The sequence below is a fragment of the Stegostoma tigrinum genome, chromosome 4 (genome assembly GCF_030684315.1).
Source record: "Stegostoma tigrinum isolate sSteTig4 chromosome 4, sSteTig4.hap1, whole genome shotgun sequence".
NCBI classification, from domain to species: Eukaryota; Metazoa; Chordata; class Chondrichthyes; order Orectolobiformes; family Stegostomatidae; genus Stegostoma; species Stegostoma tigrinum.
Window position 1 is genome coordinate 105,770,365 of NC_081357.1, and position 247,479 is coordinate 106,017,843.

Below are 247,479 nucleotides of genomic sequence, written 5' to 3' on the forward strand. Positions count from 1 at the left end.
TGGCCAAGCAATTGATAACCAACCCACTTTGCACAATAAGTATGTAGATGTAGATATTGCCCATTGCAGATGGAAAGCAAATCCTTTAAGTTTGGCTGAATGTTAGTGAAGCAATCTATAAACCAGCAAAAAGCCCCATGATCAAAGCTCATGACTTACTGCTGTAAAACTCAATAAAATATCTAAGGCATTTTGAGCGCTGAGAACCATGAAATAATGAATTGCAACAAAACATATATAAAAGCATTGTTTGTTTGTAAGGCATTCTATAATCCAGGGCATAGATTTGACAAAATGTAAAGACAAAGTAACAAGTGCTTAAACAAGGGGAGATTGCTCATACAATTACTTGGGAAGATGTTTAGCATGAAATACCCTATGGAAGAGATGTTGACAGAGTTTTAGAACTTTTCAAAATAATTCTTTATTTCCATTGTTCATTGACTATGCATTCTAACTAAGGACAAGGTCTTGGCTAAGACAACAAGGTGTAGAGCTGTATGAGCACAGCAGGCCAAGCAGCATCTTAGGAGCAGGAAAGCTGACGTTTCAGGCCTAGATCCTTCATCAGAAATGAAGGATCTAGGCCCAAAACGTCAGCTTTCCTGCTCCTAAGATGCTGCTTGGCCTGCTGTGTTCATACAGCTCTACACCTTGTTGTCTCAGATTCTCCAGCATCTGCAGTTCCTATTATCTCTGATACCAGGTCTTGGCTGTTGCTTCTCTCTTTGGAGACTCTGGCATTCATGTGATCATTATATCATTAATGGTTTAGCTTCCTGTGAGTTAATCTTATCCTCGGCAGGAGGGTGTCTGTGGGAAGGTGTGAGACAAAGGGCAGGAAGCAGACAAACTGGCTGCCTGGCTCATGTCAGTTTTAAGAGGCAGAGAAATCACTGAGCTTTTGTCTTTTGGCATTGGAAGTGAGGGTGACTACGACAGGAGAGAGAGTTTTAAGGGGTATCTAATAATAATGATTCGGAATCAAGATCACCATTTCCTTCTAACACAGGGGTGGTGGGTTCGTCACTTAATGACCTCTAAGCTAGAAAACGCAGGTTCAAGTTCCCCTTTGGTGGCCGTGTCATTATTTGCCTAAAAGGGTTAATTAAAATAAAATATTCCTCGATAGGATATTTTTGTTCCTTGTCAGTGGGAATTATGAATGCATCTCCAATTTAACTATAAACAGTTCTCTTTACTCCACTGCAACTGGAGAATCAAAAGAATGAGTGCACAATTAAGACAGATGTCAATAAATATTACTTTTCCCCACTGAGCCAAGTTATGTGACATGCAATCTGAGCAAAAGTGTCTAGTGTTCTATCAAATAATCTTGTTTAAAGAAGGTTGGCCAGTGTCCTACGAAGAATACAGTAGAAGGTTACATAGAGAGACATTGATATAGATGATCAAAGAAAGACCTTATGTCATGTTGTAATCGGAAGCTTCTGTCAAATGATGCCAGTGACAGATAGGCTGGGAATTTCACTCAACTGCTTTCTTAATAGTGAGATCTTTTGCCTGGAATGAAAATGTTTAAGCAAATTTAAGAGGTAGCTTTTCATCGCCCTGAAATAGTTTGAGAAAAGTGATGACAGTAGAGGACTCAGACCCGAGAACATATGAAAAACAGATCACTCGAACCCTTTTGACTTCTCTGCCACTCAATCAGATGATGTACTAATCTGTGAGCTAAATTCATCCACCCACCTTGGTTACTTAACTCTTACTGCCCCCATCGCAACAAAAATCTATCAGTTCCAGTTGTATAACTTTCAATTGATTTAGCCTCAATATCATATTTGAAGATAGAGTTATAGATGACCACTAACCTTTGTGAAAGAATGGTTTCTGGCGGCATGTTGAATGTATTAACATTCATTTTAAGATTGTGTTTCCTTAACCTAGACACCAAAAGGAAATAGATTCTCTCTGTCAATCCTACCAAAACCTTGTATGATCTTGTACAACTCAAGTAGATCACCCCTGAATTTTCTACATTCAAAGGAACACCAGCTAAAACTGTGCAATCTTTTCCCTTAATTTACTTTTTTTATTCTTGTGAACCTAACCAGCACCTCCTCCCAAAGTCTATATTCTTCTTAGGGTGGTGCCCATGCCAGGGAAATCTGTGGACAAGGATCAGCAGGACTCCTACCTTTTCAAGTTTTCTCCAGTTCATAATGGACTTTGGAGTGAGGACACTATACCTAACCAAAGAAGCCATATCTGAATTGTATGGCCTCTTGGTGCTAGACCTATAAACAAGGAACAACACTAGCACCAGACCACACAGTCAGCCCCGGTCAAATGAAAGCAATGTGAAAAGTAGGTTTTTTTCTGCGAGCCCTCTACAAATATTGACAGGATGAATTCACTGCTATTCCAGGTAGCATTACTCCAGTCAGAATTGGAGGAGTGCAGATACATCAGATGTGTAGACTTGGAAGAGTTCAAAGATAGCAGTTGTTGAAATCCTGGAGGGACTTGAAAACAAGGATGATAATTTTAAAATAAATCTGTTGTCATATTGGATACTAGGGTATGTGAATAAGCACAAATGTGTCACGAGAATGAGACTGGGTGTGAGTTAGGTCACAGGCAGCAAAAATTTAGATGAGCTCAGGCTTATGGAGGATGCAAGGTGAAAGGCCAACAGGAGCCTGTTGGAGTAGTTGAATCTAAAGGTAATGAAGATATGGCTTGGGCCATTAGTAGCTCTTGAGCTGAGGCAAGGACAGAGACATGAATTATTGACAATATTGAAAAACATCCTTATATTATTCAATACCAAAGCATCAACGGAAACTTAGCAGAACAGAAAGTGATTGGTAGTGACTGTATAATTAAAGAATCGGCAAGAGGTCATTTACCTTGAAATATTAACTCAAACTTAATCAAGTTTTAGGAATTTTCCTAAAATAATTGATTAATCCACACCATAAATCCAACGAATACAGGTCAATACCTAAATGAAGAATACCTGCACAAACATTATACATGCACTCCATGCAATACTGTGGAGAAATCCATGAAATATTCTGAAGGATAGCAGGAAGAATGATAAGGATTTATTTTTTCCCAATTAGATTACCAATTCCCCTCAGTGTTCAAGGGGATTTCTCTGATAGGATGTAAACTAGTTCTGAATAGAACTATTCCCTTTCTAGCAGATTTTTGGCTGCATGTCAGGACTCCACTTTATCAGCAGATTATCTCCAGGGAAATGAATATCATTTTTTGCCCTTGTGTTCTTGATTCGTTCTCAATATTGATATGAACTTCATAATGTGAGGAACGCATCACCTTGCATGATCTGATCCCAACCCCTTTTCTTGCCAGGCCTCATGTTACACTGTCACCTTACTCAGAGCCACCACCTGAAGAAGGGTAATACCTGAAACCTTGACTGCTCCTTTCCTCTAGATGCTGCCTGGCCTGCTGCGTTCTTCCAGCCTCCTGTTTGTCTACCTTGGATTCCAGTATCTGCAGTTTTTTTTGTCTCTAACTGAGTTATAGCTACTGTTGCTGACAGAATTTCAACCTTCAAATGTTTTAGAGAATCAAAGTGTTCTTGAGCTATTTATCACGCAGCTTGATTCCATACCTCCATCTTAACTCCATCTGACCTACTGTCGAAGCTCAGATCTATTCCTCCATAACTACATCTAATTGCCCAAGAGATCCTTTGGTCCTTAGCTCCTTTTAATTACCGGATACCACCTTGGTTATTTTTAGCACTTCTTTTTCTCTTCCTCTCATGATCGGTACAGTTCTAATGCCATTGTTCACCCTCTATTTTCTGTTAATCTGTAATTTGCCTCAACAGGGACACTGTGGTTTGCTTTAGTACAATGCTTATCACACTCCCTACTGTCATGCCTCAGCATTAATGCCTTGTGATTGTTTCCACCCATGTAGCAGAGGCCTATTCTAATCAATCACAACAAACAATTGATTATACCCCATGCAATAGTGCACACCGATCTGACACCATGATCAGAAGAGAGAGAAACTTCACCAATTTTATTTTCCCAAACTCAGAAGCAACCAATCAGAGCATCATAACTTGGTTGTAGCTACAGTCAGATAACAGAATGCGGATTGAGTTTAGACTCTTTCTGACTGGCAGGTCTCTGTTGGACAAATTCACAGAGCCACCAAGGAAATTGTAACTACTTTTACTGCCCTTACAATTAATTTTCTTGGAGATTTTGCTGTTCCCATCAGTGTAGGTGACAATCGATGGTAAGGTCTAAGGTTGTTATAAATTATGGTACCATAACTGTAAAATAGTTTGAGGTGATAATGGGTAAATAGATGATTACTTACAAGCATTAAAATCTCATTATTGGTCTGGCCTAATATCATCTGATGCGACTGTCCATTGCATCATCACAATGCACCTTGGGTCATTTTGTGACAATGAATGCACTATACAAGTGCAAACAGTAGCAGTTGTTTGATTGCAAAAGTGTTGTGATTAGTTGTTGTCAGTTCAGATGAAAGATCATTGGTCTGAAACATTGGATGGAATGTTTTCCTTTCTGTTGTGACAATGATAATTGTGACATTGAGATGGAAGTGAATGCAAGAGCAGTTAGTGGTCATGCATGACAGGTAAGGTGGTGAGGTGTCCACATTTAGTGAGCATGAGGTGCAGAGAGCAGGAATGGTTATAAGTTTAATAGGGAATCCCTTGATGCATGCTATACTAAGAGTTGAAGTTCATGAGTCTTGGTGAGATGCATGTGCAGTGGCAGAATTAGAATAAGAGTCGGCTCAGTGAGCATAAAATTGCAGAGACAGAGTGATGACACCTACTCTTGTGGAGCACAGAAGATCATTGACCTCTTGTGGCATTCTGGGTGTCCCCTTTGACACATGACACAGCACTGACCAGGGCTACAATTTCTGTCCACGCTAACTGGGTCTGTTGGTGTGGCCTTTTTTTCTCACCTGGGCACAGGACTGTTTTCCTATACATCCACCAGCATCTCCAGATCCCTAGCGGGGAGCTAGCTTTGCCTTTCCTCTGAGACATTTTCAAGTTGAACATCGCAGTTTGAGAGTTCGTTCCTGGCTTACACCATCTGAAGTGGCGAGAAGCCAGGCTTTAAATATGGCCCCAGAGACATGTAACCCTGAAGATCTCACCAGTCTCACCAGCATTTCCATTTTCTCTGGCTGTATGATTTCCCGAGGAACAGTTCAGTTGCACAATTAATGAGGCAAAAATCTTGGATAAAAACACATCCAGGGCAACAACTGACCAAACACCATGAAAATCATTCATCACCACCCTTAAATGCAAATGGGAAAAATCAGCCCACTAACTCTGCTTCTCTCTCCACAGTTGCTGCTAACTGACTGAGTATGTCCAGTATTTTCTGTTATTACTTTAGTTTCCCAGCAACTGCAGCATTTTGCCATTGTGTTTGTCTATTCTTTGCTTGGTGGTTCTTAACCCCTCCTCCGCCCCTGCCATCACCTGTGATAGTTTTGCTATTATGTAAGATCGGATTGTTTTGCACTGAGTATTGAGAGGCCACTGGAGTCTGAGGGTCAGAAGAATGATGACACCAGCCTCAATGGGAACGACGAGGAAAGAAACATTGAAATGTGTAGCTAAATATTACACTGTATTTTGAATTTATTATGTTCCAGTTATTTCAAAACAAGGAGCTGTTTTAATATTTAATTAACTGGTGGTGATTTGATGTTACCTGACTGGAAGTCTTTCCCTCTTGTGGCATTTTGGCCACCGTATAATTTCAGATGTTATTAATTTAGGTTGTGTAGCAAGTCTTCAATCTTCTACTTTGAGAGGCCTTCAGAGAGCATGCAAGTCCCAAAATAACTTGAGGTATCATTTCCCCTCTGTTGTTTATTATGCTGTGAAAGACTCACCATGTGGATTCACAGCAAGCAACCATTTTTAAACAACTTTATTTGCAACTCCCCGATTGAGAGTGCAACAGTGAAGACAGTTTTACAAAATGTTTAGTTTTTACAATACACTGTCTACTCACTTCAAGAAACAACTTGTACATTAAAATGTAAAATGGTACAGCAATGAAATTTCCCAAAATACAATGTGACTGAGCCAATATCAACAATAAATTTAACGGGCTGGATCACATATTTGTTTTTACTGAAATAGACAACCAAAACACATATATGACTAAAATTACCACAAGAAATGGGTGTTCTTTTTCTCTAACACCAGTAAAGTGCTTAATAAAAATATCATTGTTTGTCAAGAAATACAGGTAAAATTGCAGTAGTCCCAGGGCACTGTAGGGCTGATTTATTGTTAGATAGAGATCATTGGTGGTGAGTTTAACAGCAATTGAGTTGCAAGGGAAGAAGTTGAGAAGGCAGGATATTCATTGTGACCTCAACCAGTGCAGGAAGTTCATCCAGGTCATTTGTGTCACTCTGCATTACAAAGCAGCCATCCAGCCAACTGAGCTGATTGAAGTCCTTAAAGACAAATGGTAATAAAAAGAACAATATCCTTCCTTGTTTCTATGTACTTGCAAATAATCTGTCTTCTTTCTTTAACAGGTTGGGCATTTCCTTCTGTTCCAATTAGCTCTCCTCACATCTCTGACTGAATGTTGACTTTGAATACAACATTGACTGACTTGTTGATGCTTGCGCCTGTGAAGTTGTCAGAATATGAGCAGATTAGTTTTGCACTCTTGGTGGGTTTTGGAATACCGACGAACTTCTAGTTTCTTTGTAGCTTTACTTTCATTCAGACTTTCCCTTGAGTTGACTGGAAGAATTTGGATCACAGGACATTTTCATGCTTGGACAATTCTTCTGTTCCTCTTATGGTCTCCTTTTTAGTTGTGGTGGAATAATGAGTCTTAAAGCCCATAGCAGAAAGCCAGGATCTACTCTCAGCTCATTTCTATATGTGATATACTCCTGCAACTCCTTGCCATCATGCTCTCTAGACCAACCATTCAGGACATAATTAAGTACTTTACTGAGCATCTTGTCTTTGGTAGTAACTATTTTTTCTGGCAGTAACCAACATTTTATTTGTTAATGTAAAATAATTCACAGGTAACTCAGTAGCTAGATATGTATCAGTCTTGAGCAAAAGCCTGTGTCTGTATGGTCTGCTGTCTGACATCTTAATAAATTGGTCTCCATGCTCAAAGACCATTTTGTGCTCTATTTGCGCTTCTGATGTACAGTTACTGATTCCTATTATAAATAACTTTGCTCAGTATAACTGTATCTTCTGAAGTCCGTTCCTTCCAATGAGAGACCCTTTGATCACTCTTCCTACTACCATTGGCAAGTAGTAGAATATATCATCATATTCCAGCTTAACTTTAACCTGACTTAAGTCTGGAATGTAGTTATTGAATAACAAGTCAGATGCATTCCAGTTTTGTGTAAGGAAATTGATGTCTTGCACAACCCTTCTGAAATAACAATCATGGTTTCAGTTGTATCTTTGATAAAGCCAAGTAATGAATCTCCAAATTTCTTTTCTACTGTGGGAACTGGAATTATATATTCAGCCCTTTTACACTCCTTTTCCATGTGCTGTTTTTCTTGCTTTCCAACTAAGTATGACTCTTGATCTTCCTGCTCATTAAACACAACTTCTGTGTCAATGTCTACCATGCGTGCTTACAAGGATTCCCAGACTCTACAACTGGCTTGAGATCTACCACAATGTTGACCTGGGGCTTGGCTGTGATCCAGAGTTTTACTAGTATTACTGTTTCGTTTACTTCTGCATGACATCTGGATAAAACTGACTTTCCCAGGCACACAACTATGGGCGAAAACTGGATATCTTAAATAGTTGGTGACTACCATGGTAATGGTAGCATTTAAAGATTGGACTCTTTGAGACTGTGAAATTGACTGATGTGACCTGGCTCCCACTGAAATATGATGGACCTCTCCTGCCAGCTCAAGGAAAAAACTCACTTGTAAATTTCTACAATATCGTGGTCTACTCACAGGCTTCCTTCCAAATCAACGCATTGACTTGCCTTAAATTTTTGCCTGGATTTTATCGTTCTTTAGCTCTCTTATGAACATGTCTCTAGAGTGGCTTCTTGAATTTCTCTGTTAGCAATATTTGGCACCTTACCAATTGGAAAACTACTCCAAATGCCATTTCCAATGTTCTTCCAGGTGTCACTGTTATAATACCGAAGTTGGCAGTTTGAAGTAATTGCAAAAATAAACTGGCGAAGGTTGAAATATTGCTCTTTCAGTATTCACAGTGCAAAAAAGTCAAATGTAAAGAGGCCCTGAGTTGCAGTATATGTCCAGGCAAGTTTTCAATTAGATTCCTACTGTTACCACAAACCTTAATGATTTAACAGGCTTTTTTGATTTACTGGCATCATCAAGTCCAGTTGTGTCAGATTACACAAACCTGATGGCATTTTGCCAACGATTTTTTGAAATAACAGTGGGGATACTTGTGTTTAAATACATAGTGCACATAAGTTTACATCAGGAGTAAGAGGATTGATAGCTATTCAATCTAGGCTAATGTCAGAAGAGGTTTTCCATCTCTGCTAATTTTCAGAGGATTTTGCTGGTCATTGTTATCCAACAATACCTACTGAAAGACTGAAATGCTAGAATTCTGAAACAAAGAAATGCCTAAAATGCTGAAATTAAACCAAGCCTGGAATCATTACAAATGGGACGTGTCTGCCTGGAAGCACTCAGTGAGCAAATGGATGACTTGACAGTGAATAACACTGACTGTCATGGTTCAGATATGAATAATGATCATTTAGAGAGAGAATCTAAAGCAACAGGTGCTGAAATATCTGGAACCTTTGGGAGTATCTATTTTCTCTGGCAGTAACCAACATTTTATTTGCTGCTGACCTTGTCAACATTTATATGGGCTGATCCTCCATTTAAATAACAATGACCTCAAAACCATGATAAGTCCCTTTGAGAACAGTAAGTACCAATGTACAAAGTTGCACCTGTCCTGGAATTGAAATTTCTATTTTTTATTTGGCCACAGGATATGCACATTACTAGCATTTGTTGTCCTTTGAGAAGTTGGTGGTGAGTGGCCTTCTAGAACCATTGTAGTCCTATGTGTAAGCACACCCACAATGCTGTCAGGGAGGGGGTTCCAGAATTTTGATCCACTGACATGGAAGAAATGGCACTGTAGTTGCATGTCAGGATGGTGTACCTTCCAAGGAGCTACATTGACAGACCTCACAATCACAGGGAGAACACCTAGTCTAATTCTGACAATGTTCGGTGATCTCACAAAGACTCACAGCCTGCAAGCCTCAGCATCACATGTATAGTGTACACTCAAGGGCTGACACCCATCTCATCCTCTCAAGTCACTAGCCGTCTCTGCCCTCTGCATTTCCCGTTCACTCACTGGGAATCCCTCACTGTCTCGGAAAAGCTCACATGCTTTGCATCCATTCCCACCACAGACAATCCTCATTGCAGAAATAGTTAGCCCACAATTTGACCAAGAGGGCTAAGTGAAGTAATGGAAGTGCCAGATATTAAAATCTTCCTTGAGGAAAGGACTATTGAGCTGGCTGGGTAAGACCTGGACTATTCCTGTGGTGGTAGCGATACTGGGCAGTATTACAGTAGAGACACATGAACCACAGCAGGTCATCCACCTACTGGTGATTGCAACCAAGTTGAATCGGATCCTGAAACTCCCCAGCATGCAACTTACACCCTTATTGCTATGGAATGTAATGCTTGCAATGCCTGAACATTACCACCAATATGACCACCACAACGGGTTGCCAATTGTGCATCAGTTCTCAACATTCAGCCCACAGTACTCCAATAAGCACCATTGCACTCTGCTAGCCTGGGAAGGGCACGAAGGAAAACATCTAGTTAGTAGAACAGTTTATACAGAACAAATCCTTTCTCTTTACTTCTGCAGGACCTAGTATCACACAAGACCCCACATAGTGACATAGGCCACAACCTGAGCCCCTCTACACCATCACCATCTCTGAGGAGGAAGGCTGTGAGCTCTCAGGGGATTCACTGACAAAGTTTCCATCAGCAGAGAGACTGATACCTTGGTCGGTAAATTTAGGATTGTTGTCAGAGCACTACATATAAATTTCAGGGGGTAATAGTAAGGTCTAAGGGAGGAGCCAGAGACTGGATGGACCCAATGCATGCACTCATGGGAGCAATGGTGAAATCTATCACATGGTTTCAGGCCATTTCTGAGATTCTCAAAGGAATGCTATAGCATTTAAGGCTGTGTGTATGTAACAGACAACTCACATGACAAGTGTCCATAACTGTGGGCTGAATGTTGAGAACTGATGCACAATTGGCAACCCGTTGTGGTGGTCATATTGGTGGTAATGTTCAGGCATTGCAAGCATTACATTCCATAGCAATAAGGGTGTAAGTTGCATGCTGGGGAGTTTCAGGATCCGATTCAACTTGGTTGCAATCACCAGTAGGTGGATGACCTGCTGTGGTTCATGTGTCTCTACTGTAGTACCATTTTAGTGTAAAAATCCATGAATGGAAGGTAGTTGAAGTGCTCACGGTATCACAGCTAACTTCATGCTAACATTGGCCCAGGACAAGATTTGCACATGCACTTCAGCTTTCACAGAAATGAAGGTATGACAGCGATAGTCAGAACAAGAAGTTAACATTTCGTTGCAAAAGGTTAATCAAACGGAAACAAAGAGCCAATGATTGAGGAAAGTGGCAGTCAATTGTGTAAGTGAAATAATAGCAGGAACAAAAACTCTAAATCCAGCTCAGTCATCCTGGAAGCAGACAGGTAAAAGGCTGAGATAACAAAGTGTCGAGCTGGATGAACACGGCAGGCCAAGCAGCATCTTAGGACCACAAGATGCTGCTTGGCCTGCTGTGTTCATCCAGATCTACACCTTGTTATCTCGGATTTTCCAGCGTCTGCAGTTCCCATTATCTCTTGGTAAAAGGTTGTCTCTGGTCTCTTGGACTTGTGATCCAGTACCAGTCTTCCTCTCTTTGACTGCCCATTTGGCTCGTCTCAGGATTGCCATTTTCATCTTCCTTCTTAGATATTTTCTCTTGTGCTTATTCCTACATCTCCTCCTCAGCTACCACTTACCCCACTCAGTAGACTGAAGTTGTCAAGGGAAATTATGTTTAACCAATTCATTATAGTTTTTTAAGGGAGTAGCATTTACAATGGATGCAGGGACCCTGAGGATGTATGGTCTTGTACATGGCTTTCCACAAGGCATTTGGCAAGGGTTCATATAAAAGGCTACTGCACGACTTTGGAGCTTATGGGGTAAGGGATAATATGTGACCATGGATAGAAGATTGGCTGGCAGAAAACAGTGAGTGTGCATAATTTTGTTTTAATAATTATGAAGAATTGTGGTTTAAAGATTTTCTAACTTCTATCTTATTTTCTTTTTCAAATATTTTCAATGTAATTTCTACTACTTTAAGTTTAAAAGTTTTCAAATATTTCAGAATTGCATTTTTATTTCTGTTACTATTTGTTTAAAGTTTATTAACGTGTTCAAATGAAAAAAACTTCATTTAAGATGGCGAAGAGTGTAAAGTTGCATAACGTCTCCCTTCTGCTTTCTGATGTGTTCACCCTTTTTGACAATTAAGATGATTCATCCCCTTTCTGCAGCTTCTTCATGGTACTTGCATTATTTTTGATTTTGGAAAAAAAAGACATTGCATTCCAACTGCATCTTTAAGAAAATTTTCATTTGCAAAGTAAAATTTAGTTTTTCCCCCAAAGCACTGATTTTTAATGAGCTCTTCTTCTGCCTTCAATATTTTGACCTGACTTATGAAAATTACACTGTTGTATTAACCATTTCCTTCATGAGCTCTCTTTTTTTAAGACTTTTTGTTTGGCTTTTCCTGATAATTTTAAATGACTTTAACAATGTTGCTTTATGATTTAACAATTTAAGCCTTCCTTTTGCTCTTCAGCCTGGAATTTAGGAAGTGGTATTAATTCCGATAAGTTGGGTAATTAATGAGATGCAAGCACATGCCTGTTTTCTCCTTTCCACCTGATGTGGATGGTGTCACCTTGCCATCTGAAGAGGGAAGACTTAATTGTCAAAGTTTATCTTTATGGTGCAAACTGATCTTTCGATTCTCACCTGAGTAAAATGTTTTATCGAGTGGGTGTTGGAAGACTGGAGCTCTCTACCTGAAATGGTAGCAGAGTCAGAAACTCTCATCACATTGAAAGAATTCTTGGATTTGCATTTGCACTTTCATTATCTGCAATGCAATGGGGCAGCATCTAAAAAGTGAGAGGATGCTGTATGGATCATTTTCCAGCTGGCACAGACAGAGTGGGACAAAACTACCCTTCTGTCCTGTAAATGTCGACAACTTGGTAATTCTAACCTGCAGAAAATATATCACCGGTAATTCAGCAATTTGCATGCTTTACAGGTAGAGTAAACAAATCAAAAAAATGTGCAGAGACAATTGAGGTTAAGTTGTATCTTTCTTTCAAAACACAAGGATAGGATATAGATGCAATGAATCTTGCTACGTTTTCTACAGATCATTAATTTTAGCTGTCTCTTGAGTGATTAGATTTCCTTTTTCTAAAAAAAAAGCCCGGCACCATCTGTTGAAGCGTCATTGCAATCCATCGATGTGTGTTGATCATTGAAACCTGAAAACCTTACAGATTGACATTCACTGGGAATTAAACTGAAGGTGCTGAGCCTTAGTTAACTAAAAAAAATTAAAGGCTATCAGTTTAGCTTAGATAAACTCTATTTTGAGCTCTTTACAAGCCTGTTGTCTGATAATATCCAGTATGGCAAGAAATCTGTTTCTACTCTATACCATAGAATTATGAAAAAGAACTACTGCGTTGTCCATTCATCCAGCATTCTATAAGCCCAACTTAATTTTTGGAAATCCATCTGAAAATCCAGTCACTCACCATTTGTAACCCCAATCCTGTGCTATTTACAAGGGTAAAGAAAACTTACTATTTTCTTTTATGATTGTCTGACCTCTGACATCAATTTTACATTCATTGATACATTGAAAATGAACTCCTACTAGTTTCTGGTACAATGAAGCTGCAAAAACAATAAAGCAAAGGATAAAATCATTCCAATGCTCAATTAACCTGAAAAAACTACCAGGTGTTTGATGGAAGCGTACAGTCTTTATGACCAGGTGAGGTGGAGTGAATTGTTTCATCTCTTTTAAAATTCTTGGTCAGCCACAAAAAATACTTTAGATTCTTTTGAGCATGTAGCTTTGTCACACTTCAGTTTAAAGTGCAGTACAAGTCAAAATTAAGGAGGCAATTGCAACGTTTTTCTGGATTAAAGGTTTAACTTCATTATTTGCTAACCTTGAGGAGAATAATCAAATACATACACAAACATCAGGTACACTATTTAACTACGGAAGAGTGGCTGGTACAAAAGGAAAGTCAAGACAGAGCAGTTTATAGAAAAGTTTTGAGTCCTTGAGAGCACAGTTGTTTGATTAATTTCTTGTACCCTCAGTGGTGTTAAAATATGTTCATATCCTTGAGTTCTCAATGAATGGATGTTTCTCTAATTAGCTTTATCACTGGCCGTTGTTTTTCGAGAGGCTGGCAAACATGCACAGAAAGAGAGAGAGAGAATCCTCCAGTTCTGTATCATAAGTGCAATTTCCTTCTTTGCTCTGCCCAAAAGCTGTTTTCCAAAAATGCAGTTCACTTGTATATTTCCTGGTGTTGTTGTTTGTTCTTCGACCTGGATAATCTGCAGACACTTATACCAATATGTGATGCTTCCAGAAAGTCAAAAATGGGGCACGTAAAGGACCTTCATGCCTTATTGAGTTTTAGTGCCTTTTGATAACATGTTAATTTCAGGTCTGACTAACTTTGTTTATTTCACTCTGGTTTCATGAGCTTGGCTCAACCTGGCCACTGCAGCCCTCTGAAATCAGCATTTTTTCCTTTTAAAAACTATTCATTCCATGAAGGTCCCAGAAATTAAAATTGGATGCTGAATATTGAAAATTAATAGTCCATGTTTTATCACAATTGGGAGACCAGTATACTATTCCATTATTCAGAAGTCCAGCTTAAGTTATGAAATGACTTTGTGGCTAAAGTTTTTACATTGCTCAATTATTTTGAAATCTAAAGAGGGATAAATGGGATTACTCCTGCTTTCAGGCACAATGATAGTGCTTAGTAATTGGCCCACTCCAGGTCTCATTGAGTCAGGTAGCACACAAACATTGTGTTGTCTCCTCATTGAGTGATTGTAGTGTTAACTGAGCATGATGTGCCTTCAAACTCAACAATAGGCCCAACAGTGAGATGAGCATATGTTTAGCCAGTCGGTTCCTCTTCCTGGAGTATCTGATTGGGGCTGATTTGTTACATACCAGTAGATAATTGTTAGGCTGAGTCCTGTTTGCTAGAGATTGCTAGGGTTACATAATGAAGTTGTGGTGCATTGAGCTGCATGAGAGCCTGGTGGTGCAGTGGGTTGGAGATGCATTCACTGAGCTTGACAACATCTGGGAGCTCACTGAACTGGCACTGCCATCAAGTTCTCAGTGCCTAACATCAAGTATCACTACCTTGGCTGCCTATTCCCATTCCTTGAGGAACCTGCCACCTTTCTGTGACCCCAGCAGAAACATGACAGATGATTTCCCATTGATCTCTATGACTAAGACTTCTATCATAGTCCAATGAGTTCTCACTATGCCCCAGAGCTCCATTATCCATCATTATAGATTGACTTTGAGAGAGGATCAGGCTACCTTTCAGAACAGAAGGCCAACTCAGCATGCACCTGAGATGCATTATGGGTCCAGTTGCCAACAAGAATAAATAATGGGCAGATCACAAATTGTGATTTACCCCCAATGTCCACCTGCCCCCAAACTATGTCCAAAAATGGATATGAGTTAATATTTAGATAATTATGAATAACAATCAACAGATGAACATACCATTCAGCAAAATGCATTAAAAAATTTAGTGGTTTGTCTTGGAGATTATCAATAATTTCAAATTACGTGACATCCCCGAGGATACTACGTTTACATCTAGTCGAGTCCCTATAGAGGCATGCATGCTTTTAAGGCTGATTAACTCACCAGCTCCCAGTTGGTAGGAAGCCATTTTCTATGAGTGTGGGCATCACTGGCTGGCCAGTATTAACCCTAGTTGTCGTTGAGAAGGTGGAGACAAGCTGCCTTTTTGAATCATTGCAGTCCCCGTGCGGTAGGTTGCTTAACAATGCCCTTAGCAAGAGAATGCTAGGATTTTGACCCATCAACGGTAACGGAATAGTGATATATTTCCAAGTCAAGAAGGTGAATGGCTTGGAGGTGAACTTTCAGCTGGTGGAGTTCCCATGTATCTACTGCCCTTGTCCTTCTAAATGGAAGTGGTCATGGACTTGGAAGGCTCTGTCTAAGGACTTTTGGAAAATTTCTGCATTGCATCTTGTACATACACACTGCTACTGCTGAGCAGTGTTGGTGGACGGAGTTGTTGCTTGTGAATGTAATGTTAATCAAGTGGACTGCTTCATTCTGGATGGTCAAGCCTCTTATATAGTACTGTTATTAGGTACCCAATTATAATAACTGCCCAAAGACATGACATTTACCCCTGAAATAATAAAAACCGGCATCTATATAACACTTTTAATGCAACAGACATTCAAAGGCACTTCATAAGAGTTTATAAAACAAAATTTTGACCGCAAGATGCTGAAAGAGGCATCAGTCTGTTTTGATCTTAGCTGGTGTTACTACTGCACAAGTCAGATCATTTAAAAAAACTGCTATTCTTTCATTGCACTGTACACAAGGCTGCAGATTTGCTTTTAACAATAAAACTGAAGTTTACTACAAAAGATATCAAATATGAAATAAAATAAAGCAAGCTTACTAAATATAACAGTTTGGAAGATTTCAAAACACACATAAAAAGGTCCACAAAATACCCAATGTAATCACTTTACAGTTAGTCAAAAGCCAGAAAAAAATCTTTTCCCGATTAAATCTGTAGATTTGACGTAATTGCTTCTTCTCAACTCCACTCATGTGAGCTGTGAAGTGTTTTTCTTGAAATCACACGCCACTGAGATCCTAGACTATCGCAGTTTTTAATTACTAATACAGATTTCTAACCAAATAATCGTAGTCTGAAAGTTTCTTAAACTGTTTTCTTTCACTGAGGTAAGTTCTTCCCTTGTCTGCTCTAAACAATCTCTTTCTTCCTAGGAGAGACTGTACTTGCATTTTATTTCAAGCTGAATCCAAAAACTTTTGAACTAAATTTAAAAATAGCTTGCTCATCCTAGACCTAAACTTACATTAACACTATAGGTGGCTGGCAGACCTGATCTCTGATACATATTGATTAAAATCATGGAAAAACTGGAAAGACTGATCTAGTTCATTCACAAAATAAAGCAACACCCATACCTCTATAATTTAAAATCCAAACTCCAAAAAGAAGTGGTATTAAGATATATGTACCACCTATCTTTCATCACCGGGCAAACTACTAAGAGGTTTTTCAAAGAAGTAATTTTTAAGAACTCTAAAGGACTAAATGAGAGGTAAAATGCCTGAAACAGCAAGTTTAGTAGCAGTTGTGGAAGGAACAGGTGAATGAATGTTGCTGCTGTGGATCCTTTGTCAGAACATTGCCTGCACTCTTGACTAGTTAACTAGATCCTGCATTGTGTTTTGCTTTCAGATTCACACTGTCTAGAGTTTTACTTTTTGCAAATACGTAGTTTGGTTCTTATGATGCCAACAGCAAGATGCTGTGACGGGAACGTGGTGGGATTAAGGTTTTGTAAGGATAAAAACAACTGAAAGGATGTCATCACCTGAATTCTCTTGTAATCTTACACAATTTTGGGTGTCTATCATGTAGCAGATCCAGGTTCCAGATATTTTATGGAAATTAAGATATGGGATATGTATATTAAATATCTTTGCTTCATTATCAGATCACTCGTTTGGCATCAATATATTGCTTACAACAGGCTTAACCTATAACTTCTAATTCTCCCTTTATCCCGTTATTTCTTTTCTAAATCCTGAAATTAGAACATTGCCGTTATATTGTATAGTGTTGTTACTGCATGTGATTTCCAATGCTAACTGAAAAGGATAATTGTTATCTAATGTAGAGTATTCTTTCTACAATCACTGTTAATTGAAAGCAATATTTTATCTTGGCTGCTAATTAATAAATTCCTTTTTTTTAACATGAAAATGCTGCCATTTGATGATCAGGTCAAATTGTCATCTGTGAATTGTTGAATCATCATGTATTGATGAAACTTGAGCAGACTGTACCCAGTCCTTCGAACTTTCATCTCTGCATATACATTTCTGCACCTTTGGGTGTTCTGGATATGTAAGAGTAGACTAATAACCTTACTAAAAGGGACATGAGGTATACCCGAAACTATTGCAACACTGTCACAAGTCAATCTCCGCACTGGATTTTGGTACTTTCAGGATTTCATGAAATTAACCTTGAACCTTAAAGAAATCTAAACCCAATCACCAATGTACAGAGATAATGGGAACTGCAGATGCTGGAGAATCCAAGATAACAAAGTGTGAAGCTGGATGAACGCAGCAAGCCAAGCAGCATCTTAGGAGCACAAAAGCTGACGTTTTGGGCCTAGACCATTCATCAGAGAGGGGGATGGGGAGACAGTTCTGAAATAAATAGGGAGAGAGGGGGAGGCGGACCAAAGATGGATAGAGGAGAAGATAGGTGGAGAGGAGAGTATAGATGGGGAGGTTGGGTGAAGGCAGCGTAAAAACTGCTCTATGTCCAAACGTGACTGCTATTCGTTGATGTGTGGGTGGAGGGGGACAAAGGTGAGTCCATTGGGGATGATCCGGTTCCGTAGGCAGGTGCTGAGGAAGGTGATGTGGCTGTGGCCCCTGGTTTGCTTCACAAATACCTGCCACATTTGGACATAGAGCAGTTTTTACGCTGCCTATGTCCAAACGTGACTGGTATTCGTGAAGCAAACCAGGTACCACAGCCATATCACCTTCCTCAGCACCTGCCTACGGAACCGGATCATCCCCAATGGACTCACCTTTGTCCCCCTCCACCCACACATCAACGAATAGCAGTCAGGTTTGGACAGAGAGCAGTTTTTACGCCGCCTTCGCCCTATCTCGCCACCTATACTCTCCTCTTCACCTATCTTCTCCCCGTCCATCTTTGGTCCGCCTCCCCCTCTCTCCCTATTAATTTCAGAACCGTCTCCCCATTCCCCTCTCTGATGAACGGTCTAGGCCCGAAACGTCAGCTTTTGTGCTCCTGAGATGCTGCTTGGCCTGCTGTGTTCATCCAGCTTCACACTTTGTTATCACCAACATACAGTGTTAGATAAGTCAGGTTCATTTTCATTTTCTTTCTTTGAAAAATATATAATTTAAAACTTTAACAAAACATTGAATGCTTTTCTACTATCGATGGCAATGTAATGATTGTCTAATGTTGCAAAAAGCTGGGCAAAAGTTAACTAAAGCATAATGGGAATTGTGAAACAATTATGAGGCAAAGTCAGTGGACACTTATCAATAACATGTAAGGTAATCATTTGAAACAGAAAATTTATTTTTTTCTGCCATCTATTCGGTGTTAGTGTTGCTCTTGGAAAAATTCTCCTTGAATCTCTGTTGAATGAGAAACTATGTCCACTTTTACTTCATTCCACTTGTAGTGTTATAGAGAATGCAAATGATGTTACTCTGATATCAGCAGAGCAGATCAGAAGAAGACTGGACTGGAGCAATGAGAAGAGATATGTAAGGAAAGATGTTGGACACCGGAAAGCTATACTCGATAACCCACAAATGTAAATAAAGAGTGCTATTGTATTGAAGAGATCAGGAAAGTCTTACTTGTGTATAAAGGATGAACTAGGCTACTAGATACCCAAAGAGGGGTAACCTAGAAAAGGCAACAGTCTACAACAGTTCATGTGTTTACAACCATACTCTAGAGAAAATAAGAAGTATCTAACTTTGCGAGTAATAAGGTTAGAATAAAGCACCATTTCAAGATTGAATTGTTTTTTTCAGTCTATTGGAATTCTATAACATGCTGCATGCATCTTTTTTGATCCTGTCAGTTTGATTAATTAAGGTTGAACCTTTTTGAAATTGTCAAATGATTTGTATTATGCAGGGAATATTCTGCAACAATTTATGCACTAATAATTGAGTCCATGCATCATATGATATTGATTCATGGTGCAGTTCTACGCAAAGTATACAGCAATGAGACATGTTAGATAACGAAGTGTGGAGCTGGATGAACACAGCAGACCAAGCAACATCTGAGGAGCACAATGACGTTAACTTCTCTTACATGCGTCGTTGATATCTGAATGTCCAGTTTTCAACCTTTCGTACAAAGACATGTGCAAATGGCTCCTGAGGACATGACTGTTTGAAAGATTAACCTTCAAAAATCATGCATATGTTTGGAATAAAACCATAGGACAGGTGAAAATATTAGTTTAATTTAACAGCATACTGCTAAGGTGAATGGGAAAGGTAGCAGTGGTTTGAATTTAGTAATTGTCGTGGAATTAACTATCCCAATAAAGTTAAAGCAGACTAAAAGAAGTGGAAACATAAAGGCAGCAAAATTGAGCACCCATTGCTTTAGCTTGTGTCATTAAAACGGCATCCATTGCTGTGTGTGTTCTTTTCCAAACACCATCTGGTGAGGGTATCAGAAACATGCAGTCAGCAAATCATGGCTTCAGTCAGAATGTAACGTTGTAACACTGATTTGACACTGGCAGTACCATTCTTAACTTCACCGTTGTAGCTAACACCTTCTTTTAGCACAGCATACACAAAATATGCATTCAACAATAGTCAGGTCCACCTTCTAATGTTAATTAACATGATCATTATTACTTCCAGGTTAGTTACTGGTTACTTTCTATTGGCTCTGACTGTGTTTTTGGAACTGCTGGGTGAGGAGTTAGTTAAAGTTGTTAAAGTCTGCAGGGAATAGCACTGCACATGGAGTAGTCCTTAGTTGCAAGGATTCCGAGCAAACCATTTACTCCCAGTCACACGTGCAACAGCTGCAACTTACCTTGGGTTGCAGCATGGTAAGGAGTTAGAACAAGGCAGCAAATTTGTAGATAAGATGTTCACAGAGGGGAGAGGATGCAGGAGAGAAGGGCTTACAGCCGTTGAGTCTTCTGGGATCACTTCTTGTTGTATTATTGTACGGATCTCAAAGGTATTACATATTTTAAGACAGTTATGTGACATAACAACATGTGGCATCCTGGTATATGAAGTCTCCATCTTACTCGCTGTTCAGTTAAAACAGCAGTCAGGCAATCAGCCAGTTTGCTCACCAGTCAGTTAGTTAGCCAGTCAAATTTGTATATCATACAATAGTAATCTGAGTAAGCATATAACGCAAACTGTATATGTTAGTCTAAAATATATTAGTGTGCATTGTAAGTTGTTAATTAACTTCCAGATATCTGTCTCAGTACAAAACTGAATCTCTGTTGAGCATGTTATGTGGGCTAACTACAAGAATGCAAAGTGTAGTAAAATATAAGAAGTACATCGCTTCTCTCACTACCACCTGAGCCAGCAGCAATTGTGTGCATCATCTGCATTTTACAAAGGAAGTCACACAGAATTCTGTCACCTCTTACAACCATATCTACAACCTCAGCAGGATGATTATGGCCTTGACCAGTGGTTGTAAGTATATAAATATCACCACTATGTTCTGCATCCTTTTGACAGGGGAAGTTAGAAATAACACCTGTGCAAACTAAGGAACATTTCTTAACTACTTCTACAGTTTACAGAGACATCATTCAGCCATTAGAACCTCCTTCACTCGGATCCCAGTAATCTGACATAATTTCATATCACTGAAGATGTACTCAAGCTATTAGCAAACAACTAATAATCCGTTATACTGCAAAGAGGACCCAAATTTCTTTGTGTTAGCATCAGTCCAGGTTGAACTAAGCAATGAATGATGATGAATGAGAGGCGATGCAGTGACATATTGGTAATGTCATTGAACTGTTCATCTAGAATCCCAGCTAATAGCCTAGTGACAATGGGTTAGAATCCCATAACGGCAGTGGTGAAATTTGAATTCTATAACATTTGGAATTAAAAGCTAACTTAATAGCGACCATGTACCACTATCAATTATCACAACAACTCATCTGGTTTACTAATGTCCTTTTAAGGAAGGAAATCTGCTGTCCTAACCTGGTGTGGTCCACATGTGACTCCAGACTCACGACAATGTAGGTTACTCATAACTGTCCCAGAGCAAAAATTGCTAGCCTGGCCAGTGATAGCCGCTGGGGAATGAATGAAAAAATGCCCAGTATCCTGGCAGCAGTCATGGTACTGTTATTTGGCATCATTTTCTCAATCTGTCAGGCAGCATGGTGGCTCAGTGGTTAGCACTGCTGCTTCACACTACCAGGGACCTGGGTTAAATTCCAGCTGTGGGTGACTGTCTGTGTGGAGCTTGCACATTCTCCTCATGTCTGTGTGGGTTTCCTCTGGTTGCTCTGGTTTCCTCCCACAGTCCAAATATCTGCCGGTTAGATGGATTTGTCAGGCTAAATTGCCTGTAGTGTCCAGCGATGTACAGTCTAGATGGGTTAGCCATGGGAAATGCGGGGTTATACGGATAGTTGAGGGGATTGGGTCTTGGTGGGAAGCTCCATGGGGGATTGGTGTGGACACAGTGGGCTGAATGGCCTGGGTCCACACTTTTGGGGCTGTATGATTCTGTCCTGAACCATGTCAAACTAAAATATTGGGCAATAAGTGCTCACAGCTTTCCTTAAGACTCTATCCACAACCTATCACACATGCATCTAATTATAGTCATGTTGTCATGGGAATGAAGCATCACCAAGCATTTGGGGCAGCACGGTGGTGCAGTGGTTAGTACTGCTGCCTCACAGTGCCAGGGACCTAGGTTCGATTCCAGCCTCAGGTGACTGTCTGTGTGGAGCTGGCATGTTGTCCTCATGTCTGTGTGGATTTCGTCTGGGTGCTCTGGTTTCCTCCCACAGTCCAAAGATGTGCAGGTTAGGTAGTTTGGCCATGCTAAATTGCACATAGTGTTCAGGGAGGTGTAGATTTGGTGGGTTATAGGGGAATGGGTCTGGGTGGGATGCTTTGAGGTTCAATGTGGACTTGTTGGGCTGAAGGGCCTGTTTCCACACTGTAGGGATTCTATGATTCCATTATGATGAAGCCATGGCTCTATTGCTGTGTCACTTTGCAAGAAGCCTTCCAGTACTGAAGAGATGATTGTCGATGGGTTTTTTTTCTGGCCATCATAAAAGCTTAAAGTTCACCACTAGAGAAGGAGGAGAAAGCAAGGAGGCAGCTTATATATTCAGCCAAGCTGCCTGTGAGTTTCTCATGAACACAACCAAAAGTTGCATTGTACAACTATTCCATACCTTACTATCAATCCATAATGGACCATCACAGCCTCCTCTTGGCTGTAAATCTGCAACAATAAGTGTCACAAACGTTTCAAACCCATTTTTTTCCAGCAAAGCATTCTGCACAAATCTATTCACTACTCAATATTCTTCGAGCAGCTGTGATTTAGTTGCAATGCAGTCCTGTCCAGTGGCTGTAGTATGACTGGTGCAACGTTCTTGCTTTTCAGTGGATTAGGGAAGACTGCAGAATTCATGGAAACAGCTGTGAGCATGAATGTCCCAGCTTCAACTCAGCATGGAAACCTGTGTTGTTTTCTGGCAGACAACTGCAAGGGCATTGCAGAGTGGCAGTCCTGGGAGCGCACATGCTGTCTTCCTGAGCGAGGGACAGCAGGTTGGTGCTCTGCAATGTCACAGCCACACCCTCACCCTCAGGGAGGTGCCTCAGCAATGCCATTAATGTATTTAAACACAGGTTGTTGGACTGCTGAGAGACACTCAAAGACCACCTGGAGCTATACGAACCCGCATGGCACCAAGCTGCGGGGTTGTGATCTCAACCTGAGCTCTCCTGCAGCACCCAAACACTGGGTGACTTCTGATTGTGCTGCAATGTATGCTGACCCATCAGCCATTTGCTACTGTATCACTATGGGATCTGAAAATATGGAGTTGGCTACCACTTCCATGCTGGAAAAGACGGGCCCCAGGCCCAATGCAAGTGCTGGTGCCAGCCTGGAGCTCAGATCACCCAGGATCTTTAACAGTGTTAGCTGAGAATTTAATTGTTTACATCCATCAGCCTTTGCTGCCCTCATCAAAGCACCCACCTGAATCCTCTATGGCATAACGCCCAGATGACTTTGCCCCTTGGGGCTGATGACAGCTTTATCCTTTCCCTGCTCTGATTGTAGCCCACAAGTGCCGATCTCACCTCATCTAAAGTCAGAAGATTGCCAGTATCTGATTTAGTGGCTGTGACTGAATTAATGGTGATTCTTCACCATCAGTCTCTTCTTCCTTTTGGCCTTCATGATCCCGTGTCACTGTCAGGACACATAGCAGTTCTTGGATATCTGAAAGGAGAAAGATAAAATGACAGGGTTGTGCTGAGGAATGGTGTGTGGAACGCGAAAGGTGCATCATTACACCATTTTCAGCTTGCAATTCAGGAGATGTTGTTGGATGAGTGCAAATGTGATTTGAGGAGATGGCTTAGGTAGGAACACACTGTCATCCTGTATAGTTCCAGCCCCACTGTTGTCCATGAAGTTGGCAATGGTTGTCATACTTTAGGTGCCAACGTCTCCTCCATGAGGGACAGGACGTGTATCTGTGCATTCTAATGCAGGTGCTACTGTTGCCTCTGGATAGGCATCATCTTGTTCTGCAATGAGAAGGAAATGTTTCAGTGACTGTGGAAATGTGTTGGTGTGATTTAACTGTCACGTGTACATACAGTGAGACTTCGATATGTGGCTGGGTGAGGTAAAGTTCTGAATGAGATGTATGAGTTGGGTTTGCTGAAGACTGTTGGTAGGTGAATGAAGGAGAATGTTGTGATTTGAATATCATCTGAGGTTGGTTGTTCTGTTGTAAGATTATGGAAGTTGAGGCTGAATTCACTGGCCTTGCTCATTTGTATGAGGTCAATAAACATCTAGGTCATTAGGGTGATAATATTTGAATTGTTCTTCATGACTCTGTGCTCCCATTCCTTTTTAATCCTTTTTCTGGAGTCCCTCATGCACCCGAACTTTAAGTGCTGCAGTAGAAAATCGGGGGTCCTGTTCACTATCTGATTCTTTCTGTAAGTAAGACACTTTTCCAAAATGACTTCCAGTATCTTGTGCAGCTTGAATGTAGACCTTTTAAGAGATATTGGAAGTAATGAAAGCCAGTTTCAGTAATGCTGCCAGTCACAAACATGGGTCCCCTACTGAGGCATGCAGTCACTCAGGAGTGTGCATAGAACTGAGCTACATGCCACTATCATTTCCATTAGGAGGCAGCACAAAGATTTCAGGCTACCTTCATTATTTACATGGGTATGGGTGAACATCAAAATGTTCATCAAAATCCCCACGCTCATTCTCAGGCTATTAATCTTTGCTATTGAATGATTGCTAATCAACCATAAATATGGGATAAGGAATTATTTCAGCTAATCTTAAAGTCCCTGGTTGTTTTCCATCATTTTGAAACTTGAATGGAAACTGGGGCTGTATTGACCTCAAACTTGTTCACAGGTACACAAACTTGTTAAAGAAGTGGAATCCAATTCAAACTCTTCTTACCATGATATTAACCTTGTACTGTTAGAAATAAGAGCAATTCTGCAGAGTTTCAAAACTGCCTGTTGAATAAACAGAAACTGAATTAATTATTAGAGTAAAAAAGGTTTTTAGTGTAGTGTATAGAGTTTTATTGGGATGTTTACTCTGAACAATAAAATAAACTATTCATAAATAATTTAAATTCCAGGTTCCAAAAGGATTGGCAGATAATTAAATTGCAGTGAATCATACAGACAGAGCAATTCAACACCCATTTATTCTGCCCCAGACTGAATTAGTTGATCCCATCTGAGATGCTGGTAGGGATAATATAATTGACCTGGACGCTATGAATTTTACAAGGAAAAAATTTAACTAGCTATCCCATTTTCAGAAAAACAAAAAGCTAAAAGGTTGTTTGGAGCAGCAAACTCCTCCATGCTGTTCAGATAGTTAATCTATTTTTAAAACATTTCTATTCACATTCTTCCATGAGTAATTTGCAACTGCATGTGTCAGTGAAATTTAATGGATGCAAGTTTTGCAATACATCAAAAACAAAATTTCTACAAGTAATCAGCCAACAAGCAAACAGCTGTCTCTGTGTTATTTGACAGCAGCTATTAATCAAAATCAACCCCCAAAATGAACATTAATTTTGGTTATGTTTGGTCTGGAATTTTAAATTATACCTTTGCCTTTATAATCTTGAATTAATTTGATGAGAAAAAAAAGATATAAAATAGCCAGAGTGCAGCTATTTATTGAACTGAATATTTTATGCTTTAAGTATAACTGATATACATCAAGTACCAGTTTATAGCGCTGGCTGCTGATTTTCTGAAATAAGATTTTAAAAATTATCTTTTCTCACTGATTGTTGAATTTTGCAGAGGCGAACATTTTGACAGCTGATGCATGCCGTATTTGCCAAAGTTACTGCTCCAAATCAGCCCATTAGTAGCAGTTTTAACTTTATATTTGTTTGACAATGTCAATCATATTACTATGTCCTCTCCCCATAGGAACATAGTGTCATGATCCTAGCTGGAATAGTGTCTGGAAACTGAGCCCCACTATTCCAAATGTCATCACAGAGAAAATATGGCCAATTTCAATTCGAGGATTGTTACTGCCTGACCTGACACTAACACCATCTAAAACAAATAAAATGTATGCTATATTTCCTCAATGAACAATAAAACTAAGTGCAATTATGACTTTTCCTCTATATTTTCCACCTATGATATTTCTCAACAGAATCTGCTGTCTCTTCATCTGTCCTATTTATAAATTAATGTGTGTGCATTTGGATTTAAAAGGGTAAGTAAGTCTTACATAATAACTTATCCTGTAATGTGGCAAGAACAGATTATTCATTAGTAATTCAAATTTAAACTACCCTTTTATCCTGTAATGTGGCAAGAACAGATTATTCATTAGTAATTCAAATTTAAACTACCCTTTTAAATCCAAATGCACACATTAATTTATAAATAGGACAGATGAAGAGACAGCAGATTCTATTGAGGAATATCATAGGTGGAAAATATGGAGGAAAAATCATAATTGCACAAAGTTTGTGGAACAAAGTCTAACCCAAAAGGGGTGAATGAAGTGAGTTTTCTCACAGTTCTTTATTCTACTTTTCAGAGATGGTACCACATTGTTGTCGTCAACTGTGAAGATTCACAGTTCTGTAGCTGGACTTAAGTCTTGGCTTTCTTATGCAATTTCTTTCTTTTCTCCAAAGTCTTTAAGTGTCATTCCTTTTCCGGAGCAGGTGAGAGGGAGAGGGAGAAAGACAGCTTTTTGGAGGTATGTGTTTCAGCTGCTTTCTGGCTTCTCAGTTTGGAGCCAAACTGTTACTTAACCCAAACCCTGTTGCTTAGCAGTTATGTTTTTCAAAGATACCGGTCTAAAATATGACATCTAGCTTCTTACAAATAAAGAGTAACTAAGAGGCGAGCACACAGTTTCACTTTGTTTTGAGTAATAAAAACAGCTGGTTCATTCTCTGCAGCTAAACTATCCAAACTTCCAAATTTTTCCAAATGAAATATTGATCATCTTTACAGGAGGCAAAAATAACCTTTGAGCCTCTCAAGTCTTTCAGCTCTTAAACTTCTAATATCTATATCCTCCATTGGCAGCCCTGCTTTCAGTTTATGTAACTCTAATCTCTGGATGCCACCCCCACCCCCAATTGTAAATCTTCCCACTTCTTTCCCATCCTTTCTCTTTTACAGACTTCCTGAAACATATCTTAGACTGGGAGTTTGCTTATTAGTCCTGATGTTCATTCTCTGGTTTGGTACCAAAATATTTTACGGATTACGCTCTTGTTAAGACCTTAGGACATTTTGCAACATGGAACAGACTATATAAATACGAGTGGTTGTAGTAGGTTTGAGGGAAAACAAGCCTTGGCTGATACGACTATTGGCATACTTAAATCCTTTCAACCCTCTATCGTTCTGGTGAGTCTATTCTGTCTATCCAAAGCCAATTCGTTCTTCCTGAGATGCGATGCCCAAAATGGAATATGCAATTCCAAATACAAACTCAACAGAATTCTTTATGACTTTCATATTACTTCTACCACTTTGCATTCCAACCCTCTTAGATAAATGTCAACATTCTATTCACCATTTTTATTCATTTGTGTTCGTCCACTGGTGATTTTTGATTTCATTGTATGGAGCTCTAAATCTCTCTGCTCATCCATTGTTCCTAGCTTTTAGCCATCTAGAAAATATTCTGATCTGGCTCTTTGTTTCTCAGAAAAACTCACACTTTCCCATGGTGAACTGCATTTGCCACAGTCTTTCCCACCCACTTAACCTATCAACATCATTTTGTAACATTCAGATCCCAGCCACGTTATTTACTGATCCACCTCCTTCATTGCCATTTGTAAGTTTTAAATATTTGGCTATTCCTTCATGCAAGTCAAAATGTAAATTTCATGTGGAGTTCTGTATTTTGGTCATCTAATCGTTGCCTGTGAAAGGGTAGGAAACGTAGTAAAAGAGAGCAATGAAAGTTATTCTGAGATAACAAGGTGTAGAGCTGGATAAACACAGCAGACCAAGCAGCATCAGAGGAGCTGGAAAGCTGATATTTCCGGTCTGGACCCTTCTGATGTTGCCCCAGACCTGAAACATCAGATTTCCTGCTCCTCTGATGCTGCTTGGCCTGCTGTGTTCATCTAACTCTACACTTTGTTATCTCAGATTCTCTAGCATTGGCAGTTCCCACTATCTTTGCAAGTTATTCTAAGTAGTGTTAAGTAAGGTTAAGGAATTTGTGTTTTCCTGAGAAAAGGCAAGACCTAGAGCTGACATAGAACATAGAACATTTCAGCACAGTACAGGCCCCTTGTTGAAAGTTTCAAGATGATGACAGGAACTGACAAAATAGAGTTCCCTTTTTACCATTTTGGAGCCCTAAGTGTCAAAGCTAAATACAGGCTACAATTTGTAAGTGAAGAGTAACTCAGGTTTATGGCAGACAGTTGGAAGGAACTTCAGAAGGCCTGGTAGCAGGAAGCAGCTGTTTGTAAATACTGGATAGAGGTGACCAGATGTGGCTGTTGATGTAAGCTGCAGGAGATATTTCAGCTTAGCTTAGCAGGAGGCTGGTGTCTGAGCAATTGGACCAGTACCTGCACCATTGTGGAGATGGGACTTGGGACTCTGGGACCTGGACTTTTTTTTTCTCTTGCTTACCTTTTGACTCTAAGTTTTTAAGTTCTGTTTTTTGTAACCATTTGGGGCCCAGAGAATAGCGACTTTGTGCACTTTTCACTGTGCTTATGTATTCCTATACGTATGACAAATAAATAAATCTAAATCTAAGAATCACAGAACAGCAACAAAGAGGAAGCCTTTCAGCCCATCGTTTTGAGTCCAGCTCTGTGCAGAAGTTATCTGCGATCAATCTCTTGCCTTTTTCCTCTGTTCCTGCAATACTTTTTCTCTTCAGATGATTATTCAATTCTCTTGGAGAACTGCAATTGAATCTGCCTCTCAGGCAGTGCAATCCACATCCAGATCCAGATCCCTATTGTGTAGAAAATATTTTCCTCCCTATTGCTTCTAGACCTTTCGTCACAATCCTTAAATCAATACCTTCTAAGTCTCAGAATTCCCACAAGAGAAGCAATTCTCTCGACTCTGTCCACCCCCTTCATGGTTTTGAACGTCTCTGCCATATTTACTTTCAACCTTCTGCTCTCTCAAGAAAGCATGCACCTGCTTTGCTCATCTGCCTTCATTAATGAAGTATCTCATCACTTTAAACAATGACATTAATCTTTTCTGCACCCTCTCTAAAGCTTTCCCCTTCCTAATGTGTGTTGCTCAGAATTGGATACAATGCGCCAGTTGAAGTCAAACCAGATTTACAAAAACTTGCTTCTTTTGTTCTCTAGTTGACTATTTATAAGGCCCAGAATTCCAGATGCCTTTGAATACCTTCAGTGATTTATGCAGATATACCTGCAGCACCTAACGCTATTTTCAAATGGTATCAGTGATAATGGGAACTGCAGATGCTGGAGAATCCAAGATAATAAAATGTGAGGCTGGATGAACACAGCAGGCCCAGCAGCATCTCAGGAGCACAAAAGCTGACGTTTCGGGCCTAGACCCTTCATCAGAGAGGGGGATGCTGTTTATTTTATCTTGTCTGTGCTCATTTAGGTGGCTAAAAGAAACATTTTTCTTCTGATGTGATATGAACTATAACATTACCCATTATGATGACAGTCTTAATCAATTAGCAGTCTGGTTAATGTACCAACAGGCATTTAAGAGAAGCCATGATTTCCTTAAACATTTTCTACGTAATCAGATATAGAATATGCCATGCATATCCAATGAAGAGTTTTTGACGCAGTCATGTATTATTTGTTTTGAGGCATACATTCATTCATTTACTAAAACAGCCTCTTGCTCAGTCTATTGAAATTTAACAAATATTATGGTAACCAGGAAAACATCCAACTTATTGGGGTACAATGACAACTTAAGAAACAGTCTTGAAAAATAATACAAGGACATATTAAAATAATTTTGCTTATTAAAGCAAAATGGTACAGACCATTTGATTGCTAAGAAATTTTGAGTCATCAATCAAAATATAAGGGAACAGCTCCAAAAATAAATCTGTGTATATGGTAACAGAATAAATGTTTTTTAAAATCATGTAATTGGACTATTTTCCAAATTCTAATATAATGTACAGTTAGATTGGCTCTTTCAAAGGTATTTCTGCTATAACCAGTTGACATAATTCATCCTAACACCCTGACAGTATTCCTTTGGAGACATGAAATATCCTGCTTATGAAATTAAATGACTAAAGTAAGCAATTTGTTTTTCTGTTTGAATTCCTATCCATCTACCTTTCCAATTCATGAACATGTATCCATATGATTAATATCACACATTGGTATAGGGTTCAAATATCTATCAAAATCACTTCAGATGTTTACTTTTCTCCACTTGGTACCTGCATTGTCTGATCTGTCAAAAGTTTGAGGGATCGCAGAATTTGACAACATTTTCACTGATTTAAATATATAATCCAGATTGTAATACTTGGCACTACAAATCCAAATTAAACAATCCTACGTGTGTGTTGGAAATTTTCCATCACATGGAAATTAAGTCAGGAAGATGGGTGGTCCAATTCCAAAACAAGTTTTGTGGCATAATTGTGATTTTGCAGATATAGCAGAGTGTGTTTCAGCAAGGTGTAACATTCATGTAAGTGAGCAGAAGTCTCCAATAGACCTGTAGTTGGAACAGTTAACAAATAAGGATATTCTAGATGGAGTAGTATCAGAGATAATGGGAACTGCAGATGCTGGAGAATTCCAAGATAATAAAATGTGAGGCTGGATGAACACAGCAGGCCAAGCAGCATCTCAGGAGCACAAAAGCTGACGTTTCGGGCCTAGACCACCACCCAAGACATTTTTCCATCCCCACCCCTGTCTGCTTTCCGGAGAGACCACTCTCTCCGTGACTCCCTTGTTCGGTCCACACTGCCCTCCAACCCCACCACACCCGGCACCTTCCCCTGCAACCGCAGGAAATGCTACACTTGCCCCCACACCTCCTCCCTCACCCCTATCCCAGGCCCCAAGATGACATTCCACATTAAGCAGAGGTTCACCTGCACATCTGCTAATGTGGTATACTGCATCCACTGTACCCGGTGCGGCTTTCTCTACATTGGGGAAACCAAGCGGAGGCTTGGGGACCGCTTTGCAGAACACCTCCGCTCAGTTCGCAACAAACAACTGCACCTCCCAATCGCAAACCATTTCCACTCCCCCTCCCATTCTCTAGATGATATGTCCATCATGGGCCTCCTGCACTGCCACAATGATGCCACCCGAAGGTTGCAGGAACAGCAACTCATATTCCGCCTGGGAACCCTGCAGCCATATGGTATCAATGTGGACTTCACCAGTTTCAAAATCTCCCCTTCCCCTACTGCATCCCTAAACCAGCCCAGTTCGTCCCCTCCCCCCACTGCACCACACAACCAGCCCAGCTCTTCCCCCCCACCCACTGCATCCCAAAACCAGTCCAACCTGTCTCTGCCTCCCTAACCTGTTCTTCCTCTCACCCATCCCTTCCTCCCACCCCAAGCCGCACCCCCATCTACCTACTAACCTCATCCCACCTCCTTGACCTGTCCGTCTTCCCTGGACTGACCTATCCCCTCCCTACCTCCCCACCTATACTCTCTCCACCTATCTTCTTTTCTCTCCATCTTCGGTCTGCCTCCCCCTCTCTCCCTATTTATTCCAGAACCCTCACCCATCCCCCTCTCTGATGAAGGCTGTAGGCCCGAAACGTCAGCTTTTGTGCTCCTGAGATGCTGCTTGGCCTGCTGTGTTCATCCAGCCTCACATTTTATTATCTTGATATTCTAGATGGAGATTGCATAACTATGAAGGTTCACACCAGTGTCTATCGAATATTACTCACTAAAAGTCTGGGTATTTCCATAACTCTTGGAACTTGTTTTCAGTTATTCCAAAAGTAACAATGGATTGTTACATCTTCTGAGTACTGCGCGCCTACATTGTGTGCTAGCCCTACTATTAGCTCATTATTTCTAGGATTGCTGTAGTCCAAAATCCCAGCACTCATACTTCTGCCGCGTGATGCATTAATTTACAGCCTTATCAAGCTGTAGGCTTTTAAAGGGAAATTCTCTGGTACACAATTAAAGAGTTACTACAACACTTACTAAGGGAAGACTGCTGTTCCACCTCCCAAGGTCTTACATACAATGGTGAGTGTAGTGACTTAATTGGGCTCATGTCCAAACATTAGATTCTTGTCATAGAGTGAACTACTGCAACTCAGTCCTTCCATCTTAAATGGTGAGAACACTTTCTCACCATCAGGTGTCAAGAAGCCAATGTGTATTTATTTGCATCTAATTAATGACTTTACCCACAGGAATTAACTTCACCTTCCTAATTAATCTTTGCCCAATGGAGCACCTCGGCAATTCAGAAATTCGACTGTATAAATTACATACATATCTGTCTAGTTGGGTCGTCTGCCTCCAGTCCAGATGAATATACAGATGTTGCAGCATTGCTTCTCCTCACTTCTCTTGAGCTGCTATAATTGGGCAACAGGTACCTCTATGTTGGCTAAAGCAGGACACATCCCTGGTCCATTGCTGCACCCAACTGTACCAGCTTCTCAGTTGGTAGTTTGGGGCACAGACTCTAGCAGCAGTTTCTTGCACATTGGGGGCACCTTAGTGCAGAAGGAAAGGCAGACATGTTGTACCAAATGGAAATAGCAATATGGAAATATGAAAGGTAGAGGACACGTGGCACATAGCTTTGCGCTGCACCAAAGTCAGAAGTGGTGCATGTGTCAGCATGTACTTGAAGAACATGATAATATTTGGATGGCAAAGGGGAGCCATGCTTAGCAGTGTAAGGATTGACACCAGTCATTCAGAGGGTACTGCTACACGCAGCCCAGGGGCTGGCCCATTTCTACAGATAGTCAGGTGGTTGGCCCAATGCAGTTCTGGGGATCTGTGGCAAACCTATCTAGGTATGGACCCTTGCTTACTTTTGGCAGTCAAGTGGAAGGTGTTTAACTCTCAACCTCTGCAGTCATTAAGGCTGCAGGCAGCGTGGGTCTGGGGATTAGCCTGGCTTTATTACATAGCTGAGGTCATTGTCACAGTCACAGGGGTACATGAAGATAATTCGGTGAGATCTGATCGGTTAGTGGGAGAGACTGTGGTGTCTTGAATTGGGGGTGCTCAAGGCAGGTCATGCTCACAGCCATGTCAATATAGGGAGGGTATAGGACTAGGAAGAGCATCTGCATCTTGATAGTCAGGGGCTCCAGGGGTAATACTGGAACAGTAAATGGTCATGTATAGCAAAATGTGAAGAATAATCAGGGCACAGATATTGCAACACAACTGACATCATGAAGTACTGGAGATAATTTGTGAGTGACAGGCAAAGTCTAAATTTGACGATATTAATCGACATATCAACTTAACAAAAAGATTTCAATATCAACAAAACAGCACCTAAAGTTGAAGAAATAAGTAACAGCGTTTTTCAGTGCTACAAACTGAGGTCTCCTAAACAGTTATCCAGTGTCCAGAGATTACACAATGCTATCAGTCTGCCTTCAATTCCCGTTTATGCAGAATAACAAAGTATTTATCTACAGTTCATAGTTGTAAGTAGGCCCTACCCTGAAGCGTATCTTAACGTGCCCAGATGTGTTAATTAAAAATAATTCTTTGTACCATCAAGTTCTGACCTGATCTCATGAAGTGCTATCTGAGATTACATTTGGTCCTGATTGTCATCTTGAGCAAGGGACATTCACTCAAGTAATTTATCTTTCCCACTGGCCAACACACAGTCTCTTGATCAAAAGCCACCACATTGCAGCTGCCAAATTCTCACACACATGATGAGGCTGCCCGGACAGGGCTTCTGTGGTAAGAAGTTACATGACAATCAGAACACCCTACGGTAAATCAACGGCCATTGTCAACAGAAAAGGATTTTACTTCTTATAAAGAATATAAGATCATAATTGTAGCATTATGGTTCAAATCATTTGTGACCACAATAGCCAGATAACACAAGTAAGTGCTCAAGATCCCGGGAAGACAAGACAATGGTTCACTGAGCTGGAGAGGCCAGAGAGAATCTTACCCAGTTCTTCCCCTCCCCCCAATGCATCACAAAATAGTCCAGCTCGTCCCGTCCCCCCACTGCATCCCAAAACCAGCCCAGCCTGTCTCCGCTTCCCTAACCTGTTCTTCCTCTAACCCATCCCTTCCTCCCACCTCAGGCCGCACCTCCATTTCCTACCTACTACCTCATCCTGTCTTCTTGACCTGTCCGTCCTCCGTGGACTGACCTATGCCCTCTCTACCTCCCCACCTATACTCTCCTCTCCACCTATCTTCTTTTCTCTCCATCTTTGGTCTGCCTTCCCCTCTCTCTCTATTTATTCCAGAACCCTCTCCCCAACCTCTTCTCTGATGAAGGGTCTGTGCCCGAAACGTCAGCTTTTGTGCTGCTGAGATGCTGCTTGGCCTGCTGTGTTCATCCAGCTTCTCACTTTGTTATCTTGGAATCTTACAGCCATCTGTTCTCAGGATGACTAAAATGGATTGAGACTTTTTCTGGTCCTGTTAATATTTCATTTGTGTATTTGACTCAGCCATCTGCTCCAAGTACCTTAAGGCTCGACTTGCTTTTCAATGTGATTGATCTATGTAATAAAATGTTGAATTTTACTTTCAACAATGGTTGTGATTTCCTCATATTTGTACAATTTTCACTGCATGCTGTCTTGAATATAATTGGTGTTGATACTGGACAAGGCAGATCTCAAAATTCAGATCCCAGAATGCTACCTGGCTTGATACATCATATGTTTAACTTTTGCAGTTTGTTACCATGGTGACTGTAAATTTTTCACATTATGCTGCTGATGTTCTTTAAGAATCGAACGTAGGTTTACTGAACAAAAGAAGACAATCAAACAAACCAAGCTATCACAGTTAGAAAGATCTCAGCGCAATCACCAAAACCAAGTTTCAACCTGTTTTAATGCTATCCTTTACAGAGTTTCAAGGCCAGATAAATTACTCAATAAAAACTGAAAGAACTTTGGATGCTGAAAATCAGAAACAAAAACAGAAATTGCTGGAAAGTTTCAGCAGGTCTGGCAGCATCTGTGGAGAGAAATCAGAGTTAACGTTTTGGGTTCAGCGACCCTTCTACAGAACTCAGCTACACTACCACTCGAGCTCAACTCTAAATTTTTTCTTAATTGACTTCTTTCAGGATCTTTAGCATAAACTGTGGAGACAATATGATGATTCTATGCATTGGTATTTGGTACCATCTCCTCTATCAATTCACAGACCATAGTGGGTTAGAGGGAGACTATCTGGCAAACGGAAACCTTACTATGAAAGATATATCTTGTGATTGTGAGTTTCCAAGTCGAGAAAAATAAAATAGACAACTAAATTCTTGGGAGCAAATAGCATCGATTGATTTTAGAACAATGGAAAGTCTACTTAAAGCAAAGTATAATGTATAAAGTTGTGCTGAAAGAAGGTTCTTGTGGCAGGCACTGTGGTAATGTCCCCACCTCTGAGCTAGGAGATCTAGGTTCAAGTCCCACCTGTTTCAGAGGTTTGTCATGACATTTCTGACAATTTCTTAAGAAAATATCTAATGTATAACTATAAAATGTGTTTTCCTGATTATTCTAAACATTAAAAAGGGGGGCAGTGGTTTAAAGTTTATAGTTGTCTAGAGTGATAGTGTTCAGTTAATCGTGTTTCAGTCTTTAATGACTGTAAACAGCATAAAACCTAAAATCTTGAGATATTGTTCTTGGAATTATTAACTGGAAGTTCAAATTTCTTTTTGAAGGTTATCAGTCTCTGCAGGGGTCAGAAAACAGAACTGCTTGTCAGTCAGGGAGCATGAGAGTTTCATTCAGATCCCAATGATTTTGCTTTTAAACACCAGGACCGCACAGTCTGCCTGCTGTCCCAAATCTCACCCGACATTTGTTGCCAACTGACCACCATCTACTCGGTTCCATCCCCAATCACAAACCTACCCCCAGCAATCACCCTTCCTCCAATATTGCCTGCCATGATCTCTCTCACACACCAAATGAAAACTTTGATGATGCACTGTCTCTACCTGGTTCTGTACGTCATCCATCTGAAGTAGATTTTCCTGTCTAATAGGTAGTTAGACGAATAAGTATTTGAGACGCATGTGAGAAGCCTACAGAAACAAAGTTAAAATCATTTCAACATGCATGAAAATAGTCCTTCCATGTCCATAACTTGACTCTCTACACCTCAGAGCTTGGAGCAAGCCATTATTTATAAATCTAAGATCCCAATTTTTAAAAAAACTTTCCTTATCAACTTGTCCTACTACCCTCAGATGTTTGTGTACTTATATCCAGTGGCACAATGCCCTTACCCCATTTTTAAATCTTATCATTAGATTTGTACATGATGTGCAGTTCTTTTAGTCCTGTGGTTCCAGTGGCCTGAAACTTGGTAAACATAGAGACATGGAGTCATAGAGTTGTGTAGCATGGTACCCATCCAAATGCCTGTTAAATGCTATAATTATACTGCCTCCACCACATCCTCTGGCATCTTTGTTTGACTCTAATTAAGCTTGAATCTAACTAATTGGTTAATCTATTTACCTGCTTTGAATAAACATGGATAGAACTGACTTTAGAAAACTTTAATGTTTGGATAAAATTAGCCTGATAAAGGCAGACAAAGATGTACCTTGCCACACTTTACATACTGATATGGATCAGACCACACCCCCTCAAAATATGTTGAGGAGATGGACTAAACCCTAGCTTTTATCTTTTTAGGGGCAAGTGTAAGGCACTGATTGGATTGATCAAGCTACTAGTCTTTAAGCAAAACACACTTTATTCTTACACCACAGTTAAAATACAAACAAAAAATAACTGGCATAATTTTAACCCTATTCAAATATTTAATGAAATAATATATTTTTGACTACTATCCATCAACTGTTCAAACATAACAACATCCCGTAAACAAACCTCTGGCAAAGGCAAATTCAGCAAAACAGATTTCCCTCACTTGCGATCTCCTCTAGTCCAGGTGACAGAACACTGACAGAATGAACCTAGCAGCATTCAAACTTTTGTGGTAGCAGAGAGAGGGTAGTATCTAGCAGCTTCAACTCCAAAACCCCAACATCTACAACTGAAAGCAAAACTAAAACTCTGGGTCTGTGTGAGCCTGACTCCACCCACTCATGCTTTTATGGCTACTTAAAAACAAAACTCCCACAGCTATTTACACTGCTTTCCACGGAAAGAACACCTTGGTACTGGGTCTGCAACAACCTGCATCAAGAGAAATGGGACAAATAAAATCCCTCTTAGAGGCATATATCATCACAATACCTGATACACATTCAACATTGGCTGAAAAATGCACCTTAGCCAACCAGCAAGCTTCAAGCCCTAATAGCCTTGGATCAATTGAGTCATGACCAGTGAGAAACAAATTTCAAACTTCAGGAGCAGAATACCTGACCAGTTATGAAACAGTTGGGGATAAGATGGTCAACCATGGACAACCATGTCGACGATTCCAATTTAATTTGGTTGTGTTCTGGGATGTCCTTGAGATCTGAAAGTTACTATATAAATTTATTTTCTGCCCATCCATTCTATTCCATAAAATAATCAGTTCTATCTTGCTAACTGCTGATTAAAAATTTAAAACTTGAAAAGAAACTGATCTAGAAATTTAATTGCTCAGCATTTTTATTTGAAAAAGAAACCAATGTGGAATTTGTTTTTCACCATTGTATGAGGTGTGTCCACAGACCATTGTGCTTAGGACAGTTCAAGTCTTCTAGAACTTCCATGTGCAGCAGATATTAAGCTGATGCAAATTGCTAACCCTTGATATGTGTCCCTTTCCCAAATTGGACTGTGACTGAGAGAAGAATGCATAGTACATACATTCCCTGGTCAGTTTTTTTTTGCTTCAAAGTCAACATCTCTTAAAGGGATCATGGAAGCTGCCAGCAACAAGTTAAGTACAGTATCTTTGATTCACCTAAATGCAGAGTAAGGATAAACAAACAATACAGCCGACGTGCATCCCTCTGCTTCTTCCCATCCCTTTTCCAATCCCCTCCCAGCACCTCTGCTGGACTTCTTTGTTATCCTTGACTGATATCCTAATCAGTAATCTTGCATTCCTTACACTTCGTCACTACCCAGTTGCCTTTGGGAGCATGACTGGCAGCTGCAACTCAATGTAAATGTTTGAACCACCCATTAGGACAATTGTCTTTGGATCTGTGTCTGGTCTCACTCAATAAAGATGCAATGCTATTTCCAGGCCATTATCTTTGTTGTTGTGAATCAAACATTATTCAACGTTTACAAACATAAACATTAATAACTATTTAGGAATTAATGTCATAATCTCCAACCTGCTCATATAGATGTGCAAAGAGCTATATGGGCTTATTTACAGGGGATCAATGAGGGAGGCAGTCGGCTTGCAAAGGAGCATATTTTCTTCAGCTATTTTATCTAACATTTTATTCCTCAAAGTGAATTCAGAGCTGCTTTTTCACTGAGTCTGAAGTGCTGCAATTCATGGACTACTCATCCATATTAATTTGTATCCCCGCTAATTAACATGGAGAACAAGCAGCTTTTATTGATTTGGCAATAAAGACTTGTGCTTGAGAGAAATGTGCAGAAATATTGTTAATGTTCTCTTTTTATCTTAAAATATTTTTCAAATAACATACATCCTCTGGACTTGCTATTATTTCTATAATGCATTTTCCTATTTGTGAGAACACTCCTAAACAAACAGGCTAAAGCTGTACTTGCCTTAAGTCAGTAGCAGAGAGATCTCAATGGAGCTAATTTAGAGACCTCTAGGTTAATTCAGATTCACTCTTTTCAAATTAGTATGCGGCCAGAGAAAATAAAGTAACAATGCTGCATTTAAGTCAAACATACTGAAAGTGGCATTAATGCTGAGAATGGCAGCTATTTGTATATGCTAATTTCCTTTTTGTGTTTTAATTTGGGCCAGAGACCTCATTGTATTTCCCTGTGCACTTGGATTAAACCATCAACTGCAGCCTTCATGTGTACGCTGGCGTCCACTATGTTGTGTGGAGACCTGATTGAAGGATAGGGCAGATGCTTCATCGTTTTAGTTTGACTGGGAAGTATTCCTGGAGATCTTATTGCCTTACCTCCAGCTGCCTTGACCCGGTTGCCGACCATTGGTCTTTCAGAAAATAGGAGTTAAGGAAGACTCGCATCTATATTGAGCCTTTTATGACCTTACATCCCAAAGTGTTTTCCAGGCAATGGCCTGATTATGAAGTGCAGGCTTTGATGAACTGTAGAAAACAAACAGTCAATTTGAATACAACAAATTCCTGAAAACAAGCCGTTTGATAATGTCTAGATAATCCGTTACAGTGATATTCAAGGAGGTGGGAATATTGGCCAGGATACCAGAGATATTATCTTTGTGTCATAGCACCTTCTACATCTATCAGAGAAGGCAAATAGTACCCTGATTTACTCACTCATCGGCAAGATACTATCTCATTACTGCTTTAATTTTGGCACTCAAGGGTCAGAACTTTACAGGCCGTGTGAGTGAGTTAGAGAGTCTGTAAGATTCACTGGATGCCTTATAACTGTCCACCCATGGCCAGGACTTAACATGCAAATAGAAAAGCTTCAGATGGACTTCCTCACTCTTGTGTCAATGAAGATCCCTGAGTTAGAGATTCTAATGTCCTCAACCTGCAAGTCACAATTTTCCAACAGATGGGAGAAAGTCAATAACAGACAGGAAACTGGGAAAGTAAATCTGCTAGACCTTGGGTGACAAATTGGAGGTTTGGTCCCTCCTCATGGAGCCCCTTTTTTTGATTGGAGCCCCTTTTGCATTCAGTGCTAAAGGTGGCCACCACCCCTTGAGGTGTTCCTGAGACTTTCTCCCCAGACGTCGTCTTCCAGGGCAAACTAGCTGAAGGGCCATCCATTCATTTCGTCCCATTCAAGAATCAGAAGATTATTTTCACATTTTAATGACCTCTTACTAGATAATCTCTTTGTTTTGAAATGTTTTTGAATGGTTATTTGCTCGTTTTACCAGTTTTATAGGGTTCTAATAGTATTCTGTTTTTCCAAAATGCTGTTTATTTTGACATTTTTACGAGCACTCCAAAGATTTCCCATGAGATTAAAGGGCTTGTGAATTCAGTACGTAGTAGATAAGAATAGTATGAAGATGGTGTCGAGTGAAAGAATGGAGGGACTGATGGGGAAAGGTAAGTGAACATTAGGGGGTCTCACAACATGTTCTGAACTGGGCTGATGTTCCTGGTTAGCCTTTCAATGTTCACCTCCACAGCTGTCCACCTCCATTTCTGCCTTGGGCCTGCTTTTGGAGGCAGGAGCCTTGACACCAATTATTTCTGCCAGTGCACCAAAAATGATGTTTGGCACTGCCAGATGTTGGTGGTTTTGTGACATCTGGAAATGTTCTGGCTCTCCATTCCTCACTTCCGACATGAAAATTTGGCCCTTTTTCCATCTTTTGCTAGCATTAATGACATTTGCTACTGCAATAGGACTTGCCTTGCTATCTTCTTTGTGAGTCACTAATACATCAAATGCAATCTTGTCAAAACAAATCGCATGATCCCTTTGTATTAAATTGAAGCTTTACAGGAAGAAAACAATGCCTGATCGCACTTTAAATTCCATCCATTGCTTAACTGGTCATGGTTAATTAGATCTCTCGTGAACAGAGAAATATCTATCTGTGTTGGTAAAACCCCTGGCATTGAAGAATTAATTCAGCATATCAGTCAAAAAGTTCAACTAATCTCTTCTGTAAAAGCTAAATCAGTATAATGATTGGAAGCAGGATTTAATGTGTAAAATGACCGAAGTTAAGATTAACACAGCACAGAATACAAATTACTTCCTACAAGCCCCTCCTAACAAATTAAACAAAAATAGCAGAAATAAAGGAATTATTTTGTTTTCAATCCTCCTAATTTACCCATAGTCCAAAAGGCTACCAATGTTAAAGATTGGAAACAAGGCAGTGAACATAATAATTAACTGACTGATCATAAATCAAGTTGCGAAACCAAAAATACCCATGAGAGAAGATGGGTCAGCCATGAATAAGAAGAATCAGAGAACAGCTTGGAGCAGGAGGTTAGCTTGAGGATTGGAAAAATGAATCATTCCAAGATCAAGAGAAGCAAAAAGTTATTGTATCCATTAGGTGAACCATAGATGTTTATTTTAACATAAAGGAAAATTCAGATGATGAAATGGTACTGAGGAACTAAACATAGAATTGATAGAAAATTGGGTAAAATAAAAATTCACCTAGAATGTTTAGGCAGTTCTTAAAATAATCAAGGTTATTGATTGTTTTAAATCATCAGCAAGGAAGGTCTCTGCAAGGTCTCTTATGAGGCCTGGCTGTACAGCCACGTCAGGGCTTGGCTGGTGGTGGGATGGAGGGTGTTGACTGTCCAGGAAGGTCGGAGCAAGGCTGTTTATGAAAAGGAAGGTGGGTCAAAGTGTGACTAAGAAAGGTCATGGGGGACATAGGGAAGGATCTAGGTGACTCAGGGAAAGGCAACCCCTACTGAAGGCAGATAAAGCTTGATAGAGAGGAGCTCAGGAGCAATTGAAGCAGGCCAACGGTGTGTTTGAGCGAGTTGAGGGAAATGGAGGAAAAAGCAAGGATATAGCGAGAGGATCGAAGATGGCATTGGGCAGGTTGAGGGTGACATAGTTTCTAATGGTAGGAGTGGGCGATTAAGGAGCTCGATAATGATGGAGGGGTGGGGACCAGGTGCTAAGGGCCGGGGGTGGATCAAGGGTCACTGAAAGCAGGTTAAGGGTAATGAAGGGAAGGTGATATGTCACTGAGGGCGGGCGCAGGGTAAATCATTTGCAGTGTTAAGATTAGAATACAAGTGTTCAGGGACATAACTGTGCCATAGGTGGCCAGACTGCACTGGATTCCCAATTAGTCCTCAGTACTCAGGAGAACCAAAAAGATTGTGCTGATCAGATCTTCACCTGGCTTCTGTCCACTTAGCTCACCACATGTACACAATGAGTCTTGTGCAGCCAGTACTTTTAGATGCAGTGAGAAGAGATGACAGGTACTGGGAGGGGATAACCAGACTGCAGAGGATTCTGCACAGGCCTCATTTTGCCTGAACTCAACATTGAAAGTGAGTGTTAGGGGTCTGTCTTCTGTACCGCTCCATCACCCATAGCAACTGTAGCTGGAGCTGCAACGGGGTTTTCTGATATCTCCCTTTTATCCTCATCTGAGGAGAAATCCGAATCCTGCATCTCCCCTCTTTGTTGTGTGAGTTTGTATGGGACACAGCAGACCAATAATCCATGAGAGTCTCTGTGGGATGTAGCGCAGTGCTCCATGTGATTGGTCCAAGCAGTGGACCCTCATCTTCAGGAATTCGATGGTTTGTTCTATTGGTGACCTAGTTGAGGTAATGGGTGACACTACATTGTTCCTTTGCTGGACTCTGTGGATTGCACACAGATGGCGTAGGTTAGGCTCTCAGAAGATATAGCCTGTCACCTCAGAATCACCCCTGCAGCTGCTGGGGGTGGCGAAACAAACATCTGTGGTGCCCAAGATGGGCTGAGGATGCAAGAGGCATTAAAGCTCCATAGGGATGGGGGTGGGAGGTTTAGCACAAGCCATCAGGACTCACCTTCAGTGCTCACAAACCACCCACACACTGCTGGCTTATAGCTGCTGCTGGCCGTTTCTAAGGAGCTCGGAGCACTTGATTGTCCTCTGTGCTTTTGGTAATTATGCTACTGAACTGAATATGATTGTTCTGGCTGTCTGTTTGGGAATTGCACATCATCGTTGGCTCTTTTGAAGGGTAACCTTGGGTAACTCCCTTCTTCACCTGTGTATGACTGATGGTGAGATGCTGCACAGGTCCCTGTTGGAGCCCTAGAACAATGAAATTCAAGGTCACAGTGACCTGTGAGACAAGGCTTAGGATTGTCTCCTATTCTACAGGGCTGTTGGTTTCCTTGCTGGGACAGACATGGGTCCCTAGCTGATTGCCATGACAACCCCAGCCCTCTCTGATATTGCCTGTCTGATACATATTTTATTGCATGCTTTTGGTTGGTCCCTGGCTACCAACAATGCTGAGCACGCAGAGCACCCATCTAACTTTGAGCAATGAGTTCCTGGCGTCATGTGATCTTGCAATCAGACAGTAGAATCGTGTGCTTTCTCAATCTCACCCCTTACTCCTTTAAGTGGATCATTGACTTTGGCACCAAATATTAATCTCATTGAAAAGCATTGTTATCATGGCATGAGATATACGTTGCTTAGGACTGGAGAAGAGGCGAGCAGATCTTGAATCATAACTAACTTTATGGCTATTTCTCAAAGATTGTAAAATCAACAAGTTATAAATCTAATAGTCACAACTCAGTCCACAGTAGGCACTCTCCATTCCAGCAAAAGTGGCTGAGTGAATTTTCAATGTAGTAAAAAAAGTCAAAAGGCATATCTGAAGTGTTCTAATATGGAAATAAAGTAGAGCTTTGATTGGTCACATGATAGCCAAAGATACCTCATTGTAAGAGCTGCACATACCTACTGACTGCAACTGGTACAACCTTCTCAATGGACTTGGCTCCACCATGATTGGTCATCATGTCCCATTTGGTGCTGAGTCCTTCATTTCAAACCCCTGCCTGGCATTCCTCTCCACTCACATGTTTACACCGCATGATGCCCTCATGATTGGCATTTTGAAGAAACTGTAACATACCCTTTCCTTTCCGTGGAGAATTGAAAGTCATAGACCAAGTGTTGGCTTTGTACCTAGTTTCACATGTGGAGCCCACATCCTCTTTGATCTCTGTGCAGCTTGCCTCAGTGTGCTGGGAGGGTCCATGCTGCTGCCATCACTAGGAAACAGGCCCTCCCTCCATTGCCACATGGCCTGGAGAAGGACTCATCAGTAAACCTGGCAAGCTACAAATGGAATTGTTATGCTGTTACTGGATTCAGTATTAAGACTAGGGTGTTAAAACAAAAGTCTGTTCAATGAGGCATTAACAAAGGCTCTCAACGTTAGCAAAGAGACTGACAAAGGAATTATAAATAAAATCATGGTTGTTGGAAGGTCAGTCATCTCAATTCCAGGATATTTTTGCAGATGTTCCTCAGGGTAATGTCCTAGGCCCAACCATCTTCAGCTGCTTCATCAATGACCTTCCCACCACCATAAGCTCAGAAATGAAAATGGTAATTAATGATTGCATAATGTTCAGCACCATTTGTGACTCTCAGATACTGATGCAGATCACATACAAGAGCATCAAGATCTGGACAATATGCAGGTTTGGAATGACAAGTGGCAAGTAACATTCATGTCACAAAAATGCTAAGTAATGATCCTGTCACCAGTCAAAGACAATCTAATTACCACTCCTTGATGTTCAATAAAGTTCCTGTCACTGAATTCCCCCCCATCAACATCTTTGGGGCTACCACTAACCAGTAACTCATTTGGACTCACCATAGAAACAAAATGGCTACAAGAGCAGTCACAGACTCAGAATCCTACAACAACTAACTCAACTCTTGATTCTTCAAAGCCTGTCCACCATCTAAAAGGCACAAGTCAAGAGTCTGATGGAATAGCGCCCACAAGCCTAGATGGGCGCTGTTCCAGCATCACTCAAGAAGCTTGATGCCATCCAGGACAAAGCAGCCCACTTGATTGGCATGACATGCACAAGCATTACCTCCCTTCACCACGGTTGCTCAGTCATGGCAGTGTGTACCATCCACAAAATGCATGGCAAAATTTTACCAAGGATCCTTAGATAACACCTTCCAAATCTATGACTACTATCTAGAAGAAAAGGATAGCAGAAACATGGGCACACCATGAGCTGAAAGTTCCCCTTCAAGTCACTCACTATCCTGAATTTGAAACATATGCCATTCCTTTACAGTCACTGGGTCATAATCCTGGAATTCCCCACCTAATGGCACTCTAGGTCTACATACAGGATATGGACTGCAATGCTTCAAGAAAGCAGCTCATCACCTCATCAAGGACAGTTAGAGACAGGCAATAATTGTTGGCCAGGTCAGTAATATCCATGTACCTCAAATGAATTTTAAAATAAAATTACTGTCAAAAAGTAACTGTCTACTGAACATTGACATTTACACATGTGGAGCTTCTGTCATTCAAATTTTAACTGTTGGAAGTTTAAAAATATGAAAATACAACAATATTTAATTCTGGATTGGGTCTCTTAAGCTCATCTTGCTTTCTCTTGCATGCCTGGTTTGACTTAATTTTCAATGTTTCGTTGTTTGTGGATGCTGCTGGCAGAGCCAGTTATTGTTGCCTCTGCACTGTGTGGCTGTCTGGGCCATTTCAGTGGGGAACAAAGAGTGAACCACATTGTTATAAGCCTGGAGTCACATGTAGGTCAAATCAGGCAAGTAGGACAGATTTCTTTCCCTAAATGGATTACCATTACTGACACCAGTTTTTTAATTTACCGATTTATGAATTGAAATTAAGTTTCACCAGTTGCTCAAAATGTTAGACTGGACTCCTGGGTTACAAGTATTGTGACATTAATCACTACACTACAGTTTCATTTTAATCTTAATGGTTTGGATTATGTAACTGTTGCACAATTCTTTAACTTGACTGGTTAAAGAAGTACACATTTGCTTGCCTTGTTCACACAGATCTCAGATACCTTGTATAGGTACTGTTATGCTTGATTGCCCCTCTGACAGAAAATTACTGTTCATGGCTTCAAAGTTTCTGGTTAAGTGCAGGTTTAATGAGCCAAAAATGCTATGCACAGAAAAATTGACCCTATTTCTTTTTGGACTTGGTAAGGATGTTGAAAATACTTTGTTCACATGACTGCTATAGTAGCAGATGACAAACTAATCTCTAATTGAAATGTAATTACCAGCGGGCACAAGGCAATCACATGGGAGAAAGGAATATTTTGATCTCTGGATACTGATTTCCAACGTAAGGACAAAAGCATCAAAGCACACATCAAACCTGATCATAAAAATTACATTTGCCTTCATCACCAAATGTCTGCATAAAAGTGACCTCATTTTCATGCAGCATTAAGGGACTGTTACATTGATGTTCAAATTACTGTTTGAAATGAGTCTGTCCTCTCAGGTAGGTATAAAATACCACCAGGAATAAGAGGGGGAAGCTGAGGGAGTGTTTTGAATGAACTGGTTAGCTTTCATTCTTCAAACAGCACCAGCATCATCTGATTATTAATTCATCATTCTATGTTCAGATTTGCTGCCAAATTATCCTTTATAACAACACTCATACTCTTGCACGCATTTTCCCTTTCATACTCTCTCGCACTCTCTCAATCTCTCTCTTAACGCTCACTCTCACTCTCCTTCTCTAACGCACATTTAGTCTCGCTCTCTTCCTCACATACGCTCTCAAATTCTCTCTCGCATTCTCACTTTCACTCTCACACACTCTTACACTCACACTCTCACTTACACTTTCACTCTCACTCACTCTCACTCTCACACTTACACACTCATACTCACACCCTGACTTTCACACTCACTCACTCTCTCACACTCACAATCTCATAGTTTCACTTTCTCAATCTCTCACACATTCACACTCTCTTTCACTCAGACTCAATCTCTCATTTTCAATCTCACGCTCACTCTCATACTCACACTCACATTCTCACTCTTACTCTCTCACTGTCACACTCACACTCCCTCACTCATCGTCACTCATGCTCACAATCTCACTCACTCTCACATTTTCACACTCACTCTCATTCTCATACTTGCAGGCTCTCTCACTCACATTCACGCTATTTCACACAACTCACTCTCAGTTACAGTCACATTTTCTTACTCTCGCTGTTAGGCTCTCTCTCTCTCACACACACACACTTATGCTCTCACACTCACACTCACACACCGTCACTCCCCCTGTAAAAGCAGAGACTCCAGTTTACAGACTCTCCTCACACCCATGCAGATTCATGGCAGTGGCTTCAGAATTCAGGCCTCAGGCTGAATGAATCCATTGACTTCATAAAAACTATTACCAGTCAATGGGGCTATATTGTCATTTGAGGCAGTTCTTTGTATTTCTTGAACCTTTTTACATGCATGTAGTAAATTATGAATGTGGTATTTACTTTCAAGGGTAACGGGCCTCACATCTAAAGTACGCTGAACTATGCTGGTGATGGGCAACTTGTTTGTAATTCTAACAGCATTGATGAGTAGTAGTGTGTAACTTGTTGAAAATTATTTTGGCTGCCATTTGATTATTCTTAATCTTTTGTTGTCCAAAGACAGGATATCAGGAGATACAACAGTGAGGATGAGAACCAGTATCTTGATTGTTTTGATTGACAATATTCCGGTAGGTGTTTGAGCACTCAAACATTCTGTGTGGAAAGAAAGTTGTAAATTATCAAGTGATATCTCTGACATTTTGCACAATTTGAAACAATATAGGGAAACGCTATTGATAGAGGCTGAATAGGCTGGGGCTATTTTCCCTGGTGTGTCAGAGGCTGAGGGGTGACCATCCAGAGGTTTATAAAATCATGAGGGACACGAATTGGGTGATAACCAAAACGTTATTCCCAGGGCAGGGAAGTCCAAAACTAGAGGGCATAGGTTTAAGAAGAATGGGGAAAGATGTACAAAGGACCTAAGGCGCAACTTTTTCATGTAGACGGTGTTGCATGTATAGAATGAGCTGCCAGAGGAGGTGGTGGAGGTTGGTACAATTACAACACTTAAGAGGCATCTGGATGGGTACGTGATTAGGAAGTGTTTAGAAGAATATGGGCCAAATGTTGGCAAATGGGACTTGATTAATTTAGGATACCTGGTCGACACAGGCAAGTTGGACTGAAGGGTCCATTTCCGTGTTGTGCAACTCTGTGACTCTATGACTCTACTCATTGGCAACATCATCTAGTATTTACAAATTTTGAATTACATTTGGAGATATCAAACAAGAGCCAATGCCTAGGAAGAGTTTCAGTGGGAGAGAAATGCTAAATGGCTCACACATCTTCAAATTAACAAAGGTTGTGAGCTGGAGCCCTAGAACAAACACAGAGGCCCAGACCTTCACACCCAGCTCCTCCTGCCTGTTGCAAATTGATTGCTTTATTTGCACTCGTCAAACCTGAAATAAATCTATTTTACCTGAAGTGTTTTGAAACATTCTGAGATTTGTATATAAATGCAAGGCAATTTTTTTCCATTCACTATTGATGGGGTCCGAAGGGCCTAGATACTGAGCTTTAGACTGCACTAATGTAGAGATGCTGCAGAAGGACCATCTCTAGATAAGTGATGGAAGTTCATTTGACTACTGGAAGCAAGTGAAGGAATCAGCCCACTTGCAAGTCATGGGAAGTAGGTGGTTGTGGGCAGGGATATCACAAATCGAGTGCCAGAACCAGAGGAAAGAGAAATAGGAAATTAGGATCACTTTGTCAGTAGAAGGAGACTGGAGGGTGGAGATTGGGGATCAAGTGCGAAAGATCCCTGAGGGGGTGGAAGAAGTAGTAACTGAGGTACAGCTTTCTAGCTAGGTAACCTAGTTTTTGTGTTCAAGTGATTTACTTCCCTGAGTGTAGCTACCTCAGGGAAAACCAATGTTGCAGCTTGGATCTGACCAGGAATTGAGGTCTTTATTTGCATATATGCAAATCTAATACATGCATCTGGCACGCATAGAGGCTGTGATGTCAGGTTTATTATATGAGGAGAGACAGGTTCAAATGGGCCTGTATTCATTGGAGTTTGAAGAATGAGAGGAAATCTCCTTGAAATCTATTAAATTCTAACTGGTGTCAACACACTGGATGCAGAGAATGATGTTCCCCTTGTCCAGAGGTTCCCAATTGGGGTGAGGGTTGCGAATGGTCATGGTCTCAGGACATGCAGTAGACAATTTCGGACTGAGTGAGGAGACGGTGGTGAACCTGTGGAGATGGCAATGGATGTGAAAACACTAAATGTTTTGCAAAATAAATAAATTTCTGGAAGTGAAAGGATTCAGGGATATGGGGAAGAAATTGGAGTCAGGCATTGACATAGAGGAGCAGTCATATTGGTGTGGACTAGTTGAGCAGCCTTGATTAGCTGAATGGCCTATTCCTGCCCCTATTATCTACATTTCCTGTGGCCCATTTCTCCATTCCCAATGTATGAGGTGGATGTCTGACAGAATGATGTTCTCCTCTCTACCATTTACGTAACTTAGAAAGAAGGAAAGCAGCTGAAAAATGGGTCCAATGCAGCCTTTTTTTTGGGCTTTGTGAAAAACAAAAATAATAATCAAAAATCACATTTCAACAAATTGAAACATCGCCATCAATTGCGCTTAAATATTTTACACAGTTCCTCCTCTGAGAATCCTCAAAGCACAGAGCGAATTGTTAAAGGGCATATTCAAGGTTTCTTATACACAATAACTGTGATCTATAAAAAGTTGTCATTTAAGCTTGGCTGGTTTTAGTCTGAAGTTGTCTTGCTTGTGAATTAAAAATTAATGATCGTTGAAGAACAAATACCACAGGATTCAGAGTGATTATGAGATAATTGCTGCATAGAATGTGTAAATATGCAACACATCAAATTTATATTTTTGCTTTACACTGTAAAATTTTGTAATGATAAAGCAGCAAATCTTCATCCATCATGACAGTTCTCTCAGTGTCATTGCAACTGAAACCCAGATATGGTGTTACTTACATATTAGGGGTAGGAGCCCATGGGAATTGTTTCAAAATGGGACTGTTTAATCATTGTGACCATCAAAACCTTGTAATGGCACTGAGCTGCAACAAAGTATGGTTCTGCTGAAGACAAATAAGCTGCCAGCTTCTTTTGTTCTCTATCTCCATGCCGACAGGTTGTTTGTATTTAGCTTTTTGCAGTTTGCAGGTAGGCAGAAGTACCACCAATGTCCAATCTTTGTGTAACTGCTAACTAGAGGGTCTAATTTCTTATCAGAAATCCTAGGATAGCTTGGAAATGCCCCTGATAATCCCCAAAACTGCGTTCAGAACATAGGGGAGACACAGGCAAAAGTATCACCTAACCCCCTCCTCAGAAGTTGTTGCTACAGCCATCAATTGAGTGGAACCAAACTGAGGCCAACACCTTGGAATGTTCAGACTCATTGTCAATTTGCCAAGCAAATATAGTGTCAAAAAGAAAAATACTGAGGATGCTGCAAATCTGAAACAAACACAGAAAATACCTAAGAAAATCGGCAGGTGTGGCTATATCTGTAAAGAGAGAAACACAGAGTTAACTTTTTGAATCTAATATGACTCTTCTCCTTGGAGATGAGCTCTGGATTTCCCTCCAAAAATCTTTCCACTTTCTTACCTTGCTTTCATCCTTTAGGAAACTCCTTAAAATCTCATTTATCAAGCTTTTAGAAACATGACCCAATATGTCCCGATATGGCTTGAAGTTGACTTTTATTTCATCACTTTTCCTTGAAGCACTTTGAAATATTTTATTCCATAATGCTGCAATGTAGATTGAAATCATTGTTGCTGCTGGCATGTGCACAATGTAAATATTTTCAATCTGATTTTGAGAAGCACTCCTCATGAAATCCCAGTTACCCCCACTGTAGCTGCAACTGTCGATCAGCTGGACCTCTGGTTAAAGTTTGAAAAATGGCAGTTTTCCACCATTAAGACTGTTGCTGTGGTATTTCCTCGGTCCATCACTGGAGTTACAGCAGAGACCAATTAACCACCGCATTTGCCTCACCATGGCACTTGTGTTAAACTATTCAGGTACTGAGCAGAGGTGTAGCTAGCTTTCTCCAGCTAAGTCATTTCGTGAATTCACTCTGTCAGGAACAGAAGGGGAGTATCAAGGGAAAAAAAAATGTAATTCTGGCTGAAGAAAACCAGGGATTTCAAGGTCAAGACTTATGTCTGTTGTGTTATTAACTGTTAACACAAATGTACCTAATATTATGATAATTTCTAAACTAAACAAAGGTCTCTTTATTGAAGGAAACAGGATTCTACAGACCTTCATCCACATGTTACTTACTGATCAATATGGCTTAAACTACTAAAACACATCTTCTGGGTCACTTCTTGTGATGAGTACACCAAACCATTCACGTACTCGTAATAAGCAAGTGAATAGTTACATATAGTCCGAAATGATTTCACAACATTGTTTCTCTTCACTGACCCTGGCTACATCAGTCCATGTTATCCCTCTATGTGTGTGTGTGTGTTTGTGTGTGTGTTCGTGTGTGTGTGTGTGTGTGTGTGTGTGTGTGTGTGTGTGTGTGTGTGTGTGTGTGGTGGGGAGGGGGTCTTGAGTTACAGATAGGTCAAAATATGCCGTGCAATTCAATGGTGGGCAGGAGGGGATACAGTTTTGAGGAGAAAGTTGACAAAGCCAGAGTGGGTCCCTTTCTGTGTGTCCCAATGGTTGGTTCCCTGATTAGGTATCAAACCTTAGCTAGGCTCAATTTTAACTCCTGAACAGATATGAGACATGATTGGAGCTTGATGGCACATTTGAAAGGAGCCTATCCAGCCTAAGATGACTGTCCTTGTTGAAAGCAAGTTAAAACTAAGATGATAAAATGAGAGGCTGGATGAACACAGCAGGCCAAGCAGCATCTCAGGAGCACAAAAGCTGATGTTTCGGGCCTAGACCCTTCATCAGAGAGGGGGATGGGTGAGGGTTCTGGAATAAATAGGGAGAGAGGGGGAGGCAGACCGAAGATGGAGAGAAAAGAAGATAGGTGGAGAGAGTATAGGTGGGGAGGTAGGGAGGGGATAGGTCAGTCCAAGGAAGACGGACAGGTCAAGGAGGTGGGATGAGGTTAGTAGGTAGGAGATGGGGGTGCGGCTTGGGGTGGGAGGAAGGGATGGGTGGGAGGAAGAACAGGTTAGGGAGGCAGAGACAGGTTGGACTGGTTTTGGGATGCAGTGGATGGAGGGGAAGAGCTGGGCTTGTTGTGTGGTGCAGTGGGGGGAGGGGGCGAACTGGGCTGGTTTAGGGATGCGGTGGGGGAAGGGGAGATTTTGAAGCTCGAGAAGTCCACATTGATACCATTGGGCTGCAGGGTTCTCAAGCGGAATATGAGTTGCTGTTCCTGCAACCTTCGGGTGGCATCATTGTGGCAGTGCAGGAGGCCCATGATGGACATGTCATCTAAAGAATGGGAGGGGGAGTGGAAATGGTTTGCGACTGGGAGGTGCAGTTGTTTTGTCGCGAACCGAGCGGAGGTGTTCTGCAAAGCGGTCCCCAAGCCTCCTCTTGGTTTCCCCAATGTAGAGGAAGCCACACCGGGTACAGTGGATGCAGTATACCACATTAGCAGATGTGCAGGTGAACCTCTGCTTAATGTGGAATGTCATCTTGGGGCCTGGGATAGGGGTGAGGGAGGAGGTGTGGGGGCAAGTGTAGCATTTCCTGCGGTTGCAGGGGAAGGTGCCGGGTGTTGTGGGGTTGGAGGGCAGTGTGGAGTGAACAAGGGAGTCACGGAGAGAGTGGTCTCTCCGGAAAGCAGACAGGGGTGGGGATGGAAAAATGTCTTGGGTGGTGGGGTCGGATTGTAGATGGCGGAAGTGTCGGAGGATGATGCGTTGTATCCGGAGGTTGGTGGGGTGGTGTGTGAGAACGAGGGGATCCTCTTGGGGCGGTTGTGGCGGGGGCGGGGTGTGAGGGAAGTGTTGCGGGAAATGCGGGAGACGCGGTCAAGGGCGTTCTCGACCACTGTGGGGGAAAGTTGCGGTCCTTGGAGAACTTGGACATCTGGGGTGTGCGGGAGTGGAATGTCTTATCGTGGGAGCAGATGTGGCGGAGGCGGAGGAATTGGGAATAGGGGATGGAATTTTTGCAGGAGGGTGGGTGGGAGGAGGTGTATTCTAGGTAGCTGTGGGAGTCGGTGGGCTTGAAATGGACATCAGTTACAAGCTGGTTGCCTGAGATGGAGACTGAGAGATCCAGGAAGGTGAGGCATGTGCTGGAGATGGCCCAGGTGAACTGAAAGTTGGGGTGGAAGGTGTTGGTGAAGTGGATGAACTGTTCGAGCTCCTCTGGGGAGCAAGAGGCGGCGCGGATACAGTCATCAATGTAACGGAGGAAGAGGTGGGGTTTGGGGCCTGTGTAGGTGCGGAAGAGGGACTGTTCCATGTAACCTACAAAGAGGCAGGCATAGCTGGGGCCCATGCGGGTGCCCATGGCCACCCCCTTAGTCTGTAGGAAGTGGGAGGAGTCGAAAGAGAAGTTGTTGAGGGTGAGGACGAGTTTGGCTAGGCGGATGAGGGTGTCGGTGGAGGGGGACTGGTCGGGCCTTCGGGACAGGAAGAAGCGGAGGGCCTTGAGGCCATCTGCATGCGGAATGCAGGTGTATAGGGACTGGACGTCCATGGTGAAAATGAGGTGTTGGGGGCCAGGGAATTGGAAGTCCTGGAGGAGGTGGAGGGCGTGGGTGGTGCCACGGACGTAGGGAGGGAGTTCCTGGGCCAAAGGGGAGAAAATGGAGTCCAGATAGGTGGAGATGAGTTCGGTGGGGCAGGAGCAGGCTGAGACAATGGGTCGACCAGGGCAGGCAGGTTTGTGGATATTGGGAAGGAGATAGAAACGGGCCGTGCGGGTTTGGGGAACAATGAGGTTTGAGGCTGTGGGTGGGAGGTCGCCTGAGGTGATGAGGTCATGAATGGTGTTGGAGATGACCATTTGGTGCTCGGGTGTGGGGTCATGATCGAGGGGGCGGTAGGAGGTGGTGTCGGAGAGTTGGCGTCTGGCCTCGGCGATGTAGAGGTCAGTGCACCATACCACCACTGCGCCACCCTTGTCTGCGGGTTTGATGGTGAGGTTGGGGTTGGAGCGGAGGGAGCGGAGGGCTGCCCGTTCTGCGGGGGAGAGGTTGGAGTGGGTGAGAGGGGTGGAGAGGTCATCTCCAACACCATTCATGACCTCATCACCTCAGGGGACCTCCCACCCACAGCCTCCAACCTCATTGTTCCCCAAACCCGCACGGCCCATTTCTATCTCCTTCCCAAAATCCACAAACCTGCCTGCCCTGGTCGACCCATCGTCTCAGCCTGCTCCTGCCCCACCGAACTCATCTCCACCTATCTGGACTCCATTTTCTCCCCTTTGGCCCAGGAACTCCCTACCTACGTCCGTGACACCACCCACGCCCTCCACCTCCTCCAGGACTTCCAATTCCCTGGCCCCCAACACCTCATTTTCACCATGGACGTCCAGTCCCTATACACCTGCATTCCTCATGCAGATGGCCTCAAGGCCCTCCGCTTCTTCCTGTCCCGCAGGCCCGACCAGTCCCCCTCCACCAACACCCTCATCCGCCTAGCCAAACTCGTCCTCACCCTCAACAACTTCTCTTTCGACTCCTCCCACTTCCTACAGACTAAGGGGGTGGCCATAGGCACCCGCATGGGCCCCAGCTATGCCTGCCTCTTTGTAGGTTACGTGGAACAGTCCCTCTTCCGCACCTACACAGGCCCCAAACCCCACCTCTTCCTCCGTTACATTGATGACACTATCCGCGCCGCCTCTTGCTCCCCAGAGGAGCTCGAACAGTTCATCCACTTCACCAACACCTTCCACCCCAACTTTCAGTTCACCTGGGCCATCTCCAGCACATGCCTCACCTTCCTGGATCTCTCAGTCTCCATCTCAGGCAACCAGCTTGTAACTGATGTCCATTTCAAGCCCACCGACTCCCACAGCTACCGAGAATACCCCTCCTCCCACCCACCCTCCTGCAAAAATTCCAACCCCTATTCCCAATTCCTCCGCCTCCACCGCATCTGCTCCCACGATGAGGCATTCCACTCCCGCACACCCCAGATGTCCAAGTTCTCCAAGGACCGCAACTTTCCCCCCACAGTGGTCGAGAACGCCCTTGACCGCGTCTCCCGCATTTCCCGCAACACTTCCCTCACACCCCGCCCCCGCCACAACCGCCCCAAGAGGATCCCCTCGCTCTCACACACCACCCCACCAACCTCCGGATACAACGCATCATCCTCCGACACTTCCGCCATCTACAATCCGACCCCACCACCCAAGACATTTTTCCATCCCCACCCCTGTCTGCTTTCCGGAGAGACCACTCTCTCCGTGACTCCCTTGTTCACTCCACACTGCCCTCCAACCCCACCACACCCGGCACCTTCCCCTGCAACCGCAGGAAATGCTACACTTGCCCCCACACCTCCTCCCTCACCCCTATCCCAGGCCCCAAGATGACATTCCACATTAAGCAGAGGTTCACCTGCACATCTGCTAATGTGGTATACTGCATCCACTGTACCCGGTGTGGCTTCCTCTACATTGGGGAAACCAAGAGGAGGCTTGGGGACCGCTTTGCAGAACACCTCCGCTCGGTTCGCAACAAACAACTGCACCTCCCAGTTGCAAACCATTTCCACTACCCCTCCCATTCTTTAGATGACATGTCCATCATGGGCGTCCTGCACTGCCACAATGATGCCACCCGAAGGTTGCAGGAACAGCAACTCATATTCCGCTTGGGAACCCTGCAGCCCAATGGTATCAATGTGGACTTCTCGAGCTTCAAAATCTCCCCTTCCCCCACCGCATCCCTAAACCAGCCCAGTTCGCCCCCTCCCCCCACTGCACCACACAACCAGCCCAGCTCTTCCCCTCCATCCACTGCATCCCAAAACCAGTCCAACCTGTCTCTGCCTCCCTAACCTGTTCTTCCTCCCACCCATCCCTTCCTCCCACCCCAAGCCGCACCTCCATCTCCTACCTACTAACCTCATCCCACCTCCTTGACCTGTCCGTCTTCCTTGGACTGACCTATCCCCTCCCTACCTCCCCACCTATACTCTCTCCACCTATCTTCTTTTCTCTCCATGTTTGGTCTTCCTCCCCCTCTCTCCCTATTTATTCCAGAACCCTCGCCCATCCCCCTCTCTGATGAAGGCTCTAGGCCCGAAACGTCAGCTTTTGTGCTCCTAAGATGCTGCTTGGCCTGCTGTGTTCATCCAGCCTCACATTTTATTATCTTGGATTCTCCAGCATCTGCAGTTCCCATTATCATTAAAACTAAGATGCCCTAGATTGGCATGCAAACCATCCCAACACTTTCACTGAGTTATACGGTCACAGAGCAATACAGTACAGAAACAGACCCTTTGGTCCACCAGTCCATACTGTCCATAATTCCAGGCTAAACTAGTTCCATCTGCCTGTGCTTGCCCCATATCCCTCCAAACATTTCTTATTCATGTATTTATCCAAATGTCTTTTAAACATTATCACTGTAACTGTATCTGCCACTTCCTCTTGAAGTTTATTCCACACATAAAGCATTCTCTGTGTAAAAAAATTGTTTTTCATGTCTTTTTAAAATGTTTCTCTTCTAACCTTAAAAATATGCCCCAGTCTTGAAATCCCATACCCTAGGGAAAAGACACCTATCATTCACTTCATCTATACCCTCTCACTATTTTGTAAACCTGTACAAACTCCTGTGCTCCAGTGAAAAATGTCCCAGCCTGTCCAGCCTCTCCTTATAACTCAAACCCTCCATTCCTAGCAACATCCTGGTAAACATCTTCTGAACCCTCTCCAGTTTAATAATATTCTTCCGATAACAGGGAGACCAGAACTGGACACAGACTCCAGAAGAGGCCTCACCAACATCCTATACAATCTCAACAAGACTTCCCAACTCCTATGCTCTGAGCAATGAAGGCAAGCATGCGAAACGCCTTTTTCACTGGTTGATGGCAGACAGCAAAAATTTAAACAAAGTTGTATCGAGCAATCTTCATCCACAGCCAAGTGAACCTCATCATGGGTACTTTATTTAAGTTTTTGCGAGCAATTGGAACACTAGTGCTGATGGAAATTCTATAACCTGAGAAGCTCTATTCATTCTCCTATGACCTCATTGCTTTCATGGGTGAATAGTGGTAGATGTGACCTACAAGAACAAAATCAGTTTTCTCAGCCTATGAATATTGTAATGTGCCCTGCAGAAACGATTGTTGCGAATAAAAGGCATTGCTTTTTTTGAAGCTATTCATTTTGAATGTGGTCTGTTCAGCTCCTTTACAAACAGATCAGCAACCAGGCGGAAATTTTTCTTTTGTAAATGACAGTATGCAGCCAAAGGTAATTTGCATGAGAAAGCCAACAAAACATTGTTGTCGATACCCAGCGGACATTTAGAAATCTAAAACATGTTGTAACTACCAGAAAATCAGATGTCAGTGTTTGTTGCGTGAGATAATTCCCTATCTTATCAGTAAATGTGCAGCTTTTCTTTCATTAACATCTCAATGGTCAACAAATTAAGAATACAGGCATGATTACAAGAAAAATACTGAATGCTTCACTTCATCACCAGTGTCATCATTCTCCTCATGTTCAAGTGGAACATTGATCTTCTCTGAGAGTCTCATATCTTGCTCCAAACAGTTCCCCATGTGCATACTCAATGAATTCATTATTGGTCTATTAAGGAACAGTTGTCATTGCAACCAACCAAGGGTGGAACTGGTCTTGGCCAGAAGTACAAAATAGCTGCCAACAAAACTGCAGCAAATTGACTTCAATGAAGTAGAGACTTGGGTTTCTGAGTCATTATCTTTTCCAATATAAATCCTGAAATATGTTTGTTGCCTATTTATCTTTGTTTTGTGGAATATTTTACACTTGTTATTATCATGTTTCAGCTTCTATCTTTTTCAAGACCATGTTAACCTTGACTTTTACTGCAGGGCAGTTACAGCTATACTAGCTGATCTCTATCCCAGGCAGAACAAGTATCGTCTTCTCACTTGGTAGAATACAGTGAATTCGGGTTCAGCCTATTAGCTGGCAACTTGTTTCACAGGTTTATTATTCATTAAGTAAGATGAATTGCATATTGCTGAACCTAGTTCTGCTTTAACATAACTTATTACATGATGTCCATTTTTCCTAAACTATCCAATTGAAATGATTTGTTTTTGAACACTATCTACACTCCTCATCATTTTATAAAACACAATCAATTCACCCAAGACTGCACTTTTCTAAACCTACGTTTTCTCAGCAAAAAAGACCCCAAGTGCCCAATTGCCTGCCACTTCAACACATAACCCTGTTCCCTGTCCAACATCTCTGTCTTTGGCTTGCTGCAATATTCCAGTAAAGCTCAGCACAAGCTGGAAGAACAGCATTTGATTTTCCATTTCATTTCATTTGCTCGGTTCGCAATAAACCACTTTGCAGAACCCTTCCGCTCGGTTCGCAATAAAAAACCAAGCGGAGGCTTGGGGACCGCTTTGCAGAATACCTCCACTCGGTTCGCAATAAACAACTGCACCTCCCAGTCGCGAACCATTTTAACTCACCCTCCCATTACTTAGAAGACATGCCCATCCTGGGTCTCCTGCAATGCCACAAAGATGCCACCCGAAGGTTGCAGGAACAGCACCTCATATTCCGCTTGGGAACCCTGCAGCCCAATGGCATCAATGTGGACTTCACAAGCTTCAAAATCTCCCCTTCCCCCACTGCATCCCAAAACCAGCCCAGCTCGTCCCCTCCCCCCACTGCATCCCAAAACTAGCACAGCCCGTCCCCGCCTCCCTAACCTGTTCTTCCTCTCACCTATCCCCTCCTCCCACCTCAAGCCGCACCTCCATTTCCCACCTACCAACCTCATCCCGCCTCCTTGACCTGTTCGTCCTCCCCGGACTGACCTATCCCCTCCCCACCTCCCCACCTGTACTCTCCTCTCCACCTATCTTCCCCTCTATCCATCTTTGGTCCACCTCCCCCTCTCTCCCTATTTATTCCAGAACCCTCACCCCATCCCCCTCTCTGATGAAGGGTCTAGGCCCGAAACGTCAGCTTTTGTGCTCCTGAGATGCTGCTGGGCCTGCTGTGTTCATCCAGCTTCACACTTTATTATGTGAGTGATAATGGGAACTGCAGATCTAGAGAATCCAAGATAATAAAATGTGAGGCTGGATGAACACAGCAGGCCCAGCAGCATCTCAGGGGCACAAAAGCTGACGTTTTGGGCCTAGACCCTTCATCAGAGAGGGGGATGGGGTGAGGGTTCTGGAATAAATAGGGAGAGAGGGGGAGGCTGCACATCTGCCAGTGTGGTATACTGCATCCACTGTACCCGGTGTGGCTTCCTCTACATTGGGGAAACCAAGCGGAGGCTTGGGGACCGCTTTGCAGAACACCTCCGCTCGGTTCGCAACAAACAACTGCACCTCCCAGTTGCAAACCATTTCCACTCCCCCTCCCATTCTTTAGATGACATGTCCATCATGGGCTTCCTGCAGTGCCACAATGATGCCACCCGAAGGTTGCAGGAACAGCAACTCATATTCCGCTTGGGAACCCTGCAGCCCAATGGTATCAATGTGGACTTCTCGAGCTTCAAAATCTCCCCTTCCCCCACCGCATCCCTAAACCAGCCCAGTTCGTCCCCTCCCCCCACTGCACCACACAACCAGCCCAGCTCTTCCCCTCCACCCACTGCATCCCAAAACCAGTCCAACCTGTCTCTGCCTCCCTAACCTGTTCTTCCTCTCACCCATCCCTTCCTCCCACCCCAAGCCGCACCTCCATCTCCTACCTACTAACCTCATCCCACCTCCTTGACCTGTCCGTCTTCCCTGGACTGACCTATCCCCTCCCTACCTCCCCACATATACTCACCTCTCCACCTATCTTCTTTTCTCTCCATCTTCGGTCCGCCTCCCCCTCTCTCCCTATTTATTCCAGAACCCTCACCCCATCCCCCTCTCTGATGAAGGGTCTAGGCCCGAAATGTCAGCTTTTGTGCCCCTGAGATGCTGCTGGGCCTACTGTGTTCATCCAGCCTCACATTTTATTATCACACTTTATTATGTTGGATTCTCCAGCATCTGCAGTTCCCATTATCTCTGAGCATTTCATTTTCCATTTGGAGACCCTGCAGACCTCTGGGCTCAATATCAAGTTCAATAATTTTAGGGCCTGAGATCCCCATGTCATAGCCCAAAACCAGACCTTGTCATCACATCGTATGCCATTGCACACCACCCATTGTCAGCCACTACCACTCACTATTAACAGTTATTCACTCTTCTAGCCAGATTATTATCCACTCCTTTGTCTGTCTAATTCTTCTTCTCTCTCTCTTTGGGGTCCTATCTCCACCTATTGCTTACTCCAAATCCCTCTCCCCACCTTATCGTCTGCATATAAACTGACATTTTCATCATCAGTTCTGAAAATGTTAACTCTGATTTCTCTTCACAGATGCTGCAGGACCTACGCAGCTTTTCCAGGAACTTCTGTTTTTGTTGTGCACTTTTCTAAAGTTTATAGATGCAGCTTTTGAGTTTACCCATTACCTGAGAATTAAATTTGAGGACTATTTCTGCACCCTTTTCAAAGACTCAATATTCTCCATCAAAGGAGGACACTAAAATGGGCATGTATTCGAATGAAAGCCTATCCACAGACGTTATTTGTTTACATGTGAAACTCAGAATTACAGATAATGCTCAAAAGCTATAAGCAATTCAAAATGTCCTGGAGGATTGAACTACTGGCTGAAAAAAATTTTGTTTGACTTAAAAAAATGCACTGTGGTCAGGGTGAATGTTGAACATGTGTTCAAACATAAGAACACAAACATTGGGGAGGGTGACCCTGAGGGCTTGTAACTATCAGAAAAGACTAAATAGGCTGTTTTTTTCTAATTATAGAACGCTGAAAGGCCTGCATCTGTACTGTGCAATCTTTGTAATTCTTGGCAACCCTTCAGATCGGCGTACTAAATTTAATAGGCAAGAAAGAGATTTGGCCATTCTCATGTACAAATCTCATGGGATGGAATCTTCCAAGACCCTGAACAAAATGTGTTATGGTAAGAAGTTTGGTATTATCATGTTAGTAGTCGGGTGAAACCTTTCTCAACGTTGAAGCCAAGAAGCTGCATTTTTCAACTGAGTTCCGGACATCAAGACAAGATTCTCACTATTGAGCAGCAAAAAGAGGATTATTGTTCAGTAATCAACCTCATTAGTTAATCTTACCTTAATTAATATACACTCTTCCGATTCTACCACGTGCTGATTTGAAATGAGATGCCAAGAGTTCCTGATTCCAGAATTCCTGCTGTGAAAAAAAGGATGGGCACTCAATGACTTGTTCCCCATTGGATCTACATTATGGACACTCAGCACTGATGTCTCAGGACAAGTTGCATGGACAATGATTGCCACACCTCATGCCCATGGATGCTGGCATCCAACATATGCCAGCTTCTCCAGACAACCTAGCATGTCTCCGATCCACATCCAGTGCACCTCTGCTCTATGATACAATGCTTTAGAGTGCACTGCAATGGCACCTTTCATTGGAGTGTGCTGCAAAGGCAGGTTGAGTGTAGGGATAGATACCAATCCCAGTTTGGAACTGGCTACATTCTCAAGGCTGCTCAGTTACTTCCTTTGCACTCACCCACTTAGCATCTACCTGCATGCACGCGGTATTCCTGCCTTTTGTTTAGCACTTTGTCGCCTCAACTGTGTTCTGAAAGGGATGTTCATGCCTGGGTGCTCACCAAGACAGACAGCCTGAGCCTGAGACTCACTGTTCCAGGAGTGACCGTTGTTGTCTTCCACTTTACTGTAAATAACAAGTGCATATTGGAGATAAAAATGGCTATGACTACACTTGTGGTGGGTGGGATAAGTGCTTTGTTCTATAAAGGAGGGGGCTTTAATTTCAAATGTTGTGAGGATCTTCAAAGATAACAGCTTTACACAGACACCCATATAGTGCAGCTGAAACATACGTGCATACGCTACATTCTTTGTGAACCTTGGGTGTTTGCCTGAATGTGTACAATTCAAATCCTTGTCCCTTGTAGTGACTTTTGAGAAGCTTGTTGAATTGAAGTTTAAGAGATGATGAAGGGAGAAAATTGTGTAAACAGCTGTCTCAACAAAATAGTTTAGTGTGAACTGGGTCAAAGCCTCACGTAAGAAAGCCAGAATACCAGGAGGTAGTGCTTTCCCAGAAAATTGTAGACTAGTGGAACAGGCTGCTGGCTCTTGCAGTGAACACTGATCTGTTAAATTCCTTGAGGGCAAGTGCTCGATTTGGGCAGAGCTGACTTTGAGTATAAACTGACATTGATCATGGCCAGGGTGATGTCCTAATTGCCTAATTTGGATTGGAGATGAATGTTCCAGGTTTCTTTCTTAATTGGCTTGGAGTTTTAGCTACTAACTTACCCCTTACAGGTCATTTCCTGGTTTTCAGGTGGGGGAGTATATTGCAAAAGGCTTCACAGTTGTGTGGATCACATGTGATGGACCAGAGGGTTCTTCAGCGTCAATTATTGTTCTCATGTTTACAATGTGCCCGCCTTTCATTGTCTATTTTATATGGATAAACAGAATACAAACGTTTAGGGATTTAGTGGACCAGTTAGCATCTGAACAATGGACTCTGTGTGAGACTCATTTAGGAATTTTTTCTTGAAGATGAAAGCTTTTGTAACCCAAATGTCCTGTGGGTTAAGTGGATGACAGCGTAAAAGATTATAAACCACCTTCTCCTTAGCTAAAGAGACTGGGTAGAGAATACAAATCTTAGCGCTTATAGCTTATTTTATTTCAGCGTGAAACATTTGCTTCCTGTATTTATAATGACATAAGAATTCAATGCAAATTGACTTGAATAGAGGAGTGAATGTCAGGATATTACAGACAATAATGTACTGCTGACTGTTTCAAGCCAAATCAACAATATAATGAATCAGTTCCTATTGATAATTATAGCCACCAGAAATCTAGCCAACTCAGAACAAATGGAAAGTACCTTGTGGCAATACTATGACTTTAAGAAATGTATTTTATCCTTTTTTTTAAACAATGAATGTTCAGACTGAGGTAGTGAGTGGTCAGCTCAAAGCCTACAAAGTAAACATCTGATGAGGTCTGAGAGAACAAAGTGTGAAGCTGGATGAGCACAGCAAGCCAAGCAACATCTCAGGAGCACAAAAGCTGATGTTTCGGGCCTAGACCTTACATCAGAGAGGGGGATGGGGAGAGGGTTCTGAAATAAATAGGGAGAGAGGGGAGGGCGGACCAAAGATGGATAGAGGAGAAGATAGATGGAGAGGAGTGTATAGGTGGGGAGGTGGGGAGGGGATAGGCCAGTCCGGGGAGGACGGACAGGTCAAGGAGGCGGGATGAGGTTGGTAGGTGGGAAGTGGAGGTGCGGCTTGAGGTGGGAGGAGGAACAGGTTAGGGAAGCAGGGACGAGCTGGGCTGGTTTTGGGATGCAGTCGGGGAAGGGGATGAGCTGGGCTGGTTTTGTGATGCAGTGGGGGGAGGGGATGAGCTGGGCTGGTTTTGGGATGCAGTGGGGGAGGGGGATTTTGAAGGTTGTGAAGTCCACATTGATACCATCGGGCTGCAGAGTTCCCAAGCGGAATGAGTTGCTGTTCCTGCAACCTTCAGGTGGCATCATTGTGGCACTGCAGGAGGCCCATGATGGACATGTCGTCTAGGGAATGGGAGGGTGAGTTAAAATGGTTCGCGACTGGGAGGTGCAGTTGTTTATTGTGAACCGAGCGGAGGTGTTCTGCAAAACGGTCCCCAAGCCTTCTCTTGGTTTCCCCAATGTAGAGGAAGCCTCACTGGGTACAGTGGATGCAGTATGCTACATTTGCAGAGATACAGGTGAACATCTGCTGAATATGGAAAGTCATCTTGGGGCCTGGGATGGGGGTGAGGGAAGAGGTGTGGGGGAAAGTGTAACACTTCCTGTGGTTGCAGGGGAAGGTGCCGGGTGTAGTGGGGTTGGAGGGGAGTGTGGACTGGACAAGGGAGTCATGGTCTCTCCAGAAAGCAGGGAAGTGTGGGGATGGAAAAATGTCTTGGGTGGTGGGGTCGGATTGTAGATGGCGGAAGTGTCGGAGGATGATGCGTTGTATCCGGAGGTTGGTGGGGTGGTATGTGAAGACAAGGGGGGATTCTCTTAGGACAGTTATGGCGGGGGTGGGGTGTGAGGGATGTATTGTGGGAAATGCGGGAGACGCGGTCAAGGGCGTTCTCGACCACTGTGGGGAGGAAGTTGCAGTCCTTGAAGAACGCGGCCATCTGGGATGTGCGGGAGTGGAATGCCTCATCGTGGGAGCAGATGCGGCGGAGGCGGAGGAATTGGGAATAGGGGATGGAATTTTTGCAGGGGGGTGGGTGGGAGGAGGTGCATTCTGGGTACCTGTGGGGGTCGGTGGGCTTGAAGTGGACATCTGATGAGGTCTGATTTATTTTTAATTTGAAACCATAGAAGCAACCCTGAATGGATGGGGTCAAGCTCCCATAGAACCAAAATTTCTAGTTTTAGCTTGCCGCTGTTGCTGGGGTCTTGGAGCTGGATGTGAAACCTCTTATTTTTCTCTCTGTTACAGCTAAAGGGTGAGGTTCTTTTCTTGCTGCTAGAATTGCATGTGAGACAATGCATTTTACTGAATTTTCCTTTTCCAAGAGTGTGTTTATGGGATGTTACTACATTGGAACAATTTATTAGTAGTAGTTAGTATATATATAAAAAAATTTGTGAAGCATTCTGATACAGTCACAATTAAGCCAATTCTATTGTTTTTCTTTTGTCTGTATTTTAACTATAGAATAAAAATAATGTGCGTTTGTTTAAAATTGAGTAGATAAACCAATCAAATTGCATTTCGAAAGCCCTACACTTACCTTTAAAATAAGAAAAAGTTAGGGTCCAGGCTATCTTCTTAATATATTTTAAGGGGGTTTGGTCTGGTCCATAACAACCTTTTATGGCACCTTCCATCTGCATTCCCACATTACATAAAAGGTCTATCCTCACCCAATAAAAAGACTTACTTCACATCAGGATTTCAAAATACTAAAATATCATTCAAGCAATGGCTCCAAAAAGTGTTTCTACCTAGTATACAATGGAGCTGTGTCCTGTTTGCAAATGTATTTAAAATTTACAGCCATTGTTTTAACTTGACAAGGCAAGAATTTTGATTCAAGATGAACATCAAATCAAATGAAAGTGGGAATCAGCGTATGGTAAAAAGTTGGAAGACAGACAAAAGCACACCTCACTTCTAGAGTGCTTGCTGCCTTAGTTTTTAACAGAAAACCATGTTAGAACTTCTAAGTAGAAGAGTTATCATGGACAAGAGCCATAAATGCTTAAAACTTCATTTGAGCTCCAAGATCTGAACGTATCTAGTGAATGCTTGAGGGTCATGTTAGCACAGTTTTTCTTCCATTATCCTAACTGTATGTGCCACATTAAAGCAAACAAAGTCTGGGCTGCCACTCCAGTGCATATTGACAGTAATGCTCAATGGTTCAATTGCTCAATGTTTGATTACATAGCTGCGGTAACTGATCTATGGTTACTGTGCATGATTGGTTAAATCTGGATGTGGATTTGGAGCTGCAGTACAAATTGAAGCTTCGAGTCATTGAGCAATGAGTACAGATGTTTTGTGACTGTGGGAAATTTTAAAACTGTTGTGAATAATACCTGTTGCACACTGAGAAACTAGTATTACCTCAGTATTGCTCTCAGATCATTACACTGAAGGAGTATTACGCGGTCAATGGTACCATCTTTCAATGACACTGTAAACTAAAACTTTACCTGCTCTATCAGGGAAGGAGAAAGATTCCCTATGATTTGAAGAAAAGCAAATAAGTTCTCCTGTTTCCTATAGAGGGACCAGACAATCGATCCTTGGGAACCACCTCCTTTCTCACATTTTTGCTGCCTGTCAGCAACATTCTAATTCTCAACAAGTCCCATGCACTCATTGACCTGCATTGGTTCTCTTCTGACAGTGCCTCAATTTTAAAATTCACATCTTTGTTTTTGAGCTTCTTTATAGCCTCCTTGCTTCCCATCCCTGTAACTGCTTCCAGCCCTAAAAGCTACACAGATATCTCTGCTGATTCAAATCTGTCCTCTTCTACGGCCCTGATTTGCGCCATTCCAACATTGGTCACTGTACTTTTGGCTCTAAGCTCCAGAATTCCATTATTAAACCTATTTCCCCATCTCTCCTCCTTTGAGATGCCCAGAAAACTGACAACATTGACCAAGTTTTCCATCATCTGTCCTACTATCTACTTCTGTTGCTTCAGGGCTAAGATTTGATAATATTCGCTATGAAGTGTTTTGGAATTTTTACGAAATTAAAGATACTATATGCATGCAGTTTGTTGCTGGTTATTCTTAAGGTGTCTTGACTGATATGGATTCTCACAGCCAATACTACTAAAACAGGTTACCTGGAAATAGTTCAATAGCATTGTGCACAATAGGCTGTCTAATAACAGTGTCTCCATTAAAAAGTGCAATATTGACTCTAATATGGATGGGATGTCTTGATGTCTTGAGGTCACGAATGATGCTAATCTCACTGCAATGCTTTCATTCCTTCTTTATATGTATCCTAAAGCAGGACTGAGAACTGCTGCCAAAGATCTTCTAATTTTTGTTTGATTTACACTGTGATGCTATTTTTCCAATGTTAACTGAGGAAACCTTTGCTCTCTCAAGAGATCTGACTAAAAGGCTTCTGCAGATGCTAAGAGAATATTATTTTTACTAGGAAGACAAACTAGAAACCTCTGGGATATCGTTCATTCTGGAAATTCACTGTAAAGTAATCCTGCATCTGTGTAAGAGCCATTCATGGAGCACTCAGGGTGAATTGACGGGGTAGCTTTGCATCTTTAAGTAATAACACCAACTTGCATTTGCATTTATATATCATAGTGAGACATCCAAAGCTGAGAATGTAAACTCTGCTTTCTCCCACAGATGCTGCCAGACTTGCTGAGTTTCTCCAAAAAATTCTGTTTTTGTTTCAGATTTCTAGCATCCGCAGTTTTTTGTTTGATTTTAATTGGATTTTAGGCATTGTTTTAAAGGCAGAGACAGAGAGAGAGAGGCAGAGGGAATGAAGAGGTGAAAAGATTTGGTGGTTACATGGCTGAAAACACAACCAGCAATGCTGGGGGGAAGAAAATACAGGATATATGAGGATCATGGTGCTCTGATTCTCTGCAGATAAAATGAATAACTTGTCAGGTTCTGCTCTTTGTGCTCCACTCAGTCAGAGCTTTACGCCCCGACTCAGTTAAAGATAAAAATTTGGCACACAACGTTTCAAAATCATTGCCAAATAAAAACCAGTTATGTTTTGACATGAACTTGTAGCTTTTTTTTCTTACAAAGGTTTTCTTCTCCTTCATTCTGGTTTTCTCATGTCATATGCATTCTGTGGCCAGGAAATTGGCTGAATGAATGAGGAATGAGTGAATGTAAACAGTACCTTCCATTCACTGTTTCACCACAATGACTGCCTGTGAAAGGAACTTGGCCATGTGACAGGTCATAGGCACAAAACAAAGTTCCTTCACTCTTGTGCAAACCTTTCATAATTTTGGTACAAATCTATAAGAACACACCCTTCCTCCTTTATTTGAGAAGTTGTAACCATGCTTCTTTGAGTTGAAAGATTTAACAATGATGACGGTGTGTTCATTCAGGTAATCCAAGTTGCTGTGGCAATATGTGCTTACACGTTGTGGTCTGTGACTTTGGATAGGAATGGTAGAGGTTCCAATATTCTTTCCATTATCCAGCTGACCAGGAATCTCTCCTGCTGTTAATGCTAGCCATTCGAATGTGTTGGAAGGATTTGCAGTTTTTACTCTACAGGTTTGGCCATATTATGAATGCACCTTTCTTGGCCATCAAAGGATGCAGGCATTTGTTGCTCAAAGAGCATGGCCTGAGATGTTGGGGGCTGCTGATCAAGATGGAGACCCAGCAGAGTAAACAGGGAGCTGGAGCTGCCAGGTACCTGCTCTGACCTTCATGTTGGCTACTGTCAGCATCTGGTTTCTCTTCGCCATGTGAGAGAATAAGAGACTCCATATAAATAAAATGTAAATAGGTAATGATGAGATGGGGTAGCAAGAACTGCAGATGTTGGAGTCAGAGACAACACAGTGTGGAGCTGGAGGAACACAGCAAGCCAGGCAACATCAGAGGAGCAGGCAAGTTGACATTTTGAGACAGGAACTTTCTTCAGAAGAAGGGTCCTGACCTGAAACGTCAACTTCCCCCTCCTCTGATGCTGCCTGGCTTAATAATGAGATAGTACTGCTTGTAAACATGCCACTTGCTGCTCATTAGTGAGATTCTAGTCCCACCATTAAAGCCTTGGGTGTAAAATTGAACTCCTTTTCTTGATGTCGAGAATCTCATTTTTCTAATCTTGCCATATTTTCTTTACTGATATGTCAGGGCCCTCATCATTCAGGGACTGGGAGAATTTCCCCCACACAAGTGAGTATCCTTCCAGTGACTGTTGCCATCAGGTTCTGCTTATGCAAGTCTCTCCCCAGAGTTTGTGTCAGCTCATTTTCCACTACTGCCTCCTCCTGCTGGGTTAATGCAATGGCATGTACTACTGGTGCTCTCATAACATGTTGCTCGTGAAATTACTTTACCCCTGTATGATAACAAAATGTGTGGTAATGTCAGGAACTGGCAATTTATTTGCTGACAATTAAGGAACTCCTATGATTTCTGTTATGAAATTCCTGTGGTCAAAGCTACTTTCAGTGAGCATTGTATGATTCAACAGCTCTGTAATATAATTAATTATTCTGCTTTGTGTGTGCATTTCATGGTTTGTGAAATTATGTTTGTTACCACACTTTTGGGATTATTTTTGACCGCAGTTTCAAATGCAATTGAATGGCTGCTTGCATTTGCTGACCTTGAGATGAATATGCCTCTTGTTCTGGAGAGTGTTCCAGGGGGAATCGGGGAACTGCAACTATGCTGGTCCCTTCTATGGTGTTCCTGCTGCCCACACCTACAATGTATATCACAGCCTGAGATGTTTCCAGCTGTTTGTTTTCATGAGAGGTCTCTCATTGGCAAAGGCATAAAAGGAGGATGGTAGATGAGGCTTATGTGATTAATTTTCCTCTACATCACATGGCAAGTGGAAACTGGATATTTAAATGCCCAAATTAATTAGTGCCCCTGAAACCATTACTATCCAGCCACCCACCTAAAACCCAGCCCCAAACAGGTGACAAGATGCTTGCTATAGACTAGCTAATGTTTTACATTTAGACGTCAGGGCCCATGATGTCATTTGAACCAAACTGCAATTTTAACTCTTCCCACAAACAAGCATTGAAAAGACCATTATACCTGTTCCCTGCTACAAACTCTGGACTATTGTCACTGATTCCATATTTTCTTGCTGGTTTTGATCCCAGCCTGAGCCAGTGTGTTCACTAGCTGTGCTGCTGAAATCATCTACTGTCTTTTCATTAACTCCAGATGTTCTGATGCTCTCTCTGTCATCTACCACCTCCCCATAACCTTGAACCTATCTAAAACTCTTCTACATTCTCACTTGCACAAAATACCTTTCACGCAGTGTCTCAGAGCTTGCTGATCAGTGTGGAGTTCTGAGTCTGCCAACCCATTAATTCTAATTTCTTATCATTTAGTTCAAATAGCCTTACTCTTCCCCATCTTGATTACTTCCTTCAGCTGTACAACTCTAAGGACTCTATGTTCCTATTTGTGTCCCCCACTGCCTTCATCCTGATATTTGTGCCTGTGCTTTCTTCATTGAATGTCCTCCCCAATCCTCTCTAACATATTGCAGCTCTCCTTTCCTTTAGGAGCCACTTAGAGCCCATTTCATTTGCCAAGCTTTCAGTCTTTTTGAAGTGTCTATGTTTGTTTGATAAAGCTCGGATACGGTTCTCCATTTACGGTGCTAAATAAATACAAGTTGTTGTAATTCTGACTGCAGCAGGCCAGTCAATGCCAACCTGTGGCAGATGTGGGCCAGTCCCTGGAGAGGCTGAAAAAGTTAATGTATTTTTATTGGGCCAGACAGATCAACAAGAAAATAAGACTGCAAAGGCACTTCTATAGGGAAGATTCAGTTTGGTTTGATTATTTATTTTTTTGTGAACTATTAAACTCTGAGCGTTATTTATGTGAATAGAAATAGCGCTATCGAACAAGTTACAATGGTGGTGATAACAGAAGATATCTCCTGCCTGTTTAATAAATGGAAGGGTGCAGAGTTCCATTCTGTCATTCCAAGTTGAACCTTTTCACAAAGACAAAGTGGAATTCACCACGCAGTATTGTTCAGTTTACAGGTGGTGGCTTTGATTGTTTTGTCTCTCACAAGCGGGATACCAGCTGAGCAGCTTTTGATGCTTTGTATCAAGTGTTTAGACGTTTAAGAGCGACAGCCCCTGGATGTATGAAACCTTTTTGCTAATGTAGATAACATTCAGATACATCGCAGATTTTGGAGATCTGAAATTAGGGTGTCTAACCAGGGTGTGACCTAAGAAATCAAAACAGGAAACTGAAAAAAGTAGTCACACTAAAATAGCAAAAATATTGGAAACCCAAGGCTAGCCTATCAGTATCTGAAACAGGAGGTGAAGGTATGAAATGCAATGACACATAATGGAACAGGATTATATCCAAATTGTAACTTATCTTCTCTCTTCACAAACACAGACTGATTTGGTGTGCATTTCCAGATTCTTCTATTTTTGTTTTAGATTAATGAGAATGTATTATGGTTTCTTCTTATTTAGTCCAATTTAAAGGTTATTCAAATGCTGTTTTTTTTTCCACTTACCACCAAGTTATATTTCTTTGCTTTTGTATTGCATTTTGTGAACTGGGAACTGCCTTAAATGACGAATCAGTAACAAAACTGTGAACATAATCGTCAGGGTGGCAATTGTTTGTTCCTCTTGGTCATTTATAATATTTAAAATAATTTCTGATTCATTCAGTACAGGTGATCAAACAGTTGCAAATACATCACTCAATTAGGCTGCTTTTATTTCATTTGGAAACCTGTCAAAGCTTTCCACCTAAATAAAAACCAAAAGAACTGTGGATGCTATAAATTAGGAACAAAAACAAATTTGTTGCAGGCCTTGTTACCACATAGCCTGCCTTACACATCCCCCTGTTGCTAGTCACTAACAGTCCCCACTAACAACTATTCACCCTCCCAGCCTGATCGTTAGCAACTCCTTTGTCTGTCCAACTGTCTTTCTCTCTCTTTGGGCTCTTTCCTATCGTTTACTTCCTACCCCACCCATCTCCCTATTTTCTGCATATAAACTGTTGTTTTCCCAGCCACCATCAGTTCTGAGGAAGGGTCACTGGACCCGAAAGGTTAACTCTGTTTTCTCCTTCACAGATGCTGCCAGACCTGCTGAGCTTTTCCAGCAAATTTGTTTTTGTTCAAAGCTTTCAACATATTTGATTTGCTGCACTGCCTGTCGTTAGAGAAAAAAAAATTGAAATAATAAAGACAGATCCGCTGATCCTTTACATAACATAGCTGCCCTTTCATCTCTCTGTCTTCACAGAGCAATGTCTATTGTATGTTGCTGGTAATGAGAGGGACCTGTGCCATAAAATGTAAAGCAAGCGTGGAGTGTGAAAACCATGTTTGACACACTGATCCTGGCTGCAATGCTCTCCAGAGCTCTTCTGAATTCTACTATTAGTAGTATTAAGGAAACAAGAATAGTAAAAAATACCTCTGCATTGCTCAATAAAGTTACCCCACAGCAGTATATATGTTTTTTTAAAAAGTGCTCTTTTTAATATTTTCAATACCAATGTTAAGGTAGAACGATTATGCTAAGTCACATCCTTTTGCACAGGCTCCATTCTGAATGATTCATGCTTTAATTTTATTGATTTATGATGAGCATTTTTCTATAAATAGCTAATTACAGAAAAAAAATTCCATTCCAAGGCAATGCATGGCTAAAAATTTATACAGGAACATTTCCCAAAATTGCTTAGTTAAAAAAATGATTGAGGACTGTTATATGTTAGTGCCTGCAAAGAATTTGCATTCTGTGAGCTTTTGAAAATGAGACTGCCTTTTGATATTTTGCTGTTGTTTCGGGGTGTTGTGATGGGGGAAGGGCAGAATCGGCAAGTTTGCAAGGATACAGTATTCTCTGAGGAAACCCCTGCATAAATACAATTATTGTACTGTAGGATTCATCGTCTAAAACATTTTTAGACATTTCCAGGTAGTAGATAAATGTAAATTATTATGTGACATAATTAAAAAGAGCATCTTGTATTTAGGGGCAGTTGTATGGTTTAAGAACAAAGAACAAAGAAAATTACAGCACAGGCACAGGCCCTTTCGTCCCTCCAAGCCTGAGCCAATCGAGATCGTCTGTCTAAGCTGTCATCTACTTTCTAAGGGTCTGTATCCCTTTGCTCCCTGCCCATCCATGTACCTGTCCAGATACATCTTAAAAAGCTCTATCGTGTTGCGTCTACAACTTCTGCTGGCAACGTGTTCCAGGCACCCACCACCCTCTGCATAAAGAGCTTTCCACGCATATCTCCCATAAACATTCCTCCTCTCGCTTTGAACTCATGACCCCTAATAATTGAGACCCCACTCTGGGAAAAAGCTTCTTGCTATCCACTTCATCTATAACCCTCATGATTTTGTAGACGTCATCAGGTGCCCCCTCAATCTCTGTCTTTCTAATGAAAATAATCCTAATCCACTCAACCTTTCTTCACAGCTAGCGCCCTCCATACCAGGCAACATCCTGGTGAACCTCTTCTGCACCCTCTTCAAAGCATTCACATCTTTTTGGCAATGTGTTGACCAGAACTGTATGCAGTACTCTAAATGTGGCCCAACCAAAGTCTTATACACCTGCAACATGACCTGTCAAGTCTTGTACTCAATACCCTGTCCAATGAAGGAAAGCATGCCGTATGCCTTCTTGACCACTCTATTGACTTGCGTTGCCACCTTAAGGGAACAATGGACCTCAACACCCAGATCTCTCTGTACATCAATTTTCCCTAGGACGTTTCCATTTACTGTATAGCTCGCTCTTGAATTAGATCTTCCAAAATGTATCACCTCGCATTTGCCTGGATTGAATTCCACCTGCCATTTATCTGCCCAACTCTCCAATCTATCTATATTGTATAGGTTTTATTCCATCAGATGAAGGATCTAGGCCCGAAACGTCAGCTTTTGTGCTCCTCTGATGCTGCTTGGCCTGCTGTGTTTATCCAGCTCCACACTTTGTTATCTCGGATTCTCCAGCATCAGCAGTTCCCATTTTCTCTAGAGAAGTGTATGTCCTGGATAAGCAATGGTAAGGCAATAGTGGTGTGAATGTAATGATAGCTGGAGAGATTCTAAAACATAGGGTTGGAATTTGACGGTAAACTAAATTGTCTAGTTTAGAAATTATTCAGAAGATGTATCATAATTTAATTGAGTCACTAAGCAAACTAATACCATTTTTTTTCTAGATTGAAGCAAAAGTTGTTAAAATAGCTAAGACCAGTATCTAGAAGTGAAAGCTAACTCATGTCAAATGATTTAACCTTTCTTGTTACATTTCAAAGAAAGACTCTCTTCTGTAAATTGTGGCAGGCCAATGCTATGGTGCGCTATAAAAGGCTGGATAATTCAGTGTCACATTTGACACTGAAAACCCCCCTTTCTCCATCTATAGCATTACTGGCACTACATTAAAAAAAAGGGTCTTGTTCATGAGAACAGAGTTACGTTGGTATTAATACTTTGTACATGGCAGGGTTACTTTACTCAAATGCATTCATTAGCAACAGTTATAAAAATAGACATTGTAAAGTTGACCTCCAGATGATAAGACAACTGGTTAGATTTTATTCAATAACAATGGGAAAGTCTAGCGCATTTCTTTGGCTTAAGCCCAGACTTTTGTCTTCTTTAATCACTGAGTTGTATGTCATGTGGGCTCATGGTCCCCATATAAAGCATAATCCTATGTTCCAATAAATTTGGATCCAATTCTCAGAGCATAATTTGTTATATTACAGTATTTTGTGCACAGACTGTTCTTATGAAGTAAACCTGACGTCCGTGATTGGAAAGCTGCTGGAGAAGATACTGAGGGATAGGATCTACTCCAATTTGGAAGAAAATGGCCATTTCGGTGATAGAAAACATGGTTTTGTGCAGGGAAGGTCATGTCTTACCAACTTGATAGAATTCTTTGAGGACGTGACAAAGTTGATTGATGAGGGAAAGGCTGTAGATGTCATATACATGGACTTCAGTAAGGTGTTTGATAAGGTTCCCCACGGCAGGCTAATGGAGAACGTGGAGTTGCTTGGGGCCCAGGGTATGCTAGCTGGATGGATAAAAAACTGGCCAGGCAACAGGAGACTGAGATTAGTAGTGGAAGGGGGTTTCTCAAATTGGAGACCTGTGACCAGAGGTGTTCCACAGGCATCTGTGCTGGGACCACTGCTGTTTGTGATATACTAAATGATTTGGAGGAGCGTATAGGTGGTCTGATTAGCAAGTTTGCTGATGACACGAAGATTTGTGGAAGAGCAGATAGTGAAGGAGGCCAAGGATGCACATGTCGTCTAAGGAATGGGAGGGGGAGTTGAAATGGTTCCCGACTGGGGGGGTTCAGTTGTTTGTTTATTGCGAACCGAGCGTAGGTGTTCCACAAAGTGGTCTCCAAGACTCCGCTTGGTTTCTCCGATGTAGAGGAGGCCACATCGGGAACAGTGGATACAGTATACGATACATGTCCATCCTGGGCCTCCTGCAGTGCCACAATGATGCCACCCGAAGGTTGCGGGAACAACATCTCATATTTCACTAGGGACCCCCCTGCAGCCCAATAGTATCAATGTGAACTTCACAAGCTTCAAAATCTCCCCTCCCCCAACCGCATCCCAAAACCAGCCCAGCTTGTCCCCGCGTCCCTAACCTTCCCTCCTTCCCAGCTTTCCCCTCCTCCCACCTCAAGCTCCACCCCCATCTCCTACCTAGTAGTCTCATCCCACCCTCTTGACCTGTCCGTCCTCCCTGGACTGACCTATTTCCTCCCTAACTACTCACCTACATTCACCTTCACTGGCTCCACCCCCGCCTCTTTGACCTGTCTGTCACCTCTCCACATATTTTCTCCTTTATCCATCTTCTATCCGCCTCCCCCTCTCTCCCTATTTATTTCAGAATCTCCTTCCCCTCCCCCATTTTTGAAGAAGGGTCTAGACCTGAAACATCAGCTTTCCTGCTCCTCTGATGCTGCTTGGCTGTATTCATCCAGCTCTACACCTTGTTATCTCTTGTTGCTGTAATCTTCTACTGAATCACACATAGTCACTGCAGACTTAAAAATAGCATTTAGATTTTCCTAAAGATTTGCCTGCATTCACTACTAAGAGGCAGTTAAGTTTAGAAATAGCTAAAGAAGTAGGAGGATAGGAGGAGTATTTAAGGTCATTCTGCTCAATTCCCATTCAATCAACACCTCAAAACGAAAATTAGCTTCAAAGTCAACAGCCAAAAAAAAGTTCTTTTCTGGAGTTTGTGAAGTGAAACAAGTAACTCGTTTTATCAGTAAATCTTCAAGTTGGAGATGAGTAATGTTAAATCGTGTGTACACTTTTGTCTTTAAATATCAAATTTAAGTGTTTCTGCTCTGTTCTGGTTACATGCTAGTTCTTTGCGGCGTGGTTTCTTGTTTCATTATGGTATTCTATGATATAACAAATCCTTGTGGGGATTGGGTTTTGCTACGTATAGAATTACACACACTTTGTCCCAGCATTCATTTTATTTTGTGACTCTATGATGACACGGGCTATATTCCAATTGTGGTAATTGTTTTCGGAATTTGCTTGTGTTTCTACCATCTGTATAATTTTCCTGTCTGTTATTTATTATAAGGATTCATTTTTATTTTCCGTTTGGTAGGGCCTGTTAATAAAACTTTAATTAGATGCTAGTCTTAGAGAGTTTTATTTCAGAAATTTATTTGTGTTTGTGTGGAAGGCATGATATAATTTAACAAGATTAAAATTGAATTATCAAGCATTTTTCTATTTGAAGGATCAGGACAGAATGCATAACCTTGAAATGGTAACTGAATTAAGTTTGCAAACAGTGGTAGACTTACCTCCTGCAAATTAACCTGGCTTTACCTGAAGGATGCACTTAGTTGGGTCTCTGAGATCTATTATAAGTCTGGTGTAAACTGGCTAGTAGCAGTACGGAAATGGCATTTTTAAAAAATTCGTTTGTAGGATGTGTGCGTTGCTGGCTGGCCAGCATTTCTTGCCCAAACCTAGTTGTCCTTGAGAAGGTGGTGGTGAGCTGCCTTCTTGAACTGCTGCAGCCCACCTGTTGTATGTTGACCCACAATGCCATTAGAGAGGAAATTCCAGGACTTTGACCCAGCGATAGTAAAGGAACAGTCACATATTTCTAAATCAGGATGGCGAGTGGCTTGGATGGGAACTTGGAGGTGGTGGTGTTCCCATGTGTTTACTGCCTGTGCCTTTTTTGATGGAAGTGGTCATGGATTTGGAAGCTGCTGACTAAGGATCATTGGTGAATTTCTGCAGTGTATTTGTAGATAATACACATTGCTGCTCCTGAGCATTGGTGGTGGAGGGAGTGGATGCTTGTGGATATAGTGCCAATCAAGCTGGCTGTTTTGCCCTGGATGGCGTTAATCTTCTTGAGTGTTGTTGGGGCTGCACTCATCCAGGCAAGTGGGGGGTATTCCATCACACTCCTGACTTGTGCCTTGTCGATGGTGGTCAGGCTTTGGGGAGTCAGGAGGTGAGTTACTCGCTGCAGTATTCCCAGATTCTGGCCTGCTGTTGTAGCCACTGTGTTTATGTGGTGAATCCAGTTAAATTTCTGGTCAATGATAACCCCCAGGATGTTGATATTGGGGGATTCAGTGATGGTAACACCATTGAATGTCAAGGCATGGTGGTTAGCTTGTCTCTTATTGGTGATGATCATAGTCTGGCATTTGTGTCGCGCGAAGTTCACTTGCCACTTGTCAGCCCAAGCCTGGATATTGTCCAGATCTGGTTGCTGTTGAACACAGACTGCTTCAGTATCTGAGGAGTCACAAATGGTGCTGAACATCGTGCAATCATTGGCGAACATCCCTACTTCTGACCTTATGATAGAGGGAAGGTCATTGATGAAGCAGCTCGGGTTATGTATTATTTATTTTGGAGCTCCAGTTGATGCCATTTTAGGCAGACTCCCAAAAGAAGCAGACAGAAGGCCTGTGCTTTCCAATCAAAGTGCTTTGAAAATGTACACTATACCATCTGCCAAATAATATCTCAATTGAAATTGGGAGGTACAAATGGGCAAAATGTTTGGCATGTACGAGCACTGCAGTTGAGCAGCCTAAGGGGAAACCTTAAAATAACCATTAGAAGCCACTCAGAAACCAAGGAGGAGAAGCTCATTTGGGATCCATTTAAAAAAACCAACTTCCCAACTTAATGGTTGGCGCAACATCGAGGGCCGAAGGACCTGTTCTGCGCTGTATTGTTCTATTTTCTATGTTAATGTAGTTTCATGTTCTCGTTTACATCTTCCTTTCTGTGCTCAAGTCCCAAGGCAGTCAGTCAACTCAGTTTCGAAGTTAGCCAATCTATCTCCCTCCCCAAGTGATGAGTTGCCTTGGAGTGAAATATGACTACCTGCAGGATCCATCCCAATGATACGCGGGGCCTCACAGCTGTAGAAAAGGACTGAGCCTTGAGGTGACATAAGGCCTTTCTGTACAGCATTGCAGTGGGGTGGGCTAATAGTACTGAGGCACTTTGTTTCAATTGTAATATGTTTGCTGATCATAGAGAAATAGGCTTTGTTTTCTTTATAGCAATATAGTTAGGTATGAATATTTAATGTGGTCTTGTCCCTTCACTGAGATTGGAATTGCACAGGAAACACAAAATACGAGCTCTTGAACAGAGAATGCATTTCCTTCTCAAGTGTATCCCAAAACATTGCAGTACAGTACTGAGGGAGTGCTGCATTGTCAGAGGCAGTATCTTTCAGATGAATCATCCAGATACTCAGGTGACCATTAAAGACAGAATAGCACTATTGAGAGCCTACTGCCAATAGTCCATCATCGACTAACACCATTGAGGGAAAAGATAGCCTGATACATCTAGCTTGCTGTTTGTATAGGCTTAATGAGACTAGACTACTTAGCACATTTGCTTGGATAAGCACATTTTGGAAATTATCAGGATTCACTGTGAGAAAGTATTAGATTGCCGAAATTGAGCACTTCTTGGCCCTTTTGCTTGCTTGCACAGTGTGAAGATTTCTTGATTCCTCAGGTTGTTGTGGAGTTCTGCTCACTTATTATTTGTTCATTGATTCTGTCTCTTGTCTATCTACCCTTCTGAGTCTGAAAGCTTACTAATCTTGTTGGGTGCTTGTGCGCTCACTAACTTGCCACATGGTTCACAACCCACCTGCTTAGGTAATATATGACAATTGCCACAGCAGGTGGCCATTCCTGAGTGTATTCCTCCTTACTCACCCACCTAGTCACACATCCATATTGTACCCCACCTGCCTGTTAACCAACTTTACCATTGTATGGTTTCCAAAGCCTGCCTGTTAATGTATTTGTTCAGCCTGTATGTTTCCCAACCAACAAATGAGACAGGTGTCAATAGAATGAAGCAAGTGATTGTGATCCTTATAGTGACTGATAATGTTTGAAAAGACATTCGAATTTCGAGTGATTAGCAGTAAGGACCACATGACAAGAATTCAAGCTTTACGACTTTTACGATAACAGAACCATCTTAAAAGAAACATGAGTTAAAATGGTGTTTCTGTATTCTAAACTGCAACATCTACAGCGAATTTCTAGAATAATGAAGAATCCCTTCCATGGTTAAAATTTACTCTGTTCCTTACGTAAACACGTCATTCTCCTGAAACTCATCTAAAAGCTATTCTTCGCTCTCGGTTTGCTTTTCTTTCCTTTTACAACGAGATCATTTATAATGTGCCTTTCAAGGTGAGCTATCCCAGAGATTCCTCACTCTAATCAAAGCTCAGTGAACCTCATGATAGAATTTAAATCTTCATGAGCTTGGTTTGCTCTTTTGAGTGCAAGGTCCCGCTAGCATTCTGCATGGCAAACAGTAGATTTGATCCCCTTTCCTCACCTCCCCCTCTCTCTGTCTCCGTCTCTCTCTCTCTCTCTCACACAATCTCACACACACACACACACACACACACACACACACACACACACACACACACACACACACACACTGTCCGTGATGTTCAAGTATGACCAAAAAAATGTTGCAGTCCAATACTTCAATAGTTTGTTGTGTAGTCTTTACCTTTCCAAGTCCACCTCCACAGCAGGGTGGAATAATTGAGTCTTTTATCCTGGTAGAAATGCTGGTTAACTATCTTTCAAACTTCCAAATTTATTTTCACTTGGAATTAAATAGATGACTTAGAATTTAAATGTTTGTAAAGTATGGCATTCCTACCTTGTAAGACTGGAAACTAAAAGTCTGTCCATCATCCACACAGTGTCACTGGTCATTGGTAAATGTGTAAGTATCTATATATAAATAAATCAATCTTACAGTCACTTATCAACCATGCCACATAGGTTTTTTGTCAACCAGAACTTGGAGCAAGTTACATGACCTTCTTCACTACTCTATTTTATCTTAAATTATGAAGACTGCCCTAAAACACAGCAATCTTAAACTTCGGAGCTGTGACAATAACTTCCAGCAAATCAAGATATGAAAGACTAGAGTGACAAGTAGAATTGATAGAATGCCGAGTTGTGAAAGTAAAAATAACGTAGTTTCAACTTTAAAAGAATGATGGTGAAAATATAAATTAGATTTTAATGACTTTAAGCAAAGGATGCGAAAGTAAGGCACATTGCCAAAAAGCAGCAGTGGGACTTATATGTCACCAAATACATCGCAAGAGTATGATTGGTAACATTTGTTAAAGGAAATGAGAAGTATTGCACTATATGAGAGTTCAAAAGGAATGGACAGACTAAATGGACTGAAATTTCCAGTGCTGTACATTCTTTATTTTCTACGAGAGAGAATATGAGGAAACCAGGAAGCATAATGTAAAAGAGCAGTTATCAACACCCATTAAAATCTCATAATTTAGTAAGTTCTCCCTTCCGCATCCTATTCTTCAGCGCATTATGATTCTGTTGGCAACATTAACATTAAAAGAGAAATTGGTCATCCAACAATAATCACCAGGGTATACTGCAAGATTTCACATTTTTCAACAGAACACACATTTTACTGTACTTAGAAGGCTTAAACAAAATGAAAACTCTGAATGCTACAGGTTAGAAATTTCTGTGGTATGCATACAGTTTTGCTCCTTATTTAAATCCCTCTCCACCAAACCATCTCAAATTTAAGCGTTGAAAATGCTAACAAACTGTTTTGTACCACGTAAAATCCAGATTGTAACTAACAAATTCTTACAGCAAAAATTTAGGTTAATATAATTTAAAGAATCTCCTTGATCTTCACTAGTCTCTCGGATAATGTGGAATGTCAAGAAACAGTTCTGTATGTTAAGAATCCCTCATATAAAATTCCTTCTTTGATCTGAAGAAAGGAATGAATTTTCTCACCCTTCAGTGAAAAAATTAATTTAGTTCCAAATCCCAAAACAATTACCTCTTTTCTGGACTGCTTTTACTGTGAATATTGAATGTCATGTTTCGTGTTCTTCAGCTAAATAAGGCTACATGCTGTTTATGATCTTAATAAAAACCAAAAGAACTGCAGATGCTGTAAATCAGGAACAAAAACAAAGTTGCTGGAAAAGCTCAGCAGGTCTGGCAGCATCCGCGGAGAAGAAAATAGAGTTAACATGCACCACTCCACAGTTCCACTTCATCCTCTGGCTCATTCGTCATGCTAAAAAGAAACTTTGTCTTTTCTTTTCAGGCATCAAGGCCCACAAGATGCACCAACTCAAAAATACCCATGGCCCTCTGGAACCTACCTCTCCTTCCCTTCCCTCTGACTCTATCCCCTCCCCCAAACACTCCCACCTCTGTCGGGTATTCACCATCCCTCCTAACCTTCCGCTCTCCGATGTTGAATGCTCTGTACTCAGCAAAGGTCTCAACTTTATCCCTTTGCGTCCCTATTTTAATGAATTTCGGGCACGACATGACGCCGAACTATTCTTCGGCCATCTTTGCCTCCGTGCTCATTTCTTTGGACAAGAGTCCTCTTCCTGCCCCACAGACCCCTTTGCCCAATTCCAACATTCTGTCTCTACCTGGACCCCTCCCTCTGGCCTTTTACCTGCGCTTCTTCTTTTCATTGAGAACTGTCGACGTGACATCAGTCGCCTCAATTTCACTGCTCCTCTCAACAAATCCAACCTATCTCCCTCCAAACTGACTGCACTCTGTGCACTCAGATCTAACTCTGACTTTGTCATCAAGCCTGCCGATAAGGGTGGTGCTGTTGTTGTCTAGTGTACCGACCACCACCTTGCAGAGACTGAGCACCAGCTCTCAGATACCTCCTCCTACCTTCCCCTGGACCATGACCCCACCATGGCACATCAGGCCATTGTATCCGCTATGGTTATGGATCTCATTTCATCCAGTGATCTCCCTCCATCTACTTCCAAGCTAATAGTCCCCCAACCCCGCACAGCTCATTTCTACCTCCTGCCAAAAATCCACCAACAGGACTGTCCAGGTAGACCCATTGTTTCAGCCTGCTCATGCCCCACAGAACTCATCTCTTCCTACCTTGACTCAGTCTTCTCCCCCCGGTTCAGTCCCTACCCACATACATCCATGATTCATCTGACGCCTTACGCTGGTTTCAAAACTTCCAGTTTACCAGCTCCCACCTCCTCTTTACCATGGATGTGCAATCCCTTTACATACCAGGAGGGTCTTAGGGCTCTCCACTTCTTCCTGAAGCAAAGACCTGAACCATCCCCACCCACCACCACCCTCCTCTGCTTGGCCGAGCTTGTCCCTACCCTCAACAACTTCTCTTTCAACTCCTCTCATTTTCTTCAGGTAAGAGGGATTGCCATGGGTACCCAGATGTGTCTGAGTTATGCCTGTCTCTTCGTGGGGTATGTGGAACATTCCTTGTTCCAGTCATATTCTGGCTCCCATCCACAACTCTTTCTCTGATACATCGATGATATCATCAGTGGTACTTCCTTCTCTCATCAAGAATTGGAAAACTTCATCAATTTGGCCCCAATTTCCACCCTTCCTTCGGTTTCACCTGGTCTATGTCTGACTCCTCCCTTCCATTCCTTGAAATTTCTGTTTCCATTTCTGGGGATAGACTGGCCACTAACATCCAGTACAAGCCCACCGACTCCCTCAGCTACCTGGGCTATACATCCTTACACCCCACTTCCTGTAAAGACTCCATCCCATTCTCTCAGTTACTCTGTCTCTGTTGCATATTTTCAGATGAGGCCAACTTCGACAAGTGAGCCTCCGAAATGTCCACATTCTTCCTCAACCGGGGATTCCCCAGCTCCGTTGTTGACAGGGCCCTCAATGGGGTCTGACCTATCTCCTGCACTTCTGCCCTCACCCCTTCTCTTCCCTTCCACAACAGTGATAGGGTCCCCCTTATAGTCACCTACCATCCCACTAGCGTCCGCATCCAGAAGATCGTCGGACACCATTTCCACCACCTCCAGCAAGATGCCACCACCAGACATATATTCCACACCCCCACCTCCCTTGTCTGCCTTCCGCAGGGACCATTCCCTCTGGGACACCCTGGTCCATACCTCCTTCACCCCCAACACCTCCCCACTGCCCTATGGCACCTTCCCCTGTAACCGAGGAAGATGCAACACCTGCACATTTACCTCCTCCCTCCCCAGTATTCAAGGGCCCAAACGTACCTTCCAGGTAAAGCAATACTTCACCTGCACGTCCAAGAATCTAGTCTATTGCAGTCGCTGCTCACAATGTGGTCTCCTCTACATTGGGCAATCGAAGCATAGACTTGGTGACCGTTTCAGAGAACATCTACGTTCTGCTTGCAAAAAAGACCCTGAACTACCTGTTGTCTGCCACTTCAATGCACCACCTTGCTCCCTGGCCAATACCCCTGTCTTTGGCTTGCTGCAGTGTTCCAGTGAAGCCAACACAAGCTGGAGGAACAACACTTCATTTTCCCACTTGGGGACCCTACAGCCCTCTGGACTCAATATTGAGTTCAATAATTTTAGAGCCTAAACTTCCCCATGTCCCAGCCCTCCACCCCACACACCAGGCCTTGTTACCACATAGCCTGCTACTACGCAACCCCCGCTCCACCACCGCCCCCCCCCCCCCACCAGTTGCTAGTCACTAACAGCCCCCACTAACAACTATTCACCCTCCCAGCCTGATTGTTAGCAACTCCTTTGTCTGTCCAACTGTCTTTCTCTCTCTTTGGGCTCTGTCCTATTGTTTACTCCCCAGCCCACCCACCTCCCTATTTTCTCTATATAAACTGTTGTTTTCCCAGCCACCATCAGTTCTGACGAAACATCATAGGACCTGAAACATTAACTCTGTTTTCTCCTCCACAGCTGCTGCCAGACGTGCTGAGGTTTTCCAGCAACTTTGTTTTTGTTCCTGTTTATGATCTTGCCACTCCATTATTAACCTGTTCTGTCAATGTGGCCCCAAACTGTAAGTGTTATAATCTCCAAGCTTGTTTGAGCTGTATTCACCTCAGAGGTTTATCAGTTTTAATTTGGATTTTCTATGGCTATCAATGGTTAAACTTTAATTCCCAAAACTAGAAGTTATATTGTATTCTAAGACCCATGAACTAGAACTTGTAACAAGTGTAAAATGACAAGTGACTGCTATGATATCTTATTGGGAACATTTCTTCTTGGGAATATGACAAAATGTTGGACTCACCTGGACATAAGTTATGAAAACCTCTTCTCATTGTTCACTTTAAGAGTAACCATTTCCTTTCATCTGAAATGTGAGGCTCATTTTGTGTCATTATTTTTATGGTCTATGCCAATTAATTCCAAATTTTGGTCACTTTTGCTAGTTATCTAGATTGAGATTTATGTAGTGGTTGCAATCTCCACTTCCTTTGTCAGTCCTTCTCAGTTCCTCGCAGTGTGCTCCCGGAATCTACATTTTGCCTAATGTTTTCGATTCCTCCCTTAGTAATTCCAATCACCACCTTCCCTCATTGTTCTCCCTGACTTGCTCACTCACCCTCAATGCTTCCAAACCAAATGTCTTCCCAGAGTACTGCCTCCAGTACTTCTACACCCCATATGCTCCATATGACTCAACAACTGGCTTCAAAACTCCTCCTTACCATGGAAAGGACTAAATCTTTGATAGTTCCCTATTGGTAAGGAAAAGTACTATCTCATACTTTTATATCCTGAGGTGCAAAGCAAACTTGAAGAAAAATAAGAAAAAGCCATCAAAGAGCTGAAGCCAGAAAACAATTTATCGACTTCCAGAATTTTGAGACATGGGTTTGGAAGTGCATAGAGCTCGTGAAGTGAATAATAAAGGCCATTAGTGTGAAGGTGTTAGCTATGCAATAAGGAAAACATCCTGAGACTATTGTTATCACAAACAGGAAAATGAATTGGATCTGTAAAGTGCTGAGAGAAAGTGGGATGTGGAAATAAGCGTTGGAAGAATTGATGGAAAGATTAAGACTAAGTGAGAGAAAAGGAAGAGCCATTGAAGAACAGAAGATTACATAGTGAGTTTAAAAGGAAAGCATAACACCCATTGATTTAAAGGGGGTAGAATTGAGTCTGAATACTGGTTAGGGAGATCACCGAAGATGTTGATTAATTCATCTCAAAAAACATCTACAGTATCTCATGAACTATCTGAGCAGTAGCTTTAAAGGAATAAGGTAGAGTAGCAGCTAAACTTCATAATGGCTTACTATCTAGTAGAATATCCTTAGAAATTTGCAAATGCAATCAGTATCAAAATGGTGTTGCCAGCCCCAACACCTTCAAATACCAAAGTAGCCTATCACATAAATTGACACGGGTAAGCAGTTTGAGCCAGTGATGAGCTTCTACATATGAATTATTCCACAATGCCATGATGGCCATTCTATTCTGTTTATCTGGCGACAATTTTCATCCAATTCCTGGGAATGGTGTGACAATATTGATGATTTGTTGTGCAGATATGGAATCTATTGCAGTTTTGTTTGCTTGTCATGGGGAGTGCATCAGTCTGTGGCTTGCTTGTGATAATATATGCTGCTGTTCTGTGCAGTGCTGTTAGCAGGTTGGAAGTGCGAATTCTGAGCAAAGTGTTCTCCCTGGTGGTACAATGTTGAGGTCAATGAAGTACGCAGTGGAAGGTTGTATCTCTGCTTTTCCAATTATAGAATCTTATTGCATTGAAGGAGGTTATTCAGTGCATCATGTCTTTGCCAAACCATTAGAAACTTTATACATCAAATGCTACTTTCCCAGTGTTTCTCCAGAGCTATGCATATGTTTCCTGTTCACTTATGCATGATCATAATTCCCTTTTCAAAATTGCTATTAAACCTGCTTCAAAATTTCCAACTGTGAGAGAATTCTTTCGGACATCTGCTAGGTTTTTTCACTGAAAGGTTTTGGCATATCACCCCAGGATGATTCATTTAAGTTGCTAATTTTTCACATTCCTGTTTACTTCAGTGCTTGTGTTTTCATACTATCCAGCATAAAGAGAGTTTTACTTCAGTGAATGGCGTACAAACATGACATTCAATTTCCAGTTTCATGTCATCGGTGATGGTGCAGCATTGTTGAAACTGCAGAAGAAATTTTAAGGTGGAGGTGATGCTCAATCATCCTTTTCAATGTTGAATGCTTGTGGTTTAATAGAGTCGCAAACCATAAGTTCATCAGAAATTGGAGCAGGAGTCAGTCATTCAGACCATCGAGGCTGCTCCAGTGTTCGCTAAGACCGTGGCTGAATTGATTGTGGCATTTGCATCACTTTCTTGCATATCTCCTATAATCCCTGACTCCCTAGCAGATCAAAAATCTACCTAACTCAGGTCTGAACATTTTCAATGATCCAGCCTCCAATGCTGCCTGTGGAAGAACATTCCAAACATTAGTGGCCATTTGAGAGAAAAAAATGTCCCTCTCTTTTCTCAAAGGGTTACTAGTGTTTGGAATTCTCTTTCATGGGCAGCAGTGGAGATTGGGCCATCGAATATATTCAAGGCTAAATTACATAAATTGAAAAAAGCCCTCTGTCTTAAAACGGGGACCGCGTATAAGACCATAAGACATAGGAGTGCAAGTAAGGCCATTCGGCCCATCGCGTCCACTCCGCCATTTATTCATGGCTGATGGGCATTTCAACTCCACTTCCCTCACTCTCCCCGTAGCCATTGATTCCTTGTGAGATCAAGAATTTATCAATGTCTGCCTTGAAGACATTTAATGTCCCCGCCTCCACTGCAAAACCTGCGCCTCCTTCTCCTCTCCTTCCCCACATGTTCAGCTTTAGATCTAAATCTTTGTGGCATGATGAGAAAAGGAAATATTCTGGACTGTTTGAAGCACCAGGATATTAAGCAATCCTAGGTTTGAGGCTTTGCATCTTTCTCACTATAGGAATTAATTTGTAGCATTTAACAATGACATAGAATTTTCATCGTTTGTTTCATTTTGGAGTAGACTTGTTCAAGCACAAAAGGCAAACAGTTTTCATTTATGAAACTTGAGGTCAAATGTGAAAAATGGACACTTTTATTCAACAAATTCCTCCGCTGTTTATTTGCTCCTTTATTGTGTAAGGGGCAAGCTTCGAATAAATTGCACTACCTGCGTATTGGAAATGTAATTTAAACAGAGAGCAAGATATTGATTTAACAAAATGGAATTTTAACCACCACAAGTATAACCTGGCTCAGTAACCCTGTATGATGACGAATCTAAATGTATTTTCTCCTTCATAACAAAAGTGTTTCAAAAACCATGTCTTTATACCAATTGTATCAGAGATAAAAGAAACTGAAGATGCTGGAGATTCTGAGATAACAAGGTGTAGAGCTGGATGAACACAGCAGGTCAAGCAGCATCTTAGGTGCAGGAAAGCTGACGTTTTGGGCCTAGACTCCTCATCAGAAATGGGGGAGGGGAAGGGGGTTGTGAAATAAATAGGGAGAGAGGGGGAGGCAGATAGAAAATGTATAGAGGAGAAGATAAGTGGACGGAAGACAGACAGGTCAAAGAGGAGGGGATGGAACCAGTAAAAGTGAATGTAGGTGGGGAGGTAGGGAGGAGATAGGTCAGTCCAGGGAGGATGGACAGGTCAAGGGGGTGGGATGAGGCTGGTAGGTAGGAAGTGGGGGTGGCACATGAGGTGGGAGGAGGGGATAGGTGAGAGGAATGGCCGGTTAGGGAGGCGGGGACAAGCTGGGCTGATATTTGGATGCCGTCGGGGGAAGGGAGATTTTGAAGCTTGGGAAATCCACATTGATTCCATTGGGCTGCAGGGTTCCCAAGCGGAATATAAGTTGCTGTTCCTGCAACCTTCGGGTGGTATCGTCGTGGCACGGCAGGAGGCCTAGGATGGGCATGTTGTCTGAGGAATGGGAAGGGAAGTTGAGAGAGGTGTTAGAGATGGTCCAGGTGAACTTATGGTTGGGGTGGAAGTTGTTGGTGAAGTGGATGAACTGTTCGAGTGCTTCGTGGGAGCACGAGGCGGCGCCGATACAGTCATCAATGTAACTGAGAAGAGGTGGGCTTTAGGACCAGAGTAGGTATGGAGGAGGGATTGTTCCACGTAACCTACAAAGAGGCAGGCATAGCTTGGGCCCATGAGGGGAACCCATGGCCACCACCTTTGTCTGTAGGAAGTGGGAGACCCCTACCCAAAGCATCCCAAAACCAGCCCAGCTCGTCCTCGCCTCCCTAACCTGTTATTCCTCTCACCTATCCCCTCCTCCCACCTCAAGCCGCACCCATCCTTCCTAACTACTAACATCATCCCGCCCCCTTGACCTGCCCATCCTCTCTGGACTGACCTATCTCCTCCCTACCTCCCCACCTACACTCACCTTTACTGGCTCCACCCCCACCGCTTCAACATGTCTGTCTCCTGTCCACCCATCTCCTCTTAACATCTTCGATCTGCCTTCCCCGTCTCTACCTATTTATTTCAGAACCCCCTTCCCCTCTCCCATTTCTGATGAAGGGTCTAGGTCCAAAACATCAGCTTTCCTGCTCCTAAGGTGCTGCTTGGCCTGCTGTGTTCATCCAGCTCCACACTTTGTTATCCCTTTATTCCAATTGCCTGCCATTCTCAGTGCTCACACAATACACTCATGGCATGTCAGAAAACTCCTACATGGTACATGGACAAAATATTGCAGCCCATAATTTTGTCTTCCGTTCTCTGGGTCAGTGTAGAATATACAATCTGGAGCCATGGCAATGAATTGAGGCTGACTATTAAGCTGGTTAACAAAGTTCCACAAACTATACATATTGGGAAAACAATACTTTTTAACACATTGAGTAGTTAGCGTATAATATGCGCTGACTTGGGCATGTTGTGGAGGCATTCAAGGGGCCACTAAATGATTATTTAGACAGAAAATGTGTGCAAGGATATGGGGATAAAGAAGGAGGTTGGTACTAAGTAATAGAAACAGAGCAAATGTGCTGGGCTGAATAGCTTCCTTCTGCACTGTTTCAATTCTAAGAGTCACTGCGATTCTATATTTTAATGTTTCAATCAGTTTGAAACACAATGCTCTGCATCTATTTAATTTGCAAAACCTTCAATCTCGTGAAGGTGGGTTGCTGCAATCAATTAACATATCATTGTTTGCAGTGAGGAATTGTGATCACAGCGGCACTATGCAGAGGAGGAATGCAATCTCTTTTGAACCTGGTCAGGTTCGATGCAGTTTCACTATAGCTTAGTTCCTTTGTACAATGCTATCTGTTATTTGGTACCATTTTAAACAGTAAATTCACCAGCTCACTGAGAAAATCCACACAGATTGATGGTGTCAACAAAATTGTGGTTGGGTTGTTCAAAAACTGATACTACGTTGACACAAAAGAGCTAACGCCGTTTGATTTTTCAGCTCAGCATACATGCATCATGGATGGGATATATCAAAACTAAACGTTATACCTCCTTGAAAGGCAAGTTCTCATTTGGGATTTCTGTGCTCATCAAATTGGCAAATACCATGTTGGCCAAAGGAACGCTTTTTTTTCAGTTTTGTCAATGTTAGCCTATCAAAGACCAGATAAAAACACTCAAAATGCATATTAGGCCAACCTCCAAAAGTTATACTAACTAGCTTCTCAAGCTGCCTTCACGAAATGAAATGTGGCTTTTTGTGATCTTTCATGCTTCTGGGTGGTGCTGCTTGTTTAAACCCAATTATTTCTGAGTCATGGACAGTGTTCTAATATTTATCTGCAAAGTCCCTTCTTAGCAATGGAGGCTGAATCTGAACTTCTGCTGCAAATGTGGAAGAATTCAATGCACCATGCAATTTCCCTCATCTTCACCCAAAGAGAACTGCCCGAAACGTCAGCTTTTGTGCTCCTGAGATGCTGCTTGGCCTGCTGTGTCCATCCAGCTCCACACTTTGTTATCCTGCCTTTAATTCCCAGTGAACTTTGTACTTTCACATTCTTAATCACTGCTCCTAATTAGCACACCATATTTAGAAAATGCATGTACCAAACTAGGATTATGGCAACATTACCATTTCATGATAGTGTGGCCATATGCACTATCAATTTTTGACTTCCATCCTCTCATTTTAATACCAAGGACCTTCATGGATTGAATTTTTTTTAAAAAGTAGAAAATGCTTACCTGAATCAGCTGCAGGTGCCAGCTGACCAGGGCATGAGCCAATTCTTGGAACAACCGATAAACGAAAATCAGTCTGAGCCAAAATTAGCATCTTTATAAAAAAACATTGAAATTGAAATCTGTGCCTTCTGTTTGATTTCACAATTTTATTAAATTTCAGATTGAAAGATGAAAGACCGTATACTACAATTACCCAGCTTTGAATTACAATTAAGCTAGACACAGGAATATATAATTGAGCTGTATTTCAATCAAACACTTTGACAGAGTGAATAATGGATTTGTTACAGTATTACTCGAAGATTCCTTCTCTCCATGCTTTATTTTCACCTCTTAAAAGATAATGTCTGGTGATAAAGTAATTGGTTGAAAGAACCATTAACCAAGAACTCAAAGATATTTATGCAATGTACTATTGCCATGGATACAAGAAATCAATTAAACAGCTGTGATCTCAGTTCAAATGTAACATTTTAAGGGCTCTAAAGATTTTAAAACTGTACACATTATTTTCGTTTTTGTACTAGACCCTCTCCCCTTTTTAAACTTTATTCTTGTATGTTTTATTATTTATTGCAGTTAATAAATAATAAAATTCCTTTTCCTACACTCAAGAAAACCTTGCAATTGTCTCCTTAATGTTGTACTAGTCAATTGCATTTTAATAGAAGTATGCTATAACTTTGTGTTAAAAAGCAATAATACATTTGGACCAACCATGGTCAGGGTGGGGTTAAGAAAAGGGAAGTTAATTGACCTTTCCTCACTTGGTCATATTGATATGGTTTGCCAAAATTATCAAAATAACCTAGCAGGTTATCTCTTTTTGTTTGCTTCTTAGATTGGAACTGGTAACTAGATTTTTTTTTAAAGTAACAGTGTTTGAAGATTACATTTATTTATTTTTGCAGTCCTGATGTCTGTTTTCCATTGTGAATGACTCTTCTGAGATGTAACTATATATTCCTCATGATGAACTTCAGCTGTTGGAAGCACTTGTCAGGAATTTGAATTCAGGCCCCTTGGAATTTCCTTTTTTTAAAACTGGTGAAAAGAAATCTAGGGGTGGTAGAAATTTGTAAAATAACTTTTTTTAGTGTCACAGATCCAGAAAGCTCTATCATCCTTTTGTTATTCCAACCCATGTATAGTAGCACAGCAACCAGAAAATCTGGAAAAAATCCATCAGCATCTGAAACAAGAGTGTTCATGTTAAACAAATCAAACGGATACTTGAAACCTATACCCCTTTCTGTACATTGATCAATCCTGCCGTGTAATTCCGTCATTTTCAGGTTTTACTTCACATTTCAAATTTCTGCACTTTTTCTTTTATTTGCACCTTCAGAGGCAGACAAATGGATAAGGACATTGTCCTCATTGATAGTAAGAACTGCAGATGCTGGAGTCAGAGACAACACAGCTTGGAGCTTGAGGAACACAGCAGGCCAGGCAGCATCAGAGGAGCAGAAAAGTTAACGTTTCGGGTCAGGACCTTTCTTCAGAAATGGGGAGGGGTAAGAGACCTGGGAAACAAATAGAAAGGGCGGGGTGGGGCTAGGGAAAGGTAGATGGGATGGTGATATGTAAATGCTAAGTTCAGAATCGCAGAATGTTTCCTGCAATTTCTTTTGAAATATATGAATTGTTTTTAATGTGAATTTGCTACTTAGTGAATACTATTTCATTCTTTGAGTCAATGCAATGACAGAAATTATTTCTTTAACTAAAATCCATTAAGCCAGTAAAACAAATGTCATTATCATCATCATCAATATACTTAATACTGATCTCCACATGTAGTCATCACCAAAGGAGTACAAATTATTAAGCTCTCTCCATGTCTGTTTGCTTCATTCATTTCCTTGGCATGTTTTGTCAGCATGTTAAATATTGAGGAAGCACTGTAGAAGAAAATATAATTATTATCATTCTGACAGCCGGATACCACTTTCCTGGACGTTATGGTAAACATCATAGACTTAAACAGGTCTGATAATGACACTTAGATTATGTCTGAAGTTAAGGATCTGTTATGGTGAAACAAAACAAAAGAGATCATGATGGAGGTGAGTGAGGAAGAAAAAATGGTATTTACAACCTCAGGAGGTGTGCTCTCCAGCCAATGAGGTGCATTTTGAAATATAGTCATTGCTGCAATGTAATATGTTGAATGATCTTGATGTGTTATTATTTGAATATTTGGTTTTAAAAGTGAATAGGATTGGATTTTTAAGTATAATTTGAATTTTAAATTAAGCTGTCACACCCAGATTGTCACTCTACTCCTTTTACTTATATTAACAAAGATCTCTGTATTTCTGACAGGTAATTCTAACCAGCAGTCCTTCAGAAAATTGAAGCCATATTTAAACCTCCCAGGTTTCTCCTGTGAGTCTAATCGTGGGAAAGCAAGCCATGTGCCTTGTCATGCTCATGTTCAGTATTCTGTGATCTAAATGAACAGCACCCCTGACAGCTACTTTGAGAGCTCCTGTGAAAGGGTAAGTAACTGTGAAGCTAGGGTGGTATGAGCCAGGGTGCCAAATGGTTAGAGTGTAGAGTGCGATGTGCCAAGTAAGCAAGGTGCCATATGGATGGAGCACAGTGCCAGGTAGATAAGATTCAGGATGCCAGTTGGGTAGAGTATGAGTATATAGTCTAGCAGGTGGGTAGTATGCCAGTGTAGTTATGATGTAGCACGTCATGCAAGTAGAGTGCTATGAAGGAGGGAGTAGGGTGAAATATAGCAAGGGTGCCAAGTAAATAAGATACTATGGTGCAAATTGGCAATGAGGCTTGGTAAGTGATGGTGTGTTCAGGGTGTGTCGGGGATTGGCAGAAGGTAGCAGGTCCAGGTGGGGTTGTTGGGTACTGGGGAGGGCAGAGTGTCCCAAGTCCAGGGTGACGGTCCAGATGGGGGAGAGGAGAGAGGGCAATAGGCCCTGGCAGCAAAGAAACAGGTATCTGGTCAGTCCACAAGAGGGGCTAGTGGAGTTTTATATCTAGGAGAAGGAGTGGAATCAAAAACAGAAGTTGCTGGAAAAGCTCAGCAGTTCTGGCAGCATCTGTGAAGAGAAAATCAAAGTTAACGTTTCAGGTCTGGTGACCCTTCCTAGAACTGTGTGTGGCAGGAATAGTTGATGTGTGTTTGAGGTAAATTGGGCACTGAAAAGTTAGACTAGATATTTAACAGTCTCACTGAGTAAACTATTTATTTAACTGCATGTATAACCTTCTGAATTCTCCAATTTAAATGGATTCTTCGGAGGGTAGCAGGCATACAGGAATTGCTCAGCAGAATATTCAATTTCCTAAACAACTCTTTTAGCATGTGCTATGCCAGGGATTCATCGAAATGAGACTATTAAACCTATTGAACTGATTAATTCAGTGCATTAGCAACAAGACCAGTAGTAAAAACAATTGGGCTGTTGATCCAGGGAATTAGAGACAGAAATCTTGAGAAAGAGAGAACCCTCTAGAAGGTCGAGGAGTGCAGATTTCCTTCAGGGATTTCCAGCTTTCCAATTTTTCCTCAGAGGAAAAGACCTTTATGAGCAGCAGCACAGTTTAGCAGTCTCCAAAAATAGTCAGAACAGAAGAAAAGAAGTTCTGTGTAATTCAATTACAGTAGGCAAAAGATCCAGAACTGTGCAGCAGGCTGTGAAAGGGGAGTTCAAAAGCACACGTACTAACGAATAAATGAGCTGATGTGGAAGTTTAAGGTTTTCAGTAAAAGGCATTAATTAAAGCTGTAACAGTAGATGAATGCAGAAGTTTGCCAAAAAGAAACCGGTTGCAGCCACGCCTAGTGAACGAGAAACATTAAATTGGAAACAGAGTGACCCTCAGTGAGATTTGAAAATCTGAAAGTTACTGAGGGTAAATGTATTGAGTTTCTTCCTAATATTTGTTAATAAGACATTTCAAACAGGTTTTTGGAGCATAAAAATAATTGTTTTTTCCCCTTTTGTCTGTAATAAAGTTTGATGTTCTTTTGTTGAAGTAAATGTGAATATGTCCATGGTACCCAAATTGCAAACATAGAACATATGTTCCGTCAGGTTATCACTCTGGGATCAGACAGAGAATGTGCACAGCTATCACTGTCATTTCATAAGAAAAGTGATATAGTAGTAAGACTAATATTGTTATCTTCCAGGGATTGCTTTTTTTTATCTTGTAAATCTTCAATTTTTGTTTTATTTAAAGGCAACTGAAGAAAACATTAAAACAAACTCAAGTTTTCAAAGGATCCTTCCATTTTTAGCAAAGTTAAGTGTGTTTTCATAATTTTAAGCTGAAAATTCAAACTATAAAATAATTTAACAAATTATAACACTCTATATTGTGGTTACACTATTGGTCAATACTGAATTTTATGCAGGAATTAGTTTCATACACTGTGGTCATCAGTCATTGAATTTTGAAGAGCTAACTCAGACTAAACCTCACCATGAGTTTGTACTGGTGATACATCCCATGCAAATTGCAATTTAGTATAAAGCTACATGTTGGACCTATCTTGCCATTGTTCAACTACTTCAATACTTCCACTTGAAGATTGGTAAAGAAATGAGTCATTGCAGTTCTCTTTCACATCAAAAAAAATGACGCAAGGCCATTTGATTTTGGAAAAGAATGAAAATAAATATTATTTTGTAATGGCTGAATGGAGCCTTCCTCTTCCTCTACGATACAAATCCGTAAGTAGTGTTCTGAGCGTGGTGTATCTCATATGTTTTTATTTTGCATAGCATAGTTCAACAGCAAAGCTCATATTAAACTATTTTAGCGCAAATAAAATTAAAATTGCCCTTTACTACTACTTGAATGGGAGCTTAAACATAAAGTAAAACAGGAAATACTGAAGCTGCAGAGCTCAGCTTAGACAGTAACTGAAAGAGAAAGATGGATTAGTGTAATCTTCCTTCCCTTCTGCTGGCTCACTGTGGATTTCTGACATTTTTCGTCAAGGACAGTATAACGGTGGCTGAAAGAACTTTTGATGAGGACTCGTCTACTGAGGTGGTGTGGGCTGAGGCTGCTGAGGAAGATTTATCGACTGAGTCAGTATGGGTGGAAGTTAGGAACAGCAAGGGAGCAGTCACCTCACTGGGGGTTTTCTACAGACCCCAGTAGGGAGATCGAAGAACTCATAGGCCAGCAGATTGTTGAAAAGTGCAAACGTAGCAGGGTTGTTGTTATGGGTGACTTCAACTTTCTCAATATAGATTGGAACCTCCTTAATGCAGATGATTTGGATGGACCCGTTTTTGTAAGGTGTGTTCAGGAGGGTTTGCTTGCCCAGTATGTGGACAGGCCGACGAGGAGAGAGGCCATTTTGGATTTGGTGCTCGGCAATGAGCCAGGACAGGTGTCAGATCTCGTGGTGGGAGAACACTTTGGCGACAGTGACCACAACAGCCTCACATTTACCATAGCCATGGAAAGGGAAAGGAGCAGTTACCCGGGGAAGATATTTAACTGGGGTAAAGGAAACTATGACGCTATCAGACAGGAGTTGGGAAGTACAGATTGGGACCAATTGTTCCACAGAAAGGGCACAGCAGTCATGTGGAGGCTGTTTAAGGAGCAGTTGTTGCGAGTGATGTATAAATTTGTTCCTCTGAGACAGGTAAGCAGGGGTAAGATTAAGGAGCCTTGGATGACGGGTACAGAGGTGCTTCTTGTCAAAAAGAAAAAGGCAGCGTACGTAAGGTGGAGGAAGCAAGGGTCTAGCACAGCTTTAGAGGATGACAGGCTTGCTCGGAAGGAGCTCAAAAGTGGACTGAGGAGGGCCAGGAGGGGGCACGAAAAAGGCTTGGCAGGAAGGATTAGGGAGAACCCAAAGGCATTTTACTCATACGTGAGGATTAAGAGAATGATCAGGGAGAAGGTAGGGCCAATCAGGGGTAGCGTAGGGAACTTGTGCATGGAGTCTGAGCAGATAGGCGAAGCCCTAAATGAGTTTTTTGCTTTGGTTTTCACTAAGGAAAGGGACCTTGTTGTGAATGAGAACTTTGAGGAGCAGGAAAACAGGCTTGAACAGATCAAGATGGAGGAAGTTGATGTGCTGGAAATTTTGGCAAACATTAAGATTGATAAGTCCCCAGGGCCAGACCAGATTTATCCTAGGTTGCTCCGGGAAGCAAGAAAGGAGGTTGCTAAGCTGCTGGCGAAGATCTTTGCTTCCTCACTCTCCACGGGAGTCGTACCGGAAAATTGGAGGGAGGCAAATGTTGTTCCTCTTTTCAAGAAAGGGAATAGGGAAATCCCTGGAAATTACAGACCAGTCAGTCTTATGTCTGTGGTCAGCAAGGTTTTGGAAAGAATTCTGAGGGATAAGATTTATGACTATTTGGAAAAGCATAGCGTGATTAAAGGGAGTCAGCATGGCTTTGTGAGGGGCAGATCATGCCTTACAAATCTTATTGAGTTCTTTGAGGAAGTCATGAGACAGGTTGACGAGGGTCGAGCAGTGGATGTGGTGTACGTGGACTTCAGCAAGGCATTTGATAAGGTTCCCCACGGCAGGCTCATTCATAAAATCAGGAGGTATGGGATACAGGGTGATTTGGCTGTCTGGATTCAGAATTGAAGACAACAAAATGTGAGGCTGGATGAACACAGCAGGCCAAGCAGCATCTCAGGAGCACAAAAGCTGATGTTTTGGGCCTAGACCCTTCATCAGAGAGGGGGATGGGGTGAGGGTTCTGGAATAAATAGGGAGAGAGGGGGAGGTGGACCAAAGATGGAGAGAAAAGAAGATAGGTGGAGAGAGTATAGGTGGGGAGGTAGGGAGGGGATAGGTCAGTCCAGGGAAGACGGACAGGTCAAGGAGGCGGGATGAGGTTAGTAGGTAGATGGGGGTGCAGCTTGGGGTGGGAGGAAGGGATGGGTGAGAGGAAGAACAGGTTAGGGAGGCGGAGACAGGTTGGACTGGTTTTGGGATGCAGTGGGTGGAGGGGAAGAGCTGGGCTGGTTTAGGGATGCAGTTGGGGAAGGGGAGATTTTGAAACTGGTGAAGTCCACATTGATACCATTAGGCTGCAGGGTTCCCAGGCGGAATATGAGTTGCTGTTCCTGCAACCTTCCCCTCCACCCACTGCATCCCAAAACCAGTCCAACCTGTCTCCGCCTCCCTAACCTGTTCTTCCTCTCACCCATCCCTTCCTCCCACCCCAAGCCGCACCCCCATCTACCTACTAACCTCATCCCACCTCCTTGACCTGTCCGTCTTCCCTGGACTGACCTAACCCCTCCCTACCTCCCCACCTATACTCTCTCCACCTATCTTCTTTTCTCTCCATCTTCGGTCCGCCTCCCCCTCTTTCCCTATTTATTCCAGAACCCTCACCCCATCCCCCTCTCTGATGAAGGGTCTAGGCCCGAAACATCAGCTTTTGTGCTCCTGAGATGCTGCTTGGCCTGCTGTGTTCATCCAGCCTCACATTTTGTTGTCTTGGATTCTCCAGCATCTGCAGTTCCCATTATCTCTGGATTCAGAATTGGTTGGCTGACAGGAGGCAGAGAGTGGTTGTAAATGGTAAGTATTCTGCCTGGAGGTCAGTGCTGAGTGGTGTCCCACAGGGTTCTGTTCTTGGGCCTCTGCTCTTTGTAGTTTTTATAAATGACTTGGATGAGGAGGTTGAGGGGGGTCTTAGTATGTTTGCTGATGACACAAAGATTGGAGGTGCCGTTGATAGTAACGAGGGCTATTGCAGGCTTCAGCGAGACATTGACAGAATGCAGAGCTGGACTGAAAAATGGCAGATGGAGTTCAACCTGGATAAATGTGAAGTGATGCATTTTGGAAGGTCGAACTTAAAGAGAATATAGGATTAAAGGCAGGATTCTCGGCAGTGTGGAGGAACAGCGGGATCTTCATGTTCAAGTGCATAGCTCCCTCAAAGTTGCCACCCAGGTGGATAAGGTTGTTAAGAAAGCATATGGTGTTTTGGCTTTCATTAACAGGGGGATCGAGTTTAAGATCCGTGAGGTTATGCTGCAGCTGTACAAAACCCTGGTGAGACCACACTTGGAATATTGTGTCCAGTTCTGGTCACCCTATTATAGGAAGGATGTGGAGGCTTTGGAGAGGGTGCAAAGAAGGTTTATCAGGATGGTGCCTGGACTGGAGGGCTTTTCTTACAAGGAGAGGTTGACTGAGCTCGGACTTTTCTCTCTGGAGAGAAGGAGGAAGAGAGGTGACCTGATCGAGGTGTACAAGGTAATGAGGGGCATGGATAGAGTCGATAGCGAGAGACTTTTCCCCAGGGCAGGATTGACTGCCATGAGGGGTCATAGTTTTAAGATGTTAGGAGGAAGGTATAGAGGAGACATCAGAGGGAGGTTCTTCACCCAGAGCGTTGTGAGCACATGGAATAGTTTACCAGTGGTAGTCATGGAAGCGGAGTCATTATTGACATTTAAGCGACTGCTGGACATGCACATGGGCATCAGTGAATTGTGGGGAATGTAGGTTAGGTGACTTTATTTTTGGATTAGGATTATTCCATGGCACAACATCGTGGGCCGAAGGGCCTGTACTGTGCTGTACTTTTCTATGCTCTGTGTTCTATTTCTGATTTCCTTTCAGATTTTTCTTCTTAAATCCAGAATCAAAACATTTAGAAAATGGAACAACCCCACTATTCACTGCTGCCAACTGATGTTTCATCGTAGCCATTATCCACCTGAAGCAGAGAGAATCTCTGCCCTGGTCCTTGCTTCATGATGATTTCCATGGCCTTACTGCCCCAATTACTATCATTCAGCCTTCAAAGCAAGATATTCTATTTCTTCACCATCACCGAACACTCCACCTCTGCTTTGAGGGAAACTTTAAGATGCGGTAGGCCAACACTTTTTCCTAAAACGTGCTCTAAAATGGAGGCTACCTTTCAAGCAGTGTGATCTGCCCATCCCCAGTCACCCTACCCAAAAAGGAAAACTGCCTCTTCCCCATTTCAATTTATCCTTCACCTGTTAAAGGCCGTTTTGTTATTTTGATTTATGCAACACACTTGTGATTCCTGAGTCGTCCTTTCTTCCCTTGGCGTTGCATTACTGTTGCCTAAACCCTTGGAAGCAACATCCAATGAGTAATCATTGTTTAGTAATTCAAGTGGACACATGCCATAAATATTGTTGCAAGTCAGAAGATAGAAATTCTGCATCAACTGACTACTCCTGACTCCCCAAAGCTGCTCCACTATCTCTAATACATGAGCCTGGAGTGTGTTGGAGCACTTTACACCTTCTGGATGAATGCAGCTCCAACATCATTTCAGGAGTTTGAGATTGTCATGTTAATAGCAGCACTTGATTGTCACACTTACGATTACCAGTAGTGTTCACTGCCTCTACTCCAACACACGTTGACAGCAGTGTTCACCATCTACAAGATGCAACGCAATGATGTGCCAAGGTTCCTTTGACAGTTCCTAGCATATCCACGAACTTACTCACAAGGAAGAAAGATGGCAGCAGCTACATCAGCTGAATTTCAGACACACAACTGCAATTTAGAAATCTATCACCTTTCCTTCATTGCACCTCAGTCAAAGTGATGAAACGTTCGCTCTAACAGCACTGTATCTTCACCTCATGGATTGTGGCAGTTCGAGCAGGAGAACAATTACCAGCTTCTCAAGGGCATCTAATGCCAAGCAAAATGCTTGCCTTGGTGGTGATGCCCATATTTGGAGAAGGAATATAAATCGCAAAATGTATTGACAACATACAATAAAGATAAGAGAAAGTGCATTAAATCTACATTTTCTTAGGAGTTAAGAATGGACAATTTTAATGTTGTGTGAGATGGACAAGATTATATTTGTAACACATTCTGGAAATGAAATCGCCCCATGCAATATATCATCAATACTTTGACATTATTTAAATGATAGAATTATAGGGGAATTCTATAATAATATGTCAAAATATGTTAATACCACACAGATTAATTCCAACATGTGCACATTCCCGCAGATTGTGTACTTGTAAACAAGTTTTGGTTTTAAAAAAAAGCTACTAAAATCAAATATTAGGATGTTCTTTTTTTAATGCATTGAATTTCATTTACAACGTATTTGAATTTCTAAGAATATGCAGAATAACATTTAGGTTTAGTCGCTGAACTGCAGTACACTTGGAAGAAAACAAAACATTCATAGAGTCACAGAGTTATGCGGCATGGAAACAGACACCTCAACACAACTCGTGCAGGCCAACCAGACATCCCAATTACACCTGGTCCCATTTACCAGCATTTGGACCATATGCCTCTAAACCCTTCCTATTCACATACCAGATACCTTTTGAATGTTGTAATTGCACCCTCCTCCTCCTCTCCTTCTGGCAGCTTGTTCCATTTATGCATCACCCTTTGTATGAAAAAGATATCCCTCAGGTCCTTTTTAAATCTTTCCCCGCTCACCTCAAACCTGTTCTCTCCACTTTTGGATTCTTCAAAACAAGGAAAAAGACCTTGGCTATTCACCCTATCCACGCCCCTCATGATTTTATAAATGTCTACAAGGTCACCCTTAGCCTTTGATGCTCCAGGGAAAAATGCCCCAGACTATTCAGTGTCTCCCTGTAACTCCAATGCTTCAATCCTCGCAACGTCTTTGTAAACCTTTTCTGCACCTTCTCAAGTTTATTTCTGTTTCAGACAAGTTTGAGAAGCACTGCTGGTGGCTGCAGTGTGAAATGTTAAAGCAAAAATATTAAGGCCTCAACTGTTCAACAGTGATTTATAACCATCGTGTTACTATGTTGTGTGAGAGCGTGATTTCATGACACTCAAACACCAGGATCTTTCAAATAAATTCAGATAAGCATCATTAGCATCAAACGTTGTTTACTTTCCCTGCACTATGTCGCTTGAGGGTAGTTGGAAGTTATATTGCAGAAAGGGGAATTGCAAATATGGGAGAAAATGTACAGACAACTTGAAACCCACACAAATGATTGAATGTAGGAATTCGTAGCTTTGAGTTTTAGACTCCTTTTCCGGTTTGGGTGTGCCATTCCTTCATTTCTGGCCAATTTAGAAGAAGAAGTGTGTAGTGCATAGGTAAGATTAATTAATGGCAATGTGGTAAATGATTTGATTAGTTGGGTATGTTTTTGATAAGGCTGATCAAGAGATAAATTATTTTGGATACAAGGGGCACTCCCTAATACTCTTCAAATAGAACTGAGGATCTATCACATCCAGCTGAACAGGCAACCAAAGCTGTGACTTGCTGTCTCATCAACATGACAGTATTTCTGACAACTTAGTAAGGATGGAACTGTCTACCTAGATGATGTGTTCCAGCCTGGAATATAGTTTGAACTCAGCAAGTGGGAGAAACAAAGCAACTCAACTGGAAAAAAATAAAAGTCATCATTGCACAGCATGGATATTGACATTCTAGACAAGTGCTTCAACTAAGACCAAGGCTGAAAACAGTAGTATTGTCTGTCACAAGGAAACTTTCTTCAGGGATTTGGAACGCTGTACACGCAACTGTAATGAACTAGCGATAACGCAGTGTGGAGTTGGAGGGACACAGCAGGCCAGGCAGCATCAAGAGGAGCAGGACAGCCGGTGTTTCGTCTCGGGACCCTTCTTCAGAAATGGGCTTTTCTGAAGAAGGGTCCTGACCCAAAATGTCAACTTTCCTGCTCCTTTTGACGCTGCCTGGCCTGCTGTGGTCCTCTAGCTCCACACTGTGTTATCTCTGACTCCAGCATCGGCAGTTTTTACTATCTCTGTAATGAACTGGCGCTGTGCTTTCATGAGGGGGAGCACTGACTAGAAATGCATTACAGGAAATTGTAGATGCAGCTCATGGATTTTACTCATTAAAATGAAAAAAGCAGAAAGTCACAAATTGTACACCAACATTTTTCCTGCAATGGATTCTTTGATGAGCATTGCCCTGGCTTGAAGCAAGGGATCCACACAAACAAATAAACATTTCACTCTGAATTGTTCAATTTATTTTTCATAGGATCCTAGGTTGATAAAGTTAATTAGGTGCTTATTCAGCCCATTGTGTCTTTGCCAGTTCTTTGAGAAAGCAATTGAATTAGTCCCATTTCTTGCTCTTTCTACGTTTCACTGTACATTTCCCCATTTAAAGTGTAAATTGATGAATTTATTAGGGATTTTTCATTGGTCTTCACTACAGAGGCAGTAAATCAGAAAATAGAAGGTAGGGAGGAACTCAAGAAAATTGCAATCACTGGGGAAGCGGTACCGAGCAAATTGTAGGAGATGCTGGCTGACAAGTACTCGGGTTCTGATGGATTTCAACCTATAGCTTTAAAAGAAGTGCAATAGTGAGGCGAAATGTAGGTTCCAATTTTCCAAAATTGCCTATATTGAGAGAGAATTCCATTTGGCCGGAAAGTAGCAAGCGGAATTTCTTATTCAAAAAGGAGGCAGAAAGTAGGGAATTGCAGGCTGATTAGATCATGTGTGAGCATCACGTTGACTCAGTGGTTAGCATTGCTCCTTGCAGTGCCAGAAACCTGGACTTAATTCTACCCCCAGGTACAAACTCTGCATGGAGTTTGCACATTCACCCTGGGTCTGTGTGAGTTTCCTCCGGATGCTCTGGTTTCCTCCCACAGTCCAGAGATATGCAGGTTGGCAAGCTAAATAGTCCCATGGTATCCTGGACATGCAGGGCAAGCATTAGCCATGGGAAATGCAGGGTTACAGGGATGTGGTAAGAATTGCATCTTGGGTGGGATGCTCTTCAGAGGGTTGGTGTAGGCTGAGTGGCCTGCTTCCACACTGTATGGGTTCTATACTTAAAGACCATAAGATTTGGAAACAGAAGTAGGCCACTAGCCAATTGAGTCCGCTCCACTATTCACTGAGATCATGGCTGATCTGATAATCAACTCCACTTTCCTGCCTCTTTCCTATAACCCTCGATTTGCTTACTGATTAAAAAAAATGCCTATCCCAACCTTGAATATATTTAATGACTCAGCCTCAACAGCCATTTGCAGTAAAGAATTCCACAACTTCACTATCCCCTGAGAGAAGCAATTCCTTCTCATCTATGAATTGAATAGGCAACACCTTATTCTGAGATTGTGCTCTCTGGTCCTAGATTCTCCCACAGGAAGAAACAACCACCTCTCCTGGCCACCCACCCTCCATATCTACCCTGTCTACTTCCCTCAGAATTTTGTATATTTCAATAAGGTTGCCTCTCATTATTCTAAACTCCAATAATTACAGGCCCAATTTATCACCCTCTCCTCATAAGACAGTTCCTCCATACCTGGTCTGAGCCTAGAAAACCTTCTCTAGATTACCTTTAATGTTGATATATCTTTCCGTTCGATAAAAGCTGCAAAATTATTCACCACATTCCAGCTGTGGTCTGGCTGGTGCCTTCTATAGTTTCAGCAAGATTTTGCTAATTTCATTCTTCATTCTCTTCTAAATAAAGGCCAACATTCCATTTGCCTTCCCTATAGCCCGCTGAACTTGGATACTCGCTTTTTGTGATTTATGCATAGGATTCCTAAATCCCTCTGTGATGTAGCTTTCTGTGGTCTTTCTCCATTTAAACTACATTCGGCTCCTCTATTTTTCCTGCCAAAGTGCAAAAACTTCCATTTTCCTGCATTATATTCCATGTGCACTAGATTTTGCTGACTCATTAATCTGTATATGTATCCCCCTGCATTCGCCTTTTGTCATCCTCATCACTTACCTTTCCACATATTTTTGTATCTTCATTAAATTTGACCACAGTATATTCACTTCCTTCAGCCAAGTTGTTTATATATTCTAAATAATAGTGGCCCCATTCTGATCCCTATGGCATTCCACTAGTTACATCCTGAAAATGATCCCTTGTCCCACCTCACTTTCTTCTATTAGTTAGCTAATCCTCTATCCATGCTAATAATCTTACTTCAATACCATGGGCTCTTATTAAATAGCCTAACAGTGATACCTTATCAAATGTCTTCTGAAAATCCAAATATGTTACTTATTTTCCAAATATTGACTGCTTCTCATTCATCTATCCTGAAGTTACCTCCTCATAGCATTCCAGTAAATCTGTCAGGCATAAGTTCCCCTTTGTGATACCATAGTGATTCTGCTTGAAAGGTTAACTGGTTTCTCTTTTGAGATGCTGGCTGACTCAGCCGAGTGTTTCCCAGCATTGCCAGATTCCGATTTAAAGTGATGGAGCATGGCTGATGTGAGATAAGAACTTTTTCACACAGTGAGTCATTAGAGTATGGAATGCAATGCCTGGAAATGTGGTCAAGACAAGTTCATTGGAGGCATTCAACAGGGCATTAGATTTTTTTTGGATAGTAATGGTGTGTAGGGACACAGGGAAAAGGCAGGATATTGGCGCTAGATAGTACGGTCAGTCGAGACACTGATAAGCTGAATAGTTTCCTTCTGTACCACAATAATTCTGTGATTCTGATTTTAGAGATGTTAGGCTAACTGGCCTTCAATTTCCAGCTTTCTGTTTCAATCTTTTAATAAAGGAGCTACGTTCACTTTCTTCCAATCTATTTGGACTGTCTCCAGATTGAGAGCAGTTTGGAAAATCAAAACTAATGCATCAACTATCTCACTACATTTATTATGCAAAGACTCTAGGATGAGGTCCATCGGGACTTGAATACTTGTCAGACTGCAGCTCCAACAACTTACTCAGCAGCACTTCTCTGATAGTGATTTTCCTGAATTCCTCTTTTCCTGATTTATTGCTGCTTCGGGAATGCAACTATTGCTCATTGTCAACAGGAATATTGTCAGACGACTGGAGAATAGCAAATGTGGTTCCCCTGTTCAAGAAGGGGAGTAGAGACAACTCTGGTAATTATAGACCAGTGAGCCTTACCTCAGTTGTTGGTAAAGTGTTGGAAAAGGTTATAAGGGATAGGATTTATAATCATCTAGAAAAGAATAAATTGATTAGGGATAGTCAGCACGGTTTTGTGAAGGGAAGGTTGTGCCTCACAAACCTTACTGAGTTCTTTGAGAAGGTGGCCAAACAGGTAGATGAGAGTATACCGGTTGATGTGGTGTATATGGATTTCAGCAAGGCGTTCGATAAGGTTCCCCACAATAGGCTATTGTACAAAGTGTGGAGGAATGGAATTGTGGGAGATATAGCAGTTTGGATCAGAAATTGGCTTGCTGAAAGAAGACAGAGGGTGGTAGTTGATGGGAAATGTTCATCCTGGAGACCAGTTACTAGTGGTGTACCACAAGTGTCGTTGTGGGTCCACTGCTGTTTGTCATTTTTATAAATGACCTGGATGAGGGCGTAGAAGGATGGGTTAGTAAATTTGCAGACGACACTAAGGTCAGTGGAATTGTGGATAGTGACGAAGGATGCTGCAGGTTGCAGAGAGACATAGATAAGCTGCAGAGCTGGGCTGAGAGGTGGCAAATGGAGTTTAATGCAGACAAGTGTGAGGTGATGCACTTTGGTAGGAGTAACCAGAAGGCAAAGTACAGAGCTAATGGTAAGATTCTTAGTAGTGTAGATGAGCAGAGAGATCTCGGTTTCCATGTACACAGATCCTTGAAAGTTGCCACCCAGGTTGACAGGGCTGTTAAGAAGGCATATAGTGTTTTAGCTTTTATTAATGGAAGGATCGAGTTCCGGAACCAAGAGGTTATGGTGAAGCTGTACAAAACTCTGGTGCGGCAGCACTTGGAGTGTTGTGTCCAGTTCTGGTCACCGCATTATAAGAAGGATGTGGAAGCTTTGGAAAGGGTGCAGAGGAGATTTACGAGGATGTTGCCAGGTACGGAGGGAAGGTCTTACGAGAAAAGGCTGAGGGGCTTGAGGCTGTTTTCATTAGAGAGAAGAAGGTTGAGAGGTGACTTAATTGAAACATATAAAATAATCAGAGGGTTAGAAAGGGTGGATAGGGAGAGCCTTTTTCCTAGGATGGTGATGGCGAGCACGAAGGGGCATAGCTTTAAATTGAGGGGTGAAAGATATAAGTCAGATGTCAGAGGTAGTTTCTTTACTCAGAGAGTAGTAAGGGAATGGAACGCTTTGCCTGCAATGGTAGTAGATTCGCCAACTTTAGGTACATTTAAGTCGTCATTGGATAAGCATATGGACGTACATGGAATAATGTAGGTTAGATGGGCTTGAGATCGGTATGACAGGTCGGCACAACATCGAGGGCCGAAGGGCCTGTACTGTGCTGTAATGTTCTATGATCTAACTAGTATCCTCTATAGTGAAGCTTAGTGCTAAATAACTCTCCAATTCACCTGCCATTTCCTTAATTTCAATTATTAATTCTGCAGCTCACTTAATGAAGATGTCAAGGTATTAGCGAGAATGCAGGAAAAATTCATATGAGGATCAATGGTCGGCACAACATTGTGGGCTGAAGGGCCTGTTCTGTGCTGTACTGTTCTATGTTCTATGTTCTATGTTCTATGTTCTATGGTTTCAGGAATGAGATACTTCACTTATGTTGATAGATTGGCAAAGCTGTGGCTGTTCCACTTACAGAAGTTTGGTTGAGATGAGATTTGATGGAGCTGCTCAAGATCATGGACATATGGACATGGACATAGAGAGAAGTACTGCCATTCCCATTCATGAAGGATAACAATTTAAGATAACTAGCAAAAAAAAAAGTGCCGTCATGAGGAAAAACCTTATCCTGTAGCGGATGGTTAGGATCTGGAATGCATTGCTTGAAAATCTGGTGTAGGTAGGTCAATTGAGGTCTTTAGACAGAATTAGGTCTTTATCTGAAAAGGAAAAACTATAGAGGTATAGGCTCGTAGCACTAAGTGAATTGTCCTTCAGAGGGTCAGCAAAGACATAATGGGTTGAATAGCCTCCTTCTTTGCTCCTCCCATCAGAGAACTTCACAATATGATGACTCGGTGTAACAGTCCCAGCAGAAGTCACATTGCAGGGACACTATAGCAACCAATTCAAAAGACCGCATTATTAAATCTAGCTGAGTGGGCAAGATGATTCCAATCTGGTAGTTTTCCACAAGACGAAATGAAAAACATGTTAATCTTTAAAAAGGCTGAGACTTAACAGACAAGAGTGAGCTTTATTTAAAAGAAACTGATCTCACTTGTGATTTACATAACAACAGCAGGCTGATAAATCTGGGGTGTCTCCTCCATTGAGGAAGCCAGAAAGTTCAGTGTGAAGTCTCAGAAGTACAAGGGTTCTCCCCTCAAGTTTGGACAAGTGCTGAACTTTATAACTTCTTTAAAGAAGCTGTCATAAAACACTAGTTTAAATTTCAATCAAGGTAGATCATTATGCTCATGGACTATCACTATCAGCCATATAATGTTATTACTTTTTTCACCAGTTCTTCCCAAACTGCAGATGTATATTTCCTGTGAAAAGTAACAGCTCTCTGATGGGTCTAGCAAAACCTTGCTACACATCCCTGCACTCTGTATTTAAAGTGTCCACCACCCATTCAGAATTGAGAGTGTGCATCCATCCAGGATTTAATGTGTTGGTTTTTCAGCCCCACTTTCATCAGTTTCCAGCAGATACTTGTCAATGTTAGCGCAGACATGTAGCAGAAAAACATAGATTTTCAACCCAATTGCCTTGACCTGTAGCTTAACCAAAAGGGAGTTGATTAGCTCAATTGGCTGGATAGCTAGTTTGTGACACAGAATGATGGAAACAGTGGGGATTCAATTTCTGCATGATGGACTCTCCATTTCAATATCTCCCCTCAACTGAGGAATGGCGACCCTCAGGTTGAATTGCCAACAGTTGGCTCTGTCTAATGAAATAGCAGCCCAATGGTCTGTAGTCCTGATACTTCACACTGAACTTCCTGGCTTCCTCAATGGAAGAGACTCCCAAGATTTGTCAGACTGCTGTTGTTGTATAAATCACAACCTCCCATCTTTTCCAAAGAGGTGTGAAATCAGTATTTTTTTCAAGATTACTGTACCTCGTTAAGGCTCAGTCTTCTTAAAGACTAACATGATTTTCATTTCATCTTGTGGAAAACTATTAGTTTAGACTCATTCAAGGAATGCCTATCACTTATTGGAAAGTGGGATTGGCTCTAATACATTAGGATCACTTGGTTTCCCAGGAATTACCAATATCATCAAAGTTCAATCATTACTCTCAAAATGATGTATAAGGGGAAACATTAGTTTCCAATAATGAGTTATTGAGCCACAGAATCTGCAATGTAAATGGAAGGGGATAGTTATGAAGCCTTTACCAACAATCAGAAAACTGCTTGCTTTATAGTCAATGGCTTTCTTTCTTTTTATGAACCTATTTTTCTAAGCAATCTGTTCAAAATGTACTTACACATGCCAGGAGCAGGTGGAACCGAACATGCCTCCCAGTCCAGGGGTAAGGACACTACCATTATACCACAAGAGGGCCCAGTCCACAGTTTTCCCTTTTTATAATTAACCTATTTTTCCGAATCAACCTGTTCTAGAGACGTGCTTACACATCTCACGGAGCAGGTAGGAATTGAAGCCAGGTCTCTTGGTCTAGGGATAGGGACATTACCACTGTGCCTCAAGATAGCCCAGTCCACATTTTTTTTAATCCAACTGCTTAATCAAAATTTACTGCCTATAGGTTTATGATTTCCTGATTTTTTTCATTCCTGCCAGGTGAGGTGGCATATTAGGAACATATAATTGGTCAAATTTTACGGGTTCTTTCCCCTTCTTGAATGTCAGCATGTGCTGTGCTAGTGGATTTATTGTTCTCCCAGACTTTGAGGGTTTACATTAGGGAATTTAGGTGAAGCGAAGTGAATGTTCCATCGCAGATTATGACCTTTGTTGTGACCTCTGAATGTTAAAAAATAATAACTCATCTACTTTTGAGTGAACAATAAAAACTTGCTGACAGTAAAGAATCTAGATTAAGTGAGTCATTGTTTAAAGTGATCATCTTGTGCAGAGTCCTGGAAGCTGTCAAATCAGGAAAATGCTAAATATTCAGAGGGTGAATATTACTATGCATTGTTATTCATTATCAATATTAGGCGTTTGAAGACTTAAAGGAAAAGTGGCAAGCAGATGCCAGAAATAGTGGTGTGTTAGGTAGCAAGGTGTCACTGCATTTACCCAAATGGAATATAAATGTAAGTATGTTTTGCTACAGTTGTAGAGCTCATTGTTGAGATTACAGTGTACGAATATGATTTGATCAGTTTTCCTGTATTTAAGAAAAAATAAAACAAAGTGAAAGCAGTTCAGAGAACGTTCCTGGAGTGGAAGGGTTATCTTATGCAGAAACATTTATTAGGCTAGGCCTGTAATCGTTGCAGTTAGAAGAATGAAGGGCGTTATTATTGAAACCTACAAGACCCTGAGCGAATTTGATAAGGTGGATGCTCAAACAATGTTTCCTCTTGTGGGGAGCATTGGATTTAAGAATACAATTTAAGAACAAAGGGACTCGCATTTATGATGAAGACTAGAACTTTTTCTTTCTAAAGGTGTCACAAGTCTTTGGAACTCTCTTCCCGAGAGAGAGAGACAGAATATTTTTAATGACAACGCATTATACATTCTTGACTAACAAGAACACCAATGGCTATCAGCAGTTAGAAAGAATAGAGATGACAATATAAGTCAGATCAGTTGTGATATTACCGAATTGCAGAATAGGTTCAACATGCTGAATGGGCTACTCCTTCTGATTTGTACGTTTGTGTTTTCATATGTTGGAGATCCTGGTCTTTGCCAGCAAAGAGACAGATGATGGCACAGTAGTGGAAGAGGTGTCTATACCATGTCTTTTATGTAGAGTATCTTGCAAAGAGAGGAACAGATATGCAAAAGAGACATAAACATCTATGAACTAAAATCATGACTACTAATGCATTCATATGAAATCCTTTTGTTTCTGGGCGTTGACCAAGGCTTTTATTTTATTGAGTGAATGTCTTTGTCAAAACAACAGTCAGAAACATTTAATTCCAAATCCTTAAGACTTTCATCATTAAGGCTCAGCAGATCTGGCAGCATTTGTGAAGAAAAGAACAGAATTAATGTTTCCAGTCCGGTGACCCTTCCTTAGTCCCTTCTGGGGAAGGGTCACCAGACCTGATACGTTAATGCCGATCTTTTCTTCACAGTTGCTGCCAGACCTGCTGAGCTTTTCCAGCAACTTCTGTTTTTGTCCCTAATTTACAGCATTCGCAATTCTTTTGGTTTTCGTTGTTAATACTTCACTGAGTGATTTCAATTCCACAATGGATCTGCATTTTGGATGTAAAGGTGACATTTGCTCAGCAGCTGTCTGTGGTACTGTCCTTAGATTTTAACGACTTACCTCCTAACATAAATCTTTTGCTTGCACTATGTTTCCGTGGTGGCGTTTAGCATTTCTAAATCAGCAGATACATCAATCTTGTGCACAGTGACACAAAATTTGGCAAGTTTTCTTGTAACAATGACCTGCAAAGGAACAAAATAAATAAAAGCATTGTCTTTAGTACATTACTGTATGGTGGTGACAATATTGAGAAGCTATTTCAAACAGTTCAGTCTGATGAACCTAAAAGGGCGGTATGGTGGTGATGATGGTGGGGTTTCTGAGTTTGGCCTGTGCTAATCAAGAAATTAGCCTTGACCTTGAGTGTGTGGAATGAATAGTGTTACTGGTTCCCATGGTTGTCCCAAAAGCCTCTTCAGTAGAGTGAAAAATTCAAAGTGAACCTCATCAGAACTTCTCTATGGCAACCTGTGAACCACCCCTTTTGTATGCTTCATTCCACACAGCAGGGTATTTAGGATTTCAAAATTTGCATGTTGTATATAAGCCCCTCAGAGCTTTGAGGTATTCTGAATGATTGATCAAGGTGGATTGATCACAATGTCATGTAAATACAATGGAGCTAACAAAACCTTGAACCGTGTTAGGGACTCAAGTATAATAATCAATTCCTTTTGCTAGTTTCAATCTAGCACAATTTCCACAGTCAGTGCTCCATTCTTCCAGTCACACATTGAAAAGTGCTGAATAAAATACTGAGCTTGTTGACAAAAATCTGTCTAGTAAATCAACAAAAGCTCACCTCAGAATTTTTGGACACTTTCAGATGAGCACTTACACTTTGTAGCAGCCAATTCACAATTACTCTTTATGCATTCTTTTTCATAATTTATTTTAAATTTGTGTAAATTTGAAAGCTAATCCTTGAAACAAACACCCCTGAACACACAATCCTTGATAAGCGCTTTGGAAGGCAAAAACGCTGCATAATCACGAGTTATGAATAATGTTAGGGGGCTGTAACCTGACAGAGTTTCATGATTTAATTTCTCATGCATGAGAAAATTGGAAGGCCCTATTTACACCACAGTTTCAGATTTGCATTTATTTGCAGCTTATCTGCAGGAACATGCCGTGTGGAAGTATTGCCAATTTGAGGTGAGGTAAGTGAGGGCAGACAGCAGAAGTGAAACTTTGCCCAACAAATATCAATAGCTTCCAAATGAAAAATAGTTGAGGAGAAGATTTCTTTTCATATAACAATATGAATGCTATTAATATTTAATGTATATTAAAATAAGTTTCTATTTTTGTTAAAATATGCTGCAGTATATGTCCAAAACATGTTTGGAAACTTCTCTTCACCTTAATTTTACAAGAAAAGATATGGTCTATTTAATACAATGGTGCTAAATGAGCTGCTCATTACATGCTGTTTATATTGTTTTTATCCTCATTTAACATAAATTTTCTTTTTAATTGAAAAAAAATTTAGTTATTTGCTGTATTCTTAATATAAAAAAAGCTTCACATCGATATGGCAATTATTAAGAAAGCTGTTTTTAAATTTAAAGAACTCCATAGTTCTCGGGTCACAGTCCTTGGTATCAGAGGCATGAAAAGGAGATGAATGTAAAAGTTAACATGCATGCTAGTCACCTATAGGTGATGGAAATTACAACATGTTGGAATAACATTTGTTTATGTGTCAGGATGATACAAACAATATGAATAGTGACTAATGGCGACTGTAAAGTAAGAATAAATAAATTAGGGTGAAATATTGTCTGCGCAGTTTCATTTTTTCTTTGCTTTTACTCAGACCACCTACTGCTTGGAAATGGGGTTAGATGTGCATGTGCGCACTTCTGCTACACTGTAACTTATTAGGTTAATACCAGCCCAGACGCTGTTGACCACGCTAAAACAAAACTGTGCCATAGTGTCCAGGGATGGTTAGTAAGGTTAGCCATGGTAAAATCTCCAAGCAGGGTTATGGGATGGGGAGTTGGGTGTGGGTCTGGTTGGAATCCTCTTCAGAGGCTCAGTGCAGACTTGATGGGCTGAATAACCTCTTTGTGCACTGCAGGGATTCAATGATTCTATTAACATGGTTGTGATATCTGTAAAGTGGTACAAATGATGTAATGATACCCCTAATACAGTGGACTAAACTATCAAGGTCTAATTATTTTTAGAAATACAACAGGCAATTTCTCCAACTATTTAAAGTTCAGCAGCTTTAAGGACTTTAACAGCTTCTTTTGACTATTCCAATGAGTTTAACTACTTTTTACTTATATTAATTCATCCTATTTTTAACAATCCCAAAAGTCATTTTATTTCTCTCAAAGGGTGCCTGGCCTCTCGAAATGATGCCTTGGGACCATATTCCGCTGGGTGCCCTCACTGTCCAAAAAAGTTTGCTACCACTCCAAAGAACTCTCGTAAGATCAGATCTTCCCCTACCAGGGTTAATGTATGCAAATCATACTTTGGGCCTCTCCTTAGTAAAAACCAGACTTGAATGAAGATACTTGCATTTTATCATGTGCGATTGTCATTGTGAGCCACCCACCCCTTCCTCCACCATCGACACTCTTTCTCATTTTCACTTCCGCACTCACTGCCTCTCAGATACTCAATCTTACTGTCACACTCTCTCTCATGCTCACTCGATGGTATGACTTCTGGATTCATGCTTCTAGTACAATTTTCACTGAAATCATGCAGTGAATTATTTGTCATCTGACAGTTGTGATGTCCTAATGTGGTCAGAAGTGGCTGCATCTTCAGTTAAAAAAAACACTTTTGGTATAACAACAGAACAATCATTATGATGGCACCATCTTTAATTGGACAGAACAGAAAAGCAAACAAGGGGACCCCAAAATGGACAGCATCTCTGACTGCAGAAAGATTCAAACCTTATAGTTCATGACATTCTAAGTTGAATTTATTTGATTACTCATTAACACTTATTTTCTGGTTCTCCTTGTTTTCTTCTCTGCTTTGTTTAGTAAAGATGGTGAGATAATAAGGATTACCCTGTTGTGATACCAGAAATGTCTATTTTAACTGAAGATGCAGCCACTTTTGACCACACTAGGATATTTGAACGGTCAGATGTTTCTTTGTAAAGAACATTTTATTTTGCTAGGAGATTGTGCATTTGACATATAATTCACCAAATCCCGACACCCAAAGCTAACTCATGGCAATGGAATGTTATGTTTTGTCAATGCGATTGTGATAATTTCTTGCGTTGTATAATACTAATGTAAAATCCGGAACAATAAAACAAATACTAGTTTTTCTGCATGTAACAAGCTCAGGGCGACATCCAGTAGGTGGCACATAAAAATTTTGCTACAGTAACATATGACCATCAATGACTCACTATCAATATCCAGGGAGTCACCATTGACCAAAAACTGAACTGGACCAACCGTGCAACCATTGTGCCTACAAGAGCAGGTCAAAAGCTAGGAATTCTGAGACAAGTAACACATGATCTGCCTCCCCATAGCCTGTCCATCATCTACAAAGCAGTGCTCAGGGGTGTAATAGAATATTCTCCACTTGCCTGGCAACACTAACCACATCTACATAACTGTAAACTTGATCTGGCCATGTAGATAGCAATAAGTTGCTGAAGCTCAAGAGATCATTTGAATTTCTGTTCAGTAATAAAGTCGTCTACATTTCACACATATTGGGAAATACCCAGTGATCTTTGCCAAGATGGCTGCAAGACAGAAAGGATCTAACTAGTCAGTCTACTGCAAGTTAAACTGTAACTGATTATTTCCTCATTCAGTGCTTTTGCTCACTGTAAAATGAGCTTGACTTATGCCACTGAGAACGACAATACAGTTTAAGTGTTGCACTGAGATTGCAAGAAATTGGGGATCACTATTGCACTCTTATTTCTCTATTTTTCTAATTTATTGCTGGACGTTTTATTTCTTTATTTTTCTAAGTTTTGTGCCTAAGAATTTGTATTTAAGACTCTGTACCTAGATACCTTGGTACCTAAGATAGCACCATAAGTGGCTTCTTGTAAATGTTTCACTGTACTCATATGAGTACATGTCACAATAAAACTAATTCTCTTTCTAATTCTATACATCAGAAAACACAGTTATATTAATGTCACTGTTCCTATATTACAAAAGTGCACACCCTTCAAAGATGCTTTATTGACTGTAAACTATTATGGGACATGTGATAGTCATGAAGGGTCTCTGTATAAATCAAGATTTCCTTCTATTAAACTGGGAAACTTTTGGGGGTTGCAGTGAGGATTGAGTGCACTGGGACTGCAGTATACTGAGAATCTTGGTAAACTGGCATTCACTATGTAGTGAGGCTGCTTTTATATTCAACAGATGTGCTGCAAACAGGGATTGCTGTACACAGGAGATTGCTCTATACTGGGATTGATATGCACCATGGGTTACTGTGTACTGTGGGTTTGTGTATACTGAGCTGGTTTTTGTGGATAACAGCCAGATTGTGCAAAGCAAGCTGATTTAAATATTTTGAGTACTTATTTTAGCATGTGACATGGAGGCATGCCATGATCAGGGTCAGTATTTCCTGTACCAGCATGTCTTTTAAATAACTTTTGGCTGTTTTTAAAGATTCACTTCAGCTTTCAGGGAGAATTTGGGGTGGAGGTGTTCTCATGCTTTTTCTTCCAGGTGATTGTTCTGAAGGTACTCTGGAAAGAACTTGATTATTGGTGAGCTGAGAATACCAATCATCGTAGAAGTTCAAAATTTAACGGTAGCTCAGCATTAAAGCTACACTTTTAAATGCTCACCAACTCTGTCAACATACCCATAAATGTTCATTTTGACTGTATAATTTTTAAATTAGGGCTTCTCTTTCCCCTTTGCCAGTTTTTTGTGGTCAACTTGTTGACTGTTATAATTTCTTTGATGGAAAATATTTCAATATTTGTATGTCAGCCCTGTAAATACTTGGACTGTTCCCCAGGCACAGCCTGCAGTTTGCTGATATATCAGAGGGCAGTATGCTATCAGGAACCCCACAATGACCCAAAGTTTGACTACCCACCTCAGCTGCTGAGATACCGCTTTCACCCTCAATCCTTACTCTCCAACTCCTGTGGAATGGAGCCCAATTAAAAATTATCCTCTTGATTCCCTGAAAGGTCTCATTTGACTTTTCTTGAGGCTGATACAGCTTAATGCATTCACCACAGAAAGGCATCTTGCTTCCTCTGACATGCCAGCCTATTAAGAGTTAGGGGAAGTTACCATTCCTTACGAATTTCCAACAGTGGATAGACATAGAACATTCAGGATCTTGATACTTTTCTCAAGCTGTTCCTTTCTTCTATTCAGTCACGTAGGTATCTTAGAATCCCTACAATGTGGAAAGAGGCCATTCAGCCATTGTGTCTACACTGATTTTCAAAAGATCATCCCAGCTAGATTTAGCTCCTGATCATCTCCCAGAAATCCCACACTTACCCTAGCTAATTCACCTAACTCGCACATTCCTGCACACTACAGGGCAATTTACCACAGCAAATCCACATTTTTGGATGGTGGAAGGAAACTGGCGCAGCTGGCAGAAACCCATGCAGATACAGGGAGAACATTCAAACTCCACACAGACAAGGCTGGAATCAAACCAGAGTCCCTCGCACTGTGAGGCAGCAGTGTTAGCCACTGAGCTAATGTGCCACCCCTCGATCTTCCCCTGTTTAGCTCCAGAAGGGAAATATGTTCTATACATATCCATTTTCTGTGTCACTTTACACACACACAGAGCTGTCGTTTCCGTTATGGAATAAATAGCAGCAGCTATTTTTCGAACAGAGACGGGAAAGAAAACAGGAGCCCCAATGACCATTAGGCTGGCAGAGAGAGAAAGCTGTGAGAACTTAGGGAGCCAGATCTCCTGTTGATGAATCAAAACATTGACACTTTGTTTGTAAGCAGCACAATGGTGGTAGCCAGGAGATATGTGACTTTTTGATGTATTTTCCAGTCCTTAAATAGAAATAATTTTCATATTCACTTTCTGGTATTTGAGAGGCCTTACAGATTTTCATTCAACTTTCTTTTAATTTTGCAGACTAATAAAAAAATTATGAAGTGATTTTTATTGTGTCTCTGGTCTTGTGAGGTCTGCAGACACCTTAATGCAGTGGAATATAGTATAAAAATGATCGTGTTACACCCCAGTACTGGATCCAACTTTAGAATGTAGTCTTTCACACTCTATAGATGTTATTTTTGAATCCATCACTTGTTTCATGAAATAGATTTAAACATTGCTGCATTTTGGAGTAATACAGTAATTAGCAAGGTTCTTAAGATAATGATCCTACAGTGCCATCTACTGGTTTTGATGTTATAAAACAGCAAAGCTCTTTTGGTAACCTCAAGCCTGAAAATGGGTGAAATGTAAAACGACTGAATCTCAAGAATTGTTAGAACGCAGAAGGAGGCCATTTGGCCCATCGTGCCCATGCTGGCTCTCTGAATGTGTAATCCTCCTGACTGCTTCCTGTAATTCTGTGTGAGACCATGAGACATAAGTGCAGAAGTAGGCCCATCAAGTCTGCTCTACCACTCACATTGATCAATGCTGATCTGATAAGCCTCAACTCCACTTTACTCTCTTTCACTCATAACTTTTGATTCCCTTACTGATTAAAAAAAAACTGCCTTGAATATACTTACATAAAGTGGTAATTTTGTTTCTCACTCCATGGATGGCACCTTCCTGCTGAATACTTAATAGTTGGGTCCGGGGGAATGTTGCCAAACGAAAAAACCTTGGATTGGAGGTTATTGGCTCCTTGAATGTGGAATCACATGTTGATAGGGTAGTGAAGGAGGTGTTTGGTACGCTTGCCTTTATTGGTCAGTGCATTGAGTATAGGAGTATAATATATGTGATGCTACTGCATGAGGCATCGGTTAGGTTTGTAATGCTGCATTCAATTCTCCCTGCTACAGGAAAGATGTTGTTAAACTTGAAAGAGTGCAGAAAAAATTTACAAGGATGTTGTTGGGGTTGGAGGGTTTGAGCTATAGGGAGAGACTGACTAGGTTGGGCTATTTTTCCAGAGCATTGGAGGATGAGGGGTGACCTTATAGTGGTTTATACAATCATGAGGGGCAGGGATGGGTGAATAGCTGAAGTCATTTTCCTTGAGCAGGGGAGTTTGAAACTAGAGGGTATTGGTTAAAGGTGAGAGGAGAAAGACTTGAAAGAGACCTGAGGGGCAACTTCTTCACACAGAGGGTTATGTGCATATGGAATGAACTGCCAGAGTGGTGGAAGCTGGTAACATTACCACATTTGAAAGGCATCCGGATGGGTGCATGAATAGGAAGGTTTAAGAGGGATATGGGCCAAATGCTGGCAAATGAGACTGGATTAATTGGACTGGATTGTCTGTTTCTGCGCTATACAATTCTATGACTCTATTTCCAGCATTTTCCTTTTCTGGTTGGCGTACATCAATAATCTAATTGTTCAGAGCCCTTTTATAATTTATTTTTTGTTCTTATTGTGATATTCACCGAAAATATAACATTTTCAATACCATATCGAGTGTAACAGCAACAGTGGAGTTGAACTGTCGACAGCTATGTTGTACTGTACCAGTGTGATTTGTTCTCTGGGTACAGATAATACTGGCAAGGTTCTACATGTTATTCATCCCTGAGTGACCCGAGAAGTTGGTGACTGATGTTTTTATTTGCAGTATTCATGTGAGTTGACAAGTCCCAGAACTCTCTCCTCTAATGTGAGTAAAGAAATGGTAAAATGGCCGAAATATCTAAAGGGGTTTTCCAGTTATCTTCTGGTTTTGAAGGGAGATTGGAGGAAGCCACTGAGGAATGTCAGCTATTTCTACCAATTCTCTTTTGGCACTGGGGGATCCCAGTGCTTTTCCTCCAAAGTATAAGCATCTAATCACTGGGTTACTATGTTCCAGTCTGAGGTGCATTACTTGGATACGATGTTTCCTACAGTCTGGTTTCCCTTGTTCTTCACCAGTGGTAGACCTTCCTTGGGGGAGTGAAGTACATTTGCAAATTGCAAAATTGCATCCTACAGGTTGTATGTCATGTAGCCACATTGTGCTAGTGGTGTATGGTCTAGTCATGGATGATATCAAGACTTTTGGGGCAGAGTTGTGTCTGCATCTGCACATGTAACCAGTAGTCTATCACATTCCCCACAAAGTTTGTGGAAAACTGAGGACTTTGTGCCATCAGAAGGGAAATCACTCACTGCCAATTATCCAAAGAAAGCCCTGCTCTTGTAGACACCATTGATCGAGCTACTTGCGGCTAATCTAGCTGTCAATGGTGATTCCAAAGTGGTGCGTGGTTGAGGATGCCTATAATGATGGTGGTTGAAGGTCAGAGCACAGGAGCATGAATGGCTAAGCCTTTCAGCCCCTTGAACCCGTTCTTGCATTGTATTTGACTCTAACTAACCACTCCTTTAATTCCTTTTTATCATCTGTCAGATAAGGATATCAAAAAAGATCTATCATTTTTCAGCCTTTAACTTGTATTGATGCAGCATCCACATTTTGAGTCATACATTTACATTAGCCTTTTTGGAATAATGTGTTTTCCAAATTCATCCTTAAATAAACATAGCTCTAATTTTCAGCTTGTTCCCACCATATCCACCATCGGAATTAGCTCTCAAGCATGTGAAATCCTTTTAATGCCTTCATTATATCATCTACAACTTGTCATCATAATATAAGCCTTTATCCACCACCCAGAACCTTGACTTAGAGATTTGCTTGTTATGATCACTATAAGTGCTAATGAAAAGAAAGTGGTTTTCTCTCACATACCGTCCCACGCCTGAATGTCAAGTTCTGCTGTAGGTTCGCCTAAGCTCCTTCATTGTAAGTTTTGCAAATGGGTCCAGTCACTACTCATGAGAACATGAATGAGGCTTTTTGATTCTGTAAACGTAAATTGTTAATGGTTGGGCTGAGCACCAGACATTCTATGTTAGTTTGCGTTCATAAAGAGCCTTCAATGGTGAATAGCTGGGAGATGTGTGCATCTTTACATTGTTCTCAATTCAGTCTGAGTCCCATGTTAAATCGAATGAGTGCTAAATCACTTCATCACGCAGTCACTTTGAATTGAGAAACATTTTCAGAAATTTGCTTCCAATGTGGGAATGTGTTGTTATTCCACTGCTGCTGAAAATCACACGTCAAATTCAGGAAAAAAAAATTATAAACAAATATGTCAGATAGTGAATTAAGGGTGGAATTGTTAATACTGTGTCTAATTTAGAGAGGTTTTAGAAACTATGACTTTAGGTGCAAGAGTTACGTGATGACATCAGTGAGAGACAGGAATACAATAGGAAGAAATTGCCATAAGAGACCACTTTATTGGTGCAGAGTATGATAAACAAAGCACAGCAACTTGGTAGGTATTAGTCATGTGATATGGTTGCAGGACGAGAGAACTCTAGCCAACGATGATATTAATTTGCTACATTAAAGCCCCTGAAAATAACAATTAATTCGGACAGGTTCTGTGCATTCCTCATCCTGAAACAGCACCTTCAAATCGGAAGAACCTCTAACTAGTTGCAAGAGTAAAATGAAGTTCATTTAAAGTGTTACATTCTGCACTTACACTTGCACTTATAACAATGAACTTCATTCCTCTGTCAGCATCCAGCATCTTGTGTCCATTAGCTGAAAAATAAGCTGAAGAGGAGACTCTGTACCTCCATAGATCTGCACAATGCCAGTTGAGGAACTCAGCAATATTAATGTACAGAAGGTCATGGGCTGGAGGTATGGATTTTCTTGACGTGTATTATCAGTGTTTGCTTAGAGCAACAAAACAAATTAATTTCCCCTTCTAGCACTTAAAACTTATCATCTAATGAATAAATATTTAATGATGCAATGAGGAACAGGTTATTGATTTCCCCCCCCCCCAACCCTCAACTCAATATCCTATTTACTACATAAAGCTTCACTTGTAACTTAATTGTTCACTGCAGTTCAAGCTAAGTTTACAGGAAATAACCACTTTGAACTATTGTTTGTGTTACTTTCTTCTACCAGTCTTTGAACTCTTAGGTGCTTCTGGTTTAGAAGGTTCTGCATGGGCAGCCTTTGTGTGCTCTGGGGGTTGAACTCCTCTTTTCACCACTGGTATCTCCTCGCCGTGTTTATACACACTTACAGTGATGTCAATTGTCTCGCCGCCATATTTGTTCCTGACATTAATGCCATATTTTCCTGAATCCTCTGTGGTGACGCCTTTAATGGTCAGGGAAGCATATTTTCCCTGCTCCAGAGTTGCATAGTGATGATCGTTCAGTTCGAGATCTTTGTCATTCTTGAGCCAGGTCACCTCAGGAGTTGGATCTCCAAAGACAGTGGAAGTGAGGCTCAGTGTCTGGAACACAAAGTGTGTTAATGCATACAAAAACCTCAATAGACTCTTTCTGATTGCAGCCTGACAGGAAAAGCTGGGGGCCTGAATTTTGAGAATCTACCAACTCAAGACAGGGGAGGGAGTCAAAAAATAAACTTACTGTCCAGGTCCCACACAGGGTTCACCTGCTGCAGTTTAAACATCTAACAACCCCATTGGAAACAAACAACAGTGTCACTACTGCATGCATAGCTGGGTCCTTTTGTGCTAGTTAGTATTATGTTGGTCGTCAGTAGTGTGTTACCCAGGAAATATGGCTGACAATACTACTAAATGGCCAGGGTTTGCCTCAGTTAAAGGGATTGCTGGAAGATGGTCCATCAATTTCACTCATGATTTTAGAAGGTCAAACCTTTCAGAATCACCTGAACTGCTCTTCTTGGACAATCTTGGTGTTCATTTTCTTTATTACTGCTCTCTATCATTTTCAGGTGCTGTTGTAGTGATATATCTGGATTTATCAACTCTCCCGGCTAACTACTCTGCTAAGGCCTAGTCAGTTTACCATTTCATTATAAAACAAGCTAAGCCTTTAGTTCCCTCTCCAAATCATCAACCATAGATTAAGAATGCCTCAATCAGCTCCGGTTTGAAATACGCTAAAGGTCAAAACTTGGGCCATTGTACTTTCTCCCCTTTGATGTAACTTGCACTGCACTTGAATGATGAAGGGTCTCAGCCTGAAACATCAGCCTTCCTGCTCCTATGATGCTGCTTGGCCTGCTGTGTTCATCCAGCTCTACACCTTGTTATCACTGCATTTGAATGCCCTTGTTAACTTTAAAAATGAATAAAGTAGCTTTACTGGGCAAAGAGCGACACATAAAAGGCTCTGAATCTGTTTATATAATGACAAATACTGTGACACAAGATTACGTGGGAGATGTTTCTCCCCTGATATTACTCTCAGTAATTCAGATGTTACAATTTGTCATTCTGCTAAGGTGGACCTGCGTTTAAAATCTCCCAGCCATGTAAAGGCCCAAAATCTGATGTTTGATATGACAAAGCTGCAGCATACAATATGCTGATCGTTGATGGGTGCGTGCAGAACGCAAGAACTAGGAGCAGGAGCAGGAGCAGGAGCAGACCATTTGGTCCTTTGAGCCTGCTCCACCATTCAATAAGATCACAGCTGATCTTTTCGTGGCCTCAGCTCCACTTACGCACTCTCTCACCACAATCCTTAATTCCTTTATCATTCAAAAAATAATCTGTCTTAGCTTTAAAAACTTGCAACGAGGAATCCTCAACTACTTCACTGGGAAGGGAATTCCACAGATTCGCAAACCTTTAAGCGAATAAGTTCCTCTTCAATTCAGCCCTAAATCTGCTGCCCCTAATTTTGAGTCTATGCCCTCTTGTTCTACTTTCACCTGCCAGTGGAAACAACCTCCCTGCTTCCATCTTACCTATTCCCTTCATTTTTTTATATGTTTCTATGAGATACCACGTCATTCTTCTAAATTCCAATGAATATAATTCCAGCCTAATCACTCTCTCCTGACAGGGCAAACCTCTCAACTCTGGCATCAACCTAGTGAATCTCCTCTGCGCCCGCTCCAGTGCCAATACATCCTTTCTCAAGTAAGGAGACCAAAACTGCATGCAGTGCTCCAGGTGTGGCCTCATCAGCACCCTATACTGCTGCAGCATATCCTCCCTGCTTTTAAACTCAATCCCCCCAGCAATGAAGGACAAAGTTACATTTGCCTTCTTAATTGTTTGTAGTACCTGCAAACCAACTTCTGTAATTCATGCACAAGCAGCATGTTGCAATTTTTTACTGTTCAAGTAATAATCCCTTTTACTGTTATTCCCACGAAAATGGATGACTTCACATTTATCAACAATGATTTCCATCTGCCAGACTTGTGCCTACACACTTAAACTATCCATATCCCTCTGCAAACTTTCAGAACCCTCTGCACACTTTGCACTACAACTCATCTTAGTGCCATCGGCAAACTTTAACACACCACACCCGGTCCCGAACTCCAGATCATCTATCTAAATTATAAATAATTGTGTTCCCGGCACTGATCCCTGAGGCACGTCGCTAGTCACTGTTTGCCAATCAGATGATCACTCATTTATCCCCACTCTTTATTTTCTGTTAGATACCCAATCCTTGATCCATGCTAATACATTGCCTGTAACACCATACATCTTTATCTTTTGCAGCAGCCTTTTGTGTGGACTTTTCTCAAATGCCTTTTGGAAATCCAGACACATCACATCTGGGTTCCCATTGCCTACCACGCTTGTAATGCCATTCAGCCCAACATGCCTATGTGAGCTCTTTGAAAGAACTATCCATTGTCACATGGGCCTGCTGATTATTCCCCTTTGAAAGATATTATTGAGCCTGCATCTACTATAATGCATTCCATATTATTAGAAGTGACTGCATAAAAAGAAAATACATTGATGTCACACTTGGATCTTTTTGCCAATTACTTAAGGCCATGTGATAGAGCCAGCATGCAACTATGAAGGGGAAATCATGCTTGTCACATCTGTAGGAATTCTATGAAGATGTAACTAGTCAAGTTGTCAAGTGGGAGCCAGTTGATTTAGTTTATTTAGACTTTCATTGACAAAGTCCCACAATAGAGATTATTACGCAAGATTAAAGCACATGGGATTGGGGGAAAGGTATTGAGATGGATAGAAAACTGGCTGGCAGAGAGGAAACAAAGATAGGCTCTTTTCAAATTGGCAGGCAGTAAGTTATGGGGTGCCACGGGGATTGGTGCTGGGACCCCAGTTATTCACAATATATATTAATGATTTAGATAATGGAACAAAATGTAACATCTCCAAGTTTGCAGGTGATACTAGGTTGGGTGGGGGTGGTGGGAGTGATGAACTATGATGAGGATGCAGAGATTCTTCAGCGTGATCTGGATAGGTTGGTTGAGTGGGCAAATCAATGGCAGACGGAGTATAATTTGGATGAATGTGAGGTTATTCACTTCAGAAGCAAAAACAAGAAGGCAGATTACTACCTGAATGGCTGTAAATTTGGAGAGGGGAGTGTGCAGCGGGTGTCCTTGTACCCCAGTTGCTGCAGGTAAGCATGTAGGTGCAGCTGGTGGTAAAGAAGGCAAATGGTATATTGGCCTTCATTGTGAGAAGTTTTGAGTACAGGAGCGGGGATGTGTTCTTGCAGTTAGAGGGACTTGGCGTGGCTGTACCTGAAATATTGTGTGCAGTTTTGGTCTCCTTTTCTGAGGAAGGACGCTGTTTCTCGAGGGAGTTCAGCAAAGGTTTACCAGGCTGATTCTGGGGATGGCAGGACTGACGTATGAGGAGAGATTGGCTAGGTTAGGATTTTTTTCGCTGGAGCTCAGACGATTAAGGGGGAATCTCAAAGAGACTTATAAGACCTAACAGGACAGGGAAGATGTTCTCGATGGTGGGTATGTCCAGAACCAGTCATCACAGTCTGAGGGTTCAGTGCAGACCATTTAAGATGGAGATGAGGAAAGATTTCTGCACTCAAAGAGTGGTGAGCCTGTGGAATTCATTACCACAGGAAGTAATTGATGCCAAAACATTGCCTGTATTCAAGAGGTGGCTAAATAAAGCATTTGGGGTGAATGGGATCAAAGACTATGGAGAGAAAGCAGGATTAGGCTATTGAGTTGGACGATCAGCCATGATCATGATGAATAGCAAAGCAGGCTTTAAGGGCTGAATGGCCTCCTACCTTCCTACTCAGAAAACTCTGTCAAGATCCTGAAAGATTTTTAAACACCTCCATAATTCTGTCTGTCACCCTGTATACTCTAAAAACAATCCAAGCCCCTTGAGCCTTTTCACATAAATTCTGTCATCTCTGTTAATCATTCCAGTAAATACTCTCTGGCACCCTCTCTAATGCCTTCAAATCTTTCTTAAACGTGGTGCCTGGAGCTGGATGCAACACTCTATTTGTAGCTTAACAAGTATTTTAAAATGATTTAGCACAAACACCCTTATTTTTAGACTCTATCTATTTATTTACAAGACCAAGGATCCTGTTCACGTCATTTTACACAACCTTGTCAACTTATCCTACTATTTGTTTTTTCACCAACAGGGGAATGTGGGCATCTCAGGCCAGGCCAGCATTTATTGCCCATCCCTAATTGCCAAAAGGGCAGTTCAGAGTCAACCACATTGCTGTGGGTCTGGAATCACATGTAGGCCAGATAGGGATGACACATTTCCTTCTGCAAAGGATGTTATTTAACCAGATGAGTTTTTCCAAAAAAATCAACAATGGCTTCATGGTCACCAACTGACCTTTAATCCCAGATTTTTTTTATTGAATCCAAATTCCACCATTTAGCATGGTGGGATTTGAATCCATGTTCCCTGAAGTTTGTGGATTAATAATCCAGTGATAATACCACTAGGCCATTGTCTCCCCAAAGATTGGAATACACACTCTCAGGTCTTTCTGTTCTTATATCCTTTTTAAACAGCCTTTAAGCTTATATAACCACTCCTCTTTTCACCTATCAAAGCACGTCATTTGACACTTTGCATTACAGTGCATCTGACTTGGGCTTTCCCATTTCACCAGTCTCTGACCTGCTGAACTCTTACTTTCTTCCCCACTGTAATTGATTTCCAAGTTTCATATCATCAGTAAACTTTGAAATTATTCCTTCTTTAGCCATGACCAGGTAATTAGTATATATCAAAAAGACCAGTGGTCTTCATACTGATCTAAGGGGAACACCAAAGTACACCTGCCTACTGTCTGGAAAACAACCGGTAACCATTACACTGTGGTCCTGATCTCAGCTAATATCCTGTCCAAACTGTTATTATCTCTTTAGTTCCACTGTTTTGGAGTGAAAAGTCACAATTTGGAATCTGCTGGGTGGCTTAGGATTTAACTCAGAAGCATCAGAGTTTAAATGTTCGCAATTTGAATCAAGTCTAATGTCTGCAATGCAAAATAGCATTTTTAAGAACAATTTTCATTTACATTGCGTATCTTTGACTAAAATGTAAGGAATCAGGGTGTACAAGAGCCCCGAATAGAAGGAATGTAAATTTTTTGGAGGGTTTTGAAGAAGGGCCGAGGCTATGGAAGCATGAAGTATAAAGGAGCATCTTCAATAATATTGCTGCTGTGAAATTAATACATAATGCTGAAGATATGGAATCTGATTCAGATCATGCATTTGGTCTTACCTTGCCTTCCATTATAGTTACTACATCTGGCAATCCTCCTATTACTTTGCCACGATCTATAATGGGAAAATCAATGCTAACTTGAGCAAGTCAATTAAATCACAACTATCTTTCATTTATTATTTTAAAAAAGAGTTTGGCACCAATTTTAATTTTTAAAAAATGATTCGAATATCAGCTTCTGTACTTACTCTTCTCTGCAAAAGCTGCAGCTCTGAAAATAAGAATTGAAACATTTCATTTAATAAGGGTGCAACTTTAAAACCAAAAGAATTTTGTAAAATTTATGCCATTGTACTTTCAGCTGACAGAGACAAAAGTTAATGCTTTTAAAATTGCTTGGAAAAAAATGTGTTGCATGCACTAATTCTAAAATTGCACATTCTGAAACTGAAATTTATATTCACTAGGTGAAGACTTACTTCAGCCTCTGGAATTCTGTGTATGCCTCAGCATAAACTGCAAATTAAATCAGAGTTTTCAAATTAATGTACAATAGTGCCTCTCCAAACTTGAATTAAAGCTTACATAGGTATGTGTTTAAATACAATTCTTAACTTGACAAACAATTAAATTGCTTAAGAAAGTTATGCTGGATTGTTTGAGATGACACAAGTTATTGTGAAATTTAACCAAATTGATCCTGTTTCTGAAAGAGGTTTGTTTCATGTCATTTCTCACAACTACAAATTCTCTTATGTTTTTTTCTCTCCTCAAGTACTGCCTCCTTCTCTTTGATCAATCTATCCTTGCAAATTATCACACAATCTCCCCTTACTCTTTCTTCTCAAGTTCCAAAGTTTGTGGTCATCACTAAGATTTTGGAGTAGACTTGTAGCTTGGGTTGTGGGTATTGAGGCTGTTGAGGTTGGTTGGCTTGCCGAGCTAGTGATGACACACTCATCACACTACCCTACATCAGGAACATGTCAGAACTCACCACAAGACTCCTACGATCGCTGGGCGTCAGAGTGGCACACAAGCCCACGTCAACCCTACAACTGTTCACCTGACCTAAAGACCCACTTCCTGCCATGGACAGGACCAATGGCATCTTCAAAGTCCCCTGCAGAGACTGTGAGAAGCACTACATCGGACAAACAGGAAGGAAACTAACAGCAAGCGTACATGAACACCAACAGGCTACAAAAAGACACAACCAAAACTCACTCATCTCAATCCACATGGACAAGGAGAACCACAACTTTGACTGGGACAACACCAAGATCCTGGGACAGGCTAGGCAGAGACATGCACGAGAATTCCCGGAAGCATGGGACTCCACGAAGCAGGCTGTTAATAAACACATTGAACTGGACCCCGTATACATTCCACCACAAAGGAAAACCGGAAGTGAGGCAATCCATCTCAACAGACCCCAGAGTTTAAAAACCAGGCGGGAAAACACACTGACGCTTCATCAGAGGCTGCACTGAGGGCGTTACCAAGCACAGTAACAAAACATCTGCGAAACAAGAAACCAGCTCAGCGGGCCAACCAATCTCAACAACCTCAGCATGTAGTCATCACTTAAGTCTGTCCTCATCTTTCCAGGAACTCCATGTCTGACTCCACCCTTCAATCTACCCTGGCAACAGCACCCAAAGGGCCGTCCTGTCAAAATCGCAGCTGACAGCGTGTGTGACTAGGCATTGATAAACTACTACTTTCATTCTTCTCTACCATTGAGTAGCTTCCAATACATATCCACTATCACCCAACCAGGAAGGACTGTTTTTGTTGGTTTCATTTTATTTGTCCAGGCATGGAATATTTCCTATCTTCATCCTACAGTTGCCTTTGGCTTTGTCCAAAGATTTATGTTGGACCAATCCTGTTTCTCATCTTCATGGCACCCCTTAGCAAATCGTTTGAAAATACAGCAATAACTTCAGCATGTTTGCTGAGGACATGCTGTTCAATCTCACCAAGTGATAAGAAGCAAATTCAATTCCCAACTGCTCTGAACCGGGAAAAATTCAGAACAAAGTTCAAATCAAGCATTTCAGGCCCATGCATTTCCCTAATGACAGTGTTTTATTTTTTCTTTGTTCTTTCATGGCCCATGGGCTTTGCCAGCATTTTGTTGCTGATTTCTAGTTGCCCTCAATCTGAATGGCTTACTCAAACCATATCAGAAAACAGCTAAGAGACAATAATATCACTATGCGTCTAGAGTCATGTAGGCCAGACTATTTAAAGATGACAGATTTCCTTCCCCAAAGGGCATTACCAATCATTGGTAGGATGCAAGCAGCCTCGATTAAACTATGGCTTTGCAAGTGGAATGGAAACAAATTTTAATGATAATTACTTAAAATTTTTACCAAGGCAGTAACAATATATAACAGTGAAATGTAATTAATTGATATTTCAATCACATTACAAATACAGAAATGACTTCTCACTGTGTTATCTATGAACTTGAAATTAATGTTTAACAGCTGTCTTACTTTAGCATTACATTTTGAATGAGCAGCTTACCCTCTCCAGAAAGGTCAAGATGCCGTTTATATGAAGTTTTGCCATCAAATATCTCCATCGTGTATTTGCCTTTGTCTCGATCATTTGGCTCACAGATCTGCAACCAAACCTGGTCACTGCTTCCTCCAATTCTCATCTTTTCAGATGATGCAATCTTTGAATCTCTAAATCCAAACAGAAAACAATATTTCTAAGATATTCACACAATTTGCAAGCAGAAAATTGACATCACTCACTCAACTGAGGATTCAGGTAGTATTTTGTGACAGAATTAGACATTAAAGATGAGGCAATTGTTGCAGCACAAACTAGAAATGGTCAATAACATAGGACTTACTACCCTGCTTGAACAATGCTCTAGCTTTTTAAAAGTGGAGTTTACAGCTATTGATTGTCTTCATTAATTTATGAATTACTGTGGAGCTCCACAAATTTGATAATCCATAGAAAACTCTGCCATAACTGAAACAAGTGAATGCTGAGGAGTTGCAGGATCTTCTCTAGAAATCTCTATCCCAGATAGCCATCCATTCCGCAGAAATAATATCAGGGGTTGGGAAATTTGCTCTGAATTCTTGTATTCCTGCTAAGCACCCCGTGTGAGAGCTGGAGAGTGAATGGCAACAAAAAACAGGTTGGCTTCATGGGTAATTAATGCCAGCCCTAATCTCAAAAAGATTGTGGCTAGAAGATTCTGAAAAGCTGTTTGTAAATGCACATTTTTACTACAATACCAGCAGAGTTAAGACTTTTCATGTCTGTCCATGAGAGCGAGGTCCCCTTCCCTGGTTGTTTTCTGGTACATTTCCTTTACATTCTTTTCAAGGTTAGACACAATATACAGCATGTCCTAATCATTGATTTGTAAAATGATTTTTATTTTGCCTCCGACATAAAACCAAATCTTCATGATACTTTTGTTTTGTGAAACAGCCTTGTTAACTTGACCTTTCACCTTTAGGAGTCTGTGACTGTCCTCCTTGCATCCCATTTGAAATGGCACCAGTAATTTATATTGTCTGCCTTGTGCTTTCCACAAAAATGCATCACGTCATGCTTCTGTGTTAAGTTGCATCAGCTATGTGTCTCCATATTTCACCAACCTGTTCATGTTCCCTTGAAGTCAATTATTGTGTTCCTTGCTGTTTATTACTTTTCAGAATTTTGTGTCATCTGCCGGTCACTAGCAAGTGTTAAAATGTGCGGTGGTTCTAATGTCAACCAATGGGGCTACCACTCTATATGTCCTTCCTATCTGAAAAGTGACCACTCACTTCTACTCCATTCCACTACCACACCCCCACTGTCTCTTTATTAAGTGAAATTTAATCCAAGTAATTCTGAATCTTGTATGAACAGAAGATGTTTTATTTCTTAAAAAAAATCAGAGCCCTCGTTTCATGCTAAAAGTTTATTTTGGAAAATGGGACTGATTGGTTAGGTATGAAAATAAATTGTGCAAAGATTTGAAAGTTAGATTTGATAGCAAAACTAAAACCTGTCTCTCATGTCAAGAAGACAAATACAGTTCCTTTTTCTTTTGTTTTTTTTCACCCACTTTGTAGAGTGTGGGTAAATACTCAACAAATGTATTTGGGGATATAATCCGATGTGTGTAGAAGAATCAGTAAAGTGAGCAGACAAGAAACATTTGCACTTGGAGGTTTGGTTCCTTGGTAGGCTGAGAAGTGGGATGCGTGTCAAAGACAGTCCCTTCTGCAGAAGTCATCCTCATCCCACTTTGTAGATAGCTGACTGCCTGTACCTGGTCCTCGACACTCACCCAGCTCTCATACATGGCTACACATGGCTGCTGTACATGGGCAACAGCCACACCTTGGTAACTTCGCTAGCTCAGAGAGGAAACAAGGTGAAGGAGCAAGTAGGCTTATGCCCATGCGAGGGTGAATGCCCATCTCTAACCAATCTCTTCCATGTGCAGAAAAAAACAAACTGCCTTGACAGATGTAGCAGAAAAAATACTTGAACTTTGCTAGTACTGAAGGCTTTACAGTACAGGCAACTGTAAAGTTCATTGGTCAAGAGTCAGAAGGTGCTGCAGATCTTTGATTCTAGTCGACCATATCTTTGGTCATCTCGACTCATTGAGCCACAGGGAATGTGTATGCCAGATTTGGCAAGTGTGGGATTGACCGAGTACAATCCACCTCCAAGTGCAAGTGTTTCTTGTGTGCTCACCTTACGGACTCTGCTACACACATCGGATTATATACCTAAATACATTTGTTGAGTAGTTACCCACACTCTACAAAGTGGGTGAAACAAAACAAAAGAAAAAAGAACTCTACTTGTCTTCTTGACATGAGAGAGAGGTTTCAGTTTTGCTATCAAATCTAACTTCAGAAAAAGCTTTGAAGGTCTTCATAGAGAGGGTAACGATTGTCTGATGACTCTATACTTACCTCTGTCACATTCCTGTTGCCTACCGTTGTTCACATACACTCCAATAATGAAATTTCCTGTGGGCCAATTTTATGAGACCCTGGCCAGCAAATAGAGGACAAGTTCATTGTAAAAGGGGAGGAGATGACCATCAGGTTTGGGATGATATCCTAGGGAAGGTGGTGTGGAGAAATACAATGGCAATGCCATGATTATCATGGGTCTTTGCATTTTCTGGAAAATGGTAACTCATCATTTATCTCAAGAGGGTTGGAATATAAAAGCAGCGATGTGCTTCTGAGGCTTTATAAGGCTCTAATTAGGCCCCATTTAGAATACTATGTCTAATTTTGGGCCCCACACCTCAGGAAGGACATACTAGCCCTGGAGCGTGTCCAGTGGAGATTCACACAGATGATCCCTGGAATGGTAGGTTTAACGTATGATGAACGGCTAAGGATCATGGGATTGTACTCATTAGAGTTTAGAAGGTTGATGGGAGATCTAATAGAAACTTACAAGATAATGTATGGTTTAGAAGGGGTGGATGCTAGGAAGTTGTTTCCGTTAGGCGGGGAGACTAGGACCCATGGGCACAGCCTTAAAATTAGAGGGGGTAAATTTAAAACTGAAATGAGATGACATTTCTTCAGCCAGAGAATGGTGGGCTTGTGGAATTCATTGCCGCAGAGTGCAGTGGAGGCCGGGACGTTGGATGCCTTCAAGGCAGGGATCGACAAATTCTTGATCTCAAAAGGAATCGAGGGCTGCGGGGAGAGTGCAGGGAAGTGGTGTTGAAATGCCCATCAGCCATGATTTAAATGGCGGAGTGGACTTGATGGGCCAAATGGCCTGACTTCCACTCCTATGTCTTATGGCCTTATCAACCATGCCCTTAGAGAGAAGACAATGGACAAAAACAAACGGATGTAGCCAAGATTTAAAGACTAGCATCAGATTGACTTTTTCATCAGCGACACAACAACATAAAAGGTGATATAATCATACGGGCTATGAGGGGATTGGAGTGCCCTACAGATCACAGGCTGCTACACTCCAGAGTTAAATTTACTATCGCACCAAAATGAGCTAGACCCAAAGTGCCGTTAGAGTACTGTGAATAATTCAGGCTCAGATGTGAGGAACTGTTGGCCTTTGAAGAAAACTGAGTGATGCTGGAATGATACAGTCAAACTTCCCATGGTGTCCTGGGAGCTGAGAGAAGAAACTACTAAGATTGATTTGATAAAAACTATGCTCAAATTAAGGAACTGCTGCAGAAAAACAAAAAAATGACATTTCCAGTGTGGCTGGAAACAAAGAAACATCCAAGAAATTACTCCAGGAGAGTAATAGATGCCACAGAGGATATGAAACACATGTTTGGCTAATGGGCTAAAACAGCCATACAGCTTTAACTCTATGTTGATCAACATGACAAGAGGAATTTCTATAAAGCCTTTAAAAGTATGACATGGTTAGTTAAAACTCAAATTACTGTTAACTATTTGAATACTGAATTTTAGAATCATCCAAAACCTTATTGACAAGATAGTATCTTACAGTGAATGAAATTTAATAAAATCCTAAGAATAGAAATGGTGACCATTATTCCTTTATCGGAAAATTTGTTTTGGATTTTCAAATGACTCCCCTTACTCCTCTGACCAGGTAACTCAGTAGATTGAAGCATAAACGTAAACATGCACATTCAGAATACTCAGTTCATAACATTTCATTTAGCTATTTATTTCAACTTAAGTTCAGTTTCACATACTTGTGATACCAGAAAACTTTCACATCCTCCATGTAGTACTTCAAGAAGGATTGAAGTCTGATGCCTTCTGGGGTGCATTTTATCTTCAGTTCGGAAGCAGAAAGCCCTGAAAGTTAACACAGCTTAAAAATAGTGCAAGCACAAGCATACACATATGCTGGGTGAAAGGAGAAGTATTTCTTTTAACTAATGTGAATTACAATGCAGGGCAAAAATGCATAAACTATGATTTGCCAGTTGTACAGCTCATTTTCAAATATTCAGGAACCTGGGATAAATTTCTTCTGCTTGTTATTACCATTTGCTTTTGTAAATACTTTGACATAAATGATATACAAAACCCAATGGCTACCTCTGGTGGCAATAAAAAGCAAGCCATGTAAGTGCTTTCACTGGCACATAACTGCTGTACAACAGGGCAAGAACTGTAAATCATGACGGAGCGTAACAGGTCAAAGTTAGAAATCTGACACTTACCACTGATTTTGCTAATTTCCTGGACAATTTCTTCGTACACTAAAATAGAAAAGACATGCCTTTTTGTTTATTATACATCATGTGACTATTCAATGTGATTATATGAACTTAATTTCTTGTTTACTGAAGCAATAACCTGTTAAATTAATGTGTTAACTGTTTATTCACAAATATTTACTTAACCATAAACTTCAAAGTTAATATCCTGGCATAATTTGAAAGGAGCATACAGCATTTGAAGTTATACATCACAACGGCACAAAAAGAGACCACTGGGATTGCACTGTCTGTGCTGGCTCTCCTCAAGGTTAATTTAACTAGTGTTACTCTTTCATCTATCTCTTATATCTCTAAAAATATTTCCACTTCAGAGAATAATCCAATTCACTTTTGAACTCCACAACACAATCTGTTCCCAACACACTTTCAAGCAGTGCATTCTAGATCTTAGCCATCATTGCATTGAGCAATAAAGGTTTTGTATTACTGCTTCTCTGACAATCGCTTAAATTGATGCCCTTTGGTTCTTGATCCTTCTGCCTTATAATCTCTCCATGTAGCCTGTCCACTGTATGTGCTTTTGTGTCTCTCTATCAAACCTCCACTCAATCATCTCATCCTGTCTCCTAGCAGAACAGCCCAACCTGTCCTATCTATATAATTGAAGCTGAGGGGTTCTTGTGACACAGTGGTAGTGTCCTTATCTCTGAGATAGGAGATCTGGGCAAGGCTCATCTGCTCCAGAAGAATATAACATTTCTGAACAGGTTGATCAGAAAATATCGATAATTGAAGATGCTCAGCCTGGAACCATTCTTGTGATTTTTTTTGGATCCTAATCCTTTCACACCATTGTTAAAGTGTAGTGCCCAAAAGTGGACATTATACTTCAGTTGAAGCTGAACCACTGTTTCTGTTAGGTTTACTGCAACTTATGCCCTGATTAATAAAGCTAGGATACAGTATGTTTTGTGTACCATCTCTCACCTTGTCCTACCTCCTTGAATGGAGTTGTCTAGATATACGTTCAGATTTCTCTGCTGCTGAATACTGTCTAGAAATACACTCCACCTCATCTTTCCATATTCGACTGACAAAAATGAATGATGTCATATTTCTCTGTATTAAATTTCATTTACTGCTTGTCGGTGTTCTGTTGAAGTTTAAAACTAGCCTCCTCACAGCTGTCAATACTTTGACATTTTGCATCATCACAGCACAAAGACTGAAAAGCAACGGGTTAATTTTCTAGGGCTGTACCACTGCCAATGAATCTGGCCTGCTGTCATGGCATATTGCAGAATCATAAGCAAACTGCCACTGACTAATATGATTGAAATTTGGTTTGTGCTACTATGTGGCTGGTTGCTCAGTGTTGTATTCTGTGCCTTAGAAAGAAAGTTTTCATTGTTTCTTCTAGTAGAGTGTGCAACAGCTTCCTAGAACACAAGAGTGATTGCTGTCTGAGTCTGGGAGCCTTTAGCAAACCCTTTGATATCCATGACTGTACATAATACGGTTCTCTGTAAATCCATCAATCACTAGTGCAGACTATTGCGCCTTTACACATGACTTTTGACATTACTGTTCCATTATTCCAAACATCACCAGCTTATTGCCGTGTCTATTTCATACTATAAATTCTTAAGTAAAGTGAATAAAATGACAGTTTTGGTTTACTTGCTGTCTGAAAATATGTGAACAAATGGAGCAGATTTTCTGGTGACTTATGTATAATTAAAGTGGACATTAACTGACTGAGAAATTGGGAGGAGATCCAATTACTCTGTGCTTCTTTCTACCTCCTGCTCCTTCACACTTTCCCACGCATAGGGAGAGAACTGACTCACACAATGTAGATGAAATTTACCACACAAAATTAAAATACACTGATAATTTAGACAACGGTGGACAATCCACTGGACCAGGAGTCCATAATCTAAGAATCTACTTAAAGAAGTCAAACAAACCTTTGCCAGCCACCTCCAGTACTGTGACATCCTGCCCTTTGTCATCTTTCAGTGTCATCTTGTACTCGCCCATTTCCTTTTTAGAGAACTGAAGATAAAAATATTAGTTTATTAGAAACTCTAGACAACTTCACACAACTCCACTGGAAATTGTAGCACTAACTACTGCACTACCTAATAGACAAAGAGGAGCCCAATCTCTACTCTGCCACACTCCATAGGAGAGGCTGGACATCTCTCTCTACAGAGGATACGCGATGCTCTCTAGAGACAGTTTCAAAATTGAGAAATTATTCCCGAAACATTATCCTGGGAACACTCTTGGTCCAGGAGTGGCAACACTTGGAAGCTGTTTCTTTTTGAACAATTGATGCTTGGCTTGAGAGACATTGCTACAATTGAGAGACCATCTCCTGGAAAACCTCTAACGAGTCAGGCAGCAGCTGTTGTGTGGTCAGGACTCCTGTTTGAATTGGATGTTAGTGTCCTGAAGCCTGCAGTGAAATTGTGCTGAATGTAGAGGGAAGAACACATCTGAAAAGCCTCTCTTTGGTGAGCAAACGCTCTATTTTAAGGTTTTTTTGGCTGTGGGAAATTTTTAGCAATTATCGGTGTGTTTTTTTAAGATATGAAAAGATTTACTTCAAAACGTCTAATCTCTACATTTGCTATTAACTTTTTCCCTCAACATACATTGATGTGAACAAAATAAATTATTAGTAAACCATACATAAACCATACAGGTAATAAAACATTTCAAGTGAAGTTACTTATACACTCTCTATTCTTTGTGCTCCAATTGCGTCTTGTGCCAGATTGTTTGTCAATGAACTTTACCTCAGGAATAGACAGCTTGCTTTCTCCTGTCTGGGGGTTAGGTGGTTCATCAGCAGTAACAGCTGCATAATCTTTATACCAAGCGAACACAGTGTCCTTCTTTGTGTTTGCTACCTGTAGCATACAGTTGAAATGAAACACTTTAATACGCAAAGATTAGAATTTTTAACAATGAGCAAATTCTTCCAAGTAGCAACAATCATTGCAGGATTGTGTTCATAACTTCTGTTAGCTGGATGATGCTAAGCATTTGGTGTTGTGTTTTCCAGACCTGGCTTTGACAGAATTCTACCAGAATGCAAGAGAGTCAGGGGAAAACAGGACATGACATGAAGGAAAGTGATGGCCCCTGGAATTATTCCTGGACTGTTAATCCAGTGACTCAGGTATTGCTCTAGATACTCAAGTTTGAAACCCACCACGACGGATGGTGGAATTTGGATTCAATAAAATTCTGGAACTGAGATTCCGATGATGACCATGAATCCATTGTTGATTGCTGGAAAAACCCATCTTGTTCACTCATGTCCTTTAGGGAAGGAAACCGCCATCCTTACCTGGTCTAGACTTCATGTGATTGCAGACCCATAATAATGTGGTTGACAGGAAAAATATTGTAAAGTTGGACAGGGTTCAGAAGAGACTTACCAAGACATTGCTGGGTGTGGAAGGTTTGAGTTTTAAAACAAGCCTGGATAGGCTAGGAGTTTTTTGCTGGAGCATAAGAGGTTGAGGCATGACCTTATAGAAGTTAATAAAATCATGAGGGGTATAGATAGAGTTAAGGGCAGGTGCCTTTTCCCTAGGAGGGGGGATTTCAAGACTAGGGGGCACATTTTTAAGGTGGGAGGAGAGAGCTTTAAAAAAGACATGGGGAGCAAATTTTTTAAACAGAGAGTGGCTTGCATCTGGAACGAATTTCCTCTGGAAGTGGTGGATGTGGGTACAATTACAATGTTTAAAAGACATTTGGATAAATACATGAATAAGAAAGGTTTGGAGGGATATGGGCCAGGAGTAGGTAGGTGGAACTAAATTAGTTTGGAGTTATGTTTGGCATGGGTCAGACTGAAAACTCTGTTTCCGTGCTGTATGACTCAATGACCCTTAACTATCCTTTAGGATGGGCAATAAATGCTAGCATAGCCAGTGGATGTCATCATCCCTTGAATGAAAAATTAACCCATAGGGATAGGGGTAGATGGCTAAATGCGTGAAATTGATAAGTAGGTGGGAGTAAATGATCACATGTGTAAGTGGGTAGTGTCTGGGAAAATGGTGCAGGAAGGTGGGGTTTAGATTTTTGCACCAATGGGACTCGTTCTGAAGCAGGTAGAACCTGTGCATGGAAGACAGTTTACACCTGAGCATGACTGGAATCTAATACCTTGATTATGAGATTTGTGAGTACTGTTGAACTGAAATGACCTTGTCAGCTAAATAACTTACGAGGCAATTCAAATAGAATTAAAACAAAGCTAGTTATCATAGAATCACTACAGTGTGGAATCAGGCCATTTGGCCCATCAATTCCACACAGACCCATCCCTATCCCTGTAACACTGAATTTCCCATGGCTAATCCACCTAGCCTGCACATTCCTGGACACTACGGGCAACTTAGCATGATTAATCCACCTAATCTGTGTATCTTTGGACTGTGAGAGTAAACTAGAGCACATAGAGGAAACCCAAGCAGACACAGGGAGAATGCACAAATTCCACACAGACAGTGAATCGAACCCAGGTTCCTGGTGCTGTGAGGCATCAGTGATAATCACTCTGCCTCTGAGCGGCACCTAATACCAGCACCCAACATGGGGCACATACCCTGTACCCTGGGGTGAAGAGTCCCAAGCTTCACCAACTGATCTAGCTGCGCTTATGAGAAATGGAGAAGCTGTAAATGAAAATGGAAAGCTTCAGAAACAAATCCTGGAATCAACCAGCAACAAATCACAGAATAGTGTTTGAAATGTTAAATAAAAATACAATCTGAACGCATGCAGCATTTGTAACAAAATAGGTGAATTGACAATTCTTGAAGAAGTGAAAGGATATGATTTAATTGCCTTATGGAGATATGGTTGCAAGGTGTCCAAGACTGGGAATTGAATATTAAAGGATATTTGACATTTGAGAAAAATAGTCATAAGGTTGGTTAGTGCTGGTAATAAGTGATGGAATCAGTGGTTTAAGGAAGGCAGGATCTCTGATTGAAAGAACAGGGATTGAGAATGCGCTTAAGTGGAGCTGAGAAACATCATATTGCAGCAAACCCTAGGAGGAGTAGTTTAGAGATCGCCAACAATAATGGTAAAGTAAGACCTGGTGTATATCAGGGCTGTGTTTGCTGATATTGATGTATGCATGCTTTGTGCCACTTTAAATTGCGCCAATGCAGATTTTGGTGGTTGGGGGCAATGTGGCGGGGGGGGGGGGGGGCAGTGTAAGAGATCAAAACCAGTGGGCGGGAGAGATTGTGAGGACCCACGAAGTGGGGGTCTGAAATCAGAATTTGGGAGGGAGCCACATAAGCAAAAGGATGACAGAGGGAGAAGAGGGCCTCTTGGCTCTTAACTTCTCCTTGTCACCCTATTTCTGTAATCTATATCTCTGACTGTAGGACCAAAAAATCCCAAACACTCTCTTTAATCAGCTTTTACAACTTGTTCTGCCACCTTCAAAGATGCCCATGTCATTTCAAACCTATCATACATATACTGTTTCTCATTACCCTATCGCAGCTTGTGGGAGTGGCTGAATGCAAATTGGCTGCCATACTTCCTACATTACAACTGTGAAAATATCTCAAATAGTACTTCATTGGCTGCACAGCTCTTTAGAATGGTCCTGTTGCTGTGAAATTTCAATGTAGACGCAAGTTTTTAATTTTTTCCTACAATACAAATAAAGTGTTGGAGAAACTCAGCAGGTCTGGCAGCATCTGTGGAGACAGAAACAGAATTAACAATACAATTCCATTTGTTTTTAATTCAACCTGTGCATAAGTGCTATCAGAGCTGCTGAATTTCTCCAGCATAGTGTTTTTATTTCAGATTTCTTGCATCCACAGTATTTGTTTTGTTTTTTTTCCACATTTATTCAATTTTCTTTTAAAAATAATTCACTTCAGAATTCCCTGCATTTAATTTAATGTCAAGTGTCGACCTGTTTTATCAACCTGCCTATGTCTTCCCAAAGTCAAATCCTACCTTTCTTAGTTTACATTACTTGCAAGTTTTGTGCCACCTGCAATCTTCAGACTTTGCTGCTTCTATCCAAGCCTGGGGCACCACTATATACTTTCCTTCAGTCTGACAAGCAACTGAAAACAATTAGTCTCTATCTTCTTTTCCCAGCAAACTGTACAGCTGTGCTGCCATTATCCCTTTCATTCCATATAGTTTTCAATTTTGCTAACAAGTCCTATGTAACACTTAATCAACTGCATTTTTAAAGTCTAACTATTCAATTTCATTTACTTTAGCTTTATCAAGCTTCTACACGTTTTCAGCGAAGAACACAATCAAACTGTTTGGACACTTTACGCTTTTAACAAATCTATGCTGACCACCATTTTATTAATGCCTGTACTTCCAAGTGACAACTTACATTGTCTTGGATCAGTCTCTGGAAATTTCTCCACTACTTGTATTAGGCTGATATGCTTTTAGTTATAACGTTTGTCTCCCATCCCTTTTTGTGAAGATGGCTCAGCACCTCAGTGCAAAAGATAAGGCTGAAGCATTCGCAGCAATCTTCAGACAGATGTGCCGAGTGGAAGATCCATCTCGGTCTCCTCCAACATTCGAACACCATTCTCACATTGAATGATAATTATATGACTGCAGCCAGAGACCCTGCTATTTCTGCCCTTTCTTCTCTCACTAAACTAGGATGCCAAGACAGTAGGGATGTCAGTGCAAGTGAAATGTTGGTCTTTAATGCAAGGGAGATGCAGTATAAAAGTCAGGATAAATTAATACAATTGTTCAGGATACTGGCAGGATCACATCTGGAATGCAATGTACAGTTTGGATCTTGTTACTTAAAGGATATACTTGCTTTTGAAGCAGTTCTGAAAAGGTTTGCAAGATTAATTCCTGGCATGAATGGGGTTGACTTATGAGGATTGCTTGAGCAGATTGGGTCTATTCTTACTGGAGTTTAGAAGAATGAGACGTGATTGAAACAGTTCAGGTTCTAGGCCAGTTTGGCAGGGTTGAGAGGACTTTCCTCTTGGAGAGAAATCTCAAACTAGGGGCACAGGTTAAAGGTAAGGGTTTTCCAAAGTAATAGGGAGTGAGGAAGAATGTCTCCATTCAGAGGAACATCAGTTTTTGCAATTATTTTCAACAGAGAGGAATGAAGAGTGGGACATTGGATATATTCAAGGCTCAGTTAGACAGAATTTTGATCTACAATGGAGTCAAAGTTTACAGGAGTATGGAATAAAGTTGAACTAAACTCACAGTCAGATCAGCTATGATCCCCTTGAATGATTTGCCATTCAATAAGATTGGGTGATGAACTATTCCTGTTCCTATTCCTTGTAATATTTGCATTTTACTGTGAATAATATTAACAGTTTTGTGTGGAGAGTATTTTATGCATGTATTCATTGCTCATCTTTCTAAACCATTGGAAAGCAAGATGGCAAAATGCCAGAGTCTGTGAAATGTGGAGATGCCGAATAGTTCTCTAATGATAGCAGTCTGAGGATTTATTCATGACAACTACTTAACATTAAATTTTGAGTCCACCCCACACTGTTTATATTGGTTTATAATATCCAAGCTTGATGACATTCCTACCTTGCATATCAACTCAACAATGCAATCCTCTGTCACATGCCAGTGCAAGTACTCTGCAAAATGAGGCCCTAGACAGGAAACAAAATTAATTCAATTGAAGTAATGGAACACTGTATAATAACTTATCACCCCGGGATGGAAGGGGGAACAGAGAGCATGCGATAAGGCAAGCAAGAAAGGAAACATTCATTAGAGATTGAGGAAATTATAAAATTCAGGAAGCCTAAGAAACACAGTGACGTTGTATTCTGCGACAAGTTCCATTAAGATTATTGTATTTGCATGAAAGTATTTTTTTGCCTGTTATAATGAGATAGTAACCAGAATTTTCTTTAAAAAAGCAGATGGAGGACTTTATTGTTAAATCACAGTATTGAGTTATATTAAGGAGATCGCGAGAACTGCATAACCTGGAGTCAGAGTCAATACAGCGTGCAGCTGGAGGTACACAGCAGGTCAATGTTAATATAGTTCAATACAGTGTGGAGCCAGAGGAACACAGCAGGTCAGGCAGTATTAGAGGAGCAGGAAAGTAGATGTTTTGGGTTTACACCATTGTAAATCCGAAATGACGACTTTCCTGCTCCTCTGGTGCTGCCTGACCTGCTGTGTTCCTCTGGCTCCACACTGTATTGAACTTTATTAACGTGCAACAGGTGCTGTTCTGTATGATTTTAAATCAATTTTTAAAAAGACAGAACTGAGAAAATCTTACAGAAGCTGTATCTAATGCAAAGGCCATTTAAATCCTACCTTGTTTTCTCAAGAATTCTTTCCTCTGGAATTCCGCTTCCTCTAGGACAGCCTTAAATGCTAAAAGCACAATCAATCAGGAAAATAATCACAACCAATGAAACCCATCCAGTTCAACCTATAGTGAGGTGTAAAGGAATCTGACTGTAATACTGAGGTGAAAGCACACTTACCATCCCCAATCAAAACCAGAGACGACTGGTTTTTGGCCTTGCCATCCTGTATTTGGACAGTGTAAGTCCCTTCATTCTTACTTGTGAACTGCTCCATCACCATCTCAATCATACCAGTGGACTTATCAAAAGTAATCTTGTGATCCTGTGAGGAAAATTAAATGAAATTTTTCCTTGTAAGACTGCACATGTAATACAGCTCCTTTGATTAGCATAACACAATTAAATACATGCTTAAGTAACAACTGCAGCATTGAATGAAGAATTATATTGTGCTGAGTTCCTTTCTGATATATCTGGTGTATAGTAGAAATCAGTAGTTCCCTCCACCAAAAGGCTAAGCGGGTTTGAACTTTGAAGACTTTGCTCTTAGGCAAAGTTATCCAAGGATATTTATAAATGAAGCTGGGAAATGGACCATTAGTGGAGCAAGCCTTAAAGACTGGATGGACTGCTGTTCTACGTGCAACTGCTCTGTTCAACTGTGTAAAAGTTCATATCATGTATGCACCATGAGGTGCACTCTTAAACTCCGCAGTTCATTCCTACAAGAAGGGTCAATCACATGACAATGTGTAGTGGAATACTACAATTCCCAATGATTTTCCAGTAGCAAGGCCTCAGCATTCATGTAAAAAGGAGGAGAGGAGTTTCCCCAAAGTCGATGTCAGTTGAAGATGGTGGTCATCTCTTATGCATCTCCTACCAGTTGGTTTCACAGTAGAATTGTGAAAGCTAGAACATGGTACGGGAAATAAAAGGCAGGAAAGAGTTTCTACTCAAATACATTTGCATATCATTGGCCATTTCAAACTGCCATGAACCAGTGGAAACTCCAAATCAGCAAGTTTGTGTATTTCTGAAAGATAGTTTGGTATTAGTGTGGCCCTCGGTCAAAACTCAAAGCTTTCTTCTTACATCTGTCAAATCTCCTGCATGTTTGGAACAGTCTCTGCTCTTATTTTTTCAATGAACTTGTGTCAGGACTATGTTAAAATATGAATAGGGGATGTTTGATGTCACTCAAAAGTTAGCTGCATCAACCACTTTTCTCTCTATTTCTTTACAGGCCTTTTGTGTTGAGGAGAGCCCTTACCTTACTGTCAGCCAGCTCCAAGTCATTGACAATGAATTTACACGCAGCATTTGGTGACACCTGCTCTGTCTGAAGCCAAAAACGAACTTGTCCTTTGTCGAAAACCTCGTAGGATAATTCACTTTTCAATGGGATTGCTAAGAAAAAAGAGAAGCAACAGTTGCTTTCAACTGCACACAGTTACTGTTTACAATGTGAAAAAAAGAAAAAAATTAGGTTGGATTCTTAAACATTTTCACAAAGATTCTTATAGTCTCCTGAAATTTCAGCAGCAAATCTATGCTAATCCTAAAGGAATGGCGCAAATAGTGATAGATTCAGTGTCCAACCCTTGTAGACCTTTGACATAATCGTTTCTAACAAAGTGCTATTATTCCATACAACACACAAAGCATTGTTCTTCAAATGAAATTGCATAGTTTACAACCTGCTCCTTTGAGGTATTTGTTGTGAATATGCACAGTCAATTAATTTCTAGTAGTTATTCAAATCCTGGCATCAATCAGGATTGATTTTATTGCTAATAGTTTTCACTGGAGGTTACTATTGTTACTAATTTGCTGCCATTTCATTCATTTAGTACATGCTCTGAGAGGAAATGGGGAAATTCTCTGAGGGAATAGCAGCAGACCAAGAGCTGGGCTGATCAATATCGATCCAATGTAAGTGCATCTCATTTTCCTGGGCTGGAGATAGTTTGTCAAACAGAGTGGGATCCTTGCATGATCTCTGGAACAAAGCATGAGCCCATGGCTGCCGACACTTAAAACACTGTAATGCATTCACACTTGAAGAGTTTGTTGAGGATTTGAAATCAGCAGAAGTACACTGAAGAAGGAACAGCGGAACCTTCTTCAGGCATTGGCAGCATTCAAAGCTAAAAGTCATGGCACTTGGGACCCACTGACTGAGCTCTTTGATTACAACATAAGAAATAGAAACAAGAGAAAGCCACTTTGGTATTAATTAGCTAAGGAGAACACTTCTAATGCAGTAAGAGGCTGGCTACCACAGTCTCAGGGATCCACACCACTCCTAACACTGCCAGACGTTGGCATAGTCAGACATTGGTGAAGTTTGATCCGCCAGTGAAAAATCTTGCCGAAGGGATTTTTTTTCATTCATGGGATGTGGGCATCACTGTCTATGCGAGCAATTAACACCCATCCCTGATTCTGAGAGTCTGGAGTCACATGGAAGCCAGCCCAGGCAAGGATGGCAGATTTCCTTCCTGTAGGGACACTAGTGAACCAGATAGATTTTTCCAGCAGTTGACAATGGATTTATGGTGATCATTAACTCTTTGTTTCAGACTTCTTTTTTATTGAATTTAAATCTCACCATCTGCTGCGGTGGGATTTGAACTAGGGTCCTCAGAACATTACCTAGAACATTCTGGATTAAACGTCTAGTGATGATACCACTAGGTAATTGCCTCCCCCTTGTCATCTAAAATTTTCCCTATTAATTGCTGTTGTCCTGCACAGTGTCCTATTGGAAAATTTGTTTGACAGAAGATATTAGGCTTATGTGTCATATGTATATATAAAAAGTAGGTACATATTAAAGTTGCTAAGTGGATTGTTCTTGCCCCCCACCCCCCCCAACTGACTTTCTGTATGTTTCACCAGAGCCACTTTCAGTTTGCGTTAATTTGCACACCTCCTCATTTCAATCACAGGGCTTGTCACCATTTGACTGAGGCAAGCACACATTTACAGTGCACTAAACCCATACCCCTGAAGAATGGAAACGGAGCTCAAGTAGTACAAGACCATGTCTCAAGAAAGTCCAATGTACAATTGAGAAGTAATGAAAAAACAATATATCATGTTTGGCAACAGATATACCAGTGAGGTGTCAGCTGTACTTACTCGGATGTCTGATTTCATGGCTCAAAGCCATCAGGTGCTGCAATTCTGAAAAATATAAGGCAGATGGTTTTCATCTGGTGACAGATCTTGTGAGATTTCACTTTTTATGAGATTTATTGAAACCCAATACACTGATTACATTCAATGGAATTGATTACTCCATTCATACCATCTGGTGCCAATTCTTATATGGGCAATAATGAAACTCTGGTTTGGGATCCTCTTGGAAGGAATGATCACAGTATGGTTGAATTTAGAATACAGATGAAGAGTGTGAAGATAAAATCCAATACCAGTGTCCTATGCTTGAACAAGGGGGACTGGAATAGAATGAGGGAGGACTTGGCTAAAGTAGACTGGAAACAAAAATTTTATGGTGGGACAGTTGACGAATAGTGGAGGACTTTCAAAGCAATTTTTCAAAGTGCTCAGCAAAAGTATATTCCAGTGAAAAGGAAGGACTGTAAGAAAAGAGGTAATCTGCCATGGGTATCTAAGGAAATAAGGGAGTCTATCAAATTGAAAGAGAAGGCATACAAAGTGTCCAAAAACAGTATGAAACTCAAAGATTGGGAAAACTTTAAAGGCCTGAAAGCCACAAATAGAAATATAAAGAAAATCAAGATAGAACATGAGAAAAAACTAGCACAGAATATAAAGACAGATAGCAAAAGTTTCTATAAATATATAAAACGAAAAAGAGCGGCTAAAGTAAACATTGGCCCTTTAGAGGATGAGAAGGGGAATTTAGTTATGGAATATGATGAAATGGCTGAGGCATTGAACAGGTATTTTGTATCGGTCTTCACTGTGGAGGACACTAATAACATGCCAGTAATTGACAAGGAGAAGAAGGTAGGTGAGGACCTCGAAACAATCATTATTACGGAAGAGGTAGTGTTGGGCAAGCTAATGGAGCTAAGGATTGATAAGTCTCCTGACCTTAATGGAATGCATCCCAGGGATCTAAAAGAGATGGCGGGAGAAATAGCAGGTGCACTGGCTGTAATTTTCCAAAATTCACTGGACTCTGGGGCAGTCCCAGCGGATTGGAAATCAGCAAATGTGACGCAACTGTTTAAAAAGGGAGGTAGACAGAAGATGGGGAATTATAGACCGGTTAGCTTAATCTCTGTAGTGGGGAAGATGCGAGAGCCTATTATCAAGGTAGAAATAGCAAGGCATCTCGACAGAAATTGTCCCATTGGGCAGATGCAGCATGGGTTCATGAAGGGCAGGTCATGCTTGACAAATCTTTTAGAATTCTATGAAGACATTATGAGCAAGGTGGACCATGGTGGATATGGTGTACCTAGCTTTCCAAAAGGCCTTTGGTAACGTGCCACACAAGAGGCTGCTGCATAAGATAAGGATGCATGGCGTTAGGGGTAAAGTTTTGGCATGGATAGAGGATTGTTTGATGAACAGAAAGCAAAGAGTGGGGATAAATGAGTGCTATTCTGGCTGACAATTAGTGACTAGTGGTGTGCCTCAGGGGTCGGTGTTGGGACCGCAATTATTTACAATTTATATAGATGATTTGGAGTGGGGCCACATGTAGGGTGTCAAAGTTTGCAGATGACACTAAGATGAATGGCAGAGCAAAGTGTGCAGAGGACTGTGAAACTTTGCAGAGGAACATAGATATATTGAGCGGGCAAAGGTCTGGCAGATGGAATACAATGTAAATAAATGTGAAGTCATACATTTTGGTAGCAGTAATAGTAAAAGTGATTATTACTTGAATGGTAAAAAGTTGCAGCATGCTGCTATGCAGAGGGACCTGGGTGTCCTCATCCATGAATCACAGAAGATTGGTCTGCAGGTACAACAAGTAATTAGGAAGGCAAATGGAATTTCGTCCTTCATTGCTAAAGGGATTGAGTTTAAAAGCAGAGAGGTTATGTTGCAGCTGTACAAGGTGCTGCTGAGGCCATACCTGAAGTACTGTGTGCAGTTTTGGTCTCTTACTTGAGGAAGGAATGAACTGGCACTGGTGGGGGTGCAGAGGAGGTTCACTAGATTGATTCTGGAGTAGAGCGGGTTGGCTTCTGAGAAGAGACTGAGTAGATTGGGATTATATTCATTGCAGTTCAGAAGATTGAGGGGGGGGATCTTATAGAAACATATAAAATTATGAAGGGAATAGATAAGAAAGAAGTAGACAGGATGTTCCCACTGGCAGGTGAAGCTAGGACAAGAGGGCATAGCCTCAAGATTGGAGGGAGCAGATTTAGGACTGAATTGAGAAGGAACTTCTTCACTCAGAGGGTTGTTAATCTATGGAATTCCTTGCTCAGTGAAGTAGTTGACGTTACTTCAGTAAACATTTTTAAAGTTAAGGTAGCTTTTTTTTGAACAATAAAGGAATTAAAGGATATAGTGAGAACGCGGGTATGCGGATCTGAATCCACAAAAAGATCAGCTATGATATTATTGAATAAAGGAGCAGGCTCGAAGGGTTGAACGGCCTACTCCTGCTCCTTGTTCTTATGTAAAAGGAATCTGTTCATTGCCTTATCAGTTTCCCAACTCGAATTTCCCTTCTGAAGCCTGCTGTCTGTGCAACAAGTACAGTTAGGAAAAAGGTGAAATCTAATTATTTAAACCAGATGAAGTGGGGCTGAAATTTCAATTGACCTGCTTCAGGACAGCAAAACCATGCGCCAGTGTGTTACGTGTGTCACACTCAATGCATCTATGTTTGGGATTCCAGATCTCTTCCCATCTTTTGACAAGGTGAATCAGCAGAAGGTGAATTCTGGGTGCTGGCCCCCTCCCACCCTCTCCAACGACAACAATGGAAACCTCCTGAACGGGGTGAAAATAACTTTAAAACTCTTGGGCTCTAAAGGAACCCTTAAACAAGATAATTAGAGGTAATCAACTCTGGTTTCAGGTCCTTTGGAAGATGATTGTAGGAAATATGTCCACTCTCAGCTACTAAAACTGCCACCGAGGCCTCACAAGAACATAGTCAATTGAATTCTCAAGGATTCTCAGGAAATCTTCCATCATACACTATCATGAGATAAGGAAGTTGGGTATGGTTGGCATGCCAACATTTCCAATTGGCTATCTGGTAAACCTGGGATGAGATACTGGTGGAACAGAGTTTCTCTCAGTCTATTTATCGAGAGATCCATCTAGATACAGCCTTTGCCCTGATTACTTGTGTGAAGGAATACGTACCTTCCTTTTCTAGATCATAGCTGGAAGAGATGCCATCTGTGTCTGATACGGCCACAGTGTATGTCCCTAAATCTGAGATGTCAGGATGTTTGAAGATCAACTTGGATCTGGAATAGCAAAAAAGGTTGTAATTATTTTTTAAATGGAATGGTGTATTTTACTTTAGCCTGAACACATTCTTCCACGTCCTTTATCTACCCCTGGCCCTGTCAACACATGGGCTTCCTTCATCACAGCCAACCCATTTTCACCTAATAATAGTCCTTATTCTCAGCTTTTCATTCACCCTGGTTCACCATTATCCATCCCTTTGTCTGCCCTACTTCAGTTCTGAGGAAGGGTCACTCGAACCAAAACATTAACTCTGATTTCCCTCTACAGATGCTGCTAGACCTGCTGAGCTTTCAAGAAATTTCTGTGTTTGTTACTGTTCTGTCTCTCTAGGCTTCATCTTCACCTATCATTTACTCCTTTATATTTCATTCCTAATCATCTCCCTAATATTGATTAGGTTATATTCAAGCAAAGGCAGAGGGAAATTACCCATGACTCATCACCATAGGACACACTCAACTGACCGAACTCTATATTAGATAGAGTGGTATTGAGATCTTCGATGCTGGATAGTGAAGTGTTGTAATGACTGCTATTGGGCAGAGCCCAAAATTGCCAAAGTTGCATCCCTTCAGGTCCCCATTGCCAATCACAACACTTTCAGAGGAGGATCCACAATATTCTGAGCTGGAAATGAATGGATAGATTGCCATGTATTCCTGAGGAGTGTACATAATGTATCAATCTTAAGCTGTTAGCAACACTGAATGTCAGGGTCATATGTGGGCCTTTGATTGCCAGTGTTGCTAGTATGGAAGGGTGTAATGGTTCTTAAGCCTTTTCCAGGTGGGATTCAATCCCACAGAATTGCTGGAATCAGAAGCAAGGAATCGATTTTTCAGATCTCAAGACTTCAGGCACCATGGCAATAGCTCCTCTCCTCCGCTCATCCAGTGCTGTCAAGAGTAATGGTGTTTACAATGAAATTTAAATTTCTCTGATCATGCACTTTCAACACTGGATGGGAAAAGGGGTGGATATTTGACCCCACCCCACCCTACCTCCATCTTTCCTTCCCAAGCTACTCTAGGAATTAGGAGGCCAGATTTTCCATGGTCAATCCACTTGTAACAAAGATTGTTTGCATTCTAGCCAACAACATGCATCTACCATAGGACAAAATACATTAATAGCCAGAAATCAGGGATTCATAGCTAACTCACAAAGTTTCTAATATTGATTACGTATTTGTTACTCTAAGTTCTTCAAAGTAAGGGGGCCTAATTTTCTAGAATTGTACCTAGGGACGCCTATCACCAGGTATGAAGGCTGTGAAATGTGGAGCAGAGATAGATTATGCCAGATCTCTCTATCTTCCATTAATCCAAGGCTGTTGAGCATTTCTAGGAGGTAGAACTATGTCTGGGGCTGCAATAGGAAAGGACCCAGTGGTAGAATGGATCAAATGGGCTGCTTTTCTGCTCTTTGTAGTTCAATATTGTTGCTGCAGGAAGTGCTGCATGAGCTATAAGGGAAATTGGATCTACACCAGGCTTAATCTGGAATAAAATTAAATCGAAATGCAATGCAAGAACCTGGAGTTCTAGGAGTCTACAAATGATAACTCCCAGCACTTAACATAACCTAAAATAGACAAAACTAGTCGACCTACTTTTTACCATCCGTTTCAATGTGGACCTTTGATAAATCAGGTATATCATCGTAGGCTTTGCCCCAGGTAAATTGGGAGGCATCCGTCATATCATGGCACTCAAAACTCAAGAAGATATTTCCTTCTGTATCAACACCACTTGTGATTTCCTTGGTTCCTTAAAGTGAAAAGTAAAATGTAAGTACAAAAATAACAGTGTGCTTACGTGATTGGAAGTATTGCTGAGGGGGAGTATTTTAGGTTCAAAATACAACTCCATCTTCTAAAACATAATAATGTTCTACCTTCCATGAGACAACAAATAGGTTCTTCCACCAACATTGGAACACTTTGGTGATAATAATTGGAAAGGTCTCAAAGCAATTTCAGCACAATTTGAGAAACACAGCTTCAACCTATCCGACCTTACAAAACTGAGATCTTGGTTGGGAATGCAAATTTTGCATTGCATGACAGGGTCACTCAGACTCAGGTAGCTCCAGTGCAGCCCTCGAAAGGTGTGAAAGATTTTGCTCCGTTTCCCAACAATACAACATCATTTGCAAAAGAACCACCTTTTGCAAGAATGTGAGGGTGAAATTTAGATAGGGAGGGGAGATGTTTTAGATTAGATTAGATTCCCTACAGTGTGGAAACAGGCCCTTTGGCCCAACAAGTCCACACCGCCCCTTGGAGCATCCCACCCACACCAATTCCCCTATAACCCACACACCCCTGAACACTATGGGCAATTTATCATAGCCAATCCACCTAGTCTGCACATCTTTTGGACTGTGGGAGGAAACCGGAGCACCTGGAGGAAACCCACGCAGACATGGGGAATATGTTCAAACTCTGCACAGACAGTTACCTGAGGCTGGAATTGAACCTGGGTCCCTAGTGCTGTGAGGCTGCAGTGCTAACCACTGAGCCACTATGCTGCCCCAACCCCTTAGTTGCCCCATGCCTCTCCCACTCTGTTTCTGCATCAAAAAGTCTACTCACTTTAGAAAAGGACTCCCCTCAACTTTTCGTTAAGAGGTGGGTTATGGTTTTAATTGGTTTAAGGATTAGTGTGGCTTATGCCTTACCCACTATGATAATATACAGTATGAAGGGGCATGGGCAGGTATGCGGTGGCCCAGCTATTCTATTATTTTTGTTATTACTATTATCATTATCCTGTTTTCCATGCTCGGCTGTTGAAAATACACTGGCAATGGGGCCATAAAACATTCCCATTGAACACATTTACAACAAATCTCTAAACGCAGGGAACACTTGGTGCTAAAAATGTTAAAAGCAACTCAGCAAGCCTCCTTTGACAGCACTTCCAAACCCGTGACCCCTACCGTCTATAAGGTCAAGGGCAGCAGATGCATTGGAGCACAAACACTTGTAACTCCTCCTTCAAAGCTCGCACCATCTTGACTCGGAATTATGCTGCTGTCCCTTCACTGCCCCTGGATCAGAATCCTGGAACTTTCTTGCCAGCAACATTATAGACATCTCTATACCTCAACGAGTGCAGAGTTTCAAGAGGGTAGCTCACCACCAACTTTGCAAAGACAATTAGGTACAGGCAATAAATGGTGGTCTAACTCGTGACACCCACATTCCATGAGCAACTATTCAAACAAGACCCTCTAGCTTCTTTCCCCCGATTAAAAGGCAACACAGTGGCTCAGTGGTTAGCACTGCTGCCTCAGAGGCCCAGGACCTGGGTTCAATTCCAGCCTTGGGCAACTGTAGGGAGTTTGCACATTCTCTCTGTGTCTGCTTGGGTTTCCTCCCTCAATCCAAAGATGTGCAGGTTGGTGAATTGGCCGTCGTAAATTGTCTGTAATGTCTGGGTTAGCTGTGGTAAATGCAGGGATCGGGTGGAAGGCTGGGTCTGGGCAAGATGCTCTTCAGAGGGTTGGCACAGATCTGATGGGTCAAATGGCCTCTTTTTGCACTGTGTGGATTTGATAACTATTTAATTTCATACTTCCTGCAATGTCATGCTGCGGTACCAAGTTACAAATGTTCATTTACCCAGCCCTGTCATTTATAAGTAAGAGCTCACAGTGTACCTGGTCTGGCTTGAATGAGGACAGGTTCAGAAGGCTCAGAGGGTCTGCCCTGACCAGCTGCATTCACTGCATGGACTCGGAAAATGTAGCTCTTTCCTTCCTCTAAATTAGTAACCTGTGAAATTAAAGAAGTCAAACCGGTTACTCAAGACAGAATTAAGAACATGTTGTTAATTTCATTAAATGCAGTCATGCTTTTGGAGTTCCTTCACAAAGTGGACATATTTCTGATGAAAATGGAACTGAAGCATGTGAAAATAAACATAAGCTATACAGCAGCTCCGGTGAACTCTTGTCCACTAATTGGAAATTAAAGACTTTCATTTGCTGGGCACTGCAATTCGGTATATTTCTGGGTCAACACAATTTCACACAGTGATCCAGTTGCTAAACTGGTTTCAGAAATCTGACATATATCCAAATCAGGAGCTCACTGTTCCAAATAAAATGTGTTTTTATCTCCCCTGAAGAAACAATTGGTTATGTTATAAAGTATTTCAGTCTTACAGACAAGAAAGATCCAAAGTTTGATCTCTGCTGTTAACTGATCTCAGATGCAATGTGAGATTTTTGGCAAAGAGAAAACCTTCCAGGGCTCTCAGACTTGCTGGATAGAAACGTGCATGTGACTGTGTGACGGCAGAATACAAATAAATGTAAAAATTGACCTTACATGAAGTGAATGTCTCTAATTATGAAGGGACCTTGTTTGTTTAATGATGATTTTATCCCCACAGTTTTCTCCTTTCCACTCCTGAAATTGATTGGTGTTAACACGCAGTTCTTGGGTTATAGGCAACTCCTGTGATACCTTATCCGAGTAGCCATTCTTTAGGGTATGAACTCCGTAATAAAGTTTGACAAAGTATTTACTTTGCTCACCATCACAGTCAAGTGTGACCCAGTTGTTATCTAGCAGCCACACATGGATACTGCTAAACTTAACACGGGCGCTTTAAGGTCTATTTCAGTATTTCCACTGAGGTATAAAAACATTAACTTCAAAGTAAATCAATGTATTTAGTGTAAAGCATAAATTACTGATTCCTAACCTTCAAGTAGCGAGTGGACACCGCTTTGTCCGTTATAGTCCTCCATTCATCAGAACCTGTCTCGCAGATGTCCACAGTATAGCCAGTAACAGGGCTGTGGCCAGTGAAAATTGGCGCTTTCCACAGGATCACCAGAGAATTGTTTCTTATTTCACAGAATGTCAAGTCGTAAACTGGACCTGAACAGTGCGTAGAAAATAAGGTAAAACATGTTAGTGCTACCCAATATCATGACTTTGGAAGTGTCCTGCACTCGTGAAGAAATGTTCAGAATTAAAGGTAATTACAGGTGAGGAGAGGCTTGGCAGTGGTATCTGTATATTTTTGCTACAGTCATTTCTCAGCCACTGAAGATCTGTAAATAAAATCTTGTGCCTTGGGGCCATTGACTGGCCTAAGCATAGTATTTACAGGAAAATTAGGTGAGGAGATGTGCTCACACACAGTGGTTGGTGGAGGTGGAGAGTCTGGGGTTCCAATTTGGTGCCTCTTCTGATCATAGGGTGTTTCAAACTGCTTCACAGCAAATGAAGTGCTTTTGTGGTAGCGTCATTATGGTCATGTCAACATGTACTGACTGAACACGTAGTGTCATCCCAAGTTTCAACCCATGTTTGTCACATTCCCATTTTTCAGTAGCCGAGCGGCTGGAATATCCAGTTGCAATATTTGTTTTAATAACTCAAGACACTGCATTTCACTCCTGTGCACAGATCCGAGAGATTATAGGTTACATTAAGGTGCTAATGGTAGGTTATCTGCACTTCAGTATATACAATCTCTTAAAGGGTCATTCCCAGGATTTATATGCATTGAAGGGTCATAGTGCACAAAGTTAATTAGCATGAGGCAAGAAATGCAACTGTTTCTAGAATTCATAGCTGCTGGAAAATGGAGGCTGGGCAATTCTGCATACTAAAAGCACCACCAAGGATGATGACTCCTATTCATATTGCATGTAGGTGACGGAGGTGATGGGGTCAGTGAATGACCTGTCACTCAGGTATGGCTGGATCTCACTGGGCGCAGGCTGATGGCACTCCGGTGAGAGAATGTTGAACAAGGCGGGGGAGTTGGGTGGATATGATCTGGTAAAATTGTGCACAGAGAGCTTCCATCTGGCACTAGGGGCCCAGGTGAGTATTAACTACCTATCTAAGGGCCTGAGTTAGGCCAAGTGGGGAATTTCACCAGATCTTATTTTCCATATTTTAAGTTCACACAAGCTCACAGCGAAACCAATGCTAAAGATGCCATACATCATCAATTCTGAGACTACAGTTCACACACATTAACTGCTATTTTACTGCAATATTAACACTACAGTAAGAAAAAGGTCCTTCTTCTCAAGATTATGCTGGGGTCCCTATAGTTTGACCATCAAAATCTCTGGAGAAATGAAGGAACTGGTTAAAGGTGCTTATTTACTTCACTTCTCTAGGAGCTGCAATTACTGAAGTTACATTAGGAATCTGGGTGAAGTCCAATTACTTTAGGTCATTGGAGTGAATTTTCAAAGAAAAAATGAAAAATACACCTTACCTACAATTGATATCTTCCCATTTTCCCAATTGATTCCATGCATTCTCTCCTTCCTACCCTCTCTGTCTATTAACAACCCATAGATTTGTCAATGTTAGCACATTGGGCCCATCTATGCCATGCTATCCATTAAACAGCATTAACTCCTCTTTCCCAGCCTTTTCTTTGCATCCTTATAAGTCTTCCTTCTTGAATACTTACCTAATGCCCTTTTGAGACATACTTCTTTCTCTGTCTCAGTATCAACTTATAATGAAGCAGGTTTAATTATCTCATTCATTGGAAATCTATTTCAGCTTGCTTTGATGCTAGATCATTGTAAATGAAGCCAAATTGTTACTTGACATGTCAAAGCTTATCTGTGAGCCTTTTGAAAGCACAGTGCCCTGACCAGCAAGAATGCCCACAATACTACAATGATTAACGAAAATGGATTCCAGCCCCAGCAGGGTATTCTGGTGCAACTTACTTTTCAACATCAGAGTCTTCTGTCTATCAATTCCTGAAGGATCACTTAACAATAAAAGTGCTGATGATTGGTACCCTACATCAATACTTGATCCAAAGCTCCCAAATCATTTGCATGGATGAGGCAAACCACCAGCAGCTGCAAGGATTGTCAATATCTGCCCCAATCCACTTTCACAGCTGAGCAACCCACAACCAGTCAGTCAACTATAGAACCCCCAAAGATCTAAGAAGGGCGGAAGAAAGGTATTTAACTTTTCAATCTACACTATTACAAATGGAACCATTTTGTGTCCAGGCAAGATTGATCTGAGGAGATTGGCAATCACCTCAACCTAGTTAAGGTTTTGGATCTTTCACTAAGCTTCATAGAGATCATATCTCAAAGATCAAGGAACAATACAATCTCAGCTGGTACATTCGCCATTAAGGCCTTTCAAAAAGACAGACAGAAATTCCCATTAGCTCAAGCTCCCTTAAATATCTGCCTTTTGCCCTCTGCTAGAATATAAAGACCCATGTGAATTGGATGATCCCGCCTCCTTGACCTGTCCATCTTCCCTGGGCTGACCTATCCCCTCCCTACCTCCCCACCTATACTCTCCTCTCCACCTATCTTCTTTTCTCTCCATCTTCGGTCTGCCTCCACCTCTCTCCCTATTTATTCCAGAACCCTCTCCCCATCCCTCTCTCTGATGAAGGGTCTAGGCCCGAAACGTCAGCTTTTGTCCTCCTGAGATGCTGCTTGGCCTGCTGTGTTCATCCAGCTTCACACTTTGTTATCTTTGATCCCCAGCTTAAATAGTTTTCACCCTCATGCCTTTGCAACTGTTGTCTCAGGATTAATTTAGGTTTTCCACCTGCCAAGTCCAGGCATCAAGGCCTCTGCCATTACTGCTGCCATAAAGCTCTTGCCAATGCAATTTTAAATGAGCATATATTCCTCAACTGAGCGGTCACTCTGTATTTTGAGCGACTTGCGTTTATAGAGATGTTCCGCTGATAATTCTCCTACCTGGTTCTGACATGGTCCATGCCTCACATTTGAAAGGCCGACTGGAATCTGAAGGGATGCCAACGCCACCCAGGTTCACAGCACTGATTTTAAATTCATAGAAAGAGCCTTCTTTCAGGTTTTCAACCTTTCACAGTGCAACAAAAGAAAAAAAAAATCAACATTGCAACTACCATGAAAGCTTCAAACTACTTAAAATCAATCCATGCTGTAGTGAGTGGTGCATTCGCCGAACAAATTAATTAATTTGGTTTGACAAGCGTTTTCCAAACAGTCTGCCATAAATTGGTTGGTTAGCTCAGTTGGCTGAATGACGACCCAGGGTGACAAAAACACCACAAGTTCAATCCCAGACTGCTTGAGGTCACCATGGCAAACCTGCCTTATTAACTTCTCCCTGTTTCTTGAGCCCAGGAGATGTCCAGGCTAATCTTACCACAGGTCATCTCTATCTAATGAAAGCAGCCTTAGGCCCTCTTGAACTATGACAACTTTCACTTTCAAGGCCTATGTAATTTACAGAGAAAAAGAAAAGGGAAATCACAGTTGGCAACCTCAAGAACTCTAGCATAACTTCAACTCCATGAAGGTTTAATCCAGCCCAGTTCCTGATAGAGCTGAGTGACCTGAAACTGCAGTCACAAAGACATTATGTTGACAGGAGTGGTCAGTTAGGGTCCAAAGATAATACAGAGGAAAAGGCTGACCCTAGATGAAACAGTGAACACCAATAAGCAACAAAATGGTAATCTGGGATGCTCAACCTTGGAAAGAAATAACCGAGAGAGAATCTTATTAAAAACCCAAGATTTACTAAAAGGGAAGGTCAACTTAGAAAATATTATAAAGGCGACACACAGGTCAGGCAAGACAAATTCAGGGTAGATATTAGACATTTTTTTTACATAGAGTGAGTCCAATAGTTTGCAATGCGTGATTATCAGGAAGAATAGTTAATTCTGAAAGGCTGGATTCATTCAGGTGCTGTAATGGGAAATGTTACAACTGTAATTTGCAAGGACGAGCTGAATTTGACAGAATCATCTTGACCTGAATCTTTATGATCTATAAAAGGAAGATCACGCTTTTGACAAAATTAAATATACTTATGAATGCTGCAAATAATCGCTATGGGGACTCACAATGCAAATTCAAATACTCTTGGTTTTCAGAACACCAATCTGATTAAATACCCTGAAAGAGTGGGGCTAATCTTTCTGGGGCAAGTAATAGGAGGGAGGAGTAAATCTTTTCCCTTTCACATTACCTCGGGCTTATGTGGCTGCTTTCTAGAACAAGCAGGAGTTTATTTATTTGACCTCAATGGCTGATGCTCAATTTTCATCTCTCAGCAGTTGGAAACCTATTTTTAGGGACCACAAGAAAGTGGTATTGTACATCTTGTTAGTGAAATTCCTTTTGATCAGAGATTCTGATTGAGTGAGTGCTTGTTAGGCAGCACTTTGTTCAGGCAGCTTTTAAGTTCAGACCATAGACTATTGTTCTGTAATAACAGCTTGAAGCCTGCAGCAGTGTGCTGGTTTCTGCTTCTCAAAACATAGCAAAAACATAGCTAAGTCCTCAATAATGATCTGACTCATTAACTCAGGTGAACCTTGACTAATTGACAGGCACGTCATGTGTTTGCCCTGCATCCAGGCAGAGAAACAACACGATGTTCAGTTCCGCAATGTTTCTTCAAAATGCACTATACAATGTATTTACCTGTACAGAGCTTTAAATGATTTGAAAGGTGACTCACTTTTACTTTTCCCAATGTTTACATAAATGCATTTACATGTGGGAATGTTGATGAATCAATTCCCTTACCATCGGTGAAATGGAATAAAATAAAATTGCAAAACAGTGTTAATGTATTGGCACAGTGTTATCAAACATGTCCAATATCCTTCCAAATTACTTCAAAGCAAAGAAAAAATTAGATTCAATAGGTGCATAATATCCATACAATACACAACTCCATTAGATCTTTTCAAAATTTGAATTTTTAGCTATCAATATTAATAGACAGTAATTATGTTAATCCGATCAGGCTAGAGGAAGTGTACTATGGTATACATAACATGGGTAAGATTTGTTCTTCATTCCCGAAGTATCACTTCAGCAAAATGCAGAAAGGAAATTAGGCAGGGAGGCTTGCATATCTGTAATAGAGCTGCTGAATGTTCATAACAGTCATTTCAAATGTTAGGAAACTTTAATATTCTCCATCACATGTACATAGTGCTTACTTCACAATTTTTCTCCTTGCCCTGCCACACAGTTAGTGTGTAATGTTTGGTCAGGATTTTGCTAATGAGAAAGCTTTAGCACATTTTAAACATCAGTGTTATGCTTAAATCAAGCAAATAATCGATCCTTGATCTCAACCATGTATATTTCAAAAGTTTGATTCTTTGTGGTTTAGCAACAAATTCTGCAACAATTCGCATTTGGTGACTGGCTAGTAGAAACAAAAGGGAGCTCTTCACATTTGCGGGAATTGTTTTCGCTTACTAAAAATATTAAAAATAACACTAACTTTGTAAACTCTTCCAGTGATTGGTTTGATGTTGCTTTCATGCCAATGTAAGTCAGTGACTTCACGATGATCCATGTAGTATCCAGTGATATCCGAGCCGCCAGTAAACCGTGGTGCCTTCCAGCCCAGTGTCATGGAGTCTTTTGAGCAGTCAAGGAGAGTTATACCATAAGGTGAAGATGGGGCAGCTATGGGGAGATAAAGATTGAGGAAACTAAATTCTAACTCTAAATCTCAAGGTATCATCTACTAATTTCAAATTACTTTAAGTAAGAACAATTCTTTCTTGAGTGAAGTTGCTACATAATTGGCCAATTAAAGTACAAGAAGTAGTACTTTTTTAAGATTCCACACATACTTGAGACATCGTATGCAATCTTATATAGTTTATGTTAGAGTTTCAGAATATTTTTAGAATACTGTGACTATTTAAATAGAGATTTAATTAAATAGAAATTTAAATTCCAATTGTTTTATTTAGTGTCCCGCTGAGAAAGCTGAGTACGGGTCCACTCGTGGGTCTCCAAAGAGTTTTTAAATGTCAGGAGGATGGGACATTTGGTCTCGGTAGCATTCATAAAGTTAACAATTGATTACATAAGGTTGCTCTTAAGTTTCACTTTGCAGCCAGAAGCTTCCACCTTCTGGGGCAATTTTAAAAATGCCTGCTAAAATAGAAAATATCATGAGCTTAACAGCTTCACATCCAAGATTTGTGTTGGTGCAAAGTAAATCAACAAAGATTAGAAGGATAAGTGGCATCAATGTGGCATTAAAGAATTGTAATTAAAAACTATTCTAAAAGAAACAATGGATTTGTGCTCAAACACCACATTTCCTGTGAGTGTTAAAATGATTTGTTCCACACTTAGAGCACTAGTGACTTATACTTATTAGGGAGTGAGTATTAACTGTGTTTACATAGTGGTACCATATTGGGATTGTTAATATGTTGATCCATTAAAGAACAACATGGTGCTTTAAGGTATTGTTAGCCAAAAAGAAATATGCTTGATATTGCTTCACATTTGTTCCAATGCCTACCATGAGGGATACCACCTCCTAAAATGATCACATAAAGAAAGTCACTTAGTTACAGAAAAGTAGTAGCATCCAAACGCTTATTAAAAAATAAAACAATCAACAGCACTGGAGAGTAGAAACAATTTTTAGCAAAAATTTCAACAATTTACTTAATGTAGTAATCTCTATGGCTCTATCATCATTTAACGTTCCAATTTAATATTTCAGTAAATAGCATTGGTCTTCACTATGCAAGGTAAAAGTATCATCCCAGGAATTGCTGAAAATTAATAAATGGAAGGGAAAGAAAATGCAGGTCGGTTAGCTTAACAGCTTTCAAAGGGAAACCACTAGGATCTATGATTAAAGATGTTGTAGCAACACACTTGGAGAAGTTCAAGGAAAGCAGGCAGAGTATATGTGGAACAAATACAGAAAATGCTGGAGAAACCCAATGGGTTGGGCAGAAATTACATTTAGGCAGAACTAAATCTATTTGGTTCTGAGGAAGTCCTATCGGGCTTGAAACATTGACTCTGTTTCATTCCCCCCTGAACCTGCCAGGCATGTTGAGATTTTCCAGCATTTTTCATATTTATTCCAGATTTCCAATACCCATAGTATTTTTCTTTTATTAGAGTCCTCGTGGTTTTTTGAAAAAGAAATTAAGTACAGCCAACTTATTTGAGTTCTTTGTTGTGAATATTGGGGACTTGGTGGATTTATTGTCCTTAGATTCCCAGAAAACACTTGATATGTTGCTACATTACAGGTTATTGTGTAAAATCAAAGCTTAGGGTGTTGGGGGTGTCATCGGCATGAACAGAAGATTGATTATCTAACAGACAAGATGGAGTAGGCATAAGCAGGTCATTTTCTGTTTGGCAAGATGCAATAACTGATGTGCTTCAGTAATTAGTGCTGAAGCCTCAAATATTTACAATTTATATAAATGATGTGAAGGGGCAAAAGAAATGGTTAATAAATTTGCAGACAACACAAAGATAGGTAGGAAAGTAACAGAGATAATGGGAACTGCAGATGCTGGAGAATCCAAGATAATAAAATGTGAGGCTGGATGAACACAGCAGGCCAAGCAGCATCTCAGGAGCACAAAAGCTGACGTTTCGGGCCTAGACCCTTCATCAGAGAGGGGGATGGGGTGAGGGTTCTGGAATAAATAGGGAGAGAGGGGGAGGCGGACCGAAGATGGAGAGAAAAGAAGATAGGTGGAGAGAGTATAGGTGGGGAGGTAGGGAGGGGATAGGTCAGTCCAGGGAAGACGGACAGGTCAAGGAGGTGGGATGACGTTAGTAGGCAGGAGATGGGGGTGCGGCTTGGGGTGGGAGGAAGGGATGGGTGGGAGGAAGAACAGGTTAGGGAGGCAGAGACAGGTTGGACTGGTTTTGGGATGCAGTGGATCTCCAACTGCCGTCGTGACATTCACCGCCTCAACCTCTCCACCCCTCTCACCCACTCCAACCTCTCCCCTGCAGAACGGGCAGCCCTCCGCTCCAACCCCAACCTCACCATCAAACCCGCAGACAAGGGTGGCGCAGTGGTAGTATGGCGCACTGACCTCTACATCGCCGAGGCCAGACGCCAACTCTCCGACACCACCTGCTACCGCTCCCTCTTTCATGACCCCACACCCGAGAACCAAACCATCATCTCCAACACCATTCATGACCTCATCACCTCAGGGGACCTCCCACCCACAGCCTCCAACCTCATTGTTCCCCAACCCCACACGGCCCGTTTCTATCTCCTTCCCAAAATCCACAAACCTGCCTGCCCTGGTCGACCCATCGTCTCAGCCTGCTCCTGCCCCACCGAACTCATCTCCACCTATCTGGACTCCATTTTCTCCCCTTTGGTCCAGGAACTCCCTACCTACGTCCGTGACACCACCCACGCCCACCACCTCCTCCAGGACTTCCAATTTCCTGGCCCCCAACACCTCATTTTCACCATGGACGTCCAGTCCCTATACACCTGCATTCCTCATGCAGATAGCCTCAAGGCCCTCCGCTTCTTCCTGTCCCGCAGGCCCGACCAGTCCCCCTCCACTGACACCCTCATCCGCCTAGCCGAACTCGTCCTCACCCTCAACTTCTCTTTCGACTCCTCCCACTTCCTACAGACTAAGGGGGTGGCCATGGGCACCCGCATGGGCCCCAGCTATGCCTGCCTCTTTGTCGGTTACGTGGAACAGTCCCTCTTCTGCACCTGCACAGGCCCCAAACCCCACCTCTTCCTCCGTTACATTGATGACTGTATCGGCGCCGCCTCTTGCTCCCCTGAGGAGCTCGAACAGTTCATCCACTTCACCAACACCTTCCACCCCAACCTTCAGTTCACCTGGGCCATCTCCAGCACATCCCTCACCTTCCTGGATCTCTCAGTCTCCATCTCAGGCAACCAGCTTGTAACTGATGTCCATTTCAAGCCCACCAACTCCCACAGCTACCTAGAATACACCTCCTCCCACCCACCCTCCTGCAACAATTCCATCCCCTATTCCCAATTCCTCTGCCTCCGCCACATCTGCTCCCACGATAAGACATTCCACTCCCGCACATCCCAGATGTCCAAGTTCTTCAAGGACCGCAACTTTCCCCCCACAGTGATCGAGAACGCCCTTGACCGCGTCTCCCGCATTTCCCGCAACACATCCCTCACACCCCACCCCCGCCACAACCGCCCCAAGAGGATCCCCCTCGTTCTCACACACCACCCCACCAACCTCTGGATACAACGCTTCATCCTCCGACACTTCCGCCATCTACAATCTGACCCCACCACCCAAGACATTTTTCCATCTCCACCCCTGTCTGCTTTCCGGAGAGACCACTCTCTCCGTGACTCCCTTGTTCGCTCCACACTGCCCTCCAACCCCACCACACCCGGCACCTTCCCCTGCAACCGCAGGAAATGCTACACTTGCCCCCACACCTCCTCCCTCACCCCTATCCCAGGCCCCAAGATGACATTCCACATTAAGCAGAGGTTCACCTGCACATCTGCCAATGTGGTATACTGCATCCAATGTACCGGTGTGGCTTCCTCTACATTGGGGAAACCAAGCGGAGGCTTGGGGACCGCTTTGCAGAACATCTCCGCTCGGTTCGCAACAAACAACTGCACCTCCCAGTCGCAAACCATTTCAACTCCCCCTCCCATTCTCTTGATGACATGTCCATCATGGGCCTCCTGCAGTGCCACAATGATGCCACCCGAAGGTTGCAGGAACAGCAACTCATATTCCGCTTGGGAACCCTGCAGCCTAATGGTATCAATGTGGACTTCACCAGCTTCAAAATCTCCCCTTCCCCCACCGCATCCCAAAATCAGCCCAGTTCGTCCCCTCCCCCAACTGCACCACACAACCAGCCCAGCTCTTCCCCTCCACCCACTGCATCCCAAAACCAGTCCAACCTGTCTCTGCCTCCCTAACCGGTTCTTCCTCCCACCCATCCCTTCCTCCCACCCCAAGCCGCACCCCCATCTCCTACCTACTAACGTCATCCCACCTCCTTGACCTGTCCGTCTTCCCTGGACTGACCTATCCCCTCCCTACCTCCCCACCTATACTCTCTCCACCTATCTTCTTTTCTCTCCATCTTCGGTCCGCCTCCCCCTCGCTCCCTATTTATTCCAGAACCCTCACCCCATCCCCCTCTCTGATGAAGGGTCTAGGCCCGAAACGTCAGCTTTTGTGCTCCTGAGATGCTGCTTGGCCTGCTGTGTTCATCCAGCCTCACATTTTATTATCTAGGTAGGAAAGTAAGCTGTGAAGAGATCATCAGGCTGCAGAGTGATATAGTTGGGCTACCTGAGGAGCAAAGAGCTCGTAAATAGAGTATGATATGGGGAAATGTGAAAGTGTCCAGTTTGGCGGAAAGAATTCTTAAAAATTTTATCCGAATCGTGAAAAGTTGCAAAGGTCTGAGATGCAGAGAAATCTTGGTGTCCACGGACATAAATCACAAAAGGTTAGTTTACAGGTACAGCAAATAGGAAAACTGATGGAATTTCGTCATTTATTGTGAGAATTATTGAATACAAAAGTTTGCTTCAGTTGCATACAGCACATTAGTAAGACTGCATTGAGACTATTCTGTACAGTATTGATCTCTTAACAAAGGATGTAAATGCTTTTGAAACAGTTCACTTGTCCCAACAGCCTCAAGTGCACCTGTACCCATAGTCACTGCTGCAGATGTCAGATTGACCTTCTTAAGGGTGAATGCACAGAAAGTGACTGGCCCTGGATGACTCAGATCCTGTGTGAACCAGCTGGTGGGTGTGCTCACTGACATCTTTAACCTCTCCTTACTATGATCTGAAGTCCCCCCCCGCTTCAAGAAGACCACCGTCATCCCAGTGCCAATGTAAAATCATGCAGTGTACCTCAATGATTACCGCTCAGTGGCTCTGGCATCCATAATTATGAAGTGCTTTGAGAGGTTCGTCATGGCCCACATCAACTCCATCCTATAAGATCGTCTTGATCCTTTGTAATTCACCTAGTGGTGCAACAAATCTATGGCAGATGCTATCTCCCTGGTCCTACACTCAATCCCTGGAACATCTGGATAACAAGGATACCTATGTCAGGCTCCTACTTATTGACTTCAATACTGTCTCCAACACCAAAATTCTAAATAAACTCATCTCCAACTCCGAAACCTAGACCTTGGCTCCCCCGTCTGTAACTGGATCATCGACTTCCTGACCAATGGGCTTCAATCATGAAGAATCGGTAACAACACCTCCTGCGCCATAATCCTCAACACTGGTGCTCTGCCAGGTTCTGTACACGTTCCCTTGCTATATTCCATATACATTCATGACTGTATGGCCAAATCCCACCCCATCTCGATTTACAGGTTTGCTGATGACACCATGAAAGCTTTGAGGCGAGACAAAGTACAGAAACAATCTCTCCATCAATGTCTGCAAAATGACGGAGCTGGTCATTCACTTCAGCAAGTGGGGTGAATGGCATGCCCCTATCTGCTGAGTTGGAGATGGTAGAGGGTGTCAAGTTCCTGGGAGTAATGATCACTAACAATTTGTCCTGGTTCACACACATCAACACGATAGCCAAGACAGCAAAACCATACCTCTACTTCCTTAGGAGGCTAAGAAAATTCGGCATGCCCACAAAGATTCTTGCCAATTTTTACAGATGCACCATAGAAAACATTCTATCTGGTTGCATTGCAGCTTGGTATGTCAACTGCTCTTCCCAACATTGCGAGAAACTACAGAAAGTTGTGAACACAGCCAGTCTATTATGCAAACCAGCCATCCATCCATTGACTCCATCTATACTTCCCACAGTCTCAGGAAAGCAACCAACATAATCAAAGACCCCTCCCACTCTGGTTATACTATACTGACCAGTCCTCTCAAATGTTAATGTTGATGTTGCTCTCTGTATCTTCTCTACAGCTGCACCACTGTATTCTGCACTCTGTTCTGTTGTCCGACACACTTTGTAAGATAAGGTCTGCCTGCATAACATGCAAAACAACACTTTTCACTGTATCTTAGTACATGTCACAACAATAAATCAAATCAAGTCAAAAGGAGATGAAAGGTTGTGGGAGGAAGTAGGAATGTGAAGTAATCAGATGGCCATGATATTATTGATATCGGTTCAAGGGCCATCCAAATGGCTTACTCCTGCTCCCAATTTGTATGTACATATATACTTTACTGAAAATGTTAACCCTTTACATTTCACCCCTCAATGAATGTAGTTGACAGTTGAATGACATGCTCAAGATTTCAACCATTAATAGCTAAGGTGAATTCTGCACTATTCCATCCATATTTTAGATACTCTTTAGCTATAATTCACAAAGGTTAACAAGACTATTGCACTGAATTATGAGTGAAGATCATTCAAATGTGATAAAAGGTAAGTTAACACTTCTGTAAAATTAAAATAAGGATTTATTTTCTAATTTGAAATATATCATGACTCAATAAATTTTGACAGAATATTATTCAAAAAAATCTTTGGAATTACTTGAGCAAAAGAATGACAATGATATCGCTGCTTCAATCTCCTGCATCCACATTTTTGAGCAGTATTGTCACCTCTCTTCCTTACTTTTAAAGACTTCTTGTAGAAACGTATAACTTCCCTTCTCAACGTGGAAACTATCCCTTAAAAAGCTAGCTGGAATTTCCTTTGCAGTTCCATGCCTTAACAAACAGGGGGCAAAGGACATAATTTTTTTCCCCATTTTCATTTGAAGTGTCTTCTCAAGTGAGATTCAATGTGTCCTGTCAGGCTTGGCTCAGAGTTATTTTTCACACGCAATTTTCTGCACTTAATTAATTACTCGACCAGGTTCATGTGCATCTTTCTCTATGAATCATGCCTGGCCACAAGTGGGATCCTCATATTTTTAACATCCCATTGCACATCATTTCAGACTCTGCAACCCAGGAAGCATCCTCCACATGGGCTCAAGACTCTACATTTGGGACATTGCACAGTGGAAAGGAAAACTTATTCCTGCTTGATGGAAAGGGACTTGAAGCTATTGGTAGTTACATTGTTTATTTTGTTATTTTTGTATTTCCCAGTCAGGGATGAATTAAATCTTAAGTCTTGAACTACATATGTAGCTGTTAATATCTGAGGAACAGTCAGGTACCAAACGTATAAACTAACATTGCTTTGCTGCTGTTTCCATTTCAGTCTTGTCCTGTAGTATATGTGTCATTGCAAAAAGAAAACTGTACCTTTATGTTATTAGTAATTTTTTAAAATCCTTCAAGTTAGATTTATCAGACATGTGTACTACCGAAAGTTATGATTGCTAATGTTGCCCTCATATGTTTTTAAAATCTGAAAATCCATTAGTAATACTTTATTTTGATCACTGAATCATGGAATATTGCAGCAAGGAACAGGGTCATTCAGCCTGTGTTGACACTTTCAAGTTAGCCCCCCTCTTTTCCCACACCCTTACAAAATTTTCTTTTAATATCTATCAATTACTTTTTGTAAGGTGCCATTGAAATCTCCAGGCAGTGCATTTAAATATATTAAATTCAAACTTTTAGTTGTATTTCATAACAACTTTAACCTCAATGCTTTGTATTTCCTTTATTAGTATGTATATACTGTTTGAAAATCAGGAATGTGTACTCACTCAGAGCTGCTTGGACAGTAATGGCTTCTGATTCTTGTGACACCTCACTCAGTCCCAAAGCATTAACCGTCTTCACACGGAAGATGTACTTATGTCCATTCTTTAGTCCATGAACAACAAATCTAATGGAGGAAAATGCAGGGAGACTTACTGAAGTAATTCTTCATTTAAGGGTTATGTATTCACAAGTTTCCACAAGTCTGCCAGTATGAACTTACTTTTGGAAGTGGCATATTTTGTCATCACCTGGGAAAACCTAAATGAATAAAACACTTGAATGCTATTGAATGTCATCTTTTCCGCAATTTGTTACTAATTGCTTTTTCCTACTTGTTTACATTTACTGAACTTCTAACTATTAGTAATAGAGTTCGTGCACAAAACCCATTACCAGCAAAATTAATGCTTAAGGTCCAGAAATCCATTGGACACAGGCCTGGTGTTTGCACCAAGGTTGGTTCTGCTGGCACCAAAAACAGAAATTGCTGGAAATGCTCAGCAGGTCTGGCAGCATCTGTGGAGAGAAATCAGAGTTAACGTTTCAGGTCGAGTGGCCTTTCCTCAGATCTGTTGGTACCATTCTGCCAGAGGTTACAGAACTCGCAGGAAGGCAAAATCCATAGAGTGGCCCCTTCAGAAATAAACTGGTACATCATCTCATGGCTCCAGGCTGCTTTCTTGAAATGAATCCCCAAACGGGGTTCACATGCAATGTCTTGGAAGTCTACTGGTTCCACCGATATCATTGTAGGGCCTCTAATGTTATGGAAAACAGCAAAGGTCTGTAAAGATAATAAAATGTGAGGCTGGATGAACACAGCAGGCCAAGCAGCATCTCAGGAGCACAAAAGCTGACGTTTCGGGCCTAGACCCTTCATCAGAGAGGGGGATGGGGGGAGGGAACTGGAATAAATAGGGAGAGAGGGGGAGGCGGACCGAAGATGGAGAGTAAAGAAGATAGGTGGAGAGAGTGTAGGTGGGGAGGTAGGGAGGGGATAGGTCAGTCCAGGGAAGACGGACAGGTCAAGGAGGTGGGATGAGGTTAGTAGGTAGCGGGGCGTGCGGCTTGGGGTGGGAGGAAGGGATGGGTGAGAGGAAGAACCGGTTAGGGAGGCAGAGACAGGTTGGACTGGTTTTGGGATGCAGTGGGTGGGGGGGAAGAGCTGGGCTGGTTGTGTGGTGCAGTGGGGGGAGGGGACGAACTGGGCTGGTTGAGGGATGCATTAGGGGAAGGGGAGATTTTGAAACTGGTGAAGTCCACATTGATACCATATGGCTGCAGGGTTCCCAGGCGGAATATGAGTTGCTGTTCCTGCAACCTTCGGGTGGCATCATTGTGGCAGTGCAGGAGGCCCATGATGGACATGTCATCAAGAGAATGGGAGGGGGAGTGGAAATGGTTTGCGACTGGGAGGTGCAGTTGTTTTTTGCGAACTGAGCGGAGGTGTTCTGCAAAGCGGTCCCCAAGCCTCCGCTTGGTTTCCCCAATGTAGAGGAAGCCGCACCGGGTTCTGCAAAGCGGTCCCCAAGCCTCCGCTTGGTTTCCCCAATGTAGAGGAAGCCGCACCGGGTCTGTAAAGGTCTGTAAAGAGGTCTCCAACCCCAGCTCCTCCTGTGACAATTGGTTATATATAGGACAGCCAGAGGTTCCAGGATTAGCAGGGATCCAGCTTAAACCTAATGATCCATTCAACAAATCTATAATATCTATGAGATACATTTACACTGCAACACAAAATAAGGGGTGTTGATTTCATGGACTTCTCCTTAAAGCAACATGTTATTTTTAATGCAGGCAAATTGAAGACAGGATTTGCAAAAATGACCTTGTGTATTTTACAGGCTTGTGATTGCAGGGCTGCCAGTCATTGGTTCCCACCAGGCAGGAATCAATGTAATAGCCAATCAGGTCTTTTGCAGTTTTTGAAGGCGTCCAATGCACAACAACCGAATGCTTTGTGTTTCTTGCACATCGAACACCAGAGGGCGATGATGGAATTTCTGAAAAAGGGAATAAAATTTTAAAAACAAGTGGCGACTATTGTAATATTAATTATTTAGACATGTCAAGGATGGGCTGCAAGAATATTCACCAGCAGTGCTCAAAGCAATTTCATCCCTTACTGTTAAAAATATAGCCCATACAGAAATCGGGCAACATTCCAGTCTGGTCTGCATTGTGACATCTGACATGGCTTAAAGGCAGATGCTGACCATCTCAAAAATGAAAAAGCCTTGCTATTTTCAAGTTATCCATTATTGACATCATTGGATCATCATTGACCAAAAGCTTAACCAGACCAGCCAAATTAATACAATGGGTCCTAAACAGTGTAAGGAGGCTGGATACTCGAATGAATGGTTTAACTGTTGGGCCCCCTAAATTTTTTTCTTGTATCTACAAGATCCAAGTCAGTGTGCTGGAATGCTCTCCACTCGTCTGGATGACTGCAGTAACATTCAGGACAGAGCAGCTTGCTCAGTGGATGTCTTGGAACTGCAGTGAGAATAATCTACAGAATACAATGCAGCAATTTTGATACAGACTGTCTTTCCTTCACATTCTTGTCACCTAAGGTTAGGGGAACATTGTAGGGAAAGCACAGGTCATCCTGAGGTGGAGATATGCTGCTACCCTTTCATCACAATTAGATCAATGTCCCAGAATTTAGAAGTGTTGCAATAGCTCAAGAAATACATTATCTTTGACTGTGGACAACATGGGATGCAAAACAGATAACTAAATCAAAACAGAATTATTTATTGCTCTTAAAACTATAATAAAGAAAGAATTCCATTTGATGCCACCAATGGTCTAACTGGTCTAGTCAACAGCTGTACTGTTGCACAGGAAAGGCCAGCTTGGTATTGGATTCAGTTCGTAGACCTGTGTCAAGTTAGCTGATCACACTTGGTGTAAGAGATGAACATTCCAATGCATGGCAATAGCCCCGACTGTGGAAAAGGAAACACAACAGCCAGCCTTATTTCAATGCAAATGACTGTGTCGTGATTCATCTTGGAATGTACATGGATATGGACAAAGTAGAAAGGCAAGAGAGAGCAATGCTGTCTGTATACAAAAATGAAATTCTTGAAGACTATCCATATGAGGAAGATGTATTTGAGGAAGATGGGTACCTCTAAATGCTTTAATAGAACTGGATTGGAAAATGTTTCATGCGATTTTCCCTGGACTGAACATTGCTGTCTGATATAGCTTCGCCATTAATAACTATTGCCTGTTTGCAATCAATCTTTGTGGTGGTCTAGCAAAATGCAGTCATCACACAACACACATACTTCGAGATGTATATGAAGAGAAAAGTGAGCATGCTAGTAATTCTACATTGAAATTTTCACAACATTGTGACTAAAAATATTACCAATGCGATCCTGAACCACAACTGGTCCAGTCGATGCTGATGGCTGGCTCATACCAGACTTGTTAACAGCAAAAACACGGAATTCATAGGATTTTCCTTCAGCCAAGTCAAATATAGCAAGACGTGGGGATCTTGCTGCAATCTCTTGGTTGACCCTTTGCCAAGCTGAACTGCCAGCCATGGTCTGAAAGAGAAAGGATATCATTATTATTGAAACTGTCCAGTTAATAATTTGCAGCCTTGAAAGTGAGACATTATTGATTAAAAAAAACTTAAAGTTGACTTTCTGACAGTTTATCAGAGCAGGTTGACTATTAGATTCCTGGGGTGAAGTGACTGACTTATGAGGAAAGATCGAGCAGATTTGTCCTATATTGTTTGGTGTACAGAAGAATGAGAGGTGATCTTGTTGAAAAATAACTTTCTGAGGGGATTTTACAGAATCAGTGCTGAGAGGATGTTTTCCATCATGGTAGATTTGAGAACTAGGGATGCAGTTTTAAAAATAAGGTGGTTCTGCAATTAAGACAGACAGGAATTTCCATCTCTCATAAGGTCATTAATCTTTGGAATTGTCTATCACAGGCAGTAGTAGAGGCCGGACCATTGAATATATTCAATACAAACTTAGACAGATTTTTGCTCTACAAGGGGTTCGAAGCTTAGGAGATTGAAAGGAAAGTGGAACACGAGGCCACAATCAGATCAACCACAATTTTGTTGGTTGATGGAAGTCCCTCAAATGGCCTCTTCCTATTTCTTCTTGCTCCAGCTATTCATTAGGGTAAATTTAAAAAAAATGTCATGGCATCTCTTTCTGGATGTACAGACCAGAGAGGGACATGCACAGTACATTCCTTTCTCAGGCCCTAATGAATTGCAGGGAGAGACCTTGAAACCAGTGTTATAACACGTAAAAGGTACCAAACAGCAACAGAGATAGTAGGAACTGCAGATGCTGGAGAATCTGAGATAACAAGGTGTAGAGCTGGATGAACGCAGCAGGCCAAGCAGCATCAGAGGAGCCGGAAGGCTGAGGTTTCGGGCCTAGGCACTTCTTCAAAAGAAGGGTCTAGGCCCGAAACGTCAGGCTTCCTGCTCCTCTGATGCTGCTTGGCCTGCTGTGTTCATCCAGCTCGACACCTTGTTATACCAAACAACAACATCTTGAATTTATATAGCACCTTTAATGCCGTCATACATCTGACGATACTGCATAGGAGCACCACATCTAACAAAATTTGATACCAAGCTGCACAAGATAGCAGATGACCACAAGTTTTGTTGAAGGAGTATGTTTTGATGAGTGTCTAAAGGAGGTTTTGAAGAAATAAAGAGGCAGGCAGGCTGAGTGAGTATGTTCCAGATCACAAGCTCTTGGCAGCTGAGGATAAGGCCACCAATGGTGCAGCAATTAAGATTATGGATGCTTCAGTGTCTAGAATTATGAGGGTTTAGAAATCTCGGAGGGATGCAGTGTTGGAGGAGATTAACATAGAAACATAGAACATAGAACATAGAACAGTACAGCACAGAACAGGCCCTTCAGCCCACGATGTTGTGCCGACCATTGATCCTCATGTATGCACCCTCAAATTTCTGTGACCATGTGCATGTCCAGCAGTCTCTTAAATGACCCCAATGACCTTGCTTCCACAACTGCTGCTGGCAACGCATTCCATGCTCTCACAACTCTCTGTGTAAAGAACCCGCCTCTGACATCCCCTCTATATTTTCCTCCAACCAGCTTAAAACTATGACCCCTCGTGCTAGCCATTTCTGCCCTGGGAAATAGTCTCTGGCTATCAACTCTATCTATGCCTCTCATTATCTTGTATACCTCAATTAGGTCCCCTCTCCTCCTCCTTTTCTCCAATGACAGCGTGACAGCGTTAAGGCAATGGAGAGATTGAAATTAAGAGACACAAATTTTCAAGTTGAGGCTAACTGGAAACCAAGGTAAGCCTGCAAATAGAAAGGGCAATGGGTGAACGGACTTGGTGGGCTTAGGGCACAGGCAGCAGAGTTTTGGATATGATCTAGTTTACAGAGACCATTAACATAAGAGACCAATGATATGAGACAAATGAACAAGAATATGTTGGATTACTCATGTCCAGAGACAAGAAAGGCGTGAATGAGTGTTTCAGCAATGGGTGAGCTGCGGCAAGGTTGGATTCTGGCAATGCTGTGAAGGTGGAAATAAATAGTTTTACACTGACATGGTTAAGTGGTTGAAAACTTATCTTATCGTTACATACAGGATTGCAAAGAATCTGGTTCAGTCTCAGGCAATTGTTTGCTTTACTTTGCTAAAGTTGTCTGAATATCACCCAAACATTATGTTATCAATCACAGATAGCAGGAACTGCTGATGCTGGAGTGTAGAGCTGGATGAACACAGAAGGCCAGGCAGCATCAGAGGAGCAGGAAAGCTGACATTTTGGGTCTGGACCTTTCTTCAGAAAATGTTATCAATCATATTTCTGGCATCCTTTAACAATGGAAAACAAAACTGGACATTTGTTCTTGAAGCATAAAGGGAGAATGAACAAAGTTAGCATTTAAGGTCAATCACCTTTCATCAGATTGGTAATTCTATTCCTTTCTCCAGCACATCTACTGATTATTTCCCACATTTCTGCTTTTATGTCAGATTTCCGGTATCTGTTGTATTTTGCTTTTGTACTGGATTATTGGTATTTTTGATCGTGTCCTGCATTCAAAGAATCAACATTAATTAAATATTTCCCTCAGTTTAACTCTTTTGCACTATAGCCCCTTTGTCTCACTCCCTCTTTACTGTGACTTTATTTCCTTTCCTCAAGCTTGATCAAAATTCTGTGGGGTGTGCAATCAGGTCATCTGACCCTATTTGCCCATGTTAGCGTTAATGCTCTTCACAAGCCTTCTTCATCCTTCCTCGTCTAACTGGCAGCATTACCTGCAAAGTTCAGTTACAGGAAACATATCTTTTATTAGGGTGGCACGGTGGCTCAGTGGTTAGCACTGCTGCCTCACGTTATCAGGGACCCAAGTTCAATTACAACCTCACCCCACTGTGTGTGGAATTTGTATGTTTTCCTTGTGCCTGCATAGGTTTCTACTAGGTGCTTCAGTTTCCTCCCACAGTCCGAGGATATGTAAGTTAGGTGAATCAACCATGGGAAATGCAGGATTAGAGGGTTGAGTCTGGGTGGGATGCTCTTCAGAGAGTCAGTGTGGACATGTTGGGCCAAATGGCCTGTTTTCATACTGTAAGGATTCTATAATTATTTTACATTCAAGTTAGAGATGAACAATTCAGAACTTATTTTGAGCAAATGAAATGATTTAATTTAGTATAGCAAGAGAAACATTCTAAACATTTGTTTGAAAAATGAATCATTACAAAAAAAATCAGTTGACTGAGACACACAGGACTTATTATACCTTTTCAACATAATACACCAGGGGTTCTCGGCCACGTGGCTCAGGTGGATCCCAACTGAGTACGATGTAATTCCTGCTGGTTTCAGCAACATGGACATTTGTGGGTATACCTGGGGGTTTTATATCCCCTATGGAATAGAGATAAAAGTCAGATGAGTTCTTCCATTAGGTAAATACAGATCACAGTATTGGCTGAAAAGTAGCACTCAGGCTTACATATCATGCAGGTCCCTGACTTAATCTGTAGTTGTCACTCAGCTGAGCTCTGTTGGCCTGGCAGCAGACTTGAGCAGTTCAATTACAAAGGAAAATATCTACCAGACCCCATTGCCTGATGTCTATTTCATGCCAAGTGCTGGTTATAATTCCCTGGGAAGTTCTTTTGAGGCAGGATCAGGTTGAAGCTAGGACAAAAACACACCACGGGACAACTAGCACCTTCCACAGAGAGGGTTTTGAGAAGGCTACAACTTAATAACTAAATACCCGATCCTCACTGGATCATTTATGTAAATTGTATGAGGTCATCAATTAATGCGCTTAACATGATAATAAAATGTGAGGCTGGATGAACACAGCAGGCCCAGCAGCATCTCAGGAGCACAAAAGCTGATGTTTCGGGTCTAGACCCTTCATCAGAGAGGGGGATGGGGGGAGGGTTCTGGAATAAATAGGGAGAGAGGGGGAGGCGGACCGAAGATGGAAAGACAAGAGAGTTGCAATGGGAGAGAGATTCCCTGAGGTTGGTCCGGAGGGAGGAGGGTAACTTCTTCAGGTTAGGGATCCCTGGAAGAGGCTTCGCAGTAAGGTTAAAATTGTATCAGTTCCCATTATCACATGCTCTTAACATGTCTGATTTTTAATAGGCAAATGGGATGCAAAACATTAGCTGGGTGTCAGCATATAAATGATTTGGGATTATAAATATAATGACCCAGATCTAAATGACAGTGACAAAATAATTAATTTGCCACAAATAAGGAAGAAAATTCTCCCCAGTGACTCCTGTGATTATGCATTCCACTTTTCCTTGCATTCATTTGAATTTGGCTTCAAGCTATGGGAATCTCCAAGTCCAACAACAGTGATGCCATTGATCTGAATAAACAGCCATTCACACTGAAGAATGATCACAAATAACAAGCTAGGAAATAAAGTTTGCTGACTATCCTTCATAAATTTTATGGCGAGCTAAACAAAGTCTCCAACGTATACACGAGAAGCTGAAATATTTATAAGAATTTGGTTTAAAAATATGGACTTCATTATAAGGAAAAGTTTGTGATCACACAGCATAAAATTAATTTTGCAGATCCAGGGAGATTATTCAGTAGAAATTATGACTTTGTGCAACATTAAAAGTCTAGTGACACCTCATTAATAAGATGCAATTTTTCTCAAGCATTTTTAAACAATGATATTACAGCACAAAAGGGGCAGTCCTCATCAGGCTAGTGATCGCTGGATAATAAGATGTGAGGCTGGATGAACACAGCAGGCCAAGCAACATTTCAGGAGCACAAAAGCTGACGTTTCGGGCCTAGACCCTTCATCAGAGAGCTTTTGTGCTTTTGTGCTCCTGAGATGCTGCTTGGCCTGCTGTGTTCATCCAGCCTCACATCTTATTATCTTGGAATCTCCAGCATCTGCAGTTCCCATTATCTCTGAGGCTAGTGATCGCTAACTGATTTACTTCTGTGTTGACTTCAATAACACACTGTGTGAGAAAGGGCAGATTTGCTGACAGCAAGATGTGAATATTCACATTTAACTGTGCAAGTGAATCCTCCAGAGATTGAACTGGAATCTAGAGGAGTAATAACTGGGGACACTGACAGTGTTGCAATCATTATGCCTACAAATATATGCCATAATATAAAGAGGAAAATAGGGATTAAAATTTGCACATTTTCCTATTGCACACACATACAGCTTTAGTACGAGTACACAAGAAAAACATTTGTGAAATATTGCTGAAGGAATGAATGCTGTTTGTATTCTTAGACTTTACAACAGAAAGCAGTGCTTGTAGGTTTGGGTTGGCAATCCAGGACACCTCTACAAAGGAGAAGTTTATATCAAGATCCAACATCCTACAGTCATTGCACATATTAAGAGATAAGTGGGAAAAACAAGAAAGGCAGAAATTAGTACACTGTTACTTCTGCTAACACTTCACATCAAGCTTCCAGAAGCTTCCAGATATCATGGCTTAATCACAAAATTCTGCTTCTGGATAAATGCTTCACAAACACTGATTGTATAAGCTTAGTAAACCTCCTCACGCATTGCTTCATGTAGTCAAATATTGTTTTCCTAACTGGTGTATTACTAGCTTTACTTAACACTGTTCATTTTACTTTCAACTTTATCAATCTTGCCTTTTTCCACTTGTTGCAGTTTACATTTCACTAGCAGAAATGTTTTTGAAGTTTTTTTTAACCAAGATCAAGGATAAATGCTTCATGCAAAAATTATGATAGAAATCAGTATAGTGATGTGAGATGGCCTAAGAAAGCCATTCGTGCTTCAACAAATAACTCTGAGGGAGCTCTTTTCTCAGGATCAAAGACGTCTTGAGCTAACCAAACAAGAAGTGGATGTTTAGGATTTTAAACAGTTGACTCCACCAGCTGCACAGGAAGATGGTGCGGTAATGACATGAAAGATAGTTAACTGTCTAAAATGGATAACAGCCTTAGAAAGTAGCACAGGATCCAATCAGGCAATGCCTATATGACAATGGAGAAAATGTGGAAATCTATTATTGAGGATGTGCGAGTTTAGAAAATCTCGATGCAATCAAGCAGAGTCAGAGTCAATAAAGTTTAGTGAAAGGAAAATCATGTTTCACTAGTTTATTGAAAATCTTTGAGGAACAGGGTAGGGGAGTCCAAAACTAGAGGACATAGGTTTAAGGTGAGAGGGGAAAGGCTTAAAAGGGATCTAAGGGGGAACTTTTACACGCAGAGGGTGGTGCATCTATGGAATGAGCTGCCAGAGCGGACGGTGGAGACTGGTACAATTGTAACATTTAAATAGCATCTGGATGGTTATGCGAATAGGAAGAGTTTAAGAGGGATTTGGGACTAGACTAATGTAGATTATCTGATCGGCATGGATGAGTTGAACTGAAGGGTATGTTTTCATTCTGTAGATCTCAATGACTCTATGGCTTGAACTAAAGAACAATGTGACAAAAGAAGAATCTGAGGATATGCTATACTTAGATCTTCAGAATGTATTTGATGAGCTGTCTCATCAAATTTCACTACACAGAGCAATGGATCAAGACTGTGGCGTAATACCTCAGCATGGATACAGGATTTGTTAGCTAACAGGAAACAGAGAAGGCAGAATGGGGCATTTTCTGTTGGGTGAGAGATAATGAGCAATGTGTTACAGGTACCATTGCCTTATGGCCTCAACTATTTACAATTTATTTTGTTGACTTGGGTGAATGGACCAAGATTGCTAAATTCGTTGATGATACCAGTATAGGCAGGAAGGTAAGTTGTGGAGAGTACATAAGAAGTCTGCAGTGGGATACAGATGGGTGAAGTGAATGGGCATATGTCTAGTAATAAGACTATATGTGGGAAAATGTGAACTTATCCCACTAGCAGGAAGAACCAAAAAACAGCCTATTATTTAAATAGAAATATTGCAGGACTGAGATAAAGAGATATCTGTGTGTCCTGGTATATGAATCACAGAAGGTTGGTATGCAGGTACGAGTGATTGTAAAGGTAAATTGTTATGTTTTTTATAACAAGTAGGAATGGAATACAAAACTATGGATGCTTTTTTACAGTTGTATCAGGTACTGGTGGGATCTCGTAGAGTCATAGAGCACAGAAAAAGACTCTTTAGTCCAATCAGTCCATGCCAAACATAATCCCTGTGAAAAAAGTCTCAGCCTATCCAGTCTTTTTTCACAACTCAAACCTTCCATACCCAGCCACATCCTGGTATATCTCTTCTGAACCTCTGCAACTTAGTGATATGCTACCCATAACTGGGCAACCAGAAAATATTGTCTACAAATTTTGTATCTTTATTTAAGAAAGGATGCAAATGCATCAGAGAGAGTTCACTCGACTGCTACATGGGCTGGTGGAGGGATCTGAAACGTGTTATCTTATCAAGAAAGGTTGAATTGTATGGACATATCCATTCAAGTTTAAAAGAACGATAAGTAATCTTGTTGAAACAAATATGATCCTGAGGGGATTTGACAGGTGAATGCTGAAGAATGTTACCCCTTATGTGAAAACCAGAACTCGGGGGCGCAGTTTAAAAGTAATGAGTCACCCATTTAAGACAGAGATGAGGAGGAATTTCTCTCAGGGAGTTAAATTTCTTTAGAACTGTCTTTCTCAGAGACTGATGGAGGCAGGGTCATTGATGTTTTTTAAAAAAACATGATAGGTTCTTAACCAAGAAGAAAGATTCAAAGGTATCGAGGGTAGGTAAGAAAGTGGAGTTGAGACAGCAATCAGTTCAGGTGGGATCATATTAAATGGTAGAGCAGGCACAAAGGGGCTTAATGGCCTATTGCTGCTCTCAAATCATACGATGGAAATATATAGGTAAGGAAGTGTCTATAAGACAGAGAGAAAGTTTGTGCTATCTGTCACTTTGGTGAAACAGGAAACAATAGCCAAATTAAGTAGAGTATATCAAGCATGTAAATATGGTGAATTATACAATTGGTTATTTTGTAAACAATGGTTTTGATTAATTGCCTACTTAGCAAGACACAATATTAATAAAATAATGTATCAATCTGACAGCTTTCAAGTTAACGAGAGCCTGGATCCCAACATTATTTAGCTTCAGACTTGTCTTAATCTGTACTGTGATACATTGGTGACACCAGATGTTATTAGTTGAAAAATATCTTAAATTATATAAATGTGCAAACAGTTGTTAAGGAAGATTTTGATCTGGTATTCATGATAGTAAGTTCATTTTACATCTCACCAAACTTATATTCTGTTCATTTCAGTGGAAGTAAACATGGATTGATTCAAAATCTATTCTGATAAACTTTTGGTCAGTTCACCTCCAAGCAACTTTCACTGAAACATTGGGCCATTTGAAATGGAACAATTAACCTCCTTACTCTGCTGAATTTGAGATATACACAGTCATCAATAATGAATTTTTTTTATTACTTCTAGTTAAATATTGCTAAATGCAAATTATTTCCAGTTAAAAATAGCCAAATAAATAATGAATAGAAGTGAATGTACCTTCCAGTTCATCTTGGCTTATAACGATTTGTCGGCTTGCATCAAAATAAATAGCTGAGGAAAGAAATAACAATATATCACAGAGTTTATTAAAACAAAAGAAAATACTGAAAAATCATGGTAAAAACTGAAAAATAAATCAAAATATTTAAACAATGCTAAATATTTGTTGGTTTTCTCTTCTTAGAAAACTATCAAAATGTTTTTGATGTTTAGGCCAAATGAATTTGCTGATACGATGCATTTTCCACCCTGAAGAGTGAAACAGGGCCTTTCAATATATATTGAGCAATATTCATTGCACGGCAGCAATAAAGCCACACAGAGCCCCATTAATCAAGTAACTCCAATAGTGAGGCATAGGGATGTCCTTCCCTTTGCTAAACTGCCCTATAAAAGGTAGTGTAGCAGGGAAGAGCACGTCATGTCCAGACCCCTACCCATCAGACCATCCAAAAAGATTTTCTTTCCTCCCTCTTCCACCCTTCACCTTTCTGGTGATGCACTTGATGTGGGGTGCTCAGCACTTGACTGGCTAAGAACATTTGAGTGACACATAAAGCTGGTCCACAAGGAAAGGGGTCAATTCTCCTCTGAACCCTGCCAGAAGCAGCAATGAGATCGAAGTCAGAAACCTGCTGCTAGTCCTGTTCAAAGGAGAGAACCTAACAGGAGCTACCAACCCTGCTACTCCTCTCTCAGCCCTACACAACATTCTGGTGCCATACATTGCAAGGAAGAAACATGGAAAATCTTCAGTTCAGTTGAAAGAAATACACTTCAACCCATTTTAATGCAGCTGCCTCCTCTTTTGAGTGTTGTAGCAAGAGTTCCATTGCAACTTTATGAAGTTTCATTTTTGAGGAAAAGTCAGTGACTTGAAACTTTATCTCTGCTGAGATCTCCAATGATGCTGCCAGGCCTGTTCAGCATTTCCAGCATTTTGTGTCTTTATTTTGGGTTTCCAGTATCTGCATTATTCTGCCTTTGTATTCAGTTTTGCTCCCTGGAAATGGTGGGTTCCCACTATGTGATAGGGAAGGCACTGGGAGCCCTCCCTGCATCTTGAATGAGCACCAACCCAGGAAAAATAACTGAGGTCACACTGGGGCCAGTGACCAATCTAAACCTAGCCTTTAACTTTAAAATGAACTGGTTCACAAGATCAAATACAAGAGGGGACAGCACCTTCAAAGAGCTTATAATTCAACAACCAGCCCTGAACATTGGCCTCTGATGCATTGACATTGGACTAAGCAAATGGGATTTATCATAACTTCAGTGAGGCTACATCCAAATTCTTCATCTCTTGTTTTGTGCAAGATTCCAGCATAGGTTCGTGGGCATTGTCTGTCATTTCTCACACTTATTTTTAACTGTTTTTCAGTGCTTCGAGTATGAAGTTCTGGCTCCTCATTATTAATATAAGCTTAAACTACTCTTGGCCAAGAACAGATTCAATGTAGTTATTTGATGCAGTCTGTGAATGAAGATACTCACTTTGCAGCCTAGCCAAATCAGCGGGGTCAAGAGCTGTCACCGCACCAGTAACTCTGGAAGGTCTACTGATACCACTCTTGTTTACTGCTCTCACACGGAAAATATAGGAGCGTCCTTCAAATAGGCCAGTCACTGGATATTTGCAAATTTTAACTGGGGCATCATTGCACTGGATCCAGTTGTCACTTCCAGCTTCACATCTAGATAAAGAATGGTAAAAATCAGAAAATTCCAAGAGAAGCATGGACATCTATACAAAACCTTCAGGAAAGTCCAGAGATTGAAGACACATTTTATTCTCAAACTGACATTGCATGGTTACAACACAGAAAGAGGCAAGCCAGCCCATTGAGTCCAGTGTGGCCCTCTGAAAGAGTAATTCACTAACTGTCACTCCACTTTTTTCCCTTGTAGCTTTATCTTTTGCAGATAGCAATCCAATTTCCACTTAATTGCCTCAATGGAATCTGTCTCTATATCAGACTCTCTGGATCTCAATTTCATATTCTTACCAATGGCTCCATGAAAATATTTTTCCTCGACACCTGAAGATAGTAAGAACTGCAGATACTGGAGTCAGAGGTAATACAGTGTGGAGCTGGAGGAGCACAGCATGTTAGGCAGCATCAGGGGTGCAGGAAAGTTGACATTTCGGGTCAGGACAATTCTTCAGAAAATTTTTCTGTGTTCCTCCAGCTCCACACTGTATTTTGTCTCAGCACAGTTGCTTCTTTTGCCAAGTAACTTAGGTCCATGCCCCCCAGTCCTCAATCCTTCCCTAGAATGTGTTCACATCTTTCTTAAAATGTGGTACATGGAACTGTACACAATACTCCAGCTGAATTTTGACAAGCATGATATATTGGTTCATCATAACATCCTTGCTCTCACACTCTATGCGCCTGCTCATCAAGACTAGGACATAATATTTTGTTTGATCTTTCTGAATTGTTCCAGTCAAAATAAATCACTTCACACTTCTCTGGTTAAATTAAACTTCATCTGCCACTTGGCCACCCATTCCACCAACCTATGTATGTTCTCATGAGGTTCTACACTCTTCACAGTTAATAATCCAAGTTATATATTATTCGTATTATGATCTGGACCATAAATATATATCAGGATATCCAGGATCCTGTCTCCATCACTTGGGGAACTCTGCATAAACCATTCTACAGACTGAAACACTTCCCTTAACCACTACTCTCAGTTTCTTGAACGCAACCAATTTTGTATCTATGTTGTCACTGTCCCTTTTATTCCATGTGTTCTAACTTTGCTCTAAATTAGTTGTATAGTTTTTTGTCAAATGTCCTATAGAAGTTCCTTCACTTTCCATCAACAGCAATAAGCTCATTAACTCTCTCTGTTACCTCATCACAGCACTTAAGCAAGTTAGTTGAACACAATCTGACCTTTACAAGTTTCCTAGCTTTCTTTGATTTGATGTGAATTGATTAAGGAAAGCCAGCATATATTTGAAGGGCAACTTATATTTTACTAACCTGCTGGAGTTTTTGATGTTTTTTTTAAGAAAAGACCCTTTCCATAGGACAGCTAAATAAAAAACAATCAAGGTACAGGCATGCCCTTTATAGAATAGAGAATCGTTATTATCACAGACATATAAAAATGTTGTTTACTGTTCACTTTCTAAAAGATATGTGTGGAGTGCCACCAAATGCTAAAATGCCGCACAGGGAAATTAAGATACTGCTCAAACAGGGTGATATTTAACAGCTAGACTTGTATACAGAAGTGCCATTGGTTGTACATTCAGTAGGTGGAAGAAAACAAAAGGTTGTGAGCTAATCAGAACCCAAATCTCAGCCAAGATCACTTTCTCCCTGTCCACTAACATATTGAGATGTATCTATTCATTGTTATCTTCATAAAAGCCCTTATTGATACCTTTTGCCTGACTAAAGGCTGCAGACACGTGACTCGGGACGTTGGATGCCTTCAAGGCAGAGATCGACAAATTCTCGATCGCACAAGGAACCAAGAGCCACGGAGAGAAGTGGAGTTGAAATGCCCATCAGCCATGATTTAAATGGCAGAGTGGACTTGATGGGCCAAATGACCTTACTTCCACTCCTAAGTCTTACGGTCTCATGGTCTTATGGACTTATGGACTTATGGACTCTGATTCTTTTGTACACATAAAGATGAATCCCAATTTGGGAAGATGGTAGTGAGCCTATGATAAGGATCAATGGAATCTAATTGACTTGTTTTCCCAGTCAACTTGCTTAGAGACGTTATTACAACCGCGAGAGCAGGTGGTACTTGAACCAAGGCCTCCTAGTCTATGGGTAGGAACATTATCTCTGCACCACATGATATTTGACAACTTTGACATGACTGCATTAGCCAGACCTTCTCCTACTGCTAACATCATTGGTATTTACAATGGCAATCATACCGGTCAACAAAATAACCAATCACAGGACTCTCTTTGGTTATATTTGGAGGTTTCCAGGTTAGGATAACATAATCCTTGTTAGCATCATAGAATGAGACATCCATCGGGGCTCCTGGAGCTCCTACTACTGGGGCATCTGCATCTGTAAGCAGAAAAAGCATGTTGAGTAAGGAAGGAAAATAATCCCATTGACTTCCTCAGTGTCCACTTGTGTTACATGTGAAGCCAGTGTTAATTCTATCAAAAATCTTTTCTGAGCTTGTGAACAGGTTTGTAGACTATTTCCATCATGGGAGCAGATAATTCACATGCAGTGTGATCTGGAGAAGATGGGTTCTTCTCTGCGACTGTGTTGGAATCAATTTCCAGAGTAGAGCGGAGGCAGCACAGGCTAATGTCTGCCCTCTCCTGGATTCCCTTCAAACTGCTGAAAGTGTGCTCCTTTCCACAGGACTGATGACTTCCATGAGCCTAATACACAGAATGATTTTGCAAAACAATGATTTCAAACAGAAAAATATCCTTCCATATTAAGTTCTAAAAGTTAATTTGTTAATTTGGGAATGGAATTTCTGCACAGATTCTTCTGGTCAGCTGTCACAACTTTTGCAAATCTGCAGAAACATTGGAAAAATGCATAATCACGGAGCTTCTGCTAGGTTTCCAGGGGACTGTGCAGACAAAGGAGCGAGAATGGGCTTTTTGGCACCTTGAGCCTGCTCTGCTAGTCATGGCTAATCTGATTTGCAACCTTTCTGATTTTATAGTCACATGTACTCGAGTACAAAAGCACAGAAGAACAGTGAAAAGTGTATAATATTGCCACAGAAAACACTAGGTACAAGTACCTAGGTACAGAATCTTATCAACAAGATAGAAAGAAAGAACAAAGTTAAAAGTTAAACATTTTAGTAATAGTATAATGTAAAATTAGAATTAGGGTTAAAAGTTACACAGTGCAGACCTTCTTAGTTTTAAGTAGAAAATAAAGAAATAAAGCTGAAATTCAAGCATTACACTCTTTCTTAAGTGCCAAGCCACAGTGGGACTGCACTTAACTCCACTTTCTTGACAATGCCAACAAAGTTATGGCAACTGATCTGGAGAACCCACATGGAACTAAAAGATGTCAATCTAAAGGAATAGGTTTTGACATGGAGTCCAACTACAGCAGAAAATGTCTTGCCTATTCACTCAATCTATAAATTTTGTTAAAATTTGATCACCCCTGAAATTCATCATGAATTAAATCAATCTGCTGCCATTCCCAGGAATTTAATTGTTGTCTTTTAAAAGACAAAAAGTTCATTTGCTATTGAAGTAATATTGCCGGGGAATGAAGCTATTGGCAAGGACAATGCAAAATGGGAGATTAAGCTGAACTGGGAATTTGTATTATGACATAAAGACTGAAAAATATTTTGGAGAAGTCCATTTTATACAGAACAATAGTACATTTTAATTTTAACAGTTAAACTTTAGAAGTAAATGTGGTGAACAACATCTGCACAGCTCTATGTGCCAGAGGAGATTACCTTGGATAACTTTAATCCTTTCATGGATGCTCTAGATATTTATTCATTTTACACATTAAAACAGACAACAGTTTAGCTTATGCATCTGAGGCTTTTAATGTGTGCTAACAGTACCTAATATAAAAACAAGAATGAAAGTCACAGAGAAAATTGTTAGGAATCTTTGCTTAAGTTAAAAAAGATCCATGGACTGTGAGGTGAAGATAAAATTGAAGAAAGGACCCAATGTGAGGAATGGCCTGATTATAACATATGCACGTACCTGTGCAAAATATATTTTGTAACCTCAGCAGTTGCTTATGCGTATGTGTGACATTCAGTCTTCGAATAAAAGTCGATGATTTGAATGTGTTGAATTAATTCTTGGTGTATGGTCATCGGACTGCAAGTTTTGTCCATAAAATGGTAAAGTGTACATACCAAGTGCCAGAAAATCAGAAGATGGCAGTACAACATGCAAGTGGAATGATAATGGTTTCCACAAGGTGCAGATGTGGGTCACAACAGAAGGTCTCAGGGTAGGAAGGCATCTGGATTCCAGAAGTCATGCAAAATGTTTAGTTTTGAAATGTTTTGACTAGGCTGGGGCTATTTGCCTTGGAGTGTTGGAAGATGAGATTTGAACTTGTAGAGGTTTATAAAAGCATGAGGAGCATGGATAGGGTGAATAGCCAACGTCTTTTTCCCAGGGTTGGGGAATCCAAACTTGAGGTTTAAAGTAAGAGGAGAAAAATATAAAAGGGACCTTAGGGGCAAACATTTTCATGCAGAAGGTGGTGCATGTATGGAATGAGCTGCCAGAGGAAGTGGTGGAGGCTGGTACAGTTACAGCATTTAAAAGGCATCTGGATAGGTAGATGAATTGGATAGATATAGGAAGATATGGATCAAATGCTGGCAAGTGAGACTAGTTTAATTTAGAATAGCTAGTTGGCATGGACGAGATGACCTGCAAGGTCTGTTTCTGAGCTATACATCTCTATGACTCTAAGTGGGCATCTTGTCCTTCTTGCCTGGAACATGCCTGGTTTTGGGCTGGGGAGAAAGCCTTGTGTAAACCCTTTGTCGCTATGGATGAGCCAAAGCTAAATATTCCATGGCTGAAAGACTGGCAGATGCCCCCTCCAAAGGTTCTTGTGCCCAGCTCCCTTATACTAACTAGGTGCTCTCTCACCATCACAGCCTGCAGTGCCCAATGATTCAATGAAGCCATTGAGAAGTACGTGTAGAATTTAAAGTCTGAAGGTGAGCACTGAATAACATCTGCTAGCTGTAATGATAGTTCATCGCTAAAACATTTCAGAGCAGTTTGTACAAATTCTGCAAATCCAGTGAGTTGTGTTAGTGGGTTGCACGTGAAGATCCATTGCATATCATTGTGTCGGTCACCTGACAAGCCTTCTGATACATGCTAATACATAATTGATGTCAATAAAGTGAGGAAGAAAGAAGTAACAAAGTTCTCAAGGAGCCGATTAAACTCTGCACAAGGTGGAGCAAAAGACTGAATTCCATACCTCGGACAAATAGGTAAGCACTGTGCTGGGAAATGCCACCTCTTGTAATCAAACGTAATGTATATAGGCCTTCATCATCTTTATTCAGATGAGGTAGAGTCAGTGTGGCAGTGCAATCCCCAAACTGCATCACAGCCCACTTGGACTTCTTTATCTCAACATCTGGAAAAACAAAAAGTTTCACAGGCAGAACGGATGCAAGATGGCCCAAATAATTAAGCTGCAGCACTCAAGACATCATTGATGTAATTCAAAACAGAAACACTGTCTTTTTAACTAGAATTGGTTCATTTCATCCAATGGCATGATGCTCCTCAATAGTTACAAAGTATGTTTTCCACACTGTGTTCAGGGTCATGAAATGCTGTCCTAAGCCTCACTTCTTCTGAAGGTACTCCACATTTTTTCAACACAGATCATTTTTGGAACACATGCTTTGTGTTCCATTCAGGCAGAAACCTGGTATTGCACATCAGTTTCATTAAAAAAAACAGAAAACACCTGATTTCCATTCCCAATGAGCTGAAAATGAAACTGGAATGTCAAATATCAATTTCCCAGCTGGGCACCGGGTTGAAAACCACCACCCTAGTGTTTCTGATATCATTGAGTTGAATGCACAGTGCTGGGCACATACATTCCTGCAAACTGCTTTCTTAGTGGATTGTGCTGGAAGAAACTATTTCAATGAATTATTATCTTCGTTGCAGCTTGAAAAATGTTTGACAATTTTTTAAAGAAGTTCAAACATGGGCTTTTCTTTTTCTCAGCTGTGGTGTCAAGTGATGCAGAAAATCATCTTAGAAAACAGAAGGAAGGAAAAACAGGAACAAGGTCATAATTTAAAGTACCTCCACAAACTAGTAACAAGTAACACTGAAACTGAAATGAGATTACACTGCAAGTGGTCAAGGTAAAATATTGCAATCACTCCTCAGAGAGGGTGAGCCCAACAACTATGGAAAAGTTTTATTTGGAAATGAGTCTTTTCATTTGCTAACCATATTTCGGTGCCAAAGAAGATTTCCATTGTTTGCTATTTGCAGCTAAAGCAATTCTTTAAATGAGATTTGTTATATTCCTGCAAGAATAACTTAGGGAAAGCAAAAGCAAACAAAAACAGGATATCTGATTAATCACTGCAATTTCTCAAACACATCCAGAAGGAACAATACTTCAAACAATGCAGGTCACTTGAACTGAAAGCTATACACAGTGTCAGGAGCTCCAGGTGGCATCTGGAATCAAGGGCAATGTCCATATACAGACAGACCCCAAAATAGAGGTGGGGGTGTGGCGTGCAGCACGGTGGCTCAGTGGTTAGCACTGCTGCCTCACAGCACCAGAGACCTAGGTTCAATTCCACCCTCGGGCAACTGTCTGCGTGGACTTTCCCCATGTCTGCATGGGTTTGCTCCAGGTGCTCTGGTTTCTCCCCACAGTCCAAAGATGCGCAGGTTAGGTGGATTTGTCATGCTAAGTTGTTCATAGTGTTCAAGGATGTGTAGATTATGTGGGCTATAGGGGAATGGGTCTGGGTGGGATGCTCTGAGGGTCAGTTTGCACTTGTTGGGCTGAAGGGCCTGTTTCCACACTGTAGAGATTCTATGACTTGTGTCCTGCTGAAGCAATGTACATGATAATCCCTGCATGCAATTTTGTCTCTGACAGGCTGCTTTATCCAAGTATCCTGTGCTTCCAATTTCAAACAAATCAACATGTAAAGAATAACCATGCACAAAGTAAAAGTCAACATAGCCTACAGGACAATAGAGCTGCTCTCTCACTCTACTTTTAGGAATGTTTGAGGAACAAATATTGGCCTGAGGGAGAATCCCAGCTCAAAAATAGATGGAAAAGTCCTCATAGTTTCAAAAATCTGTCACTTGTAGTAAACATCTTGAATTTCTAATGTTAAATAATTTCAGGAAACATTTGCTGTCACAATACAAGATTGGCCCACCAGCTTGAATTGTAGGAAATTCTGACAATCAAACTGTAGCTGGAGTTTCAGTCTGGAATTCTATACACCAGCAAAGAAACTACACTCACATAGAGTGAAGGTGCAAGGAGCCACAACACTGTAACTCTACTGAATGCTCTCTGTGATCATAGCTCCTCACGGGTATTACAACTACTAAATCATCCCGTAAGTAAAAATACTCCAGTGATTTTGCATCATGCAACATTTTTTTTCCCCTTTTAAAGAGTTGGATAAACTCACTTCGACAGCGTTGGACATTTACGATGGAGTTAACTCCAACCTTAGACATACTTAAATGTCCATAAGACCTGGCATTAAATTTCTGCAGGCTGGCTTTGACATGGCTGGGTACCTGAAGCAGGAAGCATGGAATGTAAACCTTTGCAGGAACAAGAATCTGCAACCACAGACGTTTGAGACCAATCTCCTCTTTGGTACTGTTACCTTATTTTCACAGATGCATATTTCCACAAATATCACAAGTGAAAACAAATAAAAGACTTGGATGCAATTACTGACCATCTCTGTACCACACAGCTTCTGGCTGTAAATGGCGAAGGTTTGGTGTAAGGATCATCCGGCAGGACAATACCATTGTCTCTCCCTCAGTGCCAAAGCTCACACCAAATTTCTCAGTATATTGAACATCTATATGTGTGAAAACAGGAGGTGACAACAGAGGTACTGAGGAAAGAACATACAAAACTGGTTAGTATGTAGAAAACAGATTCTGTAACACATAACAAATAGAAAATAATTTTTCTACTCAGTAGGTTGGCCAACTGTATTTCTGCGGCAACCTATGTGAATCATATTTCCATGTTAGAACCAAGTTACATATTTACAATTATCCATTATTTTCAACAATTGACAATGCTTTTCTTGAAGGCCAAAGGATTATAATCAAGTTCAAGAAATTGCTGAAGAGAAGACACGACTTATCAAGAACAAAGATGCAAAAGATGTTAAACTCAAAGTGGGAAGAGTATAGATTACAGAGGGAAGGAAAGACAGAAACAGATTCTGAAGTCTGATGAAGTAATGAGTTAGAGTAGGAGTTTGCGTATTGATTCTTGAAGGAAAATTTCCGAGCATGGAACCCCATACAATTCAGCAAAAAAAAACACGCTTTTTTGCCCAAGAGCAGTGAGTCCCAGGAATACAATGTCAAATGGTGTGGGGAATGCTGCCTCTCTGTAAACTTTCAAACTGGACTGAGATTACATTATATTGAAGATAAAAAGCAATGTGCAGTCCACATTTTTGTGGTCCTTGTAATCTGTGTTAAATTAACACTCAGTCTATATGATCTCTCGGACTGGTTTTGATTGTTGCAGAGGGACAAAGAAGAATATTCTAGCACAGATAGTAGGAACTGCAGATGCTGCAGAATCTGAGATAACAAGGTGTAGAGCTGGATGAACACAGCAGGCCAAGAAGCATCAGAGGAGCAGGAAGGCTGACGTTTTGGGCCAAGACGCTTCTACAGAAATGGGGGAGGGGAAGGGGGTTTTGAAATAAATAGGGAAGATAGGTGGAGAGGAGACAGACTGGTCAAGAGGCAGGGATAGAGCCAGTAAAGGTGAGCGTAGGTGGGGAGATAGGTCAGCCCAGGGAGGACAGACAGGTCAAGGCGGCAGGATGAGGTTAGTAGGTAGGAGATGGGGGTGGGGCTTGAGATGGGAGGTGGGGATGGGTGGGAGGAAGGACAGGTTAGGGAGGTGGGGACAAGCTGGGCTGGTTTTGGGATGCTGTGGGGAGGGGATATTTTGAAGCTTGTGAAGTCCACATTGATGCCATTGGGCTGCAGGTTTCCCAAGCGGAATATGAGTTGCTGTTCCTGCAACCTTCAGGTAGCATCGTTGTGGCACTGCAGGAGGCCCAGATGGACATGTCGTCTGAGGATCGGGAGGGGGAGTTGAAATGGTTTGCGGCTGGGACGTGCAGTTGTTTAGTGCAAACCGAGTGCAGGTGTTTCCCAGTCGTGAACCATTTCAACTCCCCCTCCTACTCCTCAAACGACATGTCCATCCTGGGCCTCCTGCAGTGCCACAACGATGCTACCTGAAGGTTGCAGGAACAGCACCTCATATTCCGCTTGGGAAACCTGCAGCCCAATGGTATCAATGTGGACTTCACAAGCTTCAAAATCTCCCCTCCCCACAGCATCCCAAAACTAGCCCAGCTCGTCCCCGCCTCCCTAATCTGTCCTTGCTCCCACCTATCCCCTCCTCCCATCTCAGGCCCCACTCCTATCTCCTACCTACTAACCTCATCCTGCCCCCTTGACCTGTCCATCCTGGACTGACCTATCTCCTCCCTATCTCCCCATCTACACTCACCTTTACTGGCTCCATCCCCGCCTCTTTGACCTGTCTGTCTCCCCTCCACCTATCTTCTCCTTTATCCATCTTCTATTCGCCTCCCCTCTCTCCCTATTTGTTTCAGAACCCCCTTCTCCTCCCCCCCCCATTTCTGTAGAAGGATCTAGGCCCGAGATGTCAGCCTTCCTGCCCCTCTGAAGCTGCTTGGCCTGCTGTGTTCATCTAGCTCTACACCTTGCTATCTCAGAATATTCTAGCATATTGTTTTCCTTCACCAGCCCTTTCTTGGTATTTCTGAAGAGATTATCCAGATGAGGAAGTGGGAGGAGAGTCATCCTGGTGAGTGGGACAGACTTCATGCAACAATTAGTCTTTTCCTGTAGGTTAATTTTATGTATTTACACAACAATGGCTGAAACATCTGATATGACTCGAACCTTATTCAAGCACAGCTTGCTGCAGGGAGCAATGGATGAATGAATATATTCATTGATTATAACACAAAGACAAAGTAGAACAGATGGAGAAACCAGTCAAAGATTATTCAGACAAGTAATGACCATTGCTGACTAAATGAGATAAGAAAATCAGGCAATAGAGGTTTGTACTTAGAGGTGAAAGGAGGTTATCTATCAGGAAATTACATTCAACAGGCTGTCACCTCAATTTGTGATGATACTATGATTTTAAGAGGTATATTTTGACCTGTTGTTTTTTTTAATGAAGAGAGGTTGCAACAGAGGTGATGTGCAGTCTGCTCCAAGCCAATAAACTAAACAGCTTGTGAAGCCTTGGACTTCTTTTAAAGTTGTAACAAGGGTAGGGTCAAGCTCCTACAGAACAGGGTTTTAGTTTAATTTTCAGTAGCTATTGGGATTTGGAAGCTGCTACATACCTCTCCCTGCTATAATAAAATGATTGAGCGCTCTCTCTCTTTCTCCCTCTCTCTTTCTCTCTCACACACACACATACACAATTTTCTCCTGACGTTCCTTTATCCTAGACTGGAGAATTGCATGTGAGACAATTTATTTTACTGAATTTGCCTTTGCCAAGGATGTGTTTCAGGGATATTACTATAATCAGTGACAGTTAACATATATATAATCTTGTTAAGTATTTCTACAGAGTTACAGTTAAGCTTTCTTTTTATATCTTATTTTGTCTGTAGTTTAACTGTAGTTTAAGAATAAAATGTAGTTTGCTTCAAGTCTGGTAGTTTGACCAATTGAAGTACATTCAGAACACAATGCCGTACATTTGCCCACTAAAATAAGAAAAAGTTGGAGTCCTGGCTATCTTTTTAATATCTTCTTTAGAGGCGGTTTGGTCTGGTCCATAACACATTAAATTAATAGAAGAAGAAACTTGGTACAAATGTATTTGACTTTTCATTATAAAATCACTTATAGCAATTCTTGCTCATAGCTTTAATAGAATTGCATTCCCTGTTTCTTTTTGTTTAGCATTTTCCGAAATAAAGTTCATTACAGAAACTGCCTCAAATATTTCACTTTTCAGGCACCTTAAACTTTGCCAAAAGCCTGGAACTTCAGCCATGCCATTTTAGGAACTGCTAATGCAGGATGTAAGTCCACTGCTTTGTAGGTCTTTAAATATCTGTAAATCAGGCTATGGACATGTGTCATCAATGCATTCAGACCAGTAGCATGTGTGTGTTGTGTGTGTGCGTGTGCATGTGCGTGAGTGTATGCAAAGCCAGTCCTCATTTCCCAATTTCCCACCCAATGTGTCTGAAGGCAATCATCAGGATGCTTAACCATTAGATGAAGCTTTTTTTATTCATTTGCAAATTGAGGGCGTTGCTGGCTAGAAAGCATATATTGCCCATCCCTAATTGCTCAGAGGGCAGTTAAGAGTCTCTCACATTGTTGTGGGTGCGGAGTCACATGTAGTCCTGACCACGTAAGGATGACTGTTTTCTTCCCTAATGGACATTAGCAAGGCTGATGGGTTTTTCTGGTGATCAACAAGGGATTTATGGGAAAAAAATTTAAGAGACCTGCTGTTGAAGCTTTTCATCTTGCACTCATCAGGACAGACATACAAGTACACCAAATGTCTAAGGGAACGATTTATACTACATGAGAAGAGGATGCTGACTGGTTGGAGTGTGTATTTTGATTGAATGAAATGTTGCCATGGAGAATGCACCAGCCAATGTTTAACTTGCTTGTATTTGCTTGAATTCAATCCAGGCAAATTGAGTCTGATTGTCCAAAGCATTGCAATGGAGCAAGCACCAGAGAATGGCTGACACCCTAGCTTTGGTTTTGTTGAAGCTGGCACCAAGTATGGGCATGTTATTTCAGTTACAGCACAGGAACCCACTCTTTGATCCAGCAAGCCTAATTCCTAATCCCTATTTAGACCCATTACTTATTGCTCATGCATGGTTTCTATCCCTCTGTTCACCTTCCATTCATGCATCTATCAAGCTATGCCTTAAATGTTGCTAACGTGTTTGCTTCCACCACTTCCACTGGCATGCTTCCCTGGTACCCACTACCGTGTGTGTGAAAAATTTTCTCTTAGGTTGCCCCAAGCCTCCATCTTTCCAGTGAAAAGAATTACTTTATCAAGCCTCTCCTCATAACTAAAACACTCCAGATCAGGCAACATCCTAGTAAAGCTTCTCTGCACGCTCTCCAAAGCATCCATGTTCTTCTGGCAGTGTGGCAATCAGAACTGCACTCAATATTCCAAATATGGTCTACCCGAAGTTTTGTACAGCTATAACATAACTTGCCAACTTTCATATTCAGTGCCCCAGTCAATGAAGGCAACTCTATCCACCTGTGTTGCCACTTTCATGGATCTATGGACCTGTAAGTCCAGATCCTTTTTATATAGCTGCACTCCTAAGGGTTTTGTCTTTTATTGTGTAATTTGTGCCGGAATTTGATCTTCTGAAATGCAACACCTCGCCTTTGCCTGGATTAAATTCCATCTGCCAATTCTCTGCCCAAATCTGCAATCTATGTATATCCTGCTGTGTCCTTCGACAGTCCCCCTCACTGTCTGCAACTCTCCCGATATTAGCATCATCCACAAACTTACGAATCACACCATCCGTATTTTCGTCCAGATCATTTATATATATTACAAACAACAAATGTCCCAGGGCTGATCTCTGAGGAACACCACTAGTTACTAATTTTCATTCCGAAAAGTATCCTTCCACCGCTTATGACCAAGCCAGTTCTATATCCATCTAGCCAGCTCACCCTGGATCCCATGAGACTGTACTTTCTGTACCAGCCTGCTATGAGTTACCTTATCAAATTCCTTAATAAAACCCATGTAGACAACCTTCACTGTCCTTCCCACATCAATCATTCTTGTCACCTCATCAAAAATCTCAATCAAGTTGGTGAGACATGACCTTCCCTACATGAACCCTTGCTGTCTATCACTAACAAGCCCAATTGCTTCCAAATGTGAATAAATCCTGTCTCTCAGTATCTTCTCCAACAGCTCCCCATCACTGGTGACAGGCTCACCAGCCTGCAATTATTTGGATTATCCCGACTTAAACAAAGGAACAACACTGGCCAATCTCCAGTCCTCTAGAAACTTGCTTGAGGCCAAAGGTATCTGTTATATGGCCCCAGCTATTTCTTCCTTTGCCTCCCACAGTATCCTGTGGTGGCATGATGGCTCAGTGGTTAGCACTGCTGCCTCACAGCACCAGGGACTTGGGTTCAATTCCGCCCTCAGGCGACTGTCTGTGTGGAGTTTGCATATTCTCCCAGGGTCAGCATGGGATTCCTCTGGGTGCTCCAGTTCCCTTCCATAACCCAAAGATGTGCAGTCTAGATGGATTGGCCATATTAAATTGTCCAGGTATTTGCAGGCTAGGTGGGTTAACCATGGGAAATGAAGGATGGGTGAGTTGCTGTTCAGAAGGTCAGTGTAAGCTGAATGGCCTGTTTCCACACTATGGAGATTCTATGAGATCCTGTTAAGGTAGATCTTGTCTACCTTAACAGATTTCAAGACAGCCAATAATTCTTTCTTCATTATTTTGACCTACCCAAGAATATTCATACAACTTTCCCTAACCTCCACCATCCCCACATCCTTTCTTTGGTGAACCCTAATATAAAGAAAGCATCGAGGATGTCATCCTTTTCCATACAAAACCTCCCTCCTTTATCCTTGAATGGCCTACTCTTTCCCTAGATACCGTCTTGCTCCTAATGTATGTATAAAATATCTTGGGATTCTCTTTAACCCTGCTGCCTAAGGACATTTCACAGCCCCTTTTAGCCTCCTAATTCCCTGTTTGAGGTCCTTCCTACTTTCTCTATTCTTCAAGGACATCGTCTGTTTTCAGCTTCCTGAACTTTAGGTATGCTTTCTTTGTAACTAAGCTGATAATTTCCCTTGTTACCCAATGTTCCCAAATCCTGCCATTTTTGTCCTTCATTTACACAGGAACATGCCCCTGCTGCACTCTAATCAACTTGTCCTTAAAAGGCTTCCATGTCAGATGTGGATTTACCCTCAAACAGCCACTCCCAATCCACATTCTCCAATTCTTCCCCCAATTTAACACCTTCATCTGAGGTCCACTCTTGTCCTTATCGTATAAATGTCTGAAAAAGTATGGAAGTATAAAATTTTGATCACCTGGCTGGGGTCATTTCCCAATACCAAGTCCAATATGGCCCCCTCCCTCATTGGACTATTCATATACTATTTCAAAAAACCTTCCCAGACGCACCTAACAAATTGCTCTCCATCAAAACTCCTGGCACTAAGAGTCCCTGTCAATGTAGAGAAAGCTAAAGTCACTCACCACAACAACCCTGTTATTCTCATATCTTTCCAGAATTGACCACATTTCACTTCCTCTATCTCCCGCTGGCATCTGTGAAGTCTGTGGTACAATCCCAGCACTGTGATTGCACCCTTCCTATTCCTGACGTCTATCCATAATGCCTCACTGTGAGGTATTCGTGGTCCTGAGCACACACACTGAGATCTGAACTGATAACCTTAAGTTGGTCATTAGTTCAGTTCTTTGCACAATCTCAAGTGTTTAGCTGTCCAATCATGGAATCACATCCAATGCTGTACGCTATTTGATGAAGATGACAACACAAGAATGCTGTTGCATTATCTCATTCTATTCCCTGGACTTAAACTGCAAAAATAAAGACCATCCAGTCTCTAAATGTGATAGTATTTAATGAACTTGCACATTTAAAGCTTGACTTTGATCGTCAATGCCAAATGGAATGGCTTTTTTGCTGATATTTCCTGAGGCCCCACAAAATTACTTTAAAAAACAGCAGAACAAAAATAAAATCATGTACCGACTTGGCATTTGAATTTTTGTAAAAGTAAAATCTGTTCCTGCCTGAAGTGGTCATGTAGAATGCCTTAATGTTATTGAACTTGTAGAACAGATTAAAACAGAGAGAGGAGCCTCTTATTGTTAACCCTTCCACTCTTTGCTTTGCTCTATCCCTTAAATTTATCTTCCGTTTCCCGGTTCTGGTGCGGGGTCTTTCACTAACATGCTGACCTCTTTTCTCCTGTTTTCATATGGTGACATATTTCCTGTGCATCGTTTTTTTGTCATTATTCCATTATTTGTTTCCTCCCTTCAGACTGACATTGGAAGTCTTTTCTCTCACCTTTGTGATTGCAGGGAGACAGCCATGGCTCTAGTCCAATGACAGTTAGAGTACTGAGTGCAAACAGGCCTTGCAAACAAGTAACTCCAGCCAAAGGAAATCATAGTAAATTTAATGTGCTTGGAATTGGAGATAAAGTCTGTGCTTTGATGGATTAGTGAATAACACAGTGGCCATATGAATCTGAGCCAGTGAGCCAGCAGGACCTCAAGCTCCATCTCTTTTGTACCAGGTTAGTTTATCCCAGTTCAGGCTGTGATAGGATCTGTACCATCGGCTTCAGTGATTCACAGATAGAATACTCACTGTTGAATTCTGTCTATTAATACCAAGGTGCTGGATGAGAAAAGGATCAATGTCACACATTATTTTATCAGTTTGGGTCATTACAAAATCCCAGTTGAGAGCATGGACTGTATTTTGTAATACAATGGCTTTCTAATGTTTAAAGGAGGGGCATTTGGACAAATATTGGAGTTAGAATTAGTTCCCTGAGCGTTGAATCTTTGAAAAGATCGGTGTTTTCAGGGGAAGAAAGAAGAAAAGTGGGAAGAGAAAACAAAATTCAAACTGCACAAGTGATATAGTAAAGACTCCAAACTGCAATTGTCAAAGTGAGAGATTATTCTAAAAGCATACAGTACTTATTATCTCTGGTACTTAATCACACAGATTTAATTGTTTGTTTTTCCCATCATTTACTTACAGTTCAGAGGGAGCAAAACAGAGTGGTAAGGCTCTTCCTCTCCTCGGAAACCTAAAAAGAGAGAGTAATTTTGAGTGACTGGTTCAACCATGCTTCCCCTTCTGCATGACATGTACACTCAATCTGAGAAATGACCCAGCTACATTTACTCTGAAACTCACGTTTGACAATGACAGTGGCACTCGATGATGCCTCGCCATGAATATTAAAAGCCAAGGCAGTATATTGAGCAGTGTCATTTGTGGTACATCTGAAAAAAAACAAGATTGCCTTAATAGTGTCACACAACAACAAAATCTTGCATTTGTATAACGCCTTTAATGTAGTGAAAACAAGTCACAAGAGGCTTGTTTAGAGCATTTTAAATAACATTGAACCATCTAACAGGATATGAGATGAGATGACTAATAACCAGATCACACGTAGATTTTCAGGAGGAATTTAAGATAGGAGGAAACCTACAGAGATTTAGAGATAAAATTTCAGACCTGCTGGATAACTGAGTGCAGAGCTACTAATAATGGAGTAATTAAAAAGTGGGGTATAAGCGCAGACCCTTTTAGAGAGATAAGGAAAGAATTTGAAAGCAAGGACAAGAATTTTAAATACAAATTGTTATTTCAGTGAAACATAAGTCAGTGAACGCAGGGTCAAGGGGGAACAGGACTTGGGCCTGAGTCTTACTTTTTTTTTGGTTAAGTCCCAGTCTCATCAAGTTTGATGGAGAATTCTTCTCCACAGGTCCTGGTGAGTTTTTTCATTTCATCTTATCAAACCCATTTTATTAACTACCTTCCTCATCCAATTCCAGCCACATTCTATCTCTCCCTCTAGCCACAACCAACAACTGTTACATTAACTGCAGCCAATGCGTCATGTGATGATATCACCCACCCCATGACCAGACTGGAGTAGTTCAATTACACGTGTACGAAAGGCAAATGACACAATCAGGGAATGTCTAGGTCCAAGATGTCAAATACTCTCCCTAACATCATGCTCACAATAGATTCCAGCCCTAGAGGAACTGAATTCCAAGTTCTTTCCCAAGCTACATGATAAACACTGATATTGTATGGTTACTTAGCCAAGAAATCTCAGAAAGTAACTGTTGATATTGCTTGCCCTTAGTTTATATGTGGATCAAGATCTGTTCCAGCAGCACATGGGGAGAATTACATAAAATGTGCTTCGAAGTGGGTCTATTACTGATGACATTGCACCACTGGGCAAAACCAAAGAAGAGCATGCTCATAACTTTCCCTTGATGATAGCAGCAGCTCATCACAAAGGGTTTATTTTCAATAGCAAGAAGAGCCAGTCAAATGTAAGTTAGATCGATTGTTTTGGCTTGATTTAGTCGGGTCGCAGAATTCGTCTTCACACATGCCTGCCCTATAAGACCCTCAGCAATGCCTCAAATTCTTCAGCTTCCAGGCACTATACATTCTGAAAGTTTGTGACAAAGTAGCATCCTTGAGCAAGCTCCTACAGAAAGTCATATCGTATGTATGGCAGAAAGACTATCAGCATATGTTGAAGTCCATCAAGCAAACATTGTCAGCGGAAAACTGCACCAGGAAATACTATGATCCAAGGAAGATGACATTCCTGGAAGCTGACACTTTGCAGAAAGTGCTGGGAATGTTCATCATACAAATGGGCAAACCAACTGCATTTGGATCCCAAAATCTATTGCAAGTGCAATCCAACACTGACCATGATAGAGATAATGGGGACTGCAGATGCTGGAGATTCCAAGATAATAAAATGTGAGGCTGGATGAACACAGCAGGCCAAGCAGCATCTCAGGAGCACAAAAGCTGACGTTTCGGGCCTAGACCCTTCATCAGAGAGGGGGATGGGGGGAGGGAGCTGGAATAAATAGGGAGAGAGGGGGAGGCGGACCGAAGATGGAGAGTAAAGAAGATAGGTGGAGAGAGTGTAGGTGGGGAGGTAGGGAGGGGATAGGTCAGTCCAGGGAAGACGGACAGGTCAAGGAGGTGGGATGAGGTTAGTAGGTAGCGGGGGGTGCGGCTTGGGGTGGGAGGAAGGGATGGGTGAGAGGAAGAACCGGTTAGGGAGGCAGAGACCGGTTGGACTGGTTTTGGGATGCAGTGGGTGGGGGGGAAGAGCTGGGCTGGTTGTGTGGTGCAGTGGGGGGAGGGGACGAACTGGGCAGGTTGAGGGATGCAGTAGGGGAAGGGGAGATTTTGAAACTGGTGAAGTCCACATTGATACCATATGGCTGCAGGCTTCCCAGGCGGAATATGAGTTGCTGTTCCTGCAACCTTCGGGTGGCATCATTGTGGCAGTGCAGGAGGCCCATGATGGACATGTCATCAAGAGAATGGGAGGGGGAGTGGAAATGGTTTGCGACTGGGAGGTGCAGTTGTGTTTTGCGAACTGAGCGGAGGTGTTCTGCAAAGCGGTCCCCAAGCCTCCGCTTGGTTTCCCCAATGTAGAGGAAGCCGCACCGGGTACAGTGGATGCAGTATACCACATTGGTAGATGTGCAGGTGAACCTCTGCTTGATGTGGAATGTCATCTTGGGGCCTGGGATGGGGGTGAGGGAGGAGGTGTGGGGACAAGTGTAGCATTTCCTGCGGTTGCAGGGGAAGGTGCCGGGTGTGGTGGGGTTGGAGGGCAGTGTGGAGCGAACAAGGGAGTCGCGGAGAGAGTGGTCTCTCCGGAAAGCAGACAGGGGAGGGGATGGAAAAATGTCTTGGGTGGTGGGGTCGGATTGTAAATGGCGGAAGTGTCGGAGGATAATGCGTTGTATCCGGAGGTTGGTAGGGTGGTGTGTGAGAACGAGGGGGATCCTCTTGGGGCGGTTGTGGCGGGGGCGGGGTGTGAGGGATGTGTCGCGGGAAATGCGGGAGACGCGGTCAAGGGCGTTCTCTATCACCGTGGGGGGAAAGTTGCGGTCCTTAAAGAACTTGGACATCTGGGATGTGCGGGAGTGGAATGTCTTGTCGTGGGAGCAGATGCGGCGGAGGCGGAGGAATTGGGAATAGGGGATGGAATTTTTGCAGGAGGGTGGGTGGGAGGAGGTGTATTCTAGGTAGCTGTGGGAGTCGGTGGGCTTGAAGTGGACATCAGTTACAAGCTGGTTGCCTGAGATGGAGACTGAGAGGTCCAGGAAGGTGAGGGATGTGCTGGAGATGGCCCAGGTGAACTGAAGGTTGGGGTGGAAGGTGTTGGTGAAGTGGATGAACTGTTCGAGCTCCTCTGGGGAGCAAGAGGCGGCGCCGATACAGTCATCAATGTACCGGAGGAAGAGGTGGGGTTTGGGGCCTGTGTAGGTGCGGAAGAGGGACTGTTCCACGTAACCTACAAAGAGGCAGGCATAGCTGGGGCCCATGCGGGTGCCCATGGCCACCCCCTTAGTCTGTAGGAAGTGGGAGGAGTCAAAAGAGAAGTTGTTGAGTGTGAGGACGAGTTCAGCTAGGCGGATGAGAGTGTCGGTGGAGGGGGACTGGTCGGGCCTGCGGGACAGGAAGAAGCGGAGGGCCTTGAGGCCATCTCCATGCGGAATGCAGGTGTACAGGGACTGGACGTCCATGGTGAATATGAGGTGTTGGGGGCCAGGGAATTGGAAGTCCTGGAGGAGGTGGAGGGCGTGGGTGGTGTCACGGACGTAGGTGGGGAGTTCCTGGACCAAAGGGGAGAAAATGGAGTCCAGATAGGTGGAGATGAGTTCGGTGGGGCAGGAGCAGGCTGAGACGATGGGTCGACCAGGGCAGGCAGGTTTGTGGATTTTGGGAAGGAGATAGAAACGGGCCGTGCGGGGTTGGGGAACAATGAGGTTGGAGGCTGTGGGTGGGAGGTCCCCTGAGGTGATGAGGTCGTGAATGGTGTTGGAGATGATGGTTTGGTGCTCGGGTGTGGGGTCATGATCGAGGAGGCGGTAGGAGGTGGTGTCGGAGAGTTGGCGTCTGGCCTCGGCGATGTAGAGGTCAGTGCGCCATACTACCACTGCGCCACCCTTGTCTGCGGGTTTGATGGTGAGGTTGGGGTTGGAGCGGAGGGAGCGGAGGGCTGCCCGTTCTGCGGGGGAGAGGTTGGAGTGGATGAGAGGGGTGGAGAGGTTGAGGCGGTTGATGTCTCGACGGCAGTTGGAGATGAAGAGGTCGAGGGAGGGTAGGAGGCCTGGGGGTGGTGTCCAGGAGGAGGACTTGTGTTGGAAGCGGGTGAAGGGGTCAGTGGAAGGAGGGTTGGGTTCCCGGTTGAAGAAGTAGGCATGCAGGCGAAGACGGCGGAAAAACTGCTCTATGTCCGTCCGTGACTGGTATTCGTTGATGTGTGGTTGTAGGGGAACAAAGGTGAGCCCCTTGCTCAGGACTGACCGTTCGTCCTCAGTCAGTGGGAGGATACACTGCTTTATTATTCTGCACTACAAGATTTCACACCTACCGGCTCTGTAACAATTCACTGTGGAAACCAATCATAAACCATTGTAAACAATTTGTTGTATTCCACGGAAAGGTGCACTGTCTAGATTTCTGATAAAAGTACAGGGACAGGATTTCTGCTACAAATCTGATACTAAAATAATCACCTCACTTACCGAGCAGATTACCAAAACTAAATAAGACTGTAGATATTCCATTGGATCTACAAGTCCACAGCATGGATTTCAAGGTGAAAGATACATTCAAAAATTGATCAATTTCGTTTTTGTACTGCACTAATTCTATGAGCTACATTTGAAATGGATAATGGAAGAAAATTATCCTTGAAGGGTGATCTGACATGATAACAGAGCCATCAGATGCTCTTGGCCTTACAGAGATGAACTCTTCAAAAGGAAAATAAGTACCTGTGCTTGAAGCTTTCTACCAGGACATATGGTGTAACTATATACTAGGACCTGATATGTTCAATTGGCTAGGGATTAATGGTGACATTAACGAGTTAAATATGATGCGCGAGGTATGCCAGAGCCACCAGCCACTGCAGCATGGATATACTCTGCACTCATGTGGTATTCCATCAGTCCTCTAATCCAAAATCACCATTGATCTACTTATAGTTAGTGGAGATGACTCCAACTTAGTCACTGATCATTTCTAATTGTCAGACAATTAGAGTGAACCAACTGCATCCTTGGCAGAAACCATAAATGCCATATGCAGTCTGTTTGGTGCACCTGGAGAAATAATTTATGACAATGGGCCAGAGTATACCGGAAGACCTTTCAGACATGTGTGCGCCAAATGGGAAGTGAATAATGCTATGCTTTCACCACATGAGCACTGATTAAATTGCCTCACTGAGCAAACAGTTTGCACTGTGTTAAGTCACTCATCCTGAAGTGTAAGACAATGAAAGACAGCTTTCCTGTAATTGTGTTACACCTGAGAATCTGGATACAGGGCTCACATATGCCAAAAGAGATCATGTTCAGAAGGCACGAGAGAACAAACTTGACAAGCCAAAGTCTCTAAAATGCAGGACACACTTCTCAACAAACAAAGATGAACATGGTGCACGGGTAGCCTGTAAATGTGAAACTACTTCAATGCTGGACAAGAGGTCAGAGGCCTGTTTCTCTGGATCTTTCACAAAGACCAGTCACTCAGTCAAAAATTGCTTAAAATTACAGGTTGCCAACAACAAGGATCTTCAGAAGCAGAAAGGAAAAATATTTATATAATTTGTCATATTGTGCTGGTTAGAGTTTTATAGAATTCCTTTCAGAAAAGAACGAAAATTGTCTTTCTAAATTAGTGTTAAACATTAAAGGGGTAAAATGTTTGAACACGTGTTCAATGAATAACTCATAATTTATTTACTAATACATCAGATTAGTTAAATTACACCAGTTGAATGTGGCTCCAAAACAATTAAAAATGACATTTGCTACACATTATTTGTTCTGATGAAGGCATTACCTATTTAAAACCAGGATCAAAACATCAGAAAATCCTGAAGTGATCATTATCTGAATGGCATTTAGAGAAGATGGTTTCAACCTGGAATTCTGCCATGTGATTCTATCACCAAAAAACACTCAAGACTGATCCCAGAGTAAAAAGAAACAGGATGTAACAAATGACAGAAGTGTATATGAGCTGGAGCACAGTGGAAAGACTTCGACAACACCATTTAATGAGGCAAAAGTCACTACCGCAGTAATCAGTACTTAACTATGCAACAGACGAATACCAACAAAAAGCTTTAAAAAGCAACATGTATATTTAGAAGGCACTCCCAGTTTAGACTGAAATGGATACTGCTTCAGAAAATGTGGGGTGAGGAACTCTGCGAGTTCCATCACGTGAGCATCATGTCACTTTGCCTGCACCAATATGCCCCTGTTCAGGGCAGAACCTCAGGAAATGTGTCTGTTGGTTTGCAGAGATTCCTATGGGACTTGCGTGTTAAAGGCCCTGTAAACAGTGACAGAATGTGGCCAAGGAATAGTTTTGGGCTAAACCTAGTGAGACCAGACTTTTATATACCTATTTTATAGGGTCCAGATAATGGCCAAGGAAATGGAAAACAAATAAGCTATGAAAGCCTGCCTGGCTTTGTCCTTCACACTTTAAAATAATGATTTTGTTACAGAGGGCTAGACACTCAACCTCCACAAGGTTATCCAAGGAACATACCTTAAAGATCGGGCCTTGTCAAGTTTTCCATTAACCCTATAGCACGAGCCCACAAGAAGAGATGGGCAAATTTGGTATCTTTAATTCAACAAATAGTGACAATTTGTGTTACACTATCAGCCAAGTTCAAGGCAAATCCAATGAGGGCAAAATCATCCATGTCATTCAACATGTCAAGTTTCAAGATTCATTGCTTTCTTGGCCAGTTGTCAGAGTTAATTCCAGTGCTCACCAGCAGGTGGTGTAACAGCAGACTGAACCTTTGCTGACAAACTGAAAGAACTGCCGATGCTGTTAATCAGAAGCAAAAACAGAAGTTGCTGGAAAAGCTCAGCAGGTTTGGTGGCATCTGTGAAGAGAAATCAGAGTTAATGTTTCGAGTCATGTGACCCTTCCCCCCAATAACTGAGGAAGATTCATCAGACCTGAAACATTAAGTCTGATTTCTCTTTGCAGATGCTGCCAGACCTGCTGAGCTTTTCCAGCAACTTCTGTTTATGCTGCTGACAAATCTGTTTCGATAGCAATAATCACATTACATTGCAGAATTTGTTAGTTGGAACATCTCACAAAATGCACTGTGAAATTTGTTATGTTTTCCTCACATTTCAAGTCCAACTATTTTGCTGGAAATATGAACTGATGAAATCAAGGTGAGGGCAACTGACATCTGGGGCCTCAGTGAACAATAGACCCAATCTCCTTAATCAATAATATTTAAGAATAAAAAACAAAATCAAACAAAGGAGCATTGAGTCAAATTAAATACAAATACAAAAATAAATAGAAAGGAAGGATGGATTGAAAGAGGCAGATGAAAAGAAACAAAGAAATAGTTTTGTCTTAATGTACTATTTTCCATAAAACTTTCATTCATAAAAAACCAAATAAAGCTGACCACAATTGTATCATCCTTCAAATAGTAAACAACAGCTGAATTTCTTCACAGCACAAGGTTTTGAATACTTCAGAGCATTTTTCTTCTTTTAAAAAGTATTTCAAAAGTAGTACTCATTTTATTGTTGTGATGTCTGTTCAGTTAGTAATTTGTTGGCCTGGAATCAGATGGATTAATTTTAACTCATTAGCCAGTGTGATAGCCATTCGAATGACTTACCCTATCGAGGGATGCAGATAAATGGGCAGGAGAGGTAACCAGATTAAGGTGGGTGCATGTAGTATAACAGTAAAGGCAGACCACCTGAGAGGAACTATGGAGAGTTTTTGTTTACGCCTTAAGCTAAGGAATACCTTTTCTTACTGAAGGTGAAACAAATATTTCTTTTTTTAAATAAGTGAGATTGCCTTATGCTTATAGTGGTGGCTAGTGTTTGATCTTTTGTTCAGGAATAATGGTTGATATGTAAATATTGGAAGTTTTAGAAAAAAAAATTGGAAATCCAATATAAATTGTAATGTTCACCTTGTATTTCAAATTACTGCCATTATTCACTCACTGACTTCCAGATGATAAAGGCATGATTTATTCAGGGATAAAATTGATAGGAAAGGTAAGGATGTTATTATGCCTGACCAAATATACTTCCTCTAGATCTTCCTTCCTTTTTGACATTACAAGTTAAACATTTGCTTTTCTTAAGAGTAAAATTAACACTTTAAAATAAATCACAACACGTTAAAATATTGGCCCAGGTTATTGCTGAAACAGGGCTGAGTTGAATATTTTCCCCTTATCCTTCATCTCAAACTTTTTAAATCTCATTGTTAACAAGGTTCGGACATCATCACTAATTTCTTCAGGGAATTAGACATGTATTAACACCACCAATGTTTCTTGACATTACAGGGAAGTTGAGGACAAGCATTCAATTTCAGCCAAGTAAGTCACCAAGCAACGTCAGTAAAGCACAACTGATAGACTAGTTCTTTCCTGACACAAACTGCTAACTTATTGATATATGAATAATAGTGCACTCAATAAATGTAACCTTATTTTACCAGGTAATTCTGGCCCATAACAGTAATGCAAGAATTAAATGCTTTATTTTCTTTCAGAGCTGCATGAGGCAGATTATGGAATCATGTTTTCACAGGAGGCCTTACATATCAGATATTTTTGAACTCTGAAAAGCGGGCGCTGATAGAATTAGAAAGGTTTCAAATCACCAACTTAGCACGGCGTTAGCAACAAGGTGCTAGCCAAAAGAATCTGCTGTGAGGGAGCAGGGATCCAATCACAGACAGCTCAGCATTTTGGTGAGGGCAGCTGTGATTGACCAGGGCTGTATGCAAAGGAGAGAAGCAGATTACCTCATTGATCTATAAGAGGTGGAAGAGAACAGTGGGTTGAAACCTCAGAGAAGCACAGTTGTTAATCAAAAACAAAGTTCAGAAGATGACGTCATTGTCCTCCTGTCAACCTCAACACTTCATGGTTTATAGTTAAGGATTGAAGGTAATGCTTCAGTCATTAACACAGATAGTCAATATCAATATTCCTTTTCTATGTTCATTTGGCTAGATTACTGAACTGAACAGCCTGTGGCCGTAACAAAGCAGTTCGACTTCAAATCCACACATTACAAAGTGAGGGAGCACTCCATGCCTTTGACTATCATTGTACCAAAAGGAATAAACAACATCTATTTCAGTTACAGAATAGAATCAGGAAGAAAACAGATGGATTAAAAGCTGTAAAGAAAGAATAGATGCATCCAATTTGATCAAGTAAGATTAGCACAGCAAGCACAAAAGCACATGCGGACTAAAGAGTAATTCACATGGGTTCCAAACATGAGTTTTTAACTGTAGAACACTCACTTACAAAGCATCCATTAATCAGGAGCTGATACACAGCACAGTATTACAAAGGACTTTCTCAACTGAATTTTAAGCCGAGGTGATGGCCTTATCCATGAGCTGTAAATTCAGGTTCTGGCTGGGAACTGATAGCCAAATTTTACAGTCATTCAACAATTAGTGCCTGAGGCTGCAGCTTTCAACCCAGCCAATAGGAAAGTATCTCCCACCTCCAATGGCTTCTGGCTAATCCAGGGGCCAGCAGCTCCCTGTCCCGACAGTGCCCATTTGGAACATTGTCAATGCAGTCAGCACTTGACAAGGAGCCATGGGCTGGAAGGTAAGTGTGAGAGTTTTGCTCGGGGCAGCCAGTCAAGAATTGGAAGGTGTTCTGCTGTGGGAAGGGGATTAGCACTCTGTTTGGCACAAGTGCCCAAAAGGGAAGGACCCTCCCACCAAACCATAACATAGCCACGAGGGTTTACACATGGTATGAGTGTCAATCTCTGCCAGTAACAAAACACTACCGAGACCCCATACCTCATGCATGGTTGGTTTAGTACCAAAGGTGGCTTATGGCTTACCAAAGGTGGCTTAAACAATTATCCAATTGTTTTCCATGTGCCTCCCAGTGCCCTCAGGATGCGGGGTTTGTAAAATTCCAGCCTCTGTGTTCTTCTCCTTCTAACCCCCAAACCAGCTTTTCCCACATTCTCTTCTGAGGGCTGAGAGATTTATCAGTTGCCATTTTTTAAGCTCTAGGGTGTCTCTCAAGCTCATTCATCTCACGTGCCGTTTGGCAGTGGTATACACCTGGATGTGTCTCACACTACAGGCAGACTCCACCATTTGCAGGAATGGAGATTTGGATGTAATGCAGTTGAGTGCTCATTCCAGAATATGAAGGCACCGCACTTTTAAAGCAGATCGAGTTGATCAACACTAACCAATCGTGTTTGAAAATGTTCGTTGACAGATAAGTAGCCATCTTTCACCTTGCTGCTAGACCTCCAGCCTCTCACTTTGCTTCCTCCAAATGCCCACTGGTAGGAATGTAGGTAGGGGTCGTGGAGGTGGTTGGGGTACGGGGAGGGGGGCGTCATCTTTAGCCCTAAGCCTCAATTAACCACCGTCTGTCAGGCATGGTGGGCTAAGAGAGAAAAGAATATACTGCTGGCCAGTCAAAAACATGACCATTTGGCAAGAGGCTTCCACCCACTTTCATATGAGGCACAAATTAAGAGTGAGGTGGAATATTCCCCATTTGTCTGAATGAGTGCAACTGTATCAACCTTCAAGAAGTTTGACACCATATAGAGCAAAGCACTTGATTGGCACCACATCCATAAACATCCAATGCTATGGATGTTCAGTAGCAGCAGTGTGAGCTATCTACATGATACGCTACAGAAATTCACCAAAGATCCTTACACAGTATCTTCCAATCCACGGTCATTTCCATCTAGAAGGACAATGGCAGCAGATACACAGGAACACCTTCACCAACAAGTTCTGCTCTAAGCAACTCACCATCTTGACTTGGAAATACAACATCATCCTTTCACTGTCACTGGGTTAAAATCCTGACATTCTCTCCAGTGCAGTTCTGTGAGTCTACCTACAGCACATGCACTGCAGCGGCTCAAGAAGGCAGCTCACCACCACCTGTGGAAGCAATGGCTTAGTGGTTTTATCACTAGTCTATTAATGTAGAAACTCAGCTAATGTTCTGGGGACCCAGGTTCCAGTTGCATGCCAAACACCATAAGCAGCGAGTAATAGTCAGAGTTAAATGTTCCTACAACCAATAAATCAAATCTAGGCTCCGCAGTCCTGCCAGAGCCAGTCATGAATGGCGTGTACAATTAAGCAACACGCCCAAAGAAGGAGGATCTACAAATATCCACATCCCCAATGATGGAAGAGCCCAGCACACCAGCGCAAAAGATAATGTTGAAGCATTCGCAGCAATCTTCAGCCAGAAATGCCAACTGGATGATCCATTTCAGCCTCCCCCAGTTGTCCCCAGCTTTACAAATTCCAGTCTTCAGCCATTTCGATTCACTTCATGTGATATCAAGAACCAGTTGAGGCACAGGATACTGCAAAGGCAATGGGGCCTGACGACATTCTGGCAATAGAACTGAAAGCTTGCACTCCAGACATTGCCACTGCCCTGACCAAACTCTCCCAGTACAGTTACAGCACTGACATGTGGAAAATTTCCCAGGTACGTGAAGAAAAAGCAAAACAAATCCAACCTGGCCAATTACCATTCCATCAGTATACTCTCAATCACCAATAAAGTAATGGAAGGTCATCAATACTGCTATCAAGGAGAACCTACACAGGGGTCTACTACTGTTATACAGCTGCAGATGTCATTCCAGCTCTGGTTCAAATATGGATAAAAGCTGAATTCCAGAGGTGAGATGAAAGTTGCAGCTCTTGGCATCAAGGCTGCTTTTGACAGAGCATGGTATCAAGGAGCCCTGGCAAAACTAGAATCAATGGGAGCAAACTCTCCACTGGTGGGAGTCATACCTGGCACATGGAGGGATGGTTGTGTTTGTTGGAAGTCAGTCTTCTCATCCTCAGGACATCACTGTAGGAGTTTTTTTAAGGTCGAGTCCTAAGGTCGAACCAATCATCTTCAGCTGCTTCATCAATGACTTTCCCTCCTCTATCATAAGCTTGGAAGTGGGGATGTTCACCAATGATTACACAATGTTCAGCACCATTTGCAACTCCTCAGTTACTGAAATAGTTGATGTTCAAATGCAATAAGATCTGGACAATATCCAGTCTTGGGATGACAAGTGGCAAGTAACATTCACATCGCACAATGACTCTCTCCTATAAGAGACAAGCAAACCACTACCCTGTGACATTCAATGGTATTACCATCACTAAATCCCCACTATCAATATCCTTGAGGTTACTATTGACCAGAAAGTCAATTAGACTCACCATGTAAGCACAGTGCCATAAGAGAAGGTCAGAGAATAGGAATACTGCAGTGAATAGCTCACTTGCTGACTTCCCAAAGCCTATCCAGCATCCATAAGGCACAAGTCAGGAGTGTGATGGAATATTCTTCACTTAGCTGGATGGGTGCAGCTCCAATAGCATTCAAGAGGTTTGATACAATCCAGGACAAAGCAGCCAGCTTGAAAAGCAACTTTTCCAAAAGCATCCACACACCCCCGCCCCCCCACAACCAACGCACGGTAGCAGCAGTGTGGACAATCTACGAGATGCACTGCAGAAATTGTCCAAAGATCCTCCAAAAGCACCTTCCAAACCAACAACCATTTCCATCTAGAAGGTGAAGGGGAGCAGATACATGGGAACACCACCACCTGCAAATTTACCTCAAAGCCACTCACCATCCTGACTTGGTAATATATCATTGTTCCCTCATTGTTGCTGGGTCAGAATCCTGGAATTCCTTCTCTAAGGGCATTGTGGGTTGACCTACATCATGTGTACTGCAGCAGTTCTAGAAGGCAGTTTGCTACCACCTTCTTAAAGGCAACTAGGAACAGGCAACTAGGAACAGCTCTGATGAAGGGTCTAGGCCCGAAACGTCAGCTTTTGTGCTCCTGAGATGCTGCTTGGCCTGCTGTGTTCATCCAGCCTCACATTTTATTATCTTGGAATCTCCAGCATCTGCAGTTCCCATTATCTCTCACAGGCTGTAAATGCTAGCCAGCCAGCAGCACCCACCCATCCCTCAAGTGAATATAAAAAGAATATTGATTACTTGAAAATTCCCTCCCCTGACTTCCAGTCTGCAAAAGCATCACTTGTCTGCAAATCCACCAACTAGTAAAAACCCACAGCTGGTTGAAACCATCCATTTGTGCTTCATTTACCATTCCATGATGAATTCTTCAATCCACTGACTACCTGCCTTCCATCTAGTGCTCCATATGGAGCAGCCTTCCTGAGCAAGATCTACATTTATCCTTTGAATCAAGGAATGGGAAAAAGGGGAACGCGTTAGCAAATTCCTTTGACAAGGCCGATCTGCTGAATGACAGACTTTGAACCACCACAATGAGAGTGGTCCTTTCTAAGCAGGTTCAGGACGAGCTAGGGCAATCTGCGCAGACAACCTCCACCTCTAGGACCTCAGTAGAAATGCCTTGTGGACTGTGGAGAAACTCTAACAATGCTGCACATTACTGAGGAGTGTCTGCCCTACAAACTAAATAGACTATTCACCTTAAACTCAGCGAACAAGGAGGCTATTGTTTATTTTTGAGACAAAAATCAAAAATTGTTGGAGAAACTCAGCAGATCGGGCTGCATCTGAGCAGTGAAAACAGTTAATGTTTCAAATACAGCAGCCTTGCCTCAGATTTGAAGAACGGTCACTGGACCCGAAATGCTAATTCTGTTTGATCTCCACAGATGCTACTAGACCTGTAGCTTTTATCCAGAAATTTTTTTTTTCATATTTCCAGGATCTGCAGCTCTTTGTTTTACTTTAATAATTGATGTTGGGAATTTGTTTTCACTAAATAACAGTAAGGAGCTGGGCTTATATACGCAGGGCATCACTTCAAATATTACTTGCGACACAAAATTGAGAAATGTGCATACAATGAGAAAAAAAATCAAAATTAAAAGAAAAAAATAAATGCCACTGTGAGCCTGCTGAAGTGCCTCTTTCCCAGAATCACGGGATTATTACAGAGCAGAAGAAGGCCGCTCAGCCCATTGTATCTCCATTGATTGTCCTACAATGAAGTGGTCCTGGTCAACATGTTTCTTGATACAAAGGGCTGCATTAACTTCAGCCTATTACATCAGATAAATGAGGAAAAGGCAAATTAAACAACAATAAGTACCATTTAAATATGTACAGGTACACAAATCCTAGAAAATGACAGGCCAAGCTGAGAAGGCTGATAAACAAAAGGGAGTTTAGACTTCACAAAAAAAAAGGAATAGTGTATAATGCAAGGAAGTTATCCCTGGCATATTTAAAAGAGTGCTTAGGTGTCAGCCGAAGTATTGTGTTCAGTTTTTGGAGGCAGATTTTAAGCGAGGATGTCAAGGTCATGTAGAAGGTGCAGGAGAGACTTACTGAATTGGTTGTAGTGATGAGGGAATTCAGTAAATGTGAAGAGACTGAATAACCTGGCACATTCTTGCCATACAGCAGCAAGGGTTAAGAAGAGATTTGATCAATTCAAGATCAGACTCAGTTTTGTAAGAATAAATAAGCAGATGCCATTTCCCAGGGACAGAAGGGTCAGTAACCAAAGTACACAAGTTTAAGCGAACTGGCAAAAGAACTTAGAAATGACATGAGGAACCTATTTCCTAACAAGGTGCTGTGGCTGGAATAGGTTAATGGAAAGACAATGAAAGCAGATTCAATGGTAACTTTTAAAGCTCTGCCAAATAATTGGTACAAGCAGATGAACTGAATGGTCTCATTTTATGCTGTATCTTTCTATGATTCTATGGAAATACAAGAACAAGCAGTTATGATTTCCAGGATCCCCTGAATGTCCTTTGTATTTCTGTGTGTGAACTCACCTGTTAATCTCCAAAGAGTGAACTCCATAGTAGCTTTCCATTCTGTACTTGGCTGGTTCACTTGTTTGATCAATGTAGACATCATCTTTATACCTTTCAATGAAAAGCAAGTAGGGCAAATAAATGACTTAGGATAAAAATAAGAAATCAATGCCAATGTCAATCTATTTCAGTGAGAATCAACAAGGAGACAGTCAGGAATCACACAACATCAGGTCATAGTGCACCAGGTCTACTTGAAAACACTAGTTTCCTGAGCCTCAGAAATAGTAGGAATTGCAGATGCTGGGGAATCTGAGATAACAAGGTGTAGAGCTGGATGAACACAACAGGCCAAGCAGCATTAAAGAAGCAGGAAAGCTGACATTTCGGGCCAAGAGCCACCATTTATAATGTCAGACATTATACTTCTATTGATTCTGAAATTATACAGCAGAGTTTCTAATCTAATAAAAATCGAAAGAATTGTGGCTGCTGTAAATCAGGAACAAAAACTGAAGTTGCTGGAAGCTCAACAGGTCTGGCAGCATCTGTGATGAAAAACAATCAGAGTTAACATTTCGGGTCTGGTGATCCTTCCTCAATTTCTCATTTTCTTCACAGATGCTGCCAGACCTCCTGAGCTTCCAGCAACTTCTGTTTTTGTTCCTGAGTTTCAAACCTGTTTGAAAACCGTAATCATTGGTAATAATTTCTTTTAAAATAGCTTTTTAAATTTAATGCAGATGAATAATAAAATTTGTACTTGTATTAATTTAATCTAAATATGAAGACTTGTAAAAGACTTACCTTCCATGGCCCTAGGATGCCCTCAGGCATCAAAGCACTTTTAGAAGTGCGATGGTTTTTGTAATGTATGTAATCTCTAACCACTACCATTACTGACCTCACAAAAACAAATTTATTTATCAATTTCATTGGGGTCAACTACCCCTTGTTTCCATGATGTGGACGTGCCACTGTTGGACTGGAGTGGACAAAGTCATGCTATTTTGTTCAAAAAGCACACAGTTTATGGACAGTCAGTCAATGTGTCATTTTCTAAATTTCTATCTTAGAAACAGAATCAGTCTGAATCCAAACCAAAACACAGATGAAAAAGGACACAGGCTCAGCAAGGTGAAGAGCTGGATGAACACAGCAGACACAGCACTTCTTCAGGTATTAGTGAGAGAGTTAGTATCAAACACAGAATTTACAAGTAAAAGATCAAAGCGTCACACCACTGATGAAAATGTATTAAACAAACTTGAGATGCTGTTAAAGCTTTAATCAGTTCGAAGGTTTAAATCAATACGTGTTTGCAAATCCCCAAATTCCTTTCAAGTCACTGTCCTGAGAGAACTAAGGGTTTTATCAGTGTAAAGAAGAGGTGACATTTTAGGTCAGACAATACATGTCAGGTGTGAGGCCTTGGTTAGAATCTATGTTTTTGTTTGGAGGCGGACTGGAACATAAAAATAGGGAGGCCAGACAAACAGTTCTAATAAATCTGGATTCTAAAGAGGGTCATAAAGCAACAGAGTGGCATAGAGAGAGAGAAAGTTTTAGGGAAGGAATTATGTTTTTGATTGTTCTGTTGAAGCATAATGCAGAAATAACCAACTTATCAATTTAAAAAAATATTTTGTAATACCCAGGCTGCTATTTGAAGAGAAAATCCGCATGCTAGCTGCTTCTTGACAGACAACAGATACAGTCATACTTTTACAAGCATTATCAAATTGACCTTCACCCACTCTTCTTGTAATAATTGGCCTCATCTGAAAAAGCATATGTTAGAATCAGTTACACTCTGTTTCAAGCTCAATGCAATTAGTTGTAACTGATTGCCTGCAGAACACATTACCTAGATATTGCAACTTGATTATTTTGGACTTGAATGTCTTCTGGAGCTATATGTGACATCTTCAAATATAGAGTTGCTTAGGTTCTTAAATCACTCCTTTGTTATATTTTCTGAACCAATAGTAATTCAAAACTCCATTGTTTCACTTTGAATTAAGCACCTGCCTTATAACATTGTATGTAGAAGAATGTGTGTTACATTACAGTAAATTCATTAATGCTCAACTGGAATTCACAACCATCTTTGCTTTCAAATGAAATATATACCGAATAATTGTGAAGAGAGCAATGTTTTAAAAAAAGCTTTCATTTTGCCTCTGGCAGACGCACTACAAAATAATTCATTTTATGCAAATACTTTTGAGATTTTTCCAAGAGGCGCAAAAGCCCAGACAGTTAAAGTTGTCACTCTGTGACTCAGGTCTATTGGATGGAGACAGTGTTGTCAATAGGCAACAGAACTGAGAAGATACACCAAAAGGCCAAATCTAAAACTAGTTCACAGGCCAGGAGGAACAAGCATGCTCTTTTGTCCTCCCCAAAAATAATTATGCTCAATTTTGGACCACACTGTTGTGAACCTTCTCACAGCCAATTAATAATAAAGTAATCTCTGCCTGTCACTTCAGCTGAGCATCCAGTCACTGCATCATTCACGTTGTTAGGTGTAGGTAAGCATGACGATCAACTGAAACATCGGACGATCCCATTTACAGCAATTATTTTAGTCTATAAAATTATGAGATGTGATGATGGGGTTGAAACGCCTAATGCAATGGGGCATGCATTTAATGTGAGAAGGGGAAAGTTCAAAGGAGATGTGAGGGGTGAGTTTTCTTACACAGAGTGGTAAGAGTCTGAAACATGCTGCCAGGGATGGTGGTGGAATCAGATATGTTAGGGCGTTTGTGGCACTTTCAGATAAGGACAATGAATATGCAAGCAATGGAGGGATATGGACCAAGGGCACGCAGAAGGGATTAGTTTAATTTGGCATCATGCTTGGCACACCATTGTGGGCCAAAGGGCCCATCCCTGTGCTCTACAGTTCTATGTTCGAGTTCTGTGTTCTAATTAATTCATCTGTGTTAATAGTTGTGGAGTGGATATCATTCTGATTGGCTAGTGAACCCACTGACTTTCTCCTCTTGAAATAGGGTCTCATTTGGAAGGCACTATTTGTCATAAGGTGGCACTCCTTTTCTATTGCACTAAAGTCACATTTTGGATTATGACAGGGATGTAAGCATTGTTTAAAAAGTGGTCGTAAGAACTGCCGAAGCTCGAGTCAGAGATAGCACAGTGTGGAGCTGGAGAATCACAGCAGGCCAGGCAACATCAGAGGAACAGGAAAGATGAAGGTTTGGGTCAGGACCGTTCTTCAGATTTCCAGCAAAAATAGGCCAATCCTGACTCTGTCAAGGTTCTTCAACATCTTGACCCCAGGCTTGAAACTGCAGTTTGGGGTCATGGATCATCCATCAGTGTTTAAAAAGCTTCCAACTATTTCCAATCTATTTCCAAGTGAGTTCTAAAACCCACAGGCAGGCGAAGGCCTAGCTCAAGCCTCCATGGAATCTTCACAATGATCCAACCCTTTATGACAGTAAAATAATGAATTCCTCTAGGATTACCTTCTTTAATTAATGTAGCTTCTATGGGAGTTGAAGAATCTCTTTTTAAGTTCTCATCAGCCCATTTATACTTTTTGGGGGACTGTCTGCCTTAGGAGTGTCAACTGGTTTTTGGCAGGATACGCCATTAATGGACACTGGCATCAGCCAACATGTGCCACCCTAGCCAAGAGATCTCTCATGACCAGAATATTGGATAGTGGCATTAGGGGAGGTCCTCATTCCAACAAGGCACCAGGCATTTCCAGGTTTTTATGTTCAATGTTTGGAGTGGAGCTTCAGCGCCATTTTCTAACTCCAAGGCAACAGTCTTTCGACTTGAGTCAAACTGACATGTAAAAATGTAAAACATTCATAATCCATATTACAATTAGAGAAGCATGCTAATTTTGAGATGTTAATGAAGCTGCTCAAACTTACTTAACTCATGCAATCGATACAGTAAAGTAAATTATACAAACTTGTCATGAATAGGCGGACTTTGGACTGTGAGTTGCAAGACGTAAATTCCTTTAAAGGGTGTAGACCATATCATAAAACCTCTAAAGGAAGATTTAATTTCTTCACAACGAAACACACACCACATACTCTGCCAGCCATCCAAATTCCCTGTAATACCTCCTGGCAAACTAATATTAAACATGACTTAATGACATATTTACAGTCTCTCTCATAATGGTTAAAAAGTCATGTAAGTTAGTCAGAAGGTAAGCATTGTGGAGAGAGATTAGCTGCCGTTTACCAGTAATTGGGGCAGTGTCATGAAGACATCACCATGCACCTTCTCCCTCAGTATCTTATTTTGTACAAATAGTTTATAGGAGTGTAATTCTGACTATAAAGTTCTCATTTGAAGTCCTTATGCCATGTTACTACATTCCTATTTATGCTATTTTGGGAAGGTGTTAACCTGATTATCTTAAATGATGCTGAATGCCTGTTAAAAATAGCATGCCAAGGAATGTTGAACGAGTGCTATAAGCATTCATACATGAACTTCACTAATTGGAATGAAGCCTTATCTCAATGTTTTACTAAACATGAATATTTATTACATTATTATGAACACTCTGAGGGAGGTTGTAGGGTTTATGAAGCTCAACTGTGAACACTGGTGTTAGAGATGGAGGTGGCAGACGGCTTGTTTGCTTGGAACAAATCAATTCAAGAAAGCTGAAGGGCTTGGATGTAATATCGTTAAACATCATAATCAGCTTCTTCACCGTAGCAATGTTAGTGGTGTCCGGAAAATGACTGCTATCTGCAAAGTTTTGTGGGTGACTGCCAATACAATATTTGAAGCACAAAATTGCAAACACAACATGAATTTACACAACATTTTTAATGTAAGGACATGTACCAGGATCTCATTAACACAAAGCCAAAGGATGAAAAATGCTTGGCAAAGTGCTACACTTAAAGGAACAAAATATGTGAAGGAAGAGCTAAAGGGCAGAGATGGCAAGGGAGAGAATTTCAGAACTTGGCATCTAAATACTGAAATCAGAAGTACCAAATCACAGCAATAACATTGGGGAATGTACAAGAGGTTATATTGGTGACAGAGATGGGTAGAGGCATATCCCATGAAGAAATTAAAACACAAGGCTGTCAGACTGGTAACCAACTAAGGTCAGAACAGAACCTGGCTCAAGTTAAAATTCAGACAATAGACTATTATTGAGCATTTCCAGTGGGACTTCAGATGTTATCATGAACTTCTGCAGAAGGCCTCCACTAATAATGTAGTCAGAGTCTATCTGCTTTGAATGATCCAAACCGCCCCATGTATGCAGCTGGCAGATTGACTTGAGAGACTGTGGCCACGAACTGGCTTTCAGCTATTCTTGTTGGACATTGCGTATTGTAGGAATCATCTTCTGATTTCATTAAACAAATTGAAACTTTTCTTTCTTAAAGTAGTCAGTGATTAGGATTTTATTTTATCCCATATTTACCTAGCCAGCTGGTTAGAGTGAGCATGTACCGTATAAATGTGGTTTCATCTTCATTTTAAAAGATGTTTCTACAATTGGCTTGGTGCATGAATTCAGTATTTGATGACAGCAAACAGAACTATGCCACCTTAACTGCAAATTCAAGACAAGAAAATACGTTCTTTACCATGCACAGATGACATACACTCGAACTGTACACAAGGTCAACATGACTTACCATCTGACTAACGGGGTCGGAAAGCCCTGAACAGTGCAAAATAATTTTACGAAGGAGTTCTCCCAAACAGTGTGGGATCTTAACCGGACAAGAAATTCAGGAGCACGGCACATGGAATCCTCGCGGACGTGTCTCTGCACAGCTGCCCTTTCTTCTTCCTGTATGAACAGAATCCATTAAAAACACTTAATTTAGTCATCTCAGGGAAAATGCTACAATCTGTGAATAGTGACTGACAGTAGACTAGTCAAACTGATCATTTACCATCCTCGTGAGAGCTAACATGTCTGCTTGCTCATGGGCAGACCTTTTGAGTTTGGAAATCTCGGCTTCCATCTCCCGTAGTTTTGTACCATATAGAAATGCTCTTGGTTTAGGCTTGACTTCTTCCTCTTCACCTTCTCTGTCAATCACAAAACACAGACACAAACTTTTCAAAAGCTTTCATTAGCTTTCTGCGTTTCACTTTGAACACAGCCTTTCCATAATTATATTTGTTGATAACCAAAACATCAAGGTGACATTACTTGTCACTATACTAGAGTTTCCAGACCAAGACTGCTATGAGACTGCAAAGAGGCTATCACTGTTTTCTTATACTGCCTGTTCCCACGTGAGCTATGTTTTTCCCAATGGTATCCAAAAGTTGATTGGTTTTTAACAATTGGCACATACTCGACCACTTGGGAACTTCTTACAGCTCACTTTGAGCTGATTATAATTGTGCTACAGCCAAAGCTAAACTGGAAAAGTGCAGCTCTGGACATTGTCTAATACTCACACTTAAAATGACAAAGACTTGAAAATAGCACAGAAATCACATTACGTCACTAATAGTGGTAACGTTTCTGAGTTTGTGGATGTCATGCTGCCAAGATCTCTCTCCTTCCCCTTTTCAATGTGTGTATTAGGGACTTTCTGTATCTTTAAGGAGCTTCTAAACATGTAAATAGCTGTCATAAAAAAATCAATAATTCAAGATCTATTTGAATATATTTTAAGAGAAAATTTTATTTAATATCTAATCATTCCTGGTTTCGAAATAAACAAAAATTTTCCTATTTCAGAAGCAAGCTGCCTTCAGATTCTCTGTCTATTTTGAAGTTGCAGATATGCAGTCTGATGACTGCTAAGCATTCTCTGATCCAATTAACTATCAACTTTGCCTAAGCTTACACATTAAAATGCAGAACTTGTGCAAAACTTCTCCTTGGATAGAGGCTTTGGTACAGAGAAAACTGGGTGAATTATCACATCCTGCAATTCCAGCCTCTGCACTTCTGTTAGACAAGAATCCAGGTGTTTAGCTCCCTTGGCTATTTGGGCAATGAGCCACATCATATGAAGACAATGTCTGCAGGGTGCTTATAATAATATTGACATAGTATTATTGATATACCTGCTCCTAAATGGAGGCACCGTGTATTCAGGGACTTCTTCTTCATCATACTGGCAAACCCTCTTAGCACAAGGACTGTGTTTGGTACACTGAAATGAGGATGAGGAAGACTCCAGTGATGATCTAGACCTTAAAAAGGAAATAGAAAGCAAACACTCTTTTAAAACGTAAGAAGTAAGGTAAAGCAATTCTGAATTTTTTTTTAGGTACTACCATTGACATAAATAAAGGGATTCCCATTCTGGCCACATTACAATATTCTTTTATTTTTGATGAACACATTGACAGTTATGCTGCCAACGCTGAACAAATTTCATTCCCCAGGTTTTCTTCAATTTCTAAGAGATACAATGTCCTCAGTTACTTCAATATCCATCACTTAGGAGTGGGAGGCAATGGCCTAGTGGTATTATTGCTGGACTGTTAAGCTACAGGCCCAGATAACATTCTGGGGACCCAGGTTTGAATCCCACCATGGCTGATGGTGGAATTTGAATAAAGTGGAATTAAGAAGTTAATGATGACCGTGAGTGACATTGTCAATTGTTGGGAAAAACCCATCTCATTCACTCATGTCCTTTATGATGGAAACTGCCATCCTTACCTGGTCTGGCCTACATGCGACTCCAGACCCACAGTAATGTGGTTGACTCTAATTAGGAATGGGCAATAAATGCTGCCCAGCCAATGACACCCTAATCCCGTTAATGAATAAAAGGAAAAAAAAACTCAGCCTGAATGACCAAAGAACAAGATAGTTAGCACACTGCATTGTGCAATTTTAATGAAAATAATTGACTAAATACTTAATGGAGATACACACCCAGAACAAAACAATTCAAGTTGTACATGTAGTTCATACTTTAGTTGGTATTGGGATCATGATATATCAAATGTGCACGTACAAACATCAAAATGCTGAAAACATAGTGGTATAACCACATTTCTTCCACTGTTTCAAAATAGTTAAAATGCAGAATATATAATAATATCAATAAATACATGACATATCAATATTATGTCAATAAACCTCTTATGCCTTAGCATTAGATTTTAGAAGCTTTTTCAGATGTCAGACATAAATAAGCTAAAGTATTGTTTTTATCTTTTAAGAAAAGATTAGAAATTTGGGCAAGCAGTGAGGTCCCAGAGCAGAGTCTGGGCAGCACGTCCCAGAGCAGGGTACAGGCAGTGAGGTTCCAGAGTTGGGTGCGGGCAGCAAGGTCCCAGACCAGGTGCGGGCAGCGAGGCCCCAGAGCGGGGTGCGGGCAACAAGGTCCCAGAGCAGGGCGCAGGCAGTGAGTCTCAGCACAGTGCATGGGGAGTGAGCCTTGGAGCAGCTAGAGGGGAGCAAGACCCAGAGCAGCACGTAGGCAGCTAGGCCCGGGTGGAGACTGGTGTAGGTGAAGCAGTCCTGAAACTTACCTTGGAGCTGCTGAGGGCTGGTACTGGAGGCTTGGAGTGGAGCAGGGATGGCTGTCAGACTGGGGTCTGGCACAGGTGGTCAGGCCTTGTGCAGAGGACCTGTGCTGAGCTGCTACAATGTAATGTTTATTTGAATTTTTTCACCCGACTGTAACATCAATCCTTTAATGATGTCTTATTTCTAACTTGTTTTTAAAAGCTCTGTAAAGAAATGTAACTATTTTTTATTCTTCTTTTGTATCCATGATTTGTACCTAGGTACTTGTGCCTAAGATGGTGCCATAAGCAGCAAACATTGTAAAAGCTTTTCACTGTACTTCTACAATGGAGTACACATGTTCATAAAGCATATTCTATTCTCTTCTTTGAAATGCATGTAAAATTCTTCTGAACTGGAAACGAAAAAGCACAAGGTAGAAAACTTCCCTCACCAACAAAAAATAATCTGCGATTCACCCAAGAGTGTGCCTGTGGTTATAATGGGACATGCTAAATCCCACATGTGTCCATGCTGAGAACAGTGTAATGCACAATGCGACAAATACAATATAGGTGAGGAACTCGCTGATGGTCAAGAAAACATGTTTTACAACAGTGTATTGGGAAAATAATTAAGAAGAGTTTGCTTAAACCATTAAAACGGCTGCTTCCAAGGTACTTTCCTGTTGTGGAAAAATTGAAATTTTAAGGTTAGATTTACGGGGTTGACTATTACATGGATACTACTTTTGAGGGGCTGAAATTCAAACTAAATTCCAAAATACCGGAGATGCCCAATTGATCTCTAAACTAATAAAGAAAAAACAACACAACAAATTAATGGTAATTAATGTACAAAGACAATAGAAAATGAATTAGCTTCATTTATACATACAAAAAGTGAAGTAGAACTAAAGTACAGCTTTAAATTAAACATGTCAAACACAAAAGTTGATTAAAATCCTGCAGAAACACACTGTTCAATATCTTCAGCAATGAATAAAGCTTCATAATCATCAGGAATGATATCTTCATATGGATCCTCTTCATCTTCATTGTCTGTAGTTGGAGGCAGCACATCACCTGCTTTCTTCTTCATCTTCATCAAAGTGAGAGGAGATATGCGTGGAAAGTTCTTTACGCAGAGGGTGGTGGTTGCCTGGAATGCGTTGCCAGCAGAGGTGGTAGACGCAGACACGATAGTGTCTTTTAAGATGTATCTGGACAGGTACATGGATGGGCAGGGAGCAAAGGGATACAGACCCTTAGAAAATAAATGGCAGGTTTAGACAAAGGATCTCGATTGGCACAGGCTTGAAGGGCCGAACGGCCTGTTCCTGTGCTGTAATTTTCTTTGTTTTTTGTTCTATGTCATCTCATTGATAATCATCCTCTGTACCATTCGATGCATTCAAAATTCCACATTTCTTGAATGATTTGAAATTAGTGTCCGGTTTTATTTTCTTCCATGAATCAAAAATCCATTCACAGATCAATGGCAGTAATGGAGCCCGCATACTGCCTCCTTTCGCTGTGTGTTTTCTCCATCTTACATCCAATTATTCTCCTTCATTCTTATCATGTTCTTAAATAGCTTATTGATACTAACATCTTTTTGTTGCAAAACCCTTGTAAGTCTGCCTGGAATTATAGCTACGTCAATGATACATGATCAGATGTAATCAGAAACATTCTTCACTAGATGTGATCTAAACTGGTCCCAGACGAGCAAACTGTATTCCTTGTGTAGTCCACTAGGTCGTAGATTCTAAACTTCCTTTATCTTTTCTCTACATCAACCTTCACCCGTACAGCTTTGTGGATGCGTACGGATGGCAATTCCTTCTGGAAACGTCTCCTTTGGCAAAGGCTTTCTCTTAAAAACAGCCATTGGTATTTAAGAGATAATGGGAACTGCAGATGCTGGAGATTCCAAGATAATAAAATGTGAGGCTGGATGAACACAGCAGGCCAAGCAGCATCTCAGGAGCACAAAAGCTGACGTTTCGGGCCTAGACCCTTCATCAGAGAGGGGGATGGGGGGAGGGAACTGGAATAAATAGGGAGAGAGGGGGAGGCGGACCGAAGATGGAGAGTAAAGAAGATAGGTGGAGAGAGTGTAGGTGGGGAGGTAGGGAGGGGATAGGTCAGTCCAGGGAAGACGGACAGGTCAAGGAGGTGGGATGAGGTTAGTAGGTAGCTGGGGGTGCGGCTTGGGGTGGGAGGAAGGGATGGGTGAGAGGAAGAACCGGTTAGGGAGGCAGAGACAGGTTGGACTGGTTTTGGGATGCAGTGGGTGGGGGGGAAGAGCTGGGCTGGTTGTGTGGTGCAGAGGGGGGAGGGGATGAACTGGGCTGGTTTAGGGATGCAGTGGGGGAAGGGGAGATTTTGAAACTGGTGAAGTCCACATTGATACCATATGGCTGCAGGGTTCCCAGGCGGAATATGAGTTGCTGTTCCTGCAACCTTCGGGTGGCATCATTGTGGCAGTGCAGGAGGCCCATGATGGGCATGTCATCAAGAGAATGGGAGGGGGAGTGGAAATGGTTTGCGACTGGGAGGTGCAGTTGTTTGTTGCGAACTGAGCGGAGGTGTTCTGCAAAGCGGTCCCCAAGCCTCCGCTTGGTTTCTCCAATGTAGAGGAAGCCGCACCGGGTACAGTGGATGCAGTATACCACATTGGCAGATGTGCAGGTGAACCTCTGCTTAATGTGGAATGTCATCTTGGGGCCTGGGATGGGGGTGAGGGAGGAGGTGTGGGGACAAGTGTAGCATTTCCTGCGGGTGCAGGGGAAGGTGCCGGGTGTGGTGGGGTTGGAGGGCAGTGTGGAGCGAACAAGGGAGTCACGGAGAGAGTGGTCTCTCCGGAAAGCAGACAGGGGAGGGGATGGAAAAATGTCTTGGGTGGTGGGGTCGGATTGTAAATGGCGGAAGTGTCGGAGGATAATGCGTTGTATCCGGAGGTTGGTAGGGTAGTGTGTGAGAACGAGGGGGATCCTCTTGGGGCGGTTGTGGCGGGGTGTGAGAACGAGGGGGATCCTCTTGGGGCGGTTGTGGCGGGGTGTGAGAACGAGGGGGATCCTCTTGGGGCGGTTGTGGCGGGGTGTGAGAACGAGGGGGATCCTCTTGGGGCGGTTGTGGCGGGGATCCAAGAGGATCCCCCTCGTTCTCACACACTACCCTACCAACCTCCGGATACAACGCATTATCCTCCGACACTTCCGCCATTTACAATCCGACCCCACCACCCAAGACATTTTTCCATCCCCTCCCCTGTCTGCTTTCCGGAGAGACCACTCTCTCCGTGACTCCCTTGTTCGCTCCACACTGCCCTCCAACCCCACCACACCCGGCACCTTCCCCTGCAACCGCAGGAAATGCTACACTTGTCCCCACACCTCCTCCCTCACCCCCATCCCAGGCCCCAAGATGACATTCCACATTAAGCAGAGGTTCACCTGCACATCTGCCAATGTGGTATACTGCATCCACTGTACCCGGTGCGGCTTCCTCTACATTGGAGAAACCAAGCGGAGGCTTGGGGACCGCTTTGCAGAACACCTCCACTCAGTTCGCAACAAACAACTGCACCTCCCAGTCGCAAACCATTTCCACTCCCCCTCCCATTCTCTTGATGACATGTCCATCATGGGCCTCCTGCACTGCCACAATGATGCCACCCGAAGGTTGCAGGAACAGCAACTCATATTCCGCCTGGGAACCCTGCAGCCATATGGTATCAATGTGGACTTCACCAGTTTCAAAATCTCCCCTTCCCCCACTGCATCCCTAAACCAGCCCAGTTCATCCCCTCCCCCCACTGCACCACACAACCAGCCCAGCTCTTCCCCCCCACCCACTGCATCCCAAAACCAGTCCAACCTGTCTCTGCCTCCCTAACCGGTTCTTCCTCTCACCCATCCCTTCCTCCCACCCCAAGCCGCACCCCCAGCTACCTACTAACCTCATCCCACCTCCTTGACCTGTCCGTCTTCCCTGGACTGACCTATCCCCTCCCTACCTCCCCACCTACACCCTCTCCACCTATCTTCTTTACTCTCCATCTTCGGTCCGCCTCCCCCTCTCTCCCTATTTATTCCAGTTCCCTCCCCCCATCCCCCTCTCTGATGAAGGGTCTAGGCCCGAAACGTCAGCTTTTGTGCTCCTGAGATGCTGCTTGGCCTGCTGTGTTCATCCAGCCTCACATTTTATTACATTGGTATTTAACTTTGTGCCATTAGTCATACAAGAAAGAACTAAAGTAAACCTATTTTTCTCATCGCCAAAATTGTTTTTTCTCCTGGTTCACAATTCGATTCTCCAGTATGTTGTCAGTAGGTGTTTTGTCCATGTTTCTAATGCATGATAACTTGTAGCCTTCCTTCTGCTGACTTTTGATTACAAACTGGTGAAACTGTAACATCTTATCTTTGAGTTCAACAGGCAGCTTTTGTGCAATCTTCGTTCTCTGCCAAAGTACTAAGTCATGCCTTCTCATGAACCTTGTGCACCATCCAGCACTTGCCTTAAAATCCAAAATTCAATCCTCCTTTGATTCGTTTCATGAGTGGAATTGGTTGGCTTCAGGACTAACACATTTTCCATTTTATTGACTTTCAATTATTCACTCAGCAGCTTTTTTCTCCAATTGTGGCCACTTGCTAGGTTTACCTCGTGGGCACACTTCCGTTTTGACATTGTCTGTAGTTGGTTCAATATTGTTCTTCAGTCTCGAACAATTTTCTCCAAAAAACAAAATTCTCCGGCTGCTACACAGTTATTTGTCTTCTCTGCATGTTCAATAACTTTCAGTTTAAACACCGCTGTATATTTTTTGTTTTCTCTGGAGGGCATTTTTACATAAAATGATGAAGGAAATTTCAAAACCTCAACTAGTTATATGACTATTCCACAAGTGCTTGTCTCTGATCTGATGTGTCTTAAACTTTTGCACCAAATTTTTCCTATTCCCTTCGATTTCTTTTATCTACTGTTGTTTTAGTTTTTCAAACCAACATTTTAAGCTTTTATTTCTGATAAAACAAGGTATCAGATATTTGACTCTCATACAGTCTCACCGATTATTTCCTCATCGTAACATTTATGTAAAGGATAATACCTTGGCTCACACATATTGCTTTCTGTGAAGATTTAAGGCTGACTTTTACATGAATTTATGGAAAATTCAAAATGTTTTGGTCAAAAATAAGGTGTTGACTTTTACCTGAAATCAACTTTTAACTGATGTATGCATGATAATCTCTAAGGGAATATTTCTGCAAAAAAATCCTCAACGATGTACATGCAATAGCCAAGAATATTCATTCAAATATCCCATTTCCCAACTATTCAAATAAAACTATGACTACTCATGGCTCTGGGTCACACCTCAGCACATTTCTTGTGGAATATCTGATCAAGTAAGCTTTAATTTAATGACAAACTATGCAGATTCCTTTGAAAGGAAGAAGTTAATACAAAGTCAGTTATATTTGCCGAAACACATAGTTTCCCAAACTGAATAAACTTGTCATTGGAAATTTACAAACTAGTGCCTGTCCTCTGTTCACACTCCTAGGCAAACAGCCTGCTCATATGCACATCAATTATGTTCACAGTAACTATACTTCGCATGTTCCCCAATTATGGATTTACCACCAGAAATGCACCAAAACTGTTCATGAATTCATTTGTGTTATGCCCAGATGAAGTGACTTACTTTTTTCTCAGGGCGTCACATTGTAGATTTATGACTGGCTCAAGGCATTTTTACATCTCGATTGATATGTCTGGAAAGATGGATATTCTGTGGATGTTGCAATAGCCGAAAGGGTCAAGGTAACCACTCAGTTATGAAACCACATAGACAAATGCAAAATTGGGGATAGATGGTCCTTCAAGGCACCAAGTCTGTAAGATTTAGGACAGCAATATTGAAGCCCAACAGATAGCTTTCAGAATCTGTGGGAAGTACCTGGGAAAGGTATGTTCCAGGTGTATGGGGAAGGTGGCAGCTCATTTGCACTAAAGATTATCTTTGGGAGTTTGGATTACATATCAAATGAGGAATGCCATCACATATTGTGCTTTTGTCTTCTTTAAAGAAACATCTCCATATCAAGACAAGGAAGCCTCACTTAAACATCAAGATTGCTTTTGCAAATGATCAACTAAATTAGAACTGAGACATACTAGATTTTAACTGAAGCTAGACACTACAGCACACACCAGGGGAATGGAATGACCTTAACTTGCAGGAAAGTTCTCAGATTGTTTGGTCAGTGAGGTGATTTTGTGACTGATGCATGGTTTTGAAATGATTTAGGTGAAGATTAGTGTCAGGCAAGAGGAGTAGCAGGTGAAGGAGCAGCAAACTGACCTTTAAATGGGAATGTTGAGGGATGCGGAGGATGGCTTTACATCAGCCAGTTATTAATTTGAATCTTTGCCAATATGGGACCATGATGGCAGGTCTCATTTGGCAGTGCCTCCAGATCTTAATCTCCTGAATGTCTCCCTTAAAGGTTGTACCTGCAGCTGTCGCAGCTCAATTATGACTTCATGACGGTGACACAACCTTTCAAAGCATTGCCAAGGTCACAGTGAAGTAGCTCATCTACATATAGCAGAGGTATGAGTACCAGTGATCAAAGTTAGAGTTTGCCAATTGTGCCTGTTCAACTTAACAACACTGCATTGGGCCTCCTAATCCTTCTGCTTTTCCTGAAAAAAAAACGGGCAAGCCTTGACGGAAATACTGTTGCTCGTTCACAACCTCAAGACCTCATTCAAAACACTGGCCCAATGGAATATCATGAAGAGGCTGTGAAACAGGTCATTCAGCCCAATAGGTCTATGTCAGTTTTTATGCTCCACACGAACCTCTTCACACCTAGCTTCATCTTACCTCATTAACATAGTTTTCTAGTCATTTCTCTGTTGTGTCTGTATCTAGTCAAAAGCATCTATGACTTAACATTCATATTATTTAATTAGACTTGGTTCCATTATTAAAAACACAAACAGTAACAGTAAGATGCCAAGATGCACAACTCTGCTCTGCCTTAAATTAGTTATTTGTTTATCTCATGAACCCTAGAACTAAGGGAATATAATAATCTTTGCCAAACTGTATTTGTTTTCTATTAAGAAAAGGAGACAGGCAAGAGTAAAGTACAGATTGCAGGTTACTATAATGGACTCAATTGATCTTGTTATCTATGGAAGAGAAGTTTGAGTAGGAAATGATAGATGAGGGCTATGTATTCTAGTGAACATGATAGCAGCTTTTTTAATTCACCACTGCATCATACATGTAAAATATTCAGAATTAAACATTATCCAGTTTATAAAAGATAAAGTCATAGCTCAGTCATCAACTGTAAACTGAAAGGTTTGCTCTGAAATTATAGGGCCATTGAATTTTTTTTTAGAATTTAATTTAAGCATAATCAAGGGTGACTGGAACTTGTGGTGCTTGCAATGTTGGTCCATTGAAGTCAGAGCTATGTGTCAAGAGCAGTTGAGAAGAGCCACAGCATGTGGTAAATTCAAATACTGGACCCAGGACAGCTGCATGGCCAACTGCAATTCCAGCTGCGTAGTTGTTAATAGAATCTGTCTCCAAGTACATCCGATATTTGTTCTCATACTGGATCATTTTCATAGATACAAGTAAGATAGTTTTCAGAGTCATTAAATATTCAGTCTGAAAAACACTCCTCCACAACTACCCTCTGTCGTCTATGACCCGGACAATTTTGTATCCAACTCAGCAACGATCCATATAATGTAATCCTTCACACCAGCCGACCATGAGGGACCTTATCAAATGCTTTAATAAAGCATCCACTGCCCTACCCTCATCAGTCATTTTCGTCCCTTCCTCAAAACATTAATCAAATTTGTGATACAAGACCTACCCGCACAAAGCCATGCTGATTATCCTTAATAAATCTATTCTTTTCCAAATACGAGTAAATGCTGTGCTTAAGAATCTTGTCCAGTAATTTTCCTCCCACTGATGTAAGGCTTACTAGCCTATAATTTCCTGAATTATATCTGCTGCCCTTCTTCAATAAAGGAATAATATTTACTCTTCTCTACCATTCTGGGACTTCACCTGTGGCAACAGAGGATCTCTGTGAAGGGCCCAGCAGTCACATCCCTTGACTCCCTCAGTACCCTGGGATAGATCCCATCAGGTCTCAGGACTTACTTACTTAAATATTTTTCAAGACATCCAACACCTCATTCATCTAAATATTGTTATCTCCTAGAATATCAACATACTGCTGCTTACTCTTATCATCATTCATACCTTTCTCCTTGGTGAATACCAATGTAAAGCACTCAAGAACCTCACCCACTCCCTCTAGCACCATGCATAAATTCCTCCTTTGTCCTTGAGTGGACCTACCCTTTCCCTAAATATCCTCTTACTTCTAATATACATATAAAATGCCAGAGGATTTTGCTCAATCCTACTTGCTAAGGACATTTCATGGCCTCTATTAGCCCTCCTAACTCCTTGTTTAGGTTTTTCCTGCCTCGTCATTTTCATTTCCTAAACCTTACACCTGCCTCCTTTTCTCATTTTGACTAAGCTTTTAATATTTTTTCAAACAGGGTTCCTGAATCTTGCCATCCCTAAATTTCATCCTCACAAGAACATGCTGGTCTTGAATTCTGACCGATTGATCTTTTAAGAACTCCCGCATGTCAGAAGTAGGTCTACCCTCAAACATATACCCCAATCAAATTTGTCCAGCTCCTGCCTAATGCTTTTGAAATTAACCTTCTCTCAATTTAGCACTTTCACTCAAAGACCAGACTTATCCTAATCCATAACTAAGGGCAAGTGACTGAAGTATTAGTAGGGGGACACTTTGAGACTAGTGATCATTATTCTATCAGTTTTGAAATAGTTATGGTAAAGGATAGGCTTTACATAAAAGTTAAAGCTCATAACTGGAGTAAGGCAAGTTTTGATAGTATGAGACAGGAACTTTCAACAGTTGTTTAGAGTAGACTGTTTGCAGATAAAGGGACAACTGACAAATGGGAGGCTTTCAAACATGCTATAACAAGAGTTTGGAGGGATTATGTCCTGTTAGAGTGAAGGGTAAGGCTGATAAGAGTAGGGAACAATGGGTGAATAAAGATGTTGAGGTTCATGTCAAGAATAAGAAAAGGTCATATATTAGATGTTGACATCAGGAATCAAGTGAATCACTTGAAGAATATAAAGGGCTTAGGGACATTTTTCGGAGGGAAATCAGGGTGTCAAAAATGGAATAGGAGATAGCTTTAGCAGATAAGATTAAGGGTAGTCCAAAGAGATTCTACAAATACATTAAAAGCAATTAGGGGAAGAATAGGGCCCCTTAAAGATCGATGAGTTTATCTATGTGTTGAACCTTAGGAGATGGGGAGACACTAGATGAATATTTTGCTTCAGTTTTTAGTGTGGAGAAAGAAATGGAGGCCAGGGAACTCAGAAATAAATACTGATGCTTTGAAAACAGAATACAGAAGAGGAAATGCTGGAGGTCTTAGAAAACATAAAAGTGGATAAATCTCCGGGACATGATCAAATGTATCCCAGGACATTGTGAGAAATTAGGGAAGAAATAGCAGGGCCCCCAGAAGAGATATTTGTATCATCTATAACCATTGGTGAGGTGCTAGAGGACTGGAGGGTGGCTAATGTTATGCTTTTATTTAAGACAGGCTGTAAGGAGAAGGCTGGAAAGTACAGTCCTGTGAGTCTGACATTGGTGGTGGATAAGTTGTTGGAGACGATTCTGAAAGATAGGATTTACAAGCATTTTGGAGAGGTAAAGACTGATTAAGAATAGTCAGCATAGCTTTGTGCGAGGGACATCATGTCTCGCAAGCTTGATTGAATTTTTTGAGGAAATAACCAAAAAGGTACATGAAGGTAGGGTGGTAAATGTTGTTTACATGGACTTTAGTAAAGCCTTTGGCAAGGTTCTGCATAGTAGACTAATTAGTAAGATTGGATCACGTGGCATTCAGGGAGAACTTGGCGAATTAGATACAAAATTGGCTTGATGATAGGCAGCAGAGAATGGCACTGGAGTATTGTTTTTCACATTGGAGATCTGTGCCCGAGGTGTTACAAAAGGATTGGTACTGGGTTCACATTTATTTGTCATTCATATAAACAATTTGGGTGAGAATTTAGGAGGCTTGGTTAGTAAGTTTGCAGACAACATCAAAATTGGTGGTATAGTGGACAATGAAGAAGGTTATCTAAGATTACAGTGATCTTTGTCAATTGGGTCAATGACTTGCAGAGTGGCAGATGGAGTTTTATTTGGATAAATGGGACATATGGCATTTTGATAAAATAAACAAGGACAGCACTTATACAATTAATGGTAGGCCTCGGGCTAGTGTTATAGAACAGAGAGATCTAGGGGTTCGGGTACATAATTGTTTGAAATTTGCATCACATCACAAGGTGGTTAAGGAGGCGTTTAGCACATTGCATTCATTGCCCAGACCTTTGAGTATAGGATTTGAGATGTCATGCTGAGCTTGTACAGGACATCGCCCTGCTATTGAAAGGACATTATTAAATTGGAGAGGGTTTAGAAAAGATTCACCAAGACATTGCCAGGAATGGAGAGTTTGAGTTATAAGGAGAAGCGGGATAGTCTGGGACTTTTTTCACTGGAGCAAAACAGATTGAGGGATGGCCTTAAAGAGGTTTATAAAATCATGAGGGGGATAGACAAGGTGAAAAGTAAAGGTCTTTTCCCTAAGCTAGGGGAGTTCAAGGCTAGGGATCATATTTTTAAGGCGAGAGGAGAAAGATTTAAAAAGAACAACTTTTTTTAACAGAGAGAGTGGTTAGTATGTAGAATAAACTGCCAGAGGAAGTGGCGGATGCAGGTAAAGTTACAACATTTAAAAGACATCTGGATAAGCACATGACTAGGAATGGTTTGGAGGGATATGGGACAAACATAAACAAGTGGGACTTGTTTCATTTGGGAACATGGTTGGCATGGACTGGTGGGCCAAAGGGTCTGCTAACCATGCTGTATGACTCGATAACTACCTTAAAACTTGTGGAATTATGATCACTATTCCCAAAATGCTTCCTCATTGAAACCTTGAATACCTGGCCAGGTTCATTCTCCAGTATGAAGTCAGGTATGGTCCCTCCCAGTTTCAAAAAAAATCCTACTGGATGCACCTAATAAATTCTGCCCTAAGTCCTTGGCACTAAGAGAGTCTCAGTCAATGTTGGGGAAGTTAAAATTCCTCACTACATTAAACATGTTTGTATATCTTTGCACAATCTGCCTATGTATCTGTTCCTCTATCTCCTGCTGGCTGGTGTCTAGTGTAACCCCATCATAGTAATTGCATTTTTCTTATTCCTGAGTTCTTTCCATATGGCCTTGCTGGATGACCTCTCCAAGATGACCTCTCTCAGTACAACTGTGACATTCTCCTGAATCAGTGATGCATTGTGTGCATGTCTGTAGAGTGAAGACATTCTGGTCCATAATTGGATTTATTAAGAACCAAATATGGGAACCTTGCCGACACTTATTCCAACAAACCTGCCCACCATCAACAAGGCATAAGTCAGGAGTGTGATGGAATACTTCCCACTTGCCTGGATACGTGCAGGTCCAGAAGCTTGACACCATCCAGGAGAAAGCAGCCCACTTGATTGGTACACATTCACAAAAATTCATTCTCTCACTTTCTTACTCGCATGCACTCTATCTGTCTCCCCCTGTATGCCTATTCTCCCTATATCACATGTATGTGCCCTCACCCCATTCATCACTCTTTGCCCACTCCCCTTTCTTACACACTTACCCAAACTGACACAACTTTTCACTGACACTTGCATTCTCTCACACTCATTCACTTTCTCGTTCCTTACCTTTCATCTTCTGTCACATATATTCACATTCATTCTGCATACTCACTTTCTCAAACACTCCCAGTTTCTCTTTCATACAGGTACTCATTGCAGGAAGGAGCCACTTGGTACCAAACTGCCCAGGAAAGCAGTCTTTGTGGAGATTGGTGCTATATGCAGCCAGGCTCCTTTTGGGAATTAGCTTGGTGGCTGTGTGGGAGGAAGGGTCAGATAGATCTGCTGGCAGCCTCCTTAAATTCATTGTGTAAATAGACTCCAACAATCAGCCATAAAGCCACCCATAGCACAAAGTATATAAAAAAAATTATCCACTCTAGCAAGTCCTCATTATCTCTAATGGAACAATGATTGTTTGTTCTCATCATATCTCATGGAGTAATGACTGCTTGGTTGAGCATTATAGCAATTATTGGCTGATCGGCCTGTCAGTGAGAATGGTCAGAACCAGATTCACAACTTTAAGTACTGATCATCCCAACTGACCCAGCACCAGGCCATTGTTCCCACCTCTGATGTTTAACACTTCTGCAACTGCTCTCCCGCACCCTGCTGCACCCGGTTTACTATTACAAGTTTGTACGTCTCAGCTCCCACATTTCAGCAGTCAACCCCACTGGGGATCACAATGCGTGGCTCAAGACTTCTGGCTCTAAAAGAGTTTCTCTCCACCAACTCCATCAAATCATTTCATCATCTATATTATTCCACTTGGACTAACCATTAATCGATGGGATACAAGCCTTAACTTTCCACAAAATTGAATCCTCCTGACCTAATAACATTCTGTTGAATGTAAGCTGTACTCACGCCAAAATCAGTACATCTTTGCTGAGGTCCAGTGGAGAAAACGGAACATAATAGTTAATATAGGGTCTAAATTGCGTTTTGACAATTCTAAACTATGCTTTGCTCATACATTTGAACCTTGAGATAAAAACCAACATTCCGTTGGACCTTTCAAATATTTTTGTACCAACCACCTGGCTTTGAGTGATTTCTGTGCAAGTACCCTTAAATCTCTTTGCTCCTTCACGCTTAAATTCAAACTGTGTAGAAAATACTCCAATCTCTTTCCTTGGGTCCAAAATGGCTGAACATTTTCTCTCATTGTTTTATCCACTTGGATAGCAAACAAATTCCCTTTCTAACTTTTTGCTGTCATCTACACCATTTGTACCACTTAAACTGTGCCATTGGTGAGTTATACTACACAGCTTTCTATTCTTCCATCTAAGTCATTTATAAATATAACGATGAAATTCCAACACAGATTCCTGAGGGGTGCTGCAGACTGCATACTGCCAATTGGAAGAAATACCCTTCTGCTGACTTACTAACTATTCCCACATAGGTCTATAGTTTGCCTCCAATTCCATATGTTCTGTTTTTTGGTTAAGACTTTTGAGTTGGACAATATGAATTGCCTTTTCGAAAATTATCCAAATAATATTCCTTATATGCCAAGCTAGGGATTGCCTCAAATGACAGAGCAATACATGAGATTTCTTTTATTTGTTTTCTCAGTGACATGTTTGTAATGATGTGTTGATATTTTTCTGTTTTTACATTATTGCTACTCAGATATCAAAACAATTCAGATACACAATACATTTAAAGTGCTTTGACAATCAAGAAATGTGCAACCAAGTAATTGATGACAATGACAGTGTCATGATGCCTGAGCAAATTTCTTGAGTATTTTAATTACTTGAAATAGAAGTTAAATACAGCGGTGAAATCTGCAACCTCATCATACCATGAAAGGGAATTTCAGTTTTTGGACTATTTGTAGAAAGATGCAACGCTGGTTAATGCATGATTCTGAGAGTAGGAAGGTTGAGTTATGAGGAAAAGATTAAAACAAAATTCTACACACACAAGAGGAGGATATCATCATGGCATAAAAGAATTTACTGTTAAGTGATCAGAGAAAGAAACTCAAATGTAAACAAAAGTCAAAAACATATGTAGGTCAGAGATATGAGGAACTCCTTTGCATTTGGTGTAATGTCCCAGTGATTAGTCTGCGCACGCTTGCAAGAATAATCCTCTCAAAACAATTCTACAAGTTCATTGACAGCCACCTGTTTTGGGACTGCCCAAGTCATTTCACTCCCTCTGTGCAGGAGAGATGAGAAGATAGCACTGTGTTCCTCACCTTTTGGATAAGCTGCTTTTGCTAGTGTACTTCTTCACGACTGATCGGCTGTCAAGGTTACGGTAATCATAGCCGTAGTGTTTGTGCCTCTTTTGGTAAAACGGCAGCACCTTTGTTGCCATGGCGAAAACCAATCTTTATGCAAACCTATACACAAAATTTCATTTTATTTCCATTAGCAGAAAATATTGAATTGCATCTGAGTACAATCTATTTTAAAAAGGTAACATCTTATTCTAAGTTAGAAGAGCTTTTTTTTCCTAAATATGTTATTTTTATCTCATTTAATCTCTACTTGTATTATTATTGAAACAAAATTGAGCTAGTTGTGCTTTTAACATGAAATCATATCCACATCTGCCTCCTATGCACAGGAAGGAGGAATGGTATCTCACCTTTGAGGTCATCTACACAAAAATGTCAATGGTGATATGATGAATGACATTTAGCACAACAGGAAAAAAGAAACAGCCAAACCATAAGAAAATGAACCAAAGGACCAACCTCAAAAAAGAGACATGGTAAGTAACCTGGGGGGTCTATGGTAAGTTGCAAAGATCTCTGTGAGTGTCTAGACTTGATTAAAATTCTGTTCTCATGACAAGCTATTAAGCATCTCCATTATTTCTGTAGTTTACACTGGGAAATATGTACGAAGAATTGTAGAAGTAGAAGGAAATAAAAAAACCTGACAAATATGAAAAATCTTTTGAGGCTCCTGAGCATTTCATGTATGATGTTTCTTTCCTTATCATACTGTACTGCTTACCCTTACCATTGTCAAGTTACTTCTAACCAATATTTGATATTTCAGTTTGAGAGTGCTTTTAGTGGAATCACAATAGCATCACTATCAATCGCTGATGTGGAGACAATCTCTCTCTCTCTCTATTCACATACATAACTCCACAGGAGGCTATAAAGTGCAGGGTGACAAATATTTGCTTTTTGCATTGTTGTAAACTTGATGGCAAATTTAATAGTATTTTTTGCTTTGTATAATCATTGTTTTGTCAAAGCTCATGGCTGTTATCTTTTCAGCTGTTTGAACCTAAGAAACTATAAACAGTCCTTTCACCAGTTAGGTCAGAGCTACAGATTGTTCTGAAAACCTATAATTCTTAGTGTGATTAATTAGCTTCAGTCACTGACATTTGGTTGCCTTTGATGAATTGCGACAAATTCAAAGCTAAAAGTTTCTCCAAAATGTCTGGCCCTAATACATATTACAAATGTTACTTGAATTTTTATCTTTACAAGTGTGTCAGAAACAAGGCATCTTGCACTGAAGTTTTGTACATGGGTCACATCAGCCTGTATAACAGTACATGGTAAGCAGAAACTTAAGAATAAAATTGTAAGAAAATTCAGATAACAAAACAGCAAATTTTGAGCATTTTAAAGGTGGTCTTCTGCAACCTTACTTTATTATTTTTATTGAAAGCTGTGAAGTACATCAAAATTGAAAACCTAATCTGTAAATGACCCCGGCATGGGTCCAAGATCATCAGTTGCAAAACAGATTCGCAGCCAGAGACCAAGAAACCTTAGTTCTGGATGCTACCTTACCTGCTGTGATCTCCAGCATTTGTTGTTCTCAGTACAGATTACAGCATCTGCAGTAATTTGCCCCAGTTTACAGGTCTCACTGCAGTCATTACAGAGTAATTAAGTGAGGTCATCACCAGCTCAGAGATAGTAGGAACTGCAGATCCTGGAGAATCTGAGATAACAAGGTGTAGAGCTGAAAGTTTTGAAGAAGGGTCTAGGCCCAAAACGTCAGCCTTCCGGCTCGTCTAATGCTGCCTGGCCCGCTGTGTTCATCCAGCTCTACACCTTGTTATCTCTCATTGCCAGCTCGGATGTGTTGATGGGGTTTAATGTTATAAAGCGAGCATTTCGTTTTTCAAAACTTAACTTTTAAATACATAATAAGGTTATGAAGTGCTGAACGACTTCAGTGCATCGTTGACCTCTTTTGATTTTACACTCCAAACTGCACACAAGGGTGAGGTTCCTCAGAAACGGATGTCTCGTAAATGCTTCATTTCAATGCAAAAAGTGTCAACTGGAAGAGGGCTGATCTTCTAAACCAAGGCAACAGCTCTGGCATTTACAGTAGTAAATCCAAAAGCCGAGCACAACAACACACGTAGAACTGAGATAACAAAGTGTGGAGCTGGATGAACACAGCGGGCCAAAAACTTTTCTGATGAAGGGTCTTGGCCCAAAACGTCAGCTTTTGTGCTCCTAAGATGCTGCTTGTCCTGCTGTGTTCATCCAGCTACACACTTTGTTATCTCGGATTCTCCAGCATCTGCAGTTCATATTATCTCTGGTAGAACTGAAATGGTCGTCTGCAAAATATCAAAACGCACGCACAAATTGATTCTCCCCGTTGTTTTATTCCAACCCTGATCATCTGACCTCTCCCTCAGGCAGCAACGATTGACAAACGCTTCCCAAACTACTGGAGGATTCTTAATTAGCAGTTAGCATGTCGCCCTCGGATTTTTGTTTTGCTCTCAATGGGATCACTTGCTCGCAAGGCGTTTGCAACTTCAAGGTTAACAGGTCAGGTTGAATAAAGTACCACTATATCAGCCAGAACTTGAAAGGCTACATTCGATTTCAGTAAGACCATGGTTTTTCAGATAGGCTCCTTGACGCAGTTTAACCTCTCCCGGCAACACAACACTCTTCGGCTGCCTTTATCCCCCGACCATTGTTCTCAATAATGAAAGACGATCATGAAACACAGTCGATCTTTGCAACCTACCCATCTGCCAAGAATTATACAAATCATGTCTATTAATTAATTTTAACCTCATTCCAAGGAGCAATGGCTGAATGGGAGCACTTCCTATTCCTTTCCCTTCGTTTTTGCTGTCAAATATTCCTCGGCCCCTCCTCTGCAGTGCTGGTTTCCCTATTGACTGAAACCCGAAAGGGAACATTGAGTTGCTTTCGTGCTGTCAACAGAAACATTTCTAACGAAAAAAAAATCCCTATTAAGGAGCACACCCAATGTTGCTTCTCAAAGTATCCTTTCTTGTAAGGGAAAATTGCTCCAAAGCCTGTGTGGAGATAATAGGAACTGCAGATGCTGGAGAATCCGAGATAACAAGGTGTGGAGCTGGCCTGCTGTGTTCACCCAGCTCCACACCTTGTTATCAGTGCTTGCTGTCTGTGTAATATTCCTTCAATGTTCACAGCCCTTGACTTTCTCTCCCGAGCGGCGGCTATTCCGCACCCATTGAGTCCGAGGCTGTGAGCACGGCTCAAGGTGAGGATTGACTATCCTATCCTCGCTTTACTGCCTGTCAGATTCCAGCGATGGCTGTGGTTTGTGAACACTCTTCCTGCACACTAGTCAAGATTCAGCTTGGTGTACGAGGCTCCGTGCTGCCGAAAGGTCATCGATCCGAAACACCAACTCTACTTGTGTCCCTACCTTTGCTGCCTGATCTGCCGGCTATGTAGGCGGCGATTCTGGTTCGAGTCACTGGCCCTGCAGTCTTGAATCACCTTCACTGCTCTCGTTCGAGTGCGGGTTTGCAAGGAGAAAGGGAGAGGGTGGTGTCATTTTAAAAACTATCTTTCAATGTAATGAGCACCACTATCATTCTTGGGCGTTGACGAAGGATTCTGTGACATTTGAGTTAAAATGTAGTTTCCAAGCGCTGATCTGTGAAATGTTGACCCCACCGCTACAGCAAACACACCGGATTTAGGTCACACCCCTGGAAAATCCGGTTCGAGGCACCAAAGGTAAAATATCCAAGAAGACTGGGACTGACGCTAGGAAATGGGGAAGATTGCCAGCTGCAGGGAGAGACAGCGGTCACCCTTCAAAACTACTAGAACCTGGATAAGTTTCATACTCTATCTCTCTGTTACCATCATTAGCACTTGTTTTGCTTTTTTTTGCTCTGGCAGATTCACCCTGTTCACTTGGTGTCGTTTGTCAACAGCGTAAAAACCATAACTTTCCGACCCCTTTCAGATTTGTACAGTCCTTCCAGATTTGAAACGCTTACTCTTCCTTTCCACAGCTGCTAGCTGAGTTTCTCACGCACTGTGTTTGTGTTTTAAGTTAAAGTTGAACAATTTTTTTTGTAATGTAAAGTGCAGAGCTTGAGGTGCCGGGAGGCAGGGAAGAACAGTATAGCTTGGAGGATGTTGTAGGGACTGAACACAGTACATTTGTGATTGTAAATGGGAAAACACTCCCGGGATTAACGCCTGCACTTTTTAAAAATCGTGTTATATAAATGCCGTTAACTGCTGTCCGCTTAAAAGTTCCAAAATGCAGCAGAAGTGACAGCCAGCCAGCTCGTGTGGAGTTGTGTATCAGTATTAAATAGTTCAGCCCTGAGCTCTGAGCCATATTAATACTGAAATATCCAAAAGGGAAGCACTGTCGACTGGATGGTTAAACGAGATCCCAACGGAAAGGACCTCCTACCAAAAAAAGCTTCAATGTTCAAATAGGGGAGAAGTCAATAGCGAGGGATGTTTTAAGGCCCTGCTCCTCAGCAAGGCCCTTACTGCAACCACTCCTTTTATTTCCATTGCCTTCTAGCAGCCACCGTTCACTTTGATTCCCCGCATACCCACACGTCCTGACAAAGGGGAACCAACCTCAAGCCTGAGACGCAGTTTCACCCTCCACAAATGCTGCCAGGACCCGCTGAATATCTCCAGCACTGTGTGCTTTCCTTAGCAAGTCAAAACTGGTTTCGGCCAGTTCTGAGAAAGGGTCACTGGACCTGCAAGGTTAACTCTGATTTCTCTCCACGGGTGCTGCCAGACCTGCTGAGCTTTTCCGGCAGTTCCTGTTTTTGTTTCTGGTTTCAGCGCATTGACTGACCGCGATGGGGTGAATGGTGGCAGGAGTTCTGCTTTGCTTCTGCTGTGAATGCCAACATCAACTCCTCATTTACCCACGCAGGTAACAAGGAGAGATCTCACATCCGCTGTCACCTGCTTTACTGACGAAATCAGCGCAAAATCCCACTTGCTGTTTGCAACACCAGCCTCCACCATTGCTGGTGTACATTTCAACTGTTATCGTTCGTGGACATAGACCGAGAGATGGGGTGGTCGGACAGTTACTATTAGCGCCCAGCAAACGCCACAAGGCGCTCTGAGTGACCTTGCAAACATGCAGGTGGGACTAGTTTAGTTTGGGAACATGGACTGGTAGGACCAAAGGGTCTGTTTCCATGTTGACACTTCACTGAGTGTAAAAGGTTACATATTGCTTGTGACAAACTCACATATGGTGAACTTTTAAATAAAAATTGTCATTATATTTGGCAGAAAAAGCCACAGTTATATCTTAAATAGAAACAAAAAAGTGACCAGTTAAAGACCCTCACTTCGAACCCCTGGCCCCCAAATCACCGTTTGAGAAACAGCTTTGCTCAGGGCTGCAACATGGGTATATTATCGTCTAACTGCCTGCAGATAGGGGCCAGATACGTTGCATCTCTTATTCGCTTATTGTCACTCCTAACGAGATATTAAAGAGAAAAAAGACTCACCGAAATGTAAGGCAGACTCGAAAGGTGAAGGCAGAGAGGAAGATCAGCCTTTCCCAGCCCCGAGGGTCTGGCTGATAAAAAAAAGAAACAGAAGACTCTGGGTGAAGGAATGCTCCTTCACGCATAGCACCTTTTATGGCCAGACACGCCGTTATATATAGAATCGGCGGTGCTCCACTGTTACAACAAACATCTGATTAACGTGAAGGTACAATATACACATATATGTTATGGATTAAAAAAACAAACACTGCCTGCAACCTAATGTTCATGTACATTAACTTGGATCTTCCAACTGTGCTTTATCTGTAAATTAATCCCTCTCTAGACAGTGATTAAGCGTGTTCTACATCGTCCAGTTACTTTTTAAGAGTTTGTAACGATTAGTGATCTAGAAGGGATCTGGTTATTCGTACTGGTCCTACATGAGAACATCACTAATGATCTTCGGCTTGGCCAGAAGCTGCTGTGGCTGCTCCGTAACCATTTAAGGGTTTTACAGTGCACCGTATATCTTTTAACTGCATCTTTCAGACACAGGGACACAACGCCCCTTAAACCTAAGTGAAGCTATTTCCTTTATATTCATTATAATACAAAAACGAACTTTTTTTTTGCTTCGTCCGTTCAAAGTCCTCTTTAGGATGCTGAAGAAAGCTTTTAAATGGAAACAAAATATATTGCTGACTGAGCAAAAGTTAAATAAGGTAACTGGTAAGGAACGGAGCCCGATCGTCTTACAACGACTATCCGATTTCCTGAAGGAACCCGAACAGGACGACAGGGGCGAAACTTGGGCGGCGTTATAAAGTTTTAAATCTCCAACAGCACAGAGGAGGGACAACAAGCGCCTCTATTCTACCTTGTTCCGACGGCACCGCTAGCGACCTCTGGCGTTTCAGATTCTGGGCTGCAAACATCCCCATCCACCGCAACAAATCCTTCCTCGCACCGACTCTCTTAAGAGTGGAATATCCTTTTTATTGTCACCTGTACTCCATTGTAGAAGTGCAGTGAAGAGCTTCTACAATCTCTGCCTCTTAGGCACGAGTACCTAGGTATAAATCTTGGATACCAAACAGGAAGGACAAAGTAGTTGCATGACTTCACAGAGTCCAAAAAATAAGTTTGAAAGAAGACATCGTTAAAGGATTGACATTACAGTCAGGTAAAAAAATTCAAATAAACATTACATTGTAGCAGCTCAGTGCAGGGCCTCTGCACATGGTCTGACCACCTATGCCAGACCCCTTTCCAACAGCCATCTCTGCTCCTCTCCAAGCCTCCGGTCTGCAGCATTCAGCGGCTTCAAGGAAAGTTCCAGGGCTGCTTGCCTATGCCAGTCTCTGCCCATGCACTGTTCTGCAACTCGCTGCCCAGGCTGCTCGCGGAACTGGCTCTTCATGCCTGCCACTGCTCCAGGATTCACCTAAGGGCTAAGGGGAGGGGGAAAAAAAGGAAAAAGAACAGGCAGAGCAGAGGAGGAAAGGGGTGAGCTTATGGAATTCTCTGCCACAGCAATCGATTGAGATCACATTGAATGTTTTCAAGAAGGAGTTTGATCCATTTGGCCCCTAAGACCTATGTCTCAGGGTATATGGAGAAAGCAGGGACAGGGTACTGAGTTGGACAATCAGCCACAACCACATAGAATGGCTGATCAAAGGCCTCATCCTGCTCCTATTTTCTATAACTATCATTCAATATACCACATCTTGTAGAAGTGAAAAGCATCCCTCTTTTAGATTCACTATTTGTTGTTCCTCTACCCTGTCAAAGGATACAGTGGGACAAAGATCAGTTACAGATATGGGCAGAGAAATGGCAGACAGAGTTTAATCCAGGAAAATGGAAGATCACATATTAAGGAAAGGTATACAGTTAATGACACAATCCTGAACAACATTGATGTACAGAGGGACTTCAGGATTCAAGTCCATTACTTCCTGAAAGTGACCACCCAAGTAGATAGGGTGGTAAAGAATGCATATGGCATGCTTGTCTTTATTGGGCGGAGAGAACTGAGTACAAGAGTCAGGATGTCGTATTGCAGCTTTATAAGACTTGGTTAGGCCACACTTAGAGCATTACATTCAATTCTGGTTGCCATATTACAGGAAGTATGTGGAGGCTTTGAAGAGGATGGAGAAGAGGTTTGTCAAGATTCTGCCTAGATTAGAGGGTATGAGCTACGAAGAGGGGCTAGAAAAAGGAAGATTTTTTTTCTCTAGAGTGACAGAGGAGAGACTTGATAGAAGTTTATAAAATTATAAGATGCATAGATAAGGTTGATGGTCAGAATCATTTTCCCAGAGTTGAAATGTCTAACACTACAGGTCATGCATTTAAGTTGAGAGGGGAAAAGTTCAAAGGAGATATGAGGAGCAAGTTTTTTTTTAAAAAAAACACAGAGAGCAGGAGGAGTCTGGAAGTGCTGCTGGGGCAGTGGTGGAGGTAGACGTGATCGGGTTGTTTAAGGGACATTTCGTTAAGCACATGAATGTGCAAGGAATAGAAGGGCATGGACCAAGGGCAGACAGAAGGGATTAGTTTAATTTGGCTTCATGTTTGGCATAACATTGAGGGCTAAAGGACCTGTTCCTGTGCTGTACTGTTCTAATGTTCTTCACTGTTTAAAAAGCCCTTTGGATGTGGGATAGGTGGCAGCATCCTTCACCCATAAATACAACATGGTGATCAACAGTAGGCATCATGGTTCAATACCACATGGTGAAAAAAAACCTTATCGGGCAGAGGAGAGGAATCTTTCAGCAGACCAAGCGAATTTACAGCTTTAAGCACCTTCCTGTATGAAGAACTAATAACACTGTCAGAAGCTGTAAGCGCTTGAACAAACTAGCAGTCAGCAAAGGTTGTGGAAAGAGAAACAGCATTCCAGTCTGAAACATTTACTTCAGAACTGGTAAGAAGCCCGGGAGAAGCAATGGGCTTGTGAGACCTTAAAAAGATTATTTATGTTCACATTCGTAGTTACAGAGGCCTTAGAAAGGGAAATGCTGACGTTTATCCGAGAGGTAACTGTTTTGGATCATCATGAGTAACGTTAAAACTCCATGTTAAGCAAGGGGCAAATATTTAAGGATGTAAAGCAGCAGGCTGTGAAACATACAGAGGAAGAAAGAAGTACCTACCATTTATAACACATAACACTACCATAGCGAGAATCCAGCATGATTGCTACAGCAGTGAAATCAAAGACCACAGCTTTAACTCAGACCAAGACTGCACAATGAGGAATGTCACAAAGTAGATTTTAAAAAGTATTAATTTTAAAGCTACAGAAGACAGAATCTGACAGAACACTTTTAAGACTGATAAGAACAGGAAATCAAAAATTAAAGTGGCAATTTTTGCAGGGAGCATATCAAGACCATAGTTACAAAACTTATTTGGAAAAATGTGAAAAAGGACATGTGGAAAAGTGTCTTTTTTCACTCAAAGACAAAAATAAGTGTTCATTTCACTCATGAAAATGTGGGAAAGCTTTGACCTGCTCAGAGAAGGTGGGAAAACCTGTCCTTTATCAGCAAAAGGTAGAATAAGGTTGTAAGACCTCCAGTAAGCCATACAGAGATACAGCACTGTTATTTTACAGGTTATAGAGCTTTAATAGAAGAAAAAATACAGTATTGCTATGAAATTTCTTTTAAAGCTTTAAATTCTAAAAATATAATACAGGTTTACAAAATTGACCAGTTTAACAATATAAAATATAAAAGCATTGCAATTTATAAAAGTAAAACTCTTCCGAAGAAAGAGATTCAAACCTCATTGACTCATTGCAGGATTAAAAACTTTAATGCCAGAACATCATTTGGATATTCCAAAAAAATAGAAAAGCAGCTTCCAAGGAAGAAGAATAAATAATCATGTTACGTAAACACAGTAGGAAAGTAATGATACTTACTGGAAGATTTAATATCAGGGACTGGCCAAATAAAATATAAGATTAGGCTTCTTAGGGAATGCAGCTCTTCGGGTATAGAACTGCTTCAAATTTAAATGTTTAGTCTGAACACAAGAAGCTTAACATGAAAATGCACTATTGTATTCAATGGAACCTGATGACATCACAGATTGCCAAAATATAAAAGAAAGCACAGATATTTATAAAGAAATTCTTCAAGTTCTTTGAAAGGGGAGTCCCAGGTAGACAGGGGAGTGAAGGTAGCATTTAGTATGCTTGCCTTTTTCGGTCAGTGCATTGAGTATGGGAGTTGGAAGGTCATGTTGTGGCTGTATAGGACATTGGTTTGGCCACTTGTGGAATACTGCATGCAATACTGGTCTCCCTGCTATTGGAAAGATGTTGTGAAACTTGAAAGGGTTCAGAAAAGATTTACAAGGATATTGCCCGGGTTGGAAGGTTTGAGCTATAGGGAGAGGCTAAACAAACTGGAGCTATTTTCCCTAGAGTGTCGGGTACTGGGAAGTGACCTTATAGGGATGTATAAAATCATGAATGGCATGGATTTGGTGAATAGACAAAGGTCTTTATCCCAGGGCTGGGTGTCCAAAATGAGACAGCATAGGTTTAAGGTCAGAAAGGAAAGATTTGAAAGGAATCTAAGGGACAACTTTTTCATGCAGAGGGTAGTACATGTAATGAATGAGTTGCCAGACGAAGTGGTGGAGGCTGGTACAATCACAACATTTAAAAGGCATCTGGATGGGTATATGAATAGGAAGGGTGTAAAAGGATATGGGCCAAATGTTGGCAAATAGGACTAGAATTATTAGGATATCTGGTCAGCGTGGACGAGTTGGACCAAAGGATTTGTTTCCATGTTGTACAGCTCTATGACTAAAGTTTTTGAGAATTTTTACATCTAAGAACAAGGAAAATTCTTGCAAGACCGTGAAGAATTTTATAGATTAATATTATCAATGAATTAATGATGGATTAGTGGAACACTGTGATCATGGAACTTTGAAATCAGGATTCAGAAGAGACAGAATTGTTGGAATTATTAATGAGCCTTTGTTAGATTTATTACAGTATGAAGAGGATCTAACTTTGGAGAAAACTATTCAAAAATTGTGTTGGAAGCAAAAATCAGGAATCTCGCAGATAAATCCTGACAGGAGATGAACAAGGTTATCATAGGAGAACAACAAAATCCACCCACTTTCCAAGGTGTAAACTTCCTAAAGACACGTATATGACAAGCTGATACAAAGAGAGGGTCAAACAGCAGATACTGTAAGCCAGTGTCAATGCTGTGGAAGAAAAATGCCCCAGAAGCTCATCCAATCGCCAGGTACAATAAAAGGAATGCTAGAACTGTGAAACTATAGATTAGTGGCAGAAAATGTGCAGAAGTAGGAAGTAGAAATAGTTTCAAAGCAGCAAAAAATAAAATGTCTACTCATAAAAAGACATTAATACAGTAGAACACGTGGAACTGGAAAAGATATCCAATGCATTTCTTGGGGTAATTGGTAATTTAACTAACTTCAGAACATTTTTATTTCTTTGGGCATTTCATTAATTCTAGAGTTAATACAGTTACAAATATTACTACACTCAGATTAATGACTATTGGTGAAGAAGCAGACAAGATAGCCCAAAGCGATTAGACTACATGGTCCAGGTGGCATAACTCTCAAGACTAAAGGGAAATACAATAAGCAACTCTGAAATGAAAGAGTATGAGCTGAGTGTATCTACATGACTTACAATCAACATTTCTCACTTTGGAGCCTGCACCCAAGTTATGACCTCAACGTTCTTGGAGTAACAAATGGTGTTTAATTTGTGCAAGAAAGAGCAAACAGGAAAGAGAAATCAAACTAGGCCAAGCCTATTTAAAAAGACGCCACTCAAAGAATAACCAAGAGCAAACTGTTGCCATTCAGTCCATCCAGGATAACCTGTGTTAAGGCTACTGTAAAAATCTTAAAATGTGACATCTTGTTCTATAATTTCTATTGATTACCAGGAAATTTATATCTCCCCATAAAAGTAATTACTTCTGCAGGGATCATGACAGTGCTTTGAGATACTTGGGGGAATGATGGGCTACTGTTTGCACACAGCTTTTGTTTTAATGTGAGGTATTCACAAACTGGAAAATTTATATTCTTTATAAAATTTCCCACAACCACCCTCTATTGTTTTAACTGAGTTTAAAATATTGCAAAGTATATTAGCACAATTTGTTAACTCTTTGTCAATGGGAAAAATTCTCAAAGTGAAAAATACATCCTGTCGTGACCAGTGATTTATTTATAGGAAATTTGCAGTTTAACGATTGACAGAAATTTAGTATGTATATACCAATATAATGGCAGACTGAAGAGACAGTTTTAATCATTGTCTTGTTACAAAATTGTGCTTTCAAGTACAGAAATTGCAGGTGACAGATACACCCCCAAGCTATCAACCTGATTGATTACTACAACATTAGTCTGTTACAATTATAAGATCTTTAGTACCTCATTCAGGTTAAATATATAAAGACCATGGCAACATTTCTTCACTCCGTGGAAGTATTGGACGATGAAGGGAACTTATCCTGGGTCATATCCTGTGCCTGTCTTCTGAGGAAGTGAATGCAGATTTTCGCTGTGGCATGTCGAAACTATGATTGATGAGTTGATCATCGTATCCTGTTCTTATGAGGGGAGTCCTCCAAAATCTTTACGTTTGTTGCATTTCTTTTCATGTGAACAGATCCTGTGTATGCATAGGGCTTGTTGGTAAGGGGTAGCTTCTTTAAATATGTTTAGGGTGGAAGCTAGGGAAGCACAACACTGAGGTCGTGTTCATCCAGCCTCACATTTTGTTGACTGTGAGGTTATCTGTAGGCTTGTAGTAGAGTGGAGGTACTGAGGTGTCTGTGTCAAAGAAGGAGACGGATTCTAAAGCATAAACTTCATAGTCCAGAACTTCCCCAGAGTACAGAGACTACATCACGTTCTTCACAGCCTTCAACGTATCATCGACGATGAGGAGCCAGGACTATCCCTCACCCTCCACTTCTCAACTTCAAATAACCACCAAACCCTAAACAGACCATTGTTGTCCTGAAGGTAACTTGTTGTGAACTTTGACCACAACTTCACACAACCCTGCCACGGCAGCCTCTGCAAGACCTGTCAGAACAGGAACACGGACACCATCATCATACATGGGACACTACACAGCACGTACAAAGCAGATACTCCCGTGACTCATCCAACCAACACTTTTGAGCACCTGCAGAAACTTATGGTTTGACATTCCACTCACACCATTTGCATGATTGTTTGCTCTGTCTGCATGTTTCTGTCTCACTTCAACTGACAAAGGGGTTATGTTCTAAAATCTTACGATTTCAAATAAACATGTTGGACTATAACCTGATGTCATCTGATTTCTGAGATAACAAAGTGCGGAGCTGGATGAACACAGCAGGCCAAGCAGCATCTTAGGACCACAAAAGCTGACGTTTCCGGCCGAGACCCTTCATCAGAAAAGTTTTTGGCCTGCTGTATTCATCCAGTTCCACACTTTGTTATTTCCGATTCTCCAGCATCTGCAGTTCCCATTATCTCTGGTCATCTGATTTCTGACCTTGTCCGCCCCAGTGCAACAACAGCACCTGCACATCATAACTCAATCCATATTAAAGCTTCTGAACATCTATTTTTGTCTGATCCCCTGTGGGAAGGGACTTGTTTCCATGATTGACCTGACTTCAGCTATTACTCCTTGTGAAAATATTCTTAACCTGTAAATAAAATGGTAATAAGTAGCAAACAATTAACAGGAATCCTGTTAAAGAAAAAGAAATTGAGTTACAAGAAGGTATTTTTGGAAATATTTTCAATTAAAAATCTTGAGTAAAAGCTTAATCAGAAAATGTCAGTTTGCATTGGTTCAAAAAAAAAACTGAAAGGTGGAGCGATAACTTGGATAAGAGGGACTGTTCTTCAAAAAGGCGATACAGCTTTACACGTTCTTTTGTAAGTTGTGATCTATGCGGGATAAAGTTCAAAATTTATCTCAGCAAAAGTGAATAACTAAAAAGAATGACAGAAACTACTGCTTACCTTTCTATAATTGATAATTGCAAGGTTTAATCAACTGTCTAATCAGTCCCTAATATTTCAATGTAAATCTGTGCACCAGCTACTTGGTTTCAGTTTACATTAGGTAGAAATACTTAGGCCAAATTTTCACAACTGAAGCAGACATTTCCTGACCCGGCACATCCAAAATCGAACTGAAACACCCAGTCTCTCTCACTTTCTGAAGGGCCTAGGCCCAAAGC

General features: G+C 41.5%; 1 protein-coding gene and 1 long non-coding RNA gene across 4 annotated transcripts; both read right to left on the reverse strand.

Annotated features, from left to right (window-relative positions):
* Positions 1–100,039: 100,039 nt before the first annotated feature.
* On the reverse strand, positions 100,040–110,577 carry LOC132209553 (uncharacterized). Its single transcript, XR_009445703.1, has 2 exons — positions 110,334–110,577; positions 100,040–109,810 (listed from the first exon to the last, which is right to left on the reverse strand). It is a non-coding gene; the product is annotated as an uncharacterized LOC132209553 (long non-coding RNA).
* A 9,096-nt stretch (positions 110,578–119,673) lies between these two features.
* Positions 119,674–239,334, reverse strand: myom2b (myomesin 2b). 3 transcript variants are annotated; one of them, XM_048531057.2, is made up of 38 exons: positions 239,201–239,334; positions 233,652–233,798; positions 218,155–218,283; positions 217,020–217,158; positions 216,756–216,913; positions 211,099–211,191; positions 196,327–196,415; positions 196,166–196,216; positions 187,986–188,150; positions 185,483–185,644; positions 182,431–182,572; positions 180,003–180,202; positions 178,503–178,556; positions 173,245–173,372; positions 169,813–169,996; positions 168,253–168,427; positions 166,427–166,548; positions 159,267–159,284; positions 158,223–158,410; positions 155,681–155,807; positions 152,656–152,834; positions 151,604–151,718; positions 149,550–149,706; positions 147,824–147,930; positions 144,632–144,676; positions 142,758–142,894; positions 141,662–141,806; positions 141,489–141,548; positions 140,736–140,803; positions 135,920–136,033; positions 135,083–135,170; positions 133,113–133,151; positions 132,636–132,741; positions 128,456–128,619; positions 126,394–126,430; positions 126,163–126,185; positions 125,972–126,027; positions 119,674–120,736 (listed from the first exon to the last, which is right to left on the reverse strand). In XM_048531057.2, exons 2-38 carry the CDS (start codon positions 233,771–233,773, stop codon positions 120,383–120,385), a joined length of 4,440 nt encoding a protein of 1,479 aa, XP_048387014.2. In that variant the 5' UTR covers positions 233,774–233,798; positions 239,201–239,334; the 3' UTR covers positions 119,674–120,382. The 3 variants fall into 3 exon arrangements, with proteins under 3 accessions (XP_048387014.2, XP_059501568.1, XP_048387016.2); XM_059645585.1 differs by lacking the exon at positions 239,201–239,334 and adding an exon at positions 237,106–237,313; XM_048531059.2 differs by lacking the exon at positions 159,267–159,284.
* Between the last annotated feature and the right edge of the window lie 8,145 nt (positions 239,335–247,479).

Bases quoted from the DNA above. Each gene is read 5' to 3' on its own strand.
- myom2b (XM_048531057.2), bottom strand. From the start codon at position 233,773: ATGGCAACAAAGGTGCTGCCGTTTTACCAAAAGAGGCACAAACACTAC. The intron at 168,428-169,812 runs GTAATATTTTTA...TCCCTTTTTCAG, and splicing joins TGTGGTTCAGGATCGCATTG to AAATTCCATCATCGCCCTCT. The intron at 166,549-168,252 runs GTCATTTTTGCA...TTCCTCCATTAG, and splicing joins AAGCCTGTAAAATACACAAG to ATTTGTTGTTCATGGACTAA.